The sequence below is a fragment of the Anomaloglossus baeobatrachus genome, chromosome 3 (assembly GCF_048569485.1).
Source record: "Anomaloglossus baeobatrachus isolate aAnoBae1 chromosome 3, aAnoBae1.hap1, whole genome shotgun sequence".
Classification (NCBI taxonomy): Eukaryota; Metazoa; Chordata; class Amphibia; order Anura; family Aromobatidae; genus Anomaloglossus; species Anomaloglossus baeobatrachus.
The window spans coordinates 54,828,667-55,072,459 of NC_134355.1; the positions used below are offsets into that span (position 1 = coordinate 54,828,667).

General features: G+C 44.7%; 1 protein-coding gene across 3 annotated transcripts; it reads left to right on the forward strand.

The window, feature by feature from the left end:
- The first annotated feature begins 93,710 nt into the window (after positions 1-93,710).
- On the forward strand, positions 93,711-239,309 carry PPM1B (protein phosphatase, Mg2+/Mn2+ dependent 1B). Of its 3 annotated transcripts, none has more exons than XM_075339190.1 (6): positions 93,711-93,762; positions 206,624-207,483; positions 212,634-212,751; positions 220,322-220,433; positions 224,129-224,186; positions 235,044-235,951. In XM_075339190.1, exons 2-6 carry the CDS (start codon positions 206,638-206,640, stop codon positions 235,272-235,274), a joined length of 1,365 nt encoding a protein of 454 aa, XP_075195305.1. In that variant the 5' UTR covers positions 93,711-93,762; positions 206,624-206,637; the 3' UTR covers positions 235,275-235,951. The 3 variants fall into 3 exon arrangements, with proteins under 3 accessions (XP_075195305.1, XP_075195306.1, XP_075195304.1); XM_075339191.1 differs by lacking the exons at positions 93,711-93,762; positions 235,044-235,951 and adding exons at positions 173,201-173,548; positions 237,378-239,309; XM_075339189.1 differs by lacking the exon at positions 93,711-93,762 and adding an exon at positions 173,201-173,548.
- Positions 239,310-243,793: the final 4,484 nt, after the last annotated feature.

The window sequence follows — 243,793 nt, forward strand, 5'->3', positions numbered from 1 at the left end:
GGCGCCTTATCTATGGGTAATTTCCGTTCATGTGGCGCCAGTTATAATTCCACTCTGCAGTGAACTGCTGGACCCTGTAAGTTCTGATCCTGCCTCCTGTCCTGACTGTGTGTTTCCCCCTGTTCCCATCCTGACTGTTCGTCCTTCCTGCTTCCCGTCCTGACCGCCTTTGTTGCGCTGTGACACCCGTCCTCCCTCCTCTGTGGTTCCGTCGTCCTGTATTCATCTGCTATTACCTGCTCTCCCGGTTCCCGAATTTGGCATGTATCTAAACTCTGATTTCTGTTCTCACCTGGCACTCCCCTGGTCTCTGACGCTCTCTCTCGGTTTTCTGACTCGGCTCCTCCTGGACTCTGCCTCTGTCTGATCCCTGGTACCTCATCGACCTCCTTGCCCTGACTTCGGCTCGTACGACCTTCTACTCTTTCCTCTAGGGGGTTTAGTGCCATCTAGTGGAGAGTTTCTGCCTAGCACCTGCTGGTACTCCAGCTCCCCCTGCTGGTTCCTTTGCAGGTGACTGTTGTTACCGTCAGAAAATTTACTGATAATCTTTCTCTGTGCTACAGTCATTGCTGTTCTCTAATCATCACGATTTGGGCAAAATAAAGGTTTTATGTTGCTAAACTTTGGATCTGTTGTAAAACACTGTTCTAGTGACATGGTGTACCCCTTACAACCCCCCCCCCCCCCTTCAAATGCTGATCTTTGTAGATTACAATACTTCCGAAAATAAGCAGGTAAATATACATTGTTCTCTAATTTTGATCTCCAGTGTGTCTATATATATATATATATATATATATATATATATATATATATATATATACAGTGCCTACAAGTAGTATTCAACCCCCTGCAGATTTAGCAGGTTTGATAAGATGCAAATAAGTTAGAGCCTGCAAACTTCAAACAAGAGCAGGATTTATTAACAGATGCAAAAATCTTACAAAACAACAAGTTATGTTGCTCAGTTAAATTTTAATAAATTTTCAACATAAAAGTGTGGGTCAATTATTATTCAACCCCTAGGTTTAATATTTTGTGGAATAACCCTTGTTTGCAATTACAGCTAATAATCGTCTTTTATAAGACCTGATCAGGCCGGCACAGGTCTCTGGAGCAATCTTGGCCCACTCCTCCATGCAGATCTTCTCCAAGTTATCTAGGTTCTTTGGGTGTCTCATGTGGACTTTAATCTTGAGCTCCTTCCACAAGTTTTCAATTGGGTTAAGGTCAGGAGACTGACTAGGCCACTGCAACACCTTGATTTTTTTCCCTCTTGAACCAGGCCTTGGTTTTCTTGGCTGTGTGCTTTGGGTCGTTGTCTTGTTGGAAGATAAAATGACGACCCATCTTAAGATCCTTGATGGAGGAGCGGAGGTTCTTGGCCAAAATCTCTAGGTAGGCCGTGCTATCCATCTTCCCATGGATGCAGACCAGATGGCCAGGCCCCTTGGCTGAGAAACAGCCCCACAGCATGATGCTGCCACCACCATGCTTGACTGTAGGTATGGTATTCTTGGGGTCGTATACAGTGCCATCCAGTCTCCAAACGTCACGTGTGTGGTTGGCACCAAAGATCTCGATCTTGGTCTCATCAGACCAGAGAACCTTGAACCAGTCTGTCTCAGAGTCCTCCAAGTGATCATGAGCAAATGTAGACGAGCCTTGACATGATGCTTTGAAAGTAAAGGTACCTTACGGGCTCGTCTGGAACAGAGACCATTGCGGTGGAGTACGTTACTTATGGTATTGACTGAAACCAATGTCCCCACTGCCATGAGATCTTCCCGGAGCTCCTTCCTTGTTGTCCTTGGGTTAGCCTTGACTCTTTGGACAAGCCTGGCCTCGGCACGGGTGGAAACTTTCATAGGCTGTCCAGGCCGTGGAAGGCTAACAGTAGTTCCATAAGTCTTCCACTTCCGGATGATGCTCCCAACAGTGGAGACAGGTAGGCCCAACTCCTTGGAAAGGGTTTTGTACCCCTTGCCAGCCTTGTGACCCTCCACGATCTTGTCTCTGATGGCCTTGGAATGCTTCTTTGTCTTTCCCATGTTGACCAAGTATGAGTGCTGTTCACAAGTTTGGGGAGGGTCTTAATTAGTCAGAAAAGGCTGGAAAAAGAGATAATTAATCCAAACATGTGAAGCTCATTGTTCTTTGTGCCTGAAATACTTCTTAATACTTTAGGGGAACCAAACAGAATTCTGGTGGTTTGAGGGGTTGAATAATAAATGACCCTCTGAATAAACTTTTCACAATTTAAAAAAAATAAATAAAAAAATAAATAACATTCTTTTTTGCTGCAGTGCATTTCACACTTCCAGGCTGATCTACAGTCCAAATGTCACAATGCCAAGTTAATTCCGAATGTGTAAACCTGCTAAATCTGCAGGGGGTTGAATACTACTTGTGGGCACTGTATATATATGGACACACCTTCTCATTAAAAGAATTTTCTTTATTTTATGACTCTGATAATTGTAGATTCACATTGAAGGCATCAAAACTATGAATTAACACATGTGGAATGAAATACTTAACAAAAAAATGTGAAACAACTGAGAATATGTCTTATATTCTAGGTTCTTTAAAGTAGCCACCTTTTGATTTGATTACTGCTTTGCACACTCTTGGCATTCTCTTGATAAGCTTCAAGAGGTAGTCACCGGTAATGGTCTTCCAACAGTCTTGAAGGAATTCCCAGAGATGCTTAGCACTTGTTGGCCCTTTTGCCTTCACTCTGCTGTCCAGCTCACCCCAAACCATCTCGATTGGGTTCAGGTCTGGTGACAGTGGAGGCCAGGTCATCTGGCGTAGGACCCCATCACTCTCCTTCTTAGTTAAATAGCCCTTACACAGCCTAGAGGTGTGTTTGGGGTTATAGTCCTATTGAGAAATAAATGATGGTCCAACTAAACGCAAACCGGATGGAATAGCATGCCGCTGCAAGATGCTGTGGTAACCATGGTGGTTCAGTATGCCTTCAATTTTGAATAAATCCCCAACAGTGTCACCAGCAAAGCACCCCCACACCATCACACCTCCTCCTCCATGGTTCACGATGGGAACCAGGCATGTAGAGTCCATCCATTCACCTTTTCTGCGCCGCACAAAGACACGGTGGTTGGATCCAAAGATCTCAAATTTGGACTCATCAGACCAAAGCACAGATTTCCACTGGTCTAATGTCCATTCCTTGTGTTCTTTAGCCCAAACAAGTCTCTTCTGCTTGTTGTCCGTCCTTAGCAGTGGTTTCCTAGCAGCTATTTTACCATGAAGGCCTGCTGCACAAAGTCTCCTCTTAACAGTTGTTCTAGAGATGTGTCTGCTGCTAGAACTCTGTGTGGCATTGACCTGGTCTCTAATCTGAGCTGCGGTTAACCTGCGATTTCTGAGGCTGGTGACTGGGATAAACTTATCCTCCGCAGCAGAGGTGACTCATGGTCTTGCTTTCCTGGGGCGGTCCTCATGTGAGCCAGTTTCTTTGTAGCGTTTGATGATTTTTGCCAGTGCACTTAAGGACACTTTCAAAGTTTTCCCAATTTTTCCGACTGAATGACCTTAATTTCTTAAAGTAATTTTTGCCATAATACAAATTCTAACAGTCTATTCAATAGGACTATCAGCTGCGTATCCACCAGACTTCTGCACAACACAACTCATGGTCCCAACCCCATTTATAAGGCAAGAAATCCCTCTTATTAAACCTGACAGGGCACACCTGTGAAGTGAACATCATTTCCGGTGACTACCTCTTGAAGCTCATCAAGAGAATGCTAAGATTGTGCAAAGCAGTAATCAAAGCAAAAGGTGGCTACTTTGAAGAACTTAGAATATAAGACAGATTTTCAGTTGCTTCACACTTTTTTGTTAAGTATTTCATTCCACATGTTTTCATTCATAGTTTTGATGCCTTCAATGTGAATCTACAATTTTCAGAGTCATGAAAATAAAGAAAACTCTATGAATGAGATGGTGTGTCCAAACCTTTGGTCTGTACTGTCTATATACTGTATATATAAAAGAACAAATTGCATGATTCTCTCTTAAAGCATTTTTTTCCTTTCTTTTTCCCTGCAATTTCCTGCAGATGGTGCTGTTTCCTTCACTTTATACTAGAGACCATTGCCGCCACTGACATTATGTGAAATGTCACGCTTAAACCATTAAACATCTTTTGTATACTCGGTATAAAAGCTCCATTTACGGCTGCAAAATAAGCACAACTTGATAAAATGACATAAAACAATTACATGGGTGAAATTAACTGCCAGAAAGGCTCATCCTTGGAAGTCAAATTAGAGTAAATTCTGTGACAATAGTTAAAACGTCATGATTTTTTTCTTTTGTAAAACACAAAGGTCATGAAAATACATGAAGACCAAGATGTTATTATAAGAATGCGGACGCGCCGGAGAGGTCACTTAAAGATGCTATAATTATGTGCACCCCTCCTTACCGTCTACCTGTTTGCTTGATAGTAGAAGGTCGGATGTGGAGAAATAAAGACAAGGTCAATGGCAGCCAGCTAGTCGGTCATGAACAATATAAATTCAACATGTATGTGGTACAAATTTTAAAAGGGTTTTTCAACATCTGTCATCATGACTAGAGATGAGCGATCCTGAAGTTCGGTGTTCGTACAAAAAACAGACTTCACATAAAAACAGAGTTCAAATTCAGGGTTCGAATGCTTTATGTATGAACACCACTGACACTAGCCTCGTTGTGCTCTGGTAGGCTCGGTGATCAGCCCAGTGTGAGCCGCTTGCAGTGTTTGATCGGGTCCCACTGGGGGTAACAACAGCGTGATCGGATGTAGTGTGCACGAAACAAAAAAATGGAAAACCCCCTACCCCAGAAGTGATCTGCGTATGGCTGGCTGTATGTGGGCAAAGACCCAAACTGTCCAAATTAGTGACTTCCATTGTGGTTCAGGTCAAGTCCGGGTCCCAAAACGAACTTTATCTAAAGTCCAGATGAAGCTTGAACTTCAATTGGTCCACTCATCTCTAGTCATAACCATTACTTTATGATAATCCATGAACATCAGTGAGGGTACTGATTCCAGCAGCCTGATCTATCAGCTGACTGAAGAATCCACAGTGTACCAGGAGGGCCACAGCTTCACATGTTGTGTAGTTACCATAATTAGTACCGCAAGCTCTCCCTGATGTAAGTGAATTTTAGAGAGCTTGCAGTACCATTTAAAGCCACTACAAAGTCTATAGTTGCCTGCTATTTCCTGTTTCCAGTTAAAGGGTTTGATAAACCTTGGGGTACAATTCTGCAGTCACCCTTGAGTGCAGACTTGTGAATCTTTTTTGGCGCCTCAATTCAAAAACTTTCATGACCACGCAACGTCTTTATAAGCCAGTCTTACTGCATTGTACTGTCACTTGGTTTGTGCTGAAGAAGTGTGGAAGAAGCAATGACCTTTTGTGGCTTACCCTACTTGTGGAGTGTGTCAATGGCTGCCTTCTGGACATCTGTCAAGCCAGCAGTCTTCTCCATGATTATGTGGCCAAATGAACAAGACTAAGGGGTACTTTGCACGTTGCGACATCGCTACTGCGATCTCGTTGGGGTCAAATCGAAAGTGACGCACATCCGGCGCTAGTAACGACGTCGCAAAGTGTAAAGCCTAGATGCACCGATAAACGATTGCAAAAGCGTCGTAAATCGGTGATCTGTGTAGTGTCGGTCATTTCCATAATTTCGCTGCAGCGACAGGTACGATGTTGTTCCTCATTCCTGCGGCAGCACACATCGCTGTGTATGAAACCGCAGGAACGAGGAACATCTCCTTACCTGGGTCCTGCCTGCAATGAGGAAGGAAGCAGGTGGGCGGGATGTTTACGTCCCGCTCATCTCCGCCCCTCCGCTTCTATTGGCCGCCTGCCATGTGACATCGCTGTGACGCCGCACGACCAGCCCCCTTAGGAAGGAGGCGGGTCGCCGGACAGAGCGACGTCGCAGGGCAGGTATGTGCATGTGAAGCTGCCGTAGAGATAATGTTCGCTACAGCAACTATCACAAGATATCGCATCTGCAACAGGGGCGGGGACTATCGCGCTCGGCATCGCTACAATCGGTTAGCGATGTCGCAGTGTGCAAAGTACCCCTAAGGGACCATTGTAAACACTTAGGAAATCTTTGCAGGTGTTTCGTGGTAATTCTTCTAATTTTCTGAGATAATGACTTTTCGGTTTTCATTGGCTGTAAGCCATAATCAACAACCTGTCACAACCTGTCACTTGTATACAGGATCTAGTTTTTATACAGACAATGCAACAATAATATGTCACCCTCAAGGTCTGAGGTGTAGCTGACTGCAATAAAAAACAATAATTGCACATACTGCAATAGGGATTTTGACCCATTCCTCTTTATTGATCTTCTCCCGATCTTTCAGGTTTCGGGGCTGTCGCTTGGCAACATTGAGTTTCAGCTCCCTCCAAAGATTTTCTATTGGGTTCAGGTCTGGAGATGGACTAGGCCACTCCATAACCTTAAAATGCTTCTTACAGAGCCACTCCTTAGTTGCCCTGGCTGTGTGTTTCTAGTTATTGTCTTTCTGAAAGAGCCAACCACAACCCATCTTCAATGCTCTTACTGAGAAAAGGAGGTTGTTGGCCAAAATCTAGGAAAATACATGACCCCAGCCATCCTCCCGTCAATACAGTGCAGTTGTCCTGTCCCCTTTGCATAAAAGCTCGCCTAAAGTATTATATTTCCACTTCATGCTTCAAGGTTGGAATGATGTTCTTGGTGTTGTACTCATCCTTCTTCGTCCTCCAAGCATGGCAAGTAGAGCTGATGCCAAAAAGTTCAATTTTGGTCTGATCTGACCATATGACCTTTTCCTATGCCTCCTCTGGATCATCCAGATGGTCATTGACAAACTTCAAACAGGCCTGGAGATGTGTTTGTGTGAGCAGGGGGACCTTGCATGCCCTGCAGGATTTTAATCCCTGATGGTTTAGTGTGTTACGAACGAGACTTTGAGACTGTGGTCCATGCCACTGACCAGGTCGTCCCGTGTAGTTCTGGGCTGATTCTTGACCTTTCTGAGAATCATCCTTACCCCATGAGGTGAAATCTTGAATGGAACCCCAGACCAAGTAAGATTGACAGTCATCTTTTGTTTCTTCCATTTTCTAAAAATTGTTCCAAAAGTTATTGCCTTCTCACCAAGCTGCTTGCCTATTGTCCTGTAGCTCATTCCAGTCATATGCAGGTCTACAATTTTGTCCCAGTATCCTTAGAAAGCTCTTTGCTCTTGGCCATGGTGGAGAGATTGGAGTGTGATTATTTGAGTGTGTGGACAGATGTCTTCTATACAAGTAGCGAGTTCAAACAGATGCAAGTAATACAGGTGAGTGCAGAGTAGGAGGGCTGCCTAAAGAAAAATAACAGGTCTGTGAGAACCAGAATTCTTGCTGGTTGGTAGGTGATTAAATACTTTTTTCATGCAATAAAATGCAAATTAATTTTTTAAAAATCATACAATCTGATTTTCTGGTTTTTTTTTTATTCTGTCTGTCATGGTTGAAGTGTTTGTACGATAAAAATTACAGAACTATTTGTAGGTGGGAAATCTTGCAAAATCAGCAGTGTATCAAATACTTATTTTACCAACTCTATATGTATATATACAGTGCCTACAAGTAGTATTCAACCCCCTGCAGATTTAGCAGGTTTACACATTCGGTATTAACTTGGCATTGTGACATTTGGACTGTAGATCAGCCTGGAAGTGTGAAATGCACTGCAGCAAAAAAGAATGTTATTTCTTTTTTTATTTTTTTTTTAAATTGTGAAAAGTTTATTCAGAGGGTCATTTATTATTCAACCCCTCAAACCACGAGAATTCTGTTTGGTTCCCCTAAAGTATTAAGAAGTATTTCAGGCACAAAGAACAATGAGCTTCACATGTTTGGATTAATTATCTCTTTTTCCAGCATTTTCTGACTAATTAAGACCCTCCCCAAACTTCTGAACGGCACTCATACTTGGTCAACATGGGAAAGACAAAGGAGCATTCCAAGGCCATCAGAGACAAGATCGTGGAGGGTCACAAGGCTGGCAAGGACTACAAAACCCTTTCCAAGGAGTTGGGCCTACCTGTCTCCACTGTTGGGAGCATCATCCGGAAGTGGAAGGCTTATGGAACTACTGTTAGCCTTCCACGGCCTGGACAGCCTTTGAAAGTTTCCACCCGTGCCGAGGCCAGGCTTGTCCGAAGAGTTAAGGCTAACCCAAGGACAACAAGGAAGGAGCTCTGGGAAGATCTCATGGCAGTGGGGACATTGGTTTCAGTCAATACCATAAGTAACGTACTTCACCGCAATGGTCTCCATTCCAGACGAGCCCGTAAGGTACCTTTACTTTCAAAGCGTCATGTCAAGGCTCGTCTACAGTTTGCTCATGATCACTTGGAGGACTCTGAGACAGACTGGTTCAAGGTTCTCTGGTCTGATGAGACCAAGATCGAGATCTTTGGTGCCAACCACACACGTGATGTTTGGAGACTGGATGGCACTGCATACAACCCCAAGAATACCATCCCTACAGTCAAGCATGGTGGTGGCAGCATCATGCTGTGGGGCTGTTTCTCAGCCAAGGGGCCTGGCCATCTGGTCAGCATCCATGGGAAGATGGATAGCACGGCCTACCTGGAGATTTTGGCCAAGAACCTCCGCTCCTCCATCAAGGATCTTAAGATGGGTCGTCATTTCATCTTCCAACAAGACAACGACCCAAAGCACACTGCCAAGAAAACCAAGGCCTGGTTCAAGAGGGAAACAATCAAGGTGTTGCAGTGGCCTAGTCAGTCTCCTGACCTTAACCCAATTGAAAACTTGTGGAAGGAGCTCAAGATTAAAGTCCACATGAGACACCCAAAGAACCTAGATAACTTGGAGAAGATCTGCATGGAGGAGTGGGCCAAGATAACTCCAGAGACCTGTGCCGGCCTGATCAGGTCTTATAAAAGACGATTATTAGCTGTAATTGCAAACAAGGGTTATTCCACAAAATATTAAACCTAGGGGTTGAATAATAATTGACCCACACTTTTATGTTGAAAATTTATTAAAATTTAACTGAGCAACATAACTTGTTGGTTTGTAAGATTTATGCATCTGTTAATAAATCCTGCTCTTGTTTGAAGTTTGCAGGCTCTAACTTATTTGCATCTTATCAAACCTGCTAAATCTGCAGGGGGTTGAATACTACTTGTAGGCACTGTATATATGTACAGTTGAAACCAGAAGATTACATACACTATCTAACAAGACAGATCTGCAGGTTTTTTCTCACTATCGGACATCAAATCAGAATAAACCTTTCCCATTTTAGGTCAATTAGGAACCAAAATTATTTATATTTGCCAAATGCCAGAATAATGAGAGAGAATGTTATAAGGCATTTTTATTACTTTCTACAAAGTCAAAAGTTCACATACACTAAAGGGCGCTTTACACGCTATGATATCGTTAATGTTTTATCGTCGGGGTCACGTCGTTAGTGACGCACATCCGGCGCCATTAACGGTATCGCAGCGTGTAACACCAGCCACCTTAAACGTCCTCCAAAGTGGTGAAAATCGTTCACCATGGAGAGGTCGTCCTAAATTCAAAAATTGTTAATGGTTGTTGATGTTGTTCCTCGTTCCTGCGGCAGCACACATCGCTGTGTTTGACACCGCAGGAGCGAGGAACCTCACCTTACCTGCATCCCGCCCGCAATGAGGAAGGAAGAAGGTGGGCGGGATGTTCGTCCCGCTCATCTCTGCCCCTCCGCTTTGATTGGCCGGCCGCTTAGTGACGTCATGGTGACGCCGAACGCACCTCCCCCTTGAGGGAGGGATTGTTCGGCAGTCACAGCGACGCCGCCGACCAGGTAAGTGAGTGTGATGCTGCAGTAGCAATAATGTTCGCTGCGGCAGCAATCACACGATATTACATGCACGACGGGGGCGGGTGCTTTTGCATACGATATCGCTAGCAATTCCTAGAAATATCATAGCGTGTAAAGCCCGCTTAAGAGTGCTATGCCTTTAAACAATATGAGATAGCCCATATGATGATGTCATGTCTTTGGAAGCTTCTGATAGCTTTATTAGCAACATCTGAGTTATTTATAGACACACTTGTGGATGTATTTTAATGCACACCTGAAACACACTGCTTCTTTGTGTAGCATTATGGGAAAGTCAAAAGAAATCAGCCAAGATCACAGGATATAGTTGTGAACTTGCACAAGTCAGGTTCATCCTTGGGTGCAATTTCCAGATACCAGAAGGTGCCTCGTTCATCTATACAAAAAATTATATGCAAGTACAAACAAGATGGGAATGTCCAGCCATTATATCGCTCAGGAAGGAGGTTCTGTGTTCCAGAGATGAACGACCTTTGGTCAGACATGTGCATATCAATCCAAGAACAAAAGGAAAAGACCTTGTGAAGATGATGGCAGAAGCTGGTAAGATTGTGTCATTATCCACAGTGAAACAAGTACTGTATTAACCCCTTCACGACCATGAACGGATCTATACGTCATGGAGTGTGTCACGTTAAGCCCCGCCCCCTGACACGGGCAGGGTGCGGCGATCGGCGCACATATCAGCTGTTTTCAACAGCTGACATGTGTGCCTGCATGTTACAAGGGGAATTATATTCCACCCGTAACATTAACCCCTTACATCTCGCTGCCAAAGTCTGGCAGCGAGATGTATATACGCACGGTGAAGATTTTCACTTACCACCGCCCCCACCGGAAGTCACATGAGTGATCACGTGACTTACGGTGGTTGCCATGGTAGCACAGGGTCATGTGATGACGCCTGCAGCTATGACGAGTCACTTTCATTTTCACCCGGCCCGGAGGCCAGTGAAGCAGGAAGTGATCATATCTGCTGTTTACAGCTGTATAGCTGTGATCAGCAGATAGATCAGAGCGTTCGGATTGCTGATCGCTATAGCCCCCTAGGGGGACTAGTAAAATAAAAAAAAAAAAGTTTTAAAAAATTAAAAAAAAACAAACCTAAAAGTTCAAATCACCCCCTTTCACCCCATTGAAAATTAAAGGGTTAAAAAAAATAAATATACACATATTTGGTATCGCCGCGTTCAGAAATTCCCGATTTATCAAAATATAAAATCAATTAATCTGATTGATAAACGGCGTAGTGGCAAAAAAAATTCCAAACGCCAAAATGACGTTTTTTGGTCGCTGCAAGTTTTACGCAAAATGCAGTGACAGGCGATCAAAACGTAACATCTGCGCAAAAATAGTACCATTAGAAACATCAGCTTGAGACGCAAAAAATAAGCCATCACTAAACCATTGATCCCAAGAAAAGAGAGCGCTACGGGTTTTGGAAAATGGCGCAAAACGTACGCCACTTTTATTGGATTGTGATTTTTTTTTTACCCTTTAGATACAAGTTAACCTATACATGTTTGGTGTCTACAAACTCGCACCGACCTTAGGCATCATACCCACACATCAGTTTTACCATATAGTGAACACCATGAATAAAACATCCCAAAAACTATTGTGCCATCACACTTTTTTTGCAGTTTTTCCACACTTGGAATTTTTTTGCTGTTTTCCAGTACACCATATGGTAAAACGTATGGCTTCATTTAAAAGTACAACTTGTCCCGCAAAAAACAAGCCCTCATATGGCAAGATTGACGGAAAAATAAAAAAGTTACGTCTCTCGGAAGAAGGGGAGCAAAAAACAAAAACGCAAAAACGGAAAGTGCTCTGGGGCTGAAGGTTAACATTGACTGAAAGGCCACTCTGCCAGGAAGAAGCCATTACTCCAAAAGAAACATAAAAAAGCCAGATTAATGGTTGCAAATGCACACAGGAACAAAGACTTTAACTTTTGCAGGTAGGTCCTGTGGTCTGACAAAACCAAAGTTGAACTGTTTGGCCATAATGACCATTGTTACATTTGGAGGAAAAAGGGAGAAGCTTTGAAGCCTAAGAACACCATCCCAACTGTGAAACATGGGGGTGGCAGCATCATGTTGTGGGATTATTTTGCTGCAGGTGCACGTCACAAAATAGATGGCATCATCAGGAAAGAAGATTATGTGGCAATACTGAAGCATCATCTCAAGACATCAGCCAGGAACATAAAGTTTGGGCAGAAATGGGTATTCCAAATGGACAATGACCTGAAGCATACTGCTAAACTGGTTACAAAGTGGCTTAAGGATAACAAAGTGAATGTTTTGGAGTGGCCATCAGAAAGCCCTGATCTCAGTCCTATTGAAAATTTATGGGCAAAGCTGAAAAGGTGAAAAGGCCGGTGCGAGCAAGGCGACCTACAAACATGGCTCAGTTACACCAGTTCTGTCAGGAGGAATGGGCCCAAATTCTTACCAACTAATGTGAGAAGCTTGTGGAAGGAGTTCCAAAATACTTGACCCAAGTCATATAATTTAAGGCAATGATACTAAATACTAATGAAATGTATGTAAACTTTTGACTTTGTAGAAAGTAATAAAAATGCATTAAACATTCTCTCTTTCTCTCTCTCTCTCATTATTATGGCATTTGGCAAATATAAATAACTTTGATAATCCTAATTGACCTAAAAGGGGAAAGGTTTATTGTGATTTCATGTCAGATAGTGAGAAAACCATCAGATATGTCTTTTTAAGGCCGCTTTACACGCTACGAAATCGCTCAAGCAATATCGTTGGGGTCACGGAATTTATGACGCACATCCGGCCGCATTAGCGATATCGTTGCGTGTGACACCTATGAGCGATTTTGAATCGTCGCAAAAACGTTCAAAATCGCTAATCGGTGACATCCCACCCTAATCTTAATTATCGTTGCTGCTGCTTGTACAATGTTGTTCGGCGTTCCTGCGGCAGCACACATCGCTACGTGTGACGCCGCAGGAACGAGGATCCTCACCTTACCTGCGGCCGCCGGCAATGCGGAAGGAAGGAGGTGGGCGGGATGTTACGTCCCGCTCATCTCCGCCCCTCCGCTTCTATTGGGTGGTCGCTTAGTGACGCCGCTGTGACGCCAAACGAACTGCCCCCTTAGAAAGGAGGCGGTTCGCCGGTTACAGCGACACCGCTAGGCAGGTAAGTAGTGTGACGGGTCCGCGCGATTTTGTGCGCCACGGGCAGCAATTTGCCCGTGTCGCACAAATGATGGTGGAGGGTATGCACGCTAGCGATATCGGTAACGATATTGCAGCGTGTAAAGTGGCCTTTAGATAGTGTATGAAATCTTCTGTTTTCAACTGTCTATACACACACATTTTATATATACAGCTCTGGCAAAAATTAAGAGACCACGTCTAAATTTTAAGTTTTTCTGATTTTCTCTTTCTAGGTATATTTTTGAGTAAAATGTAAATTGTTCTTTTATTTTAAAAACTACTGACAACGTCTCCAAATTTCCAAGAAAAAAATATATTATTTTCTGAAAATGAGAAATCAAATAATGCAAAGAAAACAAATTCATAATCATTTAGAAACAACAATACTAATAATGTTTTAACTCAGGAAGAGTTCATAAATCAATATTTTGTGGAATAACCATGATTTTTAATCACAGCTTTCATGCGTCCTATGCTTTCCACCAGTCTTTCACACTGCTTTTGGGTGACCTTATGCCACTCCTGGCTCAAAAATGTAAGCAGTTCTTCTTTGTTTGATGGCTTGTGACTATCCATCTTCCTCTTGATTACATTCCAGAGGTTTTCAATGAGGTTTAGGTCTGGAGATTGGGCTGGCCATGACAGGGTTTTGATAGCTGTGATTAAAAATCATGGTTATTCCACAAAATATTGATTTCTGAACTCTTCCTGAGTTAAAACATTAGTATTGTTGTTTCTAAATCATTGTAAACTTGTTTTTTTTTTTTGCGTTATTTCAGATGTCTGAAAGCAATGCATTGATTTGCTATTTTGACCATTTCTCATTTTCAGAAAATAAATACAAAATGTTTTGCTTGGAAATTCGGAGACATGTTGTCAGTAGTTTATAGAATAAAAGAACAATTTACATTTTACTCAAAAATATACCCATAAAGAGAAAAATCAGAAAAACTGAAAATTTGGAAGTGGACTCTTAATTTTTGCCAGAGGTGTATATATATATATATATATATATATATATATATATATATATATATATACTAGAAGGTGGCCCGATTCTACGCATCGGGTATTCTAGAATTTACGTATTGTGTAGTTCATAAAACACAAAAACCTGAGCTGAAACAATGTTCAGTAAACATGCAACATTAAGCATGTGAATTGCAGCCTTAAGACTAGAAAAAACCAAGGAGAAAAATTGTATGAAAAATACCCTTTTTAACTTCAGTAGGTTAGGGACTGTCTCAGATGGGTACACCGTGACGAGGTGAGACAGCTTTTTACCTTTTTGCAAAAATGTATACACTAAGTACCCTGTTATTAAGCACTTGCAATTTATTTATTTATATTCAGGGTATTTTTCATACAATTTTTCTCCTTGGTTTTTTCTAGTCTTAAGGCTGCAATTCACATGCTTAATGTTGCATGTTTACTGAACATTGTTTCAGCTCAGGTTTTTGTGTTTTTTGTATGTTTTCTTGCTTGGTTGCAAGTTGGGGGCGCAGCCCTCCTAGTACTGAGACTGAACAGCTGATTGCGTCTCACTTTGCTGTGTATTTTATCTGGGACACAGCTAACCACTTGCCACCATCCATATTGGAGTTCTGACATGACACAAGTCAGGTATTGATAATGTTTTTAACTTCAGTAGGTTAGGGACTGTCTCAGATGGGTACACCGTGACGAGGTGAGACAGCTTTTTACCTTTTTGCAAAAATGTATACACTAAGTACCCTGTTATTAAGCACTTGCAATTTATTTATTTATATTCAGGGTATTTTTCATACAATTTTTCTCCTTGGTTTTTTCATTGTGTAGTTCATGTATGATTTTTGTTATATATATATATAGATGTTGTGTGTAGTTACCAAGTGTTTGTGTAGGCGCTGTACATGTTCTGGGTGTTGTCTGGGTGTGACGGGGGGTGAGAGCGGTGTTGCATGTGTGTTGCGTGTGTTGCGTTGTTTGTGGAGCGCTGTGTGTCTGTAGCGTTGTGTGTGTGTGTTTTGCGCGGTTTGTGTGTGTGTGGTGTGTTTTGGGGGGAGGTATGTTTTGTGCAATGTGTGTTGTGCGGTATGTGCGTATATTTGTGTGTGCCGCGGTGTTTGTGTGTTGGGTGTTGTGTGTGTGCAGCGTTGTCTGTGTGTGTGGGTGTCTGTGTAGGGCAGTTGTTTGTGGTTCCCAGTGTGTGTGTGTGGTGTGTTGTGCAGTGCGCGCGTGTGTGTGTGTTTTGGGGGGAGGTGTGCACTTCCCATCATGCTCCATCCCCCATGCAGCGCACTCCCCATCGTGCTCCATCCCCCATGCAGCGCACTCCCCATCGTGCTCCATCCCCTATGCTGCGCACCCCCCATCGTGCTCCATCTCCCATGCTACGCACTCCCAAACATGCTCCATCCGCCATGCTGCGCACTCCCAAACGTGCTCCATCCACCATGCTACGCACTCCCAAACGTGCTCCATCCACCATGCTGCGCACTCCCAAACGTGCTCCATCCGCCATGCTGCGCAGTCCCAAACGTGTTCCATCCTCCATACTCCGCACTCCCCATCGTGCTCCATCCCCTATGCTGCGCACCCCCCATCGTGCTCCATCTCCCATGCTGCGCACTCCCAAACGTGCTCCATCCGCCATGCTGCGCACTCCCAAATGTGCTCCATCCGCCATGCTGCGCACTCCCAAACGTGCTCCATCCGCCATGCTGTGCACTCCCAAACGTGCTCCATCCGCCATGCTGCGCACTCCCAAACGTGGTCCATCCGCCATGCTGCGCACTCCCAAACGTGGTCCATCCACCTTGCTGCGCACTCCCAAACGTGCTCCATCCGCCATGCTGCGCACTCCCAAACGTGCTCCATCCGCCATGCTGCGCACTCCCAAACGTGCTCCATCCGCCATGCTGCGCACTCCCAGACGTGCTCCATCCGCCATGCTGCGCACTCCCAAACGTGCTCCATCCGCCATGCTGCGCACTCCCAAACGTGCTCCATCCGCCATGCTGCGTACTCCCAAACGTGCTCCATCCGCCATGCTGCGCACTCCCAAACGTGCTCCATCCCCCATGCTGCGCACCCCCCATCGTGCTCCATCCCCCATGCTGCACCAGCATCAGCCTCTCTACCCGCAGCATCAGCCTCTCTGCCCGCAGCATCAGCCTCTCTGCCCACAGCATCAGCCTCTCTGTCCCCAGCATCAGCCTCTCTGTCCCCAGCATCAGCCTCTCTGTCCCCAGGATCAGCCTCTCTCATCCCAGCATCAGCCTCTCTCCTCCCAGCATCAGCCTTTTCTGTCCCCAGCATCAGCCTCTCTCCTCCCAGCATCAGCCTCTCTCCTCCCAGCATCAGCCTCTCTCCTCCCAGCATCAGCCTCTCTCCTCCCAGCCTACCCCAGCCTCAGCCTCCCCCAGCTTCAGCCTCTCTCCTCCCAGCATCAGCCTCTCTCCTCCCAGCATCAGCCTCTCTTCTCCCAGCATCAGCCTTTTCTGTCCCCAGCATCAGCCTCTCTCCTCCCAGCCTACCCCAGCCTCAGCCTCCCCCAGCATCAGCCTCCCCCAGCATCACCTTTTTCCTCCCAGCATCAGCCTCTCTCCTCCCAGCATCAGCCTCTCTCCTCCCATTCTACCCCAGCCTCAGCCTCCCCCAGCATCAGCCTCTCTCCTCCCAGCATCAGCCTCTCTCCTCCCAGCATCAGCCTCTCTCCTCCCAGCCTACCCCAGCCTCAGCCTCCCCCAGCATCAGCCTCTCTCCTCCCAGCATCAGCCTCTCTCCTCCCAGCATCAGTCTTTTCTGTCCCCAGCATCAGCCTCTCTCCTCCCAGCCTACCCCAGCCTCAGCCTACCCCAGCCTCAGCCTCCCCCAGCATCAGCCTCCCCCAGCATCAGCCTCTCTCCTCCCAGCATCAGCCTCTCTACTCCCAGCCTACCCCAGCCTCAGCCTCCCCCAGCATCAGCCTCTCTTCTCTCAGCCTCCCCATCCCAGCCTTCCCCAGGATCAGCCTCTCTCCTCCCAGCCTCCTCCAGCACGCCGTGCTCCTCTGCCGACACTCACAGATCCGATCGCATACACTCACACACACACCCGATCGCATACACTCACACACACCCGATCGCATACACTCATGCACACACACATTGACGATATTGCACATACGCGCTCACACTCACAACATCCGGAGATACCACATGCTTCTGGCCATGTGATCCTCCGGCAGGTCCTGGAAGCTCACAGCACAGTATCGCCGCCGAGAAGCAAGTGATATCCCAGGATGTTGTGAGTGTGTGGATGCGATGTGATGTGTGTGTGAGGTGTGTGTGAGAGTGAGTGTGATCTGATGTGTGTGTGTGTGTGTGTGCTGTTATGTGTGTGCGTGTGTGTATGTTCCGCCGCTGCAAGACCTTGATGCGCTGGTAACTATGCTACCATGGTTACCAGCGTATCTCGTCCCCCGCTCGCACGGGAGCCCACACCAGCATACGCCGGCCAGCCCCAGCAATGCGAGGGTATGTGTCGGCTGGTTTGGCAGCGTACGCTGATGTGGGATCCCGGGGGTACAGTACTCACCTGGGAGTCGTGGTTCCATGACCGTGTCAGTTCGGGGAATGCGTGGGGGGGCGGGGCCAGAGCTAGCGTGCATTGCGTGAGGGGGGCGGGGCGTGGCTGAGTTGCCAATGCCTGCAGGTTGCCGGGGCAAGAGGCCAATCTGGGGGGGGTGGAGCCTGGGCGAGCGGCCGGCCAATCCGTGTGGGGGCGCAGCCTGGGCGAGCGGCCAATCCATGCGGGGGGCGGGGCCATGGCGAGCCCAGCGACCAATCAGCTTTGTGTCACGTAAGGACACAATTTTGGAGCAAGACAGGCAGACAGACAGACAGACAGACAGAATAAGGCAATTATATATATAGATACAGTTCATGCAAGAAATTTATAGGAACTGGAGACTTTTTGCCAAGAAGAATGGGCAGCTTTACCATCTGAGAAAATAAAGAGCCTCATCCACAACTACCACAAAAAAGTTCAAGCTTTCATTGATGTTAGAGGGGGCAATATACGGTATTAAGAACAGGTGTATGTGAACTTTTCATCAGGGTCATTTGGATGGTTTTGGTTGTCATCATGACTTAATGATTTAAATAGAAAACACAGTAGTTCGACAATAAATGTCTTCACCTAACCTCTAACCATGAGTGGAAAAAAGTTTTTCTGTTATCATTCATATTCTCTGGAAAAAAGGCCAAAAAAGCAAAAAATCTTCCGGGGAATATAAACTTTTGAGCACAACTGTATAAATGTTAGGGATAATTGAATTCCGGGTGAAATTTATGTAAAACGTAAAACGTTCACACTACAGTTATATTTGATCATGAATAGCATTTAAATGGAAGCATGCAATGGTGATTACCTCATCTCAAACGATTTATTAAAACAAAAGCCAACACCCCCTCAAAAAATGTTAATCTTTCAGTAACTTGTCATGTGGCCTTGAGCATTAATTTCAGCCTTACAATGACGTCTCCTGTGGTTCACAAGTGGACTTATAATCTGCTGAGGCATGGCATCCCACTCTTCTTGAAGAGTGACCCTCAGGTTATTGAGGTTCTGGGGTACAGAGTTATGGCATCTAAATGACAACTCAGCTGATCCCAAAGGTTTTCTATCTGATTCAGATCTGGAGAAAGTGCGGGACACTCCAATTGAGGTACCCCAATCTCTAGTAGCCGTTCCCAAATGATGAAGCCTCAATGAGCTGGAATATTTTCATCCATGATGATGAAATTAGGCCTGTGTTGTTCATGCAGAGGCACAATGACTGATTAAATTGATGTTATTCCAGTAGTAGGGGCTGTCACTGCATCATTCTCAAAATGTAGGGAGTTCTGTAATGACTAAACACACCTGCCCACACTGTAACACCACCACCACCCACCACCAAAGGCTCGTCTGGCGACAGCAATGACTGATGTTTAGCACTCTCTTTGATGTCTTCAACATTGCTGGTGGCTATAATATCTGCTGAGCATGAATAGACATCATTAGACAATCAGTGAACAGCACTGAGGCCCACTGGTCCCTCATCTACACTCCCTGACAGAAGTTCTCTCGCTTATCCATGTTATGTAAATAAAAACTTATAACCTGACTTTAAATTCATCCATTAGTTTTATAAATTACTCTTTTGAAAGCTGAAACCCTCCCAAATTTGGTTTAGGTTATGAAAATAAAGTTGCTGCAAAGCTGAAATATTGATAATTTAATGAACACAGAAACGTCAGATTGTGGTGAGACAAAAGTTTTTTAGCCCACAGAAAGTAATGTGAAATTCAAACAAATAATTAACTTCTAATACAAAGATATGTTGCATAACATTGGTAAATTAATCTGTGGTGCTATTAGAACCATATTTAATATTTTGTGTGACTTGCATGAGCTTGAAGGACTGCATCCATGCGGTTCAACAATGATTCATACAATTAATTGATAAAGTCATCAGGAATAGCAGAGAATGTAGTCTTACATGCCTCCCATAGTTCATCTAGATTATTTGGTTTTGTCTTCCAAGCTTCCGCTTTCATCCTACCCCAAACATGCTCAATGATGTTCATGTCTGGTGACTGGCCTGGCCAGTCCTTGAGCATCTTGATCTTCTTTGCCATGAGGAACTTTGTTGTAGAGATGGATGTATGAGATGGAGCACCATCCGGCTGCAGAATTTGACCCTTTTTATGATTGGGAATGTAAGAGGTAGCTAATACTTCTTGATATCTTAGGCTATTGATATTGCCTTCCACCTTGCAAATGTTTCGCACACCCCCATACAGAATGTAACCCCAGACCATGATCTTTCCACCACCAAACTTAACTGTTTTCTGGGTGTATTTTGGATCCATACAGGCTCTAGTAGGTCTCCTGCAGTATTTGCGGTGGCTGTGGTGTAATTCAACTGAAGATTCATCAGAGAAATCCACCTTCTGCCACTTTTCCAGCGTCCATCTGTTTAGCAGGCTGTGGGACTTGGGAAATGTCACATGTTTTTAAATTGCCTTTTGTTTAGTGCTGGCTTCTGGGCACTGATTCGACCATGGAGGCCATTTCGAGACAGAATCCTACAAACTGTTCTAGTTGACACAGGAACTTGAGGTGACTAGGCCTGCTGGAGCTCTGCTGCAGTGGAAGAGGGGCTGGCTTTGGATTTTCTAACCAACAAACGTTCCTCCTGAGCAGTTGTCTTGCGGGGTCTGCCAGACCTGGGCTTGTCAAAAACATCTCCAGTCTCTTCAAATCTTTTTTTAATTCTTTATAGTTGACGCTGAGACAGATTAAAGGTGCCATCCATCTCTGCATTGGATCTCGTCTTTAGCCTCTTGATAATCAAGGCTTTGGTCGCAAGGTGGATTTTTGGCATGTTGTCAAAGGTCAAGTTGCCATTGAAGTAAAGGTCTGGGGTGCTGGGTTTCTTTTTATACACACCCATTAATTAAGCGATCATTTAGTGAGCACAGGTGAGGATGTAAACTAGGATTGGGTGCATTATATGACAAGGCGACAAAACATTTGCCTTGCCAAAATCTGACCTTTCTGTGTTCATTAAATGATCAATATTTCAGCATTGCAGCAACTTTATTTTCATAACCTAAACCAAATTTTGGAGGGTTTCAGCTTTCAAAAGAGTAAGTTATAAAACCAATGGATGAGTGTAGATGACGCCTGTGTCTGGTGGTGGGGTCAGGTACTCTTGCAGGTTCTCTAGCACGCAGACCACGCTGATGTAAACAGTTTTGAATGGTTTGACGTGACACTTGGGTGCCTTTCACCTTCCTTAAATATCCCTGGAGTTGTGTGGCATTCATCATCCGGTTCTAAAGGACATTGTTCACAATGAAGCGGTCATCAGTGTGGGTTGGGGCCAAAGGATTTCCAATTCTCTGCCTTTCTGTGACTCTTACAGTCTCTCTGTATCTGTGTTGCAACCTGCTGATGACACTCTGTGACACTCTAAGCTCAGTGGCCATTTCTGTCTTAGAACATCCTGCTTGAAGCTTTGCAATGGCAAGGTACTGTTGATTAATTATTAGGTATCATCTTGATCTCATGATATCAACATGTGAAGAGCATGATGAGGAGGACTATTTAAATACCAATTCTAATTTAAGGCCAAAATATATTAGGTGATTCATGTATCAAACACCTGTTGTTAAATTTGTCATTAACCCCTTAATGACCGCGGGCGGTAAAATTACGTCCTAGCGGTCATAGTGATAATCTCTCTCAGCTTCTGCCGGCAGCCGGGGGAGATTGGCACACATCTCAGCTGATTTGTACAGCTGACATGTGTGCCTGTTAGCAATCAGGCACACATGTCATATACAGTTAGGTCCAGAAATATTTGGACAGTGACACAATTTTCGCGAGTTGGGCTCTGCATGCCACCACATTGGATTTGAAATTGAAATCTCTACAACAGAATTCAAGTGCAGGTTGTAACGTTTAATTTGAAGGTTTGAACAAAAATATCTGATAGAAATTGTAGGAATTGTACACATTTCTTTACAAACACTCCACATTTTAGGAGGTCAAAAGTAATTGGACAAATAAACCAAACCCAAACAAAATATTTTTATTTTCAATATTTTGTTGCGAATCCTTTGGAGGCAATCACTGCCTTAAGTCTGGAACCCATGGACATCACCAAACGCTGGGTTTCCTCCTTCTTAATGCTTTGCCAGGCCTTTACAGCCGCAGCCTTCAGGTCTTGCTTGTTTGTGGGTCTTTCCGTCTTAAGTCTGGATTTGAGCAAGTGAAATGCATGCTCAATTGGGTTAAGATCTGGTGATTGACTTGGCCATTGCAGAATGTTCCACTTTTTTGCACTCATGAACTCCTGGGTAGCTTTGGCTGTATGCTTGGGGTCATTGTCCATCTGTACTATGAAGCGCCGTCCGATCAACTTTGCGACATTTGGCTGAATCTGGGCTGAATGTATATCCCGGTACACTTCAGAATTCATCCGGCTACTCTTGTCTGCTGTTATGTCATCAATAAACACAAGTGAACCAGTGCCATTGAAAGCCATGCATGCCCATGCCATCACGTTGCCTCCACCATGTTTTACAGAGGATGTGGTGTGCCTTGGATCATGTGCCGTTCCCTTTCTTCTCCAAGCTTTTTTCTTCCCATCATTCTGGTACAGGTTGATCTTGGTCTCATCTGTCCATAGAATACTTTTCCAGAACTGAGCTGGCTGCATGAGGTGTTTTTCAGCAAATTTAACTCTGGCCTGTCTATTTTTGGAATTGATGAATGGTTTGCATCTAGATGTGAACCCTTTGTATTTACTTTCATGGAGTCTTCTCTTTACTGTTGACTTAGAGACAGATACACCTACTTCACTGAGAGCGTTCTGGACTTCAGTTGATGTTGTGAACGGGTTCTTCTTCACCAAAGAAAGTATGCGGCGATCATCCACCACTGTTGTCATCCGTGGACGCCCAGGCCTTTTTGAGTTCCCAAGCTCACCAGTCAATTCCTTTTTTCTCAGAATGTACCCGACTGTTGATTTTGCTACTCCAAGCATGTCTGCTATCTCTCTGATGGATTTTTTCTTTTTTTTTCAGCCTCAGGATGTTCTGCTTCACCTCAATTGAGAGTTCCTTAGACCGCATGTTGTCTGGTTACAGCAACAGCTTCCAAATGCAAAACCACACACCTGTAATCAACCCCAGACCTTTTAACTACTTCATTGATTACAGGTTAACGAGGGAGACGCCTTCAGAGTTAATTGCAGCCCTTAGAGTCCCTTGTCCAATTACTTTTGGTCCCTTGAAAAAGAGGAGGCTATGCATTACAGAGCTATGATTCCTAAACCCTTTCTCCGATTTGGATGTGAAAACTCTCATATTGCAGCTGGGAGTGTGCACTTTCAGCCCATATTATATATATAATTGTATTTCTGAACATGTTTTTGTAAACAGCTAAAATAACAAAACTTGTGTCACTGTCCAAATATTTCTGGACCTAACTGTATATGGTGCTCCATAGTAAAAGTTATAATTGTGGAAGGGGCACAATTAGAACTTTTACTATGGAGCCCTGCAATGTCTATATATGCCCCTGCGTAAGTGTCGCGGGCGGGGGCGCAGACCAACGGCAGGGAGGCTACTCGAGACGCTCGGATCCGGGATCATGGCTGTGGCTCGAGTGGCACCCGGATTCAGGGCTCGTGCAGCAGCCCGTCACCCACAACTCAATTAAAGGGGTTATTTACAGGGGAAAGTTTGTCAGTGACGCCACCCGTGGGTTGCGGTGATAATTGGTGACATCGCTGCTGCCTTGGTATGGGGCACCTGGGGCTGATGGAGCAGGGCAAAAGGATGGTATCCCCTCCACGGGTTGGGGAGGTTTTGTCCCGGGGCCCAGGTGTAGGTGGAGTGGAGTGCTGGGATACAGTCTGCAGGCTGGACCGGATGATAACGGTGTACTCATGGTGGTTGAATGAATCACACAGAGTCCAGATAGTAAACCAAGTGCCGGATACCGGTAGCCTCCGGAGGGGTGTGCTCGAGTCCTGCACACTGGTGAACAGAACAGGGGCCCTTCATCCTGCACTCTAGTTTGGTGTCTCATGTGTTGACTAGTCCGCATGGAACGGGAAATGTCCACTTCCGGGGTCTTTACTGTAGGAACTGTCGCCCGCGAGATCTGACCCTTGGGATTTTTGCAGGCACTTGCAGATGCCCTATTCCCCGCGTTGGGCTTCCGTCTCGCTCTATCTGGGCTGCTAGTTGGACAAGATCTGAAATCTTGTCCCCTGCTGGCTAATTGACAAGGTGCTTGCAGCCGTCCTCGCCCTGGGGTCCAGGTACCCTGACTGTGCACGGCCTGCGGACCGTATTCCCGCAGTCGGCACCGGCGGGCTACAACCCTGTCCCAGTCCACTTAAGGTCTCCCGCGACCGGATCTCCGTCGCCTGTGGCCCTGCTCTGCCGTCTGCCACCTAGTCAGCTCAGGTATAATTTACCACAAAAAGAAGAACTGGAGATTTAAATTGGCTGAAGTAAAAATATATATTTTATTAATTCATTATACAAGAAAATATGAAGACAAAAAACACCACATAATTAAAAACAAGGTGCTATTGATATTGATAGGGGAAAGAAGGGGAAAGGAGGGGGGGAATCCACCCTATCCTAATCCCACAAGAGGCAGGCACACCAGTGTATATTAAAGGGTGTATCAGGGGAGTATACAGTGTAACCATATAATTATAATGGTAGTCAAAGGGTAATAAATAATATATAAAGGGGACAGGGTTATTGCACATTCCAATGTAATTATTCTACTATATTACCCTATGTCCCAGCCTTAATTAGACAAAGGAAAAAATTACCCAGAGAGAGATGGTAAACGGTTCTCACCCATAATGCAGTAACCCCACCGATGTGCCTCTATCTGCCAGAAACCCCCGACTACCACTTCACTCTTCTCACTTCAACTGTCCAGACTAATCTGTCTTGTTCCCTCCTCTGACACCGCAAGACCCCTATGTGGACGTCACCATCTGCCTGGTCCCACCCACTGGTGTGTCCCTATTGTCCTTGGGGGGGTGACTAGGCTTTTGTGGCTGTTGTATGTACCTGTGTGGGGTTGTGTTGGTAGGACAAGGAGGAGAGAGTCCTGCATCTGGAAGATGGATGCAGTCTCCTGTGACAACCTGATTTTGTCAGGGCGTCACATAAGATCAAAAGGCTGCATTACCTGGATTGCCGAGCTGGCCCTTATACACATTTAAAGTACAGTGCTGGCAGCTATCTTGTGACGCAGTAGACAGCCGGGGGCCCAGAACTGCTGCTGGAGCACTGGCCTTGGGAAATTTGCATTTTTTCCCTTCAGTCCAGCCAGCCCCTGAAAGTAAAGTACTGCCAGACAACTCTATTGGGCAACTCAGATGGCTGATTATCTTCCAAAAGAACAAAATAACTTGGTATTAAAGTTCAACATACTCAAACCTCTACTTCATCATCATCTGTATAGGTGATAATTGTTAGACTGACATGAGTCCCATTTCTGAGATCCTCACCGATTGCCAACACTGACACCTTTTGTCCCCATTCCCATTTTAGCTGGAGAATTGCATCCATGGAGTTGAAAGTATGGCCAGTAACTGCATGTGCCCTGATGTTTCAGTCATTGCGTATGGGACTGATGATGAGAGCCGAATGAAAACTCATTTAGGTACTGAGCTGGCAGGTTAATTGACTGTGCAGGATTCCATGCTTGTTCTGGAGAGGTGCTGATTGCTCAGGTGTTTCATCTTGCTGGTAGATTTGCTTCTTTACTGAGCATGCTCCTCCAGAATGTTGCCAGTTGTACATTCTGGTTTGGTAGTTGTGCTTTGGCCTGTGTTCCTGCATGTATTCTGATCTTTGTGTCTTGACCCCGGACTGTTGTTAGATCCGTCTCTGCTCGCTCACTGTCCCTGTTGCAAACTGCTGGCTTTTGACCTCGGACCGTTTCCTGACCACGTCTCAGATTACTTCCTGAATCTATTACGTGCCTTCTTGGAATTCAGACCCTGGATTGTGGCCTAACTAAACCTCTGTGAACATCCTGTATCGATACCAGACCTCAGCTTTCCTGCCTACTCTTACCCGTAAGTAGTGACTTGCATTACAGCTGCATTCTTGCCAAGTAACCAGGGAAAAACATGGCACTTAAGGTCCTCATTGCGGCAATCAGTGGAGGTTACACATTGATTAAACAATTATCACATATCTAGTGGCTAGTTGAAACATTATATAGACTAAATAGTGAAATGTTGGGCTCCATCAAGGACAGAAACTAAAGTGAGTCTGAAACAACTCCTCCTAGCGGTGTTTCTGAGCACAGTAAGGGAAAGTTCAGCAGTCCAATTGGAGGCTTGGTTGTGCTGGGTTTACTCCATGTGTCTCCTGTTCGGAGTGATTACCTTGCTACTTAGCTAGCTCCCTGTCTCCAATTAGTGCCAGTTGTAGCTTATGCTCAGTGGTGTCTGCATGCCATTTGTTACTGTGCTCTGTATTTGACCAATTGTTATGTGACTTTGGACCTGTCTTTTTACTATCCATTTGCCTAGCCCCTTTTGTCTTGATTCGCTACCTTCCTTGAATTCTGACCTTGGACCGTGACCTTTCTCTTATCTGACCCCGGACTTCTAGACTACACAGCCTCACGGCGAGCCTATGAGTAGTGACTAGCTTCACAGAATCCTTTCTTTTTTTTTAAGTCAGTATAATAAAATTACATTTATTTTAATTGAATTTTTTTTTTTTATTTTTTTTTTAAAGGTCAATTTGTTCCTCCGCCATCAAAATGTGCAGCCTCTTTGTTTTTCTAGGCTGAATTCAAGTAAAAAAGAAACTTTGTTCTGTAATCCACACATTGATTTTTGCAGTACATGCAATTCCACTATCAGCGTACATATTTTTTTTTAAGAAACAAGGAAAGTATTTTACTCGGCAGCCCCCCTCTCCCTCAAAAACAGACCACCAGAGGGAGATGTTCTAAGATGACATTTTATAAAAGCTCTTTTCTGTTCCGTTACACTGTACCCTGTCGTGTCTTTCATGCCAGCTATTGATCACAATTACGAACAACAGACCCAGGCCTGCAATGTCATAATTAAACGCAATTATTGATCCGTCCGATATATAAAAGGACATAAACTTGAGACTGACCGAACCTTTATGAAACCACAGTAAGTAACGCAGAATGGAAGTGCACTGAATATCGCTGGATATTCTGTTTGCAAAACCTTTAATGAGAAGACGCTGGAAGGTGGAAGCAGAAGACACTAAAGGCCCCGTTACGCGCTATGATTTATCTGATAATATGTTGTCGGGGTCACGGTTTTCGTAACACACTTCCGTCATTGTTAGCGAGGTCGTTGCGTATAACACCTACAAGCGTCTCCGAACGATCGTAAAAATAGTGAAAATCGTTGATCGTTGACACGCCGTTCAGTTTCAAAATATTGTTCATCGTTTCAAACGCAGCAGACATGTTGCTACGTTTGACACCCTGCCAACGACGAACAACATCGTTAGTGCGTTCGTCATCAGCGACGCAGGCGTGTCATTACGAGCAATGCTCCACGCCTCTTGCGCTCTGATTGGTGTCACGCCAGGGTGTATGCTATGGACAATTATACGCCTCTGTCGTTGCTGGAATCGTTGGGAGGAATGCTGTGTGACGGTGTCCACACGACCGCCTTGGTCAAACAATATATCGCTGAATGATGTAGCGTCGTTTGTGAGATGGGTACGTGTGACCGCTACAAAACAACCTATGAGCGATGTCGGCAAATCGTAGCAATGATCTGGGTGTGTCACATCGCTAACGAGATCGCTAGCGATATCGTTGTGTGTAAAGCCGGTTTAACAGTATTGGTTAAAGGGCATTTGCGTATAAAAAGGAGGGACCCTCCCCCTCACCAAAAAAAAAAAAGCACAGCAAAAAACTAGGCTATGCCAACCCAGGACTTTTAACTAATTGTATAAGAGCCAAGGCAGTGTCTTTCTCTCTTGAAGAGTACATTAATGTTTTGCTCTAATGCTTCGTCCATTTTGTAATTAACGGTTGAGAAGGCTGTTAATTTTTTTTTGTGGCAGTAGACTTGTAACAGCCCAATATGCCCAATCTAGTGCAAGTTGTCAATAGCAAAAGCATGCAAACTGTTTAAACCCATAATAAATCCCAGTATGAAAGCAACAGCAATGGGAGAAGAGAAGATTCTGTTTTCCTACACCTCGGGACATGTGATAAATGTTAAAAAAAAATGGGCATTATGTGGAATGCATAATTGGATAAACACTTATGTTTTACTTCAGATTTTTTATGTTGAAAGGAATATGTCACCCGATTCATGCTGCCCAAGCCACGGGCAGAACAAGTCAGGTCCTCATTGCATGATTGCAGCCAGCTGTATTTTTCCAGTATTTCAGAGGAAATATGGTTAGAACATCTCTCTGGAGACCACAAGACTAACCCGACTTTGCCTCCTGTTGTCTCTTCTCAAGGCCACTCTAGTGATAGACAGGTCTCTTTAATAGTGAAAACACTCAGCTGATCCCATAGGTTTTTTATGGGATTCAAGTCTGAAGATATCGCCGGCCAATCTATCTGAGGTACCCCAGTCTCCAGCAGCCATTATCTAATGATGTGACCTTGATGAGCTGGAGCATTGTCATCCATGAGATGAAATTAGGCTGGTGTTTTTCATGCAGAGGCGCAATGACTGGATTAATGATGTTATTCAAGTAGTAGGGGATGGTTACTGTACCATTCACAAAGTGTAGGGCTGTTCGGTACTGAATAGACACACCTGCCTATACTGAACCACCACCCCCACCAAAGGCTCATCTGGTGACAACAGTGGCTGATACATAGCGCTCTCCTTGACAACTCCAACATCGTTGGCGGCCATCATTTCTGCTCAGAGTGAATAGACATTCATCAATGAACATCAACGATGTTAAGTATGCCTGGTGGTGTGGTCAAGTACCCTTGCGGGTCGCCTAGCACACAGACCAAGCTTATGTAAATTATTTTGAATAGTCTGATATGACACTTGGGGGCCTCTCACCACCATTAAATGTGCCTGGAGTTGTGTGGTATTTATCATCTGTTTTCAAAAGGCATTGTTCATAATTCAGTGGTCATCAGTGTGCCATGTGGTGAGAAGATGTCATCTTCTATGCCTTTAGGTAACTATTCCAGTCTCTCTGTATCTCTGTTGCAACCTACTGATGACACTCTGTGATACTCTAAGCTCCGTGGCCACTTCAGTCTGGGAACATCTTGCTTGAAGCCTCGCAATGGCAAGGTACTGTTGATCAATTGTTAGGTGCCGTCTTGGTCTCATGATGTCAATGTTACAACTGAACCCTAATGCTCTCACTGGGATGGACAAACCAGGAAAGATGTCAAACCAGAAATCCATAGGTCTCAAAACAGGTTAGTACTTGCCCTGGACCTGGCCTTATTTTGTCCCTGCCTGATAGCTGAGGTTGGCACGCTGAGATCACGTAATTGCACCACAACTCATCGACGGTTTACTCTCAGTGTCCTTAACTGCACCCTAAGTTATACACTAAGTGTAAAAAAAAACAACTATAAAAATAAATGAAGTGCACAGTGTGAGACACAGGGCTAGGAATGTGCAAACACAGTTATACAGGAATGATGCAATAAAAGAAACCAAAAAGAAAAACAGAATACGTGGAAACCCTCCCAAACCGAAATGAAACAAAATAGGAGATAAATGGGAAGGGATTCACACAAACTGCAGTGAAAAGCAATAGTAACGTCTCAGTAAAAAAAAACCTTAACTGAGAAGCTGGACTTGCCGACAGCCAACCATCCAGAAATATAGCCGGCACTGAGGCATGTGAGTAGGAGTATAAAAATCCCTCTCAAAATGTGATTGGACAGACCAAAGGAGAAAGTGCACACACCAGAGTAAAAGTGAAACGGAAAGGCAGAGAATAAAAAAGAAAAACAAGAGATCTGTCAGCAGTTAGACACCACAAAACAGGCTGTGGTCGGTCCAATCAAGAGGGAAACCAGCCAACAATCAGAGATCCTGGGATTGAACCCCGGAGTGGAGCCATGACAAAATGTGAACTGCATGATGAGGAGGATTGTTTAATACCAATTCTAATTCAACCCGAAAATGTATTGGATGTTTCATGGCTCAAACACCTGTAGTGAATTTTGCTATAAAGATCCTTGTTAGAAAACTCAAATTGTGCAAAAATTACTGAAACATTGAACAGTTGTACATGTGCGTTCAAAAGTTTAGAGAAGGTCACAACAAGCTCACCTCAAACAGTTAGAGGGCATTTTAGGATAAAAAAAAAAAGAAGTTTGGTTAACAACCGAAATGTTGCCACTTGGGCTAATAAAGTCCCCACTTTTGTCTATTTTGGAGTGCTGCCTTCTTTTTTTTCTACTATTTACTTGTTTTGGATAAAGCTTTTTAGGAAGGCTTTGCACCCACTATATCACATTGTTTTTGTATGTATAATCTTAAGTTATACCGGATAGGAAAAGGTGAGCTGTGACATCAGCTATCGTGAAGATGAATTCTGGGTTATATGCTGTATAATCAGGTGTCAGTCATTTGAATCCTTTCTGTTAGTCCTCATTCACATGTTAAAATTTTCTAAAAACACATGAAAAATGGTACTGGTGTGATTAGTTATTTGCATCAGTGGGTCATCGACGTGTCTGCTTTTACCAACAGTGTCATCAATGAATTTGATGGATGGATCAACAAATAAACAAACTACAAAGCTTCGTCTATTTTTTTCAATGTTATACACGTACAGCACATAGATCGCACACGGATTGTACACGGATTGTACACTGATGTCATCCGTGTGCAGTATGTATTTTTCACGGACCTAAAAGGGAGCTTTACATGCAGCTTTACACGTGAAATCACCCAACCCCGTTGTTTGTGCGTCACGGGCAAATCGCTGCCCATGGCGGACAAAATCGCTAGTACCTGTCACACATACTTACCTTCCTAACGACGTTGCTGTGGCCGGCGAACAGCCTCTTTTCTAAGGGGGCGGTTCGTGCGGCGTCACAGCGACGTCACACGGCAGGCGTCCAATAGAAGCGGAGGTGGCGGAGAGCAGCCGCATAAAAATCACGCCCACCTCGTTGCCGGAGGACGCAGGTACTGTGTTGTTCGTCGTTCCCGGGGTGTCACACATAGCAATGTGTGCTGCTACAGGAACGACGAACAACTGCAACAGCAACGATATTTGGGAAATGGACGACGTGTCAACAATCAACGATTTGGTGAGTATTTTGCATCGTTAGCGGTCGCACAATCGTGTCCCACGCAATGACGTTGATAACGAGGCCGGATGTGCGCCACAAATTCCGTGACCCCAACGGCATCTCGTTAGCGATGTCGTTGCGTGTAACGGGGCCTAAAGACTTGCATTGGCCTTTGCTATCTGTGCTGCCATAAAAGAATGACAAATAATAAACAGAGTTAAGCATCAAAAAATAGTTTATTACATTTGCCATACTTTTTCTTTTCGTTGTTAATTTGTATTAATTGTACCGAATAAAGCACTGAGTTGCAATTACCAACCTTCCTATTCTGATGTTTGTCACATGTATGTTTCTCATGGAGATTACTCCTGTCCAGCTAATTAGCCCAAATTAACCCATTTATTGATGGGGAGGTGAGATAGTATACTATTCAATAATATAAGAAATACTGGAAAATAATACAGTCTAATAATACATTGCGGGCCTGAAGGTTTGAGACTATGCCTGGCAATTATATGCTTAAACACTGGATATAAATTAACCCTATGGAATTATAGGGTAATCTCAAATGTATATATATACAGTGCCTTGCAAAAGTATTCGGCCGCCTTGAATTTTCCAACCTTTTCCCACATTTCAGGCTTCAAACATAAAGATAAAAATTAAATTTTATGGTGAAGAATCAACAAGTGGGACACAATTGTGAAGTTGAACGAAATTTATTACTTATTTTAAACTTTTATAAAAAATAATAAACTGAAAATTGGAGAGTGCAATATTATTCGGCCCCTTTATTTTCAGTGCAGCAAACTCACTCCAGAAGTTCATTGAGGATCTCTGAGTGATCCAATGTTGTCCTAAATGACTGATGAAAATATGACACTTGTATGTAATCAAGTCTCCGTATAAATGCACCTGCTCTGTGATAGTCTCAGTGTTCTGTTTAAAGCACAGAGAGCATAATGAAGACCAAGGAACACAACAGGCAGGTCCGTGATACTGTTGTGGAGAAGTTTAAAGCTGGATTTGGTTACAAAAAGATTTCCACAACTTTAAACATCCCAAGAAGCACTGTGCAAGCAATCATATTGAAATGGAAGGAGTATCCTACCACTGCAAATCTACCAAGACCCAGCCGTCCCTCAACAATTTAATCTCAAACAAGGAGAAGACTGATCAGAGATGCAGCCAAGAGGCACATGATCACTCTGGATGAACTGCAGAAATCTACAGCTGAGGGGGGAGAGTCTGTCCATAGGACAACAATCAGTCGTACACTGCACAAATCTGGCCCTTATGGAAGACTGGCAAGAAGAAACCATTTCTCAAAGATATCCATAAAAACTGTTGTTTAAAGTTTGCCACAAGCCACCTGGGAGACACCAAACATGTGGAAGAAGGTGCTCTGGTGAGATGAAACCAAAATCAAACTTTTTAGGCACAATGCCAAACGATATGTTTGGCGTAAAAGAAACACAGTTCATCACTCTGAACACACCATCCCCACTGTCAAACATGGTGGTGGCAGCATCATGGTTTGGGCCTACTTTTCTTCAGCAGGGACAGGGAAGATGGTTAAAATTGATGGGAAGATGGATGGAGCCAAATACAGGACCATTCTTGAAGAAAACCTCTTGGAGTCTGCAAAAGACTGGGACGGAGGTTTGTCTTTCAACAAGACAATGATCCAAAACATAAATCAAAATCTATGTAATACTATTGTATGTTTTGAGGATTTCGATAGCGTTAGGGCAATGACAGCCAGAGACGAGTTTGTGGTACAAGATGTTTATGATATGTAACCACGGTAGATACACAACGGAACAAACACAGCAGAACAAACACACGAAATACCTTCCCGAAACGGAGCGGAGGGAATTCCCGGGGCCACGCACCGGACTCCCCCAGGGAGACCACCAGAGCGAACCCCTATACAGGGACTGTCCGGCAATCAACCCCGGAAGGCCTAAATGCGCCGCAGCCGGGACACAAGGGGCAAGCGGTAAAGTCCAGAAGTGTCCGTACGGGATGAAAGTCCAGAATGGTTACGAACCGGAAGAAACCGGGCAGACGTGCTGACCAAAGACGGCAGACGGAGTCCGGGCACAGTTTGAAGAAACCGGGTGTGGTCCAGAGTCGGTCGGTAGATTTTCAGGAGGATCCAAGTAGCAGCAGCAGTAAAGCAGGAGCACACAGCAAGCAGTATACTCAGGCACTGGACTAGGCTTAGAGGCGGCCTTTTAAGCAGCTGGACAGGAAGTAGGGCAACAGAACATAAAACTCCATGTTAACCGAGGGCAAGCTCTTTCAAAAGAGGACTGGAAAACCCGGAAACCTGACATTACTCCCCCCCCCAGAAACGGCCTCAGGACGGGTCAGGGCCCGGCTTGTCCGGGTACCGTCGATGAAACTGAGCGATCTTCCGGGGTGCTCGAATGTTACCCACCGGTTCCCAGGAATCGTCCTCGGGGGCGTACCCCTGCCAACGTACCAGATACTGAAGCCGACGACGATGGAGCCGGGAGTCAATAATGTCCTCAACCACGAACTGCTCCTCGCCGTCGACCATCACAGGCGGAGGAGGAGGCACGACACGACCATGAAACGTATTGGGAGAGACGGATTTGAGGAGAGAAACATGAAAGACCGGGTGTACCTTTAGATGGTGCGGTAACCGCAGTCGACAGGCCACAGGGCTCACGATCCCGGTGATCTTGAACGGACCGATGAATTTTTGTCCCAGCTTCTGCGAAGGGACACCCAATCTCAGGTTCTTGGTGGATAACCATACAGAGTCCCCTACCTTATACATGGGTGCCGGTTTCCGGTGAGCGTCTGCCGACCTCTTGTAACGCTCCTGAGCTGTAGCCACAGTGTCCTTCAGAACCTCCAGATTTTGTCGTAGCTCTGTCAATCTGTCCTCCACCGCAGGCACTGAGACCGCAACCGGTGACCTAGGCAAAATAGTCGGATGGTAACCCAAGTTAGCAAAGAAGGGCGTTACCTTAGTGGAGCTGCTCTGAGTGTTGTTATACGAGAACTCCGCCAACGGAAGCATCTTCAACCAATCGTCCTGCAGATGGCTGACATAACAGCGAAGGTATTGTTCCAGGGTTTGATTGGTCCGTTCGGTTTGCCCATTTGTCTGAGGATGGTATGCAGAAGACAAACAGACATCAATCTGGAGTGCCGTACAAAACCCCTTCCAGAACCTAGACGTGAACTGCACGCCCCGGTCAGAGATGATCTCGTCTGGTACCCCATGCAATCGGAATACGTTCTGGATAACCAAATCCACTGTCTCTGCGGCTGAGGGAAGACCGGCACACGGAATAAAGTGAGCAGCTTTAGTCAACCGATCCACCACCACTAAAATGGTATTGTGACCGTCTGAGACGGGCAACTCCACAATAAAATCCATTGAGATAGACCCCCAAGGGCGAGATGGCACGGGTAACGGTTGGAGGAGTCCTGTAGGAGCCACACGAGGGACCTTGCACCGGGCACAAACCACACATGAGTGGACATAGTCCTTTACGTCCTTTAAACAGGTAGGCCACCAGAAAAAACGGTTCAAAAATTCCTGCGTCTTCTGTACCCCCCTATGACCAGCCAACACGGAGTCATGGACCAACTTGAGAACCCGAAGTCTTACGGCCTCCGGGACATAAATGCGTCGCTCTCTCAACCACACACCATTCCGAAGAACAAGAGTTACATCATTCGGGGGGGCAGCAAGAAATACGTCACCATCATAGGCCAGCTTGATGTCCTTCCACAAGTCCTGGTCCTGGATTACTCCAACGAAATTGGCATCCGATAACACGGTCTGAGACGGGGTTCCAGGCACGGAGTCCACGGCGTGGATTCGGGACAAGGCATCGGCTTTCCCATTACGTGAACCTGGACGGTATGTAACGACAAAATTGAACTGGTTAAGGAATAGGCTCCAACGGGCTTGCCGTGGAGACAGGCACCTGGCAGACTTAAGAAATTCCAGATTACGATGATCTGTGAGTACTATCACTTGCTGCGCGGCTCCCTGTAAGTGGTGTCTCCATTCCTTGAAAGCGGAAATAATCGCTAACAATTCCTTGTCCGCAATGTCATAGTTCCTTTCTGCAGGGGACAACCGGCGGGAAAAGAAAGCACACGGATGTAAGAGACTCTTGTCCCCAGTCCTTTGAGAAAGGATGGCCCCTAATGCGTAGTCGGAAGCGTCGACTTCCACGATAAAGGGAAGTGCGGGATTCGGATGTACCAATATAGGCGCTGAGGTAAAACAAACCTTGAGACGATGGAAGGCTTCCTGAGCCTGGGCGGACCACACAAACTTCTGTCCTTTCTTGGTTAACAGAGTGATGGGACGAACGATCTCTGAAAAATTACGGATAAAACGTCGGTAAAAGTTGGCAAAACCGACAAAGCGTTGTACCTCTTTGATGTTTCCCGGTTCCGGCCAGTCTAGAATTGCTTGTATTTTGCCAGACTCCATGTTCAGTCCCTGAGGAGAGATGACATAACCTAAGAATTGTATCTGTGAGCAATGGAATTCGCATTTCTCCAGTTTGATGTACAGGTGGTTTTCCCTCAGCCGGGTAAGTACGGTCTTGACGTGCTCCTGGTGTTCCTGTAGGGAATCAGAAAAGATTAGGATATCGTCCAGATAAATCACCATGAATTGGTCCATGATATCCCTAAAAATATCGTTAACTAGATGTTGGAAAGCCGCGGGAGCGTTACAAAGTCCAAAAGGCATCACTAGGTACTCAAAATGTCCATACCGACATCGGAACGCGGTCTTCCACTCGTCTCCGGGACGTATGCGGAGTAGATTGTATGCCCCACGGAGGTCCAATTTGGTGAATATTTTTGCCTGTTGGACCCTCTCCAACAGCTCAGGAATCAATGGTAACGGATACCGGTTCCGGATGGTTATTTTATTCAGTTCCCGGTAGTCAATACAGGGTCTTAGAGTCCCCTCTTTCTTTTTCACAAAAAAGATGGGTGCCCCTGCTGGTGAGGTAGACGGACGAATAAATCCCTTAGCTAGACTTTCATCAATGTAGTTTTTTAGTGCTTCTAGCTCAGGTGCCGCCAACGGGTAGACATGACCAAACGGGATCTCCGCCCCTGGGAGTAAGTCTATGGGGCAATCATACGGTCTATGCGGGGGAAGCCGATCGGCCTTTCTTTTGTCGCATATGTCCGCAAAGTCGTTATACACCGGGGGTAGAACAGGTACCTGTACAGTGCCCTCCGCATTCGGTGTTACTGGAACCGGAACAGTTGGACTAATGGTCGGAATACTCTGCGGTGGGAAGGATATTTCCTTAGTTTCCCAATCGATGACCGGATTTGTAGACCGTAGCCACGGAATACCTAAAATAATCGGAAAATGAGGAGAAGAAATTAGCATGAAAACAAGGGTCTCCTGCTGACCTGGCTTCATGACGCATTCTAGCGGTACGGTTTCCCGATCAACTGGTCCAGAGATTAACGGAGATCCGTCTACCGTCTCCATGGTAACCGGTGAGGCTCTTTGCTGAGTCCGGATACCGTGTTTCCTGGCAAAAGAGGAGTCCATGAAATTTCCCCCTGCCCCAGAATCTATCATTGCAGAGGTAGGTATTAGCTGTCCCTCCCACCGGATCTGAATGGGGAGCGAGCAATGGGTATATTTCCCTTCCGAGTCCTTCGGTGAGGTTGACATTACAGTCAAGGGAAATACCGCATCCAAGTGTCCACTTGCCTCAGAGATATCGGACTCTGCGTCCGTGTTGTCACACTCTGCCATGGCTGCCAATACCTTATTTGGGCGATTCGGACGTTTCGGGCAGTCGATCAAGAAATGGTCCGATTGACCGCAATAGAAACACAAACGCTCACGGAGCCGGTGTTCGCGACGTTCATTGGTCTCTCGCTTTTGCAGAGAGTCCACTTGCATAGGAATGTCCTCGGCCTCCCGTGGCGTCCTGAGAGCGGGTTCTCTGGAAGGAAATGCAAAGTTGTTTACACGGTTTACAGCTGCCCATTTTTCCTGTCTACGTTCCGTCAAGCGGGTATCAATACGCACACAGTGCTGGAGAAACAGTTCAAAATCCCCTGGAGATTCAGAACGAGCTAACTCGTCCTTGATGGTACCGGACAACCCCTTTCTGAAAACAGACAATAATGCATTGTTTCCCCAGTCGGTGTCTACCACTAACCTCTTAAATTCAGTGGCGTATTCAACGACAGAACGCTTTCCCTGACGTAAGGAAAGGAGAGCCGATTCAGCGGTAGCACGGCGATTCGGATCATCAAACATCTGCGCCATTGCGGTCAGAAAATCATCTAGGTGATTTAAACGGATGTCCCGGTTCTCTATCATAGGATTAGCCCAAGCCAGTGCTCGTGAGGTTAATAACATAATTATACATAACACTTTGGACCGGTCAGAACGGTAATAATCGGCATGTACATCAAAAAACAGTATACATTGGTTCACAAATCCACGAAACTGACTACGGTCACCATTGAAACGGAATGGGGGTAACCTAGGCATACCAGCAGCTGATACGGACGTAGTGGGGCCGGCTTCCTGAGCCTCCACTCTGACTTGCAAGTCCTGTATAGCCGGACCCAGTACCTGGTGATCATGGCCCAGCTGTGCCTCCACATCTCTAAGTTTAGTCTGCACCACCTCCATCTCCTGCTGCAAGGAGTTAATCATAGAAAAGAGCTGATCTACTCGTGTCTCAGTCATTGCCCCAGCGAAATCCTCTTGTGGCCTGAGTATAATGTAATACTATTGTATGTTTTGAGGATTTCGATAGCGTTAGGGCAATGACAGCCAGAGACGAGTTTGTGGTACAAGATGTTTATGATATGTAACCACGGTAGATACACAACGGAACAAACACAGCAGAACAAACACAGCAGAACAAACACACGAAATACCTTCCCGAAACGGAGCGGAGGGAATTCCCGGGGCCACGCACCGGACTCCCCCAGGGAGACCACCAGAGCGAACCCCTATACAGGGACTGTCCGGCAATCAACCCCGGAAGGCCTAAATGCGCCGCAGCCGGGACACAAGGGGCAAGCGGTAAAGTCCAGAAGTGTCCGTACGGGATGAAAGTCCAGAATGGTTACGAACCGGAAGAAACCGGGCAGACGTGCTGACCAAAGACGGCAGACGGAGTCCGGGCACAGTTTGAAGAAACCGGGTGTGGTCCAGAGTCGGTCGGTAGATTTTCAGGAGGATCCAAGTAGCAGCAGCAGTAAAGCAGGAGCACACAGCAAGCAGTATACTCAGGCACTGGACTAGGCTTAGAGGCGGCCTTTTAAGCAGCTGGACAGGAAGTAGGGCAACAGAACATAAAACTCCATGTTAACCGAGGGCAAGCTCTTTCAAAAGAGGACTGGAAAACCCGGAAACCTGACAATCTACAATGGAATGGTTCTCAAATAAACGTATCCAGGTGATAGAATGGCCAAGTCAAAGTTCAGACCTGAATCCAATCGAGAATCTGTGGAAAGAGCTGAAAACTGCTGTTCACAAACGCCTCCATCCAACCTCACTCAGCTCCAGCTGTTTGCAAAGGAAGAATGGGCAAGAATTTCAGTCTCTCGATGTGCAAAACTGATAGAGACATACCCCAAGCGACTTGCAGCTCTAATCGCCGGAAAAGGTGGCGCTACAAAGTATTAACTTAAAGGGGTTGAATAATATTGCATGTCCCAATTTCAGTTTATTACTTATTATAAAAGTTGAAAATAAGCAATAAATTTCATTCAACTTCACAATTGTGTCCCACTTGTTGATTCTTCACCATAAAATTTAAATTTTTATCTTTATATTTGAAGCCTGAAAAGTGGGAAAAGGTTGAAAAATTCAAAGGGGCCAAATAGTTTCGCAAGGCACTGTATATTAGTATGGTCATCAAAGTAACAAAATGTTACGACATTGTCACACAGAGATTTTCACTAAGTTCGCCGAATACAATTTTGAGGTGGTGACTGCCTCCATATTCGGTTGAGCATTCCTCCTCCCATCAGCCTAAAGGCCCCGTTACATGCTACGATATATCGGGCGATATGTCGTCGGGGTCACGCATCGTTTGACATATCGTAGCATGTGACAGCTATAAGCGACCGTTAACGAGCAACAATACTCACCTTATCATTGCTCGTTGACTTGTCGTTCATTTTCAAAATATCGGTCACATTCCTGGATGCAGATTGTTCGTCATTCCTGAGGCAGCACACATCGCTACGTGTGACACCCCGGGAACGACGAACACAGCTTACCTGCGTCCCGCCGGGAATGAGGAAATAAGGAGGTGGGCGGGATGTTACGTCCCGCTCATCTCCGCCCCTCCGCTTCTAGTGGGCGGCCGCTGTGTGACGTCGCTGTGATGCTGAACGTCCCTCCCCCTTCAGGAACAGGATATTCGCCACCCACAACGAGGTCATTCGGGAGGTGAGTACGTGTGACAGGGGTGACCGACTTTGTGCGACACGGGCAACAAATTGCCCGTGACGCACAAATGATGGGGGCCTGTGCGATGGCACATGCGATCGCACGATAAATCGACGCGTGTAACGGGGCCTTTAGACTATATTTATTTAGTGCTGGATCGATCCTACCAGCCTTATAAATTTGTAGCCTTTTAGCCCGGGAAAAGGCACATGCACAGATTGACTCCAATAAAATGGCTGTAGAGTCCTATCTGCACACGCGTTGCCTCCACAGCCATGTTCTTGAAGTTCATCTTGTCAACCACAGGTGATTTTATGGAGCCCGCATTCAGATCAATGGTACCCACTGCCAAGACACCCCGTCCTGTGACCCTCCACTGCAGTGACTCCACCAGCAGATCAATGGCAGCCTCTGCCGAGGCACCTCATCCTGTGACCCTCCACTGCAGTGACACCGCCAGCAGATTAATGTCGCCCGCTGCCGCGACACCACCAAGCCCGAAGTATAGCCGACCCTCCTGAGCTGCAACTTCCCCTGGGCCCGCAGCATTGCTCTAGCTCTTGTGACCTTCCTGAGCGCTTCCCCCTGGTGAGCATTAGGATTAAGATGAACTAGGATTATAAGACGGACCCTCAGTTTAACATTAACAATATTTTCCTATTGTCCTCCTCTAAATTTGGGGTGCGTCTTATAATTGACGTTATAAAACGAAAAATATGGTACCTTCATTTTATTAGTATATTCTATATAGCAGGAATGCATTATACATTTCACATATTCAATCTTTGCAAACATCTTAGCACTGCTCTATTCTTTGGTTGATAGAGCAACAGTTGATAATAAATTGGTGAACGAGGGATAGTGGGGGAGACTATTCAAATAAAAACTATTTGTTTGTGTCTTTTTTCTTTTTACTTACTGGGTTAGTAATGGGGGTGTCTGATAGATGTCTCTCCATTACTAACCCCTGGGCTTGATGCCACATTACATTACACAGCTGCCGTTAACCCACAAAAACGTTACTCCAATTGCCACGGCACCAGGCCAAACAGGAAGAGCTAAGGCTAAGCACCAGCACCAATTCTGGTGAGGCTGCAGGCTGGAATTTTAGGCTCGGAAGGGCCCAATATCCATGGGCCTTCCCAGCCTTATAACATCAGCCCCCAGCTGCCTGCTTTACCTTGGCTTGTTATCAAATTTGGGAGGGACACCACTTTTTTTTTTTTTAATTATTTATTTAGTTGCCAGAAGTGATCTGGGAGTCAGAGATGTGTCCAAGCGTCTTTCCCATGCTGTTCCCATTCCATATGAGCAGTGTTTTTATCCTTTCAGTGATTTTCCAGTTCTCCTTCGGGGAATTCTGGAACAATGCTTGCGTTCGCCATTGACTTCCATTATTCTTGTTACTCAAGTAAAGCCCGTCCAAGCCTCCGACTGCTTGATTCCAGTACCGAGCACTCGAGCATTTTAGTGCTCGCTCGTCACTAATCTAGGATAAAGTATCCTTCAGATAAACATAAGATAGATAGATAGATAGATAGATAGACAGATAGACAGACAGACAGACAGATAGATAGATAGATAGATAGATAGATAGATAGATCATGTCCACCAATAATTTCCCTGTATCAATTTTGCCCAGCATCAATCTTCAGCAGCGGATCAGCGCTCAGGGCAGAAGTGATGACAATCTAATAAAGAGAAGACACCTAGTAAGAAAAAGAGACGATCAGTTAGCAGACATGGGCTTGTCTCCCACACAGTAAGAATAACAGAGCTGTTTGTGCAGCCATGCTTTTGTCATCACATTGATTCATCTGTCATCCTTCACAATTCAAACCAATGCAAATGCTATTTTTGAATACGTCTAGAGTCTGGATGTGATTTCTGCGTCTCCAGAGCGGAGGACAAATGCTTATAGGTATCTAAGTGAATATATATCAGGAAATTGAGAGAAGGTCACGGAAGATTTAAAAGACATTGATTTGCATGCAGAGAACAAACATGAAAGAACCTTCCCCATACACCGAGACTCTTTATAATAATGTACACAGGTGATCCTCACGTCTAGGTACGCTTATCCTCCAATGCTTGCATTATGCACCATGCTGAAGACTAGAATAGTATTGTCACACAGTGGGGAAATAATGATTACGGACTGAGGGATGAGTGCAAGTGGTGAATGATTTGGACCAAAAAAAGCTTAAAATATGTAAAGAGTTCATATGTGGAAAGAGGAAGCTACTTATCATTGTGTCCTTGTATATATTATGCTACATCTAAACTTTTCTACTTAAAATTGACAAATCCATAAGAGTTTTTATCTAACTTTGCCTGGATGCTGGACCTCACAGCTCTTATCCCATAAAGGGAACCTGTCATATGAAAAAAAAACCATTACCTCAGATATGGGGTAAATCCGAAGGTTAATAATTAGGGATGATCGAATATTTTGATTATTCGGCTTCGCGAATATTTTACGAATACCTCGCCACTATTCGACTATTCGCGAATATCCGATGCGCAATGTAAGTCTATGGGAAACCCAAATAACAACTATTCGGTACTATTTGGGCTTCCTATAGACTTACATTGCGCATCGAATAGCGGGGAGGTATTCGGAAAATATTCGCAAAGCCGAATATTTGAGGTATTCGATCATCCCTATTAATAATGTTCTGATACAGTCCAGTGCCCACACTTAGAGCCCCGCTGCCAGGAGGAAATTAACTTTGTTGCTCCCGGCAGCATTCAGCTTTCAGTCATTGGCGTAGTGCCACCATGGGTTCAGTCACTGTTCTCTGTATGCAGAGCGGCGGCTGTAACCGCACCCCCGTACTGAGTGACAGCTCACTCTAATGCTGAGCTCTAATGCTGAGCTGGCTGGTGGCATGGGTTACAGCCACTGCTCACTATGCACAAAGAACTAACTGAAACCGCACCTGCGCCACCCAAATGACTGAAAGCTCACTCCCTCTCGGTAGAGGGGCTCTAAGAGCACAGATTATCCCCATATCTGCAGGTGTTAAGGAGGGCCATTGGATCAAATACTTAATTAACCTTGAGACATAGGGGATTGTGGGAAATCACTGATGAAATGTATTATTTCACCTTACATAAATCAGATATATCATCGTGTGACACACATTTAAGATGGCCACCATTTCCTGTTCTCCACACCCTGCCCTGGTATGCAAGGAATGGCCAGATGGGAGAAGAGGACCAACTCACTGATGACCTTATGGACCAACCCACTGACCGGCCCAATGATCAGCCAATGGACTAATCCATTGACCAACCCACTGACTAATGGACACATCCGAGCATGCCCACTGTAGCGCTGACCACACCCCTTTTCTTAGCTTATATAAGCAGAAGCTCAGTTGAAATAAACTTCTCTCTTGGGCCAATCTCTGATCAAGGAGAGATTTCACATCTGACCCTTTGTCTGGTGGTAATGCTTCCACGCATGCACTTGATCAATACCAATTAGGTTAGGAGCAGGCAACTAGTGAACGTTTCTGAGTGTTCACCCTAAGGCCCTGTGCACACTTACTGTTTTTTGCCGCGGATTTCCTGCGGATTTGCTGCATGTTTCGCTGCAGAAAATGTTCATAACATCTCTGCAGTGAATCACCAGGAAAAAAAAAATGCTGTGCGCACTATTCGGATTTTGACAGCTGCATGTTTTGCTGCGGGATTCCTGCAGCAAAAACAATTGCATGTCACTTCTTTTCCGCACGTCGCAGCGGGATTTCACTCCAATGACTGCCATGTAATCGTGAAATCCCGCAGGGAATAACGCAGGCAACAAATTCTGTGCGGTTCATTGCGTTTTCCTGCGTTATTCCCTCCGGTATTTCGCGGTTTACCTGCGGTAATGTACATTGCTTGCCTGCGGTTTGCAGGGAAGTGATGTCATTATGACAGGAAGAGGAAGCGGAGCAGAGAGTAAACACACACACGAAGATCACAGACACAGACATAGAACACAGACACAGACATATAGAATACACATAGAAAGCAAACGGAAATAAAGAAAACAAAACACGTGGGCTCCGCCGTATTTTTACCTTCCAGCCGAGGTAAGCACACAGCGGCGGGCCAGTATTCTCAGGCTGGGGAGGGCGAGGGGCAGGGTTAATGTCCCCCGCCTCCCTCCCACCTCCCGCAGCCGAGAATATCAGCCGCAGCTGTCCCGGGACTGTCGCATGCATTATGCGACAGTCCCGGAGTGTCCCCGGCTCTTCTTGTTGCCGTGATACAGTGGCAATCAAGGTAATGTAAGGAGTTAATGACGGCGGATCATCGCCACTAAGTCCAGGCTTGATCATGGCAGCATCTGTGAGACAGCTGACATGATCAACCCGTAAGTAAAGTGAAAAAACACACACGCAGAAAAATCGTTTATTTTAAATAAAACACAAAAAAGCTCCTGGTTCACCCGTTTATTAACCCCCCCCGAAACACAACGCTCCGCCGTAATCCACACCGCTCCGGCGTAATCCACAGGTCCTGCACTGCTTACATCCAGCTGCGACTGACACTGACACAGCGCTGAATGAATGCAGCCTCACAGCGAGACAGCAGAGGAAATTACCGGTCATTTCCCACGGCCGGTAATGTGAACACACTGCCGACCGTGGGAAATGCAGCGTGTGCTCACAGGGACTCTATCTATCTATCTACAGTGCCTACAAGTAGTATTCAACCCCCTGCAGATTTAGCAGGTTTACACATTCGGAATTAACTTGGCATTGTGACATTTGGACTGTAGATCAGCCTGGAAGTGTGAAATGCACTGCAGCAAAAAAGAATGTTATTTATTTTTTTATTTTTTTTTTTAAATTGTGAAAAGTTTATTCAGAGGGTCATTTATTATTCAACCCCTCAAACCACCAGAATTCTGTTTGGTTCCCCTAAAGTATTAAGAAGTATTTCAGGCACAAAGACCAATGAGCTTCACATGTTTGGATTAATTATCTCTTTTTCCAGCCTTTTCTGACTAATTAAGACCCTCCCCAAACTAGCGGCTTTTAGATCAATGTATTTTTGGGATGTGCGATCCATGTCTTTTTCTCCATAGCATGTTATATAACAGTCTATCCCCCTCTGTTTTTTGCTTGGATATGCACTCCCCCCATTTGGCACAGGTGTTTTTAATCAGCAGGAGACTGCAAGAGGGGTCAGCCTTTTTTGCTCCCAGTTCACACATGGGAGCCGGTGGGAGGTGAGTGCGCAGCTTCTCTCACTGTGTGTTGGTGCTGTGCAGTGGCCGCTGTTGTGGTGGTGTCGTGACAGTGGGGCAGTGCGGCCTGGAGCCTTGGGGGCTTTGCCTTGCAGCATGGGTGCTGTGAGGCACCGGGTCGCCTGCTCTGTTGGTGCTTTGTCGCTGCAGCAGTGGTTGGTGCACAGTGCCACACCACAAAGGCTTTAGATTAGGGACCCACTCAAGAGGTTCGCCGTGACGTGGCAGTGGGCTTAATACAGTCTGATCAGAATGGTAACTAAGAACCTCATGTTCTATTTAAATTTTTGCCTAGCGGCTTTTAGATCAATGTATTTTTGGGATGTGCGATCCATGTCTTTTTCTCCATAGCATGTTAATTATCTCTTTTTCCAGCCTTTTCTGACTAATTAAGACCCTCCCCAAACTTGTGAACAGCACTCATACTTGGTCAACATGGGAAAGACAAAGGAGCATTCCAAGGCCATCAGAGACAAGATCGTGGAGGGTCACAAGGCTGGCAAGGGGTACAAAACCCTTTCCAAGGAGTTGGGCCTACCTGTCTCCACTGTTGGGAGCATCATCCGGAAGTGGAAGGCTTATGGAACTACTGTTAGCCTTCCACGGCCTGGACAGCCTTTGAAAGTTTCCACCCGTGCCGAGGCCAGGCTTGTCCGAAGAGTCAAGGCTAACCCAAGGACAACAAGGAAGGAGCTCCGGGAAGATCTCATGGCAGTGGGGACATTGGTTTCAGTCAATACCATAAGTAACGTACTCCACCGCAATGGTCTCCATTCCAGACGAGCCCGTAAGGTACCTTTACTTTCAAAGCGTCATGTCAAGGCTCGTCTACAGTTTGCTCATGATCACTTGGAGGACTCTGAGACAGACTGGTTCAAGGTTCTCTGGTCTGATGAGACCAAGATCGAGATCTTTGGTGCCAACCACACACGTGACGTTTGGAGACTGGATGGCACTGCATACGACCCCAAGAATCCCTAGCTGACGACCCCATCCCTACAGTCAAGCATGGTGGTGGCAGCATCATGCTGTGGGGCTGTTTCTCAGCCAAGGGGCCTGGCCATCTGGTCCGCATCCATGGGAAGATGGATAGCACGGCCTACCTGGAGATTTTGGCCAAGAACCTCCGCTCCTCCATCAAGGATCTTAAGATGGGTCGTCATTTCATCTTCCAACAAGACAACGACCCAAAGCACACAGCCAAGAAAACCAAGGCCTGGTTCAAGAGGGAAAAAAATCAAGGTGTTGCAGTGGCCTAGTCAGTCTCCTGACCTTAACCCAATTGAAAACTTATGGAAGGAGCTCAAGATTAAAGTCGACATGAGAGACCCAAAGAACCTAGATAGCTTGGAGAAGATCTGCATGGAGGAGTGGGCCAAGATAACTCCACAGACCTGTGCCGGCCTGATCAGGTCTTATAAAAGACGATTATTAGCTGTAATTGCAAACAAGGGTTATTCCACAAAATATTAAACCTAGGGGTTGAATAATAATTGACCCACACTTTTATGTTGAAAATTTATTAAAATTTAACTGAGCAACATAACTTGTTGGTTTGTAAGATTTATGCATCTGTTAATAAATCCTGCTCTTGTTTGAAGTTTGCAGGCTCTAACTTATTTGCATCTTATCAAACCTGCTAAATCTGCAGGGGGTTGAATACTACTTATAGGCACTGTATCTATCTATCTATCTATCTATCTGTTCCTCTGTCTGTCTATCTATCTATCCCTCTATCTATCTATTTATCTATCTATCTATCTATCTGTCTATCTATCTATCCATCCTTTTATCTATCTATCTATCTATCTATCTATCCTTCTATCTATCTATCCATTATCTATCTATCTATCCCTCTATCTGTCTATCTATCTATCTATTCTTCTATCTATTCTTCTGTCTATTTCTCTATCTCAGAATGAAATGACTTTTTTTTTTTTTCAATGTGCTTTATTGCATTGAATACAATAAAGCACATGTACCAACCCGCATGCGGCAAAACCGCGGCAATACCGCGAACAATACCACCGTAAAACCGCGGCAAACCGCATGCGGTTTTCGGGTGCGGTTTGCCACGGTTTTTTACCGCGGGTGCGGTAGTCTTTCAATGCCTGACGAATTTTCTTGAGAATTCCATTTTCCAGTGCGCACATAGACTAACACAGGTTAATAGCAACACGCAGGGAAAATACGTGTCTCTCGGCACATGCGTGATTTTCACGTGAGTGTGGCAGAGGCCTAAAGGGAATCTGGCACCATGTTTTTGCTACCTCATCTGAGAGCAGCATAATGTAGAGAAAGAGACCCTGATTCTATTGATGTAACACTTAATTGACTGGATGCATCAGTTCTGACATAATTGGAGTGTTTACATGTAGCAATTAAAGTTGATCGAACGGCCAATAATCCGAGGCCGGCAGATCACTGACAGATATAAAAAAGAATCCGATCCGCTCCGGAATCCGGTGCCCATATAAGTCAATGGGGACCGGAATCCGGAGGGTAAAAACGTTTGTGGAGGGGCTAGGGGGCTAGGAGCGAGCGCGGCATACTCACCGAGGTGCTGTCATGGCGGCACACTCCTTCCGGGTCACGCTGTTACCTTCCGGAGCCGACAATTCAATATTCATGGTTTTCCCCCGCCCACCGGCGCGTGTTGGTTCCAGCTAGACACGCCCCCATCCTGAGTGGCAGCGTGTCAGCTAACTGCAACCAATCACAGGCGCCAGGACGGCTGGTGGGCGGGGAAAGCAGTGCACTGTCGGTCACGGTGGTAAACACTTGGCAGTACAGCTATAGCGTGCGGCTGCAGCCCCAGCCGTCGCGCTGCATCTGTGGCCAGAGTCACACGTGCGAGGCTTTGCCGGGTGCTGCCATGGCAGACTCGCGTGAGCCCCTTGCACGTGTGATTCCGGTGAAAGTAAAAGAAAAAACGACATGCGGTCCACCCTAATCTTCACATCAAGCCAAGATAACGCGGCTGGGGGCTGGTATATCCTCAGCCCGCAGCCGTCCGGTATGGTATCTGTTAGATGCGACATACCGGTGTGTGCTACTGGCTCTTCCCGCTGGCGTGATGCGGTGCCAGTCGGGGTAATAGCAGGGGTTAGCAGCGGTGCACGGCTGCTGCTAAACCCTAGGTTTGTGTGATGGTACAGGCGTCTATCAGTTACCTGCATCACACAAACCTGTAAATGACAGTAAATAAACACAGACACACAGAAAAATCCTTTATTTGAAATAAAGTACAAAACACTCCTCCTTCACCACTTTATTAAGCCCCAAAGAAACCCTGCAGCTCCGTCGTAATCCAAAACCAGAGTCTAACTACTTTAAAAATTATATAGAACTTTATTGATCAAAAATTACGTACAAAACACATATTAAAATGCAAGATTTGAGAAAGGAAGGAAGAAACTTCCCTGACCTTACCCTTCCTCAACAACGGGGGTCGGCGTCCTAGTGTGAAGACGCCCCCGTTCCTCGACGGCTAACCCTAAGTAAGGCCCTCCCTAATGGGTAAGATGTGACCCCTCTCAGATAGAATCAACCCCTAAAGTAGTAACACCACAGTGAGGAAGAGGTGCTCAGTCCACAGTGGCTAATTTGTATCACCACTTAGGTGAGTGGGGGTATGGGGCCTAGGGAAGTCGTCATATATTCATGAGTCCATGTGCTCAGTAAAATTGATAGAAGAATGAGTCACATTACTTATAACCACAATACAATTTTGTCCAATAGAGACATAGTTCACATTCCATATGTAAACTTATTCAAGAATGCCCGACGCGTTTCGCCCTTGTCAATATTCAGGGGCTCATCAGGGGCTTTTCAACATATTCTTGAAAGAAGTATCCAATTTTGAACAAATCTGTGACAAACATAACAAATTAAACCCATATTAGTAAAAACGTCCAATGGTCCATTAGAAAAGCAGGTGTAGGTGCTCATAATGAGTACCGATACTAACCAACAGTGGTGGATTTATTCACTTCAGAGGGGTATAGGAAGATAGTAAGCTGCCTACTCAGCTGGTCTATCATGGGGCTTGTCAGGATGACTTTTTCACCTATATAGGTAAACACATTATCAACCTAGGTAAAATCGGTTTTCCATATGATAAGAACCTAAAGACAGTACCTTTCCAAGTAGAGGTTCCTGTCCTACTCACGGGTTAATAATGTTCACAATCAGAACTGGACCCTAAAAAATTAAATTAAACACAGATTTGTTCACTGTTTTAAGCAATTCAGGAGACATGTTCCAGTGGGTGCATTATGATCCGACACCAGTATAAAAAATACCTGGAATATTTGTGCTTAATCCACTCTGGACTATACATTACATCGCTCAGAGTAATGGCTGTGGGGTGTGGCTAAATACACCTAGCCCACACTAGGAACAATTATACTGTAAGAAGACAATGATACAGAGAACCTGGATTAGCACTTGAAAGAAAAACAACCTGCTGGATATATAAACATAGAACCGAACGGCAATACCTTATGTGCCTCAGCCGAAGTAAATATCCTCAGATGATCAACTATTTATCAGCGGCCATACAATTGCTTATGCAGCCCCCAATGTTAGAGGAGAGGTACAAGAACCCAAAATAAACCTGTATAGACAGAGGGATACATTTAAAAGTGCATATATAAAACACATCCTTCCTCTCTCCCCAAACAAGAAAAACACATACCTAGTTGCTATCCCACAATGGGGCAAGGCATGACCATAGGGAACCACAGCAACCAGTGTGTACAATACAATTATATATACATAAGCCTCCATTTAAACACATGTTTCTTCGGTTGCCATAGAAGGTTGTGGGAGTCTTACCTTAAACAGGTCCGTATAGAAGAATCCAGGTCCGGCGTCCAGTGATCGCTGACCCAGTGGAGCGAGGTGGGCTATTTAAAGCTAGTTTTGGCGCCACCATGAGAGGAAAACGGATGTGACGTAACGCCACTTATCTCATCCTCCCAGGATGTATGAAAACCGCTTGCGTAACATCCGGTCATGTGATCGGGTGATGTGCATCTGTTATAACAAAAACAAAAAGAGGAGTCAGCAACTGGGGGTACCTTTGGATATGTTGGAGGACATTGATATCCTTATTGAACTCGAAAATGAAGGCACACATAAAGTGGGAGAGGGTCCTTTCTCCACCTTGAAAAAGAAAAGTAAAAAGGCACCTCCTTTGGGTGACTATGCTAATCTCGATCTGTTTTGTAATATCGTTACAGATGAGATAAAAATGATTCACCCTAAAAGGCATGCAACAATGCCTAATGTCACTGTTGATGAGAGGGAAGCCATACGAGGATTGGAATGTAACACCAATATAGTCATCAAACCTTCAGACAAAGGAGGGAATATAGTGATCCTTGACCGAGAGACCTATGTACTTATGTGCACCCAACTACTAAAGGATCATAAATCATATGAACGATTAGCAGGAGATCCTACCCCCCAATACTATTTGCAACTCAAAGAGATACTAGACATGGCAAAACAACAAAAACTCATCTCGTCCAATGAATATGACTTCTTACTTCCTCGCCACCCTAAATTAGCCACTTTCTATGCCATCCCTAAAATACACAAAGGGACCAACCCCATTAGGGGGAGGCCGATAGTATCTGGAATCGACTCCCTAACTCAGTACAGTAGCACTTACGTAGATCAGATATTAAGATATTTTGTTACCAGCTTGCCATCATATATACGTGATACCTTGGATTTACTGGCAAAAATAGAGGATATTACCCTGGAAGAGAATATGATACTCACCTCAATAGATGTGGAGTCCCTTTACACGAGTATTCCTCATGATAAGGGGATGGAAGCCGTGAACTACTTCCTTAGTATGCGTGGGAACCAAATGGAGGCGCACAACAGGTTTATTGGAGAACTTCTGTATTTCATCCTCACCAAGAACGCATTCTTGTTCAACTCTAGATTCTACCATCAGCTCAGGGGCACAGCAATGGGGAGCCCGTGTGCCCCCACTTACGCCAACTTGCTCCTGGGCTGGTGGGAGAATACCGTTGTCTTCAAGGACGATGGTGACAGCCACCACTCCCAGATTTTTTTCTGGGGCAGGTATATAGACGATATACTGGTCATCTGGGATGGCAGTACGCAATCGTTTAAAGAATTTGTGGAACAACTTAACATGAATCAAATTAGACTTAAATTCACCTATGAAATAGGGGGTGAAAGGCTTGCGTAATTGGATATTTTTATCAAAAAGAATTTGGATGGAACCTTGCAGGCAACTTTATACAGAAAACCCAGTGCCACCAATGGCTTTCTCCATTGGGACAGTCATCATCCTGACAGCCTAAAAAGAGGTATACCTAAGGGCCAGTTCCTACGTATACGCAGGAACTGTTCGGACAACCAGGAGTTCAGGAGACAGGCTGAACAAATGACCAAAAGGTTCCTCGATAGGGGATATCCCGAAAATGTCGTCCACAAGGCCTTTAATTTTGCAGTAGCCAGGGATAGACACGAACTATTAAACAGTAAGACGATTAAGGAAACACAAGGGATGACTAGGTTAGTAGGCACTTTCGACGATCAAAACAATCAAATAATGAAAATCCTCAGGAAATACTGGGGCATTTTAAAACAGGACCCAGACCTGAAGGATAACATTCTCCCCTACCCATCAGTGACGTTCCGTAAAGGCCGCAATTTGAGGGATTATGTGGTTAAAAGCCACTATGTGGCCCCCGAAATGCCCGGGAGTGCATGGCTCAGGTCACGTGATAATGGTACCTTCCGATGTGGGGCTTGCAAGTTTTGCAGATTCATCTCCCCATCAAACACATTTCAAAGTGTTAAAACAGGAAGAACATATTCAAATAGAAACTTTGCCAACTGTCGGACCCAAGGTGTCATTTATCTCTTTAGTTGTGGCTGCCCAAAAATTATATCGGCAAAACTAAGAGACAGCTAAGAGTACGCATTGGCGAACATCTGGGTGACGTTCGCAACCAACGCGACACACCAATAGCACGCCATATGAATCTTCATCATGCGGGAAAAATGGAGGGTGCTCTGTTCAAATCCATCGAAACAGTACCGGAACCTGGGAAAGGGGATTGGGATGTCCTTCTGTTGCAAAGAGAGGCGAGATGGATTTTTTGGATGGGCTCTGTGCATCCTGATGGCCTAAATGAAACAATAAGCTTTACGCCCTTTATCCAATAACAAACTGGACCTAGCCTTCACATTTAGGAATACTGTGTCTGTAGTAGACCTTCCTTTTATACATTTAGACCCGTAAAACTGAGCAGGGGTCCTTAGTTGCAGTAATGAATTTACTGATAACATTCTATATCTTATCATATAATTGCATACATAAATCTTCTGTGTGCCCTCTCCTTGTGTAATAACAAACTATTAAGTAAAAAATCTTTTACACCCCCCCATTATTTGGTGGCAAAAACTGCGTTCAATGACCCTATATCTATTATTATCATGGTATCACTGATAATTACATTAGGTACTACTCCAACAGTATGCTAATGAGGGCATGTTTGAATTCTCCTTATGCCACTCAGGTTTAGGTGGTCATCCTTGCTTGTTCCGGCTACTAATATTATTTACACAATATAGACATCCCTATGTCATTCTACAGTGCACTCTATTATTGATGAGGTGGTGCACAACGAAAACGGCTGATCTACCATCTCCATATCGAATGGCCATGTAAGCGCCAGCAATTGTTGATATCAAATCTGAAAACATCGTACTGCACATGCGCGGACACTTTTTGCAAATCCCAACAACCGGGAACTAATGTTTGCCGGCTCTGGGGATGTGAATAACAGATGCACATCACCCGATCACATGACCGGATGTTACGCGAGCGGTTTTCATACATCCTGGGAGGATGAGATAAGTGGCGTTACGTCACATCCGTTTTCCTCTCATGGTGGCGCCAAAACTAGCTTTAAATAGCCCACCTTGCTCCACTGGGTCAGCGATCACTGGACGCCGGACCTGGATTCTTCTATACGGACCTGTTTAAGGTAGGACTCCCACAACCTTCTATGGCAACCGAAGAAACATGTGTTTAAATGGAGGCTTATGTATATATAATTGTATTGTAGACACTGGTTGCTGTGGTTCCCTATGGTCATGCCTTGCCCCATTGTGGGATAGCAACTAGGTATGTGTTTTTCTTGTTTGGGGAGAGAGGAAGGATGTGTTTTATATATGCACTTTTAAATGTATCCCTCTGTCTATACAGGTTTATTTTGGGTTCTTGTACCTCTCCTCTAACATTGGGGGCTGCATAAGCAATTGTATGGCCGCTGATAAATAGTTGATCATTTGAGGATATTTACTTCGGCTGAGGCACATAAGGTATTGCCATTCGGTTCTATGTTTATATATCCAGCAGGTTGTTTTTCTTTCAAGTGCTAATCCAGGTTCTCTGTATCATTGTCTTCTTACAGTATAATTGTTCCTAGTGTGGGCTAGGTGTATTTAGCCACACCCCACAGCCATTACTCTGAGCGATGTAATGTATAGTCCAGAGTGGATTAAGCACAAATATTCCAGGTATTTTTTATACTGGTGTCGGATCATAATGCACCCACTGGGACATGTCTCCTGAAATGCTTAAAACAGTGAACAAATCTGTGTTTAATTTAATTTTTTAGGGTGCAGTTCTGATTGTGAACATTATTAACCTGTGAGTAGGACAGGAACCTCTACTTGGAAAGGTACTGTCTTTAGCCTGCATGGTTCTTATCATATGGAAAACCGATTTTACCTAGGTTGATAATGTGTTTACCTATATAGGTGAAAAAGTCATCCTGACAAGCCCCATGATAGACCAGCTGAGTAGGCAGCTTACTATCTTCCTATACCCCTCTGAAGTGAATAAATCCACCACTGTTGGTTAGTATCGGTACTCATTATGAGCACCTACACCTGCTTTTCTAATGGACCATTGGACGTTTTTACTAATATGGGTTTAATTTGTTATGTTTGTCACAGATTTGTTCAAAATTGGATACTTCTTTCAAGAATATGTTGAAAAGCCCCTGATGAGCCCCTGAATATTGACAAGGGCGAAACGCGTCGGGCATTCTTGAATAAGTTTACATATGGAATGTGAACTATGTCTCTATTGGACAAAATTGTATTGTGGTTATAAGTAATGTGACTCATTCTTCTATCATGTAATACTATTGTATGTTCTGAGGATCTCGATAGCGTTAGGGCAATGACAACCAGAGACGAGTTCTTGGTACAGAGATGTTTATAATATGTAACCACGATAGGTACACAAACGGAACAAACACAGTAGAACAATAACACACGAAATACCTTCCCGGATCGGAGCGAAGGGAATTCCCGGGGCCACGCACCGGACTCCCCCAGGGAGACCACCAAGAGCGAACCCCTATACAGGGACTGTCTGGCAATCACCCCGGAAGGCCTAAATGCGCAGCAGCCGGGACACAAGGGGCAAAGGTAAAGTCCAGGAGTGTCCGTACGGGATGATAGTCCAGAGTGGTTACGAACCAGAAGGAACCGGGCAAAAGTGCTGACCAAAGACGGCAGACGGAGTCCGGGCACAGCTTGATGAAACCGGGTAAGGTCCAGAGTCGGCGTCGGTGGTCTTTCAGGAGGATCCAAATGTCAATCAGGAAATAGGAGCAGCAAAGCAGGAGCACACAGCAAGCAGTATACTCAGGCACTGGACTAGGCTTAGAGGCGGCCTTTTAAGCAGCTAGACAGGAAGTAGGGCAACAGAACAGTAAACTCCATGTTAACCGAGGGCAAGCTCTTTCAAAAGAGAACTGGAAATCCCGGAAACCTGACATATCAATTTTACTGAGCACATGGACTCATGAATATATGACGACTTCCCTAGGCCCCATACCCCCACTCACCTAAGTGGTGATACAGACAAATTAGCCACTGTGGACTGAGCACCTCTTCCTCACTGTGGTGTTACTACTTTAGGGGTTGATTCTATCTGAGAGGGGTCACATCTTACCCATAAGGGAGGGCCTTACTTAGGGTTAGCCGTCGAGGAACGGGGGCGTCTTCACACTAGGACGCCGACCCCCGTTGTTGAGGAAGGGTAAGGTCAGGGAAGTTTCTTCCTTCCTTTCTCAAATCTTGCATTTTAATATGTGTTTTGTACGTAATTTTTGATCAATAAAGTTCTATATAATTTTTAAAGTAGTTAGACTCTGGTTTTGGCTAAATATCTACTTTACGTAATTCGAATTGGTATATAATAAGCTCTGTCGTAATCCACAGGAGAAGTCCCGTGGCAACACATCCAGCTCTGCTACATGTCAGAGTGAGCAGCTATAGAGCACGGCTGCCCGCTCTGAGTGCAGCCTATTGCTGAGCCGCGATAAGCGATGACCGCGGCAGAGATTGTCACAGGCTGGGGGCGCGTCAGCCAGGAACCAATCACAGCTGAGAGGACGGCCAGTGGGCGGAGAAAACACGGAAAGCCGTGTGATTACGTGCACAGCACAGGAAGTGAAAGCGCGACCCGGAAGCAGAGTGCCGCCATGACACCGAGTCTGGTAAGTATGAAACGCTCATTTATTTATTGTTAGTTTTTTTTTATTTTTATTAATTGCCGCATCCGGGTCCAGCCCGGGGATAGCCCTGAAACCGCGCGGATCCGGACGTTTACAGCCCAGGTCTGCTCAGCACTAGTAGCAATGCAGCAGAGCTGAGAAAGCTAACTCCGCCTGATAAGGAATAACTGCTCAGTCTCCCAAGGATTACGCAACTGCTTTCTCTATGAAGTAAAGAAAGTTTTATTGCAGCTACATGAGCTTTGTAAACAATAAGACAGAACTTACTCCATTATTATAGTAAAATTACAGCAGGATGTACATGTAGGAGGGACATAGGAAAATCAAAATATAGCCAATTAGGTAAAAACAGCAACCAATTATTATCAATCAGGAGGTTACACATTATAATTAAGTACAGCCTACAGATGAGATGTTAGTGAGTCAGCAATAATCCAAGGCTTTACCCCAGACCATACTGCCCAGAGGTCAGAGTGACCAATATTATCAGCGTCTGCCATCTCCGTGTCTTTGCTTTTTAGCTTCTGTAAATGCTGTCTCTTTACCTAATGATTACATATTAATTTGTGGAACATTAAGTTGAAGAGTATTTTACTTAAAAAGTCTTCTTTTCTATTTCAGAGTTATGCTTAAAGGGATATTTCAAGGGATACAGGATGATTAGAAATGAGCTATATACATTAAATTCTCATCAGCCCACAACATAGCTCTATCTGTACATTGTCTATCAACAGTACGTGAGCTGCTTATTACAGGAGGGGGCATGGTGCGTGGGAGGACTGGGCAGCTAGTCACAGCAATTATAATATCTTAGTAATTAAACCTTCACTGTAAGTGAACAACAGCACACAAACTAATAAATGACACATCACTGATATGTGTTTCAGCCCTTATCTCCTGCTGTCTTCAGATTACATAGCAAAAACCTTTCAAGGGGTTGTCCACTACTCAAACAACGCCCTCTTAAACCAAATATTTCCCTTTTTTAAAATAATATAACTTATACTCACCTCCGGCGCCGATGCCTCTCCAGACGTTTTTTCACTTTCACTCCCAGGATCATTTAACAATGTGATGTCACATGAATTGCGTGGCCAATCAGTGGCTGCTTCACTCACACCCCTTTGGAGAACGCTTACATCTGGAGGAGGGAGTGAGGCCTGCGGAGTGAGTGAAGTGGTCGCTGATTGGCTACATGGATCATGTGACATCATACTGTTAATTGATCTTGGGAGAGACAGTGACAAAACGGGAAGAACAGCGCCAGCACCGGAGGTTAGTATAAATTCTATTATTCAAGAAAGTGGAAACATTTGGGTTGTGAAATTGTCTGAAAAGTGGACAACCCCATTAAACCCTTTTCAACCTAGGACATATATATATACCTCTTAGGTCGCCTCCCTCCCTATAATGCGGGCTCGAGTGGCGAGCCTGCAGTATTCCCAGCACATATCTGCTGATCTGATCAGCCAACATGTGGAGCTAATAGCCGTGGGTTGATCTCAAATCCACCAGTATCTATTAACTAGATTGCGCTGTCAAACTCCAGCGCAATTTAACAGGCGCCAGTAGGCATTGCATTGTTCACCACCACCATCGGTGGCCCCGTTATGCGCCAATGGGTTGAAATGACAGCATGGGGTCAGCTTATTACTTCTGTCACTGTCATGACTCACTTCCTGTGAATGCCGGCAGTGCATTGGCACGCACAAGAGATCCACATTTTTGCTGTTAAGCGCAGGAGTGATTGAATAGCAGAAGCGATTGGACTGTGCAGGCATAAAGTCCCCTAAAGAGAATAGTAAAATCAATAAAAAACGTGAAAAAAAGTTTTTAAAAATATGAAAAAAACAATAAAAGTTTTGCCCTATTGAAAATACAATCATAATAATAACAATAATAATAATAATAATAATAATAATAAAAAAACAGTTATTTTTTTTATCGCTGCTTTCAGAAATGCCCAATCTATCAAAATAAAAAATAAATTAAATTAATCTGAATGGTAAAGGGCGAGGAGAGAAAAACAATCAAAACGCGAGAATTAGGTTTTTTTTGGTTGCCACAACATTGTAATAAAATGCAATAACAGGAGATCAAAACTTTGCATCTACCCAAAAATGGTATAATTAGAAATGTCAGCTCAGCATGCAAAAAAAAAAGCCATCACTGAGCCCCGGATTCCAAAAACTAAGAGTTCTACGGGTTTTGGGAAATGGTGACAAAAGCGCATTTCTTTTTTTTTTTTCAACAACCTTCTGAATTTTTTTTCACCAGTTAAATAAAAATAAAACTATACATGTTTGGTATCTACGAACTCGTACCAATCTGGGGAATCATAATCCCAGGTTAAGTTTACCATATAATAAACATGGTAAATAAAATAAAACAAAAACTATGGTGTAATTGCACTGTTGTTTTGCAATTTCAACACGATTGGAATTTGTTTCCCGTTTTCCAGTACGATATGGGGAAAAATGAATGGTGTAATTTGAAAGTACAACCCGTCCTGCAAAAAAAAAAAAGTCCTCATATCGCTAAATTGAAAGAAAAATAAAAAAAGTCATGGCTCTACGAAAAAGGGGAAGAAAAAAACGAAAATGAAAAAAGGAAAATCAGTGGGTGGTGAAGAGGTTAAGTTAAGTGATAAAGATCGCCTTTCTTATCTCAAAATTCTCAATTCTCATATAGATTTATAAACTTGACAAGCACTTTAGAGAAGACATTTTTTTTCTAAAAAAAAAAAAGTCCCTTGATAATATGCTGAATACGAATGAGCATCCAATGCTTAATTTCCCGCCGCAACACCGTCAGATGAATGAAACATTATATAGCTCCCGCTGAGTCTTGTATTTAATTTATCTAATCTTTTTATGTTAGTATTTACTTTTCTTGTAAAAAAAACTAACAACTGTTAATTCTGATAGACAAAATAAAAATGGCAAGGAAGAACAATCTTGCATTTTGATATCTCAAAAAAAGTAAGAAATCATAATACTATGCAGTTCATATTAAAAAAAGAATTATATAAAAACATAATAATGTAGAAAAGATAAAGCAGTTTCCAGGTGAGAATCGTGGGCAATAAATATTTAACACTAATCTGTCACCAGATTTCACTATACTGTGTATTATATAGCTCCCTTGAGAATGACTTTGAAAGGACTGAAAAGTTGTGGCACATTATTATTACGTGACCAAGCCAAATATTAGTTTTATTTTTTTAGGGTGGAGAGGGGGGACTGAATTAGAACTTCTGCTATGGGGCTCCATGATTTCTATGTACGCTTCTGGTTAGGCTATCCTGGTGTCACGATACTGTTTGCACTCTGCTGTCGCAGAGTTGTATCCGTCACCTGATTCCATTGTCAGCGTTTCCCAGTGGGATGAGCCTATCCTTCCATGCCTTGTTCCCAGGAGCATGCCGTATTATCAGGAAGTTCCCTACATCATCACTGCACCAGTTATAGTCCTGCTCTGCAGCTTGCTCTCCTGGTCCATATAAGTGCTCTAGATTCTGTCCGCTGTGTCCCCTGACCTTTCCTGACCTCACTGACGTCTGTTTTGCCTGACCTACCTCACTTAGTGCTCTAGATTCTGTCCGCTACCTCCCCTGACCTTTCCTGACCTCCCTGACATCTGTTCTGCCTGACCTCCATTACTTCTGTTCTGTCCGGCCTCCCTGTCTTCCATGCCCTCCGTCTTGTCTTACCTTCCTTTCTTCCCCTTGCTCTATATTTGTTTTCCCGTCTCTGCGCCCCCTCCTTTGGCTTGCTCTCCCGGTTACGACTTTTGGCTTGTTCCTGACTCTGACTCCGCCTCCTTCCTTGTTCTGCGCCCCCTCTCAGCTCTAACCTGGCTAGCATGACTCCTCTAAGCAACCAGTTAATCACCTGGTACGCCTTGAGCTCTGGCTCCCTCTAGTGGTTGTTCTCATTACACACACTGTGTGCTGACTCCCCCTAGTGGTGACATCACACCTGGTTTCCAAATACCGGGAAACTTAAAGAATTTCTCCATGATCTTTCTAATGATTAGTTATTACTGATCCATTGGATCTTATAACTCATACATCTGTGGGGGTCCGAATGCTATGACCCCCACTGATAGCCAGAACGGGGCACTTTTAGGGCAAACTCATAGATTGGTATTTGGTCATTATTTTACATCAGTATTTGTAAGCCAAAGCCAGGAGTGGGTATAAAATTCAGAAGTTGTGCCCATGTTTCTATTATACTTTTCCTTTGTTCGACATATGGAACATGTGAACATGGCCTTATCCCTACTAGAATGGCGTGGCAATGTAGAAATGCATGAGCGCAGCTCTCACCAGCCTGATATCGAATAAATGGTACGCCAGAGTCAGAATACATAATCCGGGGTCAGAGAAAAAACTGTAATATTTTTTGATTATTTTAGGAAAAACCTGATCAAAAATGGTCTAAAAAATGTAGTTAACATAAAAACTCAATGTAAATATTCGGTTATTTTTGACAATAGATTCTGTTTAACAGTCATGACAGTGCTGATTCAAAAATTCAAAGTGATCCCAACAAATCCTGGTAGATTACATTACATTCTTTTTTTTAGTTTTTCTATTTTAAAGTAAATCATGGCACTGCAAACTCAGTTGCACAGTAATGGTGCCTGAAAACCTGAAATAAAACAGAGTGCCACTGTGCACCTTATATGAAGCTTGAGAATGTAAATACATACAGTATATATATGATACATAATAATGACATATATTATATAATATATAACGACTTCAAATATATATATATATATATATATGTGTATATATATATATATATATGTATATATATATATATTTATATATATATATACATATATATATATTTATATATATATATACATATATATATATATTTATATGTATATATATATATATATATACATATATATGTATAAATATATATATATGTATAAACTGTATGTATATATATTTATATATACTTTTGAAAGATTGCCATTTATACTATCGTATGTAGACAGGTACCAGAATTTAGGTATAACTGAATAATTTTCATTTACAACTACAGAACAGATTGAATAAGGGGCACAAAAACAAAATTCAGGCAAAAAACTGCATTTTATTTTTTTGTATATTAAAACTTACAGGCAAATACTAGAAAAAAATACAACTTGTAAAACAATATTGGAAATGCACAAAATATGTTATAAACATTGAAATACCCAAGATTATATGAAGAAAAAAAATAAACTTATTTCGGATTTCTCTTGAATTGTACAATTTATAAAGATAAAAAAAACAACCCTTCTCCCCTGATTTATTTATTTTTATATATATATATATATATATATATATATATATATATATATATATATATATATATATATATATATATATATATATTTATATATATATATATATATATATATATACAATTAGATATTACAACATACTGTAAATTCTAAAATGAATTCTACAATCCTGACAAAATTATACATTTAAATTTGGGAAACGTATTATGCATATTCTTAGATCCTAGATTCAGGGATCTTATTTCTAAATTCAACAATTGATAGAGTAAATATGGAGGCAGAATAAGCAGCATAAAAATATCTCACAGGTCTCTTTTTAGAAGATTTAGAAATCTTAGTATTTTAGGTGGTATGCTCCTTTACTATTTCCAGAAACACAATATAATTCCTTACAATGTAGGGTCAATCTCTGGCATTAGTCTAAATATTACTGTGTGCAGCCTGTGAAGCAATGGCAATGCTGGAGGAAGTGCGGAGGTGATATTACCGCCCTGGAGACTCGGAGATGACAGGATAATACACTGCAACATATACGTTCAACAGTGTAATGTTATCATAATTGAATGGTCGCATGTTCAAATCCTCTAGTGAAATATATATATATATATATATATATATATATATAAATAAAAAACCCTATACATATACTAAAAGCCACACACATAAAAAGCTTTAATCACCTCCCTTCCTATCTTAGAAATAAAAAAATCCAAACAATAAAAAAAAACCAATAAAAAACATATTTGATATCGCTCTATCAAAAAAAGATCAACTCTCAACGATTTAAGTATAATGCTATTTATCCCATGATAAAAGCGGTATAAAATGCCAAAATTGCAGTTTTTGCCTGTCACACCTCCACAAATAAATAGCAATGAAAAAGTAACGAAACAAAGTACCAATTACAGCTAACCCTGTAAAAAAAACAAAAATTCACATTGGGTCATTGATCAAAAATATAAACTTATGAGTTCCTGATTATGACAACACAGACAGGTGGTAATACATATATATATATATATATATATATATATATATATATATATATATATATATATAGATATATATATCTATATATATATTAGTATCGCTGTAATTGTCCTGACCTGACCACCATAAAACTTAGTTACTTACTAAATTTACTAAATTACTTACTAAACTTACTAAATAGTTGAGTACTATACAGTATACAGTCGAACCTTGGATTATGAGCAGAATTGGTTCTGGGAGTGCGCTCTTAAACCAAGTTACTCTTATATCAAAGCGAATTTTCCCATAGGAAAAAATAAAAACGCAGACAATTCGTTCCACAACCCAAAAATATTTACTGTATTTATACAAACGTATTACAGTAATATAAAATAATGTCCTGTATTCATATAAAATTATTACCGTACACTAATCCAAAATACAGTGCAGTGCAGTAAAAGCATATAAAACAAATTAAACTGCATTTTAGCTTACAATAGAATTGTTAGTGTGCGTGAGGAACTATAGACAGAAAAAATTATGTATAAATATGACAACCTTTTTTCTAGTATAATACACAATAAAACACACCCCAAATCTATTCTCCCTAAAATAAGGGCAGCACTAAGCCAAATGTGGGGTAGGAATACTGCACTGGCATATTACAATACAAGCAATGTGCTGTACTGGTTAGTAGAAAGAAAGTACAATACTGTGTCCACAAATGCAAATTGATAGACGTGCTATATAGTATATACTGTACTGTGCAATGGTATATTGTATACAGTACATATGTACAGAAAATTACCTCCAGAGCGGGTCAGAGCGCGGTGAAAAGATGGAACCGGAAGTGTGCACGGTGAGTATTTGCTCTTATTGCAAATCATTACTCTTAAACCAAGTTACAAATTTTTCGAAACCTTTGCTTGTCTTGCAAAACGCTCTCAAACCAAGTTACTCTTTAACCAAGGTTCCACTGTATATATTTTTTATGCTTCTTTACGCAAAATATTTATATTTTTCACCACATGATCGTTTAAATTAAATTGTTCAATTAAAAAGGACAACACATCTTGCGAAAAACAAGCCATTATAAGGCTATATCCTCAGAAGAAGAAAAAAGTTATGTCTATGGGGAGTGGGAACAAGAAAAAAAGAAAAGTTATGGCGGGAAATGGTTAAAGATTCCAAATAATCTATTCGTAGACCAATGTATAAGGTTATTGATCTTCCTATAATATCATCATAATTCCTCTAATTTCAAGCCAACAACGCTGACGTTTTACAAGTCATCACCACGGTATTAATAGAGATTAATCAAAGTTAAAGTTGATGTTGTTAATCATTTCTATTACCTATACAGTGAGACAGATCGGAGCATCCATATCAATTACTGTTCGATCTCTGATCTTTTTATTGACTAATCCTTTCAGCCATTTCTTTCTAAGTCCTGCTGCTCATGACCCTCTTTGTAATATCCAATCTGTACATCTCAATGTAAAAAGAATCCATGAAAAATACGTAACATTTAGAGTCACCAAAGAGGAAAGTTACATACCGTATATACAACTCATAGCAACAAAAGTTACTTTTATGATCATATTGGTCCATAATTCAAAATTACTTTTACACATTTTTTAAAAATAAGAATCAAGGAAGTTAAATCACTTTGAATAAATGGTAATTAAATACAAAGTAAAAGATGGAAAATAAATAAAATAAACATTTAAAACTCTTTATAGCGTAATGATTGTATGTGTTCCGTATATAAACCTTATAGCTTTGGACAACAGGTACCTAATTTTATAGTGTGGTTGCTACATTTTGGTTGCACTTAGTGGCTATTATTTAATTTTTCTGTATAATATATTTTCCCACAACAGCAAAGGTTTGATGTTTCACCTATGTCGGCATATGAACAGCTTTAAAGTGAACCTGTCTCTTGCTATGAATATTATTTTTAGCGAGGAGCAAGCACTACCAGGCTCCGGTGATCGGTACTTGTAACGAGCAGTTGGATGCTTGGATGGGTCTCAACTCAAGTATCGAGTATAATGGAAGTTAATGGGGAACGCAAGCATTTTTTCGGAAGATCTTACGGAGAAATGCTTGAGTTCCGATTGACTTTCATTATGCTCAATACATAAGTCGAGCTTTATCCGAGCATCCAAGTGCTCATTATGAGTACTAAGCACCCGAGCATGGTAGTGCTTGCTCATCACAGTTACGAGAACAGAGCCCCCGAGTATAGTAGTATGGTAGTGCTTGCTCATCACTAGTTACGAGTACCAAGCAACCAAGCCTGGTAGTGCTCGCTCATCACTAGATATGAGTACCGAGCACCCAAGCATGGTAGTGCTCTCTCATCACTAATTATTTTTCCTTTGTTCCTTTTTTCTTGAACTCTATTCCTAAGATATGGGGCCCTCTCCCTGTATATAAATCTAGTCTGTTTAGCGAGGTGGGTGCTGTCCTTTAGACTTCTCTGTGGGAGTAATCCTGAGGATAATGCCCAGATGGCTAAAAAATATGAGATTTATATGTAAGGTAGAGGAGGCCATAACTCAGGAATATACAGGTATATTAGCAAAAAGTAAACAAAACCAATTGGATCCAGGAGAACAGCAGCATTTACACCAGAATAAAAATAACATAATGATAGGAAATGACAGGTCTTCATTAAGAAACATCTAAAATGTGAAAAATGTAAGAGAAAAGTGGAAGTTGGAACTTAATCATCAGTTCCAGCTGACAGCTCTCAAGTCCTAATGTCAATGTTGTCCTACAGGGCTTAATAATTTTAAAAGGATTTATTGTTGTGATTTAATATATTTTCATCTTTCTTTTTTTTTTGCTTTATTTCAAATCTAAAATAAAAATAAACTTAAAAACTGATGGTAAAATACAATGGATTTTCCTTATTTTATGCTCCAAGACCCTCAATAACAGAAGTATATTTCTCACCTGCCTGAAATCAACTCTCTTAAAATTTAATCTTTTGCGTCTTGTAAAAAGGATATCTGGTATTGAGCTACAGAAGGGGTTAACTTGAAAATTGTCTCAGAGAGTCATCTAACTATGACCATCTTCTGCCCGATCTCCCGCTAAACAGCAGCTTCCATTTTAGCACTGGGCAATTCACGGGAATTGCCATTTTTCATGCGTGGAAACACAGAGATAAAACACACATTACTTCCATGGGCTGGCTTAATAACACCACTGCAAGTGACTTTTGGTTCGGTGAATTTACATTTTTGCTTGATACTAATGGGACAGTAAGTGTACTCATCCCAAAGATTCGAAATCGAAATGACAGTCATCAATACATCAAGTGACATATCCATCATACGTGCGTCTGATCTTTCATTCCAGAAGTTTATTTAAAAGCGTGCTTAGCCTTAAAACACCCGTAGCTTCCTCGTCCATCTGCTCACATTAGATTTCCTCTCATAAGACAGCGATGATCAGCCCCCACAAAAGCTGAGAGGCAATCACCTTAATGCGTCTGGAAACACATAAAAGAAAACAATAGTTTAGAAAACCTATACTCTGAAGGAGGGTAAAACCTGCAGAACTAACAAGGGCACTGGCGGACACTCGCTACGTGAGCATGTGCCGCCACACCTCCCCAGCCCCCCGCCGTCCAAGACCGGCCAAGATAATAGCAGAGCACATGAGTTTACATATTTATTTCCCTACAATCTGAAATATTCACAACAAATTTTATTCTCCATTTCTTCTTCAGATTGTGGGGAGAGACTTTTTTTCCAAAAAATCTGCCATTTTGAGAAAATAAATGGCTATTTGAAGGCTTTTAGTTGTCTCGCAGTTATTTAAAGATGAATAAATATCAAAGGCCATTATTCTCTTTGCACTTCAAAGACAACGACTGATCTGGAGTCAATTTAATGTTGTATGAAAGACAGAGAAATAGTATTATGATACATAAACAAAAACTTAAAAAAAAAACATTTAAAGTGATATTCCTTATATAGTTGTTAACATAACTGACATTGGCAATATTTTCTATATGACTCAATAAACAAAAATTCCAATTTTGAGAAAGTGTTCACATGGTAAATGGTTACCATAAATGGTATAGATACAACCTACATTACCTAAGGGCTAACTTGGCATTCCTGTCAGGCGGGCACAACGTGAAAAGTTACTTCAAGCTGTAGATAAAAAATATAAGGCTTCACTAAAGAATAACTATAGAGGAGACAAATATATTCTCGCAGGTCTAAGGAGATGTCAACGGAGTTCAAAATGATATTTTCATGTAGGTAATGTACTGTCCATTAAGAAAATCCCGCCACATATGGGAAGATGGATAAGTCGCGCAGCCTGACAGAGCTGTGACAGCGCCAACAAAGACATTCTGTTAAGTATCACAGAACAAATCTGGCATTAATAAAACACAAAGGTACAGAAAAGAAAAAGATATAAGACTTACAAGCATTTTAAAATTGTATATATACGGTATGTATGTATAGTAATTACTTTTGTATAATATATACAATCTGGAATCTTTTATTTTATATCATCCAACTATTTCTATATCAACATTTTACAATTTTATTTGTTATTTGAGAAGTTTATACTGCTAAAAAAAAAATCTTCAAATATAAATATCCATATTTATCTTTTCATCTCTCTATTCTTCTATCTACTCTCAAGAATTAATTTAGTCGCTAAAATAAAAAGGCAGAAACAATTTAAACAATGATGAATAATTTTGCAATCCTTACTCAATTTTTCTAGGAGTTTTTCTATCCAGCTGGACCTACTGCTTTCTTTACATTTGTATATCTATCAATTTAGTAATATTATATATATATCTACCTCTATCTATTTTCCTATCTATCAAAACTCCTATCTATCTAATCTTATGTAACCCAGCTATCTCTATACCAGCATGTTACAAAGTTATTTGCAGAACAGTTTATACCGGTTTATACAATTTTAGGGAACTTTTCCAAAGAAAATTATAAACTGCATATATGTATCTGTTTTTCTCCTACATATCTAGTAAATTCCAAAGAAATTAATTGAGACACAATGCTAAAGCAACAGAAATATTGCTAACATTGATGAGTAAACCACAATGCTTATTTGTTTTTCCCATACTTCAATATCAAACTGGAGTAATTGTTTTACATTCATTTATGTATCTACCTAAGAATTGTTATATCTATCTATATCAGATCTATATTTAATAATCTATCCTTTTAGCTATGATTATTTTGTATTATTATGTAGAAATCATATATGTACCTGTAACAAACAAGCCCAGAATGCAACACACAGAGAGGGATGATGCAGTGGTGATGCTCTTAAGTCATTCCACCCAGTCTTGCAATGCTAGATTGTTCCCCGTAAACTTCAGTATATTGCTGAGGCTAGGTGAACATTGCCCGGGGTGGCTTTGGTCATGAACTCATCTGCCATGTCTGTGCTGGAGTTTTGCATCCTGCCGACTATGCCAAGTGTAACAAACAGGTACGGAATGCAACACACAGAGAGGGATGATGCAGTGGTGATGCTCTTAAGTCATTCCACCCAGTCTTGCAACGCCAGATTATCTCCCGTAAATTTCAATATATAGCTGAGGATAGGTGAACATTGCCCCTGGTGACTTTGGTCATGGACTGGTCTGCCTTTTCTGTGTTGCATCCTGATGACTATGCTAAGTGTAACAAACAGGCCCGGAATGTAACACACAGAGAGGGATGACGCTGTGGTGATGCTCTTAAGTCATTCCACGCAGTCTCGCAAAGCCAGATTGTCCCCCATAAACTTTAGTATATTGCTGAGGATAGGTGATCATTGCCCAGGGTGGCTTCGGTCACGGACGACTGATCTGGCATATCTGTGCTGGAGTTTTGCTCCTGCTGACTATGCCAAGTGTAACAAACAAGTCCGAAATGCAACACACAGAGAGGGATGACTCAGTGGTGACTTTACACCATATTTACTATTTACACAAGTTGATATAGTTGGCTGAGTGGTAACTCAACATAAACTATGGAGAATACAGTTTAAACATACTCAAAAAACATGGATTCAGGATATATGTACAATGACCGTAACTCTTATCAGCTCGTTACCCTGAGAACAACCCCGAAAAACACAACCTTCTCAGAATAAGATGTAACATGTTTAACCACTGTCAGGTTACCCACTAATCCGGTCACCTTACTTGAGAGGTTATAAGCAGAGCGAGGCCTAGATCCCTTCAGCTACCACCCTGAGCACTTGGGATAGTTGAATATAACTAGCATCACCTATAAATGATACTACACCTTCAGATACAGTGTAACCCAGCAGGAGGCAAAAGCCCCAACTTTAGAAGAACAGAAAAAAGACAAATTCTGCAGTGCACTGCTGCAAATTTTGGCCACGTCATAGCCCCATCCAACTAGCAGTGAGGGACATTCAGCAGATGCCCGAGCCGTTTCTTCAGTCATAGTTGTAGAAGCAAGAACTTTCTCATCTTTATGTAGCTTCTCTATATGACATGTTGCTTTTCTGTGTCGGTAAAGCCGTGTTCACACATTGCATAAATCCTGTGTTTCTTGTTTTCTGCAGGATTTGCACCAAACTACACAATAACAATCTTTTTTCGTTATTGCATCTTTGCTGCATTTAAGCTTTTTCCCCATTATTTAATGTATTTTTAGTGTAGGTGTGAAGCTGCATTTTTAAGGTTTTTTTATAGCACAGAAAAGCTTTGATTCTGCATTTCAAAAAGTTACTGAAGTTTTTTCCATGCATATTTTTAAGCTCCACATAGAAGCCTCTAGAGAGAAAAAAAGCACCAAGACCGCAGAGTTCAGTGGTGTCTTTTCATGGAATCACATCCGCTTTCCTTGGGCAGATAAACACAGCAATGTGATTGAATCTGTCTGTGTTGATCCCAGACTCCAGAGAAACCATCTCAGAATCTGCAATCTGAAAAGCACCCAATGCCGCTATGACAGTCGGCGAAGTTTGTGTAAGACTCCTTGTGACCGTATTTTGCACATGTTCCACCTCCATCTTTTCATATGGGGGTCGCATTATCATATTGCATCCAGTTATTTGTAAATATGGCCTTTTTCCAGTGATTTTTTTTCTCTCCACTAATGGGGCCCCTTAGTCTCCCCCCCAATATGTCCTCTTACTTCAGCATCTACTCTCAAAAAAAAGCTCAAATCGCTCTTAGCCAAAGCAAGAAAGACTAGAGCGGGGAGAGGGAAGGGAAGTGAGGAGCAAAGTGAGATATAGGCAGATGATGCTGCAGCTTCAAGTAACCGTCACGGGTTGCTAAGGGAAACACAAGGAAGCCTATGCTGGCCCTAAGGCTGGGGCCCCTGCGCTCGCCCTAACCCCCGGAGGTAATCTTAAAGGTAGGGAGGTCCGGACCTCCAACCTAGGCCCTATCTCTGGTCCTTGTCCCTGATGATAAGACCCCCCTCTACAACCCACCACTTGGGGGGGGGAGAAACAAGAACCGAAGTCAACCACCCCACCGACAAAAATAGACAAAACAGGAGAAACAAGTACAACATCAACTACTCATACACACGGCAACCACACACTGAGGAGCCACTAAGAGTGCACGAGGGAAAACAACATAAAAGGAGGTAGAAAACAAACTACTGGGGAACATCCATACCATTCAACCAGCACACCTAGAAGTGCTACAGCAAGAACTAATGCTGCGCCAATAACGCAAGTCTCTGAGAGAGGGTAACACCATCTCCTCTCTCCTCCTGGCCAAGCTTCCAAATGACGAAAATCACCGGCACCCTCTAGTGGAAGTTGAGGATATTTATAGGGCGTTGTCCCAACCAGAAACACCTGACCAGGAGTCAGGAGCTGCTGGAAGGAAAACTTACTTTACCCCTCTCCTCCCCAAAGAAAAGGGAATCCATCTCATAAACAGATCCCACAAGATAAAGTGAGACTCAGAACCTGTCACCAAAATCTGCAACAGAGGAAAGTCCTTGACAGTAACAGTGTTATCTCACTGTAATTACAACTACAGTGCTCAGTACTGCTGCACTGCTTTTCTTTGTGTGTTACATAGAAACAAGAACAGGAATCCCTCATTTAGCAGCTACTCTCTACCCACTAGCTCAGAGACATCTGAAATTTGAGATAAAATTCTATAGAGGGGAAAATTGGTGAAGAATGAAGGATATAAGTCGAATTATGACCAGAAATCATGCCATTCCTCATGTAGACACACAATAGCCTATTCTTAAAAGTTACCTGAAATAACAGGTATGTTATCAGGGCTTTTTTTTTTTTTTCTTTTTTAAATATTGCTTATACAAGAAAATTGTATTTTTTTCCTAATTGTTATATCAATTGTTTTTCTTATTTTTAACATGCTTCCAAAAAAACAGTTGTTAATTTTCTTCCTTATTTATTTTTTTAAGTAGGTTCCAACAGTAAATGAAGTCTCTGGTTGCACCTAGATACGGTATGTGGGAAAATAAAATTGAATACAAAAAAAATGTGCAAAATAAAAATGAGAGAATAAAAATATATTAAAAGATAGGTTTAGCGGATATATTCTCTTTACCACAATTTCTTGTTGATCCCACGTAGCTCATTTTGGAATGAGTAGTTTTCTATGTTTAGTGTTGATATGTAAAAATGGCAAGGAATTGCTAGGATGCATAAACTTTAGCACATGACGGCTTATAATAGAGGATCAATCTCAGTTGAGGATTTGCAAAATTAAAAAAATAAAATAAAATCATGAAGATAAAATGCACACACTCGCTCACACATGTCACCGCAAAAATTTCACATGTCTATAAAAGACGGTGCATTAAATGTGACTTCCAGCTCGGACCTTTATAAAAATAGATTAGTGACTAATTAATGAAGGAAACAGGGCTTCTAAAACGGACAGAGGGGATTTTCTGGGTACTCTATATCTGCCTGGAGAATAGATACAATTTCTTAAGGATGTGTTTGGATTGAGAACTAGAAAATGGAACTACGTCATGTGTTAAAAGTTACGTTTTCCGCAACTAAACCATCTAATAACCTGGATCACTGTGGCGTGTATAGAGCGGGTTCAGGAGTTGAGCCTGCATTATACCTCCCAGATCTCGGCTGTGTTACATAGTTGTCATCTGCTGGTAAAATCAGCAACTGCAGCTGACTCCAATTGCTGTTGTTAACCATTTAAATGCAGCTGTCAATGGTGATTTCCCCCTAACCCTTATGATCGCAGGGAGCTGATCAATTAACATTGCTATAGAAGGACCCCCTAGCTGCCATTTATGTCTACTTGTGAAATTTTGGCAGAGGCTAGAGTTCATATGAGAAGCGCAATAACACTATAAACGAGCAGTACGGTGGCTAAGTGGTTAGCACTGTAGATTTGCAGCAATGAGATATCTTAGGTTTAAATCCAACCAAAGATAACAACTATAGGGAGTTCCTTTGTTCTCTCAGTTTTTACTTGGGTTTCCTCCTACACTCCAAAGACATACTGATAGGGAATTTAGATAGTGATGACTGGACCCATGGATGTTCGAGTTTACTGGGTTCTGCTAGACTTTAGTTAAAGTTTGGTTTGGTCCTCAAACAGAACTTGACCCCAAATCCCATATAAGTCAATGGAACTTATGACTTATGAGTCCGAACTTCTGTGCTATAAAATGGCTGTAAAATGGACATAGTAAGGGCTAGAAGGCTTCAAAATGGGCATAAAAGGATGATAATTGCCCTTCAAACACATGTGGATAAGGAAATGACATAAAGGGGTTCAGTAACCATAGCAATCACCAAAGCATAATGCTACCTTCACCATACTTCACTGTGGGGATGGTTTTCTATTGATGACCATAATACTTTCTCACATGCTTTTGGCAGACTTGATGTAGGTTTTGGCAAAAAAAAATGAGTTTGAATGTTTTCTTTGTTAGAAAAGGCTCCTGTCTTGCACCTCACAGGCCAAACAGAGAAAGAATTCAGGAGATTGTGGTCCCATCCAGTACACAACCAGTACTTGCTATAAATTCCTGCAACTACCTTAATGTTGCAGTAGGCCTTTTACCAGTCCCTATGTCCAATTTTTTCATTTCATTCATCAAGTTTAGGGGACATCCAGTTCTAAGAAATATCACTGCTGTGCTACAGTTAAGCCACTTCTTAATCAGTGTCTTCACAGTGTTCATTGTAGATCTTATGCCTTGTAATTTTTTTTGTAGTTTTATCCTGATTGATAACTTTCAACAATGAGATCCCTTTGCTGTGTTGTATAAGCTGTTTACGGACCATGGCTTTTGCTAAAATGCAACTTAGGCTAAGTTCACATGTTCAGTAATCATCCAATAGAACAGATCCTGCAGAGATCCATTGACAAAATGAGGTCTTCTGGCTCCGTTATTTTAACATTGGAGTCTATGGAGAACGGATTCTTTAGCAGATTGCTATTTATCTTCCGTTTTGAAACAGATCCTGTAAGGAAAAAAAATGGATCTATTATAAGTAGTGATGGGTGGACCCGGACTGTAAAAGTCTGAATCCGTACAGTTTCAATAGTATTCGGGTGCAGGGCCCAGACCTAGAGTTCACAGGGAACTCCGGCTAATGATCCAGATCCGGCAACTCAGAAAATAAAAAAAAGAGGAACAATAAAGAAAATAAGAATCAAGCAAGCGCATTATACCTACTTACTGAGTCTCCAGCGCACCTGTAACTGCTCCTGCAGCCACACACTCTTCTACCAGGGACACTCATTATTGCTCATCCATATTCACTGCTTCCCCTGCCCACCTGTAGTCCTGGCATCTGTGATTGGTTGCATTCCGATGCGCCCCCCAGCCTGTGTGACAGTAGCTGAGTGCTTGCGATCACAGAACCTATATGCGGGTCACTATCGTGGTGTAAAACTAAATAAATTTAAAAAAAATTAAAAAATTGGTGCACAGATGAAGCATATGGCCACAGGCTGCAGCCCCCAGCCGTGTGCTTATCTTGTCTGTGTGTTAAAATAAGAGGACCCACATGTGACTTTTTTAATATTATTTAAACAATTAATTTCAAAACCAGCCTGCGGTTCTCCCCAATTTTGATACCCAGCCATGATAAAGTCCAACAGCTGGGGGTTGAAATTCTCCGGCTGGGGAGACCCGTGGTTATTGTGCCCCCCTAGCCTAAACATATCAGCCTGCAGCCACCCAGGATTGTTGCATCCATTAGATGTGACAATCCTGGAACTTTACTCAGCTCTTCCCGAATGCCCTGGTGTGGTGGCAATTGGGGTAATAAGGGGTTAATAACAGCCCACAGCTGCCACTAAGCCCTAGATTAGTAATGGGAGGTATCTATGAAAACCCCCATCACTAATGTAAGGGAAAAGAAATAAACATAAACACCCAAAAAATACTTTATTTGAAATAAAATACAAGAAACACTCTCTTTCACCTCTTTATTAACCCCAAAACAACCAGATCTGACATAATCCACAAGACGTCCCGCGATGATTCCAGCTCTTCTACATCTGAAGGCACAGCGCACAGCCACGGAACAATGACTCTGGTTATTTGTGGTCACAGTTCGATGTTCCCATTGTACCACTCCTGTGACCACAGATAACCTGACCTCAGGTGTCCTCATTAAACTCACAGTTCACAGACCTACAACTCCTGGCAGAAAACCGCTTTTTGTGCCAAGAGATGCAGATTTGGTGCTGAAATTTCTACGTATTCCTGCACCCAATCTACAGCTCTTGGCAAAACCCGCATCACTACTCCATGTGGTATGGTTTGGTAATGATACGATTTTTTTTGCCAGGAGGTGTAGATTGGGTGCAGTAATATAGCGTAAAAATGTAAAAATATCAGCACTAAATCTGCATCTATTGGCCCAAAAATGTAAAAAAATACAGTTTTGACATAGTTTTGTTGCAGTTTTCTGTCAGGAGGTACAAATTTGATGCTGAAATCGAGTGAGACATTTCTACACCAAATTTGTACCTCCTGCAGAAAACTGCACCGAAATGGAGTCAAAACTGTATTTTTGCCGTTTTGTACTAAGAGATGCCAATTTGGTGATTACATTTTTACACCATATTTATGCACCCAATCTACACCTGGCAAAAAATGCATCAAAACCGCATGTAGTATGATGCAGTAGTGATGCGATTTTTTTTGCCAGAAGGTGTAGATTGGGTGCAGGACTATGGTGTAAAAATTTCAGCACCAAATCTGCATATCTTACCAGAAAACCCTGCTGTGTTCTACCAGGAGATGCAGGTCTGTGAACTCAGATGTGTGGTCACTGAGTTTACTAAGGTTTCCCGAGGTCAGGTTACCTGCGATCACAGGTGGAAGACTGTGGGAACCTCCAGCTGTGACCGCAAATAAACTGAGTGATATCACCACCCATCACGTGGCTCTGTCTCTGCCTAAAACTCACAGTGGTGGTCAACTTAAATGGCCTCCACCGTCACTTCAGATGTTGCAAAGCTGGAATCGTCATGGGACTTCATGTGGATTGTGTTGGACCTGGGTGTTGGGGGTTTAATAAATTGGCGAAAGAGGGTGTTTTCTGTATTTTATTTCAAATAATAGTTCTGTTATTTTTATTCCGCACTTAAAATGATTTTTATTTTTGTAAATGGATTTGTACAGATTTTGGGTGACGTTAAAGGTGGAAAAAGTTCTGAAATTATTATTCTTGGTATATGTTTTTTAACATCACAAAAACTTGTCATTTTTTGAGTTGTAGAGTTTTTATTTCCGTTGTATAGTGAACGTTGACTTGTTCTAGAATGGCTGCACAATTTTCATCTAGATACATTAGCAGCAAAAGTGGTTGAGATCTCATCCATATACCGACCAGATTTTTCCACGGCTGTATGTCAAATCTATTATGTATGTCAAATTCCATAGCAAAGCCCTTTTATTTTTTATTTTTGCTGTAGATTTCTTAAGGATTCGTAGCAAAATCTGGGTAAAAAAAATTTCTCACCTCCTCTGGCAACATTTCTGTAGTCTCCAGTGATGCCTTTTCGTCACAAATGACTGATGCAGTCAATTGCAGATTGTAGCGGAAGTGCCGGGGGTGATGGCTAAAGTATATATATATATATATATATATAGGGGGACCTCGCTTGGCTGCTAGAGTTGAGGCACACAAGAACGGCTGCTATTTAAATAGTTCAGGCACTTTATTAAGGCACGCTTTAACTGCTTTCCTGCAATGTAGCAAAGCTTTCCTTCGGCTACACAGAAATTTAAATGTTATGCAGTCTGTTTCATTAGCGGGTATGCCCCCACGGTCAGGGCTGTATTTTGCCTTCGTGCTGCCCTAGGCACTTTAAGTGGTCGCGCCCCTTAGTGACAACGTAACACTATGAGTTTTCGCACACGACATCTGTTTAAGGCAGATCTACGCTGTAAAACACTTGAAAAAGTATCAATGAGAAACGAAGGGCACTAACCCCCCCCAATGGGGATCACCACAGGCACATCAAAACATAGCATGAGTATAACATATTCCAACCACACCGTCCCCACTTATATACTGTGACTGTCACACTGCCCCTAATAAACTACACACTGCCCTCCCTTATAAATTATACCCACCACACCTTCCTCAATTATGAAATATGATCTGCACATTGACCTCACATCATGCTGCCCCCTCCTCACAATGTCCCATGCATGCTGCCCCCTCCTCACAATGTCCCATGCATGCTGCCCCCTCCTCACAATGTCCCATGCATGCTGCCCCCTCCTCACAATGTCCCATGCATGCTGCCCCCTCCTCACAGTGTCCCATGCATGCTGCCCCCTCCTCACAATGTCCCATGCATGCTGCCCCCTCCTCACAATGTCCCATGCATGCTTCCCCCTCCTCACAATGTCCCATGCATGCTGCCTCCTCCTCCCAATGTCCTATGCATGCTGCCCCCTCCTCACAATGTCCCATGCATGCTTTCCCCTCCTCACAGTGTCCCATGCATGCTGCTCCCTCCTCACAATGTCCCATGCATGCTGCCCCCTCCTCACAATGTCCCATGCATGCTACCCCCTCCTCACAATGTCCCATGCATGCTGCCCCCTCCTCACAATGTCCCATGCATGCTGCCCCCTCCTCACAATGTCCCCTGCATGCTGCCCTCCCCTCACAATGTCCCATGCATGCTTCCCCCTCCTCACAGTGTCCCATGCATGCTGCCCCCTCCTCACAATGTCCCATGCATGCTGCCCCCTCCTCACAATGTCCCATGCATGCTGCCCCTCTCCATGAGCTCCTAATGCTGCCTTCCTCTTTTCCATAATGACACCTCCATGCTGCCCCATTCATCATACTAAGACCTCCACACTAACGCTTATGCTGAGACACCCCCACACACAGAAAAACACTACCCCACTCTTGATATTGACTCCCCTACATTGCTCCACTCCATACTGAGCCCACACATGCTGCCCCTTCTCCATAATGAGCTCCCAATGCTGCCCCCCTCTCATTCTGAGTCCTTACACTCCCCCATTGATTTTGTCATTGCACTATCCCTCAACCCTTGTCCTCTGTCTCTAGCATTGGCCCCTCTCTCCCATTCCCCCAGCAGCAGCCTCGCTCCCCCGCCTTCAGCAGCAGCCTCTCCCCCAGCATCAGCCTCTCTTCCCCAGCCCCCCCAGCATCAAACTCTCTCCCCCCAGCGTCCCCCAGTATCAGCCTCTCTCCCCCCAGCCTCCCCCAGTTTCAGCCTCTCTCCCCTAGCTTTCCCCAGCATCAGCCTCTCTCCCCCAGCTTCCCCCAGCATCAGCCTCTCTCCCCCAGCTTCCCCCAGCATCAGCCTCTCTGCCCCCAGTATCAGCCTCTCTGCCCCCAGCATCAGCCTCTCTGCCCCCAGCCTCCCCCAGCATCAGCCTCCCCCTCTCAGCCTCCCCTAGCATCAGCCTCCCCCAGCATCAGCCTCTCCCAGCATCAGCATCCCCCAGCATCAACCTCTGTCCTCCCAGCCTCCCCCAGCATCAGCCTCCCCCAGCATCAGCCTCTCTTCTCCCAGCCTCCCCCAGCATCAGCCTCTCTCCTCCCAGCCTCCCTCAGCATCAGCTTCCCCATCCCAGCCTCCCCCAGCATCAGCCTCCCCCAGCATCAGCCTCTCTCCTCCCAGCCTCCCCCAGCATCAGCCTCCCTCAGCATCAGCCTCCCTCCTCTCAGCCTCCCCCAGCATCAGCTTCCCTCCTCCCAGCCTCCCCCAGCATCAGCCTCCCCCATCCTAGCCTCCCCCAGCATCAGCCTCTCTCCTCCCAGCCTCCCCCAGCATCAGCCTCCCTCAGCATCAGCCTCTCTCCTCCGAGCCTCCCGCAGCATCAGCCTCTCCCAGCATCAGCCTCTTTCCTCCCAGCCTCCCCCAGCATCAGCCTCTCTCCTCCCAGCCTCTCCCAGCATCAGCCTCTCTCCTCCCAGCCTCCCCCAGCATCAGCCTCCCTCAGCATCAGCCTCCCTCCTCCCAGCCTCCCCCAGCATCAGCCTCTCTCCTCCCAGCCTCCCCCAGCATCAGCCTCTTTCCTCCCAGCCTCCCCCAGCATCAGCCTCTCACCTCCCAGCCTCCCCCAGTATCAGCCTCTCTCCTCCCAGCCTCTCCTCCCAGCATCAGCCTCCCCCGGCATCAGCCTCTCTCCTCCCAGCCTCCCCCAGCATCAGCCTCCCTTAGCATCAGCCTCCCTCCTCCCAGCCTCCCCCAGCATCAGCCTCTCTTCTCCCAGCCTCCCCCAGCATCAGCCTCTTTCCTCCCAGCCTCACCCAGCATCAGCCTCTCTCCTCCCAGCCTCTCTCCTCCCAGCCTCCCCCAGCATCAGCCTCTCTCCTCCCAGCCTCTCTCCTCCCAGCCTCCCCCAGCATCAGCCTCTCTCCTCCCAGCCTCACCCAGCATCAGCCTCTCTCCTCCCAGCCTCTCTCCACCCAGCCTCCCCCAGCATCAGCCTCTCTCCTCCCAGCCTCCCTCCTCCCAGCCTCCCCCAGCATCAGCCTCTCTCCTCCCAGCCTCCCCCAGCATCAGCCTCTCTCCTCCCAGCCTCCCCCAGCATCAGCCTCCCTCAGCATCAGCCTCCCTCCTCCCAGTCTCCCCCAGCATCAGCCTCCCTCCTCCCAGCCTCCCCCAGCATCAGCCTCCCTCTTCCCAGCTTCCCCCAGCATCAGCCTCCCCCAGCATCAGCCTCTTTCCTCCCAGCCTCTCTCCTCCCAGCCTCCCCCAGAATCAGCCTCTCTCCTCCCAGCCTCCCCCAGCATCAGCCTCTCTCCTCCCAGCCTCCCCCAGCATCAGCCTCTCTCCTCCCAGCCCCTCTCCTCCCAGCCTCCCTCCTCCCAGCCTCCCCCAGCATCAGCCTCTCTCCTCCCAGCCTCCCCCAGCATCAGCCTCCCTCTTCCCAGCCTCCCCCAGCATCAGCCTCCCTCAGCATCAGCCTCCCTCTTCCCAGCCTCCCCCAGCATCAGCCTCCCTCCTCCCAGCCTCCCCCAGCATCAGCCTCCCTCCTCCCAGCCTCCCCCAGCATCAGCCTCCCTCCTCCCAGCCTCCCCCAGCATCAGCCTCTCTCCTCCCAGCCTCCCCCAGCATCAGCCTCAGCCTCCCTCCTCCAGCCTCCCCCAGCATCAGCCTCAGCCTCCCTCCTCCAGCCTCCCCCAGTGTCAGCCTCTGTCCTCCCAGCCTCTCCCAGCATCAGCCTCCCCCAGCATCAGCCTCTCTCCTCCCAGCCTCCCTCAGCATCAGCTTCCCCCTCCCAGCCTCCCCCAGCATCAGCCTCCCCCAGCATCAGCCTCTCTCCTCCCAGCCTCTCCCAGGATCAGCCTCCCTCAGCATCAGCCTCCCTCCTCTCAGCCTCCCCCAGCATCAGCTTCCCTCCTCCCAGCCTCCCCCAGCATCAGCCTCCCCCATCCTAGCCTCCCCCAGCATCAGCCTCTCTCCTCCCAGCCTCCCCCAGCATCAGCCTCCCTCAGCATCAGCCTCTCTCCTCCGAGCCTCCCGCAGCATCAGCCTCTCCCAGCATCAGCCTCTTTCCTCCCAGCCTCCCCCAGCATCAGCCTCTCTCCTCTCAGCCTCTCCCAGCATCAGCCTCTCTCCTCCCAGCCTCCCCCAGCATCAGCCTCCCTCAGCATCAGCCTCCCTCCTCCCAGCCTCCCCCAGCATCAGCCTCTCTCCTCCCAGCCTCCCCCAGCATCAGCCTCTTTGCTCCCAGCCTCCCCCAGCATCAGCCTCTCACCTCCCAGCCTCCCCCAGTATCAGCATCTCTCCTCCCAGCCTCTTCTCCCAGCATCAGCCTCCCCCAGCATCAGCCTCTCTCCTCCCAGCCTCCCCCAGCATCAGCCTCCCTTAGCATCAGCCTCCCTCCTCCCAGCCTCCCCCAGCATCAGCCTCTCTTCTCCCAGCCTCCCCCAGCATCAGCCTCTTTCCTCCCAGCCTCCCCCAGCATCAACCTCTCTCCTCCCAGCCTCCCCCAGCATCAGCCTCTCTCCTCCCAGCCTCTCTCCTCCCAGACTCCCCCAGCATCAGCCTCTCTCCTCCCAGCCTCCCCCAGCATCAGCCTCTCTCCTCCCAGCCTCACCCAGCATCAGCCTCTCTCCTCCCAGCCTCTCTCCTCCCAGCCTCCCCCAGCATCAGCCTCTCTCCTCCCAGCCTCCCTCCTCCCAGCCTCCCCCAGCATCAGCCTCTCTCCTCCCAGCCTCCCCCAGCATCAGCCTCTCTCCTCCCAGCCTCCCCCAGCATCAGCCTCCCTCAGCATCAGCCTCCCTCCTCCCAGCCTCCCCCAGCATCAGCCTCCCTCCTCCCAGCCTCCCCCAGCATCAGCCTCCCTCTTCCCAGCTTCCCCCAGCATCAGCCTCCCCCAGCATCAGCCTCTTTCCTCCCAGCCTCTCTCCTCCCAGCCTCCCCCAGCATCAGCCTCTCTCCTCCCAGCCTCCCCCAGCATCAGCCTCTCTCCTCCCAGCCTCCCCCAGTATCAGCCTCTCTCCTCCCAGCCTCTCTCCTCCCAGCCTCCCTCCTCCCAGCCTCCCCCAGCATCAGCCTCTCTCCTCCCAGCCTCCCCCAGCATCAGCCTCCCTCTTCCCAGCCTCCCCCAGCATCAGCCTCCCTCAGCATCAGCCTCCCTCCTCCCAGCCTCCCCCAGCATCAGCCTCCCTCCTCCAAGCCTCCCCCAGCATCAGCCTCCCTCCTCCCAGCCTCCCCCAGCATCAGCCTCCCTCCTCCCAGCCTCCCCTAGCATCAGCCTCTCTCCTCCCAGCCTCCCCCAGCATCAGCCTCAGCTTCCCTCCTCCAGCCTCCCCCAGCATCAGCCTCAGCCTCCCTCCTCCAGCCTCCCCCAGCGTCAGCCTCCTCCAGCATCAGCCTCCCCCCTCCTAGCCTCCCCCTGCATCAGCCTCCCCCTGCCAGCCTCCCCCAGCATCAGCCTCCCCCCTCCTAGCCTCCCCCAGTATCAGCTTCTCTTCCCCCAAGTCTCCCCCAATATCAGCCTCTCTCCCCCCACCACATGCGCAGATCTCCAGTCTGCATTTGAGACACCCGCACGCTCCTTATGAATCTTCAGCTCTGTGAGCACTTACCTGCTCCAGGGCCCGCTGTCATCTTCCTGGCTCACGTGAGTATCCTCTTCTGACACCGGCTTCCATCGCGGCGTCCTCTGCGGCGTCCTGCTGTGAGCTCTGCATGTGAAATCCACACAGCATTGGACGCAGCACAGAGGAAGGAGCTGATTGGCGCGCCTGTGACCTCGGAAGTGCAGGCACCGGCAGTTCTGGGGTCAATCAGGCTCTCTGTGCCCGGCCGCCGCAGTTTCTCTGCATTCGCGTCTTAATCAATGCGGATACAAATAAATGGAGGTGCGCCTCTCCCCCCTCCCCCCTCCGAAAATACAGCGGATTTAATGGATATGTAAAAAAAAAAATTTTTTTTTTACTGCTAGAAGGTGCCGCCCCCCCGCATCCTGCCGCCCCAGGCACGGGACCACGGGTGCCTAATGGTAAATACGGCCCTGCCCACGGTAGTGGACACAATCCTGCAGTGGTATCCAAGTGGAAGCATTGCTCTGTCCACTCACTGACCTCAGTCAGTACACAACCCCTTGTCTGAGGTTACCTTTTCTGAGCTTGATCAAGGCTCCAATGTACACTTAGGAAGGCTACATCACTGAGATTACCAACTAGGAACTGTGACTTACTCTCAGACACTGACTCCTGCCAGTCCAGATCCTCAGAAGGACTCCAGCTTTCTAAGCACAGAGGAACCATAGGCTCCATTCAATTGGCATCCTTGACAGTGTCACCAGGGCAAACTGCAGCCGGCTCTCACCCACATGGTCTGTTCACAGGATGCCTTCAGGAAATAAACTGCTTGCAAACACACAGAGACCATGTGACCAAACAAACAAACAGTCTCTTACGTTAGACCAGACACCCCCATGGGTGGAGGTATGGGAATAGCCAGAGCCACCCAGCACTCTGACAATTCATACACCTAGCCCATAATACATTTAACAAGATTTGTGGAACTATAGGGACCATCATAAGCATTTTCATGTTTCACATCGCAGAGGATCTCCTCCACTGCGAAATATAGCGACCATCTATAATTTAGGTGTTCACTACCTCACTGTATACAGTACAGACCAAAATTTTGGACACACCTTCTCATTCAAAGAGTTTTCTTTATTTTCATGACTCATTTTTTTTCATTGTACATTCACATTGAAGGCATCAAAACTATGAATTAACACATGTGGAATGAAATACTTAACAAAAAAGTGTGAAACAACTGAAAATATGTCTTATATTCTAGGTTCTCCAAAGTAGCCACCTTTTGCTTTGATTAATGCCTTGCACACTCTTGGCATTCTCTTGATGAGCTTCAACAGGTAGTCACCGGAAATGGTTTTCACTTCACAGGTGTGCCCTGTCAGGTTTAATAAGTGGGATTTCTTGCTATATAAATGGGGTTGGGACCATCAGTTGTGTTGTGCAGAAGTCTTGTGGATCCAAAGCTGATATTCATACTGCATAGACTGGTAGAATTAGTATTATGGCAAGAAAAAAGCAGCTAAGTAAAGAAAAACAAGTGGCCATCATTACTTTAAGAAATGAAGGTCAGTCAGTCCGAAAAATTGGGAAAACTTTGAAAGTGTCCCCAAGTGCACTGGCAAAAACCATGAAACGCTACAAAGAAACTGGCTCCAATGAGAACCTCCCCAGGAAAGGAAGACCAAGAGTCACCTCTGCTGTGGAGGATAAGTTTATCCGAGTCACCAGGCTCAGAAATCGCAGGTTAACAGCAGCTCAGATTAGAGACCAGGTCAATGCCACACAGAGTTCTAGCAGCAGACACATCTCTAGAACAACTGTTAAGAGGAGACTTTGTGCAGCAGGCCTTCATGGTAAAATAGCTGCTAGGAAACCACTGCTAAGGACAGACAACAAGCAGAAGAGACATGTTTGGGCTAAAGAACACAAGGAATGGACATTAGACCACTGGAAATCTATGCTTTGGTCTCATGAGTCCAAATTTGAGATCTTTGGATCCAACCACCGTGTCTTTGTGCGACGCAGAAAGAGTGAACAGATGGACTCTACATGCCTAGTTCCCACCATGAAGCATGGAGGAGGAGGTGTGATGGTGTGAGGGTGCTTTTCTGGTGACACTGTTGGGGATTTATTCAAAATTGAAGGCATACTGAATCAGCATGGCTACCACAGCATCTTGCAGCGGCATGCTGTTCCATCCAGTTTGCGTTTAGTTGGGCCATCATTTATTTTTCAACAGGATAATGACCCCAAACACACCTCCAGGCTGTGTAAGGGCTATTTGACTAAGAAGGAGAGTGATGGGGTGCTACGCGAGGTAACCTGGCCTTCACAGTCACCAGACCTGAACCCAATCGAGATGGTTGGGGGTGAGCTGGACCACAGAGTGAAGGCAAAAGGGCCAACAAGTACTAAGCATCACTGTTGGTAGACCATTTTCGGTGACTACCTCTTGAAGCTCATGAGGAGAATGCCAAGAGTGTACAAAGCAGTAATCAAAGCAAAAGGTGGCTACTTTGAAGACCCTAGAATATAAGAAATATATATTTCAGTTGTTTCACAATTTTTTGTTAAGTATTTCATTCCATTTGTGTTAATTCATAGTTTTGATGCCTGCAATGTGAATCAATGTGAAAATAAAGAAAACTCTGTGAATGAGAAGGTGTATCCAAACATTTGGTCTGTACTGAATATATACTGTGTGTGTGTGTGTGTGTGTGTGTGTGTATATATACATATATATATATATATATACACACAGTAGAAAAAATTGAAAAAAGTAGAAAAAAGATTAAAAAAAAACACAAAACAGTCGCACTCTGCAATAACACAAAAATATACTACCTAATGAAGAAATTGGTGGTATTTAGAATATTAGAATGGCCATTATAATACTAGCTGATGCAGTGAAGATGCAGTGAAGAGTAGGACCCAGCAAAGGAGGGTGTCGTGAAGTGGTGCTGGGCTAGTATTATAATGGCCATTATAATATTCTAAATACCTCCAATTTCTTCATTAGGTAGTGTATTTTTGTGCTATTGCAGAGTGTGATGGGCTTTTTATATATTGCATCATGAACAGATATGCACCTATTCACATTGGGAGGTGCTGCCAGTCCAGTTTGAAGTGAGGCAAGTACCGGTATGGGAGACCGGCTGGGAATCCCTGATTTCATTCTTTTTTATATATACAGTGCCTTGCAAAAGTATTCGGCCTACTTGAATTTTTCAACCTTTTCCCACATTTCAGGCTTTAAACATAAAGATTAAAAATGTTAATGTTATGGTGAAGAATCAACAACAAGTGGGACACAATTGTGAAGTTGAACGAAATTTATTGCTTATTTTAAACTTTAGTAAAAAAGAATAAACTGAAAATTGGGGCGTGCAATATTATTCATCCCCTTTACTTTCAGTGCAGCAAACTCACTCCAGACGTTCATTGAGGATCTCTGAATGATCCAATGTTGTCCTAAATGACTGATAATGATAAATATAATCCCCTGTGTGTAATCAAGTCTCTGTATAAACGCCCCTGCCCTGTGATAGTCTCAGTGTTCTGTTTAAAGCACAGAGAGCATCATGAAGACCAAAGAACACAACAGGCAGGTCCGTGATACTGTTGTGGAGAAGTTTAAAGCCGGATTTGGTAACAAAAAGATTTCCACAACTTAAAACATCCAAGGAGCACTGTGCAAGCGATCACATTGAAATAGAGGGAGTATCATACTACTGCAAATCTACCAAGACCCGGCCGTCCCTCAAAAATTGAATCTCAAACAAGGAGAAGACTGATCAGAGATGCAACCAAGAGGCCTATGATCACTCTGGATGACATGCAGAGATCTACAGCTGAGGTGGGAGAGTCTGTTCATAGGACAACAATCAGTCGTCCACTGCACAAATCTGGCCTTTATGGAAGAGTGGCAAGAAGAAAGTCATTTCTCAAAGATATCCATAAAAAGTGTTGTTTAAAGTTTGCCAAAAGCCACCTGGGAGACACCAAACATGTGGAAGAAGGTGCTCTGGTCAGCTGAAACCAAAATCGAACTTTTTGGGCACAATGCCAAATGATATGTTTGGCGTAATGCAACACAGCTTATCACCCTGAACACACCATCCCCACTGTCAAACATGGTGGTGGCAGCATCATGGTTTGGGCCTGCTTTTTTTCAGCAGGGACAGAGAAGATGGTTAAAATTGATGGGAAGATGGATGGAGCCAAATACAGGACCATTCTTGAAGAAAACCTTTTGGAGTCTGCAAAAGACCTGAGACTGGGACGGAGATTTGTCTTCCAACAAGACAAAACATAAAGCAAAATCTACAATAGAATGGTTCACAAATAAACGTATCCAGGTGTTAGAATGGACAAGTCAAAGTCCAGACCTGAATCCAATCGAGAATCTGTGGAAAGAGCTGAAAACTGCTGTTCACAAACGCTCTCCATCCAACCTCACTCAGCTCCGGCTGTTTACAAAGGAAGAATGGGCAAGAATTTCAGTCTCCCGATGTGCAAAACTGATAGACACATACCCCAAGAGACTGCAGCTGTAATCGCAGAAAAAGGTGGCGCTACAAAGTATTAACTTACAGGGGATGAATAATATTGCACGCCCCAATTTTCAGTTTATTATTTTTTATAAAAGTTTGAAATAAGCAATAAATTTCGTTCAACTTCACAATTGTGTCCCACTTGTTGTTGATTCTTCACCAGAACATTAACATTTCTATCTTTATGTTTGAAGCCTGAAATGTGGGAAAAAGTTGAAAAATTCAAAGGGGCCGAATACTTTCGCAAGGCACTGTATCTCTCTCTCTCTCTCTCTGTATATATGTATATGCATATTTATGTTTTCATATATTTTTATTAATTAAAATAAGGTTGACAAAATAACATATAATAAATAATAATATATATAAAAATATATACATAAATATGCATGTATATGCATATTTATGTATATATTTTTATATATATTATTATTATTATTATTTATTATTATAGCGCCATTTATTCCATGGCGCTTTAGAAGTGAAAGAGGGTATACGTACAACAATCATTAACAGTACAAAACAGACTGGTATAGGAGGAGAGAGGACCCTGCCCGCGAGGGCTCACAGTCTACAGGGAATGGGTGATGGTACAATAGGTGAGGACAGAGCTGGTTGCGCAGTGGTCTACTGGACTGAGGGCTATTGTAGGTTGTAGGCTTGGTGGAAGAGGTGGGTCTTGAGGTTCCTCTTGAAGCTTTCCACGGTAGGTGAGAGTCTGATGTGCTGAGGTAGAGCATTCCAGAGTATAGGGGATGCACGGGAGAAATCTTGTACACGATTGTGGGAAGAGGAGATAAGAGAGGAGCAGAGAAGGAGATCTTATGAGGATCTGAGGTTGCGTGCAGGTAGGTACCGGGAGACTAGGTCACAGATGTAGGGGGGAGACAGGTTGTGCATGGCTTTGTATGTCATTGTTAATGTTTTGAACTGGAGTCGTTGGGTGATGGAAGCCAGTGAAGGGATTGGCAGAGTGGCGAGGCTGGGGAGTAGCGAGGGGAGAGGTGGATTAGGCGAGCCGCAGAGTTTAGGATAGATTGGAGGGGTGCAAGAGTGTTGGAAGGGAGGCCAGAGAGCAGGAGGTTGCAGTAGTCGAGGTGGGAGATGATGAGGACATGCACTAATGTTTTTGCTGATTCTTGGTTAAGGAAAGCACAGATCCGGGAGATATTTTTGAGTTGTAATCGGCATGAGTTGAAGAGGGCTTGGATGTGTGGCTTGAAGGATAGAGCAGAGTTGAGGGTTACTCCAAGGCAACGTGCTTGTGAGACTGGAGAGAGTGAGCAACCATCAAGTTTGATGGAAAGGCTTGTTGGAGGAGATGAGTGAGGAGGGGGAAAGACAATGAACTCTGTTTTGTCCATGTTAAGTTTTAGGAATCGCGCAGAGAAGAAGGATGAAATAGCAGACAGACATTGTGGGATTTTGGTTAGTAGAAAGGTAATGTCAGGTCCAGAGAGGTGGATCTGTGTGTCATCGGCATAGAGATGATACTGGAAGCCGTGGGACTCTATGAGCTGTCCCAGGCCGAAGGTGTAGATGGAGAACAGCAGGGGTCCAAGAACTGAGCCTTGGGGGACACCGACAGATAGGGGGCGAGATGAGGAAGTGGTGTGAGAATGGGAGACGCTGAAAGTACGGTCAGTTAGGTATGAAGAAATCCAAGATAGGGCCAAGTCTGTGATGCACAGAGATGAGAGAATCTGTAGTAGGAGGGAATGGTCTACTGTGTCGAAGGCAGAGGACAGGTCCAGTAGGAGGAGGATAGAGTAGTGTCGCTTGGCTTTGGCGGTTAGTAGGTCATTAGTGACTTTAGTTAGGGCAGTTTCAGTGGAATGATGCGGTCGGAAGCCAGATTGTAGCTGGTCAAAGAGGGAGCAGGATGAGAGGTATGAGGACAGTTCAAGATGGACATGCTGTTCTAGTAGTTTTGAGGCATAGGTGAGAAGGGATATGGGGCGATAGTTTGACACAGAGGATGGGTCAAGGGAGGGCTTTTTGAGGATGGGTGTAATAGAGGCATGTTTAAACCATGAAGGGAATACACCAGTTGTTAGTGATAGGTTGAAGAGATGGGTTAGGGCTGGGATGAGGACTGTGGTGATGTTGGGGATGAGGTGGGATGGGAGCGGGTCCAGTGCACAGGTTGTTAGAAGTGATCTTGAGAGTAGAGTGGAAAGATTGTTTTCTGTCATGGCGGAGAAGCTGGATTTGGAGGAAGAAGCCTGAGTAGTTGTGAGAAGTGGCTGTAGTGATTGTGGGCCAAAGCTTGATCTGATGTTGTCAATCTTGTGCTTGAAGAAAGAGGCAAAGTCTTCAGCTGAGAGGAGAGGAGAGGGAGGTGGTGCTGGAGGACGAAGGAGAGAATTGAAAGTGTTGAATAGCTGTTTAGGGTTGTGAGAGAGAGAGGATATGAGGGATGAGAAGTAGGTTTGTTTTGCTGCAGTGAGTGTGGACTTGAAAGTGGTCAAGGACTCTTTATATGCAATGAAGTGCTCAGTGGAATGAGACCTTTTCCATCTGCGCTCAGCAATTCTGGAAGCCCGTCTTAGTTCTTTAGTCTGCCTCGTGTGCCAGGGTTGCCTGTTGATTGTGCGGGTTTTGGTGTGTGTGAGGGGGCAGCTGATTCGAGAGTTGCAGAGATTGTAGTGTTGTATAAAGTTGCAGCAGGATCTGCATCATGTAGAAATGCAATGTCTGTGAGAGGGAGAAGGGACTGAATATATATATATATATATATAAATTTATTTTTTATTGTTTCAGTACAGGCAATCTGCAGTGACAAATCTGCACTAAAGTCCACACCATTTTGTGCAGATTTGTTGCCGCAGTTTACTATAGATTTGATAAGAAAATATTATGAAGCCATATCCAGTATGTAGAAACATACACATAAATTGAAGTAAAGCGGGCTTTACACGCTACGACATCGCTAATGCGGAGTCGTTGGGGTCACGGAATTCGTGACGCACATCCGGCCGCATTAGCGATGCCGTTGCGTGTGACATCGATTAGCGATTTTGCATCGTTGCAAAACAGTGAAAAATCGCTAATCGGCGACACGGGGGTCCATTCCCAATTATCGTTACTTCAGCAGTAACGAGGTTGTTCCTCGTTCCTGCGGCATCACACATCGCTGCGTGTGACGCCGCAGGAGCGAGGAACGTCTCCCTACCTGCCTCCCGGCCGCTATGCGGAAGGAAGGAGGTGGGCGGGATGTTACGTCCCGCTCATCTCCGCCCCTCCGCTGCGATTGGGCGGCGGTTCAGTGACGTCGCTGTGACGCCGCACGGACCGCCCCCTTAGAAAGGAGGCGGTTCGCCGGTCACAGCGACGTCGCCGGACAGGTAAGTATGTGTGACGGCTCTGGGCGATGTTGTGCGGCACGGGCAGCGATATGCCCGTGTCGCGCAACAGATGGGGGCGGGTACGCACACTAGCGATATCGGGACCGATATCGCAGTGTGTAAAGTAGCCTTAACTGGAAGGATTGGAGTAGTTCATCACCCAGGACATCATCCAACTTTCAGAATGTTGTACAAATTGAATTTCAGGGTTTTTTTTTAAGAAAATACAAAGTTGCGTCTAACTTATTGTTAGTCCCTCAGTTTATATGTTTGCAGCCTGTTAAATAGAAGGTCAGAGATGTACATATAGGCAGTGGGATAATATTGAAGGTCCGTGGTGCACTGTAGTTATGGCTGGGCGGCTCTTTATAGAATATATATTTTTAGGTGTGATAACTGTGCTTGATCCATACCATATGATGACAGCTGCAGCGAAGAACAGGAAATGCCACAGACACGTCAAATAAAACGGATTATTCTTTTTATTGCAATAGTGAAATGTGTTGGGACCACTATAAGTTTAGTATAGAGAAAAGCTCAGTTATGTAAAGGGCTTTGTGCACCTTAACAACAATTGAAAAATGAAGCGACTTTGCAGTTAATATTCATTAAAAATATATTACCATTTTGTGTCTATATGGCAATAGACAGCAACCGAACAACAACAAATGTGAGAATGCATTGGTTTCTTTATTATTTGTATACCCTTTTTAGCTTTTTTATTTTTTATATTTCTTTTTTTTTTTTTTTTTTTTACTTCTTATATAAATTGACACTTCTGCATTTTAATTGATATAATATTTATGGGGTTATTAAGTCACACCCATGTTCTGGTTTCCCTTGCATGAGTTTCCCTTGCAGTAGACCATTGTTCACCAACTCCAGTCTTTAAGGCGGGCTTTATACGCTTCGACATCGCTAGCATTTGCTAGCGATGTCGAGCGCGATAGAACCTGCCCCCGTCGCACATGCGATATGTGGTGATTGCTGTAGTGAACATTATGTCTACGGCAGCATCACATGCACATACCTTGTCGGCAACGTCGCTTTGACCGCCGAACAATCCCTCCCTCAAGGGGGAGGTGCGTTCGGCGTCACAGCGACGTCACTAAGCGGCCGGCCAATAGAAGCTGAGGGGCGGAGATGAGCAGGACATAACATCCCGCCCACCTTCTCCCTTCCGCATTGGCGGTGGACGCAGGTAAGGAGATGTTTGTCGTTCCTGCGGTTTCACACATAGCGATGTGTGCTGCCGCAGGAATGACAAACAACATCGTACCTGCAGCAGCAGCGATATTATGAAAAGGAGCAACCTGTCACCGATCAACAATTTTTAACGTTATTTAAATAATTTAAAACAAATGACGTGGAATCACCTCTATTTTTGATAACCAGCCAAGGTAAAGCAGAAAGATCATGTTTACAGCCTGCAGTTTTCTGTTTAACCTGCTCTACTTATCAAAATTAGTTGAGAGCCCACGTCATTTTGTTTTATTAATTCTCTATCCATATTTGCTTGCAGGACAATTGTCCCCATTTTGCTTCTTTTTACAGCCACCTAGACCTTCTTACCACCATCTTACAGCCCAGAAGTTTGGGTCTCCATTGACTTATTTGGGATTCGGGGTCAAGTGTGGGTCAAGTCCGTGTCCCTAACCGAACTTTTAACTAATATCTGGCCAAACTCAGCGAGCCCAAACTTCCACAGGTCTGCTAATCTCTACTCCCGAGGACTGAAGTTGGGAAATATTGCTATAGACAGTTATGACTAAAAACCGAGGAATCAACAGGATGGAAATGTGTAAAAACTCCCATATCAAATAGGTTTTTTTTTCATAATCTCTTGTTCTAGGGACTATACACTAAGACTAATTTAGGCTCGGAAGCATCTTGTAGAGGCATTTTACTGGCTGGGCTCCCTGCATTCTTTTTCAGCTGTGGAGGGCCAGTGTCAGTTGCAGAGGGTCTTAATTTGTTACAGGGAGCCTGAGTCAGATACAAAATTCCGGAGTCAGTTACAGAGGGCCTGGGTTACTTGAAAAAGGCCAGAGTCAATTACCAAAGACCTGAGTCAGTTACAGAGGGCCGCAGTCAGTTACAGAGGGTCACAGTCAATTGTAGAGGGCCGCAGTCAGGTGAAGAGGGCCGGAGTCAGTTGCAGAGGACCGGGATCAGTTGCAGATGGCTGCACTCTGTTGAAGAGGGCTGCAGTCAGTTGCAGAGGGCTTCAGTCAGTTGCTGAGGGCCGCAGTCAGTTGCAGAGGGCCGCAGTCAGTTGCAGAGGGCCGCAGTCAGTTGCAGAGGGCCGCAGTCAGCTGCAGAGGGCCGCAGTCAGCTGCAGAGGGCCGCAGTCAGTTGCAGAGGGCCACAGTCAGTTGCAGAGGGCCACAGTCAGTTGCAGAGGGCCGCAGTCAGTTGCAGAGGGCCCAAATCAGTTTCAGAGGGCCGGAGTCAGTTGTAGAGGGTCGGAGTCAGTTGCAGAATGCCTGAGTAAGTTGCAGAGGGCCGCAGTCAGTTGCAGAGGGCCGCAGTCAGTTGCAGAGGGCCGCAGTCAGTTGCAGAGGGCCTAAATCAGTTTCAGAGGGCCGGAGTCAGTTGTAGAGGGTCGGAGTCAGTTGCAGAATGCCTGAGTAAGTTGCAGAGGGCCTAAGTCAGTTGCAGAGGGCCTGTATAGTGTGCAATACCCATGCTACTGAGTATTGGCTAGCAGATGAATAGTATAAATATCTTAAACTGTGTGCTGCACCAAGTTTCTGAGGGGATATTCCCTCTGTGATTGCCACCCATAAAATATAGGCGACAGTAACCACCCTGATATGAAGATGTCCCCCTGAGAGAAGATAAGAGCCAGGGAAGATTAAATGTATTCTGTCTGAAATAGCTTTACTTATCTGGACATTAGCTATTGAAACTAACAGAGAGTTCAATTGTGTCCTACCTGAAGCCCAATCAGGTGAGCACAGCAAGTAACAGAGGAACAGACAACGGCACCTTGACCAGCCAGTGATCCAAATGCAAATAGAAGAACCTAATGATCCAGTAGGTACAATCCTATTCTAAAAGTGGTGCTGTGTGGGCAATGACCTGGAGTATATGTTCAGGAAGGTATCCTCCTATTGGGTAAGTGGGCACTATGATAGCAGAGGAGTGGAGCACACGTTCAGGAAGGTACCATGCGATTGCAAGGGACTGAAGTACAGTCTTTTCCAGAACTAGGTTTAATCATCAGAAAATAAGTACCATTAACTGGAATTTCTATATTTTATGCATTTTAAACATACAATTATCCACCGCACGTGTCATGTGAACTCTAACACACTATCCGTTTCAGATTAGTCCTTCATTATAGTGCAGCCAAAAATGCCTTCTCTTCCTTTTTATACCTGTATGTAAATCTCCTAAAGTTGCATATCAAAATCCCATTTAAACGAGAAAAAAAATATACTTAGTAAAATCCTATGAAGAAAAAAAAGCAAAAACTGCTCATAGAATATACAAGCAAGCCATGTTGGAAAAATAGTTAATATTAAAAAATCAGCTCCTGCTTGGTATCTTTGTGGTGATGTTATTTAATGAGAATATCCAATATAATGCTCTATTAAAAAGTTTGCTATTGTAATTTCCCCCTTGTATTGGTCTATGAACTTTCTCAGTACTGCAGAATGTGAATGAGCTCAGACTACCACCATGGGATTAAATTAAATGCTTGGAGACTGTGGATGCTCCTGTAGAACTGGGATTTACGGAGTCAGATGAATGGCGTCTAATCCTGACCATGAGATTATATAGACGATGCAGGATCCGTTATAATTGATGGACTTATTAATGTGGAATTGTCCCCAACAAAAAAAAGAAATAAGCGCTAGGCACCAAACACTAACATTAGTGGGAAAATAAGATCTGCTAGGTCTAGGAGAAAAAGCAGCAGAGATGCTCAGTAAACAGAAAAGGAAAAAGTATAACAATAAAGCGGGCTTTACACGCTGCGATCTCGCTAGCGAGATCGCAAGCAATCGTAACCGCCCCCGTCGGTTGTGCGACACGGGCAAATCGCTGCCCGCCGCGCACAACCTCGGTTACCCCCGGCACACGCACTTATCTGTCCTGCGACGTCGCTCTGGCCGGCGATCCGCCTCCTTTCTAAGGGGGCGGGTCGTGCGGCGTCACAGCGACGTCACACGGCAGCCGTCCAATAGAAGCGGAGGGGCGGAGATGAGCGGGACATAACATCCCGCCCACCTCCTTCCTTCCGCATTGCCGGTGGATGCAGGTAAGGAAATGTTCGTCGCTCCTGCGGTGTCACACACAGCGATGTGTGCTGCCGCAGGAACGAGGAACAACATCGCTAATTAAAAGAAAATGATTTTTTGTTTTAGGACGACCTCTCCACGGCAAACGTTTTTTGCCACTTTTGCGATCGTTTTAGGTCGCACATAAGTGTCACACACTGCGATATCGTTAATGACGCCAGATGTGCGTCACAAACACCGTGACCCCGACGATAATTCATTAACGATATCGTAGCGTGTAAAGCCCGCTTAAGAGAGAACTTATAGCACTCACCAAGCTGCATAAAAACTGTCTTCATTTCCAAAAAAGTCCATTTCACAGGAGACCCTCAGATGAAGAGTAAGTGACTAAATTCGGGTGTCCGCCTGCAGAAAATGTATATGCCCGAAAATGGCGCAAGACAGAGTACATGCTGACTCCATCTGCTCCATTATAGTCAATGGCCCTGTCGGCGTATGCATCCAAAACACGATTTGCAGGGGGGTAGGACGGGACCAGTGAACGTAGGTGAAAACACAATGTGAAAGTGCCCTTATTTTCATGAGATAATTCCTTTAAAACCTGCCTTATTGTATAAAAACTGTACCGTATGTGATTTTACAAAGTTAGGCTATATGCGCACTAGAAAGTGCCATTTTCTTAAGAAAAAACTGGACCCTCTTAAAGAATCCTGCACCCGCGGTAAAAAAACCGCACCAAAACTGCAGCGAAATCCACATGACGTTTTACCGCGGTTTGCCGTGGATTTACCGCAGATTTTCCGCAGGTTGGTCCCTGTGGATTTTTACCATTATCTATGGCAAAAAAACGCAGGAACCTGCAGAAAAGAAGTGACATGCTCATTAATTCCGCAGCGGAAAACCCGGGGTATAAAAAAACGCATTTTTTAAAATTCATAGCATTTGCTGGGGAATGACTGCAGAAATGTTAAACACATTTTCTGCAGCAAATCCGCCGCAAAATCCGCGGTAAATTAGCAGCGTGCGCACAGGGCCTTAGGCAGGCTATGTATGATGATAGTGGAATAGAAATCACTTATTCAGTGCATATTGCATAAGACGCTATAGATAATGGCAGCTATCTGTAGCCCCCTAACCCCCTTTCCTTCGCCCATGGATGATATCCTAGTGTATAAAACTTCGGCTATAACACGGGCTGCCCATATGTCTATTAATAATCATCTAACATGTATGGACAGCCTCTATCAAAGTGATGGCATTCTTTTCCATGATTCTCATTTTCTTCATTCATGTAGCCTTCATTTCTATATTAAATTAGAGATGTATATTTTGGAGCTTTCTATCTCTATTATTTCTGTCCATGTGCCTTTAGATATGCTACCGGACTAATTTTAGTGATGAAATTCTCCATCCACATTCCATGCAGACCTCATCATATTTCAATGGCGAGTGTTGTCCACACAATTCCAGTGACCCTCACAGGACCGTACACATGTTGAAGTCTCTCCGCCACTCTCCAAACCAGGTTTGTTTTATAGTTACCTCTTTTTACTGACTGCTAAAAAAAATAATCTGTTAAAATACAAGGGATGAAGTCAAGGAGAGGAGAATATAGCCTTGTACTGCGATTGCAGAGTCATCGTGATTATGTGTTTTTAGTACATTTATCTGCACAGTATTTGTGTTTGCGCTGAGGACAGATACGGATCTGTTTCATTATTTTGGTCTAATCAATTTCAAAAAAATGTATATAGCAGAATATTGGTTTATAGCATATATTTGATTGACTTTCAGTGTTGTTGTTTGTGTGTGTGTTGATGCATGTGTGTGTGTAGGTGTATGAATGTTTGTTTATACAGTGGGAAAAGTAAGAATTTGATACACGGCCGATTTTGCAAGTTTTCCCACCTATAAAGAATGGAGAGGTCTGTAATTTTTATCATAGGTAACTTCAACTGTGACGTACAGAATAAAAAAATGTAAACATTTTTAATTAATTAATTTGCATTTTATTGCATTTTATTGCATTAAATAATTATTTGATCACTGACCAACCAGCAATAATTCTGGCTCTCACAGACCTGTTATTGTTTTCTTTACACTCATTATCTGTTTTAATTGCACCTGTTTGAACTCATTACCTGTTTAATACACCTGTCCACACACTCAATCAACCACACTCCAACCTCTCCACCATGGCCATGTCCAAAGAGCTGTCTAAGGACACCAGGGACAAAATTGTAAACCTGTACAAGGCTGGGATGGGCTACAGGATAATAGGCAAGCAGCTTGGAGAGAAGGCAACAACTGTGGCCACAATTATTAGAAAATGGAAGAAACACAAGACGACTGTCAATCTGATTTGGTCTGGGGCTCCATGCAAGATCTTGCCTCAAGGGGTAAGGATGATTTTGAGAAAGGTCAGGAATCTGCCAAGAACTACACGGGAGGACCTGGTCAATGACCTGAAGAGAGCTGGAACCACAGTCTCTCAGATTTAAGGGGGCTTTACACGCTGCGATATCGCTAATGATTTATCATCGGGGTCATGTCGTTAGTGACGCACATCCGGCGTCCTTAGCGACATCACAGCGTGTGACACGTACGAGCGATCTTAAACGATCGCAAAACAGGCAAAAATTATTGGTTTTAGAGAGGTCGTCCTAAAACCAAATATCGTTGCCTGTTTATTAGCGATGTTGTTCCTCGTTCCTGCGGCATCACACATCACTGTGTGTGACACCGCAGGAGCGACAAATATCTCCTTACCTCCGTCCACCGGCAATGAGGAAGGAAGGAGGTGGGCGGCATGTTCCAGCCGCTCATCTCCGCTCCTCCTCTGCTATTGGATGGCTGCCGTGTGACGTCGCTGTGACGCCGCACGACCCGCCCCCTTAGAAAGGAGGCGGATCGGCGGCCAGAGCGACGTCGCTGACCAGGTATGTGCGTGTGGTATGTGCGTGTGACGCTGCCGTAGCGATAATGTTCGCTACGGCAGCGATCACACAATATCGCACGTACGACAGGGCGGGTGCCATCACGCTCGACATCGCTAGCCGATGCTATCAATGTCACAGCGTGTAAAGCCCGCTTTACTGTTAGTAATGCTCTACACCGTCAAGAATTAAAATCCTGTAGGGCACGTAAGGTCCCCTGCTCATGCCAGCACATGTCCTCCTGGACCATTTTAACTTCGCCAATGACCACCTGGATGAACCATAGGAAGCATGGGAGAAAGTCATGTAGTTAGATGTGATCAAAATACAACTTTTTGGTATCACCTCCACTCATCATTTTTGGAGGAAAAAGGATGCGTACAATTCCAAGAACATCGTCCCATTTGTGAAGCATAGAGAGTAAACATCATACTTTGGAAGTGCTCTTTTGCAAAGGGGGCCGGACAGTTGCACCGTATTGAAGGGAGGATGGATGTGGTCATATATTGGGAGATTTTGGCCAACAACCTCCTTTCCTCAGTAAGAGAACTGAAGATTGGTCGTGGCTAGCTCTTCCAGCATGACAATGACCCAAAACACAGAGCCATGGCGACTAAGGAGTGGCTCTGTAAGAAACATTACAAGTTCCTGGAGTTTTCTAGACAGTCTCCAGACCTGAACAATAGGATAAAGAGTTGCACACCAGTCACAATGTATAGGGGAATAATGAAAAGCATAACTGCTATATGAATACTAGACTGAAAAATACAATGGACTATCTGAAATAAGTGAAAAACATGAAATTGGTATCTGCATAACTGCTATGAAAAATAGAAATGAGAGATATTTAGCCATTGTATTGATCAATGCAAAGGAGCCCCAAAACCAAACGCCAAGGTAATCTCTATTTTTGGGGTCCCTAACCTATGTGTAACCTCACCTGCAGTTAAAAAACTTGCTCTGTATGGGAAGCAAGGGACCAAGCTATATATGTGTGAAATAAGAGACATGGCTATGGGTGGGGCAGGGTTCTCAGACAAAGTGCATACTAACTAAAGAATGTATGTCTGGAACACCAATGGTGTGAACAGGGTGCAAGACTCAAAAATATACAACTAAACAATAGGATAAAGAGTTGCACACCAGTCACAATGTATAGGGGAATAATGAAAAGCATAACTGCTATATGAATACTAGACTGAAAAATACAATGGACTATCTGAAATAAGTGAAAAACATGAAAATGGTATCTGCATAACTGCTATGAAAAATAGAAATGAGAGATATTTAGCCATTGTATTGATCAATGCAAAGGAGCCCCAAAACCAAACGCCAAGGTAATCTCTATTTTTGGGGTCCCTAACCTATGTGTAACCTCACCTGCAGTTAAAAAACTTGCTCTGTATGGGAAGCAAGGGACCAAGCTATATATGTGTGAAATAAGAGACATGGCTATGGGTGGGGCAGGGTTCTCAGACAAAGTGCATACTAACTAAAGAATGTATGTCTGGAACACCAATGGTGTGAACAGGGTGCAAGACTCAAAACTGCAGGTGAGGTTACACATAGGTTAGGGACCCCAAAAATAGAGATTACCTTGGCGTTTGGTTTTGGGGCTCCTTTGCATTGATCAATACAATGGCTAAATATCTCTCATTTCTATTTTTCATAGCAGTTATGCAGATACCATTTTCATGTTTTTCACTTATTTCAGATAGTCCATTGTATTTTTCAGTCTAGTATTCATATAGCAGTTATGCTTTTCATTATTCCCCTATACATTGTGACTGGTGTGCAACTCTTTATCCTATTGTTTAGTTGTATATTTTTGAGTCTTGCACCCTGTTCACACCATTGGTGTTCCAGACATACATTCTTTAGTTAGTATGCACTTTGTCTGAGAACCCTGCCCCACCCATAGCCATGTCTCTTATTTCACACATATATAGCTTGGTCCCTTGCTTCCCATACAGAGCAAGTTTTTTAACTGCAGGTGAGGTTACACATAGGTTAGGGACCCCAAAAATAGAGATTACCTTGGCGTTTGGTTTTGGGGCTCCTTTGCATTGATCAATACAATGGCTAAATATCTCTCATTTCTATTTTTCATAGCAGTTATGCAGATACCATTTTCATGTTTTTCACTTATTTCAGATAGTCCATTGTATTTTTCAGTCTAGTATTCATATAGCAGTTATGCTTTTCATTATTCCCCTATACATTGTGACTGGTGTGCAACTCTTTATCCTATTGTTTAGTTGTATATTTTTGAGTCTTGCACCCTGTTCACACCATTGGTGTTCCAGACATACATTCTTTAGTTAGTATGCACTTTGTCTGAGAACCCTGCCCCACCCATAGCCATGTCTCTTATTTCACACATATATAGCTTGGTCCCTTGCTTCCCATACAGAGCAAGTTTTTTAACTGCAGGTGAGGTTACACATAGGTTAGGGACCCCAAAAATAGAGATTACCTTGGCGTTTGGTTTTGGGGCTCCTTTGCATTGATCAATACAATGGCTAAATATCTCTCATTTCTATTTTTCATAGCAGTTATGCAGATACCATTTTCATGTTTTTCACTTATTTCAGATAGTCCATTGTATTTTTCAGTCTAGTATTCATATAGCAGTTATGCTTTTCATTATTCCCCTATACATTGTGACTGGTGTGCAACTCTTTATCCTATTGTTTAGTTGTATATTTTTGAGTCTTGCACCCTGTTCACACCATTGGTGTTCCAGACATACATTCTTTAGTTAGTATGCACTTTGTCTGAGAACCCTGCCCCACCCATAGCCATGTCTCTTATTTCACACATATATAGCTTGGTCCCTTGCTTCCCATACAGAGCAAGTTTTTTAACTGCAGGTGAGGTTACACATAGGTTAGGGACCCCAAAAATAGAGATTACCTTGGCGTTTGGTTTTGGGGCTCCTTTGCATTGATCAATACAATGGCTAAATATCTCTCATTTCTATTTTTCATAGCAGTTATGCAGATACCATTTTCATGTTTTTCACTTATTTCAGATAGTCCATTGTATTTTTCAGTCTAGTATTCATATAGCAGTTATGCTTTTCATTATTCCCCTATACATTGTGACTGGTGTGCAACTCTTTATCCTATTGTTTAGTTGTATATTTTTGAGTCTTGCACCCTGTTCACACCATTGGTGTTCCAGACATACATTCTTTAGTTAGTATGCACTTTGTCTGAGAACCCTGCCCCACCCATAGCCATGTCTCTTATTTCACACATATATAGCTTGGTCCCTTGCTTCCCATACAGAGCAAGTTTTTTAACTGCAGGTGAGGTTACACATAGGTTAGGGACCCCAAAAATAGAGATTACCTTGGCGTTTGGTTTTGGGGCTCCTTTGCATTGATCAATACAATGGCTAAATATCTCTCATTTCTATTTTTCATAGCAGTTATGCAGATACCATTTTCATGTTTTTCACTTATTTCAGATAGTCCATTGTATTTTTCAGTCTAGTATTCATATAGCAGTTATGCTTTTCATTATTCCCCTATACATTGTGACTGGTGTGCAACTCTTTATCCTATTGTTTAGTTGTATATTTTTGAGTCTTGCACCCTGTTCACACCATTGGTGTTCCAGACATACATTCTTTAGTTAGTATGCACTTTGTCTGAGAACCCTGCCCCACCCATAGCCATGTCTCTTATTTCACACATATATAGCTTGGTCCCTTGCTTCCCATACAGAGCAAGTTTTTTAACTGCAGGTGAGGTTACACATAGGTTAGGGACCCCAAAAATAGAGATTACCTTGGCGTTTGGTTTTGGGGCTCCTTTGCATTGATCAATACAATGGCTAAATATCTCTCATTTCTATTTTTCATAGCAGTTATGCAGATACCATTTTCATGTTTTTCACTTATTTCAGATAGTCCATTGTATTTTTCAGTCTAGTATTCATATAGCAGTTATGCTTTTCATTATTCCCCTATACATTGTGACTGGTGTGCAACTCTTTATCCTATTGTTTAGTTGTATATTTTTGAGTCTTGCACCCTGTTCACACCATTGGTGTTCCAGACATACATTCTTTAGTTAGTATGCACTTTGTCTGAGAACCCTGCCCCACCCATAGCCATGTCTCTTATTTCACACATATATAGCTTGGTCCCTTGCTTCCCATACAGAGCAAGTTTTTTAACTGCAGGTGAGGTTACACATAGGTTAGGGACCCCAAAAATAGAGATTACCTTGGCGTTTGGTTTTGGGGCTCCTTTGCATTGATCAATACAATGGCTAAATATCTCTCATTTCTATTTTTCATAGCAGTTATGCAGATACCATTTTCATGTTTTTCACTTATTTCAGATAGTCCATTGTATTTTTCAGTCTAGTATTCATATAGCAGTTATGCTTTTCATTATTCCCCTATACATTGTGACTGGTGTGCAACTCTTTATCCTATTGTTTAGTTGTATATTTTTGAGTCTTGCACCCTGTTCACACCATTGGTGTTCCAGACATACATTCTTTAGTTAGTCTCCAGACCTGAACCCAATAGAAAATCTTTGGAGGGAGCTAAAACTCAATGTTACCTAGAGACAGCCCTAAAACCTGAAAGATCTGGAGAAGATCTGTATGGAAGAGTCACCAAAATCAATGCAGCTGTGTGTGCAAACCTGGTCAAGAAGTACATGAAATGTCTGACCTCTGTAATTGCAAACAAAGGTTTCTACCGAATATTACGTTCTGTTTTTCTATTGTATCAAATATTTGTTTATTGCAATAATATGCAAATTAATTATTGAAAATCCTATAATGTGATTTTCTGGATCTTTTTTGGATTCTATCTGTCACAGTTGAAGTGTACCTATGATAAAAATTGCAGACCTCTCCATTCTTTGTAGGTGGGAAAACGTGAAGAATCGGCAGAGGATCAAATGCTTATTTTCCCCACTGTATGTGTGTATGAGTATGTGAAGAAGTGTGTGTTTATGCATGTGTATGTGTGTGGGTGTATGAATATGTATATTTATATGTGTATGGTTACAATGGGTGTGGAATACAGACAGATCTATGTATAGATTATTTGGGTATTTCTGTATTTATGTGTATAGGCTTATATACTGTATGTTTAATGCAGGTAGATATCTATATACATGTGTGTGTGTGTGTGTGTATATATTGATGTGTGTTTGTAAGTGTATGTACAGCATGTGTGACTGTAGGGTTTGCTAGGTGAAATACAAACAGTCACAGATGTATCTAGCTATGAATGTATAGAAGTGTGTTTTCTGTGTATACATTGTGTATGTACACAGGTGGTCAAAATTTTTGGTACACCTCGTTTAATGAAAGAGAAAAACCCACAATGATCACAGAATAATTTGAATCTGACAAAAGTAATAATAAATAAATCAATCTATGAAAATGAACAAATGAAAGTCAGACATTGCTGCTTTTCTGCTTCTTCAGAATTTAAAAAAAATAAAACTCATAAAATCGACCTGGACAGACATGATGGTTCCCTCCTTAATTTAATATTTGGTTGCACAACCTTTTGAGGCAATCACTGCAATCAAACGATTCCTATAACTGTCAATGAGACGTCTGCACCTCAGGTATTTTGGCCACTCCTCAAGAGCAAACTGCTCCAGTTGTCTCATGTTTGAACGTTGCCTTTTCCAGACGTTTCAGCTCTTTCCAAACATGCGTAATAGTATTTAGGTCAGGGCTCATAGAAGGCCACATCAGAATAGTGCAATGTTTTCCTCCTAGCCATTCTTGAGTGTTTTTAGCTGTCTGTTTTGGGTCATTATTCTGTTTCAAGACTTATGACCTGTGACTGAGACCAAGCTTTCTGACACTGGGCAGCACATTTCTCTCTAGAATCCCTTGATAGTCTTGAGATTTTATTGTACCCTGCACAGATTCAAGACACCCTGTACCAGATGCAGCAAAGTAGCCCCAGAACATAACAGAGCCTCCTCCATGTTTCACAGTAGGGACAGTGTTCTTTTTTTGATATGCTTCATTTGTGAACATAGAGCTGATGTGCCTTGCCAAAAAGTTCCATTATTGTCTCATCTGTCCATAGGACATTCTCCCAGAAGCTTTGGCAAATTCCAGTCTGGCTTTTTTATGATTTTTTTTCAACAATGGTGTCCTCCTTGGTCATCTCCCATGAAGTCCACTTTGGCTCAAACAACGACAGATGGTGCGATCTGACATTGACGTTCCTTGAGCTTGAAGTTCACCATTAATCTGTTTAGAAGTTTTTCTGTTCTCTTTTGTTACCATTCGTATTATCCATCTCTTTGATTTGTCATCAATTTTTCTCCTGCAGCCACGTCCAGGGAGGTTGGCTACAGTCCCATGGATCTTAAATTTCTGAATAATATGTGCAACTGTAGTCACAGGAACATCAAGCTGCCTGGAGATGGTCTTCTTACCTTTACCTTTAACATGCTTATCTATAATATTCTTTCTAATCTCCTGAGAGAACTCTTTCCTTCGCTTCCTCTGGTCCATGTTGAGTGTGGTACACACCATGTCACCAAACAGCACAGTGAGTATCTGTAGCCCTAATATACAGGCCCACTGACTGATTACAAGATTGTAGACACCTGTGATGCTAATTAGTGGACACACCTTGATTTAACATGTCCCTTTTGTCACATTCTTTTCAGGGGTGCCATAATTTCTGTCCAGACCTGATTCATGAGTTTTTGTTTTTTTTAAATTTCTGTGGAAGCAGAAAAGCAGCAATGTCTGACTTTGATTTGTTCATTTTCATAGATTTTCTTATTTATTATTACTTTTATCAGATTCAAGTTATTTCTGTGACCATTGCGGGGTTTTTTTTTTCACTAAATGAGGGGTACAACATTGACCATGTGTGTGTTTGTATGAATGCATATGTTAGTATGTTTTCTATGTATTTATATTAATGTGCATTTCTTTTTGTAAGTATCTGTATATGCAATACAGTGCCTTGCAAAAGTATTCGGCCCCTTTGAATTTTTCAACCTTTTCCCACATTTCAGGCTTCAAACATAAAGATAAAAATTTTTAATTTTATGGTGAAGAATCAACAACAAGTGGGACACAATTGTGAAGTTGAACGAAATTTATTGTTTATTTTAAACTTATCTAAAAAATAATAAACTGAAAATTGGGGTGTGCAATATTATTCATCCCCTTTAAGTTAATACTTTGTTGTGCCACCTTTTGCTGTGATTACAGCTGCAGTCGCTTGGGGTATGTGTCTATCAGTTTTGCACATCGAGAGACTGAAATTCTTGCCCATTCTTCCTTTGCAAACAGCTGGAGCTGAGTGAGGTTGGATGGAGAGCGTTTGTGAACAGCAGTTTTCAGCTCTTTCCACAGATTCTCGATTGGATTCAGGTCTGGACTGTGACTTGGCCATTCTAACACCTGGATACGTTTATTTGTGAACCATTCCATTGTAGATTTTGCTTCATGTTTGGGATCATTGTCTTGTTGAAAGACAAATCTCCATCCCAGTCTCAGGTCTTTTGCAGACTCCAACAAGTTTTCTTCTAGAATGGTCCTGTATTTGGCTCCATCCATCTTCCCATCAATTTTAACCATCTTCCCTGTCCCTGCTGAAGAAAAGCAGGTACCAAACTATGATGCTGCCACCACCATGTTTGACAGTGGGGATGGTGTGTTCAGGGTGATAAACTGTTTTGGTTTTACGCCAAATATATCATTTGGCATTGTGCCCAAAAAGTTTGATTTTGGTTTCATCTGACTAGAGCACCTTCTTCCACATGTTTAGTGTGTCTCCCAGGTGGCTGCGGCAAACTTTAAACAACACTTTTTATGGATATCTTTGAGAAATGGCTTTCTTCTTACCAGTCTTCCATAAAGGCCAGATTTGTGCAGTGTACGACTGATTGTTGTCCTATGGACAGACTCTCCCCCCTCAGCTGTAGATTTCTGCAGTTCATCCAGAGTGATCATGAGCCTCTTGGATCTCTGATCAGTCTTCTCCTTGTTTGAGATTAAATTGTTGAGGGACGGCCGGGTCTTGGTAGATTTGCAGTGGATTGATACTCCTTCCATTTCAATATGATCGCTTGCACAGTGCTTCTTGGGATGTTTAAAGTTGTGGAAATCTTTTTGTAACCAAATCCAGCTTTAAACGTCTCCACAACAGTATCACGGACCTGCCTGTTGTGTTCCTTGGTCTTCCTGATGCTCTCTGTGCTTTAAATAAAACACTGATACTATCAAAGAGCAGGTGCATTATACGGAGACTTGATTACACACAGGCGGATTATATTTATCATCATCAGTCATTTAGGACAACATTGGATCATTCAGAGATCCTCAATGAACTTCTGGAGTGAGTTTGCTGCACTGAAAGTAAAGGGGATGAATAATATTGCACGCCCCAATTTTCAGTTTATTCTTTTTAACAAAAGTTTAAAATAAGAAATAAACTTCGTTCAACTTCGCAATTGTGTCCCACTTGTTGATTCTTCACCATAACATTAAAATTTTTATCTTTATGTTTGAAGCCTGAAATGTGGGAAAAGGTTGAAAAATTAAAGGGGGCCAAATACTTTCTCAAGGCACTGTATATACGGATTGATTTGTTCACTTATCTCCATGATGTAAGGTATAGAATATTGTGTTTATATGTGTATTGTGTATGTATTAGTGTGATGTGCCATGAGATGTGAGGGGATAACAGGGGGCCAGGGCTCCTAGACTGGCCTTCAGGCTAGGGAACCCTAACTATCCCTAATCCCAGAGATATTTCTAATGGTGAAGATGTCTGGGCCGCCTTCATTACCCTGCTCCTGGCCAGATCTGATCTAATACCCTATCTCCCAAACCCCAAGGAAGGACCAAGACAGAAGTGGTTGAACCCACAGATATAGACAAACGGGGACATAAAAAACTGTATCTCACAGCTAGCGCACAAAGAGATATAAGACAATACGTCTTAAGGAGGAAATAAAGAGCAGGGAGGAAATGACTAGAAGACGAGATGATTTCCAAAGAACTGACCAAGCAGGATGCAATAAATCACCAACAACTGGAACACAACAGCACACGTACCAGTTTAGAAAAAGCTATAGTCTGCAATGGAAAACAGGCTCCACCATCTTAAAAGGCAAAGAGTAAAGGCCGCTTTACATGCAACGACATCGCTAACAAGATGTTGTTGGGGTCATGGAATTCATGACGCACATCCGGCCTCGTTAGCGACGTCGTTGCGTGTGAAACGCACGAACGACCGTTAACGATCAAAATTACTTACCTAATTGTTGATCGTTGACGCGTCGTTCCTTTCCCGATTATCGTTGCTGTTGCAGGACGCAGGTTGTTCGTCGTTCCTGTAGCAGCACACATCGCTATGTGTGACACCGCAGGAACGAGGAACATAACCTTACCTGCAGCCGCCGGCAATGAGGAAGGAAGAAGGTGGGTGGGATGTTCATCCCGCTCATCTCCGCCCCTCCGCTTCTATTGGGCGGCCGCTTAGTGACGCCGCACGAACCGCCTCCTTAGAAAGGAGGCTGTTCGCCGGCCACAGCGACGTGTGACGGGTGTCAGCGATGTTGTGCACCACAGGCAGCGATTTGCCCGTGACGCACAACCGACGGGGACGGGTACGCTTGCTGGCGATATCAATAGCGATATCGCTGTGTGTAAAGTGCCCTTAACTGTGATAAGTCTTCCACAACATGTGATCCAAGAGGTAACCAGCCGGCTAAGGGCTCTTCTCCACTTGCGTTTTTTTTGTGCGATTGTAATCGCCTGTAAAAACAGTTTGCAATCTGACAAATGATTATATATGATGCTGTCTCTTTTTCCCTGTTTTTTTACGACTCCACACGTGCACTCATTGAAATCGCAGCATGGTGCGATTTCACCGAGTCTCAGCTCTCTCACCCCCGTGCAATCCTATGGGAGCGAGAAAAAAGTCAGAATCCGAGTGGCATGCGCATGTCATACAGATGGCATACGCATGTCACACGGATCCTTGACACTTGCATACCGCGTCAGACTGGCTACCGAAGGAATCTCCAGTAATACCAGTCCTGGCCGCGGTTACATGCACTGAACTCCGGAGCTGTCACCTGAGCTCCAGAGTGCAGCCTGAACAGCGAGCGCCGAGTGATTGATTCCCCGGCGATTGCTGTTCAGTTCAGCACAGCTGCAAACAGATCGGGCTGATTTCTGGAGCTCAGGTGACAGCTCCGGAGTGCAGTGCAGGTAACCGTGGCCAGGCCTGGTATTACTGGAGATTCCTCCGGTAGCCAGTCTGACGCGGTATGCATACACACTCACATAGCGCTCGCATGTCATACGGATCCTATGTGAGGAAAAAAACACACACCGTACGCAGACCACACGCAGATCATACACAGGACACTCGACTCACAGTTGTAGCCGAGTATCGCTGTGATTTATTAAACGCAAGTGGAGAAGAGCCCGCAGAGTGATTAAATCCTGCAAGCTCGATCACTAATGAGCACACAGCTGGCCGATGTTTGAGCCAGTCTGTGCAACTCAGAAGCACCAGAGAGGGCATAGTGTGGATTGTCAGATTCTGTAGTGTGAACATCGTCAGATGCTGCCATGACACTCGGCGAGTTTAGAACCAAACCCCATGTGACAGTATGCACAATTTAGACAGACATGGCTTCATTTGATCATAGTAGAGGACTATTTTTGTAGCATTTCTTTGCTTTCAATTGTTAGTACAGAGTTATTGCGCATATACAGTATGAATGTGTGTATTTATATCTGTATGTATACATATGTGTACATTTATGTGTGCATTTGTATATGTACTCATGTGTGGGTAAGGATTTATATGTGCTTATAGATACGGATTTATTTAATAATTTTTTTTTACCCAAGGAAAGTTTTACAACTCTGGATAAATATCATAAAAAAAGCAAAGAATGAAACATTTTAACGGACAAGTTATGTAAAAAGTCCACAACGGAGCATTGTTTTTGCAGCAGACATTTGATTCAATGATTATATAACACTCTGTTACTTTGAAGCAGGTTTTCTATTGTTATGGGGGATATATAAAATGCCATTTGCATTATTACTGATTCCAGTATGACAGAAATTGTAATATTTTCAATACAATACAATGCAATACAATGTGCAGTATTGCTGAATAGAGCTGCCAGTTACTGTGATTTATTGTCCTAAAGGATTCATCTAGACACCAAATATAGATCTGCCAATTGTCCTGATTTTTCTTATTGTCATTGTTGTTCTATTCGTATTACTGTGTTCTGTGTTTTTTTTTTTACTGCTTTATACAATATTATTTCTATTGTATTCTTTGCTGTGACAGAATTTCTTTGGAATGTCTTCAAAGGAAAATATTTTCTAACAAAAACAAAAAAAAAAAGGTTTCTTCTAAAGTTTTGTACAATATAAATGAAGTAGATGGTAAGTGAGAAAACTGTGGTACTGTACATTGTAGAAATGTAGTTATTTTAAAGGGGATGTCCCATAAACAACATACAAATGCATCTCAATCAATTAGAATATCCTCAAAAAGTTTATTTATTTCAGTAATTCAATACAAAAAGGGAAACACATATATTATATAGAGTCATTAGAGCGTGATCTATTTCACTTGTTTATTTCTGTTAACGTTGATGATTATGGCTTACAACCAATGAAAACCCAAAAGTCATTATCTCAGAAAATTAGAATAATTACCACAAAACACCTGCAAAGGATTCGGTCCCTTAGTCTGGTTCAGTAGGCTACACAATCATGGGGAAGACTGCTGACTTGACAGATGTCCAGAAGGCAGTCAATGACACACTCCACAAGGAGCACTTTATGCTTCCCTCTGCCGACAAGATTTTTGGAGATGGAAATTTAATTTTCCAGCAGGACTTGGCACCTGTCCACACTGCCAAAAGTACCAATACCTGGTTTACTAACCACAGTATCACTGTGCTCGATTGACCAGCAAACTCACCTGACCTAAACCCCATAGAGAATCTATGAGAGACACCAAAGCCAACAATGCAGACTAAGGCTATGTGCCCACGAGCACTCGTACCTGCGGATGTATCCGCAGGTACGAGCGCATGTTTCCCGCAGCTGCCCGCCGGCGTCCGCAGCTATTTTTAGCTGCTAGATTACAGCGGAATAGCTGCGGGAAAAATGCGGAGATTCACGCGGCTTACCTGCGGACGTCTCGGCCTCTCATCTCCATAGCGGAGGTCCAGGACATCCGCAGGTAATTCCGCATGAAAAATTGACATGCAATTATACATGCGGATGCCTACATCCACAGCATGTTCGGCAGCCGCACTTTCCGCAGCGTGGACACAGCACTCCCCATGTCCCATAGGATAACATGGGGAGTGCCTGTACATGCTAAAACCTGCGGATTTATCTGGAAAATCCAGAAAAATCCGCAGGTTTTCCGCAGCAAAATCCGCACAAACAGGCTCCTGTGGGCACATAGCCGTAGGCTATGTGCCCACGGGCGTTTGTACCTGCGGATATATCCACTGGTACGGACGCAAGTTTCCCGCAGCTGCTCGCTGGAATCCGCAGCTATTTTTAGCTGCGGTAGTACAGCGAAATAGCGGAAAACCTGCGGACATTCATGCGGCTTACCTGCGGAAGTCCCGCCCCTATCTCCATAGTGGAGAGCCGGGATTTCCGCAGGTAATGCCGCAGAAAGAATTGACATGCAATTACGTGTGGCTGCGTGACATCCGCAGCATGTTCCGCAGCCGCACAAATCCGCAGCATGGACACAGCACTCCCCATGTCCCATAGGATAACATGGGGAGTGTCTGTACATGCAGAAACCTGTGGATTTATCTGAAAAATCCAGAAAATCTGTGGATTTTCCGCAGATAAATCCGCAGGTTTCATCTTCCGTGGGCACATAGCCTAACATCTCAGCAGTGCCACAGGCTGATCGCCTCCATGCCACTCCGCATTGATGCAGTAATTCATGCAAAAGGAGCCCGAACAAGTATTGAGGCATTTACTGTACAGACCTTTCAGGAGGCGCCAACATTTCTGAGTTTAAAATCATTTTCAGTTGGTCTTATATAATATTCTAATTTTCTGAGATAATGACTTTTGGGTTTTCATTGGCTGTACGCCATAATCATCAACATTAACAGAAATAAACAAATTAAATAGATCCCTCTGTGTGTAATGACTCTATAGAATATATGCGTTTCCCTTTTTGTATTGAATTATTGAAATAAATTAAGTTTTTGAGGATATTCTAATTTATTGAGATGCACTTGTATATCATCTATCCACAAGATAGATGATTAGTGTGTGATCACTGGGGGTCCGATAGCTGGGACCTCCACCAATCACTTGTCAAAGTCCCCTGTGTAAATGGAGCGGTGGGGAGCATGTGCGACCACTTCTCCATTAACTGCTTATATGAATGGTGGTCACACATGCTCCATTAACTGATTTTATATGAATGGTGGTCGCACATGCTCACCACTGCTCCATTTACAAAGTGAACCTTGAGCCATTAGTGTAATTGAAAAATAGAGGAATTGCTTAGAGAAACCAATTATGTTTCTGATTTTATTTTTGTTCTCAAATTCTCTATCTGAAAGCTCACTATGTGCAATTGCGCCACTTTTATTTTCGCACCAGTTTTAGTAAACTGATACAACCCACAATTGGCCGTTTTCTTTAGCTCCTTCCCACTCCACAATGTACTACTTCCTCATGTAGAGGGTGTATGGAGCTGGATCAAGAGCAAAGTCTATTGCACATATGCTGTGCTATACAGCCAGCACCTATCTCTTACAGCATTAGGCCTCTGCCACACTTACGTGACAAAACGTAACATTTTTGTCACGTTCGTGTTAAAGGGGTGGCTTGTTCCCCGTGTGCCGTGTTTATGGCACGTACGTGTTCTCCGTGTGTTATACGTAATAACACACGGAGAACGGAAAGCCCCGCCTTACCTGATTCTTCGGAGCTGTCTGTGGTGCTGAATAACAACGTCCGGCACAGGCCACGCCCCACTGACGCTGCTTCCGGCCCCCTGTGAAGAAGATGCATTGTTCAATTTCACTGGGGGACGGATGCATGTGACAGCCGCGGCAAATACTGCAGGGCTCGTGGAGGTGAGTATGTGTTTTTTTATTTTTAACCTGACATATGTGTTTCTCCGGCGCGTGTCATGTGGAACCGCATCCACACTACATCCGTGTGGTACGTGTGTGGGCCGTGTGACACCCGTGCTGCCGGAGCAACACGGACATGTCAGCGTATGGAACTCACGGAGACACGTAAGTACGGAATGGACACACGTTCCATTCCTAAATACTTACGTGTGTCCAAAACATTAGGATTACCTAGGTCCCCATGTATATGCGTCTCTGGTACGTGTAAAAAATGTCAAACATGTACCGGAGGCACGGATGTGTGATGGCGGCCTTAGGCTGGACTCACACAACGTATGGCATCCAATGTGAGCGCATCGGAAGCGATATGTTAATGACCTCCGGCTCAAGGTTCTGCTGCGAGCGTGAGCCGAGTGTCATACAACTGTAACCCGATCCTGCAATCGGGTCAGAGCTGTGAAGCTGAGGACGGGCACTGCGGAGGAGAGGGAGAGGTTAATCCCACCCATCTCCTCCATTGTCAGCCTGTGCGTATATCGCACTGCACTGGAATAACATCCGAGTGCAGTCCGATGTTTCTCTCACACCTATTCACTTGAATCTGTGCGAGTGATACAGCTCTTGCAGAAAATTGCAGCATGTTGTGACTTTTCTCGCATCCAGTATCTGGATGTGAGAAAAGCTGACCATCTGCTCTCCCTCATTGACTAACATGGGTCAGAGTGCAATGCAAGATTTTCTCGCACTGCACTCGTCCGATTTTCACACTCATGTGAGCATGCCCTTAAGCCGAGCTAACACTGACCACTCTGTTTAACCCCCTTTGGGAACAATTTTTTTTATATATCTTTTATTGAAATGAATTCATTGAAGGGTGGAAATCATTTTTGCATGTGGGTTTCATCAAACGTTTTGATGTTTACCTAATCTAGCCTATATGATGCACTATGTTTTCCTGGCCGCAAAATCAGTTATATATCAGGAGCTTGTTCTTAACCCTTTCACCCACCGGCGATTTTCTATCCCCCCCCCCCCCCTTCTTCCAACAGCCATAACTTTTTTATTTTTCATCAATGCAGCCATATGAGAGCTTGCTTTTGCGGGATGAGTTGTACTTTTGAATGAAACCATTAGTTTTACAAAATAGTGTACTGGAAAATGGGTGTGGTGCGGTGAAATTGCAAAAAAAGTGCAATTGCACCAATGTTTTGGTTTTTTTTTTCTTTATTTACCGTGTTTAATATACGGTAAATCTGACCAGGCATTATGACTCCCCAGGTCAGTACGAGTTTGTAGATACCAAACATGTATAGTTTTACTTTTATCTAAGTGTTGAAAAAAATTCAGAATTTTGTAATAAATATTGCACTTTTGTCACCATTTTCTGAGACCCGTAGCGTTCTTTTCGGGATCTAGGGCTATCTAATTATACTATTTTTGCGTAGATGCGCTGTTTTGATCATCTGTTATTGCATTTTAATGCAATGTTGCGGTGACCAAAAAAACTTAATTTTGGCTTTTGGAATTTTTTTTTCTCACTACGCCCTTGACCAATTAGATTAATTGTTTTTATGTTTTGATAGATCGGGCATTTCTAAATATGGTAATGCCAAATATGTGTATTTTTTTTGTATTGTTTTATTTTTGATGGAGCAAAAGGAGGGTGATATGAACCTTTAGGTTTTTTTTATCTTTTACATTTTTTTATTCATTGTATTAGTCTCCTTAGGAGACTTTATGCCTGTACTGTCCGATCGCTTCTGATGATCAGAGGGATGAACTTTTGATTATTATGATTGAAAAAAAAAGAAAACACAGTAGTTTGACAATAAATGGCTTCACCCAAGCACTAACCATGAGTGGAAACAAAGATTGTGTGTTATCATTTATATTCTCTGAAAAAAGGCCAAGAAAGCAAAAAATCTGCCAGGGTGTGTGAACTTTTGAGCACAACTGTATTTTTCCATTCATACTTCCTTTAACCATATGAGGTTTGCCAGTACCGTATGCTGAACAACAGCCCCCACCATTATGTTCCACTCCACCAAACTTCACTGTTGGTATGGTGTTTTTGGGGTGATTTGCCTTTTAGCCTCTAAACATGGTGTTTATTATACATCTAAAGAGTTCAATTTGGGTCTTATCTGACCAGACTATATTCTCCCAGTATTTCACAGGCTTGGTGAATGGTGATCGAGCACACAGGCCATGGAGGTGGAGTGCATCACTTATCGTTTTCCTTGAAACAAATGCACCTGCTGATTCCTGGTCTTTCTGTAGCTCTGGTGGTTCTTGGCTCTTGGAGAATTATTCTGATAATTATTTCCACTCCTTTGTCTGAAATCGTGCGGGAAGCACCTGGTCATGAGTGGTTTATGTTGAAATGATGATATTTCCACTTCCATATTATGACTCCAACAATGTTCACTTTATCCTTAACTAGTTTAGATTTTTTTTCTGTAACCAATGCTATCAGTATGTTTTTCAACAATAAGGTTGTAGAGGTCTTGAGATAGCTCACTGGTTTTACCCATCATGAGATGTTTCTTGTGTGGCACCTTGGTAATGAGACACCTTTTAATAGGCCATCAGTTGCATCAGCTGATATTATTTTGACTAAGTAGTAGGATTGCTTTATCATTACTGATAGATTTCAACTGGTGAAATGATTAACTATGGCTTTTTGCACCTCTCTTCAATACTTTTTCCCGGTGTAATTTCTCATTATTACACATAACTACATTTATGGACATCTATGGTTTGATTTCTTAGCCTGTGTAGACAGCTGGTGAGAAATTCATGTCAATAGCACCTTTAGAAATATATTTACTTAGAAAATTGGTGATGTGTCCACAAAACTTATATTTAGTCTTATAACTTTTAGTAACTGCTGGTGTGTAAAACCATCGGACTCATCACTTGGTTATACCGGCAACTCAGAGGAACCACTTTCTATCTCTTGGTAAATTGGTCACCCTTGTGCTGCTTTTGCTGACTGATAAATGCATGCATTTTTCAACACTAATTATAAATCGCCAATGATTCTTATGGGAGTAAACCATAGTTGTTATACCAAGAACCAATGGAACATAAAAAGCTTCATAGTCTATACACCCGCTCTGTAGTAGTTTTATAGAGTGCCATGAGATGATCAGCAGATCGCCGTGCCATCTTTTCTAAGAAACATATAACATTGGAAAGCATGTACTGTCCCCATAGATCCATAATATAAACTCCTAAGCGTTCCAATTACTCAACGTCTCCATATTATTAATATTTTACTCACTTTTATACCACTACTCATTGCCTCAGGATTTTACATACATCACTGTTCCAACTGGAGCTCACAATCTAAATTCCCTATCAGCATGTCTTTGTAGTGTTTGAGGAAACCCATGCAAACACGGGGAGAACATGCTCACTCGTGGCAGATGTTGTCCTAACCTGGGACCCCAACACTGCACAACTGCAATGCTAACCACTGAGCTGTCCTTCTAATCAAAATGAAGAATATAGGATTGATAAGAAGTTGACAGGTCTGTACTACTTGGATTTGTACTAAGGCACAGGCATGAAGTCGTCACTCAAACATTAAATCTGTCATTTACAAGCATGCGTATCCTTGGCAGTAAACACAATGTAAGTTGAGAAAACAGCTATGAATATTGAAGAGAAGATATATTTGGGCTTTCTGTACCAAAGTAAATGATATGATTCATTGATCTCTAAATAGAGGTCTAGCAGTGAGTTACCAAGCTCCGCAGATACATTTCTGGTCATGCCTTCCTTTCTTGGCAACAATCAACAAGCGGCCTCCTCGTATGGGGCAGAGGGACCTTCTGGAACATCTCAGTATTATGTGCCAGGTACAACTAAACTCCTTATACTGTAGATGCGCCAGTGCTTATACCTCTCCTTCTGGTATCTTCATCTGGCATGCTTTCAGAAGCTGAAAGCCGAAGGTCCTGACTCTGACGACATTTAAAATATTCATTGTATCCTGCTATGTCCATAATAAATTGTTAATATTTCCAGTAATTAACAGTATGATATTGTATATAAGAAGAATTTTATTTGCTGATTTTTATTTTAAATTTTTCAAATTTTTAAAACAAAACAGCTGAATATGTGTGAAACTTTCCCTGGTTGGTCAGTTACAGATATTTTGTTTTTGAGTTTGTAACTATTAACCAGACAAGTATTTTGAGTAAGGAACATCCTACATGGACACGTGTGAACGGCATATGTTTTAAGAGATTGTTTTTGCATAGACACATAAACTGTGAATACCTTATTGAAAAAACTACGACAAGCAATGCCAATCTACATGAGAATCCAACAGTTTTTTTACCTTGTTCGTACTAAAATCAATCATTATCATGTTGGAAATTATTCCAATGAACTTTTGCATGACTGAGTCCCATAGAATGAATAGGACCCATGGACTACAATAAAAATCTATATATCCAATAAATTAGGCACCACTACAAAATAAGTGCAAAAAAGTGTGAACTTTATCAGACCAGTGGCAACGTTTTGGTTCAGCAGAACCTTTTTCAGCCCTACTAAACCAAAACGTTGCCACTGGGCGAATAAAGTCCACACTTTTTTGTATATATTTTGAAGAGCTGCCTTATTTTTTTGTATAAATGTAATACTATATTATATATATATATATATGTATATATATATATATATATATATATGTATATATATATATATATATATATATATATTGTGAGGTAGCGCGGTCGGCTGCGCAGCAGAAGACACGGGATCCAGGCATCAAGGTTCACAGCACACGGTGTTTAATGTCCAAACAAAAAGTCCATAACAAAATACATGTGCCTCTCCAGCAGAGGGCTCAGGAAGTTCTGGTCACTTCCCCCACACCCGGCACACCTGCCCTCGTTCCTGTTTCCTTTTAACCCTTCCTTAAGCCTGTAGGGAAACAGCATTAACCCTATAGTGGATTTACTTTCTATCATGGAGTGAGCACAACCTGGGCGAGACATACCGGCCGTCATAGATAACCCCGGTCACAGTCTCACATACCCCCCCCCTCAGTTCAAGCGTGCGGGGTTGAACTCCAGCCATCAAGCACGGGCCGCGGGACAAGGCATCGGCGTTGCCCTGCAACCTACCGGCCCGGTGTTCAACCGTAAACCGGAAGTTCTGCAGAGAAAGGAACCACCGGGTAACCCGGGCATTCCGTTCCTTGGCAGACCTCATCCAGACCAGTGGAGAGTGATCCGTCACCAAGCGAAACTGCCGTCCCAGCAGGTAATAGCGTAGGGACTCCAAGGCCCACTTGATCGCCAGGCACTCCTTCTCCACTACGCTATAATTCCGCTCGGGAGGGGTGAGCTTCCTACTCAAGAAGGTGACGGGGTGTTCCTCCCCCTGAACCACCTGAGACAGCACTGCCCCCAGGCCGACCTCCGAGGCGTCAGTCTGTACTATGAACTCCTTCCGGAAATCAGGGTTGACCAGAACGGGCTGTCCGCACAGGACCCCCTTCAGGGCCCGGAAGGAGTCCTCGGCCTGCGGAGTCCACCGCACCATGACGGACTTCTTGCCTTTGAGAAGGTCCGTCAAGGGGGCTGATAGTCCCGCAAAATCCTTTACAAACCTCCTGTAGTACCCCACGATACCCAGGAAGGCCCTAACCTGTTTCGTGGTCAGGGGTCTAGGCCACTTCTGGATCGCCTCAACCTTGTTAATTTGGGGCTTAATCACTCCTTGGCCTATCACGTAGCCCAAGTAGCGGGCTTCCGTGAGTCCCAATGCACATTTCTTGGGATTGGCTGTCAATCCGGCTGTTCGAAGCGCGTCCACCACCGCTTGTACCTGTTCCAAGTGGGTCTGCCAATCGGAGCTGTAAATAATGATGTCATCCAGGTACGCTGATGCATACGCCTGGTGGGGTTCCAGCACTAAGTCCATCAACCTCTGGAACGTGGCCGGAGCGCCATGTAACCCAAAAGGCAAGACAACATAGTGGAAGAGACCCTCCGGCGTAACAAAAGCTGTTTTCTCCTTGGCGGACTCCGTTAGTGGCACCTGCCAGTACCCTTTGGTCAGGTCGAGCGTGGTAAAATATCGCGCCTGTCCCAGCCTATCAATCAGCTCATCCACCCGGGGCATGGGGTAGAGATCGAACTTGGATATTTCGTTCAATCTCCTAAAGTCATTGCAGAACCTTAAGGAGCCATCGGGTTTTGGTATTAGGACAATCGGACTAGCCCATTCACTCCGGGATTTTTCGATGACCCCCAGGCGTAACATTGTCTTTACTTCCTCCGATATGGCTTGTCGTCGAGCCTCCGGCACCCGGTATGACTTCAGGCGTACCTTCAGGTGGGGCTCGGTGACAATATCATGTCGTATCAGACTGGTCCTACCGGGCAGCTCGGAGAAGACATCGGGGTTCTGCTGAACCAACCGTCTGGCCTCTCGCCTCTGTTGCTTGGTGAGGGCTTCTCCAATCCTTACTTCCGGTTCGTCCTCTCCGGAGGTCGCTGGAGCCGGATGTGAACGACCCGAAGAGGAGGGAGGTGGGGAAAAAACAGCCATCAGGCTTTCCCGTTCCTGCCAAGGTTTTAATAGGTTGACATGGTATATTTGTTCAGGTTTCCGCCTACCGGGCTGCAATACTTTATAGTTAACCACCCCTACTCTTTCCTTTATCTCGTAGGGGCCTTGCCACTGAGCCAGGAATTTGCTCTCCGCCGTGGGGATCAATACCAACACCCGATCCCCGGGTTTAAAGGTCCGCACGGTGGCTTGTCTATTGTAGCGGCCGCTTTGCGCGGCCTGAGCCTCCTGTAAGTGCTCCTTCACAATTGGCATGACCGCGCTTATGCGGTTCTGCATACCCAAAATGTGTTCAATCACACTTTTATGGGGGGTGGGCTCTTGTTCCCATGTTTCCTTTGCCAGGTCCAACAATCCCCGGGGATGTCGCCCGTATAACAATTCAAAAGGCGAAAACCCCGTGGATGCCTGTGGCACCTCTCGTATGGCAAACATCAAATAGGGAAGCATCATATCCCAGTCTTTCCCGTCTTTTGAAATCACCCTTCTTAGCATGGTTTTCAGGGTTTTATTGAAACGCTCGACTAAACCGTCCGTTTGCGGATGATACACAGACGTACGCAACTGCTTGATCTGGAGTAGCCGGCATAGCTCTTTGGTCACTTTAGACATGAATGGGGTCCCCTGATCCGTAAGGATCTCCTTGGGCAATCCCACCCGGCAGAACACAGCAAACAACTCCCGAGCTATAAGCTTTGCTGCAGTATGTCTGAGAGGTATCGCCTCGGGATACCGGGTGGCATAGTCAACGATCACTAGGATGTGTTGGTGCCCTCGAGCGGACTTTACGAGGGGCCCCACCAGATCCATCCCTATCCGTTCAAAAGGGACTTCTATAATGGGTAACGGTACCAACGGACTGCGAAAATGGGTCAGGGGTGCAGTAAGCTGACACTCCGGGCAGGTTTCGCAGAACCGTTTTACCTCCCCAAAGACCCCGGGCCAATAGAACCTTTGCAATATTCGCTCCTGCGTTTTCTTGACCCCTAGGTGGCCACTCATCAGGTGTTTATGAGCCAAGTCGAGGACCCGCCGGCGATGCGGCTGGGGCACCACCAACTGTTCTACCCCTACGCCCCGTATTTCATCTACCCGGTAGAGTAAATCCTGCTTAAGAGCGAAATGGGGGTACCTTACCTGGGCACTGGGCAGCTGTGCCACCCCGTCAACTACTGTCACCCGACTCCGGGCATGTATTAACGTAGGGTCCTGGAGTTGGGCTGTCCCAAACGTATCCGGGGACGCCTCCAACTCCGGGATGGGCTCGACCGTCTCAGCCTCTCCTGCCAATACCTCTAGGGGGGACCTATCGGGTTCACACTCTGTCCCTATCATTGTGACCCCTACGGCAGGTGTCCCGGATTCAGGATTGTAGGGCTCAGGTCCCGGACCGACCAATATCTGAGGGGACTTAGGGGGTCCCCTCCATAAAGTCCAAAAATAGGGCAGATCCCTTCCTAGGATCACGTCATAAGGAAGAGTGTTAAGAAGTCCCACCTCATGTTGCACCTGACCGCAAGGTGCTGTGATGGTGACAATCCCCGTGGGATAGTCGTGGCGGTCCCCATGTATGCAAACCACCCCCACAGTGCGTCCTGTGGCCTTTACTTTAGCTCTCAAGGTGGATCGCACAAGGGTCACTAAGCTTCCGGAATCCAACAATCCTGTAACCGGACATCCATTCACCTGTATTTGGCACAAGTGGGGCTCTGTCTCTGGGGAGACTAGGTCAGCGGTACACACCACCTGAGCATACATTGAACCCCGCCGGGTAACCCCACAATCCATGGGCTCCGTGGTGAGTGGACACTGGGCTTCCATATGTCCCACCCGCTGGCACCGCCAACATCTAATAGGGAAGGAAACCCCCTTGACAAGTTGTCGTTTAGGGTACATGGCCTTCCGGACCTCAGGAACGGCGGGCGCGGCCTCAGCCAGGATGGTAGCGGACTCCTGTACCGGTGTCGGCGGTGGGTCCTTGGCCCTAGGCTTGGAGGGGCCGGACCGACGGGCGGTACGCAAAGTCTCAGTGTCCCGTATCAAGTCCTGCGTAGCCACATGCCGCTCTACCAGGGACACTAATTTGTCCAGGGTACTCGGGTCACCCTGTCCTACCCACCGTTGAACGGTGACGGGTAAAGTGCGCACAAAACGATCCACTACTACCCTTTCCACCATTTGCGCCGGGCTCAGAGTGTCAGGCTGCAACCACTTTTTTACAAGATGTAATAAGTCATAGGCCTGGGAGCGTACGGGTTTGGCTTCCTCATAGAACCACTGATTTACCCGCTGAGCCCGTACATAGGTATTCACCCCCAACCGAGCCAGTATTTCGGCTTTCAGGGTCACATAGTCAATGGCGTCCTCGGTACCGAGGTCCAGGTACGCTTTTTGGGGTTCCCCCGTCAGATAGGGCGACAATACCTCAGCCCACTGCGGGGTCGGCAGCTTTTCCCGCTCGGCCACCCGCTCAAACACCGCCAGGAACGCTTCCACATCATCCCCCGGGGTCATCTTTTGCAACGCTTGTCTCACCGCTTTCCGGACGCTGCCGTCGTCACCCGGTCCCGGGGTTGTTGCTGCCGGTCCGGCACGGATCGACTTGGCCAGGAGAACCATCTGTTCTTGATGTCTTTGTTCATGCAATTGCAAGGCTTGCTGCTGACGTGCATTGGCCTGCTCCATCTGTTCTTGGTGCCTTTTTTCCTGCAATTGTAAGGCTTGCTGCTGACGTGCATTGGCCTGCTCCATCTGTTCTTGGTGCCTTTTGTCCTGCACTTGCAAGGATTGCTGCTGACGTGCATTGGCCTGCTCCATCTGTTCTTGGTGCATTTTGACCTGCACTTGCAAGGATTGCTGCTGACGTGCATTGGCCTGATCCAACTGTTCTTGGAGTTTTTTTTCCTGCACTTGCAAGGATTGGAGCAGGTGTGCATTGGTTTGTAGCTGCTGTGCATTAGCCTGTTGCTGCTGTGCATTAGCCTGAGCCAAATGCTTTAGTATGTCCTCCATGGCGTCGCCGGGTTTGGGCTGTAGTATAGCCGCTCGAATCCAGGACATGCGCAGCTGGGTCACCAGGGATGGATGCTACACCTCACCGGCTGTCATGCCCGCATTCTCCACCATATGTGAGGTAGCGCGGTCGGCTGCGCAGCAGAAGACACGGGATCCAGGCATCAAGGTTCACAGCACACGGTGTTTAATGTCCAAACAAAAAGTCCATAACAAAATACATGTGCCTCTCCAGCAGAGGGCTCAGGAAGTTCTGGTCACTTCCCCCACACCCGGCACACCTGCCCTCGTTCCTGTTTCCTTTTAACCCTTCCTTAAGCCTGTAGGGAAACAGCATTAACCCTATAGTGGATTTACTTTCTATCATGGAGTGAGCACAACCTGGGCGAGACATACCGGCCGTCATAGATAACCCCGGTCACAGTCTCACAATATATATATATATATATACAGTGCCTACAAGTATTATTCAACCCCCTGCAGATTTAGCAGGTTTACACATTCGGAATTAACTTGGCATTGTGACATTTGGACTGTAGATCAGCCTGGAAGTGTGAAATGCACTGCAGCAAAAAAGAATGTTATTTCTTTTTTTTTTTTTTTTTTTAAATTGTGAAAAGTTTATTCAGAGGGTCATTTATTATTCAACCCCTCAAACCACAAGAATTTTGTTTGGTTCCCCTAAAGTATTAAGAAGTATTTCAGGCACAAAGAACAATGAGCTTCACATGTTTGGATTAATTATCTCTTTTTCCAGCCTTTTCTGACTAATTAAGACCCTCCCCAAACTTGTGAACAGCACTCATACATGGTCAACATGGGAAAGACAAAGGAGCATTCCAAGGCCATCAGAGACAAGATCGTGGAGGGTCACAAGGCTGGCAAGGGGTACAAAACCCTTTCCAAGGAGTTGGGCCTACCTGTCTCCACTGTTGGGAGCATTATCCGGAAGTGGAAGGCTTATGGAACTACTGTTAGCCTTCCACGGCCTGGACAGCCTTTGAAAGTTTCCACCCTTGCCGAGGCCAGGCTTGTCCGAAGAGTCAAGGCTAACCCAAGGACAACAAGGAAGGAGCTCCGGGAAGATCTCATGGCAGTGGGGACATTGGTTTGAAAGTGAAAGTGCTCCCTCCTTCTTCTCCGCAGCTGTGATCCAATCACAAGATCAGATCACAGTCGCATGACCCTCGGCTCACGCTGTCAGCAGAGGATCAGTAGCATATCGCTTCCGATGGTCTCGCATTGGAAGTTATGCGTAAATGGAGCCGAGGCCATACGGACAGACTGGCCAGTCTCAGTCACACTAGCATCTTTGGTTGGACAGAGCTTGCACCACCCAAAACTTAAAGTGTGAGTCTTCTCCATTACCGGCCGTCCCATCAGAATAAATACAGTGGTGTCTGGTGACAGAAGGACAGGAGCAGGTAAAAGTGGAGATTATGCCTTACGGTGTCCTCAGCTCCTATTTTGATTAGATACATCAATGTTGCAGTGTGACGTATGTGTGACATTGTGCCACGCTGGCTAGTCTATAGAGGAGCTGCAGAACCTTGGAGGTAGAAGGCAGTTTTCAGGGCTCCTATCCTATAGCAACAGGTTACTAATATGGCCAATCAAAATCAATTCACACAGGCTTTCATGGTAACTTTTCACAGTTGCATGATCACTTTTTGCTCACGGTACTGACACAATTGCAGTAAAATGTTCCTGCTTCACATCACACATAAGGGCTTCTCTAAACGTGGCACTCTTGTGCGTGTTTATTTTAATGGTGCCAATAGAGATGGCAAAAGGTTGTTCGAGATTTTAAAAGAATCGTATTTTGCTACCTTGCTATTTATTATGTTCAGTAACTGCCATAAATAAAAAAAAAAGGCAAAATCAAAAATTGAAAAATAAATCAAGAATTTTTGTTCTTCACACTTCTCCCCCAAAATAAAAAGTAACTGAAAAGTATTATGTAACAAAAATAGTACCATTAAAAATTGTAGCTCGGCCTAAAAAAAGCAAGCCCCACTGAGCCCACCTCTGTGTACGTGTCAGCAGAAATTTTACTGGAGTTTGATTGTGGCATAGCGAACGCTGAATTTAAAGAGCCGCCGTTGTCCCACCTTAGCTTTACCAACTTACTCAGAGATGGGTGACATTGGTGTGAGAAGACCAAAAGTCACAACATTTTAGCACAGCTTCGAGTTGCATCAAAACTTTGTAACTTTTTTTTTGCTCAGGGTACATCAAAGTATTGTAGTGCGCATGTGCGGGCGGTCTTTAACCTTTCCTCGTGCCTGTGCCATACAGTACTTTGATCTGCCCTCAGCAGGGTAGATTAAAGTATGCCTGCACAGGACCTCAATTCCGGCCTGGGCTGGATAGAAAGAGGAAGGAGATCACAGCAGACAGGAGGTGCAGGATTGGAGAAAAATATATATAAAATATATAGTACAGGCCAAAAGTTTGGACACTCATTCAAAGAGTTTTCTTAATTTTCATCACTCTGAAAATTGTAGATTCACATTGAAGGCATCAAAACTATGAATTAACACATGTGGAATGAAATACTTAACAAAAAAACTGTGAAACAGCTGAAAATATGTCTTATATTGTAGGTTCTTCAAAGTAGCCACCTTTTGCTTTGATTACTACTTTGCACACTCTTGGCATTCTCTTGATGAGCTTCAAAGGGTAGTCACCGGAAATGGTCTTCAAACAGTCTTGAAGGAGTTCCCAGAGATGCTTAGCACTTGTTGGCCCTTTTGCCTTTACTCTGCGGTCCCGCTCACCCCAAACCATCTTGATTGGGTTCATGTCTGGTGACTGTGGAGGCCAGGTCATCTGGCGTAGCACCCTATCACTCTCCTTCTTAGTCAAATAGCCCTTACACAGCCTGGAGGTGTGTTTGGGGTCATTGTCCTGTTGAAAAATAAATGATGGTCCAACTAAACGCAAACCGGATGGAATAGCATGTCGCTGCAAGATGATGTGGTAGCCATGCTGGTTCAGTATGCTTTCAATTTTGAATAAATCCCCAACAGTGTCACCAGCAAAGCACCCCCACACCATCACACCTCCTCCTCCATGCTTCACGGTGGGAACCAGGCATGTAGAGTCCATCCGTTCACCTTTTCTGCGTCGCACAAAGACACGGTGGTTGGATCTGAAGATCTCAAATTTGGACTCATCAGACCAAAGCACAGATTTCCACTGCTCTAATATCCATATCTTGTGTTCTTTAGCCCAAACAAGTCTCTTCTGCTTGTTGCTTGTCCTTAGCAGTGGTTTCATAGCAGCTATTTTACCATGAAGGCTGCTGCACAAAGTCTCCTCTTAACAATTGTTCTGGAGATGTGTCTGTTGCTTGAATTCTGTGTGGCATTGACCTGGTCTCTAATCTGAGCTGCTGTTAACCTGCGATTTCTGAGGCTGGTGACTCGGATAAACTTATCTACCGCAGCAGAGGTGACTCTTGGTCTTCCTTTCCTGAGGCGGCCCTCATGTGAGCCAGTTTCTTTGTAGCGTTTGATGGTTTTTGCCACTGCTCTTGGGGACATTTTCAAAGTTTTCCCAATTTTTCGGACTGACTGACCTTAATTTCTTAAAGTAATGATGGCCACTCGTTTTTCTTTACTTAGCTGCTTTTTTCTTGCCATAATACAAATTCTAACAGTCTATTCAGTGGAACTATCAGCTGTGTATCCACCAGACTTCTGCACAACACAACTGATGGTCCCAACCCCATTTATAAGGCAAGAAATCCCACTTATTAAACCTGACAGGGCACACCTGTGAAGTGAAAACCATTTCCGGTGACTACCTCTTGAAGCTCATCAAGAGAATGCCAAGAGTGTGCAAAGCAGTAATCAAAGCAAAAGGTGGCTACTTTGAAGAACCTAGAATATAAGACATATTTTCAGTTGTTTCACACTTTTTTGTTAAGTATTTCATTCCACATGTGCTAATTTATAGTTTTGATGCCTTCAATGTGAATCTACAATTTTCAGAGTCATGAAAATAAAGAAAACTCTTTGAATGAGAAGGTGCATCCAAACTTTTGGTCTGTACTGTATATGAGGTATAAGATGGTATTATGGCCAGAATACGGTTGCCCACAACCCACGTCAAGGGTCCTCATGCTTGTGACCCACAAGCATAAGGACCCTTGATGTGGGTTGTGGGCAACCATATTCTGGCCATAATACCATCTAATACCTCATATATATTTTATATATATTTTTTTGTACATAACATTTTATACAGGATGCAGCCAGGCCCCTTAATGTATGCCTTGTATATTGGAGCCCCCGTTCCTGTGTGGTGCACTTAGATAGTACTGGGCAGCCCGCCTAATCTAATAGTATGGGCATAACTAATAGACTGCTAGCCAGATACTGTGCACCTACATGTGTGAACAACACCCTATACAAGCCATCTGTGTGCACTTTTATCATCCAGCAATCGTCCCCTCCATCAATTGGAAGTGTGTGAGAGATTTGCTTCTCTTGCACCTGTGATGCCTCCACCTTATGGGGGGTCTTGATGCATTCTGCTGGTGCATTAGTTCCTTGGCCTAGGCAGGTTATAACTGCTGCCTTCTATTTGCTGTAAGTATTAAGTAAGTATATACTATTTGCTGAATTTTGGAGGAGATTTTTATGCCTCTTTTACTCACCTCCTCAATCGTGTGTGAACACCATCCTCCTGCCCATCCCTGTGTGCAGGACGCGACCTGCGTCATTCGCAAAGAGGTCTCCATTGTGCTCCTGCACATGCGCACTTTGAGCTGCCCGGCTAAGGGCAGATCAAAGCACTGTAGTGCCAATGGGTGTGTGGTCTTTGACCTTGTGTCGCGCGTGCACATTACCTCAGCCAGGCAGATCAAAGTGCACCTAGAGGCTTCCATGTGAATGACATAGGACGCATCATGCACACGGGGCCTGGCAGGAGGACAGCGTTCGTAAGAAGAGAGGTGGTGCCGGACCAAGACCAGCGATGCCCATCAGACCAGACTGCCCCTTAGGTGAGTATAATAAAAGTGTTTTTTACGTTATACACAGTGACCTGGGCTCTTATATACAGTATTCCTGAGTGCTGTATATAGGTGCTCACTGGTGGTGGCCGCAGGTTATAAAGGAAAAACCTGGTGACAGGTTCTCTCTTAATATTATTTACAACAGAAAATTAGACTAAATTAGAGATTGGAAAAAAAACAGCCCTGAGGCTGAAGTGGGAATATGAGGATGCAGTGCATGTGCGAGCCCTTTAAGACCTCTTTATAAACGTTCTTCGGCAGCGTGACGAGCACGCCGTGTTCCTATTTTATTGTGTATAACCAACACTGATTTCTGTTTAATAAACTCTTCAGCTGGAACTCATTGCATGTTCCCTGGATAGGATTCCTTTTTTAGCCCAGCTGGTTCATCTGTCAGGGCCCTACCCTGCACGCTTCAAATATTTTTACAGATAGTTTTCAATGCCTCAGATAAGTCGACTTAGTTACGAAAACTCTCTGGGACCCCCATTTAAATATTTAAATGGCATTTGTTACAATGGGGGTGGGGGGGCTGAATTGCTAGTTAATCATGGTGCTATATATATATATACATATATATATATATATATATATATATATATATATATATATATATATATATACAGTATACTGTATATTAAGGCTTGATAATGGGCGATTTAGAATTGTAGAGAACATATATATATTATTATTATTATTATTATTATTATTTATTATTATAGCGCCATTTATTCCATGGCGCTTTACAAGTGAAAGAGGGTATACGTACAACAATCATTAACAGTACAAGACAGACTGGTATAGGAGGAGAGAGGACCCTGCCCGCGAGGGCTCACAGTCTACAGGGAATAAGTGATGGTACAATAGGTGAGGACAGAGCTGGTTGCGCAGTGGTCTACTGGGCTGAGGGCTATTGTAGGTTGTAGGCTTGTTGGAAGAGGTGGGTCTTGAGGTTCCTCTTGAAGCTTTCCACGGTAGTGGAGAGTCTGATGTGCTGAGGTAGAGCGTTCCAGAGTATGGGGGATGCACGGGAGAAATCTTGTACACGATTGTGGGAAGAGGAAATAAGAGAGGAGCAGAGAAGGAGATCTTGTGAGGATCTAAGGTTGCGTGCAGGTAGGTACTGGGAGACTAGGTCACAGATGTAGGGAGGAGACAGGTTGTGCATGGCTTTGTATGTCATGGTTAATGTTTTGAACTGGAGTCGTTGGGCGATGGGAAGCCAGTGAAGGGATTGGCAGAGTGGCGAGGCTGGGGAGTAGCGAGGGGAGAGGTGGATTAAGCGGGCTGCAGAGTTTAGGATAGATTGGAGGGGTGCAAGAGTGTTGGAAGGGAGGCCAGAGAGCAGGAGGTTGCAGTAGTCGAGGCGGGAGATGATGAGGGTATGCACTAATGTTTTTGAAGATTCTTGGTTAAGAAAAGCACGGATCCGGGAGATATTTTTGAGTTGTAATCGGCATGAGTTGAAGAGGGCTTGGATGTGTGGCTTGAAGGATAGAGCAGAGTCGAGGGTTACTCCAAGGCAACGAGCTTGTGAGACTGGGGTGAGTGAGCAACCATCAAGTTTGATGGAAAGGCTTGTTGGAGGAGGTGAGTGAGGAGGAGGAAAGACAATAGACTCTGTTTTGTCCATGTTAAGTTTTAGGAATCGTGCAGAGAAGAAGGATGAAATAGCAGACAAACATTGTGGTATTTTGGTTAGTAGAGAGGTAATGTCAGGTCCAGAGAGGTAGATCTGTGTGTCATCGGCATAGAGATGATACTGGAAGCCGTGGGACTCTATGAGCTGTCCCAAGCCGAAGGTATAGATGGAGAACAGCAGGGGTACAAGAACTGAGCCTTGAGGGACATATATATATATACAAAGTAGGACTATGTACACGGTCTGCAAAATTATTAGGCAAATAAGAATTTTGATCACATGATACTATTTATACATGTTGTCCTACTCCAAGCTGTATAGGCTTGAGAGCCAACTACCAATTAAGTAAATCAGGTGATGTGCATCTCTGTAATGAGGAGGGGTGTGGTGTAATGACATCAACACCCTATATAAGGTGTGCTTAATTATTAGGAAACTTGCTTTCTTTTGGCAAAATGGGTCAGAAGAGAGACGGGCTCTGAAAAGTCCAAAATTGTGAGATGTCTTGCAGAGGGATGCAGCAGTCTTGAAATTGCCAAACTTTTGAAGCGTAATCACCGAACAATCAAGCATTTCATGGCAAATAGCCAACAGGGTCGCAAGAAGCATGTTGGGCAAAAAAAGGCACAAAATAACTGCCCATGAATTGAGGAAAATCAAGCGTGAAGCTGCCGAGATGCCATTTACCACCAGTTTGGCCATATTTCAGAGATGCAACATTACTGGAGTATCAAAAAGCACAAGGTGTGCCATACTCAGGGACATGGCCAAGGTAAGGAAGGCTGAAAAATGACCACCTTTGAACAAGAAACATAAGATAAAACGTCAAGACTGGGTCAAGAAATATCTTAAGACTGATTTTTCAAAGGTTTTATGGACTGATGAAATGAGAGTGATTCTTCATGGGTCAGATAGATGGGCCAGAGGCTGGATCAGTAAAGGGCAGATAGCTCCACTCCGACTCAGATGCCAGCAAGGTGGAGGTGGGGTACTGGTATGGGCTGGTATCATCAAAGATGAACTTGTGGTACCTTTTCGGGTAGAGGATAGAATGAAGCTCAACTCCCAGACCTACTGCCAGTTTCTTGAAGACGACTTGTTCAAGCAGTGGTACAGGAAGAAGTCGGTATTGTTCAAGAAAAACATGATTTTCATGCAGGACAATGATCCATCAGATGCATCCAACTACTCCACAGTGTGGCTGGCCAGTAAAGGTCTAAAAAATGATAAAATAATGATATGGTCCCCTTGTTCACCTGATCTGAACCCCATAGAGAACCTGTGGTCCCTCATAAAATGTAAGATCTACAGGGAGGGCTGCTGCACGCAATGTTGATCGTAAACAGATCAAGCAACTGACAGAATCTATGGATCGTAGGCTGTTGAGTGTCATCATAAAGAAAGGTGCCTATATTGGTCACAAATTTTTTGGGGGTTTTGTTTTTGCATGTCAGAAATGTTTATTTCTAAATTTTGTGCAGTTATATTGGTTTACCTGGGGAAAATAAACAAGTGAGATGGGAATATATTTAGTTTTTATTAAGTTGCCTAATAATTCTGCACAGTAATAGTTACCTGCAAAAACAGATATCCTAATAAGATAACCAAATCTAAAAAAAAAAACACTCCAACTTCCAAAAATTTTAAGCTTTGATATTTATGAGTCTTTTGGGTTGATTGAGAACATATTGTAGTTGTTGATCAATAATAAAAAAAATCCTCTAAAATACAACTTGCCTAATAATTCTGCACACAGTGTATAAAAAATAATTTCAGACAATCAACTGACTATTCTTAACCCATTAACAACAATGGCACAACATTTGACACTGTGCGGTACGGGGCTTTATTCTGCAGCCACAGCCAAACACTCCTTAGACAAAATATTTTGTTCTCCCTCCTCCATTGCATATGTGTAAATAGAGGAAGCAGCAGACCTTAGAAAATACTCTCAGTGGCAAATATCATATTATAAGTAAATAGAAAAAATAGAAAGCAAAAGAGAAAAAAACCTAAGGCTATGTTCACACGTTGCATATTTGCAGTGGGGGAGGGGGGGGTTTTTTTGTTTTTTTGTTTTTAATTAAAAGTAGCTTTTTACAGTACAAGTGAAAGCAATGAATTTTTAGAAATCTGCACAGGTGTGTGCCTTGCCACAATTCTGTCTCTGAGCCTCTTGGGCAGTTCCTTGACCTCATGATAGTACAATATTACAAAAATATCTTGATAAGATGTCAGAATGGGCAGATACTCGGCAGATGAGATTTAATGTTGATAAATGTAAAGTAATGCACCTAGGACGGAGTAATCCTATAACTGCGTATACATTAAACGGAAGTAAACTCGGGACTACAGAACAGGAGAAGGACTTGGGTATTCTGGTTACAAATAAGCTGAGCAGCAGCACTCAATGTCAGGCAGCAGCTGCAAAAGCAAACAAGATATTAGGGTGTATAAAAAGAGAGATTAGATCCCGTAATCCCAACATATTGTTACCCCTCTATAAATCACTTGTAAGGCCACATCTGGAATATGGGATCCAGATTGACCGTCAGGCGGCAGCAACGCAGCATGTAGTGTTTGTTGAGCAGCAGAATCCTTTTGATTCCGCTGCGCATGCTCTCTCTCGGCGGCCGAACGATCAGCTGTATGCGCTATATGCATGACCAGCATTCAATGTTTTAGCGGGTCATGGGTTTCATATCATAGCATTTCTGTATGCAAGGTGTCGGTTCGTATTGAATTGATAATGCCCTACAACTTTGTAATTCACTTTTTTTTTTCTATCTCGTTCCGTTTTCGAAATAAAAATGCTAACTCCGTTGTTTTCCACCAGGTGGCGCTATAGGTGGTTTCATTGCGTAGCGCATGGCTACTTTACTATACCTAGACACCACTTCTATGCCTATAGCTGCTGCCATTCTCATTTTAATGGCTGTGGGCTGTGTACAGGATATGGGTCGACACACTGTATGTGTCCCTCCTATGTACTGTGCAATGGCCGTGTCTGACCACACAGGGACATAGTCTGATCATTCCTCATCTCCTGGGCCAGGGAGGACACAAAAGAGTATACAGATAGCATGGAATCGTATCTGACTCAATCTTTAAAGCAAAGAATTTCCATGCCTGTTTTTAAAAAAATGTTTTACCTTAAAGGTTGAATCACCTATGATCCTATGCTGTGCTATCTATATACTCTTTTGTGTCCTCCCCAACCCAAGAGATGTGGTATGATCAGACCATGTCCCTGTACGGTAAGGCACAGCCATTACACAGCACATAGCAGGAGCACATATATAAGATTATCTCAGCATAGGAATATTTTTTTTTCAACACATCCAATTGTGAAACTTATCATTATTCCAAGTTTTTTTGATTAAAATTAACTTTGCTCATGGGAAAATCCCTTTAAGAGGTTAACAGCAGCGATTGGAGCTTAGATCTTATTGCTGCAGTTATGGGTAGATTTTGTCTGTTTAACAATTTTATTAAAAATACATTTAACACACACACACAAAGAACAATAGGTAATTTTCTGATTACACATTCTCTTTATTTCTAATTGTCATGCGGTGTTCTGCTCTATACTCACCAGGTGTCATCACGAATTCTGACCCTGTTCACACTGCAGAGTCTGACACACCACCTGGTGCTTTTGAGTTGCTCAGTCAGAGCTGGGGGTCGACCTGTTGTGTGCTTACGATCGGTCTAGCAGCAGTTAATTCTTGCTGGCCTGTGAATTCCTGCTATGGTCACAGGTTAGTGAAGACCTATTACAACCACCTCCGCCCTTTTAAAGAGGGTGGAATCTGTTCCTCCATGCCGATTATAGCTCCAGCGATACCGGTCATTGTGCACTGTGATCCAGCTATTGGTGAACTGCTGAGTGCTATTTGATGTGCTGTGGAAATATCCTCATTGTTTATTTCCTCCCTGTACTGTATGTTTCCCTGAGCACGTATTGTCTTTATCGCTGTGTGCGCTTGCAGTGAGTTTATGCTTTGGTTTTCACCTGTCGATCTGTTTTTATGGCATTCATCACTCCTGCCCTTCCTGGGAGTGTGGGAGAGGGGGTATTAGACCAGGGCTGATCAGGAGTCAGGGCTACGCTGGCAGTCCAGACCTCTTCACCATCTGAAGTACCTCTGGAATAAGGGACAGCTTAGGGTACCTAGTCTGAGGGCCAGTCTAGACGTCTCCATTCCAAGTTAGTCATACCCCGTGATACTAATAAAGAGTAATGTATATTCTATAGCATGAAAATACAATTTAGTCAGTTTTTAGCTTTACAGTAAAAGATTTGGTAGGGGGTTGACCTCTTCCAGAACTGTCCACCGATTCTCAAAGTAAGGTCTATTAAGACATGGTTTGAGCAGTTTGATGTGTAGGAATATGAGTGGCTGCACACCCATCTGACATAATTAGGATTAATTAAATCCCAGACCTTCGAAAGGCATCAAATTCCATATCATCATCCATGGTTCTAGAATGGAATGTCCAATAAACTCGTATAGATGGTCAAGAGTTTACATACTTTTAGCATATGTCTTCATGAAGCAATGTTACAACCTAGAAATATAAATGGATTTATTCTTCTGAAATCTAGGAACAACTCAAATGGAAGCTAAAAATGACAACCATTTCCCTTCGTCATATTTGGAGGGAAGGGAGAATGGGGTTGACAAAAGAAAAGGGAATAACAAAAAAGGAGATTTTGACTTCTTATATTAATTTCTCTAGCGTTTTATTGGGGTGGAGATATCCTTTAAGTCATTAATGAATTGTTTGTACTGCATGATTTGTATGTGGGAAACTTCTTGTTTTTGCTACCACTATGGAAAAAAAGGAGCAGCAATGAATCTGTTTATTCCAGTTCCCTGTAGGGCGTGTAACAAAGATCTTCTTATGAAAATAATCCTATTAATCTGCTGTTATTGATAGCAGATGTCGGTCATTTGTTTTCCAATGCTAATTGAGAAACACAGTATACTAAAACCTCTTTAGAATAAGTGTTTATTATCAGTAAGTAGCAGGATAAAGCCCAATTCACACTATTCCTTTTGGGATAAAATATCACCCTTATCACCACTAAAATATCAAGCTGCTACCCGGGGGTACATCGGTGCTCAATTAACAGAGCACAGGATATATACACTGTATATATATTATATATGTTACCGGCAATGTGTAAAAACAGGTATTCTATAGAATACCTAGGCAATGTATACAATGCCGGAAATGGGTAGTCAAAGTATGAAATACATCAGATGGTCATACATTTCCTAGTCATTCTATAGAATACCTAAATGACAAACAGGCGGAGTGTAGAATACTACAGGGGTGGTCCGTCCAAAAGTAGGTGGACAGAGCAGGCAGCAGCAGATCTGTGAAACTGGCTCAGTTGTCCTTAGCATTAAAATACCATTCTAGCCTCCCGTGCTGCAACAAATAGTCAGGAATGACACTTCTGATTCCTTTTTTTTTTTTCCCCAGCAAAGATATCCTGTTGTTCATTTTGCATTTCTTCTTTCATCATTTTGACTGTTTGTTACTAAAGACTAACAGTCAGGAATTACACTTCTGTTTCTTTGTGGTTTTTCCCAGTACAGATATCCTGTTGTTCATTTAGGATTTCTTCTTTCATTAGTTTTTTGACTGTTACTTTTTTCATTAGTTTTTTGACTGTTTGTTACTAAAGACTTTTCCAATCTGGGCATTCTATCAGATTGAGCAGTTCTTGTCATTCTTTATAATACCTAGACATTTTATGTAATGCCAAGGAAAAGTATAGAACAATGCAGATATTTCATACCTTGCATGAAAACGACAGGGATTGTATACATTGCCTAGGTATTCTATAAAATGCCGGGTTTTCATACATTGCCTGTAACATATATACACTAATGTCCTAGATTTTATGATTTAGACATATCTATAGAAGTGGAAATACTGAGGTTATGGATATAGATGATATGATATCATTCAGTCTTTTCACACACGAAGCTGGGTAAAGGGTAGTGTGTATAAGGCCTCTTTCACACATCAGGCACAATCCAGTGAATTGCGGATAAAACGGATTCAGCGCCGGATCCGTTTTTTCCTCATAGACTTGTATTAGCGCCAGATTGTGCCGCATGGCCTCGTGTTTCATCCGGCATGCGCCGGATCCGGCGAAATTTGTTTGTCCAGCTGCCAGAAAGGATGCACCACGTAACGTTTTTTGGCAATGGCAAAAAACAGACTGCGCCGGATCTGGCGCTATCTTGCGTGTTGTATAATGAAAGCCTACGGGCGCCGGATCCGTTGTAATGCGGCAAAAAAATGTATGACAGAGACATATTCCATTTTTTTCAACTGAACATGCTTAGTATCACAATGAATCCGTTGAAAAACGGAAGAAACGGATGGAAGAAACTGATGCGACTGATCCCTTTTTTTGACCGATCCGTCACATTAGTTTTTACAACGGATTGTGCCTGATGGCAAAAAACTGATGTGTGAAAGTAGCCTAAGGGTAGAGTTTATACATTTTCCGATAATAATAGGGGCGGACAACCACACAAGGGACAAAGAGGTAAGAGGCCATTTCCTCCTCCAAAACACGCGGAAGTGTGCATTTTAATAAACTACAGGACTATTCTTGCATAGGGGCCCTTTTCTGTCTTTCATCATCAGTGGGTAATACCTCAGTGGTACCACAAATTAAAGCCCATTCACCCCGCATGTGGAATTTTTGGCTACATCTTGGAACCCTACCCAAACATACAAAATTAAGTTTGTCAGTATTCAGGAAAAAGTACCAAAAAGCTTTATCCATCCTATCCCATATCCGGGCCAACTTTTTGAAGTACAATTGCATAAAGATATACATAAAGATAAGATGGATTTCCAATAAAGTTTGTTTTTTTTTACAGTTTTTGGAAGATGCTGTCAAACTTGTTTACTAACGTAGAATTTGTCTGGAAGGGTTATCTGAATTGATTCATCTTGAATTTAGGCACAATTGAAATTGCCTCTTAATTGGTGAAATCTAAAGGATATTTTGTATTGGAACCTCTCACACCCGGTGCGAAAGGACACCCAGCGACCAGCGCAACACAAAGGGAACACCAGGGAAGATGTAATGGAAGGCCCTGACGATAAGGAGAGAGGTTACCACCTATCTCACATGTGGCTGATCCATGAGCTGCCATTCATCCCTAGATGGGACCTTATCCCCCTTTGCTGACCCTGGATTAGCCCTGACTAGTAAGCAGGCCAGCAAGACACTAGTCTTACTACTAACATAAAACAACATGAGGAAGGTAAGATAAATGGGTGGGGAAAGACACAACAAATAGCACAACTCAGCTTCTCCAGCAGGAAACTTTACAGCTGCAACTGAAGCGAACATCTCAGCTTCTCCAGAGACAGGTTCCTTCAAAGTGGTCAGTATAGAACAAAGTATAGCTGTCATAGGAGAAAGAAAGGAGTGGGTTTACATAGCAGAAGGGTATAGCTGCCGCTGAGATTAACAGCTACCAAGTAAATCTCAGCAGGACAGAAAATAAACTTAACCCGTTCACCACTGAATGAAATTAAATAAATTTCTATTCAGGATAAATGATGATTAGGTTTTAAGGAGGAAGTGCAATTAACTAAAATGCTGAGACCTTCTGATCCCAGATTCCCCTGAGGTCTTGACAGGACCCTAACTAAATGCAGCCAAGACTTTTAGAGAAAACCTATAAGTCATGTATCTACCACCCACATGTAGTGAAGCAACATTCAGGCTTTCTCTGTAAAGGGAGCTTTACACGAGACGAGCTATCGCGCGATGCATTGTCGGGGGTCACGGTTTTCGTGACACACATCCGGCATCGTTCACGACGTCGTCTCGTGTGACACCTCCGAGCGACGTAGTATCGCTCACAAACCGTGAGTCGTGTACTCGCCGCTCAGTTTCAAAAAATTGTTTCATTAAAATGGCGTCGGTTGTTCATCGTACCCAGGGTAGCACACATTGCTCTGTGTGACACCCCGGGAACGATGAACACAGATTACCTGCGTCCCGCAGCACCCGCCGGCTATGAGGAAGGAAGGAGGGGAGCGGGATGCTTACGTCCCGCTCATCTCCGCCCCTCCGCTTCTATTGGCCGGCGGCTGTCTGATGTCGCTGTGACGCCAAACGTCCCTCCCCCTTTAGGAAGAGGATGTTCGCCGCCCACAGCGACATCGCTCAGCAGGTAAGTACGTGTGACGGGGGTTTCACGACTTTGTGCAACACGGGCAGCGATTTGCCCGTGACACACAAACGACGGGGGCGGGTACGATCGATCGTGAAATCGCACGATCGGTCGACTCGTGTAAAGCAGGCATAAGTTCTTGTGCCACTTAAAGCATATCGATCACTATATATATATATATATATATATATATATATATATATATATATATATATATATATATATATATATATATAAAAAAAAGAATTATACAGATATTCTGCAATAGGTATTCATGCATGTGCACCAACTTCATCAGGTCTTACAGATTTATTTTATTGTGCACCCTGGTGACGACAGATCTGCTATAAGCAGATTTTTATACACAAAAACTGAAATAAAAACTTTAATCATAGACCTCACCATCTACCCCTCCATAGTATATGGTAATACAGAATACTTCAGATATGTGATTTAACATGAAATAATATTTTTTCGTTGGATTGCCCAATAAATGACTGCCTTTAGATTTACGCTTGTTTTATTGCTTTTTAGCAAATTTACTCCCTCTCTATGGTTACGTCAATAGCGTTCTGTAAAACTATGGAGACCTAAGGCTATGTCCGCACGTTGCTTTTTACCTGCTTTTTACCTGCTTTTTTGCTGCTTTTTCAACTGCAGTGTTTAATGCCAAAATGGTTGTGTTCTGCTTTTCAAGCAAAGTCTATGGGAATTTGGTTTTCTTGTCCGCACTATGCAGTTCAAACTGCAGCCTTTTTGTTGCAGAACTTTGGTCAAAAACTCAGCTTTGCAGTGCAAAACCCAAATGGCAAAAACAATTGACATGACAGTTGTTTTTGCCATTTGGGTTTTGCCCTGCAAAGCTGAGTTTTTGACCAAAGTTCTGCAACAAAAAGGCTGCAGTTTGAACTGCATAGTGCGGACAAGAAACCCAAATTCCCATAGACTTTGCTTGAAAAGCAGAACACAACCATTTTGGCATTAAACGCTGCAGTTGAAAAAGCAGCAAAAAAGCAGGTAAAAAGCAGGTAAAAAGCAACGTGCGGACATAGCCTTAGACTTTTGCCATGCTATATAAAGGGTTTTTAAGGCTATGTGCACACGGTGCGTTTTTCTCGGCGTTTTTGCGCGTTTTTCGGGTGCGTTTTTGGCCTCAAAACTGCATGACTTTGCTTCCCCAGCAAAGTCTATGAGTTTTCATTTTTGCTGTCCCCACACAGCGTTTTTTTTCAGCTGCGTTTTTGTGGTGACCACAAAAACGCAGCATGTCAATTATTCCCGCGTTTTTCACTGCGCTTTTCATCCATTGAGTTCAATGGGATGTTGAAAGACGCAATGAGAAACGCAAATAGCTGCGTTTTGGTGCGTTTCTAAGACCAAAAACGCAGCTATAAGCGCAGGAGGTGGGTAGTAAAGTGACGTGTACAGGAAGAGGATTCCTTCTGTCAGTATAGACAGAAGCATGAATCCTCCCGGTACCGTCACCGCTGCGTCCACCTCCCGTCCTGTGCATGTATGCTGCCGTGCGGCGCCATGTACAGGCAGGAGGTGGAAGCGGCTGCGAAAACAAAAGTTAACAGTAGAATAAAAAAAAAAAAAGTTATACTCACCTGTCTGCAGCCTCGCGGTGCCATGCCCGCTCCCAGCTCCTCTCACCGCTCCCGCTCCGGCTGTGTGCAGTCTCCCCAGGGCAGGACCTTGCTTGCAGGACCTGGCGATGGATCACCTGATGCAGTCACCTGACGCATCAGCTGATCGAGTCTCGGGCTGACGCGGGCGCCCGGCCGGTATCAGCGGATGCGTCAGGAGACTTCATCCCTGATTACCGGCAGCTGCTGCAGCGATCGGACAGGATCAGACTCCCGCCCCATCGCTCCGGGAGCTGCCGGTAATTCAGCACATAAGTGAGTATTATTTTTTTTTTTTTTCTACTGATGCATCAGCTGATTGTATAATCGGCGTTTATGCAATCAGCTGATGTGTGATGGGATTCACATCCTTTAACCTGACACATCATCTGATCGCTTTGCCTTCCAGCAAACCGATCAGATGATATTGGATCCTGATTGGACGGCGCGGGACCCTGACCCAGGATTACTGCGGAGGGGGGTTTATTTCAATAAAGATGGAGTCACTAATTGTGTTGTGTTTTATTTCTAATAAAAATATTTTTCTGTGTTGTGTTTTTTTTTTATCTTTACTAGAAATTCATGGTGGCCATGTCTAATATTGGCGTGACACCATGAATTTCGGGCTTAGGGCTAGCTGATAATATACAGCTAGCCCTAACTCCATTATTACCTGGCTAGCCACCCGGCATCAGGGCAGCCGGAAGAGTTGGATACAGCGCCAGAAGATGGCGCTTCTATGAAAGCGCCATTTTCTGGGGTGGCTGCGGGACTGCAATTCACAGCGGGGGTGCCCAGAAAGCATGGGCACCCTGCACTGTGGATTCCAATCCCCAGCTGCCTAGTTGTACCCGGCTGGACTCAAAAATGGGGCGAAGCTCACGTCATTTTTTTTTTTAAATTATTTCATGAAATTCATGAAATAATTTAAAAAAAAAGGGCTTCCCTATATTTTTGGTTCCCAGCCGGGTACAAATAGGCAGCTGGGGGTTGGGGGCAGCCCGTACCTGCCTGCTGTACCCGGCTAGCATACAAAAATATGGCGAAGCCCACGTCATTTTTTTTTTTGGGGGGGGCAAAGAAATCCTGCATACAGTCCTGGAAGGAGGATGCTGAGCCTTGTAGTTCGACAGCTGCTGTCTGCTCTCCTGCATACACTATTGGATGGAGGATGCTGAGCCTTGTAGTTCGACAGCTGCTGTCTGCTGTCCTGCATACACTATTGGATCGAGGATGCTGAGCCTTGTAGTTCTGCAGCTGTCTGCTCTTCTGCATACACTAGTGGAGAATGAAGAACACATTGAAGAAGGAAATGACATCAGACCTTTTTTTTTTTTGTTCACTGATAAAAAACGCAGTGAGCAAAAACGCAGCAAAACGCAGCAAAAAAACGCACCAAATCGCGGCAAAACGCGTGCGTTTTTTGCCGCGTTTTTTCGACGCAGGTGCGTTTTTGTGCGTTTTTAGCGGCCAAAAATGCACAAAAACGCAGCGTCAAAAAAAACGCAGCGTGTGCACATAGCCTTAAATTGACCTTGGCCTTATGTACTCTACTCAATAATGTTCCTTGTAACTTACAGGCTCTCATAGACAATAGACAGTTCTTGCCAAAAGATTCCTTAGTTCTCCTGATTCCTCCATACACAGGAATCCTTGACCGACTGTTCATGTCTGTGTTCTCTATTAGAGAGCCGATGCTAGCTTGTCTCTTCACCAAACCAAAAGGATTGGCCCCTAAAATTCAAGAGGCCGGATCCTTCTCTGCCTCTACATCATCTTTTAGGAGAAAGTCTGGAGGTCTTAATACATATTAGACTGAAAACTTTTGCTTTTTTTAGCTTTTAGTCTGTGTATTAAAGGGAATCCTTAAGTAGTATCAACTCTCCTCAGCTTTCTATATGGTCATGTACAGTGCCTTGCATAAAGTATTTGGCTCCCTTGAATTTTTCAACCTTTTCGCACATTTCAGGCTTCAAACATAAAGCTAAAAAAATTAAATTTTATGGTGAAGAATCAACAACAAGTGGGACACAATTGTGAAGTTGAACAAAATGTATTGCTTATTTTAAACTTTTGTAAAAAATAATAAACTGAAAAGTGGGGCGTGCAATATTATTCATCCCCTTTACTTACAGTGCAGCAAACTCACTTCAGAAGTTCATTGAGGATCTCTGAATGATCCAATGTTGTCCTAAATGACTGATGATGATAAATATAATCCGCCTGTGTGTAATCAAGTCTCCGTATAAATAAACCTGTTCTGTGATAGTCTCAGTGTTGTGTTTAAAGCACAGATAGCATCATGAAGACCAAGGAACACAACAGGCAGGTCCGTGATACTGTTGTGGAGAAGTTTAAAGCCGAATTTTGTTACAAAAAGATTTCCACAACTTTAAACATCCCAAGAAGCACTGTGCAAGCGATCATATTGAAATGGAAGGAGTATACTACCACTGCAAATCTACCAACACCCGGCCGTCCATCCAAACTATCATCTCACACAAGGAGAAGACTGATCAGAGATGCAGCCAAGAGGCCCATGATCACTCTGGATGAACTGCAGAGATCTACAGCTGAGGTAGGAGAGCCTGTCCATAGGACAACAATCAGTCGTACACTGCACAAATCTGGCCTTTATGGAAGAGTGGCAAGAAGAAAGCCATTTCTCAAAGATATCTCTAAAAAGTGTTGTTTAAAGTTTGCTGCAAGCCACCTGGAGACACCAAACATGTGGAAGAAGGTGCTCTGGTCAGATGAAACCAAAATCGAACTTTTTGAGCACAATGCCAAACGATATGTTTGGCGTAAAAGCAACACAACTCATCACCCTGAACACACCATCCCCACTGTCAAACATGGTGGTGGCAGCATCATAGTTTGGGCCTTATTTTCTTCAGTAGGGACAGGGAAGATGGTTAAAATTGAAGGGAAGATGGATGGAGCCAAATACAGGACCATTCTTGAAGAAAATCTGTTGGAATCTGCAAAAGACCTGAGACTGGGACAGAGATTTGCCTTTCAACAAAACAATGATCCAAAACATAAAGAAAAATCTACAATGGAATGGTTCACAAATAAACGTATCCAGGTGTTAGAATGGCCAAGTCACAGTCCAGACCTGACTCCAATCGAGAATCTGTGGAAAGAGCTGAAAACTGCTGTTCACAAACGCCTCCATCCAACCTCACTCAGCTCCAGCTGTTTGCAAAGGAAGAATGGGCAAGAATTTCAGTCTCTCGATGTGCAAAACTGAGACATACCCCAAGCGACTGCAGCTGTAATCGCAGCAAAAGGGGGTGCTACAAAGTGTTAACTTAAAGGGGACGAATAATATTGCACACCCCAATTTTCAGTTTATTATTTTTTATAAAAGTTTAAAATAAGCAATAACTTTCGTTCAACTTCACAATTGCGTCCCACTTGTTGTTGAATCTTCATCATTAATTTTCATTTTTATTTTTATGTATGAAGCCTGAAATGTGGGAAAAGGTTGAAAAATTCAAGAATATTTTCGCAAGGCGCTGTAGGTCATAGGAAGCTGAATAAAATAATATACTGATATCTGCTGTCTAATGGCTTATTTCAGGGAAACCCACATTTTTCTTATTATGTAAATGAGTTGTTAAGATCTATGGGACGGACATAGATCCCACTGAGATCCTCCAGAGATTATTATAAATGAAAGGAGATGTTACTAGTGTGAGGCATGTAGATTAGGAGAGCAGACTGTCAGTCATTATATGTCTCACACTGGTAACGCCCCCTTTAATTTATAATAAGCTTTGGAGGCAGATCTTTGTCCAACCAATAGATCTTCACAGCTCATTTACATTTTAGGAAAAACATGGCTTTCTCTGGAATAAGACTTTGTATTGCAGATATCAAAGTATCATTTTATTCAACTTTCTATGATCTTCCTTGCCATGTAGAAGGGTATTACGTTCTTTAGGTAAAATTGCAAACTTTGTAATTTACTTCTGTTTAACCCCTTCACCCCCTGGCCATTTTCCATTTTTCCATTTTTGATTTTTCCTCCCCTTCTTCCAAGAGCCATAACTTTTTTTTATTTTTCCATCAATATAGCTGTTTGAGGGCTTGTTTTTGTACGTTTGAATGAAACAATTCATTTTATCATACAATGTACAGGAAATGGGAAAATAAATTTCAAGTGCGATAAAATTACAAAAAAATAAAGTATAAATCTGCTTTTTTCTGGGGGGGGGGGTTTATTTACCATGGTTAAAGGGAACCTATCAAGTCCCATAGGCCTTGCAACATACAAGCAGGGTGTTGTGTGGCCTAAAAACCCCTTCCTATCCATCCCTGTGTTGTGTAAAATGAATTTATAAAAAACATGTTTTATAACTAATGTGTTCCCTATGTAAATAAGCAGAGGGTCTAGTCCCCAGGGCGTCACTTTGCCCTGTCTAGTTTGCCCTCTTTCCGTGGTATCACGCCCCTATACGTCACCATCAGCTCCTGGAGATCCCGCGCATGCTCGCTTACCATTCTCGCAGCCTTCTTAGCCAAGTGTTTGCTTGCCGGCTGTAGATGTGCTCTGCACATGGTTGGAAGCGCAGGAGCCTTCAGATCATGCGCAATGCGCTTGTGAAGCTGACCAGCGTACACCCGGCTAAGAAGGCTTTAATTTTACTATTAATGCTTGGACATCGCTGCAGTCTAACAGCCGTGGCTGGTCTTTTAGGCTGCTTTCACATATCTGTTTTTTGCCATCTGGCACAATCTGGCAAAAAAACTGATGCAACCGATCCGGCGAAAAAACGGATCCGTTGCATCAGTTTTTTCCATGTGTTCCTTCCGTTTTTGACAGATCCGATGTGCTACTGAGCATGCGCAGTTCAAAAAAACGGATCCGTCGTTGAATTCCGTCATATGCCGGATGATGACGGATCCGGCGCCCATAGGCTTTCATTGTAACTCACGCTGTCCGGCGCCATATGGTTTTTCGCCCAGAGACAAAAAACGCTGCAAGCAGCATTCCATCCGGCCGCTGGATCAGCTATTTATGCCGGATCCAGCAATATCCGGATGCAACGCAAGGCCATGAGGAACAATCCGGCACTAATACAAGTCTATGGGGGAAAGAACAGATCCGGCGGCAACACACGCCGGATCCGTGTATTCCAGTTTTTACCAGATTGTGCCGCATGGCAAAAAACGGATTTGTGAAAGCAGCCTTAGGCAATGAGAACAGTATTTATAACCCTTTGCCAATAGACTTTCGTCTGATCAGTAGATGTGTGCCGCCCCCACGTCAGTAGCAGCCGGGCTGCTCGGATCCGGATCCGCAGTGGCTCGAGGGATTTCCGGGCCCGGGGGTCGCGCGAACACTCAAATAAAAAGGGAACGTATTTGTACGGGGACTGCTGTAAATACTTCGTGACGCCACCCACTGTGTGTGGTAAGATATGGTACCACCGCTGCTGTTGGGGAGCACCCGCAGGGAGATGGGATAGCAGCTGGATGTTAACCCCTCCGTGGGTAGGGATGGATGCCCCGGGGCTCAGTGTCCAGAACACGGGGAGTGATGTAGGCCGGAGGTGGCGCGCCAGGCCGGACCGGGGAATGTTGGTGTACTCACTGTAGAAGAATTACACACGAGTCCGTTGGTAAACCAAGGTGTCAGTGGCAGGCTGCCACGTCCGGGTATACTCGGGTCCCACACCCGGCTGGTGTACCGATGTCCCTTCCTCCGGCACTCTGTAGCTTTTCTCACTTGTGGACGACTCCGTCTGGAATGGGGAAATCCGCTCCCAGTGTATTTTGGTTGGGAGACATGCCCGCGAAAACTGACCCTTGGGATTTCAGTGGGTGTATGCGGATACCCCATCCCCCGCTGTGGGCTGCCGTTTTGCTCTATCTGGGCTAAACTTCTGGAGCTAGGCCTGAAACCTGCTCCTGGCCTGGTGAATTAAAGAAGGAGCTTGCAACCGTCTTCTAACTAGGGTCCAGGTACCCCGCCTGTGCACGATTTCCAGACCGGATCTCCGCTGTCGGTATCGGCGGGCTCCAACCCTGTCCCGGTCCATACTGGATCTCCCGCGACTGTATTCCCGTCGCCTTTGGACACGGTCCACTGCTTGCCACCTAGCCAGCAGACCAGGGCCACTACCCTGTCTACTCTCCACTAGGCTCAGCTTTCCTCTGACAGTCTGTCACTGTCACTCCTCTCCACTTCAAACTCAGACTTAGACTAACTTGTTCCCGCCCCCGGATCCTCAAGACCCCTAGGTGGGCGCTCCCAATCCGCCTGGTCCTGCCCACTGGTGTGTCCTTCTTACCCTGGGGGGTGGCTAGGATTTTGTGGCTGATGGGACCTTGTGTGGGAAGATGTTATGTAGGGTGTTGTGTACTTCTGTGACCACCTGGCGGCGCCAGGGCGTCACAGATGCAAAGTTTATGTGTCACCGCGCTTGCTCCTCCGATGGCTGCAGAGGGAAAGCTGCGTCATACAGCAGAGTTAGAGAGCACACAGTTCAGATTAGTGACACAACTATGTTGCTAGTCCAAACTGTCAATCAATCAGGTTTGAGTCACCCCCCCAGGAGAGCAAAATGGCAGACAGAAAGAAATATGCCATCCATAGACTTCTATGAAAGTCGGAATGAACTTACATGTGCTTTTTTTTGGATCAGAACCAAATCTTAATCATAGGTGCACCAGATTATACTCCCTAAAATAAATGATGTGTCAGAAGTAAAAAATAATTGCATATAATTGTACAAGAACACATTGTAATTCTCTGCCTAGTTTACAAGTTTAGAATTTCCACGTCTGTTTTTAATTAGTTTCATTGTTACAAATTATTATTGTGGATAGCCTAAAGCTGCCGCTGCGGTTGTATCATCTGCTTGATGTTCAGTTGCTACTAGGTTTCAATAAGTAGACTATCGCTGTCAAAGATTTATACCCCCGACTCCTTCAGGACCAAGGTTTTAAGCCGAGATAATAAATTAATGCCCATTAGCGTTTTCCATGCTTACGTACTCCAGCTAAACTTGATTGTGAAGTAGCTGCTTACAGTTTACATATCTAACCGGCTTCTCGTTAAGCATCATTAACTGACAGTATTCATCTACTTCCAGTCAAGCCTAAAAGAGGAAATCCAATAAAGGTTTGTAATGTAGACATTTCCAAGCCAACCGCCCTGTGACTGGCGCAAGGCCAGTAGTAGATAAGGAATAAACCGATTGCTGACTTACGAGCCTCAAATAAGATTAGATCTTAGTGCTCAGTGAATGAGAAGGTAACTTTTGGTGACCTCTCCCCTTTGCTTACATTGTTATGTAGTTTTGGGGAAACAAGACTTAGCATAACGTGTGTTTTATTCATTTAAATCTGCGATTATTCCGGCCTTTTCAGTCAAGGAGGTGGTAGTACAGCCATCCTTGTATATTTGTCTATTTACTCCAGCTGACTTTGTGGAATAAAACGACTACAGCTCTGTAGGTACCGTGTCTCCCCAAAAATAACACTGTCTTATATTATTTTTTTGTCCTGAAAAATGTGCTAGGGCTTATGTTTGGTGGAAACATGGCTATGTTTACTCCCAGTAGAAGGCAGACACCCCCCAGGAGAATCCAGACATATAGAGTGGGCAAGTGAATGGGCTTCTCTCAAATTCAGATCTGCGTCGCTGTCAGGTCCCCATGCATTCTACAGTGATCGCTCACCCTGCTGGCAGGAAGAAGTATCACTCACATAGAGTTAGAGCAGAGTGATCCTGTGACCCGATGTGTGTGTGTGTGTGTTTGTGAGGGCGAAGTGATACTGCAGTCAGAAGTGTGTGTGTGTGTGTGTGTGTGTAAGATCAAAGTGATACAGCGATCGAATGTGTGTGTGAGAGGTGTTTTCGGGGTTAATAAAGGGGAGAAAGAAGGGGTTTTTTTTGTATTTTTTTCAAATAAAGGGTATTTTTGTTTCTTGTGATTTACAGATAAGTAATGGACGAATCATACAGATGCCTCCCATTACTAATCTAGGGCTTAGTGGCATCTGTGAGCTGTCATTAACTCCTTATTACCCCGACTGCCACCGCACCAGGGCAATCAGGATGAACCGTTTAAAGTTCACGGAATGTCGCATCTAATGGCTGCTACAGCTCTGGGCAGCTGCAGGCTGTTATTTTTAGGATGGGGGGGACCCAATAACGAGGGGTCCTCCCCAGCCTGAAAATACCAGCCCCCCGCTGTTGGCTTTATTATGGCTGAGTATCAACATTGGGTGTGGGGACTGCACACCAAATTTTTAAATTATTTATTTACATTTTTTAAGACATTAACTATGTGCATCTTCTATTTTTACTACAATGTAAGGTTGTAGTCAAGATAGAAGATGCACATAGTTAATTAAGCAGTAGAACATTACCCACAGCATATCCATGGTCACACAGCAATTGGCTCAAAAGTAGCCAAGTGTCATTGCGGTATCTGGTGCTGTTCATACCACAGACTCTGATACTCCACACTGTGATTTCTTTGGGGCTTCTGAGTTGCACAGGCAAGCTCAGGCGTTGACCAGCTGTGTGCTCATTACTAGTGATTGGGCTGGCAGGGGTTAATCTCTACTAGCCTGCTGGTTACCTCTAGGATCACATGTTATGGTAAACCTATCACAGCTTCTCCTCGCCTTTTTAAACTGGTTGAAAATGACTTTCTGTGCCGACTATAGCTTTAAGCAATACCAGTCCATATGCTGTTCTGATCCAGTTGCTGGTGAACTACTGAGTGCTACATGGACATACAGAGGTGAGGAGAGGACGCAGGAAGCGAGGATGACAGCTGCTGTTTCGCTCTTGGAATAGCGCTTCTACAGGTCCACACGCCTCTGTATGTCCATGTGAAATAAACGACCATGTTTTTTTCTGGGTGAGTGCTTCTCTTCATTCTTTTTGCCCTGTGGTTCTCCGCCGTATTTTTGCAATGATTGGCACCTTCCGCTTTTTTTTGTGTCCTGGCTCTCCTCTCCAGCTAGTGATCTTGTGTTGTATCACTAACTCCTATTGCAATCAGTGGTGCTGGATCCCCTCCCTTTTGTTGAACTACTGAGTGCTATTTGGTGTGTTGTGGGACTTCTCTAGTCATCTGTTTATTCCCTCCCTGCTCTTCATTTCCTCCTAATCACGTATTTTCTAATACCTCTGTGTGTGATTACTGTGAGTTACAGTTTTCATTTTCCAATTTGTCTATTTGTAGGTTTAACCACTCCTGCCCCAGCCTTTCCCTGGGGTGGGGGATAGGGAATATTAGGTCGGGGCTGGCCAGGAGTAGCTAGGGCCATCTAGCCTGAGGGCCAGTTTAGGAGCCCCGGTCTTTGACATTTGTCACAGCTGCTCATAGTGAATTTGCATTTATCTGTGAAGAGAACTGCCAATTCTGGAGTTCTCTGGCTAATGCCAATTGAACTGCTGTCAGCACAGCTCTCCCAACATGATGTTGAGCCCTCATACCATGCTCATTAAGTCAGGTTCTGACAGTTTGATCAAAAACATGCACACCAGTAGCTGCTGCAGGTCATTTTGTGGGGCTGTGATGGTGATACTCATGATTCTTATCTCACAAAGTGCAGATACTGGAACTGCTGCTGGGTTGATGCCCTTCTACAGCCCTATCAGTTGTGTTTCAGTTAAAAACCAATGACAGGTATCTGCTACATGCTCAACACTGTGCTGGGTGACGGCATGTTTGCATGTGTGTCACGAGTGTGTCACATTTGGCTGAGACCATTGCAATATCTGTGATTAGAAGGTCACGGGGATTTGCAGATAACATGTTCTCTTTAACATGAGTGGATTTAACTTCATTTGGTGCTGAAGGGGTTAAGAGATACTTGTAGATTCTGCTGAGATTCCATTAAACTATAATCTCAGCTGCTGAACCTTAATGCCACTCACCTTAATTTTTAAGCTCCGTCCTGGATCTCCCATATGCCAGTGATAGTTCATTCTATGCTGACCTGTGAAGGCGTGGTCTCTGGAGAAAGCTGTGGTTATTGTTCCAGCAGATGCGGTGGAGTGCCTTCCTGGAGAATTAGAGGTTTTGTTGTTGTATATGTCTCACTTGTTTGTCTCCCCTCCCATGTGTTGTCTTTATATTAGTAGTAATACTTATGCGGTGACGCCTCCACCCTCTTCTTATAGCCAGGGCCTTCCTTTACATCTTCCCTGGTGTTACCCTCATGCTGCCAGTAGTGACAAGGACACTAGCAAAACACAAAACAAGAGAAGAATCATTCATTAATCCTTTTGTGTCCGAGCCTGTTTTCACATTCCTGACCAGGTCAAATTGTACAATACTGACCAGCGTAACTTTCTAATGTAATAACTGTGGAACGCTTCAACATATCCCAGTGATTCTGAGACTGTTTTTCGTGACATGTTATATTTCATGTTAGTGGAAAATTTTGGTCGATATGATGTGCATTTATTTATAAAAATATAAAAAATTTGACAAAAAGTGGAAATTTCGCAACTTTCGAACTTTTAATTGTTATGAGAGAAAGGGAAGTCCAGCGCAGTCCATAAATTAAAACATCCAAATGTATTGAAGATAATGATAAAAAATTCCAGCAAATAGCAGCTCATATCAAGCGTTTCGACGTGTAGGTCTTAATCATGTTTGGTGGAACATGATTAAGACCTAAGCGTCGAAACGCGTTGTTCTAACCGGATTACCATGATATGAGCTGCTAATTGCTGGAATTTTTTATCATTATCTTCAATAAATTTGGATGTTTTAATTTATGGACTGCGCTGGACTTCCCTTTCTCTTCTAATTCCTGGTGGCCAGCCATTTTGTGTGCTGGACCTGTTTGTCAGCAAGCAGCTGATCGGTGAGCTGGACATTTTCTATTTTCGTTTTTAATTTTTATGGCCTTAAACCAGATATTTATGAACTATTTTGTGTGATGATGTAACTAACATTTGCCACATGTCTACTTTACATCAGCATCATTTTTGAAACATATTTTTTATTTGTTAGGAAGCTAAAAGGTTTAAATGTTTATCTGCAATTTCTCACTTTTTTAACAAAATTTACAAAACCACATTTTTTAGGGACCACATCACGTTTGAAGTGACTTTGAGGGGCCAAGGTGACAGAAAATTAAAAAGTGAAAATGTTACTGATTCCCCAAAATTATTTCTTTAGCCCCAAATTTAGTATTTTCACAAGGATTGCTGTACAAAATGGACATTACAATTTGTTGTGCAATTTCTTCTAAGTACACCAATACCCCATAAATGATAAATGATGGAAAATAACTAACAGGGTGCACGGTAGGGCTATAAAAAGGAAAGAGCGCCATTTGAATATCAGATTGCAAAATTACCTGCAATAGACACTATGTCACATTTGCAGAGCCCATGATGTGCTTAAACAGCAGAAGCCCCCACAAGTGACCCCATTTTGAAACTACACTCCTCAAAGAATTTATCTAGATGTGTGGTGAGTACCTTAAACCCACAAATGTTTCACTGAATTTTATAGCGTTGAACCGTGAAAATGAAGTAATTAATTTATCCAGCAAAAATGTAGCTTTAGCTCTAAATTTTCCATTTTTACAAGGGAATCTGGAAAAAATGACCAATTTGTTGTGCAATTTCTACTGAGATGCCCCATATTTGTGGGGAAACTGCTATTTGGTCGCATGACAGGGCTCGGAAGAGAAAGAGCGCCATTTGAAATTTGGAGCTCCATTTTGGCTGGAATAGATTGCAGATGTCATGTCACATATGAAAAGCAGGATAAAGTGATTACCAAAAATGTTTTAAGGAAAAAGCAATGATAATAAAATATAACTTTTAATAAATATATTAAAATGGCTCAAAGTCCAACAAAGATCATCACCCAGTGAACAAACAGTACCACAAGATTATATAAAAGCACCCTGGGTACTCAAGTTGCACATTTACAGGAGATAGGGGACTTCCCAGTTAAACTGTATGTGCGGCCAAGAGAATGCAACGACTCAGAGTGCTTATAAGTATTGGTAGCAATGGGGTAAATGCTCACCAACTAGCACCATTGCTAACCAATTATACTGGTATTACCTCTAGAACGATGAGGGGGGGGCCCACAATATGCCACACATTACCCCAAGTAATCACCAGCGATGCTCAATGCCCTCCTTCCTGATGCATTTCCTCAAGACTGATTCATCAGGGGCGTTGGAGGCAATAAAAAGGCATAATGAGCTCCTGACCAAAGTCGAGTGGTTCCTCCCTACATATGAAAAGCCTCTGTCATGCCAACACAGCATAAACCCCCACAATTGACCCCATTTTGGAAACTACACCTCTTGCACAAGTTATCTAGGGGACTTTGAATGTTAAATTATCATGTTTTCTATAAAAATGTTGCTTTAGCGCCAAGTTTTTTATTTTCATAAGGGGTAATAGGAGAAATTGAATGTTACAATTTGTTGAGCAATTTCTCCTGAGTTCGCCAATATCCCATATGTGGTTGAAAACTACTTTTGAGGCACAAACAAAGCTCAGACGGGAAGGAGCACCACAATGAATTTCAGAATTCGCTGGAATGGTTTGAGGGTACACATAAGCTGAACCCCTGAGGTGCAAAATAGCAGAGTCCTCCCATAAGCCATGCCATTTTACAAATTATACCCCTCAATGAATTCACCTAGTGGTGCACTGGGGAAATTGACCCTACAGGTGCTTCACAGAGTTTTATACCATTGGGTGGTGAAGAGAAAATAATTACATTTTTTTATACTAAAATGTTGTTTTAGCACCAAGTTTTTCATTTTTAAAATGGCTCATAGGAGAAATTGCACAACAATCTGGGTGGTCAATTTATTCTGAGTATATCAGTCCCACATATTGTTAGGACCAGGAGGACGGGTAGGCCCAGGAGGTGGATCCACTAGACTGAGCACCCCACCGAGGGCAAGGTGCCCGGTAGCCGGAGCACTACGGGTAGCAGGACAGTCCGTTCAGAGGACCGGAGTGAAGAAGTCCCTGGGACCACAGAGTCTCTGAAGGTAGTCCGGGTGACGAGGCTCAGGTTCGGAGGCCGGGATGATGTCAGGCAGAATCCGGAACCAGCTGAGCGAGGAGGTCGGTCACCACACGGATCCAGGGATCGGAGATGGTAGGGACTGATGAGATGACGGGCAGTCACCGTCCGGAGTTCTGGAACCATCAGGACCGGTTGGCGAGGCAGGAGCGGCTCTACAAGACAGATAAGTCAGTACGGGACAAGGCACAGGGGGACCTGACTCCTAGCTTACTAAACACAAAGAACAGGCCCCGCCCACTTGGAAAGGAAACTCCTTTATACCTTGTACCTGTGTGTGTAATATCCTGTCAGTGGATGCTGGCCCTTTAAGAAAAGGTCAATGACCACGCGCGCACCCTAACGCGCATGCGCGAGGCCCGGGTGCCAGAAGCCAGGGCAGGAAGCGGTGCACAAGAAGCAGGAGTGCCCGGCAGAGGGCTGAGAGTCACGGAAGGGTGCCGGGAGCGGGGAGCAGGACGCCTGGAGGACGCAGGTGAGGGAGAGGAGGCAAGGAGGCTGTGGAGCGGAGGACCAGGAAGCGTGGCACGGGAGCTGGGGAGCGTGACACGGGAGCCGGTGAGCGTGGCACGGGAGCCGGGGAGCGTGGCACGGGAGCTGGGGAGCGTGGCACGGGAGCTGGGGAGCGTGACACGGGAGCCAGGGAGCGTGGCACGGGAGCTGGGAAGCGTGGCATGGGAGCTGGGCAGCGTGACAGTACCCCCTCCCCCTCGCCCCCCTCCCCGCAACCGGGACAGGAAGGCACGTATCAGGGGAGTACCCACATTCTCCCGGGGTTCCCAGGACCTATCCTCAGGACCATACCCTGCCCAGTCTACCAGGAAGAACTGCCGACCCCGCACGGTCTTCATGGCCACGATATCCCTTACCGCATAGATGTCATCGTCAACAATAGGGGGAGGAGCAGAACGGGCATCAGCGACAACCAAGGACAACCGGCTTGAGCAGGGAGAAGTGGAAGGAGTTGGGTATCCTCATCGTGGCCGGGAGCTGCAGCTTGTAGGAGACCTCATTGATCTTGCCGATGACTTTAAACGGTCCGATGTAGCGAGGACCCAGCTTGTACGACGGTGGCTTCAATCGGACATATTTGGAAGCAAGCCAGACCAGATCTCCTGGAGAGAAACACGGAGGATCCAGACGCCTCTTGTCCGCGTGTCTCTTCATCTGCAGGGAAGCGCGTCCAAGGGACGTCTTGACAGAGTTCCAAATTGTTGAGAAGTCACGGACTACGGTATCAGCAGCAGGGACATCCGAGGTAGAGGATACAGGTAATGGGACGGAAGGCTGAAGTCCGTAAACGACATGGAAGGGAGAGCTGGAGGAGGACTCACTGACGTGATGGTTATGGGAGAATTCAGCCCAAGGAAGGAGCGTGGACCAATCGTCGTGATGGATGTTAACGTAGTGGTGCAAGAAGGAGGTCAGGATCTGATTGACTCGTTCCACTTGGCCATTCGACTGAGGGTGGTAGGCCGAAGAAAAGTCCAGAGCCACTCCCAGATGTTTGCAGAGAGCCCTCCAGAAGCGCGAGGTGAACTGAGTTCCTCTGTCGGACACAATGTGTGAGGGAAAGCCATGCAACCGGAAGATGTTCTGTATGTAGGCGTCAGCGAGCTCCTGGGCAGACGGCAGTCCAGCCATAGGGACGAAATGAGCCATCTTGGAGAAACGATCCACCACGACCCATATGACCATGTGTCCGGAGGACAAGGGCAAGTCTGTAATAAAGTCCATTGCAATGTGTTGCCACGAAACGTAGGGAATTGGCAGCGGCAGAAGACGACTATATGGCAGGTGTTTGGGCGTCTTGTTCCGGGCACAGGAGGAGCAGGCTGAGACAAAAGACGCGACATCCGTGCGAAGGGATGGCCACCAATAGTGCCGGACAATCGTACTGCATGTTCTCTTCTGACCAGCATGGCCGGCTATTTTCGAGGCATGGCCCCAGTGCAAGACTTTTTGTCTGTCGGTTTCAGAGACATAGGTCTTCCCAGGGGGTATCTGAGCCAGAGTGACAGGAGCCACCGGAATGACTTTACTTGGGCAGATGATGAGCTGGGATGTCTCCTCCTCCTGTTCCATGGGCACGAAAGACCTGGACAAGGCATCTGCTCGCAAGTTCTTATCCGCGGACCGAAAATGGAGTTGAAAATCGAACCTGGCAAAGAACAAGGACCACCTGGCTTGTCGTGGGTTTAGTCGTTGAGCAGACCGCAGGTATTCCAGGTTCTTGTGGTCAGTGTAAATGATCACGGGGTACACTGCTCCCTCCAGAAGGTATCGCCATTCTTCCAGAGCCAGCTTGACTGCTGTAGTTGCGTTCAGGCGCTGAGAAGCTCTTGGAGAAGAATCCGCAAGTGACCATCTTCCCGGTGGAGGACTTCTGCATGAGCACTGCCCCGGTCCCAGAGGAGGAGGCATCCACCTCCAAGGTGAACTGTCGGTTTAACTCAGGACGGTGGAGCACAGGAGAGGAAGCAAATGCCCGCTTCAGGGAGCCAAACGAGGCGTTGGCCGCAGGTGACCAGTCCTTCGGATTAGCCCCCTTCTTGGTCAAGGCAGAGAGAAGTGCAATCAGGGCAGAGAAGTGAGGGATGAACTGACGGTAATAGTTCACAAAGCCAAGGAAACGTTAAATTGCCTTCAGTCCGGAAGGAGGGGGCCAATTGAGGATGGAAGAGACCTTCTCTGGGTCCATCTGCAGGCCGGTATCGGAGATTACATAACCCAGGAAGAGAAGAGACGACTGTTCGAAGACACACTTCTCGTACTTGGTGTACAGGCGATTCTCTCTAAGCCTTTGTAGTACCAGCTGCACGTTCTCTCTGTGGGTCTGTAGGTCCGGAGATAAGACCAGGATGTCATCCAGATATGCCACCACACAGACGTAGAGAAGGTCCCGGAACACGTCATTCACTAGTTCTTGAAAGACTGCCGGTGCGTTACACAGGCCGAAGGGCATCACACAATACTCGTAGTGCCCATCGCGAGTGTTGAATGTGGTCTTCCATTCGTCCCCAGAGCGGATGCGGACCAGGTTGTAGGCACCACGAAGATCCAACTTGGTGAACACACGAGCTCCTCTAAGCCGATCAAACAATTCGGGGATGAGCGGCAGGGGGTATTTATTCTTTATGGTGATTTGGTTCAATCCCCGGTAGTCAATGCAGGGGCGCAGGTCGCCCTCTTTCTTGTTAACGAAGAAGAAGCCTGCTCCAGCAGGAGAGGAGGATCTCCGGATGAATCCCGTTGCCAGGTTCTCAGTGATGTAGGCAGACATGGCCCTTGTTTCAGCAGGGGACAAAGGATATATCCGTCCTCGAGGTGGTGTGGTTCCCGGCAGTAGGTCGATGGCACAGTCGTAAGGACGATGTGGCGGCAGTACCTCTGACTCTTTTTGATCAAAAACGTCCGCGAAGGACCAATAGGCCGAAGGCAGTCCTGGTAGGGACTCCGGGACCGGAGGTCATCGGATGGGCTGTATGGACTTCAGGCAGTTCTCGTGCATGGCAAGAGGGACCCCATCGGGTAATTTCTCCAGCACGCCAGCTGACCGACGGTTCGTGTGTCCGTAACCAGGGGAGTCCCAGCAGGATTTGATGAGACATGCGCGGGAGGACATAGAGAGTGATTTTCTCGGTGTGCAGGGCACCGATACGTAGTTCTGCAGGCTTGGTGATCCATGAGATGGTGTCAGAGAGGGGTCTCCCATCTACAGAGGCAATCACGAGAGGTTTGTCGAGTGGAATAACAGGCACCTGGTACTTGTCCACCGTAGCCTGCTGGATGAAATTGCCTGCTGCCCCGGAATCGAGGTACGCTTCTGCCGTGAACCGCGTCTCTCCCGCTGTCACTTGAACAGTCCACGTAAGCGGGTCTGAGAGAGTCCCAGTACCTAGGGTGGCCTCTCCTACCAATCCTTGGCTTTGGAGTTTCCCGGCCTCTCTGGACAGGAACGTAGCAGGTGTGTGCCCTCTCCGCAGTAGAAGCAGAGGCCTTTGGCGAGCCGTTCTGCTCAGCGTTGCTCGGACTGCCTCAAACGGTCAATCTGCATGGGCTCGTGGACAGAGACGCCAGATGACGCCGACTGAGGAACGGCGGGCTTCTGCGGAGGAGAGGAGTGCCGTATCGGACGTCTCTCGCGGGACACCTCTTTGGATCGTTCCTGAAAGCGGAGGTCCACGCGGGTGGCTAGAGCGATCAGGGCATCCAGGGTGGAAGGAACATCGCGGCCGGCCAGCTAGTCCTTAATACGACCGGAGAGTCCTTCCCAGAAGGCGGCGGTTAGGGCCTCATTGTTCCACCCTAATTCTGAGGCCAAGGTGCGGTAGCGGATGGCATATTGACCCACCGTCAAGGTCCCCTGACGTAGCCTGAGGAGTGATGAGGCGGACGCGGCGGCACGTCCGGGTTCATCAAAGGTGGTTCGAAAAGCCTGCAGGAATTCCTGGATGTTAGCGGTTACAGGGTCCTCCTTCTCCCACAAGGGGTTCATCCAGGCCAGTGCCTCACCCTCTAGATGGAACATCACAAACGCCACCTTGGCTTGGTCGGAGGCAAACAGATGCAGAAGCAGCTTAAAGTGGAGGGAGCACTGATTCAAGAATCCTCTGCAGGTCTTAGGATCTCCGGCATACTGGGGCGGAGAGGCCAAGTGGAGTTTAGAGGATTTCGGGGAAGCTCCCACGGGAGCTGTGGACGTGGACTGTGAGGCCAGGGGCGTGGCCGTTGCTTGCAGCGTATTCAGGCGGGTGTCCACTGAGGTCATGAAGGCTAGCATGCGGGATTGGGTCTCGCGTTGTCGTCCGAGTTCCTGCTGCAATCCGGCCAGCTGGGACGCTAGTGCTTCGGCGGGATCCATGGCCTGTTCTTGCTGTTAGGACCAGGAGGACAGGTAGGCCCAGGAGGTGGATCCACTGGACTGAGCACCCCAACGAGGGCAAGGTGCCCGGTAGCCGGAGCACTACGGGTAGCAGGACAGTCCATTCAGAGGACCGGAGTGAAGAAGTCCCTGGGACCACAGAGTCTCTGAAGGTAGTCCGGGTGACGAGGCTCAGGTTCGGAGGCCGGGATGATGTCAGGCAGAATCCGGAACCAGCTGAGCGAGGAGGTCGGTCACCACACGGATCCAGGGATCGGAGATGGTAGGGACTGATGAGATGACGGGCAGTCACCGTCCGGAGTTCTGGAACCATCAGGACCGGTTGGCGAGGCAGGAGCGGCTCTACAAGACAGATAAGTCAGTACGGGACAAGGCACAGGGGGACCTGACTCCTAGCTTACTAAACACAAAGAACAGGCCCCGCCCACTTGGAAAGGAAACTCCTTTATACCTTGTACCTGTGTGTGTAATATCCTGTCAGTGGATGCTGGCCCTTTAAGAAAAGGTCAATGACCACGCGCGCACCCTAACGCGCATGCGCGAGGCCCGGGTGCCAGAAGCCAGGGCAGGAAGCGGTGCACAAGAAGCAGGAGTGCCCGGCAGAGGGCTCAGAGTCGCGGAAGGGTGCCGGGAGCGGGGAGCAGGACGCCTGGAGGACGCAGGTGAGGGAGAGGAGGCAAGGAGACTGTGGAGCGGAGGACCGGGGAGCGTGGCACGGGAGCTGGGAAGCGTGACACGGGAGCCGGGGAGCGTGGCACGGGAGCTGGGGAGTGTGGCACGGGAGCTGGGAAGCGTGGCATGGAAGCTGGGGAGCGTGACACATATGTGGTCAGAAACTACGTTTCAGGCACAGTGGAAGGCTCTGAAGAGAAGGCGTGCAATATAAAAGTGCCAGAACAGAAGAACCCCCCACAAGTGACCCCATTTTACAAACTACACCTTGCAATGAATTAATCTAAAGGTGCAGTGAGCATATTGACATTACATGTGCTCCACAGACTGTTATACCATTGGGCGGTATAGAGAATATAATTATATTTTTACCACAAAAAGTTTGTTTTGGTTCCAGATTTTACATTTTCTCAAGAGGGAATAGATAAAAATGGAATAAAAATGTGATAGACAATTTCTGTTGCAAGAGGCAATATGCTATATGTGGCTCTATAGTACTGTTTGACCGCATGGTAAGTTTTGAGAGGGAAGGAGCGCTATTTGACTTTTGGAACACAGATTTTCCTAGATTAGTTTGCAGACTCCATTTGCAGAGCCCCTTAGTGGAGAATGAAAATTACACATACACAATTGTACTGCCTGTACATTGTAGTGCCCATACATTGTTCCCATCTTGTGCTTCTGGAGAAAAGCACTCTGTAATTAAGTGGTCTCTCTTTGCTACAGTGTTTTAGGTACACTGTGGGGCTCAGAAGGAGGGGGGGCGCTTTTGATGTGGGAGCATATATTTGGCTGGATTTCTTTTGGGGGTTGGAGGAAGCAGAGCTATGATGCTTTTTCAGAGTCCTTGTCCTGCAAGTACTGTTTAAACCTGCTGTATTCCGTTAACAGATACCAGAGTTGGGACTTGCTTAAGTTTTGTGGAATTAATTGAAGCTATTATTGGGAAGATTTTACATGACATTTTGGATCACATTTATCCTGTGCTCTATGCTGAGCACTTACATTGGAAGTTTAGATCTAAGGGGTACTTTGCACACTACGACATTGCAGGAGCGATGTCGGTGGGGTCAAATCGAAAGTGACGCACATCCGGCGTCGCTCGACATCGCAGTATGTGAATCCTTTTACATACGATTAACAAGCGCAAAAGCGTCGTTATCGTATGATCGGTGTAGGGTCCGACATTTCCATAATTTCGCAGTAGCGATGGTACGATGTTGTTCCTCGTTCCAGCAGGCAGCACACATCGCTGTTACCAAAAGAATACTTAGGTCCATTTCAATTATATTTTCTTGGACTAGGTCCTAAATAAGCATATGATACCTATAACCACCCATTATCCCACATTTTTCATGTGTATAATTTTATAATAAATTATTCTAAGTAGAATTGCTATCAAATGATTTTTATTTTTATTTAATTCCAAAAATACATGTCACACAGTGCACAGAAGTGAAAAAATGACTAAAAATATCTTAAAAAACATTCAGAGGGGATTTAAGAACCAGGGTAGCATGATCCACACACTCTATAAATATCACTGATTCAAGTTTGGAGGTGGGAAAAATTTCCTTTACATATAAGTACATAGACAATGCTTAGTATAGTACAATATCCACATAATTATCAGCATATACTGGTCAAACTTGTATATAAATATATATAAATACATATAAAAGTGCTTAGTGCAGAGCAGCATAGGCTTCAGAAATGTACATGTGTAATCCCGTGCTTCTGTAATCAGTTGCACAGGAGTAGCATTATCCAACTCACATATAAAAGTGCTTAGTGCAGAGCAGCATTGGCTTCAAAAATATACATGTATAATCCCGTGCTTCTGTAAATCAGTCGCACAGGAGTAGCATTATCCAACTCACTATTGAACCATGATCTAGAAATAAGGCAATCATCTCATAGTGAGAACCCACCAATGATAGGATGGAAAGTATGTGGATCACGTCACCCTGCACACATCGCTGTGTGTGAAGCCGTAGGAGCGAGGAACATCACCTTACCTGCGTCCACCGGCTATGCGGAAGGAAGGAGATGGGCGGGATGTTTACGTCCTGCTCATCTCCGCCCCTCCGCTTCTATTGGGCGCCTGCCGTGTGACGTCGCTGTGACGACGCACGACCCGCACCCTTAGGAAGGAGGCTGTTCGCCGGCCAGAGCGACGTCGCAGGGCAGGTGAGTGCATGTGAAACTGCCGTAGCGATAATATTCGCTACGGCAGCAATCACAAGATATCGCTGCTGCGACGGGGGCGGGGACTATCGCGCATGGCATCGCAGCATCGGCTTGCGATGTCATAGTGTGCAAAGTACCCCTAAATCTCTGAATGACATAATTCAGATATAAGCCATGACATATCCGTTCCCTATAATGAGGCAGCAGAGATACTTTGCACTCTGACTTCTATTTGGCAGTGTGGGTCTTTTCAGAAGTTCACAAAACTGTGGCTGACTGCACTTTTATGAGTGTTTAAAAAGACAGACACCACTGGATCATAGGCCGTATATTGAGTCGTCCTGTCTCATTATAATGAATCTTCCATATGGGGTAATGTCTGAATCACGTAATTCAGAGATTTACAGTTAGGTCCAGAAATATTTGGACAGTGACACAAGTTTTGTTATTTTAGCTGTTTACAAAAACATGTTCAGAAATACAATTATATATATAATATGGGCTGAAAGTGCACACTCCCAGCTGCAATATGAGAGTTTTCACATCCAAATCGGAGAAAGGGTTTAGGAATCATAGCTCTGTAATGCATAGCCTCCTCTTTTTCAAGGGACCAAAAGTAATTGGACAAGGGACTCTAAGGGCTGCAATTAACTCTGAAGGCGTCTCCCTCGTTAACCTGTAATCATTGAAGTAGTTAAAAGGTCTGGGGTTGATTACAGGTGTGTGGTTTTGCATTTGGAAGCTGTTGCTGTGACCAGACAACATGCGGTCTAAGGAACTCTCAATTGAGGTGAAGCAGAACATCCTGAGGCTGAAAAAAAAGAAAAAATCCATCAGAGAGATAGCAGACATGCTTGGAGTAGCAAAATCAACAGTCGGGTACATTCTGAGAAAAAAGGAATTGACTGGTGAGCTTGGGACTCAAAAAGGCCTGGGCGTCCACGGATGACAACAGTGGTGGATGGTCGCCGCATACTTTCTTTGGTGAAGAAGAACCCGTTCACAACATCAACTGAAGTCCAGAACACTCTCAGTGAAGTAGGTGTATCTGTCTCTAAGTCAACAGTAAAGAGAAGACTCCATGAAAGTAAATACAAAGGGTTCACATCTAGATGCAAACCATTCATCAATTCCAAAAATAGACAGGCCAGAGTTAAATTTGCTGAAAAACACCTCATGAAGCCAGCTTAGATCTGGAAAAGTATTCTATGGACAGATGAGACAAAGATCAACCTGTACCAGAATGATGGGAAGAAAAAAGTTTGGAGAAGAAAGGGAACGGCACATGATCCAAGGCACACCACATCCTCTGTAAAACATGGTGGAGGCAACGTGATGGCATGGGCATGCATGGCTTTCAATGGCACTGGGTCACTTGTGTTTATTGATGACATAACAGCAGACAAGAGTAGCCGGATGAATTCTGAAGTGTACAGGCATATACTTTCAGCCCAGATTCAGCCAAATGCCGCAAAGTTGATCGGACAGCGCTTCATAGTACAGATGGACAATGACCCCAAGCATACAGCCAAAGCTACCCAGGAGTTCATGAGTGCAAAAAAGTGGAACATTCTGCAATGGCCAAGTCAATCACCAGATCTTAACCCAATTGAGCATGCATTTCACTTGCTCAAATCCAGACTTAAAATGTAAAGACCCACAAACAAGCAAGGCCTGAAGGCTGCGGCTGTAAAGGTCTGGCAAAGCATTAAGAAGGAGGAAACCCAGCGTTTGGTGATGTCCATGGGTTCCAGACTTAAGGCAGTGATTGCCTCCAAAGGATTCGCAACAAAATATTGAAAATAAAAATATTTTGTTTGGGTTTGGTTTATTTGTCCAATTACTTTTGACCTCCTAAAATGTGGAGTGTTTGTAAAGAAATGTGTACAATTCCTACAATTTCTATCAGATATTTTTGTTCAAACCTTCAAATTAAACGTTACAATCTGCACTTGAATTCTGTTGTAGAGATTTCATTTCAAATCCAATGTGGTGGCATGCAGAGCCCAACTCGCGAAAATTGTGTCACTGTCCAAATATTTCTGGACCTAACTGTATATGGAAACCCTGATATAAATACGGGATGAGTTCAAGTTTTTATTTGTATAATTTTCAGGGCACATACCATTTTTTTATTGCTTTCTATTCTGGTTTTTGGGAGGCAGAATGAACAAAGACCAGTAATTCAGGAAGTTTTGGGGCTGTTTTTTTTGTTTACAGTGTGGTAAAATTGATACGACAGCTTTATTCTACAGCGATACCACATTTATATCATTTTTATGTTTTCCCACTTTTACACAATAAAAACAATTATATAGAAAAAAAGAATATTTGTGAATCGCTTTATTCTGAGAGCTATAACTTTTAATTTTTTTTGTTGACTGCGATGTGTGGCAACTTGTTTTTTGTGGGACAAGACAACATGACATTTTCAGCTAGACCATTTTTACTTACATTAGACCTTTTTATCGCATTTTATACCACTTTTTTCAGTGGTATGATGAAAAAGCATAGTGTTTTGTCCCATTTTTATTTATTTTTTTAAAAGTGTTCACTTAAGTGGTTAAATAGTGTGATAGTTTTATAGATTGGATTGCTCTAGGTACAGCAGTACCAAAGATGTATATTTTTTTAATTTATTTTTGTTTTTACATAAATATACGCATTTATTGGTAGAATATTTTTTGGTCCTTTATTTTGTGAATTTTTTTATCACGTTTTTTACTCAGTTGGTGTAATGCACTAACAGAACGCCTATTAGACCGTGCTCATGGATGAGTCTAAAGCGGGCTTTACACGCTACAATATATCTAACGATGTGTCGGCGGGGTCACGTCATAAGTGACGCACATCCGGCATCGTTAGTGATATTGTAGTGTGTGAAACCTACGTGCGATTGCGATTGAACGAATAAACGTTGATCGCATACACGTCGTTCAAAACCTAATAATTGAACGTTGGGTTGTTCAATGTTCCCGAGGCAGCACACATCGCAGTGTGTGACACCCCGGGAATGATAAACTGCAGCTTACCTGCGTCCCGCGGCTCCCGCCGGCTATGCGGAAGGAAGGAGGTGGGCTGGATGTTTACGTCCCATTCATCTCCGCCCCTCCGCTTCTATTGGCCGGCTGCCGTGTGACGTCGCTGTGACGCCGAACGTCCCTCCCACTTCAGGAAGTGGATGTTCGCCGCCCACATCGAGGTCGTATGGTAGGTAAGTACGTGTGATGGCAATTAATCGTTTGTGTGACACGGTCAACAAATTGAACGTGCCGCACATACGATGGGGGCATGTCACATCGCATACGATATCGTATGCTTAATTGTAAGGTGTAAAGCAGGCTCAAGAATCCACCATACCTGAGAGACTCAAGAGTCATTATTTCCCCTGTGGTTGCTATGACACCCTCCAATACATGTCACAGGGATGCTGGACAGGTGAGAGGAGAGCACTCCCTCTCACAAATTTCAAAATAGCTATTGATAGCGGCATATAGAAGATAGCACAGCGATAACATCATTGGGCTCAGAGCCAATCGGGTCCCAATGATGTCACTTGTCAGAACTAGCATGTTCCACCGGAATCCCCATTGGTGGGTCCTGACCCCAACCTGACAGCCAATCATGAACAAACGTCGGCGCTGCACAAAGCCCAGAAGTGGAGACTTTTTTTTATAGTCAGCAGTCAGGAACAGGTAAAAGATAAACAAAAAGTAATGGTCTGTGACCACCATCTACAAACTAATTTTCCTGTTGGCAGTTGCCTTGCTCTTACCTCTCCATTGCATGTCTTTTCAAGTGGGTTTGCTCCAAAAACCACCATAAAAATGCTAACTAAACACACAAAAGAATGAATATCTGCATTTATATGTAAAACCAACTTAATATTCATATGTTCAGCATTTTGAGAGTCTTTTAACTACTTTAGGATTCTTATGATACCAATCAGTTAAAAAACAGTGACTGGTCTATTCTTCAGATGTCTTACACTTTTAAGATGCTCTATTCTTTACAATTAGTAATGGGCGAACCCGAACTGTAAAAGTCTGGATCTGCATGGGTTCAAAAGTACCTGAGCATCGACCCTGGGCCCAGAGTTCTCAGGGAACTCCGGGTAACGATACATGTCCGGCAACTGGGGTAATTTAAAAAAAATAAAGATAAAAGGGGAAAGCAGGCATGTTATACTTACCGAGTCCCTTGGGGCGGCTGTACACTGCTTCCGGGCCGCTCATTAACCTCATGCATAAGCACTGCTTCTGCCACCCACTGGCAGTCCTGGAATCTCTGATTGATTGCAGTCAGACGTTCCCTCACCCTGTGTCACACCATGTCTGACTGCTTCCAATCAGAGACGCTGTCTGTGTGTCTATATTGGTATAAAAATAAATAATAAAATTGATGTAGAGTCCCCCCATATTTTGATAGCCAGCACAAATAAAGCATGCAGCTACAGGCTGCGGCCCCTGGCCATGTGCTTTCTTGGTTGTGTATCAAAATAAGAAGAATTGTATGCAACTTTTTTTTCCATTATGTAAATAAATAGTTAAAAAAATCAACGTCCCCCCCCCTATTTTGATACCCAGTCATGAAAAAGCCAACAATGGGGGGCTGGAATTCTTAGGCTGAGGATGCCCATGCTTATTGTGCCCCCAGCCTAAAAATAGTAGTCTGTAGCCTGCCAAGTTTGTTGCATCCATTAGATGCGACAATCCCAGAACTTTATCCGGCTCATCCTGATTGCCCTTGTGCGGTTGTAATTGGGGTCAATAAGGGGTTAGTGGTTAATGACAATAAGCCCTAGATTAGTAATGGGGACGGTTATGAGACCCCCCATTACTAATCTGTAAGTAAAAAGAAATAAGACTGGTAAGTATAACACACTTGGTCCAATCCCCCTGTCCCTTCTAACATAATTTTAAAGCATCGGATTCTGGTCCCCCTAGACTTATATGGGACCGGCATCTGGCCAGATATTCGAGATCAATTCCAGGCTGGAACCAGCTTTTTTTTTTTTTTTTTAAACCCAGTTGGACCCTCCAATTCTGGGTATCTGTGAGCCCGTCCATCACTATTTACAATACATCTCAGAGGGAAGGCTCAAAAGACATCCGCTAATCTTTTGGAATATATGTTGAATAAAGTTAAAAAAAACAATGATAAAACACCAGTAGAAAAAGAAACTCCAGCCGGAACAGTGGAAAAAAAAAAGCTGAAAGTGAGCGCAGGCAGCCAAAAACATTAAAAAAAGAGCTTAAGAAACAACAAAAAAGGCTAAAAAAAAAAGATACCATTTCCTGAAGTATCTTCCTCCATAAAAACTCAGCAGGTTCAGCCGTCTGAAAGACATTGTGTTGTATACATGCCTTAAGAGTTACACTGTGATGATATATATATATATATATATATATATATATTTTTTTTTTTTATATACAGTATATATATATATATATATATATTTTTATTATTACTATTCATTTTCAATTTTCCACTTCGTCCATAAAGATTTGGAATATCTGTAACGTTTGGCTATTTTCTAAAAAAAAAAAGAAAAGTAAAATGCTAACTAAACTGGGAGTAAATGTATTATAAATAACAGAGTTAAAAGGTAGTGGGGTGATATCATGTAATGTGTGAGCAAAGAACATTTATTTGTGCTTTTTTCTTAAACCTGCTCTCATTTTGGACTCTGGATAAAAGCCAGTTATTCTGAGTGGAATCAAGTTTCCCTGGAGGTTATTTGGCACTCAGCACCGACACAAGTCATCACTTTCATCTCAAGTCTCAAAAATAAAAAGTTAGAAGACATTACGCAATGCCAGACAAATACTTTTTTCTTCTGCGGACGATTATTCATCCATATACTGTAAGATACATCCACTATTATAACCAGTGCTTTTTGCCTTTTAAATGCACCTTAAATAGGAAAAATAAATCAAGCTTATGAAAGGATTTCCTACCATTTGCATCTACAGTTTCTTTGTCGGCCAATGTGTCTCGATGGTTACAAATATAAACAATCCATGTGCAGTCTCATCCTGAACATATAGGGCCCGATTAATTAACTTGTGCCTCTTTTTGGTGTGGTTTTTTTTTGCCTATTTTTCATTCTGCTTTTAAAGGGAACCTGTCAGCAGATTTGGGGCCAATAAGCTGCGGCCACCACCAGTGGGCTCTTATATACAGTCTGTTCACCCATATCCTGTCCACTGCCATTAACATGAGAACGGCGGCAGCTATAGGCATAGAAGTGGTGTCTAGGTATAGTAAAGTAGCCATGCGCTACGCAATGAAACCACCTATAGCGCCACCTGGTGGAAAACAACGAAGTTAGCATTTTTATCTCAAAAACGGAACGAGACAGAGAAAAAAAGTGAATTACACAGTTGTAGGGCATCATCAATTCAATACGAATCGACACCTTGCATACAGAAATGCTATGATTAGAACGTGTAAAACTCACAAGGCTGCGGACGTGAAGCGATACCTCATGGAGACCTTCCTACAAGTCATTGGGTATGGTGGCTGTGTGGAGTGGCTTCCATGCTCACCTGACCTGACCCCATTGGACTTCTTTCTGTGAGGTCACATCAAACAGCAGGTGTATGCGACCCCTCCACCAACATTGCAGGACCTATGTATCAGAGATGCTTGTGCAAACGTGTCACCTACCATATTGCACGACGTGCAGCAAGATACAGTATGCTGTCCAGAGTCCAGATGTGCATTGCAGCTGACGGTGGCCACTTTGAGCATCAAAGTTAAATGAGCGCCATATGAGTGACCAGCATTCAATGTTTTGGGGGGGTCATGGGTTTCATATCATAGCATTTCTGTATGCCAGGTGTCGATTGATATTGAATTGATGATGCCCTACAACTTTGTGATTCACTTTTTTCTCCATCTCGTTCCATTTTCGAGATAAAAATGCTAACTCCGTTGTTTTCCACCAGGTGGCGCTATAGGTGGTTTTATTGCATAGCGCATGGCTACTTTACTATACCTAGACACCACTTCTATTCCTATAGCTGCTGCCGTTCTCATGTTAATGGCGGTGGACAGGATATGGGTGGACACACTGTATACAGCATTCTAACATGCTGTATACTCTATAAGAGTCCAGGCCGCTGTGTAGAATGTAAAAATCACTTTATAATATTTACCTAAACTGGTCGCTGCGGTGGAGTTGGGTCATATGGGTGTCTTCATCCTCCGGTGCCAGCGTCTCTTCTTTTGGCCATCTTTGTCTTCCTTCTGAAGCCTGTGTGCATGACGCCTCCTACATCATACACACTCGCCAGTCCCGCGCAGGTGCACTACAATACTTTAATCTGCCCTGCTGAGGGCAGATCAAAGTGCGACTGCACAGGACCTCAGTGACGGTGCATGTGCATGATGTAGGACGCGTCATGCACCGCGACTACAGAAAGACGAGAAAGATGGCCGAAAGAGGAGACGCCGACACTGGAGAATGGAGACACCCGTATGACCCAACTCCACCGCAGCGACCGTTTAGGTAAATATTACAAAATGATTTTTCCATTCTACACAGCGGCCTGGGCTCTTATATACAGCATGTTAGAATGCTGTATATAAGAGATCACTGGTGGTGGCCGCAGCTTATAGGCCCCAAATCTGGTGACAGGTTCCCTTTATATTTGTGCCTTTTAAACTCTATTTTTACATTTGTTTGGCTGCTGGTTTTTATGTTTGTCATTGCGGGCCGGGTTTGGGGATTCTAGTTGTTTTTGGGTGATTCAACAATTGTGACATAAACAAATTTGAAAAGATTTTTGATTCCACTTCTCTGCAATTTTTCGGACATTTTAGAGGGACACTCGACTTTTTAGGCTTAAAAGCCGCAAAAAAAAAGTTAAAAAAAAAATTCAGGCAAAAATCATGAACCGTGTGCACCATTTGGATAATTTTGGAGGAAAAAAAAGGCCAACAAAAATCACAAGACAAAAAAAAGAAAAGTGACAAAAAAAATGCAAATGATGATCTTGGCCCACAATATCTTCTATCTGTCCCCTTTTTAAAGTGTGAGGTGCGGCTAACGTATTAGACTATGTTCCCATGATGAGTTTTTAGTAAGTTTTTGATGCTGCGTATTTTCGCTGTTTAAAAAACGCAGAATCTTACAGTTCAGCACAGTGGATGGGATTTATAGAAATTTCCTGCCCACTGTGCTTCTTTTTTACACAGTGTAAACTGACCTACAGTGCGTTTTGCAACTCCACAACATGACAATTTCTTTTGCGGGTACACTGAGTTTTCTGTTCAGATTTCCCCCATTGACTCGCGGAAGCGGAAAATCCGCAAATAAAAAATGCAATTTTGTAATGGTTTTCTGGAGCAGACATGCATAAAAAATACATATAATCCACACCTTGGTATATCAATAAGGTTTTGTCACAGCCAGATACCAGGAAGTATCAAAAACAAAGATTATTTGAAACTTGACATACTAACAAGAGACAAAATCAGCAGCGTCAAAAGCACCGTTGAAAAGAAATGGAAAAAACGCACAAAAAATGCATGGAAAAAAATGCAACAAACCTAATTTATATAAAAGGTGCAGAAATTCTGCAACAACAAAAGTTGAAGGTATAAATGTAGCCTTAGGGGTACTTTGCACGTTGCGACATCGCTACTGCGATCTCGTCGGGGTCAAATCGAAAGTGACGCACATCTGGCGCCGGTAACGACGTCGCAACGTGGAAAGCCTAGAAGAACCAATAAACGATCGCAAAAGCGTAGAAAATCGGTGATCTGTGTAGTGTCAGTCATTTCCATAATTTCGCTGCAGCGACAGGTACGATGTTGTTCCTCGTTCCTGCGGCAGCACACATCGCTGTGTATGAAGCCGCAGGAGCGAGGAACATCTCATTACCTGCGTCCTGCCTGCAATGAGCAAGGAAGGAGGTGGGCAAGATGTTTACGTCCCGCACATCTCCGCCCCTCCGCTTCTATTGGCCACCTGCCGTGTGACGTCGCTGTGATGCCGCACGACCCGCCCCCTTAGGAAGGAGGCGGTCGCCGGCCAGAGCGACGTTGCAGGGCAGGTAAGTGCGTGTGAAGCTGCCGTAGCGATAATGTTCGCTACAGCAGCTATCACAAAAGATCGCATCTGCGACAGGGGCGGGGACTATCGCGCTCGGCATCGCTACAATCGGCTAGCGATGTCGCAGCATGCAAAGTACCCCTTAGTGAGGCACATGTCTTCATCTTTGCCGAGTATCAGCATGAAGAAATATATTCACTGGGTGACTCTGCATCTCTTTTGCAATGTAAGCCTCCATTCTCAGGTTCCATAAACTACACTGTAAAAGCCACGTCTGGGTTACACAGAGCGCAGTGTGACCCGAAGAATCTGTAAAGCAGTGACGTCACTCAGATGAGGAGCTCAGCGGTGGACACTGGAGAAGATGGCAGTAGGTGAGTATATTAGCACACTGACACTACACTGCATATATAGTGTGAAGATCTGACGTCTTGGGTTGTATTAATCCCCTAGACAGGTTAACGATGCAACAATTTTATTTACAATAATCCTTATGCTCCTCCAGACAATGGATCTCAACAATAGTCCTTAGGGTAGTTCCTCAAATCCAGACGATGGACATCAACAATAGTTCTTAAGAGGTGAAAGAAGGTAGAAAGGATCTGCTGACATTCCTAATTGTGGAATTGTTGAATGCACATGTGGTGGAGTGGGTCATAGGACTAAGGACGCTGTAGGAAACGCATCAAGGTCACGTGGTGTGTGTGCTTCGGCACCATGTTTTAAAATTTTCCTCAAATCCAGATGACGGATGTCAACAATAGTCCTTAGGATAGTTCCTCAAATCCAGACGATTGATATCATCAATAGTTCTTAGGGTAGTTACTCAAATCTAGAAGACGGATATCAACAATAGTCCTTAGGATAGTTCATCAAATCAAGAAGACAAATATCAATAATACCTTTTAGGAAAGTTCCTCAAATCCAGATGACGGATGTCAACAATAGTCCTTAGGATAGTCCTCAAATCTAGACGATGGATATCAACAATAGTCCTTAGGATAGTTCCTCAAATCTAGATGATGGATATCAACAATAGTCCTTAGGATAGTTCCTCAAATCTAGACGACGGATATCAACAATAGCCCTTATGATAGTTTCTCAAATCCAGAAGATGGATATCACAACGGTAACATGTGGATCCAGCTCTCTATAGTTGGGATAAGTCCCCTGGATGAGAAGAGGTGATCACATTCCACCCTTTTAAAGGGAACCTGTCACCACTTTTTTGGCGTATAAGCTGCTGCCACCACCACCGGGCTCTTATATACAGCATTCTAACATGCTATATATAAGAGCCCAGGTGGCTGTAAGAACATAAAAAACACTTTATAATACTTACCTAACGGTCGCGCGGTTGGCCATATGGGCGTCTCCATTGTTCGATGCTGCCTCTTTTGGCCATCTTCGTCCTCCATCTTCTGAAGCCGTGGTGCATGACGCGTCCGATGTCATACACACTTGCCGGCCTTCAGGTCCTGAGCAGGTGCACTTTGATCTACCCTGAGCAGGGCAGATCAAAGTATTGTAGTGCGCCTGCACAGGACCGGCGAGTGTGTATGACGTAGGCAGGGCCATCGGACCCCGACTAGGCTTGGAGCCGCCGACAACGGTCAAATCCGAGAGTGATCGGAACCCCAGGGGTTTCCTAACATCCAAGACCCGACAGAAGGCAACAGTCCACACCGTGAGGATACACAGCCACCGCCATAGGCTAGAGATCCAAGGGCCAGCGCCTGCGGGCAAAACGGGCTCCTTCGGTACCTATACGCCGGGGAGCGGACTACCGTTGGGAAACCATCGGAGTCAACACATTCTACACAGGTGCAGGGAAAGACAGCCACCATCAACCTGTCCGGGGAGAGCAAAGACACTTCAGCCGGCTGCGGGACCCGTCCATCCAGCCATTTGGTTTACCAGAGACTCTGTGAATTTGTGTCTGAGTGAGTACCACAGTGCCATCCGGCACCGAGCCGCGCTGCCCCTGCAACCCTGCACCCCAGCCATCCAGCCTCCCCGTTCCACAACCGGACCCCGGCACCATCAACCCCTACCCACGGACGGGACGACATCCTAGCTGCTCCCTACCATCGCTCCCGGGATCCCCGTCACCAGCAGCGGTGGTGCCCATCATCACCACGACCCGTGGGTGGCGTCACTAACTATCTCCCAAAACAAACCACCCCCTTTTCACTCGTGGGCGAGGAGCGCTGCTCGAGTCCCCGGGTCCGGCCCACCGCTCGAGCCACCGAGCAGCAGCAGCAGCCGCGGACCTGAGCGTAGCGAGTGCGGCCCCTCCGCAAGCGACACATGCACACAGGCTTCAGAAAGAGGACGAAGATGGCCGAAAGAGGAGACGTCGGCACCGGAGAACGGAGACGCCCATATGGCCAACCGCGCGACTGTTAGGCAAGTATTATAAAGTGTTTTTTATGTTCTCGCAGTGGCCTGAGCTCTTATGTACAGCATGTTAGAATGCTGTACATAAGAGCACAGTGGTGGTGGCCGAAGCTTATACGCAAAAAAAGTGGTGACAGGTTCCCTTTAAACATTTGTTTCATGTAACTCCAAGTATGAAAGAGTAAAGTCTCTGGCCAGTCTGCAGGATTTTGTATCAGCGAGGCACCCTGCAGAGGGAAAAAATAGATGCACAACTCCCTACCAGATGCCAGACAATGAATCCTACTGAAGGACTCATTGCATTAAGGTATCGTCACACATAAAGAGATCGCTAGCGAGATCGCAGCTGAGTCACGGTTTCCATGATGCAGTAGCGATCCCGTTAGTGATCTTGTTATGTGTGACACCTACCAGCGATCAGGCCCCTGCTGTGACATCTCTAGTCGTTGCAGAATGGTCCAGGCCATTTTCTTCAAAGGCGATGTCCTGCTGGGCAGGACACATTGCTGTGTTTGACACTGTGTGACAGTGTCACAGTGACTGCTGAGATGGTTATACGGGTCGCTACTGCGACCTGTATTGTTCCTGCATCGCTGGTAAGATCTGACTGTGTGACATCTCACCTGCGACCTCCCAGCGACTTACCTGCGATCCCTATCAGGTCGCATCGTTTTTGGGATCGCTGGTAAGTCGTTGTGTGTGACTGGGCCTTTAGAGTTCATGGAGGCCAACTAGGATACACACATTTACAACCCCTTCCCCCTTCAAATTGTGTACCTTAAACTGACGACCAAGCAATCATTAACAAAATACAACAACAAGATTGATATAATCGGCAATCTGTACTGTAAAAAGTCTGAATCTGTTAAAGCTGTGTGCTCTACACTACATTCATTGTTCCAATAGTCTTTAGTTCACAGCCTGCTCCTCACACATAGGTTTAGGCAAAAAAAATAAAGTTAATGAGAGGGCTTCTTTAAAGGAAATCTGTCAGCAGGTTTCTGCTAATTTATTTGAGAGCAGCATACTATAGAGCAAACAAGCCATTCAAGGAATGTGTCACTTATTAGGCTGTGTTCTGTGGTTTCAATACAATCAGTGTTTTATCAGCAGGTGGTTATCACTACAGGACTAAAGGGTGCTTTGCACGCTGCAACATCGCTAATATATATCGTCGGGGTCACGGTGTTTGTGACGCACATCAAGCGCCCTTAGCGACATCGCAGCGTGTGACAGGCAGGAGTGACCTTAAACGATTGCAAAAGAGACAAAAATCGTTGGTATATGAGAGGGCGTTCATTTACCAAAAATCGTTGTCTTGTACGTAGCGAGGTTGTTCCTCGTTCCTGCGGCATCACACATCGCTGTGTGTGACACCGCAGGAGCGACAATCATCTCCTTACCTCCGTCCACCGGCAATGAGGAAGGAAGGAGGTGGGCGGCCTGTTCCGGCCGCACATCTCCGCCCCTTCCTCTGCTATTGGACGGCCGTTTTGTGACGTCGCTGTGACGCCGAACGCACCTCCCCCTTGAAGGAGGGATTGTTCAGCAGCAACAGCGACGTCGCTGAACAGGTGTGTGCGTGTGAAGCTGCAGTAGCGATAATGTTCGCTACGGTAGCAATCACCACATATCGTACCAACGATGGGGGCGGGTGCTAACGCTCGTGACATCGCTAGCAATCGCTAGTGATGTCGCAGCGTCTAAAGCACCCTTAAGTCTCTCATCCCAGCTTACGTGTAGCCATGCACCCACCACTGATTGGCAGCTTGCAAGGTGGTATTTATATGGTTCTGTCATAGAGGGTTATGTGGGCACAGGTGAGGACCTGTTATCACCACGGTTTGACTTAAGAGGACCAAGTATTCAATACAGTAGGCTAACCTACAGTACATCACAAAAGTGAGCACACCCCTCACATTTTTGTAAATATTTTATATCTTTTCCTGGGACCACACTGAAGATCTGAGACTTTGATACAATTTATAGTAGTCAGTGTACGGCTTGTATAACAGGGTAAATTTGGTGCCCTCTAAATAACTCCATACACAGCCATTAACCCCTTCAACCCGGGTGATTTTCCGTTGTTCATTTTCGTTTTTTCCTCCCATTCTTTCGAGAGCCATAACTTTTTTTATTTTTCCATCAATTTTGCCATATGAGGGCTTATTTTTTTGTAGGACGAGGAGTTGTACTTTTGAAAGAACCATTAGACTTTGTTGGGGAAGGTCATACTTACAATTTATAACCACAAAATGCACCAAAAAAAACAGCAAAAAGAAAAAAAGCAGTGTGCGCAGAAGGCCCCACTGTAGATATGTTCAGGCTTTTGAGCATCTTTTAACCAGTGTAAGTTTCTAAAAAAAAAAGAGTCACGTGCTTAAGGCCCTGTGCCTGAGATGTCTGGAAACCTTGCTTTGTAACATCACTTTATTTTATTTTAGTTAGCCATTAAAAGGTATCTCAAGATTATAATTTTGTTCCTCTCACTGAGAACATTCAATCATTTTTCAACTGGCTTAACACGGTACCAAAACCTTTTCACTTGTAACTAAGGCCCTGTGCACACACTGCATTTTTACCCGCTTTTTTTTTTTTTGCGTTTGTGCTGCAGAAATTTCTTGGGAAATTGGTTGTAACCTTTCTGCAGACATTCCCCAGCAAAAGTTATGGGGAAAAAAATAGCTGTGCGCACACTGGTTTTTTTTTCTTCTCAAAACACATTCTTTGTGTAGAATTTCTTGAGAAAAAGAATTAGCATGTCACTTTTCTGCAGGTACCTGCGTTTTTTGCCATAGATAATGGTAAAAAACCGCAGGGACCAACCTGCGGAAAAACCGCGGTAAGGCTATGTGTTGTGTTCTGTCCCTGCAGAAATTTCTGCGCTTCAAATCGCTGCAGAAACAGTGCGTACTGAAAAGCCAATTTCATGCGCTCTGGATGCAGCCCCTCTCATAGGCCTCCAACACACATCCGTTAAAAACACGCACGTGCTGCGAGACACGTATTTTCCCTGCGTGTTGCGTGTGGTAAGTACGTGTCTCGGGTATGTGTGGTCCACGTGTGTTCTCCGTGTGCTATCCGTGATAGCACACAGAGAACCGGTAATTTGCATACTCACGTGGTCCGCGCTGCTGTCCAGGGTGCTGATCTTCGGCTCCAGCCCCGCCCACTCCCAGCTGACGCTGCTTCTGGCCGAGCGGAGGGGTGGAGATTAGCGCCTGTGACAGCACGCCCACCTCCTTTACACGCTCATAACATGCGGCGGCCGGCAGGAACATTTTGCAGCGGAAGAATCTGCGGGGCTGGTGGAGGTACGTGTTTTGTTTATTTTTAAATTAATGACGTGTTCTCCGGCGCATGTCACACGGAACCGCATCCACACTACATCTGTGTGGTACGGGTGCGGGCCATGTGACACCCGTGCTGCCGGAGAATACATGGACATGCCAGCGTGAGAAAATCACAGACGCACGTAAGTACAGAACGGACACACGTTCCGTATAATGAAAACATAGGTCCACGTGTCTCCGTGCCGCCGGTACGTGAAAAAACTGCCAAACACGTACTGGCGCCACGGATGTGTGTCTTAGGCCATAGACAGTAGTGATGTGTCGGTCGCGAACGATCCGATACAAAGATCCGGCTCCCTGCTGTAAACGACATGAGCCGGATCACTAGTGTGAGCCACTAAAATATCTAAACGGCTCTTTTCGCCGTCAAAACCCCGCCCACCCGTGAGTAAACTCCGCCTACTCAGCAATCTAATTGGCTCCTTGTAAGTGGTCGGGGTTTAGCCGCGGGTGGGCGGGGCTTTGGCGGCATTATTATAATCTTAAATATGTGTTCACCTGGGGTGAACATATATTTAATAAGGAGCCTAGAACGAGCTGAAAGAGCCGGCTCTTTTTGGTAAGTGGAGCCATGGGAACCGGATCACCAAAAAGAGTCGAACTGCCCATCACTAATAGACAGAGCAGGGGCTGCATGCAAAGCGCACGAAAGAAGTGACTTGTCACTTCTTAGATCGCAGTGCTTCGGCAGCAGCTGAAGCGCTGCATTCTAATACGCCACATGCGCATGGATTAGGCACAATCTTCATAGATTATGCTGGGGACGCTGGACGCATGCAGTTACGCTGCGGTGCAGATCGCAGCGTAGCTGCATTAAAATACGCTACATGGGCACATAGCCTTAGAACACATGCGTTTTTCGCTGCGTTATTTGAACGCAGGTGCGCTAATTTTTCAGACTCAAGAAATTTCTTGAGAAAAATCCTTTTTCTAGTGCGTACAGGGCCTAAAAGAAGTCACCCGACCATTCATCTGGGGTCTTCCTGAAGAGTTTGCAATAGGAATCAATAGAAAAGATATTTTGGAGCGTTTTTTTTTTTTTTATGGTTTACACTGCAAAAAGAAAAAGAAATGGCTGGAAAACAGGAAAAAAGCAGCACGAAAAAAAACAAAAAAGCAGGAGGTAAAAATAAACAAATGGAAGGAAACGACCACAGGAAGAAAAATAGAAAAGGTTCCTGAAATGTCTTCTTCCTTGGGAATAAAAATAAAAAAGGACATTTTTTAATGGCGCAGTGTGAACACGCCTGAAGGCTGGACTGCTTCACGTGGAAATAAACCCCCATTGTCCATTGAAATGATTAGGACGCTACTAGAAAGGCATTTTTTGTGTAGCTGATGCAAAATCTGCCACAAAACCTAAAAAAAAACAAAACAAAAAACAGTGTGAACTCTGACTAAAAAGATGCGTTTCTGCTCGTTTTGTGACGCTTTTTGTGCCCATTTTCTGGCGCTTTTTATCTGGCACTTCCGCGGCCGCTGCGCCCCGAGCTCCTGCCCACAATGACGGTCCTGGCCGCCGCTCACAGTCTTCGCTGTCCTTCCTGACCACGCCCCCTTGTCCTCCCTGACAGACAGGCCCGACAAGATGTTTTGGTGAAGGCGATGACGTCACCGCAGCTGTTGATTGGCCAGTGATGATCTCATGTTACATCCGGGCCTCTCACCTCCCCCCCTTCTCCTTCTCTCCACTCGCATTGAGGAAAACAACATTCGCTCTGCGTTTCTTGATTCTCACTCTAGCTTGATCCTACCTCTAACACTTATTGGTCTATTAGTCCATCAATCAAGAAGCCTTAACCAATCCACATTCAAACGCAAAAGACCGCCCCCCTCCTCGGTGACATACAAGGTTGGTTGACTCCTCAACGGCAACAACTTGCTTCGGCGCTTTAGGCTTCAAAACCTAAGGAGCGAACGTCACACGCGCGTAACGTATCGTCTGACACTGAACTGCGCGTAGTCTGTGTGAATACAGTAAAGCAATGGCAGTACGACGGCGGCTGTAAAAACTTCTACAAGCGACAGCCAATCACAAAAGCCGCACTAGGGAACGTCAGGTTTGATTGACGTGTCCATTGACCAACCGGGTGTGGGTTTGTGTCATCGTTCCTCCAATCGGAGACAAGACGGCGTTATCTCGGCTCCCATCCCCCCTCACGCCGCTGCGCTCGGTCGTTGGAGGAGAGGAGTCGTGCTCGTTGAATGGCCGGTGAAACGTCATGTCAGTTGTGAGGAGGCCCTGTGTGTTCTTGTCAGTCACGATGAAGCAGTGAATTCAGCGTCCTATCGCGACACGGTCTCCGGTGTTCAGGGAGGCGTTCATTATTTTTTTTTTTTTAACCTTCGTTTCGGCCCAAGATGTACCCGGCGGTTGCCTCCCTCAGTGTGGCGTCAAAGGGCGCCCTAGTGTGACAGGAGTAAGAGACCGTCAACGTGCGGCCGCCGTGTAGGGAGGAGAAGCCTGTAACTTGTGCTGTGTCGGTAAGTGACGTGCGGGGAGGTCACACACACACCTCCGGCCAGGTCTGCCACTCACAGGCCGGCATGGCCGCTCACTACAGCAGGGCCCAGCCGGGCGCCGCCTCACAGCCAATCACAGCACAGCTTTCATTTCTCAATAGCTGAGTTCAAAATGGAAGCTTGGCTCTGATTGGTTGTCAGGCAAAACCAGGCAGTTGTCCTTTTAAGAAAGTTTTCTATTTCTCCTCCATGTATTTGGATCCATCTGGAGTGAAAATAAATATAGTAATTTTCTTTATATGGTGCCAACATATTCCTCAGCACTTTTATAATTGAGGGGGACATTTAAAGACAGTAGAAACTAACACAGGGTTCCCTAGTTGGGTGAGGGTGGAGGGCCACTATAGGCTACATAATTACATAGTTACTTAGGTTGAAAAAAAGACCTAGGTCCATCTAGTTCAACCTTCCTCCACCAATTCTACATTTTGTCCCCAAGTCATTTATAACCAACAATGTCGATTACTGAGGAAATCATCCAGCCCTTTTTTTAAAAGCAGTTACAGTATCTGCCATTACTACCTCTTGTGGTCGGCATTCTACAGTCTGACTGCTCTAACTGTAAAGAACCCTTTAGGTCAAAGGTGCAAATCAGGTATGGTCCAACCATCAATGTATAGGGGTTTTCATATAAAGCTGCCTGATCCCTCATCAGCCAGGATCCAAGGATAAGAAAACACATCGAGTTGAATGCGATTAAAAAATTACATTCCACTTTGATCCATGTTACTCTACCGAGAAAACAGTTGCAGCATTTTGCGATCTGATCCCTATTTGCTCGCACTTATGCGAGTGAAACATCGCACTGCACTCAGATGACACCGGAGTGCAGTGCGATTGTCGCATCAGCTGATAATTGAGGCGATGGGGAAACTAGTACCTCCCTCTCCTCCGGAGCTGTGATCCGATCGCAGTATAATGACACTCTGCTCACTCTCGCAGCAAAACAGGAGTCAAGTGTCACTAGTATATCGCATCCAATGCTCTTGCAATACATGCCATATGCCCATGTGACCCCCAGCCTTAGTGCAGTTTTCACTCATTTTTCTTAGCTAAGATCTTCATAGATCTCCCTGTGAATTTGCCTCCAAAGCTTATTATAAATGAAAGGAGGTGTTACCAGTGTGAGACATGCAATGACTGACAGTCTACGCTCTTGATTTACATGTCTCACTCTAATAATGCCCCATTTAATTTATAATAATCTCTGGAGGCAGATTCTCAGGAAGATCTATGTCCGGCCCATAGATCTTAACAGCTCATTTTACATAACAAAAATGTGGAATAAGACAAAAGATCAGAAATCAGTGTATCATTTTATTTAACTTTTTATGACCTAGATCCCCGTATAAACACTGTAGGATGGTTGATCCTACTGACAGATTTTTTTAAATTTGTTACCAAATGCTTTGCAAATATTTGTAACGGAGAGGTGAAATAAAAATCAAACGTTTTATTCGTTTTATTCCACTTTTCAGCCATTATTACGTCGTGTCCAGTACAACATGAGAAATTTGCTGAAAGGTCCTCTTTGATACGTTTTGCACTCAGAGGTTTACTTTAAAGGGGTTACACAGGTTGAAAAAAGACCTAGGTCCATCTAGTTCAACCTTCCTCCACCAATTTATATATTTTGTCACTAAATCATTTATAATTAATAATGTGTCTACTGAGGAAATCAGTTACATGTTAAAATGGACAACCCCTTCTCATTTCTCATGTTTGCCCCCATAAAAGTAACAAACTCCACCCCGATGCCTCTCCAGCAATGTCAGAACTCGCGTTCCCAGGGCCCATGTGACGTTATGACACGCGAGCAAACAGCGCCAACTTCTGCCTTCCCGTCTTCAGACCAAACAGTCAACAGGAAGTGAGTGCAGCACTTACTTCCTGTTGATAAACTGGTTTGGTCCTAAGGCAGAGAGAAGGAAACCAGCGCTGATTGGATGCAGGGCTCATGTGATGTCACAACCCCACGTGAGCCTAGGCACCGCCAGCCGCAGCATTGCTGGAACGGCGCCAGTACGGGAGGGAAGTATGGTCTTTATTATTTTCCCTCAGGGAAACGTGGAATCAGAAGGGTTTGTCCTAGTAGTGGACAACCCCTTTTAAGTGATAAATTTCCTGTAGTGAAATGGTAACATCAGACTTTTCATTACCATTATAATACAATAATCAAGCTATTTAGCTATAACATTTAATATACCTATTGAAATACAAATTTAGAACACAAAATACTCTAATAAATTGTAAATATGCAATACATTGTGCAGTAAAGAGGAAAAAACTGTTTCAAGAAAAACGTACTGAATAACATGTGTGCAGTCTATGAATGTTCTGAGAAATAGAATTGCCCCCATCAGATTCTCCTTTTATAGATGACCTCAAATCTGACCTAATAATTTTTAGAGGGAACCTCATGTCCCTTTTTATATTAAACCGCCCTCAATGTTTTCTTAGTGGTGCAATGTGCATCACTAACATGGTTTCGTCAAACAAGAATTCCCTGTATTTAGCTAAAAGAAACCCCACTTTCTATGGTCAGGTGAGTGCGTTTAAAGGGAACCTATCACTAGGTTGGTGACAATAAGCTGTGGCCACCACCATTGAGTTCTTATATACACCATTGCAGAATACTGTACATAAGAGGACAGGCTGCACTGTAGAATGTAAAAATAACTTTTATAATACTCACCTATGGGGGAGGTCCGGTCTGATGGGTGTCGCTGCTCTCTGGTCCGGTGCCTCCTCTCTGCTGTGATCTCTGGCCTCCTTCTACCCAGCTAAGTGTGGATAACGCATCTGTCATCCACACAGGCCGACATTGCGGTCCTGGGCAGGTGCACTTTGATCTGCCCTGTTGAGGGCAGATCAAAGTACTGTAATGCGCAGGCGCAAGGGAAGGCTATAGACTGCCTGCGCATGCACACTACAATACTTTGATCTGCGTTGAGTAGTGCAGATCAAATTGAGCCTGCGCAGGATCTCAATGCCAGCTAGTGTGCATGACGTAGGGCGCATCATGCACACGGGCCTCAGAAGAAGGATGGAGATCGCTACAGACAGGAAGCGCCGGAACGGAGAGCAGCAACACCCATCGGACCGGACTGCCCCTTAGGTGAGTATTATAAAAGTGTGTTTTACATTCTATACAGCCTGAGCTCTCATATACAGTATTCTGGAATGCTGTATATACAAGCTCTGCTGATGGCCGCAGCTTATAGTGGACAAATCTGGTGACAGATTCCCTTTAAAGATCTTTTCTTTCAGTTATGGTTGTGGTGCATGTCTTTGGTTCAGTCACGCTCCTCTTTAAATTATGCACACCCCCTGCATTGTGATTGGTTGCCATGACTGGCCTGATGTCACAGCAATCCTGTGCTTGCACAGTTCCCTGGGCATGTGCCCTACATGTTTTGGTTTTTTTTTGTTTGAGTTTTTTTTTTTCTCCTCCTGCAGCAGTAAAGTGGTGGGAGCACAGGGCCACACTTTAGTGTGCACGCTTCCAAGGAGACTTGATAAAGCCCGGAGCATACACATATGAAATGAATCTGCGGATTTATACCCAGATTTAGTTGGCATGCTCGGGAAGCTGAAGGCAACTCAAGTGCAGGATCTAATAACAGATTGCCGTGATGTCTGACCAGTCACGGCAATCATGACACTGCTGATTGTGTGCAAATTTGAAGAGTGTGACTGAACTGAAAGAAGAACCAATGCACCGCCCCTATGACTGAAAGAAAAGGTATGTAATTCATTCACCTGACCATAACAATTGTTTTCTTTTTTTTTTTTTTAAGATTAATACCCGGAACTTTGTTTGACAAAACCATGTTAGTGATGCTTATTGCATCACTAACAAGACATTGGGGGTAAAAAATGACAGGTTCCCTTGAAGCCTTGAAGGCTATGTGCCCACGTTGCGTTCTGTCCCTGCAGAAATTTCTGTAGCGATTTGAACAGCACTCGTGCGCTTCAGATCGCTGCAGAAACAGTGCGTACTGAAAAGCCGATTTCATGTGCTCTGGATGCAGCCCCTCCCATAGAGAGAGCTGGGGCTGCATGCAAAGCGCACAAAAGAAGTGACATGTCACTTCTTAGAACGCAGCACTTCGGCAGTAGCCGAATCGCTGTGTTCTAATACGCCACGTGGGCATGGATTAGGCACAATCTTCATAGATTGTGCTGGGGACGCAGGACGCATGCACTTACGCTGCGGTGCAGAACGCAGCGTAACTGCATGAAAATACGCTACGTGGGCACTTAGCCTTAGGCTGGAGAACAATCTCTCTCCAATAACTTGGATTGTATATACCCCTACAAACAAAAAATTGCCAATGCAAAAATAGTATATAAAATTGAATTTTATTAGTAAATATTTAAAAGCAAGCTAAAAATAATGAAAGAGTGCAATAAGCACAAGAGGATGGCACGGCAAGGGACAAAATAGCATGATATCTCAAATTCTCCAAAATTATGCAAAAATAGTATAAAAGCTCCAATATAATATCTCAAAAATATGTAAAAAGCCAATCATAAATAATCAATTGGATACACCAAGAAATAGCAAAACACATCAATGGTAATGTTTACTCTCATATAAAAAATTCAAAAAGGATGACATATGCAGTAAGTATATAATTGCAAAATATATAGTAAAATATAATATAATTTGTAGAATTTGAGATACCACGCTATTTTGTCCCATGCCGTCCTGTTGTGCTTATTGCACTCTTTCTTTATTTTTATCTTGCTTTTAAATATTTGCTAATAAAATTCTATTTTATAGACTCTCTATTTTTGTATTGGCTATTTTTTGTTTGTAGGGTTATATGATAAATATTTATAGCCTTTCCATGATTATTGGGTGGGGGATGTGATGGTGTATTGATGCCATTGGACAATTTGTTGTGCCCCCCTGTGGGGCATAATTTGGTAACAATAACTTGGATTGGTGGCAAAGTGGTAACCACATGGACAACATCTCTAACAATCTCGGGGTGCCTCATGTACAGTCAGTTTTGTTGAACTCTTCTTTCTCGATGCCTTTCCTCTGATCTGTCGAGGAGGAGCTTCACTACTGAGCATGGGCATAAAGTGCAGCACAGATTTATCTCAACTAAAAGTCTAGATCCTTAGGGGTACTTTGCACACTACGACATCGCAAGCCGATGGCAGCGATGCTGAGCGCAATAGTACCCGTCCCCGTCGCAGCAGCAATATCTTGTGATCGCTGCCGTAGCGAACATTATCGCAACAGCAGCTTCACATGCACTCACCTGCCCTGCGACGTCGCTCTGGCCGGCGACCCGCCTCCTTCCTAAGGGGGAGGGTCGTGCGGCGTCACAGCGACTTCACACGGCAGGCGGCCAATAGAAGCGGAGGGGCGGAGATGAGCAGGACGTAAACATCCCGCCCACCTCCTTCCTTCCACATAGGCGGCGTGATCCGCGGGGAAGGAGGTAGATGTTCCTCGCTCCTGCGGCTTCTCACACAGCGATGTGTGCTGCCGCTGGAACGAAGAACAACATCGTACTGTCGCTGCCATGCAATTATGAAAATTTTGGACACTAGACCGATGATACGATTACGACGCTTTTGCGCTCGTTAATCGTATCAAAAACGCTTTACACACTACGATATCGATAGCGACGCCGGATGTGGGTCACTTTCGATTTGACCCCACTGACATCGCAGCTGCGATGTCGTAGTGTGCAAAGTGCCCCTTACTTAGGAATAAAAGACATTTCATAACTTTCCCAAAATGTTCTAAAAAAATATTCAGCACATACCGCATTAATTACTGTACCTAATTTATTATATACCATATATTGTCGGAATTGCTCCATTTTATAACAACTCCACAGCACTCATACTAAGGTAGGGAGAGAGAAGGAAGCTGTGGGTGAATGGTCGCAGGGCTCGCTTGTCACAATATCACGTGGGCCCCGGGAAAGTGCGTTCCATTATCGCTGGAACTGCGCCGACTCTGGAATTGAGTATAGACTTTATTTTTATGGCTAATGAGAAGGGCTTGTCCCAAGTAGTGAAAAAATTGTTTAAAGTGAACCTGTCAGGTCCCATATGCCTTCTAACCTAGCAACAGGGCTAAAAATCCCTGCTCAACCATCCCTGTCTAATAATGTGTAAAAAGGGGTTTAGAACTTCCATTTTCCCTGGGCTAATAAGCGTTGGGACTAGTCGCAAGTATGTTGCTTCACCCTGACTAGTCTGCATTTTTCCGTGGTATCTCGCCCCTGTGTGGGTAATATGATGATTTCCATGAGCTGACATCGCCAGCGGCTCATGGAAATCTCGTGCATGCGTATGTCTCATTCCCACAGTGTCTCTTGGCCTCCTTAGCCAGGTGTACGCTTGTCTGCTTCACTGTTCATGATCCTAAGGCTATGTGCCCACGGGAGAAAGTAACTGCGGATTTTGCCGCTGAAAACCCACGGATTTCCTAGATTTTCCAGATAAATTCACGGGTGTATGCAAGTAAAGACACTCCCCATGTTATCCTATGGTATTTGGGGAGTGCTGTATCAATGCGGTGGTATTTGCGGCTGCGGAAAATGCTGCAGATTTCCTGCAGCCGCACGTAACTGCATGACCATTAGTCATGCTTAATTATCTGCGGAACTCTCGCCCCTCCACTATGGAGATAGAGGGCGGGAATTGCGCACAAAATCCGCACTGTTTCCGCAGATATACCGCAGCAATGGATAACTGGATTTCGGGGAGTTGCTGCGTGAACCTGCAGAAACGTCCACATGTGCGATCTCCCCTGGGCACATGGCCTAAGTTTCCTGCTTTTCCGACTATGTACAGAGCGCGTCTGAAGCCGGGAATGATACACTCGCGTGCACAAGATTTCCATGTGACATCAGCGCATTGAAATCATGCTATCACGCTCTCAGGGGCGAGATACCACGGAGAGAGGGCAGACTAGTCAGGGTGAAGCAACGCATTTGTGACTAGTCCCAGCACTTATTAGCATAGGGAAAGTGGAAACTATTAACTTTTTTTTTTTACTTTGCTTTTACACAACATTATTAGACAGGGATGGTTATGCAGGAGGGATTTTTAGCCCACACATGTCCCTGCTGGTAGGTTAGCAGGCATATATGCCTTGACAGGTTCACTTTAGTAGGTCCATTATTTACAATGGTGACATTTATGTAGTTATTGTGAGTTCTTGATCATTCACCCTATGCTCTTAGACTGCTGGGGTCTGATACTCCCACACATCAGCTGAAACCGGCTTTGGCAGTGGCCTGATATGCGCAATGTAAGAAGAACATAGCAGTCCTCTATGCTGCTTAGTGCCCGCTGCCGAGAAATGCGGTTTACCTCCCTACAGATGGGTCATCAATTAGGTTCTGGAAAGCACCTTGCTCTTGAGATAAGTAAAAACAAAGGCACGATTCATTTATATAATTTTCACCTAACTTTTGTTTAGGTTTTCCCTGTCTTAAAGGGAACCTGTCAGCAGAAATTTCGCCCAAAACCTAAAAGATTCCCCTTCTGCAGCTCCTGGGCTGCGTTCTAGAAAGGTCCCTGTTATTATTGTGCCCCATGTGAGACCAAAATAAAGACTTTATAAAGTATTACCTTTTTGTATTCAGATACTGTAAACTTGACACGGGGGCGGGCTCTCTGGCGTCAGTTATTCTGCCTCCTGGTCCTGTATGCCGCCCCCCATCGCTCCTTTCCATAGCTGATGCACCGCCCACTGCTCCAGCCATCCCCGCGCATGCCCAGTGCCAGTCTCATGGGACTGAGCAGTGTATTCATTAGCATGATAGCACGCACACAGGGGCATACTAACATGCCAATGTGGGCGACTGGCCATGGAACTAACACCCAGGGAACTAGTCCCTGCGCTCATCAGCATACCATAATGGATCTTTAGAAATGCTTTTTTCTATAGAGCTCTTTATCTATGCTAGTGTATACAGGGACAGTTAGGCAGGGATTAGCAGTATACACCCAGAACTACTCGTGGCTCTGGGTGCATATTGCACCTGACAGGTTCCCTTTTAAGTTTTTTGGGTTTTTTGTTTTGTTTTGTTTTTTTGTGACTTTCTTGTGCCTGTATTTGAAGTCTGTTTTTGGTTAATGTTTTTATTCATTTTTTTTTCTTTCTCTTCACCATTTTCCATATTGTTCATGCTTTATCTCAGCTCAGTTGTTTTTAGCTGACTCATTATTAGCAACATTTATTGCAGCAGTTTTATTGCATAAAAAATGCACTAGAGTCTCGCTCAAACCGCACCCTGGAGTAACTTTTTTTTATTTATTTTTTGTTAGAACTTTTTGCACACGTTTGCTTTGTTTGCGCCATTTTTACGGATGAAACTACTTTTTGCTTTAAAAAGACAAAGGACCCAATTTTGTCACGCCTTTTACGCCACAAAAGTAAAAGCTTTAAACAGTCACAACATTTTGTCGAAAGTCAGAGTTGTGCCATGGTTTTGAGATACCAGGCACCAGTTATCCCAGCTCCACCAAAATGGATGGGAGCGCGACGCAACAGTCTAATCTGTGATGAGCAGTAGTGTTCTTTACACCAGAAATCTGACTCCACTCCCTGACCAGTAATATTTTTGCGCTGCGCACGTCAGACGCTCCAGATTTATGAAGGGGTGTGCTTTTTCCACCACGCCTCCTCGTTTCCTGCGGGTCTTGATGAATTGAGGTCATTGTTTTAAGTTTTTTGTTTTTTTTTGTTTGTTTTGGTAAAAAGATAAGAAACGCCCGTACACCATTTTGAGGAATTTGGCATAAAAAGCAGCAGTAAATACCAAAGGACAAAAAAGGTAACTTTCCAATTGACCTGTCGGGACAATTTTACTGTGTGACTGTGTGTAGATCATTGGAAAGACACATCTGCATTGTAAAAACTGATATGCCATCGCTGAGAAATAAATGTTTGTCGATTAGCCTGGAAATGCATTGTGGGTGTGTCGATGCTCTTAAAGCACCACGCCAGTGTTTTGTTTATAATTGCACCGCATGTGACCAGAAGGGTCGAGGCCTCAGCCAACAAAGCTGAATGCCAGGTCACATGGGTATGACCTCACACAGGTCCTTCAACAAAGTGAATCATTGGTATACTTACCATAGAGAACAGAGAGGGAGGAACAGGCAGAGGGGCAGGAATCCATATGAATACCCACCCAGAGATTATATGCTCAGTTGCGATTGTCACTCAAGAAGCTGACAATTTTTTTTTTTAAAGTTCACTTTCTTGGATTTGAAATCCTAAACATCTGAGCTGACCACTAATGGTATGTAAATAAGCAGCCTGATAGTGCCAGTATAGCACTGGCTTTAGCTTAGACGAAAATCCTGGTGATTGGTTCCCTTTAAGTGTAAGCCTCTTGTATTATACTCACTCTCCGGCATCTTCAGCTTCTGTTACTGCTTCTCCTGTTTGTCTCCTGTGATTTGTGACCTATCTGCAGCTCCAGTGTTTTATGGAGAGCGCTGGAGGCCACAACTCAATTAAAGTCTATGAGAGCCTTGTTCTGCTCTCATAGACTTGTAATGGAAGCTTGTGATGTAACTTCTGCCTTCCGGCCAGTCAAAAGCTGCATTCAGAAGTTGGCGCCGTGAGACCCGACTGGCATCGGTAAAAAGTGAAGTCGCCTGAAGGTGACTATATAACGGGGCTTAGCTTTAAAGTGCCACTTCAGTGCTAAAATACCACAGTAGTGCTTTAATTCATTGGCCTGCCTTATATATTGCCTGGTATCAACTTGCTCTCCTTGCTTGACACCTCTGCTACGTCCCTTAGAGGGGCAAGGGTGTTAATAAATGAGGGCAAGGGGGCGCCAGGTGAGGAATAATGAAGGCTGATCCATTTGGACGCTGTTCTTATTCTCTTATTTGTATGTGGCTTCAGAGCTTGATTTCTCAGTGCTGTCACATTGGATCACTACAATACGGGTGTCCTTTGTTTCTTAAGAAGAAAACGTCTGTCTATCTCTCCTTCACAAGGTGTATTGTAGAGATGAGCAAATAATAATAAGATTATTCATTTATATAGCGTTATTAATTCTGCAGCGTTTAACATACAATGGCAACACTGTCCCCATTGGGGATCACAATCTAGAGTCCCTATCTGTATGTCTTTGGAGTATGCGCGGAAACCCACACAAACACTGGGAGAACAGACAAACTCCTTGCAGATGGTGTCCTTGGTGGGATCACCATAAAGTCACAGGATGTGTCCAGATCTGTTTTACGTGGCTGCCATACAGGAGACACCTCCTATCATTGTCCTCTCCAGCTCCTTTCCAGACTTGTGATGTCATTGTTGCAGCGTGAGACGCTCATCATGTCGTTCCCGGCCCAATAATTGGGTCAGGCGTGGTGAATGACGGCTGGTAGGAGGAGATTCACAGGGCGCCGTATCGGGGACCTCTGACTACTGGTGTGGCCATTGAACCTAGCTCTTGATCATCGTTACTCATCACAAGGAAAGTGAAGGCACATTTATTTTTTTTAAATGTGTGGCAATGGCTCATGGCCTATTGAGAAATGGATGGAGAAAGAGGCTTGGTTGAAACCAAATGGCAAGAGTTTGTGTCCCAAAGTAAGCCAAATGACAAGTGGCGTAAAACTGAGACGTCAGGGTTTTCCAACGCACGTAAAAATGATGGTACATGTGTCATTGGTGTTCATCATGGATGACTAAAATAAATGACAAATGTACTATACTTTTCAATGTTAATCACGGACACCACATGGACTGTACATTGAGGCCTTCTGTTTGCTGTTGGTGTTTTTCACCCATAGTCTTGTATTAGCACTTTTCAGCCATGCTCCTGGGGAAAAAAATATGTATGTCTCCCAAGTTTTGCATGGACACAGTCTGTGATAACACGGACATTTAAACAGCCCCATAGACCATAATGTGTATATGTGCTTTCCGTGAAAAACACAGATGCAACAAAGTGCATACCGGCCATCTGAATGTGAGGTCTTAGGCTAGGTTCACACTTCCCTTGTTTTGCTTCCGTCAGGTCCGTTGTTGCGACGCAATGATGGATCCGTTGTTTTTGAGATGTCAACTCACGCAACGGATGTGAAATTTCAGAGTATTTCATTCACCGGAATCCTGTGAAAAAACTGATCCGTCACGTCCGTTACATGCGTTGTGATCCGTTTGTGTTTGGGACAGCCCACTGGGTGTGCCAAACATGCTGGGCATGCTCAGTAGAGCATGACAGAATCCATCACTGGATTCAGTTCGTGTGACGGATTACGACGGAATCCAGCACCATAGACATTCATTATAGCTTGTGACGGATACCTGTGGAGTCCGTTTTTTTGTGTTTTTGTTTTTTTTTGTTTTTTTTTTTTTTTTTTTGCTGCTCCAAACAACGTTACATTCAGCGTTGCTCCCGCCTGACGGTCAGTCACTAAACGACTGATCTGTCGCAGCGGATGCAACGCAAGGCCATCCGTCGCTAATAGAAGTCTATGGGGAAAAACTGGATTCCTGCAAAATATTTTGCAGGATACCGTAATTCCTCAAGGCGACGGATTGTGACTGATGCAAAACAACGGAAGTGTGAGCCTAGCCTTAGTCTTCGGTTATACCAAATTTATCAACCAGAATGAGGCACTTTGAAATATTTAGCAAATTTTCAGACTGTCAAGTGTAAATTTGTACTGTTTAGAAGGATCTTCTTTAATAAGTCAGTTCTCCGGCTCCTTAAAGGGGTGGTTCACTACTCAGTATTGGTGGCAACATCGCTGTAAAACTCATAGGGACGGCTTTTGTCAAATAGCTTGTGTAGCATATTCTGCCTCTGAGCCGTACACTCAGCCACATCAACTGACCCCTGGGCTCCATGACCTCTGAGATCCAGTGATGTCACACCAATGTCCAGTTGACCCGACATCAGAGTCTCCCCGAGTCACTGGGCTGTGGGTGGTGTTTTGCCGCTCGTCACAGTCCAGCATGTCACACGCGCTTTCTGCTTCGCTGCAGAGCGCTGCCAGCTGTTACTGGGCTTTGATGAGCGGTGAAACTCCGCCCACAGCCCTGTCACTTAGGGGAAACAGGGGCCGCCTCGGTGATGACGGGTCAGCTGGAAGTTGACGTGACATCGCTGTATCTCAGAGGTCACGGAGCCCGTGAGTCACTTGATGGGGATGAGTGGACCACAATAGTGCTGCTCAGAGGCAGAATGAGCTATACAAGCTATTTGACAAAAGCCTTGCCTATAAGATTTTCAGCAACGTGGCCACTATTGGTGAGTAGTGAACCACCCCTTTAATGATGAGGATCCTGAGTGGTGCCCCACATCTCCTCACCTTGTAATAATCCCAGCTAAGAAACGAGAAAAGATATCCTGTTTTTATTCTGTGGGATATCTGCCACAATATATTATACGAATGTGTGTATGTATATATTGTGTATTATTAATAAAATATAAGTGTATATACACATACATAATATATAATGAATATTTGTATGTATGTGTTTGTGTATGTGTTTGTGTGTATGTATAAAATATGCATGCATTTACAGCGCTGGCAAATATTAAGAGACCACTGCAATTTTATAAAAATAATCTTTTCTACATGTCTTAGGCCCCTTTCACATTGCGTTTTTCTCTACGTCCACAGGTCCCGTTGGGGCATCCGTCCGGACCACCCTTCTCCCACTCTGCAAAGCGTGCTCCAGACGCATGCGCCCGACAGGGCAATTCACCGCTATGGAGCGCACTGCGTTAGCGTTTGCTCTGTTTTGTGCCATTTTGTGCATATATACATTTCTGCAGACTGACACCCGAACGTAGACCACCTACGTTTGGGTGTCCGTCTGCAGAAACGTATATATGCACAAAATGGCACAAAACAGCACATGCTAATGCAGTGCGCTCCATAGCAGTGAATTGCCCTGTCGGGCGCATGCGTCCGGAGCACGCTTTGCAGAGTGGGCGAGGGGTGGTCCGGACGGATGCCCCAACGGGACCTGTGGACGTAGAGAAAAACGCAATGTGAAAGGGGCCTAACAAACACTGCTGTGGTCTTCACAATCCTCTTGCGATAGAACAAGCTGGATGGCAAAACAAGTGCTAGTAATATCCCAAAAGTAATAGGAATGAAAAAATTAACTTTTAACCATGCCAAAGGATTTGAAAAGAAAAGTCTTGAGTGAGGAAAAGAAGGGCTCAATTCTGGCTTTACTAGCGGAGGGATACAGTGAGCGTCATGTTGCCTCCATCCTTACAATTTCTAACATGGCAGTCCATTACATTAAGGTCAAGCAGCAGACATTGAGGACAACAAAGCTACAGACCAGCAGAGAGGGAAAGCGACTCTACACTGACCGGGATGACCGTCATCTTATTCGAATGTCACTCAGCAATCGCAGGATGACATCAAGTGACCTACAAAAAGAATGGCAAATGGCAGCTGTGGTGAAGTGCATGGCAAGAAAAGTTCGTAACAGGCTCCTAGAGGCAGGGCTACAGTCATGTAAAGCTAGAAAAAAAGCCTTTCATCAATGAGAAGCAAAGGAAAGCCAGGCTGAAGTTTGCCAAAAATCATAAGGATTGGACCATAGAGGACTGGAGTTAAGGTACTCTTCTGAGTCTAATTTTCAGCTTTGCCCAACACCTGGTCATCTAATGGTTAGACGGAGACCAGGAGAGGCGTACAAGCCAGTGTCTTGAACCCAAATTTGGTGTAGAATAGTTGATGAATACAAAATTTATTGCTTGAAAATTCAGAGACGTTGTCAGTAGTTTATAGAATAAAAGAACAATTTACCTATAAAGAAGAAAAACTGGCAACTTTGCATGATCTCTTCATTTTTGTCAGGGCTGTGTAAGTTTTAGAGATATATATATATATATATATATATATATATATATGTATGTGTATATATGTATGTATGTGTATATATGTATGTATATATGTATGTATATGTGTATATATATATGTATGTATATATATATATATATATATATATATATATATATATAATATATATATATATATATATATATATATATATATATATATATGTGTATATATATATATATATAAATAATAATATTCAACCTCGCTTAACGAGTAACCCGGTTAGCGAGTATTTCACTATACGAGCAAAGCTTGCTGTAAATTTGTAACTCAGTTTACGAGCAATGCTTTGCTGTAAGAGCAAGTACTCATCGCACACACTTGCGGTTCCGTACAGCCACTGCGCTCTGACCCGCTCTAGCAGTCTGCACAAGCACGCCCAAATACACACACATTATGGTCACCTTACCTTCCGTTCGATCGCCGGCCTCATGGTTCTTGTAGTTCGCTGCTACAGGATGTGTATTAGTAACCATCGCGACGAGGGAGCAACTTCTGCTGTCAGCCGCTACTCAAAGGCAGCGCGCTGACCAATCAGAGGCAAGCAGCTCCTGCCTTTGATGTCGATTACCCGATGCACATCCTGTACCGTCAAACTGCAAAAACCATGAGGAAGGTGTGTGTGTGTGTGTGTGTGTGTGTGTGTGTGTGTGTGTGTGTGTGTGTGTGTGTGTGTGTGTGTGTGTGTTGGCACAATAGGGGACCAGGATGGGACATTTAACAAGTTGTGGAACAAATTGTCTGTATTGCAATGATTTCCTATGGGGATTATTGCTTTGCTGAACAAGTAACTTGGTTTACAAGCACAGTCCCAGAACGGATTGTTCTCAGTAACCAAGGTTCCACTGTATATATTCTTTGCACCTCACTTAACATAATGGAAAAAGTCATACGTATGCTACATTGCTGCGAATGCAGGAAAAAACGCGCCCTTATTACTCACTATGGGAAAAATGAAAGTTATGGGTCCCAGGATACTGCAAGATAAACGTTTTGATTTACGTTTGTAAAATGGCTAGAATTACATAAATTTTGTATTGTTGTACTCTTACTAGCCCGTAGAGAAGTGAAGACCTGTAGACGGCAGAGTGCAGTGCTGCCCTCAGATGTCGGGGGCTTTAATCGTTGAATGGCGGGCAGGACACATGGTCGACCAGGCGCTCTATTGTATTCTGTGAGATTGGGGGACACAAGTCCTCAGTTCTGGTGCTGGGGATGGATCCCAAGTTTTCAGTACGTTATATAATGTATTAAACGGTGTCACTGGAAAAAAAAAAAAGGTTTTGTCTCACAAGGCTCTTGAAAAGTGAGGATAGAGACTGGCTGCGGTGCCAAAGAGTATATAATGAGTCTGTACACAAACTTTTTGCAGCTCGACAGCTGCCCTAGGACATGAAGTTTTTATTAGCCTGCACTAAAAATATATCAGACATGACTTGATAACATTGCGTGACAATTGCTATTGAAGCTCTGCAGACGGCCCATAGAGCCCCAGCATAACATGGATCAGGCCGGAGCCGGGCTCGTCTATAGGCATGGACTAACCAATACAGTGATGCCGATTGTGCTGAAGACTTCAGTGTTTTTGTGCTTTTAACACCTAAGTAACTTCCTGTTGTTGGTAATGTCTGCTCTGCAGGCGACACCACTAGAACAAGTCTGGGTTGCTTCACTGGCTTTGCTATGTTGTTGTTCAACAGACACAATTCATCAATTTATGCCAAAAAGAACAGATGTGTTCACCTCACAACACTTCTCCGGATTGAGTAGCCTTGGAATGCGTAATAACCTGCCAGTTTTGGATACCTTATTTCTGCATAATTATTCTTAAATAATGAAGTCTTTATATTTCCAAATGTTGTTTTGAGTTCTGCTAATTTTTGCTGGGGTTGATCCCCCCCAGTGCAGGTTACATTCTCTGAAAAGCTTACATTGGTTTGCGACACGTCCGTCCCGTGTATAAACTGTTGACAGTGGCATTTGTGTTTGTTACATGGACATGTCTGCACTGGCTTACATACTGCGGGGCAGCTAGATGGATTCCATGCTTGGAAACAACACCGTTGCAGACGCACATAGTTTAGTTGCATCACCCTCTTGTAAAGTGAATGTGACAGCTGATGCATGCTGCCCGATTCATTCACAGGTTGTTTCCGACCATGGCTGTATGACCTCTGCTAGGTATGTTTGACTCTAAAATGTTGCGGCAACCTTGCTGTTTCTGGTGGCTTCTCCTCACCTGCTGTTTGAATGACATGTTTCACGCCGTTTGCTCCTCATCAGTGCAAAGCAAGAGAGAATGAGTTTGGCTGCGTTTCAGGCCTCTGTTAAGGGTCAAACAAGTCATTCAAATGAGCAATTTTCACATTCAAGTTGGCCTTCAACTCTGCTAAACAGGAATACTTCACAACCCTCATATTTCCTCTATCCTGTAACCCCCAAAACGTTTATTTAAAGCACCATTCCAGTGTTTGTTTTCTTCAGTGCTTCCGTGGTATAACTAATCCATGTTCCCTGCCCTAGTGATATACTTGCCAGCCGCCATCTTCCCAGCACTGCTCCGGTCCCAATCTGCCGTCTTGTGACCACAACTTCTCATTGAAGCAAACAACAAGCTTTTCTCCCCGCCCCCCCCATTCACCTTTTTGTGTCTCCCCTATTTCCTCATAGACTGTAGCTTACGAGCAGGGCCCTCACTCCTCCTGGTATCTTAATTTTGTTATTTTGTATTGTCTCATATACAAGTCAACTCTGGATTGTAGAGCGCTGCAGAATATGTTGGCGCCATAGAAATAAAACTTATTTATTATTATTGATGGAAGTCACAGCTAACGGTCACAAGCCCTCTGTGCAAGTCTATGAAAGCCTCCTTTGGGCTCTCTTAGACTTACATTGAGAAGTGACCTCCAGCTCACCCAGCAAACACTGGAGTGATCCGGCAGGTCGCAAACTGCAGAAAACGAACAGAGCTGTGCCGATAACAGATGGAGACAGCAGCTGGTAAGTACATTACTAGGGGCTGGGAACTTGCATCAATGATACCACTCCAGCAGTAAAATGAACAGTCTTAATGACCGCCAATACGCCTTTTAATGGTGGTCGTTCAGACTTCTTACTCCTTAGCACCACACTGGTGATATTCCCACAGTTGACCACCGCGGTATCTGCACCCACAGGTTTTGTAGCCAACCAGGGCTGATAACGCAGTTGACCACCGCGGTATCGGCACCCACAGGTTTTGTAGCCAACCAGGGCTGATAACGCAGTTGACCACCGCGGTATCGGCACCCACAGGTTTTGTAGCCAACCAGGGCTGATAAACCCCTTGAATACAATGGGCAATTGTGACAGTGGTATTGAAGTGGTTAGACGAGGGTTAAAAAGACCCCTTTTGGCAGGACCCCCGCATGCGATTATAATCGCAGGTGCTGATCGTTGCCATTGTGCCCTGTGATCATCTCATGACCCCAATGTATGGTGGCCTGTAAGATCCAGCCATAAGCAGGGTTTTGCAGCCTGTGTCAGCGATTCACCGACAAGTGTCATGTATTGCTTTACACGTGTACAGCAGCACATAGGAGCAGCTATCGGAGTATAAAATATTCATGTCCCACAGTAGGACCAAGTGATAAAGTAAAAAGTAAGGTAAATTATCACACAAACTGCGCACATCACAGAAAACCCTTTTCGCCACTAGAAACGCAGCTTTTGTGTTACAACAAAAATGAACAAAAAAAAAAAGTACACCTATATGGAATCGCAGCATCCGGAACAACCCGATCTATAAAACAGTAATTAATCCGTATGGTGAATGCCGTGGAAAAATATTAAACAAAAAATAAAAAATGAATTTTTCCATTTATACTGACACACAGGAGGGAATAAAAAGCAATCAAAAAGTCATATGTTAAGAAATAAACAAAAAAAAATGGTAGAAATTAAATAGTCAAATCGTCCCCCAAATAAACATCCTAAAATGGCTCATAACAAAATAAATTAATTACTGCGCTCAGAAAACGGTGATGCAAAAACAAAATAATTTTTGTAAATGATTGTTTTTAGTGTATAAAAGTAGCAAAAGCCTGTTATATAAAGGAAACTTCAGAAAAATGATTTCTAAAGATCCTTATATATGCTAAGCTAATGAGGCCAACGACTAGTCTCAAGGGCGTTCGTTCTCTTGGCAAGTCGGCCCCCTTAGAATGGTTTCACTCGCCTCTCTGCTGCCACCGTGCCAGATGCTGGAGTTTGGCTCAGTGGGCATGATCCCGGACATCTGGTCATGTGCACTACACCAGTTTGAAACCGGGACGCTTTATAGTGCGCATGACTAAAAGTCCGGGGATCATGCGCTGTGGCAGCAGAGGCGAGCGTGACTATGCCTCTGACGCAGCACATTCATTAGCATGATAACATGCCCACAGGGGTGTGCTTACATGCTAAGGGGGCCGACTAGAGCACAAACACCCTTGCGACTAGTCCCTGACCTCATTAGCATATTATAAAGGATCTTTCTAAATACTTTTTCTAAAGATCCTTTTATCTATGCTACTAGATACAGGGACAGGTATGCAGAGATTAGAAATATGCACCCAGAACTGCTCTTGGTTCTGGGTGCATACAAGAATGACGGAGCAAATTTTGACCTTAAAAATAAACTCTCATTAAGGGGTGAAAAACGATGGCAACAAAAAAGGAAAAACAGCCAGCAAAAATTCTCAAGAATAAAAAAAACTTTCTTTATTTTTTAAAAAAAAAGTGTGCAAATGCCTAAGGACAGGGTCCTTAGTCATAGGACTTAGCCTATAACTAAGGACCCTGTGAGGGCTGAAACATGTAAGGCTATGTGCGCACAGTGCGTTTTTCGCGGCGTTTTCCGGGTGCGTTTTTGGCCTCAAAACTGCAGGACTTTGCTTCCCCAGCAAAGTCTATGAGTTTTCATTTTTGCTGTCCGCACACATCTGTTTTTTTTACCTGCGTTTTTGAGTTAAAAAAAAAAATGGACATGTCAGTTCTTTCCTACGTTTTTCTGCGTTTTCCCCCCATTCAATGCATTGGAAAAACGCAGCAAAACGCAGAGATCAAAAACGCAGCCAAAAACGCACCAAATCGCGGCAAAAACGCATGCGTTTTTATGCGTTTTTTCGACGCAGGTGCGTTTTTGTGCGTTTTTAGCGGCCAAAAACGCAGCGTCAAAAAGACGCAGTGTGCGAACCTAGCCTAAGGGTACGCTATATTTTTTTTTTTTTTTTTTTTTTTTTTTTTTTGGTTTTTGTTTATTCCACTTTTGCATACTTAAGCTGCATTTAGTTTGGGCCAGTGCAGTGCGTGTCATTCCATCTGTTCATCGAAGCCCCCGTGATTTGATAGTAGGATTCTCATGGGCAGTAATGACAGCTGGCGGTCTGCTGAAGACCACTGTAGCCGTTATGACAGCTGGCTTTCATAGGAGACTGTGATTTTTGCTATACATGGCAGCACTGTAGTATTGTTGTGTATAGTACAAGCAATCTGATGATCACAGGTTCAACTCCTCTGAGAAGACTAACAAAAGCAAGAAAAAGTTGGAAAAAGTTTTTACAATTTATAAAACATCAAAAAAATGCAATAAGGCGATCAAAGCATAATGTCCACTCCAAAATGGGATCAATAAAAACGTTGACTTGGGGCAAAACACAATCCCTCACATAGCCCCATCAACCAAAAGGTAAAAAAAAATATTACAGGTGTCTGAAAACGGCGACAAACTCATCCCACAAAAAAAGTTGTAAAATGGATGTCAACAAAAAATAAAGCGTTGACTCCTGGAAGAAGAGGAAAGAACATAAATACGTAAAACAGAAAATAGCCACGTCAGGAAGGGTTAACAAGACGCTATTGAGTATCCGTCAGAAATGACAAGACGCATGCTCATAGGAGCAGAGACCAGCCCTGCTCTGAAACGGGCGCTTTGTTTCAGGGAGGGGGGCAGCAGCTGCACAGACTCGTGGCTCCCAAAGTGTCGTTTAATTAGGGATTTAGGATGAAAATTAATTTGTATTTAGGACCACACCTTTAATTCCCTCCCCCGTGCACCTTTGACCCCTTCGGTTTCGTTGGTCTCCGCACAAGACTTTGCCGCACGTATCGAAAACAAGATTGACCACATCAGACAAAGCTGTAATGTTCAAACGCCACATCCTCTCTGCAAACACTGTGCTTCCCCCATAACCTTCCTCCCCATCATTACTTAAAGCCTAAGTCATTGTAATATTTCCTAAATCAATAGTGCACATAAAATAAAGCAACGTTGTAATATCTTTTCAGACAAATCTGCTTCTTTCTCTGCCATAATTGCTCAGTCATTATTAGAATTCTCAATTCTGGGGTAAAATCTGTGTTCAGTGAAGATTTTCCCATCACTGAGATCATAGCTGTTACTCTCCCTCTTCTATCTGTCTCTAGCGCTTTTTTTTTTGTTTTTTCTCCTTCTCCTCTAGCTCCTCCTTTTCAGAGGCCGAGCACTGGCATTCACAGATAATCAGCATTTCTACTGTTCATAGTGATGCCGAAGCACCGCTCTGATCAACAGAAGTGATCAGACAGTGCAGGCATTAACTAGTAAAATCATTAAAAAAATGTAAAATAAAACAAACAAAAACCCTTTAAGTTCAAATCACCCCCCTTTTTGCCCCATTGAAAATAAAACAATATAAAAAATACACATTTGGTATCGCCACTTTCAGAAATGCCCAATCAAAAATATAAAATCAATTAATCTGATTAGTACACGGCGTACTTTTTTTTTTTTTTTGTGTTTTGTTTTGTTTTTTTTGTCGCAGCAACATTACATTAAAATGCAAAACATTACATCTACCCAAAAAATGGTATAATTAAAAACGACTGCTTAAGACACAACCAATAAGCTATCACTGAGCCCCAGAACTCGGAAAATGAGAATGCTACAGGTTACTGAATATTTTGGCAAAAGTGCAATTTTATAAAAATTTTTTTTTTTTTTTTTTTACCACGTAGATAAAAGTAAAACTATACATGTTTGGTGTTTGTGAACATGCACTGACCTGGTAAATCATAGTGCCAGGTCAGATTTACCATTACAGAGAACATAATTAAAAAAAAAAAATAAATAAAAAATTGTGGAATTGCACTTTTTTTTTTTTCTTCAATTTTACAGCACTTGACATTTTTTCTCCTTGTTTCCACTACTCTATGGGGTAGAATGAATGGTGACATTCAAACGAACAACTTGTCTTATAACAAAAATCCTCATATGGCTATATTGACAAAAAATAAAAAAAGCTCTTGGAAGAAAGGGATGAAAAAAGGAAAATCGCCCAGAGTGAAGGGGTTAAGAGGGGACTGCTCATTTTCTCTCCAAATCATATCTGGTGTCTTTTGCACTTGACCCTATCCTAACCTCCCCACTTTGCTTTATCCTAGTCCTAATCCACATCTTCAGTTTCTTTCAAGGACATAATCTATTTTTTTTTTTTTTTATTATGGGCCTAAGTTGCTAACCCACTTTCTGCTGTACCCGACGCCGGTCTCTGCCGGCACAGTGTGGTCACAGGCCACTCCTACCAGTGATTTATCAGGTGACGTCACTTCCACAGAGCAGCAGCTTCTCCTCTGCTTTGTTAATGGGGCGTTACTGCTGACATGCTGCTGATAGGCAGCGGGAAGCCGGCTGTCAAACTGCTTAACATCAGCAGTCACCTCCTGTTGACAGAGCAGCCCGGAAACAGAAAAGCTCATCAGTTCATGTGGAGCATCTAAATCACTTGCAGGAGCAGTTAATGACCGCTCTGTGCTGGCGCAACTATAACAGGTAGGTTATAGGACATAATGTAGAATAAAAGCTCCTGGATTACCCTCTTAGGGTACTTTCACACTTGCGTTGTTTTCCTTAAGTTACAATCCGCCCTTTTGGAAAACAGCGGAATCCGTTAACGGATTCCGCTGTTTCCCATAGACTTGTATGGTTGATGGATTGTGCCAAAAGGACCTGCGTTGCTTCCGCTGGGCGACGCTCCGTTGCTTCCGCCCAGCGGGAGGAACGCAGCATGTAACGTTATTTTGAGCAGCGAAATCCTTAGGATTTCACTGCGCATGCTTTTTCTTTTTTCTTTTTTTTTTTTTAAATCACAAACTTTATTTTGTCTCTCGGTGACCGAACGTTCAGCTGAGCGCCCGCCCGCCGGCAAGTGACAGCGCTCCGCCGGCAAGTGACAGCGCTCCGCCGGCAAGTGACAGCGCTCCGCCGGCAAGTGACAGCGCTCCGCCGGCAAGTGACAGCGCTCCGCCGGCAAGTGACAGCGCTCCGCCGGCAAGTGACAGCGCTCCGCCGGCAAGTGACAGCGCTCCGCCGGCAAGTGACAGCGCTCCGCCGGCAAGTGACAGCGCTCCGCCGGCAAGTGACAGCGCTCCGCCGGCAAGTGACAGCGCTCCGCCGGCAAGTGACAGCGCTCCGCCGAGCGACTGGCCGCCGGCTATTGAGAGCAATCAGCTGATCGTTCATAATACTCTGCTGCCGGTAAAACTGTAAAGAAGAAAAAAAAAAGCTTTCCGTTGTTTTGTACCATCCGTAGCATTCGTTGTGCCACTATATGCAACGCATCCGTTGCATTCGTAACAACGCAATGCTACAGATCCCGTCCAACGCAAGTGTGAAACTAGCCTTAACCTTCTTTTTCACTTTGGTTTTAAAACCTGCCACAAACACAGCTAACCTTGAAGAAACCACTGATCCATCCTCAATGTCCAGCTCTTCCTATCCCTTCTTCAGTTTGCTGCAAAACGTCTTGAACATCACATATACATTAAACTTTCCTCTAACCTCTCACCCAGCTCACTCTTTGACAACCTACAATCCCCCTTCCATCCCCCCAGTAAATTGAATCTGCCCTGACAAAAATTACTAATGACTCCTTTTTGTTTCCCATGTTTCTCTCCCTCCTCCCCCCAGACTTATCTATCACAATATATGATGTCACAGATCCGTTATTTTGGGGGGGGGGGACTCTTGATCCTTCCCTGTTCTTCAAAACGCACACATCCAAGCCTTTACCATCTCTTGACGCTTCTGGCTTGAAATTATTTCCAGAACGTGTCCCTTCCCCAACCCTGAATCGACTGAAATGTTTGTGCATGCCCTCGTCATCTCCCGCCTTGACTACTGTCTGCAATTTCCTTCTTTGTGGTCTCCCTGCTTAATACTCGGGGACCTCTCCAGTCCATCCATAATTCTGCTGCCCAATTAATTCTCCACTCCCCAATTTGCCAATCCCTTCACTGGTTTCCAATTCCCCAGCGATGTATCCGCTTAGATTTTGATGACGACACGCAATGGCTATTCAGAGGGAGTGAGTTAATTATGCAGCCAGTGAGAGAATGCGGCTAACACAGCATCTTGTGGAAGGGGTTAAATCTGTTATTACATAAATCGAGCAAGGCAAGATCAAGGACCCGGCCACTCATTCTTAGTTTTGAGAGTTGTTGATCCTCCACTGATTCTGCTTTGATTGTCTCTATTTAATGTGTTCTGTAAAATGTATTCGGAAACCTCCACTCGTATATGCAGAAGACTGAGATTTATTTTTGGATTTACATTCGAGAAATTCATTCAGTGCAGATGTCATAAAAAATGATGAATGGGCCTCACACTAGTGAGTATCTTGTGCCTGTGTAATTGTCGACTTATCAGAACAACAAGATTAGACTGTATTGGGCATTTTATACAGCTAATTATGCAACTAAAATTTCGGAAATAAATGTATCACTCACCTGTTATCTTAAAGGGAACCTGCCACCAGTTTTGTACCCTATAAGCTGGGGCCACCACCCCTGGGCTCTTTTATATACAACATTCTAACATACTGTATATAAGAGCTCAGGCCGCTGTTTAGAACATAAACCCTTTATAATACTCACCTAACGCTCGCGCTACGGTGGAGTTGGGTCATATGGGCATCTCCATTGTCTGCTGCCGGCGCCGCCTCTTTCGCCCATCTTGGTCCTCCTTCTGAAGCCTGTGTCCATGACGCGTCCTACGTCATACACATTTGCCGGTCCTGTGCAGACGCACTACAATGCTTTGATCTGCCCTGCTCAGGGTAGATCAAAGTGCGCCTGCACAGGACCTAAATGGCGGCGAGTGTGTATGACGTAGGATGGCTTCAGAAGGAGGAGAACCAAAATGGCTGAAAGAGGAGGCACCGGTCCCGCGAGAACTGAGACGCCCATCTTACTGTTGTGAACCGGAGCAACCTTCTAGGTAAGTATTATGAAGTGTCTTTTATGTTTTACACAGCGGCCTGGGCTCTTATATACAGCATGTTAGAATGCTGTATATAAGAACCCAGTGGTGGTGGTCGCAGCTTATTGGCCAAAAGAGTGGTGACAGGTTCCCTTTAAATTTTTCTTTTAAGAAATATAGAACAAATGTCATGACCCTTAGAGCAGACAGACTTTTATGTTCCTTTTTCCAAGACCATCATTTTGTCTCTCGAGTGACTCTGCAACAAAGTCTAAGGCTATGTCCGCACGTTGCTTTTTACCTGCTTTTTACCTGCTTTTTTGCTGCTTTTTCAACTGCCGTGTTTAATGCCAAAATGGTTGTGTTCTGCTTTTCAAGCAAAGTCTATGGGAATTTGGGTTTCTTGTCCGCACTATGCAGTTCAAACTGCAGCCTTTTTGTTGCAGAACCTTGGTCAAAAACTCAGCTTTGCAGTGCAAAACCCAAATGGCAAAAACAATTCACATGTCAATTGTTTTTGCCATTTGGGTTTTGCACTGCAAAGCTGAGTTTTTGACCAAAGTTCTGCAACAAAAAGGCTGCAGTTTGAACTGCATAGTGCGGACAAGAAACCCAAATTCCCATAGACTTTGCTTGAAAAGCAGAACACAACCATTTTGGCATTAAACGCTGCAGTTGAAAAAGCAGCAAAAAAGCAGCTAAAAAGCAGGTAAAAAGCAACGTGCGGACATAGCCTTACTATGACTGGAACAAAATGTATCTAGTTTGTTGGGTTTTTTTGTTTTTTTTTTTTTTTTTGTTTTTTTTTGCTCTAATCTTGATTTTTTTTTTTTTAATCTAATTTGATCTAATACTTGTGTCCCCAAAAGGGCTTTTTTTTTTTTCTCTCAAATATTCAGAAATTTGTCTAAATTTGTGTTAGTAAGCATTTTTTCTTTTGTAGAGATAATCCATACACCTCAGGTGTGGCATTTCAAGATGCTGATTAAGGCCTCCTTCACACGTCTCTCTGGGACACGTGACGTCCATTTTTACACGTATCTGAGACACTGACTCACAGACCCATTAAAATCAATGGGCTTTGTCACACATCCGTGTTTTCACACAGTCCATGTGGAGCACACACCTATCCATCTGTGCCACACAGTGACCTATCTTTTTCTGCCGGCAGCATGGACGTCACTTGGACCGCACACTGATGTGATCCATGTAACACGTACCGAAGAAAACAGGTGGCCTAAAAATAAAGAATTTTTATACTTTCCTGTCCACGGCGCTAATTACTCTGCTGTTACTTCTGGCCCGATCATTAAGCTAATGCGTATTCACTGCACCCACTGCGGACCCAGAAGTAACTGCAGCGCTGGATACAGGTAAGAACAGCAGCCCATGCGGTCTGTGTACTATCTGGATGTTGCTTGGTTAGCACAGGAACTGCACATGGAACACACATAGGCGCCTCCACCACGGACCGTGCAAATGTTTGTCTTTTGCATGTATGTGTAAAGGAGGCCTAAGGCTGCTTTCACACCTTCGGTTTTTCCTGTGCGGCACAATCCGGCACTTTGCAGGAAAAAACGCAACCGTTTTTTTTGTTGTTTTTTTTTTGCTGCCGGTTGCATTTTTCCTGCATAGACTTTAATTAGTGCCGCATTGTGCCGCATGGGTTTGTGTTCCGTCCGTTTTTTGCCTCATGCGGCAGATTTAGCCGATGCGGCGGCCGGATGGAACGTTGCCTGGCACGTTTTTTTGTGCAGCAAAAAACCCCCGCATCCGGCACATTTTTCAATGCATGCCTATGGACGCCGGATGCGGCGCGATGCGGCAAAAAAACGCATCCGGCCGCCGCATGTGGTTTTTGCCACTGCGCATGCTCAGTAGCCTGCCGCAAGCGGCAAAAAATGGACGGGCCGCATTTAAAAAACTTATGCAAAGGATGCGGCTTTTTCGCCGCATCTGTTGCATAGGTTTTAGAGCCGGACTGCCCAGCTCTGCACCTACCGGATGTGTGAAAGCAGCCTAACCCAGCATGATTGCACATGTTCTACTTAGGCTGGCCACAATAAAAGGCCACTCTAAAATGTGCAGATTTACTTTGTTTGCTAGTCAGTATCCGGTGAGACCACCACTTGCCATCTGCCCTGTACAGCGAAAATCGGCATTCATCTGTGAAGAGAACCCCTCTAGTAAGCCAGACGCCATAGAATGTGAGCATTTGCCCACTCAGGTCGGTTACGACTAACTGCGATCAAGTGTAGACCCAGACGAGCAGCAGATGAGCTTCATTTTGATGATTTCTGGCAGTTTGTGTAAGAAAATCTTTGGTTTTGCACCGATTTGTTGCAGCCGCTGTCCAGGTGGCCGGTCTCAGACTATCTTGGAGGTGAAGATGCTGGATGTGGAGGTCCTGGGCCGGTGTGGTTACACGTGGTCTGTGGTTGAGGCCAGTTAGATGTTCTGCCAAATTCTCTTAAAACGCCTTTTGGAGACGGATTATTGTAAAAAAAAAAGTCAATTCACGGGCAACAGCTCTGGTGGCCATTCCTGCAGTCAGCATGCCAACTACACGCTCCCTCAAAACTTGACATCTCTGGCATTGTGCTGTGTGATAAAACGGCACATTTTAGAGTGGCCTTTTATTGTGGCCAGCCTAAGGTACACCTGTGCAATAATCATGCTGTCTAATCAGCATCTTGATGTCACACCTGTGAGGTGGATGGATTATCGCGACAAAGGACAAGGGCTCACTAACAGACAAATTTATGTACAATATTTGAGAGAAAACTGCCTTTTGTGTCCATAGAAAAAGACTTCAATCTTAAGTTCAGCTCATGAAAAAATGGGAGCAAAAACCAGTGTTGAATGTAAAACTTTTAAGTGTATGTAGATAGATGAGATATATATATATATATATATATATATATATATATATATATATATATATATATATATATATATATATATATATATATATATATATATATATATATATATATATATATATATATATATATATATATATATATATATATATATATATATATATATATATATATATATATATATATATATATATATATATATATATATATATATATATATATATATTTTTTTCCCCTTGGACAGATTCTGTTGGAGTAAAAAAATTGCAACATGGCCAATTTGGGTGCAATCAGATCGGACTCTGCAATGCAAGTCACTGAATGCGTGGAAATCATCGGACCGCACTCTGACATCGGAGTCGGGACCACACGGGGATCTACTGCGATCCTCGTATGGCACTCGGCTCACGCTGTGCTGCCAGCGGGAGCTGAGTGTCATGCGAGTCCCACTGCGACTGAGGTCTGATCGCAGCTGCGGGGGACGGGCTGACGCTGAGGGGCGGGAGGGATTTATCTCCCTCTCTCCTCTGTAGCCAGCTATTGCCATTCTCGCCCTGCACTCGCGGTACACCGGTATACCGCGAGTGCAGTGTGATTTTTCTCTCACCCCATAGACTTGAATGGGTGCAAGAGAAACATGGGTCGCATTACACCCGCAGCATGCTGCAATTTTTTTCTCTGTCCAATTTAGGGCTGAGAAAATAGCTCATGTGCGCTGACACACGGGCTAATATTGGTCCGAGTGGAATACGATGTTTTATCGCATTCCACTCGCTCCGATTTTCATGCCGTGTGCCTTAGGCCTAATCGACCCACTTATCTCAGATGAGAGAATCTGTGGTTGTTACCATGAGCCTTAATACAAAAAAACCCAGGTCCCAATTCATTCAAACGGCAATCACCCAGCTAAGCCCCCATTTTTGCAGAGCTTAGAGAAACTGATGTGAAAATGTCACAAGTAGCAACAGTCAGTTGCGTCAATTACAACTTTTCAAAGCTTTTATGATCCTTTTTTGGTGTAAAAGCTTTGATGAATTGGGCACATGGTCTCCTCATGCACCATTTCTGTGATGTCTGCGTTCTTTCAGCAGTCACGTGACATCTGCCGCCACTGATGAGCCTCAGAATAGATGGAGGCAGTGGGTCTGCGTTTGGCTAATTAGCTGCAATAGTCCTATGCCCTTCAGTAGACTGAAACAGACATCCAGGAGAGAGAGGTGTCTGCCCATAAGAGCTGACACTCTACAGGAGAGAGGTGTCTGCCCATAAGAGCTGACACTCTACAGGAGAGAGGTCTCTGCCCATTAGAGCTGACACTATACAGGAGAGAGGTCTCTGCCCATTAGAGCTGACACTATACAGGAGAGAGGTGTCTGCCCATAAGAGCTGACACTCTACAGGAGAGAGGTGTCTGCCCATAAGAGCTGACACTCTACAGGAGAGAGGTGTCTGCCCATAAGAGCTGACACTCTACAGGAGAGAGGTGTCTGCCCATAAGAGCTGACACTCTACAGGAGAGAGGTGTCTGCCCATTAGAGCTGACACTATACAGGAGAGAGGTCTCTGCCCATTAGAGCTGACACTATACAGGAGAGAGGTCTCTGCCCATTAGAACTGACACTCTACAGGAGAGAGGTCTCTGCCCATTAGAACTGACACTATACAGGAGAGAGGTCTCTGCCCATTAGAGCTGACACTATACAGGAGAGAGGTCTCTGCCCATTAGAGCTGACACTATACAGGAGAGAGGTCTCTGCCCATTAGAGCTGACACTATACAGGAGAGAGGTCTCTGCCCATTAGAGCGGACACTATACAGGAGAGAGGTCTCTGCCCATTAGAGCTGACACTATACAGGAGAGAGGTCTCTGCCCATTAGAGCTGACACTATACAGGAGAGAGGTCTCTGCCCATTAGAGCTGACACTCTACAGGAGAGAGGTCTCTGCCCATTAGAGCTGACACTATACAGGAGAGAGGTCTCTGCCCATTAGAGCTGACACTACAGGAGAGAGGTCTCTGCCCATTAGAGCTGACACTATACAGGAGAGAGGTCTCTGCCCATTAGAGCTGACACTATACAGGAGAGAGGTCTCTGCCCATTAGAGCTGACACTATACAGGAGAGAGGTCTCTGCCCATTAGAGCTGACACTATACAGGAGAGAGGTCTCTGCCCATTAGAGCTGACACTATACAGGAGAGAGGTCTCTGCCCATTAGAGCTGACACTATACAGGAGAGAGGTCTCTGCCCATTAGAGCTGACACTACAGGAGAGAGGTCTCTGCCCATTAGAGCTGACACTCTACAGGAGAGGTCCTTGCCCTTATTGTGCCAACCAGTTTTAATCTCAATGGGGGAAGAGTTACAGTAAAAACGCTGAAAGATTTGACATGTTCCTTGTTTTTATTTAAAAAAAACAATGCACCGGGGTCTAGAAAAAAAGGAAAATTTTATTTTTAGAAACTTCATTCATTTTGTTACAACTGTAAAACACTTTGCAAATTCCATGTGAATAGCTCCGAAAAAATGCACCAAAAAAAGTGTCAGTCTTTTAAATGCACGATGAGTAGTTTTCATTAAATCAAATCCACTGTTTGAACCATTAGGCTATGTGCAGACGTTCCCTTTTTTTGTGACGCTGCGTTTTTGTGCGTTTTTGGCCGCTAAAAACGCACCCGCGGCAAAAAACGCATGCGTTTTTACTGCGATTTAATGCGTTTTTGATCTCTGCGTTTTTCCAATGCATTGCATGGGGGGGAAAACGCAGAAAAACGCAGGAAAGAATTGACATGTGTTTTTTTTTGTTTTTTTTTTTTTTTTAAAAAAAGCTCAAACGCAGCTTAACCCCTGCGCGACCATGGACGGATATATCCGTCATGGAGCATGTCCCGTTTTCAACAGCTGACTTGTGCTTTAAGGGGTTAATGGCCGCGGGTGGAAGCGATTCCACCCGCGGCCATTAACCCCTTAAATCTTGCTGCCAAAGTCTGGCAGCAAGATCTAAATGCGCGCGGCCATGTTTTTTACTTACCGCCGCCCCCACCGGAAGTCACGTGCGTGATCACGTGACTATCGGTGGTTGCCATCGTAGCACAGGGTCATGTGATGACGCCTGCAGCTATGATGTTTCACTTTCGTTTTCCCTCGGCACGGAGCAGAGGGAAAAAGAAAGTGACTGAATCTGCTGTTTACAGCTGTGTAGCTGTGATCGGCAGATAGATAATAGCGATCGGATTGCTGATCGCTATAGCCCCCTAGGGGGACTAGTAAAATAAAAAAAAAGTTTTAAAAAAATAAAAAAAACCCTAAAGTTCAAATCACCCCCTTTCCCCCCCATTGAAAATTAAAGGGTTAAAAAAATATACACATATTTGGTATCGCTGCGTTCAGAAATGCCCGATCAAAATATAAAATCAATTAATCTGATTGGTAAACGGCGTAGTGGCAAAAAAATTCCAAACGCCAAAATTACGTTTTTTGGTCGCAAGTTTTACGCAAAATTCAATAACAGTCGATCAAAACGTAGCATCTGCGCAAAAATGGTACTATTAGAAACATCAGCTCGAGAGGCAAAAAATAAGCAGTCACTGAGCCATAGATCCCCAAAAATAACACTATGTGTTTCGGAAAATGGCGCAAAACGTACGCCACTTTTATTGGACAAACTTGTGATTTTTTTTTAACCCCTTAGATACAAGTAAACCTATACATGTTTGGTGTCAACAAACTCGCACCGACCTCAGGCATCACACCCACATATCAGTTTTACCATATAGTGAATAAAACATCCCAAAAACTATTGTGCCATCACACTTTTTTTGCAATTTTTCCGCATTTGGAATTTTTTTGCTGTTTTCCAGTACACCATATGGTAAAACTTTATGGTTTCATTTAAAAGTACAACTCGTCCCGCAAAAAAACAAGCCCTCATATGGCAAGATTGACGGAAAAATAAAAGTTACGGCTCTCGGAAGAAGGGGAGCAAAAACTGAAAGTGCCCCGGGGCTGAAGGGGTTAAAAAAAAAAGTTGTGTGCGGAAGCAGTCATGCAGTTTTGAGGCCAAAAAAGCACCCGAAAAACGCTCAAAAACGCCGCGAAAAACTCAGTGGGAAATTACCCTTAAATGCGTCTGATTTAAGCTACGTGGGAACGTGGCCGGTAATCACCAGCGCCACAAGCGGTCAGCCAAACTGCAGCGAGAACTCTTCAGCGTTCTCCTCTCGTAACACTACAACGCTCCGGCTGAACAGTATGCATACCTTATTTGAGGGCCAGCGTATTGTACAAACAGGCATTCACTTGTTAATATCATGTGGTGACAGCGCTGCTTTTTTTGGAAAGGAATGCAGTCTATACTACAAACAGCCCTGTTTTTTTTTTCCTTGCAGCTGGTTATATAGTATTGTGTAAAGTAATCACATGGATGTTCCAAGGTAGGGTTTCTCCACTACAATTACAGCCCTCCGCTTACTAATAAGAAATATTAACGCCCTTTCATTATTTCTGCGCTTAGGCCAGGTACATACATGGTGGAATTTTTCCGCCGCAGATCTTGCAGCTGTATCCGATGGTGTTACATGCGGATTGTGCTGCTGCTTTCACACTTATACATTGTAAAGAGCTTCTGCAGCATTTTCTCAAACATCTGGAGCAAACTACAGGTCTAAAAAGTTAAGATGGAGATTCTTCCAAAGGATGAAAGCAATAGTTGGCACTACAGACCTCCGCCCCTCTGATATCCCAACCACCGGTCCTCTGACCCTGCCACCTATTAGTGGCCGCAGTTAGGTATTTGGTGGTTGAGATGTCCTCCAACCCAGTCCCAGCAGAGAAGATCCAAGCCTCAAAGCTGGTACGATGTAGCGGTTTTTTTTTTGTTTTTGTTTTTTTTTTTAAGATCCTTACTTAACCCTAGAACGTGCAACCATAGAAATCTGCCATAGAAAACAAGTAACCTAGCAGGCCTGCGAGGCCCCAGGTATGCGTTCTAGGGTTAAAATGGCTAAAATCACCTATACATTTCCCCTCGTGTTTACATTTTTGTTTTCTCCTCTGTGGATGGCATTTAGAACACCATACTCATTTTATTATACTATAATTGTCTACAGATATTTGTTGCAAACCTTGCACCCATGAATCCCCACATCTGAGCATGGATTTAAAGTGAACCTGTCAGGTGCAATATGCACCCAGGACCACGAGCAGTTCTGGGTGTATATTGCTAATCCCTGCCTAACCGTCCCTGTATCTAGAAGCATAGATAAAGAGCTCTTTGTAAAGTGTTTAAGATCCTTTATAAATATGGTAATGGCGTTCCTTTGGCTAGTTGGCCCCCTTAGCATGTTAGCACACTCCTGGGACGTGCTAACATGCTAATGAACGTGCAGGGTTAGCGGCATTGTCTGTGTCACCTCTGCCACCACCACTGGTTTTCGGCTCAGTGCACATGATCAGAACGTCCCCGGACTACCAGTCGTGCGCACTACACTAGTTTTGAAGCCAAGACGTGTACACCCGGCTTCATAGTACACGTGACCGTAAGTCCGTGACTTCTGATCATGCGCACTGAGCCGAAATCCAGTGCGGTGGCAGCAGAGAGCGGTGAGATGGACCATACCTCCGACGCTGCACATTCATTAGTATGCCCACAGGGGCGTGCTTACATGCTAAGGGAAGCGACGCCCTTGTGACTACTCCCTGGCCTCATTAGCATATTTATAAAGGATCTTTAGAAATACTTTTTCTAAAGATCTCTTTATATATGCTACCAGATACAGGGAAAGTTTAGCAGGGATTAGAAATAAGCACCCAGAACTGCTCTTGGTTCTGGGTGCATATTGCACCTGACAGGTTCCCTTTAATGTCTTAATTTATACGGTCTCTGTTCTCATGATAGATGGATCCAGACACCAATGAGTTGAGATTTTCAAAAATTATTTTATTTTATTTTTTTTTTTTCTTCAGTTTTTATTGTTGTTTGATCCTTTCGCCATCTCTTTCTGTCTGCAGGCTAATCACTGATCATGGGGGCATTTTTGGACAAACCTAAAACGGAGAAACACAACGCTCACGGAGCCGGAAATAACTTGCGATATGGACTCAGCAGCATGCAGGGCTGGCGTGTGGAAATGGAAGATGCCCACACAGCCGTGGTGGGGATCCCTCATGGCCTGGAAGACTGGTCCTTTTTTGCGGTTTATGATGGCCACGCTGGATCCCGCGTTGCAAATTACTGCTCCTCGCACTTGTTAGAGCACATAACAGATAATGAAGACTTCAGGGCAGCTGAAATGCCGGGGTCCAACGTGGAACCCTCCGTAGAAAATGTTAAAAGTGGCATACGAACTGGATTTTTAAAAATTGACGAGTACATGCGCAACTTTGCCGATTTAAGGAATGGCATGGACAGAAGCGGCTCTACTGCGGTGGCAGTCCTTATTTCACCAAGCCATGTGTATTTCATCAACTGTGGGGATTCTAGGTCTGTATTGTATAGGAGCGGACAAGTTTGCTTTTCCACACAGGATCACAAACCTTGCAATCCAAGGGAGAAGGAAAGGATTCAGAATGCTGGAGGCAGCGTCATGATCCAGCGCGTGAATGGATCATTAGCAGTGTCTCGTGCCCTCGGGGACTATGACTACAAATGTGTCGATGGCAAAGGCCCCACCGAGCAGCTTGTCTCTCCCGAGCCTGAGGTGTATGAGATCGTACGAGCAGAAGATGATGAGTTTATAATATTAGCTTGCGATGGCATTTGGGATGTCATGAGCAATGAAGAGCTTTGTGAGTTTGTCGACTATAGGCTTCAGCTAACAGATGACCTTGAGAAAGTGTGCAATTCTGTAGTGGACACCTGTTTACATAAGGTGAGTGAATCAAGAAACATAGTGCAATCCAGAAGAATTGTTTAGGCAATAGTGGCCCTAAATGGGCAAGTCTCATTGTTTTTGTTTTTCTTCCAATCTTGTCACTGTCTATTTGGTTGTTTAAAACTAGTGTCCCAAAAATGCTTATTGCCTGTCCATAGTATAGTTACTAAATGCATAATTGCTGTTGCCCCCCCCCCCTACCCCCAACACAAGAACTAGGGTCCCAAAATACATTTGGATGAAGGACTGGTAGAAGTGTTCCCACATGGTGCTTTGTCCAGTGATCAAGTAGAGGAAAGAGCTGTGTGCCGTTAGTCAGTGAACAAGCTCTTAGAAAGTCTGACATCGGTACCATCAAACTCTCTACTGTGAGGATCAGCTGCCCAACACGGATAAGCCATAGCCCTCAGTCCGACTCATACCTATCAAAGCCTCTGAGAAGTTGGTGACAGGTTAAAGGGGTTGTCCAGTACTAGGACAACCCTTTCTGATTCCTCGTTTCCCCCAGGTTAGCCTATACTCACCTGCCGTACTGATGCCCTTCCAGCGGTGTCTGGGCTTTCTGTGCCGGGGCTCACGTGGAGTTGACGTCAAGGGGAGCCCCGCATCAAGTCAGCAACGGCTTCCTTCTCCCCACCTTCGGACCAAACTAGGAATGAACAGGAAGTGAGCCCAGCCGCAGCACTCACTTCCTGTTGATTTGTTCTGTTTCTGAACAAAAGGAAATGTGAAAAAAAAGTGTTTCCAATATTTAGTCTTGCTCTCTTCATACTGCCCTCTAGATCCCATAGTCAGATATTATGGCTAAGTAGTCATTACTACACTTTACACCTGAGGACATATACATCATCTGAGGACATATACATCCCCTGAGGAAGCTGGGTGAAACGTGCATTGGGGTGCAGGGCCATCTCATTGAAACGTCTTTTGAGGCCTGTACCTACACCCTACTATTGTTTGCTTTTATTTGGTTATAACGTACATTTGATGTTACTATTGAGTAGAGTTGGTATGTTTAACAGATTATACCATACTCTTGCGTACTATTTTCCACGCTTGCCAAATTAAGTATCAATATAGTGGGTGTTTTTTTAACATCCTGTTGTTGATAGCCCTTGGAGAAAATTTGTTAAAGGAGAATTTCACTTTTTAATATTTTATATAAAACATTTTTTGATCATTACTATTAAAGGTCCGCATTTGTTGATGGCTCAAGGGGTAGAAGGGAGAAAAAAACAGATGAATTGTTTTTACATTATTTTTTGGGTTTAGATTAATCTTTACATTTACTACTGTTTGCTATTCCGTTTTCTATCTTGGTTGGCTCCTGAAAGTTGCTTTTTAGTTTAATGTACTTTTTTTTATGTATATTTGATAGAAAGTTTTTATCAATATTTGGGTATTATGCATCTTGTTCCTCCTGTGGTTCTCCAGAGGAGAATGTGTTTTCACCTGAGCAATTAGGCAATATAGAGACCTGACAGTCACTTTAAAAATAAACCTCTCGTAGATTTAGCCAGAACGCTAGACTAAAATTCCCATGGCCGGACAGTGGAGAAATTTGATTAGTAAGTTCTTAATCAAAATTGTGTTTTAACAAAGAAAAATTAAGAACCCATAATTTTTTTTATTTTTTTTTTTTTTTTTTTAAGTACAATAAATGTTTATATAGCTTTGTTCTTGGCTCTCTTTGTTACTGTGCTGTTTATGATTTTTATGAATTGCGTTTCACTATGATTTTCAGTGATTTGTTATCCATTTACTATCTTTATTGTGAGCCTTGGCTTTGTTAGGACGCGTGTAGATGTTGAGAACTAAGTGTTTTTTGGGGTTTTTTTTGTTTTTTTTATTCTATATTTTAACATCCAGTATTTGTAAACCAGGAGTGGGTAAAAAAAATGCAGAAGTGATGCACGAGTTTCTATTCTATTTTTTCATCTGATTGTTCTACACCGGGTTTTGGCTTAATAAATACGAAGTTAAAAACTCACCAAACACTTAACAAGTGCACGTGGTCTTAGTGTAAGTACACACTTCCGTTGTTTTGCTTCTGTCGCAATCCGTCGCCTTGAGGAAATGTGGTATCCTGCAAAATATTTAGCTGGAATCCGTTTTTTTTTCCCAATAGACTTCTATTAGCGACAGATTGTGACTGATGGCCTTGCTTTACATCCGCCGCGTGACGGATCAGTTGTTTACTGATTGACCGTCAGGCGGGAGCAACACTGAATGTAACATTTTTCTGGAGCGGAAAAAATTCGGACTCTGCAGGTGTTTGTTGCCATCCATCAAGAGCTATAATGGCTGTCTATGGTGCTGGATTCCACCGTAATCTGTCACACGACTGAATCCAGTGCTGGATTCCGTCATGCTCTACGGAGCATGCTCAGCATGTCTGGCACTCCCATTGGGCTGTCCCAAACACAAACTGATCACGACGGATCCATCAAAAAACGGGCGCACAACAGATGTAAAGGACGTGATGGATCACTTTTTTTCACAAGATTCCTGTAATCAGAATCCTGTGAAATAACACATCCGTTGCGTCACTTGACCTCTAAAAAACTATTGATCCGTCATTGCGACGCAACGGCGAACCTGACGGAAGCAAAACGGAAGTGTAAACTTACCCTTAGACTGCTGGGAGTTTAAATAGGGTGTGGTTTTAAAAGCCCCATAGGTCATAGCAGGGAGCTAGTGATGCTGATGACTTTCTAGTCTGCAGAAACACACCATCCTGGCTGGGCAGCACCAAAAGACCCAGGCAGACTAATAAACTTTGCTTGACTGCGCCCTTCATGGCCCGGTGATGCTAGCATTATGGGTCCTCAATCATCGGGGGGCTGTCTGTCTAGTGGCAGAGGTAGCTGGAGCTTGACCAGATTTCGCTGTAACCACAGTGTTGTATTGCAGCAGATTTATCATAGTGGTTCAGGCTGTTGGATAAATTTGTTGCTTCTTTAGACTTTGTAGTCTAAGTTTACACCACCTAGTAGTTGACTTAATTTGCACTAGTTATTTTGATGCGTGGTGTCGCGTTTTAGTCCACACCTAATTTGATGGTGTCATGCCTTTTTCTGCCTCGCCACACCCACTCATCGAGAGAGTGGGAGACATGGTCTAAAACACAAATGAAAAATGAGTTGCACCCCACATCATGTAGTCTCCCTCCCCGAGTGCGGTGTCTGCTCTCCACCGCTGCTTCAGTCTCCCATGGGATATTGCCACCGCAGCCTATAGTCAGAAACTGCAGCAGTGGAGAACTGGTGCTGGACCTGGGGAGGATGGGACCTGCGGAGTGGTATTTTTACATGTATTAAAGTGTGTGAGGACAATTGTTAACCCCCTTTAATGGCATTGGACGCTGATCTTGTTGCATTGTGTAGCAGTATTGCTGTTTAAAGGGTTATTTTGGGCTTGTGATAAAGTTCTGCAGTGACCCTGTGACTTCCAGATGAGCGAGTCACACAGATGGGATTCCCCTCAATCTCCAGATGAAGCGGGCGGTCAGCTGCAGTATTTGGTCATTGCACTATGAGGTGTGAATGGCGCTGATGCATTTGTCGCATCACTTGCAATTTGTGGCCATTTTATGAATAGTAGTGACAACCATTAGAACAGGGCCACATTTCTTATTAATATGTTTGAGGGCGTGTGCCATTTATAAAGATTATACAACACAAAGAGCTACTCCTCCCACCTAGTAAAATCCACATTTGCAGGTATTTTTCTAAGGCCTGTTCAGGCAGTATTCTGGTTGCTGATATACTGCACAATAATCTACCTTTCGTGTAATTTGATAGTTTGCACTGTCCTACACATGTATAAGTGCAGGGTTTGTAGTGACTGTCAGCAGCGGTGCCATGTGACCTGGGCACCCTGTTCCTAAAAGTGTGCCGTTATGTGGTCGGCTGCTGTCATGGAGGGATGCTTTTGGGGTGTGCTGCACAGTGGATAATGATGTACATTGTTGTGTTTGTGCACTGCTAAGACTTTCTGCACACCAGATATAATCTCAACATATTCATCAGTAATACCATTTTCTTGCATGTGTTGCCTGTTGGGTGATTTGTACACGTTTTTGGCTGGGTCTCTATGTATTGAAAAGGACACACTTTGCATCTGCTAGGCCCACTGAAGTCTATGGACATATTCTGCTGATGCAGCCATATCATTTCCTGCCGTATCTACAAGATACTTTCTACATATAAGCAAAAAACATGAAAATATGTTTCTACAGCAGCTGTCACATTACCTCCGTTCAGTGGTCCCGTCGGAGCTTCCGTCTAAACTCCTCGGCAAAAAGTGTTTCGGACGCATGTGCCGATGGGGCCATTGACTATAATGGAGCAAGACTGAGTTTGCGTGTGCTGTAGTAGTAAACTACCCAAAAAAGAAAAGTCCACAGCACCTTGGTTAAAAAAACTTAAGTGCCTGTGCAACAGCACAATAATCACCTCAGGAGCGCACGTCCATGATCAAGGGATCACTTGAAATAACATACCAATAATAAGGATGACAGCACTCCTCCGGGTGAAAAAACATACAATTTCTTTATTCCTTTATTCCATCAGTTGTGTAGGTTTGTTTTTTCACCCGGAGGAGCGCGGTCATCCTTATCAGTAGTAGTAAACTACGTCTGGGTGTCCGCCTGCAGAAAGCATATATGCCCGAAAATGGCGCAAGACAGAGCACACGCTTACTCCGTCTGCTCCATTATAGTCAATGGCCCCGTCGGCGCATGTGTCCGAAACACGTTTTGCAGGGGTGTTTGGACGGACGCTCCGACGGGAGCACTGGACGGAGGTAGAAACTAAATGTGAAAGCGGCCCAAGGAATACATGGCATAATTTGACTCCGTGTGGCGATTAATGCTGGAACAGCCAGATGTGGGGAATGGTAACTTTCCTGCTTACATGGCTAGAATGGTCTATGGTGCTTTAAAGCGGTTTCCCACAAATCTGCCATCCACATTGGTGTGGAGCCCAACACAAGGAGTTGTTGGGTTTGTGTGTTTTTTTTTTTAAGATTAATTTTCTATCTTGCGGTACAGTTTGCAGACAATTTGCGGTCATACCATCTTTACACAATATTTAGAGCATATTGTATCCTGGAAAAACTTAGTAAGCTGTCTCCTCTCTCCGCAGGGAAGTCGTGATAACATGAGTATCGTACTTGTTTGCTTTCAAAATGCCCCTAAAGTTTCAGACGAAGCGATCAAGAAAGATGCGGAGCTGGATAAATACTTAGAATCAAGGATTGAAGGTATGCTTTTTGTTCTTTTTCTAGTTTACCCCTCTATCCCTTCATGTCCTTGCTACTTTAAGTGGGTAGCAGGATTTAACCTGTTCCCACCTGACTGGCAGGCAGAAGTCATGGGGTTGACAAAGTGCTGTCACCCTAGGTAGCACAACCAGATTCCTTCATAGTACAATGCAAGTATATTATAGCATATATAGATTTACATGTATGACCCAGCAGATGCTGAATGTGAAATCTGTGATGATACTAAGATTGCGGCAGACACTGGAAATGCTGGGGTACATATCAGTGACTGAGGCTATGTGCGCACGTTGCGTAAATACATGCAGTTACGCTGCGCTTTGTAGCGCAGCGTAACTGCATGCGTCCTGCGTCCCCTGCACAGTCTATGGAGATTGTGCAGGGGCCGTGCGCACGTGGCGTCTCAGAGCGCAGCGCTTCGGCTACTGCCGAAGCGCTGCGCAAAAAGAAGTGACATGTCACTTCTTTCCTGCGCTTTGCCGGCAGCTCCTGCTCTGTCTATGGCAGGAGCTGCAGGCAGAGCGCATGGGATCGGCGCTCACTACGGACATTTCTGCAGCGATCTAAAGCGCACATGTGCTCTTCAGATCGCTGCAGAAATTTCTGCAGGGCTTTTACGCAACGTGCGCACATAGCCTTACTGTCATTTCCGCTGACACTGGGAAAGCTGGGGTATATCTCAGTGATGATACAGGGACAGCTGGGATACATTTCAGCAGTGATATGTACGGAGACTGCGTCTGGTGCTGAGTAGATACTGTGCTGCCCTGCTCTCTTGTAGGGCCTCCTTTTAGAAGCACCTGAACTGGCCCATTCTGTGTAATCGCGGTCTTGCTTGATACTGTTACCATAGTAACACGTATCGCTGGGATTCTGTCTGCTGCATACTTTATCCCCTCCATTTCTAGAGAGAAACTCTGCAGCCTTAATTGACCTGTGCTGACCAGTCTGGATGTTTCATCTGTGTTAAATTGTTGTATTTTGTGTTTCTTCGGCGCTCCATTGGGAGACCCAGACGATTGGGTGTATAGCACTGCCTCCGGAGGCCACACAAAGCATTACACTAAAAAGTGTAAGGCCCCTCCCCTTCTGGCTATACACCCCCAGTGGGATCACTGGCTCACCAGTTTTCTGCTTTGTGCGAAGGAGGTCAGACATCCACGCATAGCTCCACTGTTTAGTCAGCAGTAGCTGCTGACTATGTCGGATGGAAGAAAAGAGGGCCCATATACGGCCCCCAGCATGCTCCCTTCTTACCCCACTTGTGGTTTGTAAGGTTGAGGTACCCATTGCGGGTACGGAGGCTGGAGCCCACATGCTGCTTTCCTTCCCCATCCCCCTGAGGGGCTCTGTGGAAGTGGGATCTTACCGGCCCCCAAGCCCTGAGGCCGGGCTCCATCCACAGACCCAGTGAACCTGATGGATACGGAGCTGTGTACCGTTCAGGGACAAGGCCCTGCAACTTTCAGGTACTCTGTGTCCCCGTACAGGCGGGCACGCACACACCAGACTTGCTGGGTGTGTTAGTGCGCCGGGGACAGTAGCGCTGTACGCTGGGGTTTGAGTCACAGCAGCTTTGCTGTGTGACTTCATGTGCTGGGAACTACCGCGCCGGCCACTCTCGGAGCGGCGGCGCGGCTGGGACTTGTAGTGCGCCGGGGACTTAGCGCCGACCGCGCTTTTACGGCGGCGGCGCTTATAAATTTAGTCCCCGGCTTTTGCGGCCTAGCTCCGCTTCGTTCCCGCCCCCTCCCTGTCAATCAGGGAAGGGGAGAGACGCTGTACGATTACTCAGCGCCGAGGGCTGGAGCCTTATTTACATGCTCCAGCCCTCTCACTTGGCACAGTGGGACGCAGGTTTCCCGCTTTTGGTCTGGCACGCCCAGGGCCCGCCCCCCCCTCCACAGGACGCCGGCAGCCATTCCTGCATGCAGTCTGGCTGGAGGACGGACACAGGCTCTGGGAGACCCAAGACTAGGGATTTCTGGCGACCACACACCCGCGTTTAGCGGGCGGTAAGCAGCACTTTAGTGCTGGCCCCACTAGTGCCACAGTGTGTATTGGTGTACTTTTTCCTGTACCAGATATATATATATATATATACTGCACTGTACGGTCGCTTCTTGACTGTATACCCTATATTGCTCTGGGAAGACAACAACATGTCATCCACAAAACGCAAGGGTGCCAAGGCACGGGCTGTATACACTGCTTGTACAGCATGTGGGGCTAATCTACCAGCAGGCTCCAACGACTCTCATTGTGTGCAATGTTCAGTCCCAGTGGCACTTCGTCAGCCAGAGCCTATGGTGGTGGTAGCCCAGGCAGAGACGCCTGTGAACCCTGCCCCGGTGACGGGGACAGAATTTGCAGTCTTTGCTGATAAAATGTCTGTGACTATGACAAAAATCCTGGACACCTTGCAGTCCAGGCCAGTTGCTCAGACCATGGACACTGCTGTGCCTATGTTCCCCGGTCCCCCTCAGTTGGAACTAATCCGTACTTCAAGGGGGTCCCAGGCATCACAGGCTGAGGGCTCTGACTCCGATGACAGTCCCAGGCCGCCTAAGCGAGCTCGCTGGGAGAGACCCTCCACGTCATCACGCGGGTCAGGGTCTCAGCGAGAAGGGTCTCTATATGATGAGACAGAGGTGGGTGATCAGGAGTCTAGTCCTGACACCGCACTCAATTTGGATACGCCAGATGGTGATGCCATGGTAAATGACCCTATAGCGGCCATCAATAGACTGTTGGATATTTCTCCCCCAGCCCCTTCAGCAGAGGAGGCAGCTGCCCAGCAGGAGAAATTCCATTTCCTGTATCCCAAGCGTAAATTGAGCACTTTTCTGGACCACTCTGACTTCAGAGCATCAATCCAGAAACACCATGCTTATCCGGACAAGCGTTTTTCCAAACGTCTTAAGGATACACGTTATCCCTTTCCCCCTGACGTGGTCAAACGCTGGACCCAGTGTCCAAAAGTGGACCCTCCAATATCCAGGCTTGCAGCTAGATCCATAGTTGCAGTGGAGGATGGGGCTTCACTTAAAGATGCCAATGACAGACAGATGGACCTTTTGGTTGAAATCTGTCTATGAAGCTATTGGCGCGTCGTTTGCTCCAGCATTCGCGGCCGTGTGGGCGCTCCAAGCTATTTCAGCTGGTTTGGCACAGGTGGACTCTTTCATACGTCCAGCAGTGCCGCAAGTGGCGTCCTTAACTACGCAAATGACTGCGTTTGCGACCTACGCTATTAATGCGGTACTGGACTCTACGAGCCGTACCGCAATGGCATCCGCCAACTCTGTAGTTTTGCGCAGAGCCTTGTGGTTAAAAGAATGGAAAGCAGATTCTGCTTCTAAAAAATGTTTAACCAGCTTGCCATTATCTGGAGACAGACTGTTTGGTGAGCAATTGGCGGAAATCATTAAACAGTCCAAAGGTAAGGACTCTTCCTTACCCCAGCCCAGATCAAGCAAACCTCAACAGAGGAAGTGGCAGTCAAAGTTTCGGTCCTTTCGAGGCTCGGGCAAGCCCCAATTCTCCTCGTCCAAAGGGACTCAGAAAGAGCAAAGGAGCTCTGATTCCTGGCGGGCTCACTCACGCCCCAAGAAAGCAACCGGGGGTACCGCTTCCAAGGCGGCTGCCTCATGACTTTCGGCCGCCTCCCTCCGCATCCTCGGTCGGTGGCAGGCTCTCCCGCTTTTGCGACATTTGGCTGCCACAGGTCAAAGACCGGTGGGTAACAGACATTTTGTCTCACGGGTACAGGATAGAGTTCAGTTCTCGTCCTCCGCCTCGGTTCTTCAGAACTTCCCCACATCCCGACCGAGCAGATGCCCTTCTGCAGGCGGTGAATTCTCTAAGAGCAGAAGGAGTGGTGGTCCCTGTTCCTCTTCAGGAACAAGGACAAGGTTTTTACTCCAATCTCTTTGTGGTGCCAAAAAAGGACGGCTCATTCCGTCCTGTTCTGGACCTAAAACTGCTCAACAAGCATGTGAACGCCAGGCGGTTCCGGATGGAATCCCTCCGCTCAGTCATTGCCTCAATGTCTCAAGGAGATTTCCTAGCATCAATAGACATCAAAGATGCTTATCTCCACGTGCCGATTGCTACAGAGCACCAACGTTTTCTACGCTTCGTGATAGGAGACGACCATCTTCAGTTCGTAGCTCTGCCATTTGGTCTGGCGACAGCCCCACGGGTGTTCACCAAGGTCATGGCGGCAGTGGTAGCAGTCTTGCACTCTCAGGGACACTCTGTGATCCCTTACTTGGACGATCTACTTGTCAAGGCACCCTCTCAGGAGGCATGCCAACTCAGCCTGAATGTTGCACTGGAGACTCTCCAGACGTTCGGGTGGATCATCAACTTCTCAAAGTCAAATCTGTCACCGACCCAATCGCTAACGTATCTTGGCATGGAGTTTCATACTCTCTCAGCGATAGTGAAGCTTCCGCTGGACAAGCAGAGGTCACTACAGACTGGGGTGCAGGCTCTCCTTCAAAGTCAGTCGCACTCCTTAAGACGCCTCATGCACTTCCTCGGGAAGATGGTGGCGGCAATGGAGGCGGTTCCGTTTGCGCAGTTTCATCTGCGCCCACTTCAATGGGACATTCTCCGCCAATGGGACGGGAAGTCAACATCCCTGGACAGGAAAGTCTCCCTTTCCCAGACGGCCAAAGACTCTCTGCAGTGGTGGCTTCTTCCCACCTCATTATCACAGGGAAGATCCTTCCTACCACCGTCCTGGGCGGTGGTCACGACAGACGCGAGTCTGTCAGGGTGGGGAGCAGTTTTTCTCCACCACAGGGCTCAGGGTACGTGGACTCAGCAGGAGTCCACCCTTCCGATCAATGTTCTGGAAATCAGAGCAGTGTATCTTGCCCTACTAGCCTTCCAGCAGTGGCTGGAAGGAAAGCAGATCCGAATTCAGTCGGACAACTCCACAGCGGTGGCATACATCAACCACCAAGGGGGGACTCGCAGTCGGCAAGCCTTCCAGGAAGTCCGGCGGATTCTGATGTGGGTGGAAGCCACGGCCTCCACCATATCCGCAGTTCACATCCCCGGCGTAGAAAACTGGGAAGCAGACTTCCTCAGTCGCCAGGGCATGGACGCAGGGGAATGGTCCCTTCACCCGGACATGTTTCAGGAAATCTGTCGCCGCTGGGGAAGGCCGGACGTCGACCTAATGGCGTCCCGGCACAACAACAAGGTCCCAACCTTCATGGCACGGTCTCGCAATCACAGAGCTCTGGCGGCAGACGCCTTAGTGCAAGATTGGTCGCAGTTCCGGCTCCCTTATGTGTTTCCACCTCTGGCACTCTTGCCCAGGGTGCTACGCAAGATCAGATCCGACTGCAGCCGCGTCATACTCGTCGCCCCAGACTGGCCAAGGAGGGCGTGGTATCCGGATCTGTGGCGTCTCACGGTCGGCCAACCGTGGGCACTACCAGACCGACCAGACTTACTGTCCCAAGGGCCGTTTTTCCATCGGAATTCCGCGGCCCTGAACCTGACTGTGTGGCCATTGAGTCCTGGATCCTAGCGTCTTCAGGATTATCACAAGGGGTTGTTGCCACCATGAGACAGGCTAGGAAGCCCACGTCCGCTAAGATCTACCACAGAACGTGGAGGATATTCTTATCCTGGTGCTCTGCTCAGGGAGTGTCTCCCTGGCCATTTGCATTGCCTACCTTTCTTTCTTTCCTGCAATCTGGGTTAGAAAAAGGTTTGTCGCTCGGCTCCCTTAAGGGGCAAGTCTCGGCGCTATCCGTCTTTTTTCAGAAGCGTCTAGCACGACTCTCTAAGGTGCGCACGTTCCTGCAGGGGGTTTGTCATATCGTACCCCCGTACAAGCGACCGTTAGATCCATGGGACCTGAACAGGGTGCTAGTTGCCCTCCAGAAGCCGCCCTTCGAGCCTCTGAGGGAGGTTTCACTTTCTAGACTATCACAGAAAGTGGCTTTTCTGGTAGCGATCACATCTCTTCGGAGAGTGTCTGAGCTAGCAGCGCTGTCATCCAAGGCTCCCTTCCTGGTCTTCCACCAGGACAAGGTAGTGCTGCGCCCCATTCAGGAGTTTCTCCCGAAGGTGGTATCCTCTTTTCATCTTAATCAGGATATCTCTTTGCCTTCTTTTTGTCCTCATGCAGTTCATCGGTATGAGAAGGATTTACATTTGTTAGATCTGGTGCGAGCACTCAGAATCTACATTTCCCGCACGGCGCCCCTGCGCCGTTCGGATGCACTCTTTGTCCTTGTCGCTGGTAAGCGCAAGGGGTCGCAGGCTTCTAAGGCCACCCAGGCTCGATGGATCAAAGAACCAATTCTTGAGGCCTACCGTTCTGCTGGGCTTCCGGTTCCATCAGGGCTGAAGGCCCATTCTACCAGAGCCGTGGGTGCGTCCTGGGCATTGCGTCACCAGGCTACGGCTCAACAGGTGTGCCAGGCAGCTACCTGGTCGAGTCTGCACACGTTCACCAAACATTATCAGGTGCATACCTATGCTTCGGCGGACGCCAGCCTAGGTAGAAGAGTCCTGCAGGCGGCAGTTGCCTCCCCGTAGGGGAGGGCTGTCTTTGCAGCTCTAACATGAGGTATTTCTTTACCCACCCAGGGACAGCTTTTGGACGTCCCAATCGTCTGGGTCTCCCAATGGAGCGCCGAAGAAGAAGGGAATTTTGTTACTTACCGTAAATTCCTTTTCTTCTAGCTCCTATTGGGAGACCCAGCACCCGCCCTGTTGTCCTTCGGGATTTTTGGTTGTTTTTCGGGTACACATGTTGTTCATGTTGAATGGTTTTCAGTTCTCCGATGTTACTTCGGAGTGAATTTGTTTAAACCAGTTATTGGCTTTCCTCCTTCTTGCTTTTGCACCAAAACTGGTGAGCCAGTGATCCCACTGGGGGTGTATAGCCAGAAGGGGAGGGGCCTTACACTTTTTAGTGTAATGCTTTGTGTGGCCTCCGGAGGCAGTGCTATACACCCAATCGTCTGGGTCTCCCAATAGGAGCTAGAAGAAAAGGAATTTACGGTAAGTAACAAAATTCCCTTCTTTTTCTCAATTGATCCCCCAATCCGGTGTCGTAAAGTTTACCGACAATTCTTCTACCTTTTTTAAAGGATTTGTCCCATCTGGATAACTCCTCATCTAGTTTCTGATGTAAGAATCTGAGACCCCCTGTTATCTGGCAGCACATGTGGTATAAATGGGTGACCCTTTAGTGGCGCTTCGCAGTTCGAGCACGCGCCACACCTTGCAGCTGCTTTGTTTTGCCTTATGAGAATGTGACAAGCTGCAGACCCCTTCCTCTTCACCTCCCTTGATGTCCATGTGGCTTATTTGGGTGCACAGACTAGGGTTGTTATAATAGGTTGTGCTATAACTACCTATAGATTAGATTTGGTCGTTGCCAGTGGGTGCTGGGTTAGTTTGCAAACACAATGCACCATTTATGCCTTATTACTGCATTGTCCCTTCTGTATATGACATCAGCTGTTTGTGTGTTCAGACCATGTTATCTGAGATGGAAATGTCTTTCTCCTAGAAATCATGACAACTGCTGGAGAGGAAGGGATGCCGGACCTCGCTCATGTAATGTGCATATTATCAGCAGAGAACATACCACATTTACCACCTGGAGGTGGTTTAGCTGGAAAGTGAGTGTGTGTGTGTGTGTATATATAACATCTTGTGCCAGGCAGGCCCTGGTAATTGCATCACATTAATGGCCTGCGTTTAGGGTTTGATGGAAGCCATCAATGTATCCCACCGTATAGACATGTAATTTGTACGTATGCCCAAAAGTAGAGGTTTTTTTTTTTTTTGGGGGGGGGGGGGGGGGGGGGGTTACTAATAGGATCTTTCTATTTGGGGTTGCCTCAAGATGGAACCAAACATTCTTTCATAATACAAAAGTGAAGGGCGTTCTGTTGACTGACTCCTTTAACCCCTTATCGACCCATGACGTACTGGGTACGTCATGGATCGTGTGCTGGTAAGCCCCACCCCCTGCCGCCGGCAGGCGGCCGCAATCCGCGCACATATCAGCTGTTATCAACAGCTGACATGTGTGCCTGCTAGCCGCGGGTGGAATCGCTTCCACCCGCGGCCATTAACCCCTTACATTTCGCTGCCAAAATCTGGCAGCGATATGTATATGGTCGCCGCCATGCCAGTCAACTTACCCCGCCCCCACCGGAAGTCACGTGACATGATCACGTGACTTTCGGTGGTTGCCATGGTAGCACAGGGTCATGTGATGACGCTTGTAGCTAACATGACTCACTTCCTCTCAATGCCGGAATATAGCCCGCATTGAAAGTAAAGCAGCAAATCTGCAGTTCTCAGCTCTGTAGCTGAGATCTGCAGATAGTGCAGAGCGATCTGATTGCTGATCGCTATAGCCCCCTAGGGGGACTAGTAAAATAAAAAAAAAGTTTTAAAAAATTTAAAAAAATAAAAAAAAACCTAAAAGTTCAAATCACCCCCCTTTCACACCATTGAAAATTAAAGGGTTAAAAAAATACAAAATACACACACTCGCCACGTTCAGAAATGCCCGATCTATCAAATATAAAATCAATGAATCTGATCAGTAAACGGCGTAGCGGCAAAAAAATTCCAAACGCCAAAATTACATTTTTTTTTGGTCGCCGCAAAATGCAATAACAGGCGATCAAAACGTAGCATCTGCGCAAAAATGGTACCATTAGAAACGTCAGGTTGAGACACAAAAAATAAGCCATCACTGAGCCTCAGATCCTGAAAAATGAAAACGCTATGGGTTTTGGAAAATGGCGCAAAACGTGTGCCACGTTTTTTGGACAAGCTTGTGAATTTTTTTTAACCCCTTAGATACAAGTAAACCTATACATGTTTTGTGTCTGCAAACTCACACTGACCTGAGGCATCACATAGATCTCAGTTTTACCATATAGTGAACACGGTGAATAAAATAGCCCAAAAACTATTGTACGATCACACTTTTTTTGCAATTTTTCCGCACTTGGAATTTTTTTGCCGTTTTCCAGTACACTATATGGTAAAACTTATAGTTTCATTTAAACGTACAACTCGTCCCGCAAAAAACAAGCCCTCGTATGGCAAGATTGATGGAAAAATAAAAAAGTTACGCCTCTCGGAAGAAGGGGAGCAAAAAACAAAAACGGAAAGTGCTCGGGGGCTGAAGGGGTTAAAGTTCTCATAAATGCTGCGTATGTTTTAGGCCATGGCCCCATGTTGTGCGTGACTAACACCTAGGAAATCATATCGTATAGGAGATCTCTATAGATAGATAGTTCGATCTCCTACACAATATGTTTTCTTAGGTGTTAGTCACACGCAACATGGGGCCTTTGCCTAAAAGATTTGCAGCATTTATCAGCACTTTAAAGGAGGCATTGCCTTACAATTTGGGGCATGTTTCTTGGTCCAATTGAGCTTAACGTTTGAGCCCTAAATGATAGGCCATTTGTTCACACAAACACTTGTCACCGGTAATAAATTTGATGGGCAAGGGACCCAACAATCGTATAAGAACAGGGGTTTAGGGTCCCCCTTGTGAATTGAGCCATAGTGCGCATACATGTCCACTGTCTGCTGTATTTATTTGGGAGCTCAAGACCTTTCTTCTCGTAAAGGATGGTTGGTGTCCCAGCGATCTGACCCACAGCAATCAGACCTTTCTAATCCGCTCTCCTGTAGATGGCTGATGCATATTCATGGAAGCTTTTTAAGGTTTTAGTTGAATAGATTAATGGAGACTCCTGCGGTCTGGGCGATGGTATTCTAAAAGGTGGCACAGGTAATCTGTGGATGTTAATATGAGTAAATTGAGGACACTCTGCTTCCTTCTGGCTGTGAAGGCCCCTGAACATGTTAAAGCCAAAAAACAACCGACAATTTTAGGCCTTCCGACTCTCCCATACATCGGCATTCTCCTGTGTTGTTGAAAATGCATGAATGCTCAACCAAGCGTCCTGTGTTTGGTGGAGTCAGAGACATGGCTGTTGCCCACTGCCTGTCAGGTATATGGGCACCTTAACAGGAACCGGTCAGCTGCTTCATGCTACCCAAACGCCATATAGCATGAATCGGAGCTTGGCTGCACAATTACTCTCAAATGCTCTGGGTTTTCCAGAGAAAATCTATTAAAGGGAACCTGTCACCAGATTTTTCCTTATCAAACCAAAAATATCCTCTTCAGCTCCTGGGCTGCATTCTAGGAAGGTGCACCTTGTTGCTGGCCCCCCCTTTTTCAGACCTCCAAAACACCTTTATAAAATATTACCTTTTCGTATGCAAATTAGTTTGGTTGGCCATATGGGCGGGCTCTATTTCGCCTTCTGTCCCCCCTCCTGCCGCTGTTCGCCGTCCCCCAGTCTTGATTTGCATGGATGACGACGGCCCCGTCATTCTCCACGCTGATGACGAAGTCTCGCACAGGTGCAGTTAGCAGAGGCCACTATCGCGGGCCTGAGCAGAAACTATCCCTTTTGCGCGCCGGTGATGTATTTGCGCAGGCTCGAGAGTATGGGCAGCGCTGTACATGACCTCACCAGCGTCATCCTAGTACCCGCCCATAATCTCGAGCCTGCGCAAATACATCACCAGGGCGCGAGAAGGATACTTTCTGCTCAGGCCCGCGATAGTGGCCTCTGCTAACTGCGCCTGTATGAGACTTCAGCATCAGCGTGGAAGATGGCTGGGCCGTCGACATCCATACAAATCAAGACCGGGGGACGGCGAACAGCGGCAGGAGGGGGGGACCGAAGGCGAAATACAGCCCGCCCATCTGTCCAACCAAACTAATTTGCATACGAAAGTAAGATTTTATGAAGTTGTTTTGGAGGTCTGAAAAGGGGGCCAGCAACAAGGGGCACCTTCATAGAATGCAGCCCAGGAGCTGCAGAAGGGGATATTTTTGGTTTAATAGGGAAAAATCTCTGGTGACAGGTTCCCTTTTTAAGATCTTTTACCCTTTCAGCTATAGCTGTTTGTCAGGTCTGTCCCGTGTGTGTACTTAATAAGAGTTCTCCAGGAGCGGCCCCGGGAAAAGTCTTTTCAAACTATATTTACTGTGCAATGTCGGAGCGTTTCAGGGAGAAATATACTTTGCTGCACTTGTGCAACTAATCTCTTATTTATGCTGCCCGTGGAAGGCAGCAGCATGGATCGAGTGACAGATTGCCTTTAAGACGCCTTCACAGAGCAAATTAGTTTTAATGTGGGGGAGATGTGACATGCCAACACGTATAGTTGATTTTCTGCCATGTAATTGTCCAATTTTTTTCACCCTTTTGTCTTTTTTTTTTTTTTTTTGTCTTGTTTCTATTTTTTAACATTTCTTTAGACGCAGTGTTATTGAAGATGTTTATAATAGGTTGAATCCACATAGAGAGACTGATGGGGTAAGTTACAATTCCACCTCTGACCTGTGTAAGCAGAAGTTCTCCCGGGTATCTGTGGTCTGAGAAATACGACAATATTAACCTAATGACTCTTCTCATTCTTCAGGGTACCACTTCATACTAAAACTTGGGCTACATTCACACATCCGCGTGCAGTCATTTTTTTTATTTATTTTTATATTTTTATATTTTTTTTTTTTTCTTTCCCCCCCCCCCATGACCACGCACCGACCCATTGAATAAAGGCCCCGTTACGCGCTACAATATATCGGGCAATATATGTCGTCGGGGTCACGGATTCCGTGACGCACATCCGGCATCGTTTGACATATCGTAGCGTGTGACAGCTACGAGCGACTGTGAACGAGCAAAAATACTCACCTTCTCGTTGCTCGTTGACACGTCGTTCATTTTCAAAAAGTCGGTCACATTCCTGGACGCAGGTTGTTCGTCGTTCCTGAGGCAGCACACATCGCTCCGTGTGACACCTCGGGAACGATGAACAGTACCGTACCTGCGTCTGGCCGGCAATGAGGAAGGAAGGAGGTGGGTGGGATGTTACATCCCGCGAATCTCCGCCCCTCCGCTTCTATTGGGCGGCTGCTGAGTGACGTCGCTGTGAAGCCGAACATTCCCCCCCCTTTCAGGAAGAGTATGTTCGCCGCCCACAGCGAGGTCGTCCGGGAGGTAAGTACGTGTGATAGGGGTGACCTACTTTGTGCGACATGGGCAACAAATTGCCTGTGACGCACATACGATAGGGGCGGGTGCGATCGCACGATAAATCGACACGTGTAACGGGGCCTTTAGTCCTACACTGATCTTCAAAATTGGATGTGAATAGGACCGGGTCTGTCTCACAGATGTGTGATATCACAGATGTGTGACTAGAGACATGAATCTATGGGTCCGTGTGCAGTGTGGGTATGTAGCCTTAATGGGGGTTACAGCTGACTGACCATTGCCACCAATCTCCAATTTCTAGGCAGAGTCCACCCTTTTAAGGGGATATCCATAAAGGGAGCTTTGTAAACCGTTTTGATCTAGCAAAGCTTCTGACAGGGATAAGTTGGAGACTTGGATAAATCTGCCAGTCTGCATTGTTTCAGTGGCAGCTTTTCAATTGAAGTTTTATTCAGATGGGAGTTGCACGAGTGTATCCGAGGCAAATCCCTAACTCTAAAATGCTTCAGCGAGCGCGCCACAATCACATTTTTCCGTCTGCTTTTGATTTGTCTGTAGCAGTTTCCTGCATAGGTGCCGAAGTTGTCACTCAATTCAGTGAGGACTGATATTGGAGCTTTCATTAGAGACTAGTGAGCACTTAAAGGGTTTTTCCCATCCACAAAATATCCTATCCTAATATGTAGTAGGTGTAGTAATCATAACATTGGCAAATACCTCCAATTAGAAATGTAGTATACTTCTCCTGCTTAGCTATGTCGCTTATCTCACGTGCAAGGCATTGCAGCTTAGGTATCCATGGTTACGACCACAAGCAACTTGCTGTCTGTCACAGAATGGTCATACCCATGGATACCTAAGCTGCAATGCCCTACAGACGACGTAAACGACTTGCCTATATCAGCAGAACCATACTAGTTTTGATTAGCGGTATTTGCCAAGATTTACCTACTGGGATAGGATCCTGTAGATGGGAGTACCCCTTTAAGTGCTCAATTTCCTCCCCCCCACACACACACAAAAAAAAAAAAATCAGCTTGGTGTGCAAGATTACATGCCCTCACACAAGTCCTTTCACAGCAAAAATCTGTAACTATTTTATTACTGTTTACATCTCCGGCAAAAATTAAGAGACCTCTGCAACATTGTCAGTTTTTCTGATTTTTCTCTGTAGATTTTTGAGTAAAATGTAAATCGTCCTTTTATTCTATAAACTACTGACAACGTCTCCGAATTTCCAAAAAATACATTTTCTGTTTTCTGAAAATGAGAAATGGCCAAAATAACAAAATAATGCATTGTTTTCAGACCTCAAATAATGCAAAGAAAACAAGTTCATAATAGAAATAGCAATACTAATGTTTTACCTCAGGAAGATTCAGAAATCAATATTTCTTTCTCGCGTTTTCATTGGGGGACACAGACAGTGGGTTATATGTTGTCTCCAGGGGAGGCGTGACACTAGGTTTAAAAAGAGTTAGCTCCTCCTCCCACAGCATATAACCCCAGCTAGGCGGGAACTAGCGCAGTTCTTTTTAGTGTCAGCGGGGAGGCTGACACGTCTGGCCTGAGCCCCAGGCCAGCTCATGTTTCTTTGTGATTTTATTCTATTTTTGACTATGGGGCAATACCAGGGTGTGCTCACACTCGTTCCCCCCGCTTACGGGCAGAGGAAACCTGGCGTGCAAAAGCCGTCAGTCTTCCCTCACGCCCAAGTGGTCGGGTCTGCGTACCCCTCCAGGCTCCCTGGAAGCACCTCACAGAGGTAGCTCCAGAGGGCTAAGCAGAGCCGAGCACCTGCTAGCCTTGAGCCGAAGATGCGTCCCCGAGATCTCCGCATTCCAGGACCGACGCGTCTTCAGACGGAGCAAGAGCAGGTAGGGAGACGACGTGTATCCGTCCCCTGCATCCAACCGCCGCCTGAGGAGGCGCCGGTGGGGGCGATGCAGGCAGTGTTCCCGGGGAAGCGTCATAAATTTAGCTCCCGATTTCAGCCTGCATTCTCACAACGCCCCCTCTACTGCTCCAGAAGCCGCTCCCTCTAGTGGGCCGTCTCTCCCCTCCACGCTACCAGAGAAGGCTGGACGCCATTAAATGTGGGGAGCTGACACTGGTGAGATCGCCTCCTTGGCTCTGCAACTCTGCAGCACTATATACCGCTCTGTTCAGCGGTATATCGCTGTCTTTCTAGCGGTGTGTACCTGCTGACTGGCGGTGTATATCAGCTTTTAGCGGTATATACTGACTGTGTCTGCATGTATAGACCGACTGTTTGGCAGTGTATGCCACTTTACTATTGGTATATACCAGCTCTGTATAGCATTCCCTTTCTAATACTGCTAGTAGCTCCTCACCCACAGTAATGTAATACTGCTAGAGGCTCACAGTACTAATTGTACGTTTGTTGCTGACATGCGTAAAAAAGGGGTGATAAAGCTTCCCAGGCATCCTCTATGGACCTGTACTATGCTTGTACCACCTGTGGAAGCTCGTTTCCCAATGGGCGAAGCTATCCACTCTGTCGGGGCTGCGATGCACCTACTACAGTGTCACAACAGGCGTTGCCAGACCTGGGGGTCATGCAATCTGTGGGTTCGGCCCCCGGCCACCATTCAGGCAGCACCCCCGTCTGATGAGGCTATCCCTGCATGGGCTCTTCTGATGTCTAAAAGGTTAATGACCTGGCCGCTCAGATATCCAGGCCTTCCACAGGCTCCTGCAGCCTCCCCCCGGCTCAGCTCCCTCAGAGGAGCCCGCCTTCGTCTGGTGTATCATCCCCAGTACGTAAAAAGGCTGTCTCCAAAAGGCGCCATTGCGACCGCTCCGCCTCGTCTGACTCACACGATGGTCAGTCTGACACAGGCTCCGTGACCTTTAGTAGTCACGATTCCCGAGACTCTGATTTCAGATGTCCCTTTTGAGTCTAGGCATATGGAAGACACTCTGATAGCGGCTGTTAATCACACTGTCGATTTCTGATCAGCCCTCGGACCCGACTTCTCAGTCGGCAATCAAGCGAGCCAAGAAGCCTCAAGTCCTTTGGCCAGGATCCGATTTTTCATCAAATCATATCTAAACGGTGGGATCACCCTGATAGGAGGTTTAATAAAAAATCCTCCTTTTCATTCGCTTATCCCTTTCCTCCGGACATGGTTAAGCCCTGGTCGGTACCCCCCGTTGTGGATCCGCCAGTATCCAGACTGGCTAAACACACGGTTATGTCTGTTTCAGACAACGCGTCTCTCAAGGACTCGTCCGACCGCGCAGTTGATGCTGCGGTCAAATCTATTTTCCAGGCTTCGGGCTCCTCTCTGCGCCCCCTGTTTGCCATGACATGGGTGGCAAGAGCTATGAGCGTGTGGAGTAGGAACCTGCGCAAGTTGCTTCGCCCTTGCAATATTCCTCCAGAGGCTCTTAAGATTCTTGATTTGTTCTCACTAGCCTCTAATTATTTTCTTCATGGCTCCCTAGATGCAGCTAGCTGGTCAGTCCTAACTGCAGCCAATGCTGTCTTCGCCCACAGGGTTCTGTGGCTAAAAATATGGAATGCGGACAGTGCCTCCAAGAAGTCCCTGTCCACACTTCCCTTCCAGGGTCTTCGTCTGTTTGGTGAATCCCTGGACAAACTCATATCTGAGGCGACGGGTGGTAAAAGTACCATTCTACCACAAAAGCGGCCTGTAGCCAGAAATTTAAAAAAATCATCTTGGCGCAGGCAGTCCTTTCGGCCTGCCCCCCAAAACCAATCGGCTCAAGGACCGTCCCAACGCTCAGATCGAGGATCCGGTCCTCAAGGGGCTCTTCTTGGTGTTCCCACTCCAAGCAACCTAAACCCAAAGGACCTCGCTCTGTACAGGCCCCCTCAGCATGACGCCAGGTATCCCGCAGATCCGACTCCTGTGGGAGGGTGGCTTCTGCTTTTTCGGGATATCTGGCTAGACCACACTGACTATGCTTGGGTTTGAGAAATCGTCACCTCAGGTTACAAGATCGATTTCCATTCCCTGCCGGCCAACAGGTTTCTGCGTTCTCGTCTTCCAAAGTCCAAAACGCAAAGCCAGGCCTTATTTCAGGCCATGACCTCTTTACAGAAAGCAAACGTTATCATTCCAGTGTCCCTGGAACAGCGCGGCAAAGGTTTCTATTCAAACCTTTTTGTCGTTCCCAAAAAAGATGGCTCTGTCCGCCCTATCTTGGACCTCAAACGGCTGAACAAATTCGTACGGATTCGAACTTTCCGAATGGAATCATTGAGAGCAGTACTAGCCGACATGGAACCTGGAGAATTCCTAGCTTCCATAGACGTTCAAGATGCTTATTTACACATTCCCATATGTGTCTCTCATCAACGGTTCCTTCGCTTTGCTGTAGGACACCGTCATTTCCAATTCAGGGCCCTCCCCTTTGGGCTGGCCACTGCGCCTCGGGTCTTCACAAAGGTCAGGGCTGCCGTCATGTCCATTTTACACCCCAGAGGCATCCTGGTCGTTCCCTATTTGGATGACCTTCTTGTCAAAGGGAGCTCTCTTCACGTTCGCTCAGAAAGCGTGCAGATTTGCCTAGACACGCTGTCAAGGCTAGGGTGGCTTATCAACTTCAACAAGTCATCCCTCATTCCTCATCAGCTCATCACCTTTCTAGGTATGCTGATAGACACGGCTCAGTCCCCTGTTTTTCTTCCAGAGGACAAGAGGTCGTCCCTGATCCGGGCCGCCCAATCCCTCCGCTCTCGCCGTCACACATCCCTTCGGAATGGAATGAGAGTGTTAGGCAAGATGGTGGCAGTCATAGAAGCCGTGTCCTTTGCCCAGTTCCATCTGCGCCCTCTACAACTGGATCGTCTATCCTCCTGGGACAAGAATCCAGCTTCCCTGGACCAGTCAGTCCGCCTATCTCGGTCTGCGCTCAGCTCCCTCGTCTGGTGGACTCAAGGGAAGTCCTTCCGCCCGGTCCACTGGCAGGTAGTCACGACGGATGCCAGCATGATAGGCTGGGGTGTGGTGTTTCTCCACCACACTGTTCAGGGAAGCTGGTCTCCTTCCGAGCGCTCTCTGCACATCAATGTTCTGGAGATCAGAGCCATATTTTTGGCCCTTCAGAATTTTCAACCCTTACTATTGGGCCTCCCTGTTCGGATCCAGTCAGACAATGCCACGGCCATGGCTTACATCAACCGTCAGGGAGGAACTCGCAGCAAGGCAGCGATGAAGGAAGTATCCAGGATTCTTCTTTGGGCAGAGAAGCACATCCCCGTTATTTCAGCTGTCTATATCCCAGGGGTAGACAACTGGGCCGCAGACTTTCTCAGCAGGCAAGGTCTAGCGGCAGGGGAATGGTCCCTCCACGACGAAGTGTTCCATCAGATCACTCTTCATTGGGGACTCCCGGATGTGGACCTCTTGGCGTCTCGAATGAATGCCAAAATACGTCCCTTCATATCTCGGTTCGAGAGACCCGCTAGCGCTCGGCTCCGACGCCCTAGTCTTTCCATGGTCGCAGTTTCGCCTGCCCTACATCTTCCCTCCGTTTCCTCTCATTCCAAGAGTAATCAAGAAAATCAAAGCGGAGGGAATCCCGGTGATCCTCGTGGCCCCGGACTGGCCCAGGAGAACCTGGTATCCAGAGCTCCTCCAACATCTCAGCGACACTCCCTGGCGTCTTCCCGACCGCCTGGATCTTCTGCCGCAAGGTCCAATATTCCACCAGAATACAGCACAGCCGCATTTGACGGCGTGGCGCTTGAATCCCTGATTCTAGCCAAATTGGGTCTTTCTTCCAGGGTAGTTCATACCATGCTTAATGCTCGGAAGCCTTCCTCCGCCAGCATTTACCACAGGACCTGGAAGACCTATCTTTCCTGGTGTGACCGTCATAATCTGTCGCCCCTGACCTTTTCAATCCCTAATGTTTTTGCTTTTCTGCAAGACAGTCTGGACTCAGGTCTTGCTCTCAGTACCCTTAAAGGACAAGTTTCTGCCTTGTCGATCTTTTTTTTTTTTTTTTCCAGAAGCAGCTGGATTCTCGCCCTCAGGTCCGTACCTTTCTTCAAGGGGTGGCGCATTTGGTCCCCCCTTATCGTCACCCCTTAGATCCCTGAGATCTGAATTTGGTTCTCTGAGCTCTTCAGCTTCCTCCTTTCGAACCCTTGAGAGAAATCTCTTCAACGGCTGTCTTGGAAAGTTGCCTTTTTAGTCGCTATTACCTCGATCAGGCGAGTGTCCGAACTGGCAGCTCTTTCCTGTCGCTCACCTTACCTGATATTCCATCATAAGGTGGCCCTTCGGCCTTCCCCCGCCTTCCTTCCGAAGGTCGTATCCTCTTTCCACCTGAACGGGGACATTGTGTTGCAGTCATTCTGCCCAGCCCCGGTCCACTCCTTTTGAGAAAGCCCTTCACACTCTCGATCTTGTCAGGGCTCTGCGGATCTACATCTCCAGAACAGCGCCGTTGCACAAGTCCGATGCCCTCTTCGTCCTCCCAGTAGGACACAAAAAGGGCAACCCGGCGTCTAAATCCACGATTTCTCGATGGATCAGGACTGCCATCTGTGAGGCATACAAAGCACGAGGTGCCATTCCCCCTCAATCTGTGCGGGCCCACTCTACACGAGCAGTGGGTGCCTCCTGGGCTATCCGCCATCAGGCTTCGGCGGCCCAACTTTGCAAGGCCGCTACCTGGTTCCAGTGTGCACACGTTCACAAAATTCTACAGAGTGCATACGCATGCATCCGCGGATACTGCTCTTGGAAGACAAGTCCTTCAGGCGGCAGTGGCCTATTTATAAGTGGCCACTGCTCGGTTCTTGACAGTGTTTTGATGTGTTCACTGCAGTTGCAGTTGTTAGTCACCTTTTTAGTCTGATGTTATATACTGTTAATAGTTCAGTTCCCACCCAGGGACTGCTTTGGGACGTCCCACTGTCTGTGTCCCCCAATGAAAAGGCGAGAAAGGAAAGGACATTTTTGTGTACTCACCGTAAAATGGCTTCCTTGCAGCCTTTCATTGGGGGACACAGCTCCCGCCCTTGTGGTTTTGGTTGTCCTTTTCCTACTGCTTTTACACCAAACTGAGGTAGTTCCCGCCTAGCTGGGGTTATATGCTGTGGGAGGAGGAGCTAACTCTTTTTTTTTAAACCTAGTGTCACGCCTCCCCTGGAGACACCATATAATCCACTGTCTGTGTCCCCCCAATGAAAGGCTCCAAGAAAGACATTTTACGGTGAGTTCACAAAAATGTCCTTTTTGTGGAATAACCATGATTTTTAATCACAGCTTTCTTGCGTCTTGGCTGCTTTCCACCAGTGGGTGACCTTATGCCACTCCTGGTGCAAAAATGTAAGCAGTTCTTCTTTGTTTGATGGCTTGTGACTATCCATCTTCTTCTTAATTACATTTCAATGTGGTTCAGGTCTGGAGATTGGGCTGGCCATGACAGGGTTTTGATGTGGTGGTCCTTCATCCACACATTGATTGACCTAGCTGTGTGGCATGGCACATTGTCCTGCTGGAAAAACCAGTCCTCAGAGTTGGGGAACATTGCCTCAGCAGAAGGAAGCAACTGTTTTTCCAGGATAAGTGTATGCGGCTTGATTCACATGTCCTTTGCAAAGTTTAAGGTGCCCAATTCCAGCCCTGCTAAAGCATCCCCAGATCATGACCGATCCTACACCAAATATCACAGTGGGAGCAAGACACTGTGGCTTGTACGCCTCTCCAGGTCTTCGTCTAACCATTAGATGACCAGGTGTTGGGCAAAGCTGAAAATTAGACTCATCAGAAAAGATTACCTTACTCCAGTCCTCTATGGTCTTTGCCAAACTTCTTCAGCCTGGCTCTCCTTTGCTTCTCACTATAATGAAAGGCTTTTTTCTAGCTTTACATGACTAGAGCCCTGCCTCTAGGAGCCTGTTACAAACTGTTCTTTCCGTGCACATCCCCCCCCCCCCCCCAGCTACCATTTGCCATTCCTTTTGTAGGTCACTTGATGTCATCCTGCTGAGTGACATTCGAATAAGATGACGGTCATCCCAGTCAGTGGAGATTCGCTTTCGCCCTCTTCCGGTCTGTAGCATTGTTGTCCCCATTGTTGGCTGCTTGACCTTGTTGTAACGGACTGCCATCTTTAGAAATTTTAAGGATGGTGGCAACATGACGCTCGCTGTATCCCTCCGCTAGTAAAGCCAGAATTGAGCCCTTCTTTTTCTCACTCAAGACTTTTCAACTCCTTTTGGCTTGGTTGTTATATTTTCATTCCTATTACTTTTGGGATATTACTAGCACTTGTTTTGTCATCCAGCTTGTACAAATGCAAGAGGATTGTGAAGACCACAGCATTCTTTTTTAGGCTAGTTTCACACTTGCGCTATTTTGACGCAAACGGAATCCGTCACTAATGTAGTACAGTTCATTTATTTACATTGGAAGCGCGTCACTATGGCACGTGTGTGTCATGCAGTACCCGCTTGTGTCCACATGATGTGGCGCTTCCACTGTAAATAAATGAACTGTACTACATTAGTGACTGATTCCGTTTGCGTCAAAATAGCGCAAGTGTGAAACTAGCCTTATACTTTCCCTCGTTTAAATAAGATTTGGTTCAGGTGATCACCCTGTCAGAAGCACATTAAGTAGAATGAGGTGTAATCTGGTTGGAATTCAACTGACACTGCAATGGAATGGCTACAGACACGTAGAGAAGATGATTTTTATAAAACTGCAGTGGCCTTTTAATATTTGCCAGAGCTGTATATTCTCATGGAACAGCGCTGAAGATCTGACCCTGTGATACTGTACAGTGTCTGTGTGCAGCTTGTATAACTGTAAATTTGGTGTCCTCTAACTCAAAACACCTCCATTAACGTCTAAACTGCTGGCAACAAAAGTGAGTACACCCCTAAGTGAAAATGGGTATATTGCGCCCAATCATCAATTTTCACTCCCTGGTGTTGACTCATTGGTGTTACAAGGTGTCATCAGGTGTGAATGGGAGCCGGTGCGTTAAATTTGGTGTTATCGCTCATACGCTCTCGCATACTGGTCACTGGAAGCTCAACATGACTCCTCATGGCAAAGAATTCTGAGATTAGGAGTATAAAGACATAAACATCCTGCCTACAGTCAGGCATGATGGTGGGAGTGTCGTGGTTTGGGGGCTGCATGAGTGCTGCTGGCTGTGGGGAGCTACAATTCATTGAGGGACAATGAATGCAACATGTACTGTGACATTCTGAAGCAGAGCATGATCCCCTTCCTTTGTATTTCAACATAATGAGCCCAAACACACCTGCAAGACGATCACTGCTTTGCTAAAGAATCTAATGGTAGAGGTGCTGGATTGGCCATGCGTTCCCATACCTAAACCCTATTGAGCATATGTGGGGCCTCCTCAAACAGGACTCTAATCTACCAGCTCCGTGAAGTTATGGAGAATGGAAGAGGATCCAGTGGCTCCTGTGAAGCTCTAGTGAACTTTGTGCACAATCTGGACATTTTCACTTAGAGGTGCATGTACTTTTGTTGCCAGCAGTTTAGACATTAATGGCTGTGTGTTATTTAGAGGGCATGGAATTTACACTATTATACAAGCTGCACACTGACACTGTACATTGTATCACAGGGTCAGATCTTCAGTGTCGTCCCATGAAAAGCTATAATAAAATATTTACAAAATATTTTCAAAAATTTGAGGGATGTTGTCACATTTGTGATATACTGTATATAAAAAAATATGAATCTTGGAAAAAATATGAAACTCCTCCTTGAAGTACAAAATTGAAATGTTTCTCAGACCTGAAGGGGGTTAAACTTCATATATAATGCGCTGATGAGACTATATCCTCAGGTATATTTGCACAAGTCTCCATCCCTTAAAGCCCTTTTGTAGGATTGAAACAGGCTCCCTTTAAACATGAGGTCTGCTGTGTATTGTCACCTCCCGTTTGAGAGAATAGATCCCGAATGCCCTTGGTAGCACCGTGATTTACCCATTTCCTCTCTTATCCATATGTAATCATTTTCGGAGTGTCTGCTTGTATCTGGTAAAATATGTAATTATAAATTGCTCGAATGATGTGACTATTGGTCTTGTTGGGGGGAGTAATAATCCATGTATTTGTAAGGTATTTTATGCTTTTTATTTTTTATTTACTGACTGGGGTCTTTAATCTAAAATAAGGGCTCTACTGGAACAGAGGACAATGCAGCGAATGGGAAGTTGGTGGAAGCTCTCAGGGAGCTGAGGATTAATCATAGGGGAAATTACCGTCAACTCCTGGAGGAAATGCTGAGTAGTTACAGGCTAGGTAAAATGCAGGGTGAAGAGTCATCTGCCGGATCTCCAGAATCCCCTGCTCCCGACAGTGCAGCCAGCGACACCGTAACCGGAGGCCACAGTCATGTGGAATAAAGTGCGCACTGCATGATTCGCACCCCCCTCGCCTACTGAATCTGCATGCGAGGTTATATCCAAGTGAACACAATAGGACATTTTAGTAAGCATCCCTCCCCATAGGGCCCATCCAGTCCCTGGCTTAAGTTTTTTTTCCTCTTCTTTTTTTGTTTGTTTTTTTTACATTTTTGTTTTTTTAGGCTGGCTGTTTAATAGAAAAAATTTTTGTCCATAGGGGCATTACTTGCAGTCCGGTGTGCTACCCACCCACCTCCTGTAGTGCCCGCCCTCCACCTCTGCTGAATAGGTTACAAAGTTTCCCCTTTTAGTTGATCTTATGCAGACTTGGTTGTAAGTTTTTTGTTTTGTTTTTTTTTGGTTTTTTTTCTTTTGTTGCTGCCTTCTTTAGTATTCAGTATCTCCATTTAAGGGTGCTTTCACATATTCGACATTTCGCCGAATCCGGCACAGTCCATTACAGTGCAATACTGTACAATGGCAAACCTATAATATGGAGGTGCCGGCTTACCCTTGTATCAGCTGCTTGATTAAATTTTCAACTGGCGGGACTTCCGGAAGGAAGCAACCCACAAAACTTGTAAGAAAAAAAAGGGGGGTCAAATCTAGTGTTGTTCCACAATAACCAGAAGGTATAACTAAAACTATAAAGTCTTTAGTGGGATCATGTTAAAAAGCCAGCCGTAGTAGCAGTGACAAGTCGGGAAATTAGTCAGAGACTAGCTTTGGCACACAAGCCGAAACTAGTCTCTGACTAATTTCCCAACTTGTCACTGCTACTACAGCTGGCTTTTTAACATGATCCCAATAACCCACCCACCCGGAGGTTGCCGCGATGCCATTGCACTGTACTGGAGTGTGCCGGATTCGGCAAACCAGCGAAATGCCGGATGTGTGAAACCATCCTAAGATTTCCAGGCCTTTTACATGCTGCTTTTTTTTTTTTTTTTTTTTTTGGCTCTCTCCTTAGTGTCTGTTGTAATTTCAGATAGACAAATTTGTTTTTTAATGAATATTGCATTGAATAACGCCATCCGTCCTTCTTGGTAGGTGGAGATGCTAGTAAGGATCTTTTTGTAATATTACTCTGCTTTTTATGTACTGGATTTGTACTCTGATATAATCTAGACCATATGAATGTCATTTTTTTTCTTTATCTCTTGTAGATGACTCTGTTCTAACTGCATTCAATAAAATAAATGCTCCAGTGGTTTACTGTCGGGCACAGTTTCTTTCTTTTTAACCATGTTTCTGGCTGTAGTCTTTTGTTCAACAGCCAATCACTACCTACATATTAGAGAGCCTGTCTGCACCAAATGACTGATCAAACAAAGCCCAGGCGCTCAGTGCACCCTTGCCATTGCTGAACAGTTCAGTGCAATTTCCCACCTACTTGCTTTATGATTTTGGTTTGAACAATTATTTTGGAAGCATCAGATCATAAGACTTCAAGATGCTTAAAAAGCTTATGCAACCCTCCCAAGGCAGCGTAGTACCAGTGGTGTCATTCCCAGGGCTCACATGAGGTTGTGATGTCACGTGAGCCCCTCCAGCCTTTTTGCCTCTGCCGCCCCTGACGCCCCTTTTGCCCCTGACGCCCCTCTTTTTTCTCCCAAGTAATTATCAGGAAGTGAGCAGCCGTTGCAGCTCTCGCGTCCTGTTGAGTACTCTTATATCTGAAGGGCGAGGAGAGGGAACCCGGCGGGGCTCACGTGATGTCACAACCTCACATGAGCCCCAGAACGGCTCCACCACGGAAGGGAAGTATAAGCTTTTTATCTTATTCAAGCCAAAAATGGGGAATGAGAAGGGTTTATCTTAAATAGTTGACAACACCTTTTTAATGCTTCGCCAACCGAAAATAGCCATTACAGTTCACAGAATAAAGGGGGTGACAAATGGAAAGCAAATAGGTGGTAAGGTGCGCTGAACTTCTCTGGTGCTTGGTTTGAACAGTCATTTTGTGCTGATTTACTCCCTTCTAATCAGTTGGGTAATATAAGACATTACTGTATAAGAAATGCTATTGGATGAGGATAACTTCAAGATTCAGTGCAAACTCTCCAAAAAGTCACGTTTTTGTTTTGTTTTTGTTTTCTGTAGGGTGCTGGTGATCTAGAAGACCCATGGTAGCCTTTCAAAACTCCTTATGTTTTGGTCTGGAGTTTTTTGGGAGAAAAACTTAAAAAAAAAAATCATGGTTCTCTTCAAACCAACGAAGAGATTCTGGTGGAGCGTCAGCTATGTAATTAAAAAAAAAAAAACACAAATGGGCAAAATGAGAAATGATTAGTATTTTGCACCATTTATCAGTTTGTTTTATAACATTGTCACACTTTAGCAGTATTTTTTATTTTATTTTTTTTGCCAGCCTCAGGATTTCTGATCACGTCTCCGCAACATTACTCCTTAACACTTACAACTTGGAGGGCCCCGCGGTGCATCGTCTTGCCGGGCACCTTTTTGGTGCTAATGAGCTTAGGAAGAAATCTGATGCCTCATGCAGTTTATTAGATGTATCGAGGTGCATGTCATTGTACATTTAAAGGTGCAGCACTTCCAAACTAAACTCCCACACGCATGTAAAACACTTAATTGTATGAGACATTACCATTTTTTGATTGTTTGGGGTTCTCCCCCCCCCCCACCTCTCTCTCCTTAATTTTGATTTTAGCTAATTGAAAGAAATGAAAGACTATCTCCATCGAATCCCAAATCAATCCTAACCATTTACAAACTAATTTCTTAAAAATCTGATTTCCTTTTTTTTTGCTTTTTGTCGTGGGAGATCAGGTCCTTACTTTTTGGTACCTTCACCGCAATTGAAGAGCCACCAGCTAGCTTCTGTTCTGGAACATATCACTCAAAGGATGGCCCCGTCACACTTTCAGGGTAATTTTTCCTCCCCACTGTGCAAGATGATTTTTTTTTTTTCTATTTTAAATTTTTTTTTTTTTTTTTTTAGCTTAAAATCCTAGCCTCATTTTATAATGTATATTTGTAATTTTTGTTCAAGTGGATTTCTACTTTTTTTTTTTTTTTTTTTCTCGCCATGATTTCATTGTAAAATGGTAGCACTGTGTACTGTGGGTATTTTTTTTTTTTTGTAATTTTTCATTTTCAGAGTTCAACTTACCAATTTGAAATGACTATATATAAATAGATATACAACAAAATAATCTATTTTAAATCTTAGCAAATAGAGGATATTTTCATGAATTCTGTGACACTTATTTTTATTTTTTCCATTTTTCTAAGCAATGGGCATGGTACAAAAGTGGCTGTTGTGAGGTACTTGAATATCGTCTAATTCTATTTTTGCAATAACCTTTTTTTTTTTTATTTTTTTTTTTTTTTTTCAAGTTGTGCATGTCCGACATATTGTCAAATGCTGAACGTGGAGTAAAAGTATTTATCTAAGAAAAAATAAAAAAAGTAAAAAAAAAAACAACAAACTATTGGCGAAGAAACAAGGAATGTATAAATTGATTTACATGCTGTGGATGTTTTTGATTTTTTTTCTTTCTCAGCAAGAATGTTACTTTTTTTCGTTTTTGAACTTTTTTTTTTTTTTTTTTTTTGGTGAAATTAAAATTTATGGTCTTTTTTTTTTTTTTCTTGTAACCGAGATCTTGCTGAAATTTTGGAAATATATTTACATACTGGTACATATAGATCAGTTAAGCCAATTACTACTTTAATTTTCCTGTCTTTTATTCCTGTGTGTTTTATTGTCTTAGAATTACTGCTACCATATTTTTATTTATTCACTAGATTTTAGGTCTGTAAGTTAAGTGTTCTCCATGATAATGCAGAGTTCTACTTGTCCATTGGCTGGGCTTTTGGGTTTTATTTTTTTATTTTTTTCTTCTTTTCCCCTCCTAGTTTTTGTTTTGGGGGAGAAATATGCAGAAATGCTCGATCAGTGTACACTCTGGTCCAAACGTACAATTTCCCAGTACCACATTGTGATGTTTCATACAATACAGTGAACATAACCAACTTGTTACATTCAATAAAGGATTGGTAAAATGGTGTTGTCTGTGCTTTTTTTTTTTTTTTTTTTTTTTTTTTTATTTTATTATTAAATTAGCAGCATTATTTCTTATATTGGAATTACTATCGAACTATACCTTGCATGCTGAGCCTGTTCAAATATGAAAAATAATTCCGAAATCCCTGTTTCTGCTTTGGTCACCTGCATGGAAAAAAGAACAGTTTTCATCATCAACAGGATTGCAATGTCCTCCTGTCTGCCGGCTCCGGCTGCTTGTGGACACGTGCGCACAGCAATGACGTCATCGCTGTGAGCGCCGCTAGTCTCCACACAGCCTGAGCCGGCAGACAGGAGGACATTGCGATGCTGCAGGGGAACGGTGCGTACTGTACACTGATTCACTGCACTCGATGACGACTACTTCCTCTTGGTGATCATGCGGCCGGCTGTTTACTATGCGCGCACCCCCCGCCCACCTGTCAGCTTCAGCGCTGAAAGATGATGGGCGTGCATATGTAATGAACGGGTCCACGTGGTCACGGCAGGCGCTGCTGCAGCCTGCTCGTGCCCTGATGACCCGCAGCACCCTCATTCCCCTCAACCACATTCAGACCATAAGACGCACCCCCCACTTTCCCCCAACATTTGGTGGGAAAAAAGTGCGTCTTATGGTCTGAAAAATACGGTATACTATAAATAATGGTTTTGACCCACTGAGCAAAACCAAACCGATCTCCTGTTCTGCAGTTACAAAAATTTGGATTTTTAAAGAGGACCAACCACCAGGATTTTCATCTATAAACTAAAGCCAGTGCTATACTGGTGCTATCATGCTGATTCTATACATACCTTTTTAGTTGTGAGGTCGGATGTATACTTTCTGAAATATAGGCAAGTAAAGTTTATGAAATGCATGGTTACTTGATTGACAGCAGCTACAAGATATCTAATAGGTGGGTTGGGCTTTGCTAGTTATTCCTCCTCCTGTCTGCTGGATGTCCTTCCTCCCCCTGTCTCTGTTATTACAGAAGGAAGGACAGGCAGTGGTAAGAATAACTTGCAAAACATAATATAATATGCCAAACATGTATAAATATCAAACGATGAAATACATATTTCGTTATATACACCATTAGATGCAGACTATATTTTGGAAAAACTCCTATAAATTCAATGGACTTAGTATGTGGGAATTAGCTTGATGACAAGACCGTAGCAATGTAAATACATAAGATCAATTCAAATACTATAAATGTACAATTCTAAAACTTATGAGGTATATACAGTCCTCTACTTTTCTGACATAAAAGCTCTATATAGCTCCCTATGTGTAAAATACATATCAAAACAACAAAGATTGAGACAGAGAGGCTCAGTGCCAAAGATATTAAGAATAATGAAAAAATATACAAAAAATGAAATGGGGGAAGAGGATGATGGAAAGGCCAATCTACTAAACACCATATTCTACTGTATTTACACAAGAAAATCCTAGGGCAAATGTGTTTAGAAACACCATAACTTCTCCATTAAATTTCACTTGACTAAAACATCAAGTGTGGCACAGTCTCAAGCAGACTAAATACTAAAATGAGCAAATTCCCCAGCATTGGTGAAATGCCCAGATTTCTGCAAGAATAAAGTACCTTTTGTCCCGGATTTTATTGTTGCATTTGTGCCATTTTTTTTATTTTTTTTTTTTTTGTTTTTTTTTTTTGTATCTTTCTTGTTTGCACCCAATTCATTATTTGGGCCTTTTTGTTTGTTTTTGGGGGGGTTTTCAGTCTATTTGATAAGTGATCGACTGTTTACTTTTCCTCACGGTTTTAACAATTCTAGAGGGTTCCGGCTGCTTAATCGAAAAGTTGGAAAGTTTGTCAATATTTGATTGCACTCCTGCCTTGTGTTCTTGAATACAGCAGCAATTTGGCGCAATTGTCAAATCAGACGAAAAGGAAAAAATAACAGTTCCCTGGAGGAAACTGAGGGTGCGGTGCTCGGACAACATCGTCCAGATCCCAGGTGAGCAGTAAGAAAAGGGAGGAAAATCTGGCACCAGCATATACCGTATTTTTCGGACTATAAGACGCACCCTGGTTTTAGAGGAGGAAAATAAAATTTTAAGCAAAAACTGTGGTCATGATACATTGTTATGGGGCGAGGATCTGCTGCTGACACTGTTATGGGGGTAATGTCCCCAAATTCCCTACTAAGGTGCCGCATCCTGGTAATGATCCTCCTGCCTTGTATATACAGTATATGTCCCTCATCCTGCTATATACCGTAATCCTGCCATATGGCCGCATCCTGCTATATACTGGCATGTGGCCGCATCCTGCTATATAACCCATCATGGCCCCATCTGGCTCATAATATGCCCCCATCTGGCTCATAATATGCCCCCATCTGGCTCATAATATGCCCCCATCTGGCTCATAATATGCCCCCATCTGGCTCATAATATGCCCCCATCTGGCTCATAATATGACCCCATCTGGCTCATAATATGACCCCATCTGGCTCATAATATGACCCCATCCGGCTCATAATATGCCCCCATCCTGGTGTATGGCCGCATCCTGTGGCACATAAAAAAAATACACGTTCATACTCACCTCACTTTACCTCACTCCCTGCAGCATCGCTCGTCCTCCCGTCTGTGTCAGCGGCAGCGCTGATTGGAGCCGTCCCAATTACCCTGCTGGATCGCGATCATCTCCTGTGTCTGTGACAGTGTCCCGGCGACTGCGTGTGGACACGTGCGCACAGCGATGACGTCATCGCTGTGCGCGCAGCTAGTCTCCACTCAGCCGCTGGCACAAACACAGGAGATGATCGCGATTCAGCAGGGCAATGGGGACGGCTCCAATCAGCGGCGCTGCCGCTGACACAGACGGGAGGACGAGCGATGCTGCAGGGGAACGGTGAGTACTGTACACTGATTCACTGCTCCCCGCGCTGATGATGATGCACGGAGTGCAGTGAATACAGCCGCACATGATCACTCCAGGCCGTAGTTGCCAGGGGTGATCATGCGAGCCGGCTGTTTATCCCCCGCCCATCATCCCGCCCACCTGTCAGCGCCGGCTTCAGCGCTGAGGGATGATGGGCGGGGGATGGGCGTGCATATTAAATGAGCGGGGCCACGTGGTCACGGCAGGCTGCTACAGCCTGCTCGTGCCCCCGATGACCCGCTCCACCGCAGCACCCACATTCCCCGCAGCCACATTCAGACCATAAGACGCACCCCCCCACTTTCCCCCAACATTTGGGGGGAAAAAGTGCGTCTTATGGTCCGAAAAATACGGTAAATTGTATTAACACTAGAAGTCCCAGAAATTTCGAGCTCCATAGGGTTCCAATGGTAGAAATGTTAAATGACCCCTCTCTGGGACTTCTAGTGTTAAATCATAGATTATTAAAGAAAAAAATTAAACAGTCCCTCATAAAGGTAGATGGGACATACATTAAGAACAGGGAATCATCAATGCATTTCAAGCAAATAAAAAAAACCTCTTACTCATGAGTGTTATAATTCAATTTATTTGCTGGCAGATTTTCCACACTGTCGTTTTTTGGTGTTGTTTTTTTTTTTTTTTTTGCAATTCTCAAATACCATTCATGAATAGCATGTACCAGCTAGATGTCAAAAATGGCAACTAGTACTATAAGACAAAAAAGAAAAGTAACTTAAAAAAATAAAAAGGCAATTGAATTGGGCCAATGGTTGCAGTCAAGTTCAATGATAAGAAAGATCTTAATACATACTCTGAAGCAACGTCTTCCACATGCGAGGTAGTGGATAGGGTGGGCATGTGGAAGAAGGTACTCTGGTTAGATGTTTTCAAAGTAGAACTTTTTAGGTTAAATACAAAATATGTACATTGAGGAAATTAACACTGCACATTACCCTGAATACACCATCCTCACCGTCACACATGGTGGAGGCAGTATCATGCTGTGAGGATGCTTTTCTTCAGCAGGGACAGGGAAGCTGGTCAGAGTTGATGGGAAGATGGATGGAGCTAAATACAGGGGACAACCCTGCAGGAAAACGTATTTGAGGCAGCAAAAGACTTGAGACTGGGGCGTATGGTCACATTCGGCAGGACAATGACCCTTAAGATCCTGCCACAGTTACAACGTAAGGTTTAGATCAAAACATATTTCTGTGTGTGTGGCCCAGTCACAACCCCAGACTGAAATCCCATTGAGAATCTGTGCCAAGACTTGAAAATCGCTGTTCACAGACGTCTCTATCCAATCTCTGTGAGCTAGAGCTATTTCGTAAAGAAAAATGGGCAAAAATGTCAGCTTCTGGATGTGCAAAGCTGTTAGAAACCTCTCCCAAAAGACTTGCAGCATTAATTGGAGTGACAGGTGGTCCATCAAAATATTGACTTAGTGGGGCTGATTACAAATTCACCTCAGTTTTCAAAGTTATATTTTAAAACTATTTAGAAAACCATACAATTTCCTTTATCGTTCATAAATACTTGCTACTTAGTGTTAGTATATCACA

Coding starts and splice junctions, on each gene's coding strand:
- PPM1B (XM_075339190.1), top strand. CDS start 206,638: ATGGGGGCATTTTTGGACAAACCTAAAACGGAGAAACACAACGCTCAC. Junction 212,752..220,321: donor CTTAGAATCAAGGATTGAAG/GTATGCTTTTTG, acceptor TCTTTCTCCTAG/AAATCATGACAACTGCTGGA. Junction 224,187..235,043: donor CACATAGAGAGACTGATGGG/GTAAGTTACAAT, acceptor ATCTAAAATAAG/GGCTCTACTGGAACAGAGGA.